The sequence below is a fragment of the Diospyros lotus genome, chromosome 3 (genome assembly GCF_014633365.1).
Source record: "Diospyros lotus cultivar Yz01 chromosome 3, ASM1463336v1, whole genome shotgun sequence".
In the NCBI taxonomy this organism is placed as follows: Eukaryota; Viridiplantae; Streptophyta; class Magnoliopsida; order Ericales; family Ebenaceae; genus Diospyros; species Diospyros lotus.
The window spans coordinates 5,101,498-5,343,884 of NC_068340.1; the positions used below are offsets into that span (position 1 = coordinate 5,101,498).

The 242,387-nt window shown below is 37.1% G+C and overlaps 6 protein-coding genes across 11 annotated transcripts; 1 reads left to right on the forward strand and 5 right to left on the reverse strand.

Annotated features, from left to right (window-relative positions):
• Nucleotides 1–8,861: 8,861 nt before the first annotated feature.
• On the forward strand, nt 8,862–11,468 carry LOC127796353 (protein RICE SALT SENSITIVE 3-like). The gene is made up of 7 exons (XM_052328443.1): nt 8,862–9,598; nt 9,782–9,838; nt 9,975–10,148; nt 10,278–10,383; nt 10,529–10,570; nt 10,649–10,705; nt 10,795–11,468. Exons 1-7 carry the CDS (start codon nt 9,462–9,464, stop codon nt 11,311–11,313), a joined length of 1,092 nt encoding a protein of 363 aa, XP_052184403.1. The 5' UTR covers nt 8,862–9,461; the 3' UTR covers nt 11,314–11,468.
• Nucleotides 11,469–66,095: 54,627 nt separating this feature from the next.
• On the reverse strand, nt 66,096–69,757 carry LOC127796380 (threonine--tRNA ligase, cytoplasmic-like; the record flags this gene model as incomplete). Its single annotated transcript, XM_052328482.1, has 5 exons — nt 66,096–66,129; nt 66,460–66,554; nt 68,994–69,052; nt 69,131–69,375; nt 69,487–69,757. Coding segments are annotated over 4 exons (621 nt in total), but the record flags the coding sequence as incomplete, so codon positions are not given.
• A 13,330-nt stretch (nt 69,758–83,087) lies between these two features.
• LOC127796631 (AP-1 complex subunit gamma-2-like) lies at nt 83,088–177,098 on the reverse strand. The gene is made up of 18 exons (XM_052328875.1): nt 176,851–177,098; nt 161,035–161,337; nt 160,744–160,885; nt 159,476–159,649; nt 141,502–141,681; nt 140,578–140,732; nt 139,750–139,840; nt 134,669–134,832; nt 134,148–134,202; nt 121,727–121,849; nt 121,543–121,638; nt 111,260–111,387; nt 101,994–102,098; nt 101,608–101,867; nt 90,698–90,940; nt 90,436–90,611; nt 89,802–89,906; nt 83,088–83,661 (listed from the first exon to the last, which is right to left on the reverse strand). Exons 1-18 carry the CDS (start codon nt 176,880–176,882, stop codon nt 83,566–83,568), a joined length of 2,628 nt encoding a protein of 875 aa, XP_052184835.1. The 5' UTR covers nt 176,883–177,098; the 3' UTR covers nt 83,088–83,565.
• Nucleotides 177,099–179,336: 2,238 nt separating this feature from the next.
• On the reverse strand, nt 179,337–197,095 carry LOC127797330 (probable alpha,alpha-trehalose-phosphate synthase [UDP-forming] 9). 4 transcript variants are annotated; one of them, XR_008022189.1, is made up of 6 exons: nt 196,916–197,095; nt 193,740–193,826; nt 190,354–192,387; nt 189,999–190,272; nt 189,137–189,894; nt 179,337–179,846 (listed from the first exon to the last, which is right to left on the reverse strand). XR_008022189.1 is itself a non-coding variant. In XM_052330144.1 (5 exons), coding segments are annotated over exons 2-5 (2,634 nt in total). In that variant the 5' UTR covers nt 193,742–193,826; nt 196,916–197,095; the 3' UTR covers nt 189,114–189,570. The 4 variants fall into 4 exon arrangements, 3 of the variants coding, with proteins under 3 accessions (XP_052186104.1, XP_052186106.1, XP_052186107.1); XM_052330144.1 differs by lacking the exon at nt 179,337–179,846 and having other exon boundaries at nt 189,114–189,894; XM_052330146.1 differs by lacking the exons at nt 179,337–179,846; nt 193,740–193,826 and having other exon boundaries at nt 189,114–189,894; nt 196,916–197,094.
• An 11,619-nt stretch (nt 197,096–208,714) lies between these two features.
• Nucleotides 208,715–230,460, reverse strand: LOC127798020 (potassium transporter 6-like). Of its 3 annotated transcripts, none has more exons than XM_052331293.1 (8): nt 229,330–230,460; nt 228,750–229,236; nt 228,583–228,636; nt 220,203–220,463; nt 220,037–220,083; nt 214,256–214,379; nt 213,905–214,159; nt 208,715–209,852 (listed from the first exon to the last, which is right to left on the reverse strand). In XM_052331293.1, exons 1-8 carry the CDS (start codon nt 229,366–229,368, stop codon nt 208,810–208,812), a joined length of 2,310 nt encoding a protein of 769 aa, XP_052187253.1. In that variant the 5' UTR covers nt 229,369–230,460; the 3' UTR covers nt 208,715–208,809. The 3 variants fall into 3 exon arrangements, with proteins under 3 accessions (XP_052187253.1, XP_052187252.1, XP_052187254.1); XM_052331292.1 differs by having other exon boundaries at nt 220,037–220,089; nt 229,330–230,459; XM_052331294.1 differs by lacking the exon at nt 220,203–220,463 and having other exon boundaries at nt 220,037–220,089; nt 229,330–230,456.
• Nucleotides 230,461–232,026: 1,566 nt separating this feature from the next.
• LOC127797639 (spermidine synthase 1-like) lies at nt 232,027–235,002 on the reverse strand. The gene is made up of 9 exons (XM_052330717.1): nt 234,839–235,002; nt 234,345–234,421; nt 234,103–234,225; nt 233,505–233,609; nt 233,224–233,296; nt 233,063–233,134; nt 232,748–232,943; nt 232,404–232,530; nt 232,027–232,286 (listed from the first exon to the last, which is right to left on the reverse strand). Exons 1-9 carry the CDS (start codon nt 234,933–234,935, stop codon nt 232,215–232,217), a joined length of 942 nt encoding a protein of 313 aa, XP_052186677.1. The 5' UTR covers nt 234,936–235,002; the 3' UTR covers nt 232,027–232,214.
• Between the last annotated feature and the right edge of the window lie 7,385 nt (nt 235,003–242,387).

Sequence of the window (242,387 nt, forward strand, 5' to 3'; positions counted from 1 at the left end):
TAAGTTACTCATCAGGAGGATATTGACACAACATTAAAAAGATCAACTAGAATGAAGAAATCAACCATTCCTAGTGATTATTGTTGTGTATTTTCAAGAATCTGACTATAGCATTAGAGTTGTAAATGATCTTGAAACATTTTCACAAGCCATGAGTTGTAAAGAATCCAAATTGCAAATATGATGCAATGAAAGATGAGATGAATTCCATGACAACTAATAAAGTTTGGGATCTTGTTGAGTTGCTTAATGGGGCTAGGGCCATAGGCTGTAGATGACTCTTTAAGACTAAGAAAGATGCATTAGACCATCTCCAACCCAAAACTTCAAAATGGTGTAATTTTTGCACTAAAATGATGCAACTTTCACGCTATCCTATCAAGTCATCTCTAACCCATTACACTAAAATTTACACCAAATAAATAGTGTTATTTCTATTTCCTTATTTCTTTAATTCATAATAATTAATTTATTTCAATTTACACCAAATAAATAGTGTTATTATTTATATTGTTCTCAACTTTTTAAGTTTTATGAAATAATTTATTTTATGTTGTTAAATAATTATAATTTTTTATTTAATTTTAATTTATTATGATGTTAAAAATAATAGTCAAATTAAAATCAAAATCAATAATTATACATATTAAAACAAAATTAATAGAGGATATAATAGGGATAATATTTTTTTACATGGAAATGAGAGGGGTAATTTGGCTATAATTTCCCACAGCATTTATGCCGTGGGTGAATAGTGGGACGCCATATAATTGGTGTGATGTTTTGTTGTCTCCATTGGAGATGGCCTTAGGTAACATTGGGAGATATAAAGTAAGACTTATTGCTAAGGAATTCACTCAAAATAAGAGAATGGATTACATAGAGATCTTTTCTCCTGTATCTAAGAAAGATTCATTTTGTGTAATAATGGCATTAGTAGCATATTTTGATTTGGAATTACATCAAATGGATGTGAAAACTGAGTTCCTCAATAGAGATCTAGAAGAAGAGGTTTATATGAAACAACCAGAAGATTCTCTTCTAGTGATGGTAAGCATTTGGTATGCAAGCCTAAGAAATCCATATATGGATTGAAACAAACCTCCTAATAATGGTACTTAAAAATTTCATGATGTGATCTCTTCCTTCGATTTTGTAGAAAATGTCATGAATCAATGTACGTATCCAAAAGGTCAGCGAGAATAAAATATGTTTCCTTGTCTTATATGTTGATGATATCCTACTTGCAACCAATGATAAGGGATTGGTACATGAGGTGAAACAATTCCTCTCTAAGCACTTTGATATGAAATATATGGGTGAGGCATCTTATGTCATTGGCATAAAGATCCACAGGGAAAGATCTCGAGGCATTTTGGGATTGTCTCAAGAGACGTATATCAACAAAGTTTTAAAGAGATTTCGGATTAAAGATTGTGCATCGAGTGTATCACCCATTGTGACCCAAAAAATGAACTTGAAAAGGAACAAATGCACAACATCCCATATGTTTCAATTGTTGGAAGCCTAATGTATGCTCAGGTTTGCACAAGACCTGACATTGCATTTGCAATGAAAATGTTGGGAAGATATCAAAGTAACCTAGTTTGGACCACTGGAGGGCTGCTAAAAAGGTTATGAGATACCTATAAGGGACTAAGGACTACATGTTCATGTATAGACAAACTGATCATTTGGAGGTGGAATATTACTAGGATTCTAACTTAATTTGTTGGTTGCGTTGATTCTCGAAAATCAACATCTGGATACATATTTATGTTAGCCGACGAAATCGTGTATTGGAGGAGTGTAACACATAATTTAATTGCTACCTCCACTATGGAAGCTAAGTTCATTGTTTATTTTGAGGCTACATCGCATGGTGTATGGTTGAAAGTTTTATTTCAGGGCTTAAAATTATTGATTCTATATCTAGGCCACTTAAGTTTTATTGTGACAATTCAACTATTGTTTTCTTGGTTAAAAAACATAGGAGTGGTAGTCGAAGAAAACACATTGACATTAAGTATTTAGCCATAAGAGAACATGTTAAGGAAAATAAAATAGTCGTAGAATACATTAGCATTGAATTAAAGATAGCTGATTTTTTAACTAAAGGCATGCAAATTAAGAGTTTTAACGATCACGTAGAGTGAATGGGAATTGGTCTCGTGATATAATTTAGTTGTATGAACAACTACTAATGTAATGAAACTCTTATTCAGTTGTTTGTTGATTTCTCATTTTGGGTGTGCACATTTATGTTTGAGAATAACGAATTGTTTTGGACCTTGAGTAAACGACGGGTTTATTCATGAAGTTGTGTTATCACATTGGGACTAGTGGAAAATGAATTAAATGCATTGTGATATATGAAAGATAATACTCAATTGTAGAGGACCTATCGCCATGATTCATGTATTTAATTTCTTTCTTAAGTGTAAGAAGCTATGGATATAATTAAGGTGTTTCTTTGATGAGATGAAATGTACGGACCAAGTGGGAGATTGTAATTATCTATTAGTATAATTATCTATTAGGTAATCTTATTTATTTGAAACATCATTTTAACCATTAAAAATTTATCTCTTGATATTTATCCACTAGCTAATTAGGAATGATAATTCATTTTCAAATTGAATTCAAATTAATTTGATGAGATTAGTTTTGAAAGAAGATAGACATTGTTTAGTCAATAAATAGAAGGGTTCCTCTATTGAAAAATATACAAAAAAACACAAAAAGCAATTTGGATCCCATCAAGAGCAGATCTGAGGGCATACACAATCAGTGCGCAATTGCCTCATTGATCGAAAGCATCCAAATCAATTGTAGCGGTTCTTTTGCATACGAATAATGGCCGGAGGTTAATGTGTATATTTTTGTAAATTTTTTACAGGAAGATCATGAAACAGGTGTTTTTAGTGACTTTTTTTGGAAGAAGATAAGAGGGTGGGTGTTGTCGGTGGCTTAGGAAGGAGGCTGAAGGTCTCAATGGTCAACGACAAAAGACAAAAAATGATGGTGGAAGAAAAACAAAGAAAGAATACATACCTCACAAACGACAACAGCTAACGGTGGCAAGTGGTAGAGAAAAACTTTTCCACGAGGATGGGTTGATAAAATATTGAAAAATGATATGTGAGGTTTATTTATGTGTTATTTTGTAATTGGGTCATCAATTTTATCATGATGAGATAATCCACCATCTTTTATCACACATTCTCTTCCATCGTCTGTACTTATTGCTAACTACCACTCCTACTTTGTGGTTGGTTGTTTTTTGTTCTGTCGCATCGTCCACCTAATTTCATTGCTAGCCACCATCTCCGCCAATTCCTCACACCTTGCAATATATGAAAACTAAACTAGCAAAAAGGAGTTGTCTTACAAAACATTGCATATAATAATGTGATTATTTCATAACTATTTATTAAAACCTAAAGACTCCATCTGAATATTTGGTGTTCCCATCAACCTACTCACACGTTATATTAGTTGCATTTTGTACAAAATTTTCAGAGAGCAAGGCGGCCCACCGGCCCAGTATAACAGCAAGAAAGCCCAAATATTAGATAACGAAGAAGGCCCATTAGGGAGCCCATTAAACACGTGGGCCAGGACTTAAGCTGGCTTGCAGTTTATAGGCATCTCACCCATAGTGTCTCGTACCAAGCAAAAAGGCTGGATGGTAATCGTGTAACAATGTTTATGTTTAGATATTCACGATAAAGGCCTAGTCGCCTGCCACACGTTCCATTGCAGCCTTATTAAGGTACCAGTGGTAGGCCCAAATCATTGGGCCTGGTCTCTTTTCATTGCTGATACAGAATCCACCAGCCGCCACCATGAATGCGTAGCATCAATCAACCCATCAACTTGACTCACTCGACGTACCCATCTCTTTAAAAGTTACCAAATTCTCTTTTCTTTTATTAACTTTTATGAGATTTTTTTTTTCCTTTTCTTTATATCTTTTAAGTATGTATTAAATAATTCACAAGAAATCGTCCTAATTCTGTCTTATGATTGGACAATACTACTATTTTTTATCTATATATGTATATCATTATATATTTTTACGATCACAAGTAATTATGATAGTTTTGGTTCTTTTTGCTTGATGTTATATATGATGGATTTTTTAGTTTATAAATAGACGGATATAAAAGGATCGTTTTATGTCTAATTTGTTTTGTAATATTTTTTTTACTTGTACGATGCAATAATGCACATATGGTTTGAAATGGAGGCTGGGAGAGAGGAAGGAGGGGAAACATCTTAGTAGCTCATGAGCTTGACTGAGGCCATGCTCCCATGTGACCATCCTTTCTGTAAAGGGATAAATTAAATAAAGTACAGACTCTTGTTTGACATGAAATGACATTGTTTGGGGGACATCTTCCATTGCACATCTGCACTGCACTACTTCTGCATCTGCATGCCTGCGTGATTGAGAAAGGGGGGGGAGAGAGAGAGAGGAAGATGCCATAAGAAAAAAAGGTGCTTCTCTCTCTTTTTGCATATTCCCCAAACTACCAACCCTGGGAAATGTCTAGAAATTTGACAATGAGAGAGAGAGAGAGAGAGAGAGAGAGAAAGAGTGAGTGAGTGAGTGTGTGTGTGTGTGTGTTGTGAGAGTGATTGTATTGATGATATGATGAAGTCGCAACAATCCCAATCCTAAAACCCCACTCCACACATCTCAGTCTAAGTTGTCATCAATCACTGAGGCTTCAGGTACCTATTCCATCTTTCTATGATTGTAAGTCCCTTTCAATGCCCCTGTTCGCCTAAAGAAACCACATTCATCAGCTCATACCCCACCAATTGTGCAATCATAGCCCTCTCTCTCTCTCTCTCTCTCTCTCTCGTTCAGACCCATCGCTCTCTTCTCTCTCTGCTTCACACAGACACACACAGATGGGTTTAAACCCGGCCTTACATCTTAAGCAGCTCATTTGCATTTCAGTTAATCAGTTATTTTTTTTTTATTTTCATATATAACAAGTCATTTTGTGAGATACACACATATATATATGCTTCTGATCAAGTAACTAATTAAAAAAGCATATCGAACAAATCCGTAATGATCCATGTGGGCATATAAAGTGATGACACAAACATGCTTAGGGAATGTGTTACATCGATGACTCAATTTATACACAATATATCTAGTCATGCACTAATCATCATCCCTTCATTGTCTCACATGCTAATTAATATTTCACATAATTAGTGATATATATATTATATGAATGATAATATTTTTCATATAAGTGGTGTGAAATAATAAAGCCAGCTAGCTGTGTCCAAGTCGGTGAAGTAATGTTCAATTATAGGGTTTGAAGAAGCATGTATAATTTGATTGCACAATGAATTGAGTGAGAGTAGGTGGACCCTCATCTAGATCCTCCAATACATCAGTGAACTCTCTCCTTTATATATATATATATATATATCCTAGCTAGTGGGTGATCATGAGACTTCACTCGATCAATCGCTTTCTGTTTGACCATTGCAACCCATAAAAAGAAGAAAGAGTATTTCTTATGACCCATCTGTACATGTATGAATTAATATGAATATATACACTCAATAATTGGACGTCCCTGATGATCTGATGCACAGCTTAATTAATTAGTCCACTTGATGATGATGGATCCTTGCCAGAGAAGTTGTTGAAAAGGTTGAATCAGAAAGGCCACTGATTATATATCTTTCTTTATTTGCTTTTGCTCTGCTAGGCCAAAGATTATATAACCCGCAATGCCTTCGCGTGAAAGTCAGTCTTGAACTTGGTCTCATTTAGTGGAGATTTATACATACATTGTCATGGCGTTATGCTTTTACAATTTTTATTAGGTTCTGAAGTAATGGAAACCAAATATGTCACATCCTTCCTGATGCCAAGGATTCTGGATAGTTATCATTACCATTACCCATTCTATACAAAAATTCTTAATAATGTGTGTGTTTTGTTTAGTACCCAAAACTCCTCCCCAATGTTTCTGGACAACTTTTGCTCAGTTGTTGAGATCTCTATGATCTCTTCCTAAAGATTTGCTCACTTTGTTGTTTAGCATTTGGAGTTGAAATCCCTAGCAGTAGTCCCCTACATCTACATGTTTGTCCTCTCTTCATTTACACACACACGCACTACACTACATACACGTTCATATTGACTAAATATTATTAATTCACGATGTGAAATGGTATCCAGCTCCGCCAAAACTGGCAATGGGATAAGCTATTCCTAGTGGAACTGCATGCCCTTTATTCCACTATCTCAAAGCAATTGGTCCTCTCCCGGCCCCCTTACAAGTGTTTTTCTTCTTTTTTCCATTCATGTATCACATATCATATATATGTTCCCACACACTTGAAACGCACTTTTCACTGAAACCCTAGCTGGCACTAATTGTTCAATTTTTTTGATTGGCAGTTGAGGGTATATGATGCTTTTTCAGAATTTTATTGAAAACAAGTTAAAATTGAGGCAAATAGTCAGCCTAGAATGTACAAGAAAAATGAATTTGACTGCAAATTACTGGAATAATATCTGATTCCAATTTTTTCCCCATGAAATACTGGTATTTAGAGAATCTACCAACTTTCCAACCAAAGAGAGTCGAGAAGAGTTGCTGCTTGTGCTTCTTTAACTAGTTCATGAAGGCAATGCAATAGAAATATAAACCAGGCATTCCATATCGTTAGTTAGCATATGAGAAGAAACAATACACTAGAAGAATTGATTATGCATCTTCCTCAGGAACAAATTATCCTGGTATTCAAGATCTGCCTTCCTCATAGGATGCATTATTGAATGTTATGTTTCATGATACAACATGTTGCATAAAAAAAACAGAGAGAGAGAGAATAAGTACTGTACTAGTACTGTTGTATAGAGCGAGAGAATAAGTACAGTACTAGCACTGTTGTCTAATTAAGTATTTGGATATTGTGAGATGGAAGAATGTTAAAATATGACGAGACAACGGAACACTAGAAAGGATGGGAAGAGCAGTGATCCCACTTCTTCAATGGAGGAAAGGGATGGGGCAGGCATTCCACACATTGTTATCTTGACCAAAGACTACATCTTGATCTGCCATACTCATCTCCACACACACACACACACACACACACACACAAATGTATGTATAATTATAAAATACCAACCTCTCTTCAAACTCCTTCAAATAAAATGGTAAAAACTTTCTCATCAACACATTGTCCCTAATAACCACAAGGAAACAAAAATCCAATTTAATAAGCATCTACTGTGGCCATCACTGTCCATGAATAAATCCAAGCCTCATTCAATTGGATACCCAAAAAACTTCCTTTCACTTGCATCATTGAATCAGAGTTTGTCCCTAGCCTCTACCATTTTACCATTCCATCGGGGGTTGTACCTTCATGCAGAGCACATTTAACCTCTTCTCTTCTCTGGAATGGAGTTTGTTTACTCATGATCTGGAGAAGCCTAAGAGAAAAATGGTGAAATTTTCAATATCTCTGTCACTGTCTAGCAGTGAAGATCCCATTGCTGCCAGGGCTATGGTAAACCTATATATTCATTTTTTTTATTTTTTTTACTTTGACAGTAAGGTTTCAGTTTTAGTTGATGAATAGTCAAAGAGAGACTGCAATGGCCTGTCAGGATCCTCAGGATATGATAGAAATGAAAGCACTTCCTTAGGCCATCATGAATCATATTCCCACCTCATGTACTCAACTCCAGTATACATGAGATAGGGGCATTGTATAAGGACAATTGGCCAAAGGAATGGGCCAATTTTCCTTCCTACACAAGGGCGTTTCTGGAGCTAATGATACCATGACACAACCTCATCGAATGTTCATTCCAAAATGAAACCAAAATTTCAAGAAATTTAAATTTAAATAAATGATAATAAGCAAGCATGTGGAAGGTAGTGCACAATTACATGGCCAACCAAGCCAAGCCTATATATGCAATTGCATGTTATGTCATTTCCACACCACACTAACATGTTAAATAGTTCAGATCGTGCAACTGTACGTAAATACACAGGTACAGGTACGTACCTATATCATGCAATGTGGAAATTCCAAACAAAAGTTTCATCTTCCCATCTTAATCTCGCTAACAATTTCTATCTGCATATTAATTAGCATCGACTTGTAACAATAATTGGTGATATATGTATGTATGTGCGATGGGATGGGATTCAAGATAGTGAAGCAGCATGATGTGCCTACTCATATAGGCAATTCAATAATTTTATAGTTGAAAAAACGTTATGGTTGCCTCTTTAATGGAGCACAGGTCCACTGAGCAAAAACTTGCACCTGAACAGACTAAGCACCAAAGTCCTATCTCGGATTTGTACATGGCATAAATGTGGCTATAATTGTCTCACGCACTGGCCGTTGAAATAGACTAAGAACCAACAATTTTGTTGGCAAGGCAAACCAAACCCATTGATGATGATCACATCTAGACAAGGTTAACTAATTAATGTCTCTGCTAGCTAGCTATCTAGTTTAATTAATTTGTTGCCTTTGAACCCTTCAACTAACTGCTGGACATGATCAGTATTTCCACCCGTATTTTCCCTTTCAGCACCAACACTGCAATGGGACACATTTGACCATTAGGCCATGCGTAGCAGTATTGTGATTAGCGACAAAACTAGAAAGAAAGCAACTCTTCGACGGAACCATGATGCACATGGTACATATCTTGAAGAAGACAAATAAAAAATGTTGTTTTCTTGTTCATCAGCAATTTTCGATCAAAGATTTTCCCGTTCTTTTCTTTTAGACATAATGTGTCACATTCTATTAGTGCCATTTTTAAAAAATCTTGAGAGAAGAATATATAATATGTATGTGGCCCTACGAAGGGTATGGGGTTTGAAACTGGAAAGAATAAAACAATGGTCTGCTAGAAAATCATGGATCAGGTGCAGTTTGTCTCTCTTTACATATTGAAATGAGTGGTGTGTGTCAGAATGGCGAGAAAATAAGGGGTTTGTAGGTCTTCAAAGAAATGGAGGGTTCTGAGACTATCAGAGCATCTACTCATGTGTGTGTAGATTTCTAAGATTTGGTCCCTATTAGCTAGCTAGCTATATACGATGGTGATGATGAGCATTGGGTTGGGCAAGACTTGAAAATAGCTTAGAATGGTGGTCTCAGATTCCTTGTTAAAAAGAGACTGCTGAAGGATCAATTGTGGGGAGGCTCAGCAAGAAGCAATCATCCTCCTCTTAAAATTTCAAACAAATGTTATATATAGCAGCAATTAAGACAGGGATATAGAGAGAGGGGGGGGGGGGGGGGGGTATAAAAGGTGAGATTTCCAAGTTGAGGGGCATTATATATGGAAAGGGGGTGATAGATAGGCTTTTGTTGTAAAGACAGAAAGAAGGGGTAGTGAGTCATATTGCAAATTAATTAAGGATAGAGTAATGGAAGAACAACTCACCCCATTGGCTGTGACTCATCTGCTTCAGCACACCTTGAGAAGCTTGTGCATTCATGAAAACTCTCAGTGGGTTTATGCAGTCTTTTGGAGGATCTTGCCTAGAAATTATCCACCACCCAAGTAAGCTGCAGCATCTATATACACAAATTTTTGTTTTACTCTATTTTTTTGTCAAATTCAAAGGTATATAGGAAAAGCCATCAATCAATATCCATTTCTTTTTTTTTGGCTAGATCAATACATATATTTTGAGCTTATCTCTCTCTCCCCCCCCCCCCCCCCCTCTCTCTCTCTCTCTAACAGATGGGAAAGTCAAGGAGGAGGAGCCTATGACAGGTCAAGAGGAAACAGGAGGAACTGGTATTTTGCTCTAAACTTTTTGAATAATTTACATGCTAATTGCATTTTTTTGATACTCTCTCTCTCTCTCTCTCTCTCTCTCTCTCTCTATATATATATATATATATACATGTGTGAGTGTACACCTCCATGACAGGATATTGGTTTGGGAAGATGGGTTTTGCAATTTTGCTGCATCAACATCAGAAGTCACTGTTGGGGATTGCCCTAGCTCCTCGGTTTACGGGAACTGTGAATATCAACATTTCCAAGGACTCCAGCCAGAGCTCTTCTTCAAGATGTCTCATGAAATCTATAACTATGGAGAAGGGTAAGTCTGGCATAGTTTCTTCAAACCCATAACTTTAATGAGTTTTTAAAAATCCATAAAGATAAAAGATACATGCAAATAGGCTTGCAATATCAAGAGCCAACAAGTTGGATTTGGCTTTTGTGGCAGTTTGATCGGGAAAGTAGCTGCAGATCATAATCATAAGTGGATATACAAGGAACCAAATGATGAAGAGATCAACTTCTTATCTTCTTGGCAGAACTCAGTTGACTCGGTAATCAACTCATTGATCCATTCTTACAAGATTGTGCTTTTCTTGTTCATCTTCCATTTGCTTTCATATATAGATCTCCAGAACTCTCTCTCTCTCTCTCTATATATATAATCTGCTTCTCACCAATAATTATATTCTTTGGCAGCATCCTAGAACTTGGGAAGCCCAGTTCCAGTCTGGTATTAAGGTAAAAGAAAAGGAAAAACAAACCTCACCCTCTCCAAACTAACGTAGTTAAATCTGTTAATCATCACCTGTCTTGCAGACTATAGCCTTAATTGCAGTAAGGGAAGGTGTTGTTCAGTTGGGAGCTTTTCACAAGGTCTCTCTCTCTCTCTCTCGCTCGCTAGCTCTCTCGGTTTAACACTTATCATCAAGTTTTTTTTTTTTTTGGTTGGCTTTGAACTGAAGGTGATTGAGGACCTGAGCTATGTGTTGTTACTAAGGAAGAAGTTCGGCTACATTGAGAGTATCCCTGGTGTGCTATTGCCACACCCATCATCATCAGCATACCCCGGCGGCTACAGCGGCGGGACGGCGGAAGCATGGCCATTTCAAGCCAATCTTGCACCTCCTCCCACAGAATTCTACGACCACTTCAACCAGCAGCACCAAACCATGGGAATAGCCCCTTCCATGAGCAGCCTTGAAGCCCTCCTCTCAAAGCTCCCATCGGTAGGGCCGCCGTCAGCACCAGCGGCGGCGTACTTGGAAGGTCAGCCTCAGTATGTGTTGGCAAACGGGAGGCCCATGGAGCTGCTGATGGGGATGGAAAAGGTGGCCAAGGAAGAAGTTGATCATGAGGAGGAGTATAGCCATGAGAAGGATGTGGGTGAGAGTAGCAGTTCAATGTCATCTAGGCACCTAAATTTTGATTATCCACATGATATGAATGTGACTAGAAGCAGAGCAGACAATAATGGATTTTAAAAGGGTTTTTGTTACTACTAGCTAGGTCACATATAAAGGAATCATGGATATTGATTTCTAACATTGTGTAGCTTAATTTGAGCAAAGTCTTGAGTGGTTGCTGGTGACCTATATATCTGAATCCTGGCTTACTAATCCAGCCTCCTTCCTTCCTACATATTATTTTGTGATGTCCTTTCAACTTGTCTCACGGTGGTTTCTGCTCAAACTCTATCGAATGCACGTTAATTATATATCTACGTGCACATCTAGAGAGACAGAGAGAGAGAGAGGGGCCAATATATCATCACCTCTAGCACAGGGGCAGAAGCTGCTGCTTATGAACAACTATGAGACACAGGATCTCCCATCAATAACGAAGCTTACATATATTTTTGGGCCCACACACTACTCTACGCACATGAGAAATGTTAATCACTGTACACAATACATAATGCCCACAAGAAATCACCCCTGAGGAAGGTAAAATTCTTATACTATGACTGTCATGACTCAACCTGCATCCTTGAATGTAATCTGTTACTTGAGAACCAATCATGCTATCCTTGTTAGAGCGAAGCTTACATATATTTTTGTTATAGTTAAAGGTGCGGTGGAGACATTACAACAAGCCCAATTCAAGAAGGTGAGTTAATTGCAGTAACCCATATTTGTTTGCCTTGCAGCCTATTAAGCTCTCTCTCTCTCTCTCTCTCTCTCTCTCACCCCACACACACACACCAGGGACCAATTATTTACCATATTCCTAAAATTTAGGTTTGTACAATGTAATCAAATATTGAAGGGCAAGGGGCAGTAATTATGATGGAATAATTACACATCATCTTTAAATAAGATATATTTATTACATTTATTTTTTTATTTTTTAACAATTCTATTATTGATTAAATATATTAAAATACAATACGTTTATTTTTAATTAAAAATTATTTAAAAATAAAAATAATTTATTATAAATACTCATTATTTAAAAATAAAATACAATTCTCGCAACCATTTGCACGCGTTACCCAATGTTAGTTCACGATTGATAAAGAAGCTAGTAATGGTTATTCATATACAGAAGAAAAATAAATAGTAATTTTATACAAAATAAGGTATAGATTGACTGCAATTGCAATTGCAAATCCTCACTTGATATTTCAGATTAACATGAAGGGACAGCACTTCAATAGGCTCGAAACATAGCCTGAATCGAGGAGGGAGGGGGGGACAAACCTATCTGTTACGCAGCAGACATTATTCATGTCACTCGGAAAGCTCCCACACTGATGTAGAACAAAAAACCTATCAGCTACCAAAATTAAGCTGCGAAATGACAATTTCATAAGAAGAAAACAAACAATTGTGGCATGCTTCTCAACACTCATGCCTTGACTATTGGCTTCATCCCTCTCACTCGCATGCTTAGGCACCTGCAAACATTTTGAGGGGGTTAGTTATACTAGATGCATAAATCTCCAAAGGTGAGACCAATCAGGATTGCAAAATCCCAAACAAGTTCTTGTTGGAGGCAACATCATTGAGTATGAACATTTGAACCATGTTTTTGCTGCTAGAATCAATTAATTTTCCATTTTTCACAATAACTTGGATCAATAATATCCCCCATATTTCATAACCACAATTTGACAATTGGATATGATTTGCTCTGTATTCAAGGTCATGATATTGGTATTACCTCTCCAGATTTGGTTTCCTCCTCTCCAACAACCAAGATAAAGTTGTATAGAGCCAACTGGGCTTCTCACCTGGAAGCAAAATTGTCAGTGTATAAGTAAGAGCATCTCGTGATACTAAGCTATCTTCAACATAAAAGAGCTAAATGTGAGAATATTAAATAACCAAATTATACAATTTGGTGCACCAAGAAAATTCCTTCAAACCATTTATTATAAGTGTCATATTTTTAACATATAAAGTTATACTAGCTAGGAAGAAGAAATAATAGAGATTTAAACTTTGAGTTGCTAAAGAATTTAGAAAGGAAGTATAAGCAAAGTTGTTTTTCAAGCTGCTAGTATGAAAGCAAATGCCACCCAAGAGGAGAAACTCACAAAGAAATTGAACTGAAATAATAAAGTGAAACATAGCACATGTATCACAAAAATAAAAAGAAATAAAAACCATTACAAGATAGAGATCTTCCATCTATTTGTCATTTCTTTTAACACTAGTATAAAAAATAAATAAATATATATATATATTTGTCTTCTGGCTCAAGTCCTTCAAGGAGGGCTAGGTTGCAATGAAGCACGGATATGAACACGGGGACATGGTATTTTTCAAAAAAGCTAGGACACCACATGGTTAGGATACGTTAATAAATAAATTAAATTTTTATATTTCTAATGATATAATAAAATATTAAAACTATATTCTAAATTCGTAAATATGCATTTATAAAAAAACTCATAAATAAGTTTTTAAAAAATTCATAATACAAAATTCTAAATAAATAACAATATAACTAGAATATCAAAATATCATATTCTGCAAAAGAAAACTCAACTACAACAATCCAACATGATTAAATAAAGTATATAATATATATCAAGTTCCAAGAAGAAACACTCCAGCTTCCAACGTAATAAAATACAACTATACAAAATATTATAATATAAATATCTAGATTCAAGAAGAGTCATAGACTCATCACAACTCACAAGGATTCAAAAGGTCAAGACTTGAGTTGTCCCTACGAAGTCCAACGATCTTGTTGTTTAGTTTGCATTGAGTAAGTTTTTAAGGAAATCAGTGAAGGCAAGTCATCATTTCAAGTGACAAGTCAGTGTTAGGGTTTTTTCTAATGGTAACTAATTAGTTGGGGGTATAAGCGGCAATGTCATACCCAATTATTTTCATTGTATTGTTCACCCCATTGTTGGAGAGTCCTAGGCTACTAAGGAGTCTTACCGAGAGGAAAAAAAGTAATTGCTAAGGTCTACACAAGGAATGAAGACATGGCCCCGATCATGTGCTGATAAGTAGTGATAAGGAGGGATTGAAGACCCAAAGAGATAATCTAGATAAGTTTCTAAAATTTAGGAGAAATAATAAGTGTAGGATGTGCTAGTTATCTTATCTTGTGTATCTTAAATTTCTATTGTATATTATCTCCTAAATAATAGCATAGAATCATGTATAAAGTTAGTACCTCTCCATTGCCGTAGGTTCCAGTTTATGATGATTAGGGCTGGTTTGATAGACATACACCACACACCCGAACACTTTGGGAGAGAGAGTGTTGAGATTATCATTACAAATGGAAGAAAATCATTGGGATCCTACCATGCCAATGCCTATTACATTACCAATTTCTTCTTCTCCTCCTCCCAATGATAATCCTATTCAAACAGCTAAAGGTGATCATTCACAGCCAGCACCATTTGAACCTAACAACCTTAATTCATCATTTCCTCAAGATCCTTAATCCTCAACAGAACCAGGGATAACTGATTCAGGTGAAGATCAATGACTAGAAAAGCCAATAAAGGTTTACTCAAGATGAGCTAAACATCCAGCTCCTCAACTCAACCAATCATTAGAACCAACGGGAGGTCCAACAAATGAGGATGAAAACACTACAACCAACAGTGATTTGAACATCCCTATTGCTCTTAGAAAAGGGGTAAAATCATGTGTTAAGCATCCAATATCAAACTTCTTGACATATTCCTGGTTATCTCCTCAATTCAAGGCATTCACTACCACTATGGATGAAGTCACTATACCCCAAAATATGTAGGAAGCATTAAAAAACCCTAACTGGAAGGAGACAGTGACGGAAGAAATGCAGGCACTGAACAGTAATATGTTAGGGCTCCCATTAAACAAACGTATCAAAGGAGAAAGAAGGAAAGGGGTGGGGGACCACAAGGGGCAACCAAGTAAAATGATCCAAGGCTAAAAAAGTCACAAGTTAGTTAAAAGAGAATAATCTAGCATGTGGCTGGAACAAGTGAGGGGGAGTAGGTATATAAGGGAAGAGAGAAAGAGAGAGAGGTGTGGAGAATTCTGTTGGAGAAGTCGTGGGAGAGAGAGGCCCTCTCGAATAGGCCTATTTTGTTTCTTTCATTGTTTTTTTGCTACTTCCATTGTTGAAGCTACTGTAATTGAAGAATTCTCTATTGTTTTTGAGTAAAAGTTCAATCAATTGAGAAGAGTTCTACCATTTGATATCAGAGCGCTGATTCATGGGGATATCCGTTTCTGAGAGAGTGGGCGAGTTAGAGGGGAGGTTGGAGACTTATCAACAACAGATAGAAGGACGAATGGAGGGATTGCAAGTCGGGTTGGATTCTATGAGGAACGAATTTCAGAAGGTGCATAACATAGAGAAGAACATGACGATGATGCTGGACCAATTCAACTTATTGATAGAGAAGTGGGAGTCGTAAGAGAAGGATAGGAAGGGGAAACGAGGAGAGGACAATGTACCCATGGGTTCTTCCTTTACCATGGACGAGACGCCGGGGGTGAGAGAACGGGCAAGGGACGAAGGCGATGTGACCGAAGGCTTCGGAAGGCTAGAGACTAGGGGTCGACGCTTGGAGATGCCCCCATTTGAGGGAGACGACCCTGATGGGTGGGTCTTTAGGGCGGAGCAATACTTCGTTGTGAACCGATTGGCCGACGCAGAGAAACTGGACTCGGCTGCGCTCTGCTTTGAAGGGGCCGCTCTCGCCTGGTTTCAATGGGAGCAAAGGCGACGGCGAGTGAGGAGTTGGGATGAGCTCAAGGCGCTGCTAGTAAGTTGATTTCGATCGACTCAAGAAGGCACAACGGAGGAGAGGTTCCTTGCGCTTAGGTAGACCGGTTCCGTCAAGGACTACCATCTCTGTTTTGAAACGTGGGCTTCTTCCATTGAAGAGCTGCCAGACGCATTCCTTGAGGGTCATTTTATAAATGGCCTGAGGTCGGATATCCCGACGGAGATGAGGGTATTGCGGCCAAAAGGACTGGAGTAGATGATGGAGCTAGCCCAACGGATCGAGGAGAGGAATCAGGTGGTCCGTGGGGGTTATTCGGGATCAAACCCAACTCGGGTATCAGCCCCTTCCACTTCGACAACAAACCTTCAGTCGAAATGGGCGACAACCAGCGCTGCCATCTCACATCGACCATCAGCCGTAGGTAAGTGGAGCACTCCCCCTTTCAAGAAGTTGAGTGAGTGTGAGTTGCAAGCCAAACGAGCAAAGGAGTTATGTTTCCGTTGCGACGAGAAGTATTCGGTGGGTCATAAATGCAAGAATAGGGAGCTGCAAGTAATGGTGATTTATGAGGAGGAAAGGGATGAAGAAGAGGATGTACAGGAGGCTAAAACAAGGAATGAATTAGGGGAAGGGGAAGACTAGGTCAAATTAAGGGAGGTGGTAGAGCTATCCCTTAACTCGGTAGTGGGATTAACCCCTCCACAAACCATGAAAGTAAAAGGGGAAGTGGGGGGACAAGAGGTGGTGGTCTTAATTGATAGTAGGGCTTCCCATAATTTATAGCAGCTGAATTAGTGCAGAATTTGGGACTGACCAGGACACAGACAAGAGGTTATGGGGTGATTATGGGGTCAGGTATGGCTGTTCAAGGGGCGGGGGTGTGTAAGGGGGTGGTCTTAAGGCTGCAGAATATGGAAATAATGGAGGATTTTCTACCATTGGAGCTAGGGAGTTCAAATGTGATCCTCGGAATGAAGTGGTTGGCTTCCCTAGGGGAGACACAAGTTGATTGGGGCTCATTGGTGATGAGATTTAAGGCGGGGGGGGTATGACATTGCATGGGGATCCCAGCCTTAGTAAGACCTTGGTAACATTGAAATCAATGATGAGGGAATTCAGGGAAAATGGGGAAGGGGTGCTACTTGAATTGGGCAGCTTGATTGCTGCTGAAAGCAAGACTGGAGGGGCAATTCCAGACAGCTTGCAGAAGCTGCTCATGGAGTTCAAGCTTGTGTTTGGGGAGCCGGGGGGTCTACCCTCGCATCGGAAGTGAGATCATGTGATTACACTACAATCGGGCGTACCACCAGTAAATGTTCGGCCTTATCGGTATCCCCACTTTCAAAAAAATGAGATCGAGAGGCTAGTTAAGGAGATGTTGGCAGCAGGGCTGATCAAACCGAGTGTAAGCCCATTTTCCAGCCCGGTGTTGTTGGTTAAGAAGAAGGATGGTGGCTGGAGATTTTGTGTTGACTATAGAGCCTTAAACAAGGTAACCATTCCTGATAGATTTCCCATTCCAATTATTGAATGAATTGAATGGGGCTGCTATTTTTTCCAAGTTGGACTTAAAATCGGGGTATCATCAAATACGAATCAGTCCTAAGGACATTCCTAAGACCGCTTTTCGCACACATGAAGGACATTATGAATTTTTGGTTATGCCATTTGGGTTAACCAATGCCCCCGCCACATTTCAATCCTTGATGAATGAGATCTTTAAGGAGCAGCTGAGGCAATTTGTTTTGGTATTTTTTGATGACATTTTGGTTTATAACAAGGATATGCCTGAGCACAAGGAACATTTGAAGTGCATTTTGGGGCTGTTAACAATGCACCAGCTATATGCTAATGCGAAGAAGTGTTAGTTTGGGTAGCGGAAGATTGAGTACTTGGGACACGTCATTTCTCACGAAGGGATGGCTGCGGATGATTCAAAAATTAAGGCAGTCGTGGACTGGCCTAGTCCTAAGTCCTTACGGGAGCTTCGAGGATTCTTGGGCCTTACGGGGTATTATAGGAGGTTTGTGAAGAATTATGGGAAGCTAGTGTGGCCATTGACAAACCGCCTTCGGAAGGGGAATTTTTTTGGGGACGAATTAGCAGAACAGGTCTTTCAATCTCTTAAAAGAGTGATGACCGAATTGCTGGTGTTGGCCTTACCAGATTTTTCCAAGGAGTTTGTGGTAGAGACTGATGCATCCGGGCATGGGTTGGGGGCTCTTTTAAAGCAGGGGCAGCGACCTATAGCTTTTTTCAGCCATTCCCTAAATCCCAAAGGTCAACAAAGGTCCGTGTATGAGAGAGAGCTGATGGCTATGGTATTTGCGGTAAGGAAGTGGAGACACTACTTGATTGGGAGGAAATTTGTTATTCGGACAGACCAACGAAGCCTAAAGTTTTTAATGGAACAAAGGGAGATCAGTCTGGAGTGCCAAAAATGGGTCATGAAGTTGATGGGATATGATTGTGAGATTCAATATCGACCCGGGTTGGAGAACCGGGCAGCGGATGCCCTTTCACGTCTCCAATCTTCTGTTTCATTATTGATTCTTACCGTTCCTCAAGTGGTGCAACTTGACCAGCTTAAGAAGGAGGTGGAGGAGGATGTGACACTCCAACTAATAGTTAAGGAGATGAAGGCTGATCCCACGCGAAAGCCTGGTTTTACTTTGGTGGATGGGCATTTGTTGTTCAAAGGGAAGCTGTATCTACCTAGAGGCTCCACCTTGATTCCGTTAATACTAAAGGAGGGGCATAATGGTCGGATTGGAGGACATTCCAGGGTCCTCAAGACCTATAAAAAGATCTCTTCGAACGTGTTTTGGGTGGGGATGAAGAGGGATATTCAACAGTATGTGCGTGATTGCCCCGTGTGCTAACAAAATAAATATGAAGCATTATCACCGGGTGGGTTGCAACAGCCGCTTCCAATTCCAAGCCAAATCTAGGAGGATGTGTCTATGGATTTATTGAAGGGCTGCCAAGGTCAGGGGGGAAAGATACAATATTGGTGGTGGTTGACTGGCTAAGCAAATATGGACATTTCCTTGCTATAAAACATCCCTTCACAGCAGCAAGCATAGCAGGAATTTTTGTGAAGGAGGTTGTTCGGTTACATGGGGTTCCAAACTCTATTGTCTCCGATAGGGATAAAATTTTTGTTAGTCATTTTTGGGAAGAGTTGTTTCGATTGCAGGGCACTAAATTGAACAGGAGCAGCTTCTACCACCCACAGTCCGATGGTCAAACGGAGATCCTAAACCGCACCTTGGAGACCTATCTTCGTTGTTTCTGCTTGTCCAAACCTAAGGCGTGGTGCAGCTGGTTGTCGTGGGCTGAATATTGGTACAATACTTCCATTCATACATCCTCAAAATTAACTCCGTTCCAAATTGTCTATGGGCATGAACCGCCCCCATTATTGAGATTTGAGAGGGGTACGATAGTAGTTTCAGCAATCGAACAACAGCTGTTGGAGTGGGACTCCATTCTTGATGAATTAAAGTCCCAACTGTTGAAGGCTCAAATTCGGATGAAAGAGTTAGCAGATAGGAAGCGGCGAGAGGTGCAGTTTGATGTGGGAGATATGGTTTATGTAAAAATTCGGCCCTATCGACAAAAGAGATTGAATGAGAAGTTATCACCAAGGTTCTATGGGCCTTTTCCGATGGAGAAGAGGATCGGGAATGTGGCCTACAAGCTGTCCTTACCCCTTTCTAGTGCTATCCATCCCGTGTTCCACGTGTCACAGCTGCGCAAGGCGGAAGGAGCAATTAGGGAAACCCTCGAAATCCCTAATCAGCTTTCAGCTGAGCTGGAGATAACAGTGTCTCCAGAATTTTTGTTGGGAATAAGGCCAGGCACATGGAACAATCTAAGGAACCTTGACGTCCTTATTCAATGGAAGGGGCTGCCCCTATTGGAAGCAACCTGGGAGCCATACCATCAGATTCTTCTTCAATTTCCAGAATTTCACCTTGAGGACAAGGTGCGACTTATGGGCGGGAGTGTTGTTAGGGCTCCCATTAAACAAACGTATCAAAGGAGAAAGAAGGAAAGGGGTGGGGGACCACAGGGGGCAACCAAGTAAAATGATCCAAGGCTAAAAAAGTCACAAGTTAGTTAGAAGAGAATAATCTAGCATGTGGCTAGAACAAGTAGGGGGGAGTAGGTATACAAGGGAGGAGAGAAAGAGAGAGAGATGTGGAGAATTCTGTTGGAGAAGTCGTGGGAGAGAGAGGCCCTCTCAAATAGGCCTATTTTGTTTCTTTCATTGTTTTTTTGCTACTTCCATTGTTGAAGTTACTGTAATTGAGGAATTCCTACTGTTTTTGAGTAAAAGTTCAATCAATTGAGAAGAGTTCTACCATAATCACACTTGGGATATTGTAGATTTCCCAAAGAACAAGAAGATTATAGGGTGCAAATAGGTGTTTACCGTCAAATACAAATCAAATGGAGGTATAGATCGATATAAAGTCAGGTTAGTTGCCCAAGGATTCTCTCAAACCTATGTGATAGACTATGAGGAGACTTTTGCTCCAGTAGCAAAGTTAAATTCTATAATAATATTGTTATCCATTGCTATAAATCTAGATTGGGAATTGTTTAAATTCGATATAAAAAAATGCATTCCTAAATGGAGAGTTAGAAGAAGAGGTATACATGAGGATTACACTCGGATTTGAGAAAGAAGAAAGAAGTGGCAAGGTATGCAAATTACATAGGTCTCTCTATGAGTTAAAACAATCTCTAAGGGCATGGTCAAAGAAATTCAATTCTACCCTTACTAAATTTGGTTACAAACAATGTGAGGTTGATCATACTCTCTTTACTGAACATGTTGCTAACAGAAAAAGATGCATCTTAATTGCGTATGTAGATGATATAATTGTTACAAGAGATGACACTTATGAAATTGCAGCTTTAAAACAGAAGTTAAAAGAGGAGTTTGAAGTCTAGGAATTGGGCATAATGAAGTATTTCCTTGGAATGAAAGTAGCTAGAAGCAAACAAAGTATAGTAATCTCTCAATGAAAATATACTCTTGATCTCCTAAAAGAAACTAGAATGTTGGGATGTAAACCAAGATATAATCCTCTAGAAAGAAATTGGAAATATGTGAAAAATGATGGTGACCCACTAGTTGATAAAGGGAGGTATCAACAGCTAGTTGGGAAGCTAATTTATCTCTCTCTAACTCGCCCAGACATAGCCTATGCAACGAGCATCGTGAGCCAATTTATGCATACTCCCACTCAACAACATTTGGAAGCGATATGCCATATTTTGAGATACTTGAAAGGAACACCAGGTAAGAGACTCTTGTTTCAAAAGAGTAGTGAAAGAAGGGCGGGCTGAAGGTTTTTTCGATACAGATTGGGTAGGATCGCTTATGGATAGTCGGTCAACATCTGATTTTTGTACAAAATTGTGGGGCAACCTAGTTACATGGAGAAGTAAAAAACAATCGATGCTAGCAAGAAGCAGCGCAGAAGCAGAATTCAGGACAATTGCCCAAGGTATTTGTGAGCTAATTTGGCTGATAAGACTAATGGAGGACCTATAAATGTCTCTAACCCAACCGACAAGCCTAAATAGTGATAGTAAATCAGCTATAAACAATGTTAACAATATGGTGCAGCATGATAGAATGAAACATGTCAAGATTGATAAGAGTTTCATCCAAAAGAAAATTGAAGAAGGAGGTATAAAATTGATCTATGTTCCTATAGCAGAGCAAGTGACAGATGTGTTTACCAAAGCAAGGTCAAGACCAGGGGCTGAGACTCTCATTAATAAGCTAGGAATGAGAGATATCTATTCCTTAGCTTGAGGAAGGGTGTTGGAGAGTCCTGGGCTACTAAGGAGTCTTACTGAGAGGAAAAAAAGTAACTACTAAGGAGTCTACACAAAGAACGAAGACATAGGCCCCGATCATGTGCTAATAAGTAGTGATAAGGAGGGATTGAAATTAGGCTCCTTTTCAATTTTGGAACATATCTTACAGAATTCAATGTTCTTATGGTTCCATCATTGCATCTCAATTTTTAATATCTCCAATCCTAAATTCCCTAATAAGGCCCTCATCTTCATCTATCAGAGGCCAAAATCATTCTACCCATCGAACTTTTTGATGTCATTGTTGGGTTTCATAGATCCAAAAGCAGCAGAAATTTTAAAAATACTTTTTGAATCAACTAGACTCTTTGACCGATCTAAAAACCATAAAACTGGATCTAGTAATTTTCCGATCAACCAACCTCTTTGACCAATCTTGAAACCCGAAAAGATCAGATCTAGTTTGCAAATATATAATCTCTTCAAGAACAAAGAACATATAACGAAAAACCAAACCTTTTGGTTATCTGACGTAAGAAATGATGAATGTTTGTGCCACGAGGTGTTACCTACCCTCTATAACGGATCCACACCAAAGAGAAGCTTCAATCAATGTCCATGAACATGCCCATTCGATCTCCTTGCATCAACCATACAAGATCTTATCCAACTCTTGGAATTATTTTTGGTTTTTCTCAAAAACCACTTTCTCTCTCTAGAAACAAAGGGGATGAGGCAAAAACGGAGAATCTTCTCAAACCCTAGTCAAACTAGGGATTTAAGAAGCCCCAGCATGTTTTGGACGTGCTGGGCCGAGGCCCAGTCCATGGGTGGGTTGGCCTTCTCATGCTTGGTGCGCAGGCCGGGCCTGGAGCGCGTTGGCTAGGTCGCACGGGCCACGGGCGCGCCTGGCCTGGCTAAGTGTTAGTCTGCACACGCGCAGGCCTAGGCATAACCCCTTGCCATTTTTTGCCTCATTTTCCTTTTTGCTCATTTTGTTGACATCTCGTGAACTTTTCCGTGAGTGCTGACTTGCCCCAAAACCCCACAAATTCATCTAGGCCAAAAACATTTTTTGGTCCCATTGAATTTGTCATGAAACTTCTCTTTGTTTGCATGTGACCTTATAAGTTTACTATGAAGATAGCATAGGGCAATTTATAGAATCCTACTCTTATTCAAACTCTTTGATTATTATTCGTAATTTATGTCATCTCATGACAAAAATTATCATCTTGCCCTTAGACCAAGATTGACGTCTAGTAACGTATCATGGCGCCCATATCATAATGAAATGCAAACGACACTTCAGATGAACCTTTTCGCAACAAGTTCCAATGCTATTTGATCCATCTATCATAGTGCCCCAATATGGTTTAGAAGTATGGTGAAATGTCAAACCTTCAATAACCAATATTATGTGTACGAATGCTAAGTCCATAACTCCTAGAGTTGAATTAATAACTCTTATTAATTTTCAACTATCTACATTAGCCAACGACTTCCCGAGTTGTGACTTCATCATTCACATAGGGCATACACCTTTTAAGATTCTTAATAAGGTCGATAGATTCCATCTTGCATACTTACTTACCTTCGTATGATTCGGATCATATTCAATAACCACAATTTCAAGAACCCATCTTACTAAACCTTGTACAATGGCATCAAAGCATGGCACTCCTCATACAAGATAACTATGGTACCTTAGGACAAGAGATTACTAGCACCCGTCGCCACATAAAACTCCCAATTAACATTTAGTAAGAATTACCATTTGGGTGTTCTCAAGTTATGTCATTTAGTAAACTCATTCACCAATGAGCACCTGCACATTTGCATTAATATCACCACACAAATAGTCAATGAGATCAACTACCTTCCTCACGAGCATGCATAGTGTGTACCAGTTTTGACGGTACTATAGAGGCCCCACTCTATAGTCCTATGACTAGGAGTAGTTTAAAAACGAAGCATTAGTCATTCGATTTCATTAGTATGATCTCATCATAACTCAATTGACATTGTTACTCTCTTTGGGTTTCATCTAAATAGGAATCAATTATATTGTTAACTAAGGATCTTGGCTTTTCTTAATCAAAATATGTCCGAGATTAATAAGAGATGTAGCCAACTCACAACTCTTATGATTGGCTCCTAGGTTACAACTCTATCAATCATATCTAGTGGTAGAAGCGATGGAAGCCATTATCGCAAATCAATTATATTGCTAACCAAGGATCTTGGCTTTTCTTAATGAATCACCCGTGCTCTGATACCAATTTGTTGAATTGGGAGCACTGGAATGCACTAAATCTTGGTTGAATTCAATCACACACATGGAATTGAACCAAAACAAAAATAGAATAAGAACAGAATTAAATGATAGAAAAAAGACATGCAAACCACAAGAAGACACAACGATATATCTCGATTCAGATCATCTAACGATGATCCTACATCCAGCCTCTTGATCCTAAGAGCAATCCACTATGAATATTGAAATCAATCAGTACAAGAATCCATCACAAGTACAAATGAAAAATCGAGATTACAAAGGCTATCTCTCTCTAGACTTTTCCCTCATTCACAAACACTCGTACACTATCAGAATGATGCCTCAAGCGACTACCCCCTGCCTTATATTTATAAACATTTCGACATGCGAAGCTGAGTATATCGCAACGGCATCATGTGCTTGTTATGTAGTATGGTTACAAGGATTGTTGAAGGAGATGAAATTGGAGCAGACTAATCCAAACTTGGAGTGACTGATCAAAGCAAGCCTCAAGATTTTGAAGATAGCAAGTTTAAGGGGGGAGAATGTGAAAACAATGGAATAAAAATTCAATTTCTATTAATCTCATCAATCTAATTACATGGGCTCTTCTTTTATAGAAGAGGTTTTACATAAAAAGGAAAGCAATCAATCTAAGAGATATTTACATAAAAGGAAAGCAATCAATCTATGCAATAGAAAACTATAGATCTATACACAATAGGAAACTATACAATAGGAAAGGATAACAGCTGTATATTTAGGAGAGTTTCCTAAGATTGGTTTAAGCAAGATTCCCTAAACCAATTTTAGGAAAGTCATATCACATTGAATTCTCTGAATGCCAACACTCCCCCTCAAGTTGGAGAATGTATATCCCACATTCCCAACTTACTTACCAAGTCTTCAAACCTCTTCGTTGGTAGCCCTTTGGTTAGGATATCCGCAACTTGTTCTTTGGATGACACATAGGGTAAATGAATTAGGCCGGCTTCCAATTTTTCCTTGATGAAATGTCAGTCTATCTCAACATGTTTAGTCCTGTCATGTTGGACAGGATTATGGGTTATGCTAATTGCTGATTGATTATCACACCAAAGGCTAATTGGTCATTGGGCTTGAATCTTCAGGTCTTCAAGGATAATTCTTAGCCACAAAACTTCACATAGGCAAAGGGCCATAGCCCTAAATTTCGCTTCTGCACTTGATCTTGCTACAACACTTTGCTTCTTACTCCTCCATGACACCAAGTTCTTGCCTAGATAAACACAGTAACCACTTGTTTACTGCCTACCTGTGATAGACCCAGCATAGTGAGCATCTAAGAAACCCTTGATGTCCAGCTCATTCCCTGCTTTAAATAGAATTCCCTTGCCTGGAGTGGACTTGAGGTAACTTAGAATTTTTCTTATAGCAAGCATATGATCCTCAGTTGGGCTGTGCATGAACTGGCTCACAAGGCTAACTGCAAAAGCGATGTCAGGCCTTGTGTGGGAGAGATAAATTAGCCTTCCAACAAGTCTTTGATACCTTCCTTTGTCCACTGGTTGGCTGCTAGGGTTGTTCCACAACCTATTCAATAGGGATTTTAGACCCTTTTCCACCTGTTAACCCTGTTTCTGCCAACAAGTCCAGCATATACTTCCTTTGAGAAAGGAAGATCCTAGCTTTAGAATAGGCAACTTCAATTCCCAAAGAATACTTGAGAACCCCCAAATCTTTGATCTCGAATTCCCTGGACAGCCTTTCCTTGAGTTTTTCTTGCTCCTCCTTATCATTGCCTGTGACAATCATATCATCTACATATACTAATAGAACTGTCACTTTACCTTCTTTAGAGTGTTTTATGAAGAGAGAGTGGTCTCACCTACTTTGGTCATACTCGAAAACTTTCATAGCTTTGGAAAACTGTCCAAACCAAGCCCTAGGAGACTGCTTAAGCCCATATAGAGCTTTCTTGAGCTGACATACCTTCTCTTCATGCCCTTCTTGGAACCCTGGTGGCAATTCCATATATACGTCCTCCTCCAAATCCCCATGGAGGAATGCATTTTTTACATCTAACTGTTGTAGGTTCCATCCAAAATAGGCTGCCAATGAGAGGAGAATACGTACCGTGGTCATTTTAGCGACTAGAGCAAATGTCTCAAGATAATCAACTCCTTAAGATTGTGTGTATCCCTTAGCTACCAGCTTAGCCTTATATCTCTCTAGGGTGCCATTAGCCTTGTATTTTACATTAAAAATCCATTTACACCCCACCGGATTGATCCCCTTAGGTCTGGACACAAGATCCCATGTATGGTTCTTTTTTAGGACACTCATTTCCTCCAACATAGCTTGTTTCCAGTTCTGATCCTGTAATGCCTCATTTACTGACTTAGGAATGATAATTGAATCCAAGGAAACTAGGAAACTTTTATGCCTTTGGGAGAGATGATGCTAGGAGAGAAAATTGGTTAAGGGATGTTGTGTACAACTCCTAACCCCTTTTCTAACTGCAATCAGTAGGTCTAAATCATCAAAGATAGGGCCATCAGAAGAAAAAGTATCTTGCGTGAGATTCATACCTAGACCAAAATTCGAGGGTGGTGTATGTTGTGTGTCTTGGATAGGCTGCCTTCGCTTGTAGATGTAAGGAGACCCCTTGTACCGAATTGGAGAAGGCATCCGTTTGATGGCCGCCTATTCACCCAACTCAACCTGATCATGCATTTCTTTGTGATTGCCAGGGGATAGACTAATGAGAGGATGAGAAGGTCAGGTTGGTGATGGCTGAGTTGTTTGAGCGATGGTAGGGCTGGTGTGGTCAAGAGAATTAGAACTGGAGTGAGGTGTATGCTGAGAGGCAGACAAGAGAGTATCATCAAAGCTTTCATCGAAGCTGTAGTCTCCATAGGAAAGTCTCTCCCCCTGGGGACCAGCTGGAGAGGTACCAAAAAAAAGAAAGGGACTCAAGAAAGGTAACATCTTTGGAAAACACACTTAAGTGCCCTTGGATCCAACTTATCTCGATGTTGTTTGGATATGTGAACAAAGGATACACACCCAAAAACTCTAAGAGGAAGAGGATTATGCACATTAAAATCTAGAAAATGAGTAGTTAGACAAGCAAGAGGGCTTTGTTGGTGAAGGAGCTTTGTGGGTACTCAATTAATAAGAAAGGCAACAGTGAGGACAGCCTCTCCCCAAAAACTTTTAGGAACTCTATGATGGTGAAGAAGAGTACAGGCCACATTAAGGAGATGTCTCATCTTACTCTCGACTACTCCATTTTGTTGTGGAGTATCTATACAGAAAGATTCATGGATAATTCCTTCTTGTTGGAAAAACTGATGCATAGGGTGATTAAAATACTCCTGGGCATTATTAGTTCTAAGTTTCTATATAGGTGTTCCAAATTGAGTAGTAATTATCTTACAAAAATTTGGTAACACTATTCCTATGCCAACCTTATCTTTTAGCAAAAACACCCATGTTATTCGAGTACAATCATCAATGAAGGAGATAAACCACCGAGCCCCAGAGTAATTAGGAATTTTACAAAGCCCCCATACATCAAAATGAATTAGAGCAAAGGGTTTAGAACTGATTTTATTACTCATGGGATAAGGAACACGATGCTGTTTGGAAAGAATGCATACATCACAATGAAAGATATTGGGATCAATAGAATGAAATAAAGTAGGAAACATAACTTTTAATAGAGTAAATGGAGGGTGACCAAGGCGATAATGATGCTGCCATATATTATGATGATCTGCTGTAGTTTGAGAGGAACAAGCAACCGGTGGCTGGTTTCTAGATGGATAAGAAGCCTTCCCTACAAAGTAGTACAACCCACATTTTTCTTTAGCAACACTAATCCTTGTCCCTGTCTTTAGTGCCTGAAACTCACACATATTAGGTGAAAAAACAGTTTGGCAATTTAAGGTTTTAGTGAGTTGATGAATGGACAGCAGATTAGCTGATAAGTGTGGGACATGAAGGACTAGTTTGATGGAGAGATTAGGGCCAAGATCCACACTGCCATGGCCAGCAATAGGAACTGTTGTGCCATTAGCAATTGTGATCATTTTGGTGGTCCTGAGAGGTTGATAGGTGGAAAATACATAGGGGTTAGGTGTCATATGGTCTGTTGCTCCCGAATCCAAGATCCAAACATCATTCCGATCAGTTTTTAAGGTAGAACAGAATGCAGAATGAGTGCATTTACCTGGGATTTCCAATTGTGCTAGAGAGCAGGATCCATCTTGCATTGATTTGAGGAAGGACTTCAGCTTGTTGATCTCTTCAGCATTAAATGGAGTGAGATTTGAGCTGCTGTCAGCCTCAGCTTTCTCTCCCGGCTGGTCCTCCTCTTGCTCATTGTGTGATAGATAAACTTGATTTCTTGCAGCTAGATTCTTGAATCCTCCTCCACTCCTATTTAGGACAGCCTCTTTGCCATGAAGCTTGAAACATGTGTCACAGGTATGCTTGGGTTTCTTACAATAAGTGCACCATAGTCCCTCTCTTCCATTGGCTCGAGTTTGAGCCTCTATTCGCCCAAAACTAGGCCATGTCCCCTCTCCTTTGTTCACTGCCATTGCTGATCCGTCAGTGGCAGATTCTCTTAGCATCATCAGCCTCATATTTTCTTCACTTCTTACCACAGCAAATACCTCATTAAGAGAGGGAAGTTTTTCCCGACCAAGTAGCTGCACCCTTACTTGATCAAATTCGAGGTTAAGGCCAGCCAAAAACTCAAAAATCTTGTCCCGTTCGACTATTTGGTTAAGGGTTGCAACATCCATGCTGCAAATCATCTTTATATTCTGGTAGTTGTCTAACTCAAGCCAAAGACCATTCATATGATTATAATACTCGGTGACAGACAGCCCCCCTTGTTTAGAACCATTAATTTTAGTTTTCACTTCATAGATGACTGATGCATCCTGAATTTTGGAGTAAGTGTAATACCCAGTATTACATGGTATTGGAAAATAAATAAATTTTGTATAAGCCCGAGTGGGTGCCAATACCGAATAGTCGGAGGGGACCTCCTGGAAGCTGAGGGGACCCTAGGGATGGTCCGGTTTTGCGAATAAGGCAACCTTAAGGCGTTTTTAGGTGGAATAGAAGTCCCGTGCAGGCGCAGGGACGAAATTGGCCTTATCGAATAAAAGTCGAATATTAATTCTTGAAAAATCAAAATTTTGTGTGATTTTGTGATAATTAATTAAGACTTGAAGGGTCAAGTGCAATTAATAAATCCCTTAAGTGGGATTAAGGATATTGGGAAGTGAAATTATTGAGAAAATAGGGGGATTAAGTGTGTGATTAATTTATATATGGATATATATATATAAGCGTGAATATATATATAGGAGAATCGTGAGCCCGCTGCCATCAAAATTCAAATTTAAAATGCAATGAAGCAGAGAGGGAGAAGAGAGATTGTGAGGGAGCCAAGACCCGAAGCTTGAGAGATCGCGAGAGTGTGAGAGAGCTCGCAGGAGAGAGAAGGAGAGAGAGAGCGAGAGAGAGCTTGATGACAAGAAGGCTGCCATGGCCGTCGAGCAGAGGCAGGACCGAGCCGAGCAGCCAGCAAGCGGCAAAGGCACGGGGATGCATTGAGGCGGCTGGCGTGGTTGCGGTGTGCTGCAGCTGATGGAGAGAGGACAATCGAGAGCTTTGATGTCCGGCCATGGCGGTTGCAGCACTACTGTGCATGCTGGCGCGGGAGGCTCGCGACGTGGGGTGACCGGTGGTAGCGGTGTGCGGCGGTGCTGGAGGCGACTGGTGGTGGTGAGGCTGCCCTTAGTAGCGGCTGGCAAAGGCTTGCAGACCGGACTGCGGGCGCGGCTAGTGGCCGTGCGCAGTGAAGAACAGAGGAAGAAGAAGCGCTGGAGAAGAAGAATGTGAAGAGAAAAGAAAAAAAAATATAAAAGAAAAAGAAATAAAGGAAAAAGAAAATAAAGAAAATTCGGGAAAAATCTGAAAAAATAGGAGAAAATTCCAGAAAATTCTAGAAAAAATCTAGAAATTATTTCGGGACACGAGGAGCGTGTTAGAGGCTTGAGATCGAGATTTTAGGGTCAAGTGGCAGCTCGAGAGCCAACACCGGTGTGAGCGTCTGATCGGTTTTCTTCTCCAAATTAATCAAGGTAATTAATTTAATTCTTTTCAAAATATTTTCATTATGTGAGATAATGAAATGTGATCAGTTGATTGGTTTATGCCTTGGTTGGGGTTGTTTTTGTTGAAGTTGTTATCGGGGGTTTTGCGGTATGCAGCGTAGTTGAGGGCATCGGTTGAATGCCGGATGTTAATGGAGTTGGGGTTTGTGTGTTGCCTCTAGGTTCGACCGAGAAGGCAGTGATCCTAGAAGAGCTCGGAGTTCGGGCTGACGTTCTCGCCGAGACAAGGATGAGGCTTCGAGCCAAGTAAGAGATGGCCCCATGTGGAGGTGGCCTTGCAAGTTGGTAAATGTGTTTGATAATGTTTTTATGTTGCATTGGCATGTAGTGGTTATATCTTGTGTGATGCAAGCTCTAGTGGACCTGTGGCCATAAGGAGGACTAGTGGTGGGGGCTGATAGGTTGATGCCTCAAACCTTGGAGGGTTGTGAGGATGTGTGAGCCTAGCCTCATTTGCATGCATTTGGCATACATAAACATGATTATACTCATATTTACATGCATTGTACCTTTACTGAGTCTTTATGACTCATGAGGTTTTACCTCATGTGTAGATATTGCAAGTCCAGAAGCAAGCAGGGATGGCGCTGGGAGGCTGTTGTGGCAATTAAATTTGTTGCCCGAGATGTGTTGTTGTGTATTCCCTTGTAAACTTTTATACGTATTCATGTAATTGAGTGTAAGCGATATTGAGCATTAGATGTATTTAATTGTTATAATCATCATAGTGTGATAAATGATTGTGAGATGGTTCTTTGGATATGGCTTAGTTGGCCAAGATGAGTTTCGGATCAAGTAAAGATCAGCAAGGTACGTTCTCATAAATCTCCAATACTCAGCGAAGTGTTTGTATGCTAGCTTGTGCCTGGGTCACCTCTGGCTTGCTATGGGGCGAGCTGAAGAGAGGTGAAGCTCACTCGGGTTTCGGGTCTCAGTCCGCTGTGTCTTCTTGATTGAGTTAGGACCGATTCCTGAGTGGAGCGAAGGGAAGGACGAAGCCTAGTTCCCACCTAGGGCGTTTCTCTTGAAACATAGTCCAACCCTTCAGTTGTGGTTTGATAGGTGAGTAATCTGGTCGATTATTTACCAGTGGCACCCGTAAGTAGGAGCGGGTCGTTACAGTAAGTTCGCTTCACAACTTCCCAAATCTCCCTAACAGTACCCAAAAACATGTAATTCTTACTTACCTCTGGAAGCATAGCATTCCACAACCAAGACATTATTTGGGAATCCTCAATATCCCATTTTGGGTACATAGGATCAGTTGCCCTTGGAGGAGAGGCAGTGAGATGACCGATCTTACCCCTCCTTTAAGAAATGTCCTTATTAATTGAGCCCACTCCAAGTAGTTTCTCCCATCTAGTCGATAGGATAGGTGAAAATTGGGCAACTCCCCTGCTGCTGGAACTTGATCTACTGCTGGTGAGGTTTCTCTGGTTATCAATGCTTCAGATAGTTCAAACATGCTGCAGAGAGCTTAAATAAAAAGCGAGAAGGCTGGCAGCAAGACAAGAAGAATGCGTGTGATGCAGGAAGGGTTTCGAAAGGTATTGCAGTGCTGAAAGGTGCAATGAAGGCACTAGGGTTTGTAGGGCTGTGATGGCTCTGATACCATGAAAACAATGGAATAAAAATTCAGTTTCTATTAATCTCATCAATCTAATTATATGGGCTCTTCTTTTATAGAAGAGGTTTTAGATAAAAAGGAAAGCAATCAATCTAAGAGATATTTACATAAAAGGAAAGCAATCAATCTATGCAATAGAAAACTATAGATCTATACACATTAGGAAACTATACAATAGGAAATGATAGCAGCTATATATTTAGAAGAGTTTCCTAAGATTGGTTTAGGCAAGATTCCCTAAACTAATTTTAGGAAACTCATATCACATTGAATTCTTTGAATGATAACAGAATGTTGAGTTTAAGCTTGCATATGGAAGAAGAAGCTGAAAGAAGCCCACGAACATAGCATGAAAACTAGGACATTTTTGGAATTTTGATAAAAATATGTAATGCTTGTACTTATTTCTACCTATAAACAGGCATTATATCCAAACATTTCAATGACTTTTCCAGCAACAAAGAAAAGGCTCTTCTCATTTATTTTGATCTCACACAATTCTCATTTTGTTCCATCCTTGATACCAAACATTAGCCATATCATTGAGATAGGCTGCTACTAGATTTACTTTCTCTCACTCAGCTACACTTTAAATATTGAAAAAATTGTTCACATCTCCTAATCAACCACCTCAATTTAACTCCTTTAAAATCGGTATTTCTAGCCTTGGTATTGGAGTATGATGAGGAGTTTGAGAAGGACCTCTAACCTGAATTGTCTGATCTAATACAGGTTCCTCAGCTGCCTGCAAACCAGAGCTATGAGAGAGGATTCCAGCACCTGCTAGAATCGGATCCGTAGTGGATCTCAATGGAAAATCCACTAGTAAACTGGCCTCAGGCATCTTCGAGAACATATTCAAGAATCCGTCCAGCCTTTGGCCAAAACTAGCTAAATCATCCTTGACTCCTTTCTCTAATGTCTGTACAGTCTTCCTGGTTGCAATGTTTTTTTGCCACGACTCACCTCATCTTGAGTCTGGCATAAACCGAACTCCATGGTATCCAACCTCGCCTCCAATTGCTTCATCCAAGTTCCTTAGGCCATCTCTACTGATCACACCTAGAATTTCATCTCTAAAGTTAGCAATCGAAAATCAGTGACTGTGTCAAGTTCCTGAACCTGACCTAGGGTTTCTTTAGGTATTTAGGAAGAAATCGAGAAAGAAAGGAAGAAAAAGAGAGAGCATAGAAAGAACATAAAGAAAGAGAAAGAAGAGGGAAAGAATTTTGTTATTTCACAATAGATTCCCATCCTCCAACAAGTAGCCTATTTATAGGCCTTCTAGCTTACAGTTGTAATTGTAACTGAAAGATACAAGTTGTAACAACAGCAAAAACATTTCAACAAGGTTTAATGCAGTAATTGCAATAAGGTGTAATTACTGTTATAACCCTAGGGTCGTGACAACCAGACACTTCATGCTTCTATTCCTTTGATTGTTGACTAGATTATGACGGACATGGGTTGAAGACTAGACTTTGTGAGTGATTGGTGATTGGTTGAATAAACTGTCTTTCAATTCAACTAACTTGTGAATTGAATTGTGGGCAACGTGAGAATTAAAGACATCTTTGGTGAGTGGCAACTACAATTAGGTCTTGTGAGCAATGTTAAGACTAAGTAGCTGGAGACTGGATGAGATGTGTGCGGTTGTTGGGTTTTCCTAGCAATGTCGACGTTGCGATGTAGCAACGAGTTTTCTTGTCTTGGGATCACTGAAATGCACTCAAATCACCATAGGATACACACACAGAGATAACAATATATATAAAATGGAACAAAGAATCACATAATTGAAATAAATAAGAAATACAATGTAAACCACACAAGAACACCAAATTTATCCTAGTTTAGATCATCTACTAAGATGATCCTACATCCAGCCTTCAATCCCTCGAGAGCAATCTTTATATCAATCTTGAATAATTAGTACAATCGCAGTCTTCTCACGAGTACACAAAATTACTGAGATTACAAAGAACTACCACACTAGTCTTTCCTCTCATCACATGCACTCTTTCATATCTGTGAAGATTTTGAGAGGAAAGAATGTTGTTCCCCCTCAAGCAAGCGCATATATATCATATGTGTCTAACTTGGTACAAATGTAGCAAAGCCGCAGGTACTATAATGCCTTGGTAAGAAGATCAGCTAACTGGTCATTAGAGCCAACAAATGAGGTACTAATCTCTTCAAAAATTAATTTCTGTCTTACAAAGTGATAGTATATCTCTATGTGTTTGGTCCGCTCATAAAAAACTGGATTAGAGACGATGTGAAGAACTGCTTGATTATCACAAATAAGCTGCATAGGTCCTGAATCTCCAAAATTCAACTCCATAAGAAGTTGCTTGAGCCAAATTAACTTAGGTGTGGCTAAAGTCATGGCTCGATATTCCGCTTCAACACTAGATCTAGCCACAACATTTTGCTTCTTACTCATTCAGGATACCAAATTTCCTCTAACCAGGATACAATAACCTAAGGTAGAGTGTTTAACTGTAGGACAACCAGCCCAATCTACATCAGTATATACAACAACCTGCTTGTGTCCTTTGTTCTCAAACAACAAGCCTATACCACGAGCACTTATTATATAAATCAAGATACGCACTAAAGCGTGTCAGTGACTTTCACACGGGGAGTCCAAGAATTGGTTGACCACACTAACAGCAAAAGAGATGTTTGGCCGTGTAATAGTGAGATAAATAAGCTTCCCAACCAGTGTTCTAAAAAGCGCTAGACGCTAGTCGGGCACCAGCCCGAGGCCTAGCGCCTAGGCGAGGCCTAGGTAGAGCCCAAAAAATATGCTTGGGGTAATTGTAGAGAATAACTTAAAACACATAATAACATATTACTCGTAGAAATTAGCTTAGAGAAGGGTTTATCAAAAATTTTATTTATTTTTTATTTTTTTCATTCTTTTCTAAATGCCTTCCCCCCTGATGTTCTACCCTTGTACTTAGTTTTGATGATGAAAAACATATGTTATTAAATCCCTAAGTCATGAATCAAGGTGGTGGTTTTCAACAAAATCAATTTCAAGTGCATTGTTAAAATGAAAACCAAAAAGATTTATGATTTTCTATTTTAGTTAGAGATTTGCAAAGTCAAGTTTTTAGTCTTAAAAGAATCTCCTAAAATGATTTTCAAATTAGCTTTGAAGTCGTTGCTCAACATAGAGCTAAAATTGTTCTAAGGCAAAAGACCAACTAGAACATGTTTTTGAAAGTGTGTTCATTTTAGAAAGTGTTCATTTTAGAAAACTATCTCCTAGTATTTTGATATCTAATATCTCTTAGTAATGAAATGGTTTTGATGAATGTCTATATAAAAATCAATTTCTATCATGTGGATTATATGAATGAGAAAATGAATTTTTAGTATATAAGCTTTGAAGCAAGATATGAAAACTTATAGAAGAAATATTGAGTATGGTTGAGAGTGATTTGAAAAACTTGCTTGTTGAGAGTGATTTAATTCAAAATATACTTTTGATAATCTCAACTTGCTTTCAAGATAATCAAAATGAGGTTTTAAAAGAATCGAATAAGGATGTATTGAAAATTCAAGTTTTTCTAAAGAATAGTCGACTATCAGGTTCTTTCTGTTGACTATGCTTCAAAATAGTCGACTATTTTTGATGTTCTGTCGACTATTTAAGCATCTGTCGACTATTTTAGCATCTGTCGACTATCGAGTAAAAATAGTCGACTATGCCTTTTGATCTGTCGACTATTTTTGTTCATAAGTTTCAAAAATTTCTTCATATCTCAGCATCTGTCGACTATTGGAATGTGTCTGTCGACTATTGAAATTTTGTGTTATAAAATAGTCGACTATTCGTTTTGTCTGTCGACTATTTCTTGCTTTAGTTGTAAAAATAGTCAACTATATATTTCTTCTGTCGACTATTTCTTTTTGCAGAAAGTTCCAACGGCTATTTTTTCAAATCCCAACGGCTCCAAACGGCTATATTTCTCTTCAACTTCGTGGGACACTTATATATACATGTCATAGATGATCAAGAGGAGGCTAATGGACGGAAACGAGATGATCTAGAATTTGGAAATCATTTTATTTGAGCTTACAGTGTTCTCTGTGCTTTCAATTTTATATTTTTCTATGCAAGGCTTCGTTCTATCATTGTAAATCTATTCTTAAGCCTAGTTTTCATTGTGAGAGAACTTGTGACTAAGAGTGTTAACTCTTAGCTTCTCTCTTTCATTTGTATCGTTGTTATTTTCCTAGCTTGTGTAGCTAGAGGGCCCATTTGAGTGGGAGGTTGTAATTCCTAGTCTCGGAATAGAGGACCTACTTGGTTTAAGTAGGGGGTTTTAGTGGATGGTTTGAAAAATCCTTAGTGAGGAGCTAAGGTAGTGGATTAGGCTTGGGTTAAGCCGAACCACTATAAATCATTTGTGTTCTTCTCTTGTGCTTGTGGTTTTATTTCATTTATTATTTCAAGCAATTCAATAATCCCCACTTGCATCGAATTTTCCATCAAAAGGATTTCAAAGTTTTAAATCAAGTTTTTAAAATTACCAATTCACCCCCCCTCTTGGTGTGTGCCATAGAACCTACCTGTTCTAACACCCCCCCCCCCCCCCCCGCGTACTCGGATGCCCCCATTTTCAACCTTCTTACTCTCTCTCTATCTCAAACCTGCATCCGCAGACCACCGTCGCCCACCTCACCAACGCCGCTCAAACCACCGTCGCCCCCACCCGACCGGCTACAGAAACTCGCCGCCACAAGAGAGAAATCGAAGAGACGATTGGCGGCGGCGGCGACGGTGATGAGAGTGAGAAATCGGGGCCAAGGGAAAATACCGAACACAAATCCAAACACTCAAATCGGAGCCAAGAGAAAAATCAAAGCCAAGGTAAGTTTGTAAGTCTTCAAAAATCAGGAGACCCATGCTGCTAGGCGTCGATTGGGCCCGATTGATCGCGCCCGGTGCCTAGGGTGCAGATTTGCCTGTATTCGCAGCGGCCAGGGGCCGCCTTTTAGAACACTGTTCCCAACCAATCTCATATATCTCCAAGGATCCTCCAATGGCTTCCCTTGTCTTGGTACAAGCTTAACATTAGGATCCATAAGAGTATCTATAGCCTGGGAATCAAACATTCTAGTCTCTTCCAAAATATCTAAAGCATATTTCCTTTGAAAGATACACACACCATGTGCAGATTGAGCAACCTCAATGCCAAGAAAATACTTTAACCTATTCAAATTCTTAGTCTGAAAATAAGAAAGCAAATGAGTTTTAAACTGCCCAATACCAACATCATCATCTCCTGTAATAAGCATGTCATCTACATACACCATCAATAATATGACTCCACCAGGAGAATGGCGATAGAAAATAGAATGATCAGCTTTACTTCTACTCTAGTTACTGTTGGGCCAAGCTTAACAAGCCCAATCCAACTAGTGCTATTAGGCAAGGCTTAATATGCCAGCAAAAAGCCCAACGTTAGGATGAAGCTCTTACTCTTAAATGTTAAGAATATGTGACAAGAACCCTTGGATTAAGGATCTCTTAAGGTTATTCCCAGTCCCTAGACTTCTTAGAAGGGGATTATGATTAGTCAATTACGAATTGGCACATAAGTTACTACATTTGATTAGTATGAGATAATAATGATAAAAGATGGTGAGTCGTATACCACAATCGATGAGATGGAAATAGTAGACATGTAGGTAGGTGTTAGTTTAACATCTATTGAATGTGATGCAAGTGATAGATCACATGGTTGTGAGTAGAGATGGAAAACGGGCCGGGCCGGGCCAGCCCGCCACCAAGTGGCCCGCGGGCCAAGCGGGTAGGGCCAAATCGGCCCGCTTAAAAACAGGCTAGCAGATTGCTGGCCCTAGCCTGGCCCTACACAGGCTCGCGGGCCAAACGGGCTCGTCCAATTTTTTTTTTTTTTTTTTTTTTTTGTTTGATACCATTTTTGGCCATTTAGCCCACTTTGACTACGTGGCCCACTTCCGTTTACCTACTTCCTTCTTTAGTTGCAGGCCAATTCCCATACACCTGCCATTCTCAAAGTTGTAATATATTATATTAGAAGTTACAAAATAGACAAATAATTTTACAGATATTTAAAACAATTAAAATTAAATGAAATAAAAAAATGGCAGCCATCGCAACTAAAATGCTGCAAGGTTACACATTGTATCAAAGAAAGTGGTATGTGGCAGTAAACTGGTAAAGCAATCCAATCACAAAACATTCAACTATCTAACCAGAAAAGCAATTAAAATTACTACTACACGAGCATACAAATTCCAGATGAAGAAAAACAACCTGCTCAAAGAGTCATTTCTGGAGGCCAAATTACAAATAAAAAGAAAAAAAACAATTAAAAATTATGCCTCTAATCTTCATCCTCTTCATCAACAACAACATTTGAGTCTTGTTTAGAAAGTCTTATATCATCAATGCTTGACTCCTCCTCCTCATCATCATCTATAATAAAAAATTACATATGTTAATTATTTATCATATAAGAGAAATGTTTAATGTTATGTTAAATCCTAGATATTAGAAAGTTTAAAAAAAATTACCTCCAAAACCATGCAACCAACTCCGTGTGCACAAGAGAGCTTGAACTGTTTCATCATGCAAACGACTTCTATACTTGTTCAAAATACGAGATCCAATGCTAAAAGTGGACTCCGATGCTACGGTTGTTATCGGAATACTCAATATATCACAAGCCATCTTTGCAATAATTTTCCCTCTATTAGCTCGCTCTCTCCAATATGCCAAGACATCAAATGCTCTTGATATTGGAATCCTTGGCTCTTCCAAATAAAGATCAAGTTGGGATTTTCCGGCATCGTTAGAAACTTGGCAATCAAATGCTTCAAAATCCTATCAAATAATCAAAAAAATAGTCAACCAAATATTTATATCAATTATATATGAACAAGTTTTTTAAAAAAAATATAGACTTACATCATATATATTTTTTGACTTCTTTGTTTGTTCACCTCCAATGGAAATTTGTGATCCACTAACATTTGAGCAAGGCATTGAACTTGAACTTGATAAACCATTGTTAACATATTCACCATAAAGCCTATACAAAGCCGTCTTCACCCTTTCCAACTTCTCTTCATAGTTATAAGGATTGAGCTTTGAATAAGTGTACCTCAAAAAGTTAACTTCTTGGTTGGATCAAGAATCACCCCAAATGCAAGAACCACTCTATAATCACTCCAATACTTATCAAATTTTTCTTTGATCCTTGCACTCATACTTGCAATCAACTCAACATCATTTTCCAAGTTGGATGTCAAGAGACACTCTATCCTCCAAATTTCCCCAAAATACAAATTAGATGTAGGGTAAGAGGATTCAGAAATCAAATTAGTGATAGTATAAAATGGCTTCAAGAATTCACAAATTATCTCCCCTCTTGTCCACTCATCACTTGATGGGCACCACCTATAATTTTTATCACATAAGCTTAAACTATGAAATGCACGACAATACTTGAGTGCACTCTCAAGCATTATGTAGGTGGAGTTCCATCTAGTGACAACATCCGGTCTCAACCCAATTCCTGTATCAATTCCACCAACTTGCTCAATACATTGATAAAATTGTCTCATCCTAGCTTTTGAACCACTCACATAATGAACACTTTGTCTTATTTTATGCAATGCCTCACTAGCTACCTTCAAACCATCTTGAACAATAAGGTTCAGTATATGAGCACAACATCTAATGTGAAAGAACTCTCCATTAAGCAACAAAGCATTCGACAAATTTAAATCTTTCAATATATTTTGCATGTTGTCATTTGAAGTGGCATTGTCCAAAGTGAGGGAAAAAAAAATTTTCTCCAATCCCCAATCCTTTAAAAATTCCAACACCTTCAATGATAATTCATGTCCACTATGTGGTGGCTTCATATGAGCAAATGACAATATCTTACTATTCAACTTCCAATTGCCATCAACATGATGAACAGTAAGAGAAATAAATCCATGATTAGTGCATGCAGTCCAAACATCAGAAGTCAAACAAACTCTACCAGGAATTTGGACCAATTGTTGTTTTAACTTCCCTTTCTCTATTTCATATGTTCTCAAGACATCCGCTTTAGCAGTATTTCTACAAATGAACTTACAATGTTCATTCAGAAATTTTTGATAATTTCTAAACCCCTTCCACTCAACCATATTAAAGGGAGCACCATGTGAAATAATCATCTGAGCAATAAGTTCACGATTTATTTTAGGGTCAAATTTTTTTCTCTTCAACTTCCCTTCGTAATCAATAAGCATATCTCCCGCATCATTATACTTAGAAATCATCATACATTTAGGAATATGACGACTTAAATGAGAGGTTCCTGATTTAGATGGACATGAATATTCTTTACCACACCCCTTGCATTTACACCTTGGTTTGCCATCACTACCAACACCAATTTTCACAAAATGGTTCCACACATCAGAGGTTAAAATCTTAGGCTTTTTTTATTGTGATTGTGATATGGATTCCTCATTAACATTACTAGGGATTCCTCTCGAAATTTGATCATCACCATCCATTCTAAGTTTCTAACAGAAGAATCCACACTGTAAATAATTAAAACAATTCATTTTAAATAATTAACACAAAACTTTAGGCTTTAGCTAGGCAAATAATTAACACAAAACTTAACTTACCTTTAGGCTTTAGCTAGGCAACAAAGGCAGGCGGCGTGAGCGAGAGAGGGCGAGGGGCGAGACTGAAAGCGAGGGGCGTGGCCGCGCGGACGACAAAAGGCAAGCGAGGGCGGCGAGTGAGGGCGAGGGCGAGACAGAGGGAGGGCGAGGGCGAGGGCGAGCGAGGGAGAGAGCGAGGGCCGCGGGCGAGGGCGAGGGCGAGGGTGAGAGCGAGACAGAGGGCGAGGGCGAGGGCGAGGGCGAGGGCGAGACAGAGAGCGAGCGAGGGCAAGAGCGAGGGGCGCGGACGAGGGCGAGGGCGAGGGTGAGGGCGAGAGCGAGGGGCGCGGGCGAGGGCGAGGGCAAGACAGAGGGCGAGCGAGGGGCGTGGGCGAGGGCGAGATGAGGGCGACGGCGACGGCGAGCCAGGGCGAGAGCGAGGGGCGCGGGCGAGGGCGAGATGAGGGCGACGACGGCGAGAGCAGAGGGTGAGGGCGAGGGCGAGAGGCGAGGCTGAGGGGGGGTTTGTGGCCAATTAGCGGGCCAAGCGGGTAGGGCCAAATCGGCCCGGCCTTAAATGGGCTAGCAAAATGCTGGCCCTAGCCCGGTCCCGGGCCGGGCCCCAACGGGCCAGCCCATCGGCCCGGGCCCATTTTGCCATCTCTAGTTGTGAGGATCTATGATCTATCACTAAGTTCGATTGTGTTACTGGTCCTTAGATCGGAAGCAACACAATTATCTTGTATGTCGGTGCTAGGAATTTGCCAATGCTAAAAACCATCTGATTACCAGGTAAGAGATGCACTGTGTGGTTTATTTGCAGTGGCGTATGGAGGTAGATGATTGCTAATGAAATCAGTCGACCTCTGGCGTGATGTGAACATCCTATGCGATCAATGGTGGTTGAACTCCTAGCTAGGGTACACATGATTGGAAAAGTGTTTCTAATGTCAAAAGGTGTTTTGATGTGTCATCTCGATCACACCACACTAGATCTTGGCATAGCTACCGAATTAGTGAGTTTGATCAGTCTATGACTCTCACTCGATCAAGATGTTAATCTATGAAAGAATTATAATACACAGTAATCAGAAGCCTAAATAGGTTCTCAAAAAAGTATGGCTTCATTACTGATAAAATCACCATAACATAATGCTAGTTGTCACTCAGAGTCTTTCGGGATACATCGGGGAAATGGAGAGATCTTTATTGTAGAACAAAGTGTTTGGTTAGCATCAAAGAGTTTGACGTGTCTCGATTGCTATTTAGTGATGAACCTATAAAGTCACACGCATATCTAAGTATAGTGGTTGATTAAACGATGAAAGTTGTAATTCTCATTAAGAGTTAATAATTTTTACTAAGATACTAATAATGAGAATGGTTGAGTAATTAATTCTTGTATAATATTTTGTGTACAATAATTGTACATGTATTATATTATATTGAGAGAATTAATTTAAATGCAAGATATGGAAAAGAAAAGAGCAGTTCCAATAATACATATGATATATTATATTGAAAATAAAATGGTCATTTCCTCTTAAATAAATAAGTGATCATGGAGAGAATTAGGAGTGTGAGAAACATTTAGCCATTTGCAAGTTGTTGCTACATTTTTTCCTCCTCATTCTAGTTGGAATTCTCCTAGCCAGTACTCCCATTTTGCTCTTGATTCCATTGTTGCTCGATACAGTTCGGTCTAATTGGTTATCTGTTCAGGAGCTATTGGTGTGCGATCATTGTTGCCTCGAAAGAGATTCCAGCCTCTACACCAGACTTCAAACCACCATGAGGTACATATGTTAAATTGCCTATGGTATGATTTGATTTTGTATTGCATATGGTCATGGAAAATCGAGTCTTGCAAGGTGGTCTTGAACTTATTTCCACTGCGTTCTTATTTATGCTTTCTAAAAGTTTTGAAAATAGTAAAACCCATGTACTAATACACCAAGAGTTGGCATTCCCTTTTCAACGGCATCCCAAAAGACAACAGTAACATGCATGTAAAGGAGAAGCGTCTGAGTAGTCTCAATGAGATTACGGTTTTTACGTCCACCCACCCCATTTTGATGCAAAGTATAAGGACAAGAGAACTGATGAACAATATCTCGAGATGAAAGAAAAGCTTGAAATGAATGAGAACAATATTCCTTGGCATTATCACTGCGAAGGATATGAATCATACGATCAAATTGAGTAGAAATTTCATTACAAAAGGAAGCGAATATAGATTGCAATTCAATACGATCTTTCATTAAATAAAGCCAAATATAATGAGAATGATCATTAATCAATGTAACGAAATAGGAAAAACCCTGTTTAGACTTGACTCTATTAGAACCCCAAATGTCTTAATATATTAGCTCGTCTATTAAGACGACTAGGATAAAAAGAACGAACATGTTTTCCTAGTTGACAAGACTCGCATTCTAGAACAGTCAATGAAGATAATGAAGGAATCGTTTGTCGAAGAGTAGATAAGTGAGGATAATCAAGTCGAGAATGAATTTAAAGAGAAGATGCTATTATAGTAGCACAAGCAAACGTCATAGATGATGTTAGGGCAAGATGGTAAAGTCCCTCAAACTCACGTTTGGTGCCAATCATTCGTCCCGTATCTTGATCATGCACAAGAACAGAATCAGAATCAAAGATAGCATGACAATTCAAAGAAAGAGTGAGATGACGAATAGAAATGAAACTATATGTGCAACTAGGGATATATAAAACAGAATTAAGAGAAATAGAAGGAAGTGGATCAACCCTACCGATACTAATGGGAAGGGTTTTCGACTCATCAGCCATAGTGATAAGAGGAAGGGATGTAGGGAAATCAAAATGAGAGAATAAGGACTTATTACCAGAAATATGCTTTGAAGCAGTAGAATCAAGAATCCAAGGACTAAGCTGAGAATGAGTAAGACAGATATGAGGAGTACCATTGGGTGACTGTACAAAAGAAGAAGATTCCTGGGCGGTAGAAGGAGATTCCTCATTAATTGAGTTGTAAATATAGTTCCTTGATTCATTATGGCCCAAACATTTCCAACAATGTTTCCTTATTGATTGAACTGCAAATGTGGTAACAGATGAACGTTCTTGATGGAAGGACGCTACATAAATCTCAGGTTTGGTCCCTAAGCTCAAACATCCATTTTCTCTTCATAGTATACCATCATTCGGGGTGTTCTGAGAGATTGGAAGTACCAAAACTAATAGAAACGAACCAGAATGTGAAAGGACGACAATGGCGGGAGGTAATCTATTATCCATTTTTCCTCATTGATCTAAATGTTGTTTAGATATTTTGTAACATGTTAGATCGTTTATATCTCTAACATTTGGTATCAGAGCAAGAGTTTTGCCTCTGCCTTGACGTTTACAACATTCTGGAAAAAATATTCAATAAGAATACCCGATGAAGTTTTGATTTGAGAAATCTTTAGGAAATTGTTTTCTGAGCATTCTACAATTTAAACCATTCAATTTAGTGGCCGGAATCGTGAGATATAACCGGATTTTCTTAACGGGTTGAACTGAGTCAAAACAACCCGACTAGAGGTTGAAGGTGACCAACAAATTAAATTAAAACAAAAAAAATAATGTTTTTCATCATGGCTCATTCAAAGTTTTAGCCCATTATTGGACTTGCCCATGTTTTAGTCCATTACTGGATCTGCCCATGTTTTAACCCATTATTGGGCGTGCTTTTGAGATTATTTGCTCCAACTTATTTGTATTCTGTCCATATTAATTTGTGCAATATGTTAGATTAGTTTATTTGCATAAAATTAAATAATATGTGCATAATATTATGATTTAATTATGCAATATTGTGTTTATGTTTAATGCTTGATATACGAGAATATTTTAGTGCATAAGATATCATATTGTGCATAGTTAAATTATACAATATAGATTAGTTGCATAAAACTTAATTTTATGCATAATATATTTAAATATCTAGTGATCCATATAATTTTAATTAATTAAAAATTAGCCACAACATCCTTAATTAAATAAAATTATGTATTACATTTGTTTCCAATCACATAAAGAAACATAGACATTAATTGTAATTAATTATAATTCATATAATAAATTTTATCCTAGAGGAATTTTTATTATATTTACATAATTAATTAGGATAAAATATCAAATTATTTTTCACAATTGTCCAAAAAAAATTATGAATTAGTACATAATTTGATAGTTTTATCATAAAGTTTATTTTGATAGAATTATTCTCATAAATCATGAATTGAGTACATAATTTGATAAATCTATTATAAGTAACACATAAATCTACTTGAATTAAAAAATGACAATTTTTAGGTCATTAGATTCATTGATGTATGATTTAAATTAGTAAAACATGCAATTTATTCAAATTAGACCTCAAATTTTAACATACACATTTATAATATTTATGCAATTTCGTAACCTGCTAATTTCTCTGATATTTGTTGCGAGATTCCTAAACTAAAGGGTGATAACTTTAAGATATGGAATGAGAGAATTATTCTCCATTTAGGGTGGATGGACATTGACTATACTTTTAGAAAAGACGAGCCATCAGCAATCACTAATATCAACATAATAGCGGACATCGCACTTTATGAACAATGGAGCTATCTAATCACCTCAACGTGATGTTCATTAAGACTAAAATTTATGCTGGTATATACGGTTCCATCGATCGACATGAAAAGATTCGAGACTTGCTGAAAGTAATTGATGATCAGTTCATTAGTTCAAGTAAGGCACTAGCAAGTACCCTAATCATGAAGTTCTCATGCTTGAGGCTCATCAGTGTGAAAGGTGTGTGTGAGCATATCATGTAGATGAGGGACATTGCGGCACAACATAAGAAACTCGAGGTTTCAATGTCCGATTCATTTCTGGTGCATTGTATCCCGAACACTCTCGCACCACAGTACGAGTCATTCAAAATCTCGTACAACACATATAAGGATAAATGGTTAATCAATGAATTAATGACCATGTGTGTTCAAGAGAAAGGGAGGCTTGTGATGGAACATGGTGAAAGTGTAAAGCTGACTACAAGATGGGGGAAAGACAAACCTTAGGGCAATCAAAAGGGAAAGGGTAAAATATCACCCCAAGCTGATATCAATGAGGAGTCCAAAAAAATACACACATAAAAAATGACTGCGTTAAATTCAAGAAATAGCTTGAGGATAAAAGTAATCTAACCTCGTTTGTTTGTTATGAATCTAATATGGTTAATGTTAATATTAACACTTAGTGGATTGACTCTAATTCAACAATTCATATTGCAAACTCCTTGCAGGGTATGCAAAAAATAAGGAAGCCAATAGGAAATAAGCAAAGCATCATATCAAAAAATAAGATGGGCTCACATGTGGAGGCTATATGGATGTGTATTTTGACTTTAAATAGTGGTTTTGTTTTAAAATTGGATAGGATTTTCTATGTTCTAAGTTTTTCACGAAACTTGATTTCAATGTCTAGGTTTGTACCTTTTAGATATTCCTTAAAATTTTCAAACATATCATTCAATTTGTTTTATAACTCTAATTGTGTTGGGAATGATATTTTGTCTTGTTGAATCAGAGAAAATGGTCAAGGTTAGAGTCAGAATTTTGATTCAGTGGGAGCGAACTTAAATACAAAAAAGACAGCTTATAAAAAGTTATTTGAGTGCTTGGTTTATTAATATAAAATATTATTTTCTTAAATACTTAAAAACGAAATAAAAATTCTGACCCATTGAGGGCAACTGGGCCTCATGTGGCTCTGCCCTTGAAATACTATTAATATTTATAGTAAGTTTGTACAATAATTAAAACTAAAATTATTAGATTACATAGATCTCATCATGCACAGTAGAATAAAATTAAATTTTACAGGTATCACGTTTTTCAAAACATATGGCTTACATAATTTGAAGGCAAAAATAAAAAAAAATACCTCTTCATGAAATCTAATTTCACCATTAGGTTCCCCGTCATATAATTCTCCAAGTGTAGGATGTTGAATCGGTCCACCCAAAACCACTTAAATCTAATGTAATGACCCGTTAGTGGGTCTAGGAGTTATTGGTATTTTATTTTGGGCATTAGAAATTTTTGCCTTTATTAATTATTTGTTCGAAATAATTTATGTGTTGTTAAGAGGGGCGAATTAAGAGAAAATATTTTTATGAGAAATAAATGTAAGGAAAATGAAATTTGATGAGCAAACATAAATGAGTATAATATATATATATGCATATATGGGTGCATAATGCTTGATTAATTAAATGGTTAATTGGATTATATATATATATATATGTATGTATCCTGGGGGTTGATTAAGGTAAAGGAAAAAGAAAAGAAAATGAGAAAAGTCCAAAGAGAGCTTACCTTGTATATATGATGTAGGAAAAAGGTAAGGATAAAAATGGGAATTCCCTAAATAAGGAGAATAAAGAAAATGGAAAAGAATAAGAGAAATGAAAAATGACCAAACGGGGCTTGGATATTTGTGTGGTGTGTGCAGTTGAAGAGCAAATGTGGAGAGGAGGAAAAAAAAATTAATGGGCGCAAGTGGGCAAGACATGCATGCCATGCTCTTCTTCCTCCTCCCTTGCTTGCCTACATCTTCTTCTTCTCTTTTCATTTTGGCTCCCGATTCTTTTTCTCTTCTATCTTCTTTCTCTTTTTTCTTCTCTTCTTAGGGGTCTAGAAGTTCAAAGGAGTGGGGCTTTTGCAGTTGGTTCCTTCTTCTCCTCTTTCTTCTCATTGGCAAGCAACTCCAAGGCAAGTTCTTTCTTGCACTTTTATTTGCATTGTGCAAGTTTCTTCTACTCTTCTTCTTTTAAGCAAGTCGAGATTATCTATCTATCCCAAATGTGGTTTGAAGCCTCTTTTGTTGCATCAATGATCATAGGTTGTTTTTTTGTGTTCTTAAAAAGCATTTTTTCTAGCTAATGGGTTTTTCTTTCAACCTCTTGAATTTTTATGGATTTTTCTTAAAATGTTATGGAGTCTCGATAAAAGTCTCCATGGGGTTTATTTCATCCCATTTTCATTCAAGGAATGGCATTTTGTTGGATTGATGCAAATATTGTTGATTTGCATTGCATTCTTTCGTCCGTTTTCGTTTCTGGGTCTTAGGAGTCGACTTTCATGAGTGGGAGTTGACTCTATATGTCAAGCTCTCGGCCGGGTCGACTGAGTTGATGTAGAAGTCGAATTTTCTTTCCAAAAGTCGACTTTTCAATTTCAAAAGTCGACTTTCCATTTTCAGCTTGCGCACCTTGTACTCTTTAAACCATAACTTTTTGTCCCAATATCGAAATTAAGATTCGTATTTTTTGTTGCAACCCTAACTCAATAGGCTTCGATTTGGTGTAGGCTTTGAACCATTTGGGCAACTATTGAGCCTGTGGGCTTCCTTTGAAATGTATGCTTGATTCAGAATTGTTCGCTTCACTAAATTTCGTTCATGCTTAAATTCTGAAAACGAATACTTCCACCTTAATCCGATTATCAATATTATCATATAGTTGCACTTAATTGATGTGACAAAACCTATTTAAATATTGAATTGTGTAAAATAACCAAGAATCTTAATGGGGCACGGACCTAGTAGATTAGCCGGTGAGTGCAAGGTTATGATATGAGTGGGTTGTGGGGCACGGACCCGATAGGTTAGCCAGTGAGTGCGAATCCCAAACCCAAGGTTGAAAGGTCTCAAGTTATATACATTGTTATGTACTGTGTGTAGTCTGATACAAGCTATGTACGGCGAAGGCCTTGTGTGACATTATATTATGTGAATGTCACCTTATGGAGTTAAAAATGTGTTTTGATGTTATGAAGGAAATCATAATCCAAGGAAGTGTTGTTAATAAGAAAGACATGATCATGACCCCATCTATGTCTATATGCCGGGTAACAATTTTCCTTGGCTCTACGTTATGCATGCCTTCATATATCGATTTCATTGTGCTTCCATTTGCTATACGTATGCGTACTGAGTCTCGTGACTCACCTTGTTTTTCTTATCATTCTAGGTAAGGGAAAGTCTATTGAAGGGGGCAAGTCCAGTAGAGCTAGAGCTTCTGTTTAGTTGTGTACAAAGACGTCCCAACTATAAGGTCTTGGGGGCATTTTAGTGAAGTCTTAAGGAAAAATATTTATATTTTGTGAATTCCAATAGTAACCTTGTAATTATATTTTGTATGGCATGTAAGTCAAATTGTAATGTGAATGTCATATTTTGACTCATGTCATTCAAGCATCAATTAAAAGAAGTAATTGTTTTATATCCATTCTTGTGACAATCTCTTTTCGAATGTCTTATGCTAGCGGGATTATTTGGGAGAGGGCCACTACACACTTTTAATTGGGATTATTCTCTTGTAAGAATCTCAAGAGAAAAGCAAGTAGAAATTTTCTCAAAATTTCTAACTCACTTTGGATTCACACACACTTCTCCAAGAGTTCTCTCAACTTTCAAGTGTTTTAACAAGGTGAGAAATGATGTTTCATGAGTGTATGGAGTTATTTATATGGCACTATCAAAACCCTAGTGTTCTATTAAGCCTAGCTTAACAAACCCAAGCCAACTAGTGATCTATTGGGTTAACCTCAATTGAAATAGTGTCATTTGCTGAATATGGAAAGTCAAAAAGAAAAAATTAAGAAAGTCACAACTTTTGACAATGGAAAATTAGGCAAGCCACAGTTTTTTATAGTAAATATTTTTAAAAAAAATATGAGAAAATGAGAGTAAGCTTCAAGTATAAATATCCCCATCTCCATAAATTTAAGCATCCCATTCTCATAGATTAAAATTATAAAAAGTGTCTTTTCTTATTTTTAAGAGAGATTGTTGTTGTTATCTCCTTGTGATTTAGAGAGAAAGTTGTGACTTCTATTATTGTTCATGGTGAATTTTTCTATCATTACCCGTAGTTTTTACCATGATTTGTTTGGAAGATTTCCACGTAAAATCTGTGTCCAACTATTTTTCTCAAATTATTAGCTGTGAATCTGCTCTAATCCGATATTATTTCTCAACACTTATAGGTCAATCTTAATGTGCTGGCAAAAACTCAACCCAATTAATAATTAAATAATTATATTCACAATATAATCATTTAATTATTTTTATTTATTTAATAAATAAATACACTATTATTAGTAATTCTAAAATTACTAATTTATCTTTTTTCTTTTTGAAAGTGATTTCTTTTGGGTGGGAGTTTCTGCAAGAGCGGAGCCTAGAAAAATTTCAAGTGAGAGCGAAACATATTAAAGGAAAAAATAAGAAACAATATAGTAATATAAATATACTTGTTGTATGAATGATCGAACACTAAGCACACAATAACTCACACTCTCATGCGATAATAGAAAGAAACAAGAGGCAAAATAGTTTATCATGATTCAGACTTTAAAATAAATCAAAGTCCTACATCCAGATTGGGACCGATACCATAGAATCCACTATCGAACAGAATAGTACAAGCACACAAAGTCTACTCACACATGCTTTTCTCATAAAGATTACAAAGTAATATTCTAGGCATTTCTCTCTATCAGTGTACATGAAAACTCAAAGAAAAGACAAAACATAAACATAGTCGGCTCCTCTATTTATAAAAAGTAAAAATTACAAGACATAAAAGAAAGTAAAAATTCGGTCTAACCGTTACATGATTAGTTACTGTTACAACTGCTTTTAAAACATAAAAAAACATCCGATTCCTTTAATGCCTTTATTTTGATTTTAAGACAGACTTAGGGCAAACTTCAACAATACTGAAAGTTAACATAATTTATTCAATACCTTAAAGTTCTTTGTGAAGATTTGAAATTGGATTATCAGAATTTAAAATTTTAATTTACCAATTAATTTTTTTATAACTAAAGTAGTTGGACTTAGATAAAAAACCCAACCCAACGAGTGAGGACCTATTAAAAATTTTAGACCAATGTAAGTCTCAATGAATGGCAGGCCAGAGGCTTTGCCCCTGACTTTCTAGATTTACAATTAAATTGGCAACGAGAATAATTAACTATTAATTCCCGTAAATCATGAGTGATATCTAGTAATATGCTATGATTACCTACTTTATTGTGAAATGGGTATTATGAAACTCCTACTACGATACCAAGCAATACGATTCTTCTATCATCTTATATCCTGACAAGATATGAGATCATGATCAGTAGGTCAAATTTTTAATTTTGTCATATGACCAAATCCAAAATCAATCTTGAGTAATGTGACATAACTTTATGAAACACATTCCGTCGTCAAATTACCTTGGCCAATCATTTATCATCAAGTGATTATTGGATCGCACAGGATATCCTCACATAAATTTCGAGGTGATAAATACAATGTCTGATGCACACATATCTCATGTATTATTGAAATAGGCACATAGATACGCATGATCGTTCCTTTTTAGAACAACCATATAATATCGTTGATATCCTAATCCATCATTACATAGATATCCATGTCATCTCAAGTCTAAGAACTAGTTGCACATTCGTAGCTAACATTGAATTACTGACCGTGAAATATAACCCATATGATTCATTATTAACAGTCTCGTTCAGTGAACTCATTCTTGTAACGAGCACCAACTCATCTTCTTTCTATATCTTATACAAAATGACTGTTTTAATCTCATATCTTGTCGGGATATAAGATGGTAGAAGAACCATATTGCATGGTATCGTAGTAAGAGGTTCATAATACCCATTTCACAATAAATCGGGTAATCATGACATATTGCTAAATATCACTCATAATTTACGAGAATTAATAGTTGATTATTCTTGTTGCCAATTTAATTGTGAACTCAAAAAGTCAGGAGCAAAAGCCTTGGCCCGCCACTCATTTAGGCCTACACTGGCCTAAAATTTTAACTGGCCCTCACTTATATTGGGCTAGGTTTTTTACTTAAGCCCAACTACTTTAGTTATAAAAAAAAAATTAATTGATAAATTAAAATTGCAGATTCTGATAATTCAATTTCAAATCCTCGTAAAGAACTATGGTAAGGTATTGAATAAATTATGTTAACTTTCAGTATATTTATATTACTAAATTGTTTCTTGTTTTTTCCTTTAATAAGTTTCGCCTTCATTGAAAATTTTTCTAGCTCCGCCCCTACAGAAAGTCTCACCCAAAAGAAATCACTTTCAAAAAGAAAGATAAATTAGTAATTTTGAAATTATTAATAATAGTGCATTTATTTATTGGATAAATAAGAATAATTAAATGATTATATTGTGAATATAATTATTTAATTATTAATTTGTTTGAATTTTTGCTAGCACATTAAGATTGAACTAATGGTGAGAAATAACACTAGATCAGAGCAAGATCGCAACTAATAATTTGAGAAAAATAGCTGGACAAACAGATTTTAAGTGGAAAACTCCTAAACAAATCATGGTAAAAACCACAGGCAAAATAGAAGAATTCACTATGAACAATAATAAGAGTTACAACTTTCTCTACAAATCACAAGGAGATAACAACAATCTCTCTTGAAAATAGGAAAAAACACTCATAATAATTTTAACTCTATTTTTTCTCTCTATGAGAATGGGATCCTTGGGATGCTTAAACCTTATAGAGAGGGAGGTATTTATACATGAAGTTTACCCTCATTTTCTCATATTTTTCCTTAAAATATTTACTAGCAAAAGTTGTGGCTTGCCTAATTTTTCCTTTTTGACTTTTCACATTCAGGAAATGACACTATTTGAATTGGGGTTAACCCAATTGGATTGGTCTTAACCCAATAAATCACTAGTTAGGTTGGGTTTTGTTAAGCTAGACCCAATAGAATACTAGGGTTTTGATGGTTCCATATAAATAGCTCCATACACTCATGAAACATCACTTCTCACCCTCGTGGAATACTTGAGAGTTGAGAGAACTCTTGAAGAAGTGTGTGTGTGAATCCAAAGTGAGTGAGAATTTTTTTTTTTTTTTTTTTTTTTTTTAACATAGGAATCAAAGGAAGCCCTGATACATAACCCTTTGGTAGAGACCGTCACCTTCTCCCTTATAACCTATGAGACCGGCCCAAACTGGGCAATCGAGTCAGTCCAAGGTAAGTCCGAGTCGAGACCCGTACCCGTGGCCCCCCATGTAGATAGGCGATACCTACCGCATTGCCTAGGATTCGAACACACAAGGGTATACCCAGCACCCGAAACCCATGCGGTCGACCACTTGAGCTACCCCGGGGGATTAAACAGGAAAGTTATTATAAAGGACAATAGAACGTACACACACTCACACGGGTGCACGTCCGGTGGACTGACTTAGCATCCTACACTTGGAAGATTATACGACGAGGAACCAAATGGTGATTTCATCAACAGGTATTCTTTCGTTTTTGCCTTCAAATTATGTAAATCATATTTTTTCCAAATGGTGATACCCATAAAATTTGATTTTATTCCACTGCGCATGATGAGATCTATGTAATCCAATAATTTTAGTCTTAACTATTGTACAATCCTACTATAAATCTCAATAGAAGGAGGCTAGACCTCACCATGTTCAAGGGCGGAGCCACATGAGGCCAATCTGCCCCCACTGGGTCAGAATTTTTGTTTTGTTTTTAAGTATTTAAAAAAATAATATTTTATATTAATAAACCAAGCACTCAAATAACTTTTCATAAGCTACCTTTTGTGTATTTAAGTTCTCTCCCACTGAATCAAAATTCTAACTCCGCCCTTAACCATGTTCTCTAATTCAAAAAGACAAAATATCATTCCCAACACAATCAAATTTATAAAAATAACTAAATGATGTGTCTAAAAATTTTAAGGAATATCTGAAAGGCACAAACCTAGAAACTGAAATCAATTTTCATGAAAAACTTGGAACATAGAAAGTCATAACAAACAAACGATGTTAGATTACCTTTATCCTCAAGCCATTTCTTGAATTTAGCGCAGTCCTTCTTTATGTGTCTCTTCTTTTTACAGAAGAAACACTTGGACTCCTTGATATCAGCCTGGGGTGATATTTTACCTTTCCCCTTCTGATTGGCCTAAGGTTTGCCTTTCCCCCGTCTTGTAGTCAGCTTTACACTTTCACCATGCTCCATCACAAGCCTCCATTTCTCTTGAACACACATGCTCATTAATTTATTGATTAACCATTTATCCTTATATGTGTTGTGTAAGATTTTGAATGACTCGTACTGTGATGGGAGAGTGTTCGGGATACAGTGCACCAGAAAGAATCGGACATCAAAACCTCGAGTTTCTTATGTTGTGCCGTAATGTCGCTCGTCTGCATGATGTGCTCACACACACCTTCACACTGGTGAGCCTCAAGGATGAGAACTTCATGATTAGGGTGCTTGCTAGTGCCTTATCTAAACTAATGAATTGATTATCAATCGCTTTCAACAAGTCTCTAACATTTTCATACCGATCGACAAAACCACATATACTAGCAAAAATTTTAGTCTTAATGAATATCACGCTAAGGCGATTAGATCGCTCCTATCGTTCATAAAGTATGATGTTCGCCGTAGTGTTAGTATCAGTAATTGCTGGTGGCTCGTCTTTCCCAAGAGCATAGTCAATGTCCATTCACCCTAGATGGAGAATAATTGTCTCTTTCTATATCTTAAAGTTATCACCCTTTAGTTTAGAAATATCGCAACGAATATAAGAGAAATTAGCAGGTTGCAAAGTTGCATAAATATTATCAATGCATATGTCAAAATTTGAGGTCTAATTTGAATAAATTGCATATTTTACCAATGTAAAACATACATCAATGAATCTAGTGACCTAAAAATTGTTATTTTTTTAATTCAAGTAGATTCACATGTTCCTTATAATAGATCTATCAAATTATGTACTCAATTTCTGATTTATGAGTACATTATGAGAATAATTCTATCAAAATAAAGTTTATGATAAAATTATCAAATTATGTATTAATTCATAATTTTTGTTGGACAATTGTGAAAATAATATAATATTTTATCCTAATTAATTATTAATTATATAAATGTAATAAAAATTACTGCGAGATAAAATTTATTATATTAAGTATAATTAATTACAATTAATGTATATATTTCCTTATGTGATCGCAAACAAACGTAATATATAATTTTATTTAATTAAGGATGTTGTGGCTAATCCTTAATTAATTAAAATTATACGAATCACTAGATATTTAAATATTATGCATAAAATTAAGTTTTATGCAACTAATCTATACTGCATAATTTAACTATGCACAATATGATATCTTATGCACCAAAATATTTTCATATATCAAGTATTAAACATAAACACAATATTGCATAATTAAATCATAATATTATGCACATATTATTTTATTTTATAACTCCGCCTAGGGATGTTATCCACTGCCAGTCTCAAGCCCAAATAAAGAAGGAGAGTTGTGCTAGGTAGCCGACAGTTAATGTAAAACCTAGTTGGATCCAAAACATGAACTCTAGACAAACTATGAAAAACTGTTGGAGCATAGCCCTTGTTGTATGGCTCAGACAACTATAAGATCAGTCTTGCTGTATGGCTCAGAATGTTAGGTAGTTAAATACCAGCATGAGCAAAAAATGAGCATAGCGAAGATGAGGATGCTGAGATAGATGTACGACCATACAAGAAAAGATAAAATTAAAAATGAGATTATTCGTAATAAGGTAGGAGTAGTGCCAACGAGGAGAAGATGAAACGGACTAAACAAGATGGTTTGGCCATGTGAAAAAGAGACTAAAAGATGCTCATGTGAGAAGAGTTGATGAAATGAAACAATTAGTCAAAAAAAGAGGTAGAGGCAAACCCAAAAAGATTTTGACAGGGACATTAAAGTTTGATATGAAGTGTATGGGTCTAAATAAAGATATGACAAAAGAAAAAAATATATGTAAATCTAGAATTCATGTAGCCGACCCCACATAGTGAGATAAAGGCTAGATATGTTGTTATATTATTTTATTTTATGCAAATAAACTAATCCAACATATTACATAAATTAATATGGACAGAATAAATTTAACTCATGCAAATAAGTTTGAACAAATAATCTCAAAAGTAAGCCCAATAATAATGGGTTAAAACATGGACAAGTCCAATAACGGGCCAAAACTCTAAATGGCACATGATGAAAAACATCATTTTTTTTTTGTTTTAATTTAATTTTTGGGTTATCTTCAACCTCCAGTGAATTATCTTTAACCTCTAGTTGGGTTGTTTGGACCCAATTAAACTCGTTAAGAAAACCCCATTATATCTCACGATTCTGGCCACTAAATTGAATGGCTTAAATTACAAAATACTCAGAAAACAATTTTCTAAAGATTTCTAAACTCAAATCATCAAAATAATCCAAAAACGCGTAGATCAAATCAAAACTTCATCGGGTATTCTTGTTGAATTTTTTTCCATAATGTTGTAAGCGTTAAGGTAGAGGCAAAACTCTTGCTCTGGTACCAAAAGTTAGAGATATAAATGATCTAACATGCTACAACATATCTAAATAGCACTTGGATCAATGCGGAAAAATGGATCGTATATTACCTCCCGCCATTGCCGTCTTTCACGTTCTGGTTTGGTTCTATTAGTTTTGGTACTTCCAAGCTCTCAAAACACCCCGAATGATGGTGTATGATGAATAAAAAATAGATGTTTGAGCTTAGGAACCAAACCTTTGATTTATACAGCGTCCTTCCATCAAGAACGTCCATCCGTTACAACATTTAAAGCTCAATCAATGAGGATGTTTGGGCCGTAATCAATCAAGAAACTTTACATTAAAACTAGTGTTGTATATATATATAATATATATATGTTAAGAGATAAGAGTTGTACTTTGTGCTTACCATAATTGTACCTTATTGGTATATATATATACACCACATTGTGAATAATAGACAACATTCTTTCCTCTCAAAATCTTCACATGGTATCAGAGCCACAAATCCTAACCCAACCTTATAGACCAAACCACTGACCGACACCACCACCACCGTTCTCTTTACTTAACGTCGGTTTCTTAGATCTGGGTCCATCTACCGTCCCTGCCTCCTTCCATCACGATCTCAAATCTCGTTGCCCTACATTTGATTCGCTGTCATAACCCACTGTTGTCGGCTAGTCTCCCGCTACTGTTGATCTTCCACGATTTAGATCTCACCATCGATCTACCATAACTATCAAATTAAACGTTGGTCGCCGACTTCCCAAACCGATTGTTGTCGTGCAAATCTATGAACCTCCGCTGCCGTAGACGCTCAGATCCAGCTATCAAACCTCAAGTTCGACCATTATTTCTCAAATCCGATCATCTTATTCCTAGTCGGCCTAGATCTACTTCCTCTTACAACAGCTACCCCAGATCATGTTCTGGCTATAATACCCAAGAGCCCAGAGAAAGATAGTATATATCAAGGATAAGTAAGGAAATAAACAACACCAGCTGGATACCTTTTAGGCTGAATGTAGGCAAAGAACTCCCGACTTAAACGTGCTTGAATTAGGGAAACTCAAGGATGGGTGACCCTTGGGAAGTTTGCATAAGTCCATCAGGGTAAGTTGTTCTGGTCCTTCCTATTGCTCAATGTGAGATGTTACAAGTGGTCTCAAAGCCATAATTATTCCTGTCCTCGTTGCCTCCTTGGTCTAGTTATTGTGTGCCTTCATCGCCATAGTATTGTCTTCTTTGTCGGCCTTTATTGTCATATATCATGTCAGAAATTTCCCAAACCACACCTTCTATGGCTACGGGAGATGCTATTCCATTTGAACAACCAATCGGTAACGCTCCTACTAGTGAGCTACCAAGGATGCATCAGTGATATCATCTAGATGGCAGAAATTATCTCCAATGGCCCCAACTCTAAAGGGCCAACGGAAGATAGCCAATTTGATTGGACCAACACCCAAGGCCTCTGATCCAACATTCACTGCATGGGATTGAGGACTCAATGTTAATGTCTTGGCTCTAGAGTTCTATGCTACCGATCACATGACCTATGACCCAAATGTGTTTGAAAACTATAAACTAATGGCAAGTCCCAAAAGAATAACTATAGCCAATGGTCATATAGTTCCTATAACAGGCCAGGGAAGTGTTATTTTTAATTCATCACTTCTTGTTCAACATGTTCTTCATGTCCCTAATCTCTCTACCAACCTAATTTCTATCATCAACTCACCAAAGACCTTAACTGTCATGTTGTTTTCTCTCCTCATGCTTGTGTGTTTCAAGAACTGGACTCGAGGAAGAAGATTGGTGTTGTTGAGGAATGGAATGGGCCACATAATATTTGAAGAGGGACTGTGAGATTACTAAAGGGGATTAGCCTATCCTTGCCTGCTCATAACAACCTACTTCCACTATGACTGAAATTTGGCTCCAATGTTTTCATTTAGGCAATCCTCCTTGAACACAATTGATTCCTAAACAAGGAGCCTAGGATTTGAATCGAGCATTGAGATGAAAAATCTCGATACTTTCATTCAAATGTAGGAATTCTACTTGTACAAGTTTCTATGCTATCTAGTCCTACTATTTAGGAGATAATATACAACAGATTTTAGAGTACAAATAAATCAAGATAATTGTTATTTTTTATTCCTATCTACTCCTATTATTTATCCTGATTTTGAGTTTATCTTCATTGCACTTGATCCCCCTATAATATCCCACATTGAGCAATAGGAAGGATTGGAACAACTTATCCTGATAGGCTTACGTAAACTTCCCAGGGGTCACCCATCCTTGAACTTCCTCAGCTCAAGCAAGTTTAACCCGGGAGTTCTTTGCCTACATTTAGCCCAAAAAGTATTCAGCTGGTATTGTTTCATTCCCTACTTATCCTCAATATATACTACTCTTCTCTGGACTCTTGAGGTATTACATTCTTCTCTCCTTGAGCACATGATGTCCTCGTCATGCGACCTTACAACTGGTCTCAGACCTTCTCCCCTTTGGAGGTTGTCATCCTAGAAGCCTGTTAGGAATCGCTCCTTATTCAAGTCCTCGCGCCCCAGCGCCACTCCCCGCCCTCATTGACCACCTTCTCCAAGGGTCAACTCTGATACCACCTATAACATCCCACATCGAGCGATAAGAAGGACTGGAACAACTTACCCTGATGGGTCCACGCGAACTTCCCAAGAGTCACTCATCCTTGAGCTTCCCCAGCTCAAGCACGCTTAACCCAGGAGTTCTTTGCCTACATTCAGCCCAAAAAGTATCTAGCTGGTATTGTTTCCTTCCTTACTTATAATCAATATATTCTACCATTCTCTAGGCTCTTGGGGTATTACATGGCCGATTTTCTTCTTCACTTTTGTGGTTATCTATTAGAACGTCGGCCTCAGATTTGGGTTTCATAATTTCAGATCTGGTTTGCAGTCTCAAATCTAGTTGGGCTTGAGTTTTCCACTATGGCCTCTTCAAATCCTGAAGTGATGAGTTCCTCTTCACCTATGTCTGTTCCTGTCCATGTATCGTCTTTATCCAATATTACAACCATTACTATTGACAAATTGAATGGTAAGAACTATGTGTCTTGGTCAGCGTTTGTTCAAATGTGGTTTTGTGGGCATGGTGTTAGTCACCATTTGACTAAGAGGCTTTCTGACATTACTGAAGCAGATAGGACTATATGGAATCGCATAGATACACGGTTGGTTACGTTGTTATGGCAGTCCATAAATGTTGATTTAATCCCCTTATTTCGTGTCTACAAGAACTGTTTCGATATTTGGTCTCATGCTCAGCAGCTATATACTAATGATATTGTGTGTGTATACACTATAATTAGTAATTTTTCAGTATTTAGAAGGGTAGTCTGTTATGATAGATTTTAACGTTATGCTCCCGATAACGGCTGATCTCAATGAGCAGACGAAGCAGAAGGACAAGTTGTTCATGGTGCTCACACTTATAGGCCTTGGGCTCGATATGAAGGGTGTTCGCACTCAGATCCTGAGTAGTCCCACTATTCCTACCATGAAAGAGGTGTTTGCCCAGATTCTTCATAATACACAAGCATTGTTTAAGGTTTAGTTGGAGAGCGATTATACTTGCCTCTTAGACTCCTAGATCTTCCTCTGAGATTGGACCTAGAGATGGTCGTGGTAGAGGTGTTAGGCGTGGTCGCAGTGGTAAACGCCCTTATTATAATTACTGTCATCGCCCTGGTCATTATAAGGATACATGTCATGCACTCCATGGTCACCCTCCCAAGGCCAATGTTGCAATTCTGAAGGGTGCAGACACAAAGTCCGTGGTACTTGATATCTCTTACACTGAGCGACCAACTTCTACATATACTATCTCCACTAAGAAGTTTGTTGAGTATCACCAGCTTCAGGCAACTCGGCAGGCCTCATCTCCTATAGCTTTTATCGCCCAGGAATCTCCTTCTGTACAGTCACCCAATGGTACTCCTCATATCTGTCTTACTCATTCTCAGCTTAGTCCTTGGATTCTTGATTCTGCTGATTCAGAGCATATTTCTGGTAATAAATCCTTATTCTCTCATTTTGATTTATCTACGTCCCTTCCTCCTATCACTGTGGCTAATGGGTCTAAAACCCTTCCCACTAGTATCGGTAGGGCAGATCCACTTTCATCTATTTCTCTTAATTCTACTTTGCATGTCCCTAGTTGCCCATATAGTCTCATTTCTATTCGTCATCTCACTCGTTCTTTGAATTGTCATGCTATCTTTGATTCTGATTCTATTCTTGTGTAGGATCGGGGTATGGGACGAATGATTGACACATGCATGTTACAAAATGGGGTGGGTGAACGTAAAAACCATCATCTCATTAAGATTACTCGAACGCTTATTCTTCACATGCATGTTACCATTGTCTTTTGGGATGCCACTGAAAAGGGAACGTCAACTCTTAGTGTATCAATGCAAGGGTTTTATTGTTTTTAAAACTTTTAGAAAACATAAATAAGAATGCAGCGGAAAAAAGTTCAAGACCACCTTGTAAGACTCAATTTTCCATGATCATATGCAATACAAAATCAAACCATGCCTATGAGGTTTAGCATATATACCTTAGGGTGGTTTGAAGTCCGGTGTAGAGGCTGAAATCTCCTTTGAGGCAGTAACGGTTGCACACCAATAGCTCCTGAACAGATAACTAGTTAGACCAAACCATGCCCAACAACAATGGAATCTAGAGCAAAATAGGAGTAATGGCTAAGAGAATTCCAACTAGAATGAGAATGAGGAGAAAATGTAGCAACAACTTGCAAATGGTCAAATGTTTCTCACACTTCCAATTCTCTCCATGATCACCTATTTATATAGGAGGAGATAGCCATTTTATTTTCAATATAATATATCACAAATTTTATATAATGAAAGTGCATTTTTATTTTCAATATAATGTATCATATATATTATTTGAAGTGCTCTTTCCTCTTAAATTATATATATTATTATATATAATGGAAGTGCATTTTTCTTTTCAATAATATATCATATATATTATTTGAAGTGTTCTTTTCTTTTCAATAATACATCATATATATTATTTGAAGTGTTCTTTCTTTTCCATATAATATATTATATATATTATATAGATAATGGAACCTCTTTTTCTTTTCCATACATTGCATTTAAATTAATTCTCTCAATATAATATAATACATATATAACTATTATACACAAGATATTATACAAGAATTAATTACTCAATGAGAACCATTCTCATTATTAATATCCCAATAAAACTCATTCTCTCTTGACGAAGATTACAGCTTTTATCTCTTAGTTAACCACTATACTCGATATGCGTGTGATCTTCTAGGTTCACCACTAAATAGCAATCGAGACACGTCAAACTCTTTGACACCAACCAAATACTTTGTTCTATAATGAGGATCTCTCCATCTCCCAAATATACCCCAAAAGACCTTGAGTGACAACTAGCATTATGTTAGGGTGATCCTATCAATAATAGAGTCATACTTTTTTGAGAACCTATTTAAGCTTTTGATTACCGTATTTTGTAATCCTTCCATCGATTAACATCCCGATTGAGTGAGAGCCATGGATTGATTAATCTCACTAACTCGATAGCTATGCCAAGATTTAGTGTGATGTGATCGAGATGAAACATCAAAACACCTTCCAACATTAGAAACACATTTCCAATCATGTGTACCCTAGCCAGAGATTCATACAACCACAACCACCACTGATCGCATAGGATGTTCACCTCACGTCGGAGGGCGACGGATCCCATTAGCACTCACCTGTCTTCATACGCCATTGCACAGGAACCTATCTAAATATACCTTTGCTAAGGGGAAGTAGAATACTTGGGCCATATAATTTCAGGTGAGTGTGTGAACAGTGATCCTAAGAAAGTAGCTGCTATGGTTTAATGGCCAAGACCAATAACAGTTAAAGAATTGAGAGGCTTCTTGAGGCTAACAGGGTACTATAGGTGGTTCGTACAAAATTATGGGGTGATAAGTAAGCATTTGACTAAATTGCTCAAGAAAGCCAATTTAATTGGAATCCTAGGGCAAAGGCTACTTTCCTATCATTGAAAAGAGCTATAACTTAGGCCCCCATCTTGGCTTTACTTGATTTTGCTAAGCCATTTATATTGGAGACTGATGCTTGTGATCCGGGAGTGGGAGCCATGTTGTTGCAAGAGGGGAGACCATTGGCCTATATCAGTCAAGCTTTAGCCCCAAAGCACTGGGGACTCGGTGTTTATGACAAGGAGTTAATTGTCATGTTGGTAACTATGGATAAATGGAGGCATGACCTAGAGGCAAATCAATTTATCATCAAAACTAATCATGAAAGCCTCAAGTTCTTGTTGCAGCAAAGGCTACACACTCAATTGTCAAGTCGTTATTACAGTCGTTCCAATCTAGGCAAAAGATATATTTGAGTTATGAAATGACTAGTTGGGCGAAGGACCCCTTGGCTCAACTAGCAATTCAACCGACCAGTAAACTTGCTTGTACACTATCTACTAGCTTAATCAGGTTTAAGGGTAAACTAGTGGTTGGGGAAGATGAGCAAATAAAGGATCGGATCTTACAGTCTTTACACAACTATGCTTTAGGGGGACATTTAGGCTAAGAGCTACCTACCACAAGGTGAGGCAGCTGTTCTTTTGGCCAAGCCTTAAGAAGGATGTGATCGCTTTTGTGTTGTCATGTGCAGTCTGTTAACACTGCAAACATGAGCAAGTTGACTATGCCGGCTTGTTGCAGCCATTAGATATATTTGGGCAGGCTTGGGTATGAATCTCTATTAGAGATGTTATTCTGGTGGTGGTCGACAAGCTCACAAAGTTTGCTTATTTTTTGAGCTTAAATCAACACCCCCCCCCCCCCCCCACAAAATTGCCCAAGAGGTTGCTCCAATATTTTGAACTTTGTTGTTAAATTACATGGGCTTCCTCAATCTATAGTATTTGACAGAGATAAGATCCTTACCAGTGTTTTTTGACAAGAACTGTTCAAAAGTTTGGGGGTTGGATTACACATGTCTACAACCTACCATCCAGAGACTGATGGACAAACGGAGAGGGTAAATTAGTGCTTGGAAGCCTATTTACAATGCATATGTTTTTCGAAACCAAAAGGATGGTAGGTTGTGTTATCCTAGGGTTACTTAAATATGAATCTTTAGTCGAAAACACACCTCTCACATACACAATCATTCATAGTTTGAATGATATCAATTAGAACAGAAAACACAAACAGAATTAAAAGCCAACAGTAAATACAAAATGAACAGAAACAAAAACATAATTGAAAAATAAGAACACACAAACCAAACATCCACAAGAACACCGAGATTATCCTAGTTCAGACTACCCTTTAGGACAACCCTACATCCAACCTAAGAACCTTCCAAGAGCAGTCTTATTTGATTCAAAAAACAATGACCAGTACAGCTGGTTGCACCCCACAATTACAAGCTTTCTCTCAAGATTACAAAAGTTATTCTAAAATCACAATTTTTCCTCTCTCAAAGCTTTCTCATGAAACAATAATATCATGCGTTAATGATGCCTAGCCCCCCTTGCCCTATTATAGAATATTAGGGTGATAACTCCTAGGCTATTACAAAATCGAGTATTGATATTACCAGATTACCCCCAACTTAACAGCTAATTACAAGTGAGGCCACCACCTATCTCTATCCTCTAAAACCGCATAATAACTCGTGCAAAGACATTGCTATCACTGCCATCAATACTCTAGACAAACGCTAACATGTGGTTACCTTAGCTCAATGGTGGTACAATTTCATCTATTATAATTCCTTGAAGATGACCATTTTTGAGGCTCTATTTGGGTGTAAACCCCATTTTTTACTATTGTGATGAATTACCCTAATTCAATGGCTATGGTTGATCAATACCTACAACAACGACAGAATATGCTCACTAATTAAGGAGGAGTTAGCCACAACCCAAAACCATATGAAGCAGTATGCTAATAGAAAGAGAAGTGAAAAGAGTATTTGATGTGGGTGATATGGTTTATCTGAGGGTGAAACGTTTTCAGCAACATTTATTTTCTAATTCCCTTGCCTCTAAATTGAGTCCTAAATACTATGGGCTTTTTCTAGTTGTGGCCAATGTTGGGAAGGTGGCCTATCATTTATATTTGCTAGCTGATGTGAATACAAATCCTATGTTATGATTAAGAGCTCTTAGAAACTGATTCAAGACTTAGATTTGTCAATCTCTCTTCACTCCTCACCCAGAAATCAAGATAACAACTGAATATATATAACAGGAATTGAAAACAGTAAGGAAATGAAAGATAAGAACAATCAAACCATCCAAGAAGCACAGAATTATCCTAGTTCGGACTGCTTTAAAGCAATCCTACATCCAGCCTTCTCTTTGAGAATAAATCCACTAAAAACCAGTTGAAACAAGATACAAGAACCTCATTTCTCTCCCTCACACATGTTCACTGCACTCTCAAGAGAATACAAGGACTAACTTTATCTCTAAGCCTTTCTCTCTCTCTCTCTTGCTCTCTCGTCAGCATCACTTACATATGGGGAACAATCAGAATGATTTGTGTGTTATGACCAACTGCAAGCTCTCGCATCCTATTTATAAACTATAGGGAGGCGGCAATTACGAGGGTTTAGAACTTAGCCTATACAAAAGACTAACATACCCCTCATAATAAAATAACTAAGTTAACTAATCTAACTTAGAATAAAAATACAGTCAGAAAAATATCTTCATTCTAACAAGTTCTTCTCTTCAACTTCTAGAGCTAATCTTCCATGCAAAAAACCCAACATCCTATTTTCACGAATCCTTGCTAAAAAAATCAGGGGGACCTAGTAAAGCCACCAATATTAATCTCCTTCCAACAAATGAAGATCTCATAGTGGAAATTGAGCCCTTGGTCGTCCTAGCGAAATAGGTGATTTATCATAATATGTTTCCCATTACCCAAGTTTTGGTATGGTGGTCTCATTTGCATCTAGACCACACCACTTGGGAATACTTGCCGAACTTACTTAAGCAATTTCAAGGGTGGCCCAGCTATTGTGATTTCTTGGGGGACAAGAAATATTTTGAGGGGGGGAATATCGTGGCCCTAGGGTTATAACATTAATTACAACTTATTGCAATTACTGCATTGTATCTTGCTGTAATATTTTTGCTATTGTTACAACTTGTACCTTCTAGTTACAATTATAACTGTAAGCTAGAAGGCCTATAAATAGGCTACTACTTGGAGGATGGGAATTCATTGTGAAATAACAGAATTCTTTTCCTCTAAAAACTTCTCTATCTCTCTCTGTTCTTTCTACTCTATCTCTTTTTCTCTCTCTCTTTCTCAATTTCTTCCTAAATACCTAAAGAAACCCTAGGAGAAAATCACTAGGTTATAAAATAATTTCATCATACACAGCATACAACTACAGATTCTAAGTATCACCAAACCCTTGGGATAAAGCAACTTCCTTTATCAGATCTTCTATATGCAATTATACCAAGCCTCAATAGTTCTTAACAACGGAGCAAAGTTTGTATTCTAAACAATGTAGGACAGAAACAGCGCACTAACTTTTGTTCATAGTCATTAAATATATGTAAAACACCACAGTAGCCAATGACATATTGGATATCATCATCAGTAGATTTGTTGCACGCAAGACAATTACGATAGTAAGCTATTCTATAATGCATAAATGAGTACCATTTGCCTTACCATAGACAATTTCAGGTCAAAAGTGAACCCAAATATCTCATAGGTGCAACTGATAAACTCTAATGCACACTCCTGACTTCATCTTTTATCTGAAGAAAAAGGAAGTCACCGCAGGCATTCAGAACATAGATTGTTAAAATAGATTGTTATGTTAGTAGGTGACTTTACATATCAACTAAACTAACCTGGGACTCCCTATAAAAGATAATGAGCATCATCCTGAAAAAAAGAGTTGCAGTGTCACAAAAAAAAAGGCTTAAATCAATAATGCACTACTATTGAAGATATAAAACACATTTTCTTCTTTCCTTTATCCTGCTCAACTGTCAGGAGTAGAGGGGAAAGGAAACCAAACATGTTCAAGCACTAATGCCAGCACAATGGGTGATATTAAAACACGTATTAATAGCTACAGTTTCGCATGGACAATAGTTCATAAAAGCCATCAAGATCCTGAAGGATCAGAGAAAGCCCACTCCAAATGAAATAAAAGTTCAAAATTATATTTTTTCCCTCCATGAATAGCAATAACATCAACAACAAAGCTACCTACTGAAATCTCCTGAAAAGAGTTAATCCGCTAAGTGCACCACTGGCCTCATTCCGATGCAGGACACCAAAATAGGCTAGGCAAAGAGGAAGTTCTGCAGAATCATATGAGAAAATAAAGGATGAAGATGACACAAATAAGAAAAGCAAACACTAGGATAATAATGTAAAGCCAAAGTTAGTGCCAAGGAGAGTATGATTTTCAGTGCATAAAGCTAATAAACAAAGAAAAAATCACACTATCACTGTTATGTGACAGGGTGTTCTCTGAGTAATACCATGAAAATCCTCAAATCCGGACCATACAAAACAAATTCATTCAGATGTAAGAAGAAAGAAAAAAGGTATTCCTAGTGCACGAAGCTCCCTGTTTCGTGAGTGTCAAAAGAGAATCGTTTTGTTGGGCAGCTTTACCCTTATTTTGCAACAAGGTGGTTGTTATTACTCAAACCCGTGATCTTCCAATTACAAAGGAGCAACCATACGGTTGCTACCAGGGCTCATCCTTGTGTATGAAGAAAGGAACGGGAAAATAAAAGAATGACCACTCAACTGTTGCTGCAAAATAAACTAGGCAAACCATCATGATTGGAGTATTCCTTCATGATTGGCTCCTTTTATTGGATTTGCCAATGCCACTATTCACCATTAACAAGACCAGCAGCATTTTCTAATTCACGAGCGCCATGATTCAATCATATAAATGGGCCATGCACAACAACACAATCATTGGGTGCAAGTCATCACTATGATTTCACCCTAATTAAATAGAATTAATGGGCATCCAATTCAGTATGGCTCAGTTTAGGTGTATATCTCAAGCAACTAGCAGTAAAAAATGAACCTTTTATTTATAAGTAAAAGTATAAAGCAAATAAGGCCACCCCAAGGGCTGCAAGCCCTTTATAAAGAGGCATCAGATACTAGAAAACTTGTTTAAATACAAAAAATTCCCAGATGGAAAATGGAGATTTGGAAGACGCAGTTTTCCAAAATTGAACTAAACTTGAAAAACTCCTAAAATGATTTTTCTAAGTTTTCATTATTAATTTGGAGATTTGGAAAAGTTTCTCCAAAAATTTTCCACAAATCATCTTCATCTCCTTCTCTAACACAATTCACATAAAAGAAATTAAAACATCTTTCACTTTTTTGAGCATATGTTCTAATTTTCTAGATTGGAAATTAGTTTCTGTACTTCTAACATTTGAATATATTTTCCAAATTTTCTGTGGAAAATTGAAAACAATAAATTCTCTAGAAAATTGAAGATAGAAAACTGGAAATCATTTTCCACAAATAAATAGCCTGTGTCCTTAAGGTCCAAACACCTCCCCTCCAAGAATGAGTTCCTTAAGAGAACATTAAGTACCCTTGAGAGCTAGTGAAAGAGCAAAAAGTACCTCTGACATTTGGAAAATTGCAATGAATATGCTTACTTTGTAAATTCTCTTACATTTTACCCTTACAATTTATTTATCAGTGATCAAGTTTCAAAATGCCATATGTACTCTTAAAATATCTCTCATCTCCCTCATTCTCTCCCCAACCTCACTTTCTCTCTCTACCAACCTCAAACCTCGTGATCTCATCTCCCTACTTTGCCCGCTTCAGCATGCTACTCAAACATTTGATCACAATAATAACAAGAAATTGAGACAATGATCCCCTTCTCTTGAACTTTCCCAAAGGTTAACTTTCACCAAGACTGAGAAGGCCAAAGATGAATGCACCAACTGATCCACATCCTTCATCGATGAACATTTGATTGTAATAATATAACATTGTTTGATACATTGACATAGAAATCATATCAAAATCTTTCTTAATATAAATAGAAAAACCAATAAAACCATGACCAGACATAGCTAGAAGCACAATTACTGCTGAAAGTACAAATTATGTAAAAATTAAACTGAATGGGGCAACAACAGTAACATGTGGCTCAAGCTTCACAATTCCTAGTACTGATTTCTACTCAGGGTTCTCAAAGATGGTGGATAAATTGATAATTTGATAGCAATGAAAATTTTACCAGTTCCCCGTTTATCTTATCTTATAAGCTTTAGGTGAACAATAATACCATCTACAAAGACCTAACAATAACACAACATGCAGCAATTATCTGATTGTCAATAACAGCTCAAGATACACCCGCTCTTAGAAATTGACATGTCATAAGCTCCACATAGAATATCTCATTGATGTAGTTGCATGTCACTCCAGATGTTCACACCCATACATAATCTAATTATTCAGGTTACTTGGACCCGTAATTTCGTGGTTTGGATTTGCCAATAAAATCATTCCTAATGCCTAAAAATCTTCTGTTAGGGAGAGAAAATAGGAGAGTTAATTCACTTGAGTCATGACTGTTCAATGCAGTACATAATTGAAAACTTTGCTAACACAAATGTCAATCAACTTGAAAAAAGGCACCATTGAAATTCCCATATAAATACAAATTGTAATTATACTGCAATACAAATTAACTAACAGATATAGAAGTCAGGAAATCATCAAATTGAATGTACCTCCCTCTTGTAGTACATGGCCCATTGCATAACGTGCACCCGTATTCCATCTCAAGGGACTGCAAAATTCAAAAAAAGAGCCAGACCAACTCACAATCCACATTACACACTGTCTAAAATTCATTAAAGCTTATTACCCGCCCGAGAATGTGAGCACTAGAATGCCAGAAGGTGTCGCGACCTTCATCGCTGTCAAATGTGAACAATTTGAGGTCACAGTCACCTTCAAGCGGCCTCGCCATGTCCCACATCACTCCATTAACCTTCGAAATCAGTGCGTTCGCTGCCAAACTATTCAAACTCCCCTTCACAATGTCGAGTGGAGTCGACATCCATTTCTTGCCTTCCTTCACGCTCCCATTCCCATCCGGCAAAGACACCCCTAAAACAACACCAATAAAACAAAAAACACGAAACCAATATCCAATATCATATACGCATTTACATGTAACATAAATTTACATTTTATGAGATGAAGAAGACGAGAAAGAACTTGATCGGATCGCCGGAGATAGATTGGCGGTAGGCGAGTAGTTCGGATTTGACGGACTCGAAGAGGGCGATGCGCTTGGGAATGACAGCCTGAAGATAGGCTTCGTCCCTGGAGTGGGACGAGGCGGAGTCCGGCTGAGAGTTGGCTTTTTTGCCCATTGGCGGCGGCGGCGGCGGCGGCGGCGATAGGGAGGGGAACAGGAGGAGAAAAGCGCTGCAAGGCGGAGCACGGCAGCGAAAGACGGATAATCGCCAGCACACTGGCGCAGATTGCATGAGTCAGTGAGTCCAAGGCGGGGCGAGGTTTAGGGTTTTATGCATTGAAGTAAACGGCGTCGTGCTGCTCAATGCGTTTGGACTTGGCAGGGGAAACAATTGATGGGCCTGAGAAATTCTGATCCCGTGGGCCCGTTTGAAGGGGCATTCACTCTTTCGGTCTTGGGCCACGTACTAATCGGCCCATAAATTCGTTACATCTAACAGTGTTTTGAGAGAGTAGATAAAATATAAATGAAATGAAAAATAAAATATAAAATATAATTTCTATAAAAAAAAAATTATTTGATTGCTACGAAAGAGTGAAATTACACTCATGTTTTTTTTTATTAAAATGGTACTAATAGTTAGGTTAAATTACACGGCTAAATTCAAAAAATCTCCTTTTTGTTTTAAAAAATTACAAAATCTCCCGATCCATTAAAAAAATCCCCTTTCTTTATCTTATCTCTCTATTTATAGAAAAATTTATAAAAATAATAATATTAATGATAATGATAATGATAATCAATTGTCATTGTCGACTATTATTTCTAAACTATAAACCCTAAACTACCAATATTTTTCAGTTAAGTTAACATTATTGATAAACAAAAAAATTATAGAGCCTATGAAACTAATTCTTCCCACATTGCAATATTTTAAATCTCAAGTTGATTTATATTATAATATTTTAAGAATTATATTTTAATATGTTATTATTAAATTTAATTATATTATTAAAATGTAGAGTACTCTCATAATAAAATAAATTAATTTGGTCGTGTACATGGAAATAGTTATCACTAAATAGATACAGTCGTTGGTTAGTAATAATGATAATAACTAATCAACAAAATTAAGTTGTAATGAGTAGAAATCAATGCAAATTATCCTTTAATTCAAGAGGGTTACGAAGGAGATCACTTTTAAATTAATTTTATAAATAAAAAAAATGTTATTGATGAAAAACAAGTGGTCGAAATTTGAACTATTATTTTGAAAATTAAGTTGGGAGTATCGAATCGAAAAGAGAGAAGTTTATGGTTTAATTATTAAACCAAAGTTTAATAAGAATTTATTAAACAATTGACCATAGATTAAATATTAGTTCTTATACCTGCATGTAAAATAACTATTTCAGCTGCCAAGCAACTAAAAAATCACTATTTCATTGGAAAAAAATAATAGACATATATAATAATAAATATATATATATATACATATAGGTCTAATTCTGGTACATAATTCTCTAAATTGTTACCACCTATTTGGCTACGAGATGGACATGCTATGGTAATGCTAAGATTGGGTGGTTCGGTAGTGTTGAAAGATAAATATAAGTTGACACGAATCACGATGGGCGTAAAATAGTGAGGAAATAATTAAGGATTGATTAGTAAAATTCTACCTCTAACTGATTACTTATGGGAAAGGGCGAGATTAGTTATCTCGTTATAAATTCCAACGCTCAAGTCAGTATATATAGTAAATGAGTAATAAAAAGTATTAAAAATTTAGAGATTATTAGGTGATCTATGGGAATTCATGACTTTATATAGGTGAAAAACTAAAATACTTGAAGTTATGATATCCACGGGGGGCAGATCTAAGAACAAATCTGTGAGAAGGCTGTTCCCCAGATTCATAAATCATTTCAACCCTCCTCTCTCCAAATGGGCCAAAAATAAATCTAAGGAGAGCTGAATCAGGAGGGGGGGTTGCAGCCGGTGCCTACCCCCTAAATTTGCCCCTGAATATCCAAGATCTTCAAACTTGATGACTTAATTTGAGCTATGAGAAAATTCTTTGTATCATAAAGATGAGATGGCTATTCCACATTTTTCAAGCATGAGATAAGCCAAATAGAAATGTTGTTAATCCTTAATTATCAAGAGAAAATATCCTTAATTATCAAGAGAAAATATAAACTAGATAGAGATATGACATTGGAATTGCATGGGGATGCGGTAAACCAACACTTATTTGTGGGTAGTTGTCCTTCAAATTAAGCTAGAAGGAATTGTGACATCTTCTTATTACTTAGTACTGACATGGGCATGTGGGTAGCGGCAGTAGTAGCAGCAGCAGTAGTAGTATCAGTATCAGTATGGTAGATGGTGAAATAGACAAGGATGAGGAGGAGCAATTAACATGGAGGGCCTGGGTGGGCAGCTGGGTAAGTACGTACGTAAAGCCATGGCGGCATGTGCGGCCATGTGCATTCATTGAGTTTGTCATCTTTAATTTAATTTTAATTAGGTCCACAGCTTGCTAGATTGCTTCTGATCTCATCATCATCACAAGAAGCTAATTAGAAGGCCCCTGATCATGATCGATGCCCCTAGCAGCTAGCTATATATAGCTACAAATATGTTGCACCGCTCCACACCACTTTCTCTCATTCATCTAGCTAGTGAGAGGCCACCCACTACCACCACCACCACCACCACCGCACCATGATGATCTCCCCTTGCACAAACCGCCTCTATGATTATATGGGTAGTAATTCTTGTTTATGAATGGCAAATCATCCTTAATTAACACCTATATATATATATAAATGAAGCATATATACTGTGCATATGGTTTGACTTAACTGCGAGGGACCATGCAAAATTGAAAACGCAGTGCAAGTTGAAGAAATGGATGAAGCTAATAAATGAAAGAGTCCTACTCACTGCTACTAGGTGGTTCCACAGTGTCCTGAGAATATAAGCAATTAGTTGCGCTCTCAATGATCAATCAGTATACGAGCATGAAAGGTCAAGGTCAATAGCGTTGGCAATCCACATGCACAGTATGGGCAATAGGGTGCACTCCCCACTCCATTCCCATTGGAATTTTGGGCCCCTTTCATCATTGCCAACAGCAACAACATCATAATTTTATATAAAATAATTTCCATCAAAATGATTTGCCATTGCAAATTAAACGTCACTGTCACATCATAATCTGGTATATACAAAATTGCAAATTAATGTATATATCATCCTGTTATGGGATTTCTTAATTATGTAAGAAAATGTCACATTTGGAAGAATATATAAGAGTTAATCGGCTGATCAAACAAAGTGATGTTTCTCTTTTCTTTCCTGGCAGTTAAGATTTAAGAACTTTGGGTTCACATACAACAAACTAAATGGGACAATCTTCCTGACAGTGGACACATTATAACTTAATTAAACTGACCCACATACAAAACCTCACCTTCTGCTATCTATCTATCTATCTATCTATCTATGTATATATTATATATATGTGTGTATTAATGAAGCATGTTAGTAGGCCAGCTTTCCGGCCGGCATCCATGGCCGGAAATCCTTTCGGCGGCCCACAAACAACGTTCCCATATCCCATATTTGGTCAATTTCAAGCTCTATGGTCAACCCCAATTCAATAATTTAAGTTTTTTTCTATGTTCGTTCGTCACTACAAGATGGATGTCGTGTCGTCGCAAAAGATCCCTTTTTTCCCTTTCTGTGAGTGCTGTCTGCTTGGGTATATATATATGCACTGTCACAGGAAAACCTAATTAATTAATCTTTGGCATGAACTGCTGTAGAAGAAGTTAATGCTTTGTGTTGGGTCTGCCTATAACTGATGATATCTCCCAAAGTTGACCGCAAAAAGTCAACATTCTTTTATTTTGACTCCGCTTAATTTGTTTTTAATATTTAAATATTTTAATTAGCAATGTCATCACCATCTCCTATCATTATCATCTTCTTCCCAGTTCCCAGCCGTGTGCTTGGTTTTGTATTGTGCATCGCCAGCCAATATCGGCCTTGCACTTGATGATAGATGTATTCTATATGTACATAAGGAATAAATATGCTATCAAACTCTTCCGTCATAGTCATTTAACTCTCCCAATTTGAAAGTGGATGTCTCTTAACTTTTAATTTTACTACAATAACACACTTGATCTTTTAAATGAGCACATATGAGATACATGAACACTATTAGTGGGTCATTGACAAGGGAGAAAATAGGAAATAGTGGCCTTGAAAGCTGGGAATGGAATTCTGAGGATGTTTGTGGTGAGGAAAAGCAAATTGACGAAGACCAATTGGAGCTTAGAATTTTTCTCGCTAGCAACTCATTGACAATGTGGGTGCATTTCACACACACTTATTTGAGAAATGTGTGTGATTTAGAGCAAAATTGAAAGTTGATGGGAACATGATAGGTCCACTTTTAAGTTTTTTTTTTATTATTATTTAGAGGTGGGAAAGGGGGAAATAGCTATAAGGGAAGAGTTAGATGCATAAATATGCTCTCCAAATTTACTTTTGGAACCATTTGGCCTCCCAACTTTAGAATGAATCAATCATGCCCTTTAACTCTTAATTTTGAAACAATCACATACTTCACTTGACAATTGGGAACGTGTGAGTTACATGCGCTTTACAAATCCTTCTCATCCACAACACCATTTGCAAATTTGTTGGTGAGGTTGCCATCTACAATGTCAGTGAGGTTAGAGAGAGAGGCCAAAGGTGGGTTGCCGACGAGAGATGTGAAAGGTGGGTTGGTAGCGATGGAGACCAGTGGTGAGAGAGAATCATGGTTGGTATGGCGATACAAATCTTGACGTAGCATAATTGCAATAGAGGTCGATCAGGATGAGGAAGGCCAAATCGACGTCTCGGGTCTCCTGATCATCTTCCTTAAGCTTCTTCGCTCGATGGAGGTCGGTGGTCGATCTAGTGGGTCTCCTGATCGTTTTTCTCGTAGTTTTTTCCCACTAAGAAGATGAGTTGATTGGCGGGATGAGTCTCTTGGTCATCTTCCTTGTGCTTCTTCGCGAAACGGATGTCGATTGATTGGCACGATTGAGGTCGATGGTTGATTTGTCATCTTCTTCATTCTCTTGGTTGGTAGGTCATCGGTGACAATGCAGTTGACCCATCATGCTTCTTTATCACGTGTAACTTCACGCGCAATGCTAATAGAAAAAAAAAAAAGGTGCATGATTAGCCTAAATTTACAAAATAAAATGTGTGATTATTACAAAATTAAGAATTAATAACATGATAAGTCCACTCTCAAATTGAAGAGGTCAAATGGCCTCGAACAATATTGGAGGGGCATATTTATGCCTTTTTTTTTTAACTATATATGTATGTATGTCCGACAATTGGATGTATGTGATCCATCATTATCATCCCGATCATCATCCTTCACGTGGATGGGTTTTAAGAGCTCTCTCGTGAAACCTGGAAGTTTCAGAGCGGCATGGTTATAGCAGGGACCTCTCATTCTGCATGCTACCGACCTTTTGCATGACCATACACGCAAACATAAATGATCCTTTATCTGTTTGCTGCTGTACACAAAATGCCATTAAATATTGAATTATTTTTAGGATATTAACATTTTATTATTATTGTAATAATAATAAAAGGTATCGATTTGACCGACTTCACACTAAATAAATAAATAATATTATTCTAGTCGGCTGCGCTTCATCAATTCCGGGTTCAGCGGCGGCCAATCAACTGTATTTGCACAGTCGTTTCGGGGACCGTCCGATGAGGTCCGGAAGCAATCCGACGGGCAGTAAGTTTCCAGAATTTAATTGGGTGGGGGCGTGAACAATGAAAAATGAAAGGTGGAGATGGGGATGGGAGCATGTGTGAGGAGGCAAGTGTCGAGATTCGGGGATTACGAGGACAAATTCACTGTCAAACGTAGTTAATGTCAGGCTACAGACAAGCGTGAAGTCAGTGGGTCGGCGCGAGCGTGCGAGCGGAGGAGGAGGAGGCCGAGCAGCGGCAGCTGATGTCAGACACGTGCGAGGGTGATGCAGAATCATCTATTGGGCCCGGGCCACTGGATCGAGTTCGGCCCAACTCGGAGCCCAGTCTCGGGCTCGGCTCCCATGTGCCATCCTTGACCTTGCGATCGTCCCAGTCCCCACGTTGCTTGAAGATTTAACACTAAAATACGGGAAATTGTCTTCTTATTATAAGTCAAGATATATGATAGACGGAAGGGATGATAATATTTATATATATCACCCTCCTCGCTCCACCATCTCCTTCATCATTCACCGCCATAGCCATCTCTCTCTCTCTCTCTCTCTCTCTATCTGTGTGGTTATTGATGGGTGTAGTGTTAGAGGAGAAGATCAGGAGAAGAGAGAAAATGGGGGGAACAATATTTAGAAGCAGCTGGAGAAGGAGAGTAAAGAAGAAGAAGGTGGGATTATTGATGAGGAAGAAGGTGAAGAAGCTGCAGAGGCTGATACCGGGAGGGAGAGGGCTGCAGGCCGACCGCCTTCTGCTCAAGACTGCAGATTACATACTGCATTTGAGGCTCCAACTTCATGCCTTGCACTCTCTTTCCCACTTTTACAGTACCCCATATTTCTAAATCTCTCTCTCTCTCTCTCTCTCTCTCTCTATATATATATATATATTGTTTTTCTACATAGTCTTTGATTTAGGAACCAATTAAAGGCTACTGTATTGATTGAAGTCAATTACATTGTACGCTCCTTTCTTCTTTCCCCTTTTTTTGGCCCTCTCTGTGAGGTCTGCAAGAGCCCCATATATATATATATAGTTCATGATGATGGCTTTATGTACGTTAGTTCATTGGTTTACAATGGCTTCAAATATATATGTTTTCTTCTTTCTTCTTCTTCTTCTTCTTCTTCATTCTTGGATCAGATAAAGGCACAACGATATCCTGAAACGAGTCTCATTGTAGGCAATGTGGTAGTTTTGTAATAATTAAAGAGGCGTTCCTTTTGTTGGAAAGGTGATGTTTTTATGGAACTTTTATTCACAAATCTCATCAAATTAATAAATGACGTACATATATCATTATTATGGTTCAACTTTCACTATTAATTAATTAATTAATCAATTTTAATTATTGTAACCAAGGATTAATGATGAGGCTTTGTAGTTTATTTATAACTTTATATATTCACTTTATTATTAACCCACAATCTATCATAATAGTTTCGAATTAACAAAGACAGCAAATACATTAGTAATTAATTTGGTCACTCACTCAATCTAACACCTCTTGCCTCTTGTTTAATTCCTAAACACATTTGTTTCGTAAAATTAAACATCTAATTTAATATAAAATTGAATTTAGTTAGATCAATCTCATAAGCTATAAGGTTATTAAATTTTTTGCCTTCAAAATATAAATTAAATGACGAACAAGTGATATATGAGATTAGTATTAGTGGATTACGAGTTCCATACTTAAACTAGGTAAAGGCTAAAGTCCTGTTTGTGATTTATTTTCTCTATCGAAATTAAAGACATTAGCGATGAAAACTGCACAAGAACGATAATCTTAGAGTCTATGAATTTTTCAAATCCAATAGAGGATTTCGTGAGGCATTATGATTCATCTAATTTCCAACTCTTTGTTGAATAATTTATATGCATGATTATATTTATATTTTAATATAATTTAAATATATTAATATTCATAAAATAAGTTTTATAGTTATATCCAAATTTCAATTTACTATTATGGTTTAAAATTGCTTATATCTTCTATTATTAATTCGTAATATAGAATGCACCTACTATTTTTTGATTTAGAAAATAACTTTTTTAAAAATACAAAACTTTTGGTTAAAAGATAAAATATTGGTACCTTAAAAATTAATAAAATTTTAAAATATATAGAATTTGAGAGACTACCGACTTTTGAAATTTCTCATATTATCAAAATTTAATAAAAATAAAAAATAATTTACAAATTAAAAAAATAACATCGAGATACAAATAATAATGCTTGCAATTATTTTGACGATCGTAAAAGCTGAATTGATGCAATTGTATTTAATAACTTGGGGAGATAGAGAGAGGGGGAAAAAAATTTTTGAGAGCCAGACATGATAACAGACAAGCTTATAAAATAAGAGCTAAAGGACTAAAATGCTCTCGCCCATATTGCATTACACTTTTTCTAATGTAATGTGGGTGAAGATATTTTAGTCTTTTATCTTCTATTCTGTAAGTCTGTCTATCAACATGTCTGATCTTATAGAAGAACTTGAGAGAGATTGACACGTGTGGACAATTTAGATAAATAAATTATAATTATTATATTGTGTCAATTAATTAAGTTGTTAAGCCATAACTTTTAAGATATTATTATATACATACATATAGATTTGCTTAATATTCAACTCCGCTTGCTGCCAAATTAGGTCTCTCTCAATGGTATCTAATTAATTGGGATTTATTATATTTATAATTAAATTTAAAATTAAGTTCAAATTCGATTTAAATCCAGACTAAATTAATTTGTTGATGAGAAAGGCCAATTACATTGTAAAAACATTAAATTGTAGAGAGATGGGTACCGAAAAAATGAAAATAATGTTGACATAAGAGAGACATAACAATCTATTTCTCCTAATGGATTGAGTCTTTAAAATGGATTGGATTGGTTACAATCATATCTTTTAATTATTCATATGTATTGATATATATATTTTTATTATTTTTTAGACATAATATATGTTTACACAATATATTACATATTTAATTTTAATGAGTTGATTCTTAATTGGATCAAAATTAATAAATTCACATTTATAATCAAATCCAAAGCAAGATAATACTTAGCCCAAAATAATTAAAAAAAGGATCAAAATGAAAAAAACTAACAAGATAGGGATTTTGAACCATCGAGTTAGTTCAGTTTACAACATTATTTGAGATGATTGATGGGATTGTTAGCAAGAATTTTCTCAAATAACCTAAATTGCTAAGAGTAGTGACCATTGACCATTGCTGAGCTAAAAATACAGTACGGTAGGAGGTGTTAATTTAAATCCCAATTCATTTGGATTTGAACCCACCCAAGACGTAAAAAGATTTCAAGAGACAAAATCTAAAATCAACCTGAGAAATTCTATTTGCATCCATCCATTTTGCCATTGGTGGTCATATTTTTATAAGATGCCTAAAATACTTTTATTTAAAAATTTATTTTTGCCCTCCTCACTTTCTCTCTTAATAAACTGGCCGTCACCCGAAGATAATGCAGCCTAGAATGCCAGTTACGATGGGACGAAGAGCAAAAAAAAAAAACCCGATTGAAAATACAAACATGGAATAAAAGGCAAAGCATTCAAACACATACACAGATACACATATATATACACACACACACAGACACTCATATGTATATGTATATATACACACACAGACATACGCACAAGCAGCCATACTTGCCTGCGACGACCGCCTCCATGCCCCTTCTCCCAAAAATGCGCCTTGAATCCTAGGGTTCAAGGACCTTTAAGGCGCTGCGAACCCTAGGGTTTAGAGGCGTGTATATATGTATCTGTATATGTCCGTGTATATGTATGTGCGCGCGTATATATATTTACAGTGGCGGAGGCAAGGGAGGCTGAAGCCCTCCCAAATTTTTTTTAAAAGTAGATTTTGAACACTAAAAAATAATATATTTTTATTACAAGCCCCCCCCCCCTCCTCCTCATTTTCTTTCCCAAATTCTGTTAAAATTTTAGTTTCACCCTTGACTTTTGTGGTTGGAAAAAAAAAGAATTTATTGATGAAGTTGACAATTGAAATTTTCTTTTTGAAGCCCCTCAATTAAAAAATCTTAGCTCCGCCCCTATATATGTATGTGTGTGTTTGTGTATATTATATATGTGTGTGTCTGCATGTGTGTATATATATGTGTGTGTGTCTGTATATACGTGTGTATATATAGTATATCTGAGTATGTGTTTGGATGTCTCGTCTTTTACTTCATGACTATATTTTTATCTTTCTTTTTTTTTTTTTTATCTTCACCCCATCGTAATTGGCATTCTTGGCTGTAATTTTATCATTTTTTTTTTTATCTTCATCCTATCATAACTGATGTTCTTAACTACATCATTTCCGGCATGAATGGACAGTCGCGTATGGTGGATGGTGGCCAGTTTATTGAGAGAGAGTGGAGAGGGCAAAAATAAATTTTTAAATAAAAGATATTTCAGATATATTAAAAAAAATATGAGTGCAAATAGCAAAATGAGTAACCGGAAATAAAATTTCCCAATCATTTAATATCCTTTCGTTCTCCATCACATGCACGCATGCATGAATGTTTTCTTATTGAAAATTTAAGAGAGAACAATTAGTGGCTGAATCAAAATTATAATAAGCGTTTTCTTATGGATAGATAGGGTTGTGGCCCTCCGTCCAAAGATTCTGCAGATTTTATCTAAAAGCAGCTTAATTTTGGGCAGCCAACCAAGCCAATCATCCCTGTAATACTCGAGAAATACTCGAGATTATAAATGATATTTTATTAAGGGTATAAATAAAATTATCGAAAGAATAAGACTATAAGGTACACTATCGCAGTTTTAAGAAACCGAATCGATTGAAAGGAGTACCTCGGACACTAGATAGTCAAAGGAAAATGAAATAGTATTGACGAGTGTCTTGAGATATGATTTATGACACTTAAAGCAATCAAACCAGAAATAATTTCTCGGTACGACTAATTTTAGCTTGGAACATTGAATGATTGTACAGGAAATAATACTCAAGATTTTTAGATTTAAATACTTGAGGAAATAGGATATTTTAAGGGATTGTGGATATTTGACAAAAGTTCAATTTCTGAGCTAGGGACAAAATCGTAATTTTTGAGGTTCAGGTAAAAGTATAATTTACCTAAAAACAAGGGTATTAGCATAATTAATACATTCTCCAGGGACTAAAATACAATTAAAAATTAGCACTGGACTATGTTGAAAATGGTCTAAGTGCAATTACCCAAAAGTTTGGGTCAAAGTGTAATTTTTGAAACCTTTTTATTAGGGGCATTTGGGAGATTTATAAAAAATCTCATAATAACTTTAGAGATAAAGATGAAATCTCATGATGACTTTAGAGATAAAATGAAGGCTCATGATGACTTTAAGTATAAGATTTGAATAGATAAGATAAGATTTGGATAAAATTTGATTAGATAAGATTTTGTTGGATATGATTTGATTTGGATAAAAATTTGATTTGAATAAGATTTGATTTGGATAACAATGATTGCATAAAATCTTAGAAGATTTGGAATGATTACAAAAAATCTTAGAAGATTTAAAATGATTACAAAAAATCTTAAAAGATTTGGGAATGATTATAGAAAATCTTAGAAGATTTAGAATGATTGCAGAGAATCTTAAAAAATTTGAAAATAATTATATAAAATCTTAGAAGATTTAGAATAATTACAGAATATCTTAAAAGATTTGAAATGATTGCAGAATATGTAATTTTTGGTGACTAAGTTTCCAAACCCTATAAATAAGGGGTTCATGGCTAAGGGTTTCTCATTCAAAATTATGATAAACTCGTGCTAGACAAGAGTGCTTCAGGTTTAGTGGGAAGAGGGCTTTTAAAGAATACGCGAGGCATCACACGCGTAGAGCACTTGGGCAGCGCGTAAGAAAGTGGTTTGGTTAAAAGATTTGAGGAGTTGCATGAAAATCGAGATTGGACACAAGATTCAAGGTGTTCTAAGTTTCGTTCCAGGTAATGTTCTATCGAAAAACTTGATTTTGACTTGTGAGTGGTTCTCCCCCAAACTTATTTGCTGTGGGTGTTTCTTCTCTAAAACTTGGTATTTGTATTACCTAAATGTGTGGTGATTTTATGCAAAACGATTTTATTGCATGCAAACGGTAACCGGTGACGGTTGATTTTATGAGAGAGGTTCGTCCCTAAATATTTCAAACTTGTACATTACATTTTATAAAGCTGTTGTTTATATGATGTATTGAATTGTGAAATGTGGCATTGTCTTAAGTTTTGTGTGTTCGTATGAAATGTCAACCTAAGATGTTGTCTGGATAGTGTAGCCATAATTCTCCAAGAGCGTGACGAAAAAATAGGGTTATCTTGTGTTGGTGTACATGTTGGGATAGCCGTTTTGATTTTCGTATTGGGCCGTTTGGTCAGGGAAGTTCCACTAGGATGACTAGGTGGTCCATATTGTGTTGTTCATGTGGGATGTCAGCCTAGAATGTTGTCTGGATAATGTAGCCATAATTCTCCAAGAGCGTGACGGAATAATAATGGTATCTTATGCTGGTGAGTATGCCGGGATAGCCGCTTTGGTTTTCGTGCCAGGTCGTTTGGTTAGAAAAATTGCACTAAGATGACTAGGTGGTCAATGTGAAATTTTGGGATTGAGATTGTGTTGTGGTTCCTAAATGCTTAGAGTGTGAACGTAATTCCCCACGTAAATGTGGTGAGTCGAGTTCCTACGTTGATGTGACCCTCCTAGGCCAAGAGTTGGTAACAATTGTTCTCGAGATGTTGGAGAGATGCGTTGACTTGCCCCTCTTAAGTTAGAATCGCATCGTGTCGATGTGTCAGTATGATGGCATAATTTTTAGAAAGATTGCTCTTTTCTCGTGACATGAATAAGCACTATGGGATTCTTTTGAGTTAGGACTTACCGAGTTGTGTTGGTTTATTTCATGTCTTGCATTCATTCATAAAAAATGTGTTTTTGAATTCTCACTTAGATGATTCATCATGTAATATGAACTTTGTCCCTAAAATATTCAAACATTTCAAGTGAAAGCAATAATGTAAAAAGAAAGGAAATTGCTGAGAAGTGACGACAATTAGTGGATGCTTTATATTACGTCGTTTCAATTATGTTGTTTATTTTGAGCACGCCATGTAAAATATTAGTTTGACTTTATGTTATAAATAAAGTTGGTTCGATTATGATTTATTGAAGTTTCAATCTAGTTTCCGCATTTAAGATGATATACCTGTCTTAGCTTATTGATGGTTCATAATTGATATACTGAGAAAGTGTAACGGGATCTTCAGAGATCAATTTTGTATTGAGTTTTCATTGATTAGAAAAAAAAAATATCTCCAAAATCTTACGTTACCTAACATACTGGAGAAATGAGGCGTTACGATCCCCATTTCGTAGTAACTACATGAGTCCATGGCGTCTAAAACTTACATAAATTCACCAACTAATAGCAACAAAAAACATAGAAAGCAAATGTATGATAAGGTGAACAGAAGAGAGGTATACGCACACGCATGAAGCATATGAAAACTCAGGTACCCTATAATTTACACATGTCCATGGAAATTGAGATCATAGCCACCAAAACCCACAAGGCAAAAAAGCTGAAACGAAGTCAGAGAGATAGAGAGAGAGAGATGGTTAATGGGGCATTCGAGAGAGAAAGAGATGGTTAATGAGGCATTCGATGGGAGAAACACTCCAGAAGGATTTTGCCCATGGCATTTTCTACATATACACATTGATTTATGGGGCAACAAAATGAAAAGGCATATGTAGAGTAAAAAATATGATTCAAATTCAATACATATATATTACATTTTCAGACTAGCAAAATCTTTGAAATAAAGCCGGTGGGTTCAAAAATCTTGGCTTTTTTAACACTGAAGTGCTCTTCAAGTTCCCAATACAACACGCGGCTCCTATCAGCATCTCAAAGGAAGATTTTAACTTTCATTTCACATATAAGAGACTCTTACCCTAATGTACAAAAAAAACAACTTCAAACAGTAGAAAAAGAGTCGCAAAATGGAGAATCCGAGCTACCCCATACCCTTGGATCACTTAAAAAGTCCCCTATGAAACAACCTCCCCTAAAATAATAGAATTAGAGAGAGAGAGAGAGAGAGAGAGAGAGAGAGAGAGGATTGCACCGACACTATAGGCAGGGAGAAGATGCTTCCCCTGACTCCTGAGAAAAGAATAGAGCAGTTCACGCCCTGTCATCTTTTGCAACACTCAGGAACATTCAGCCCTACAAATCTCGCGGGAAATTGTTGATTTGCCCTTCCTCCAAAATATCTCTGTCATTCATCTTGTAACCTATCCTTGTGCGCATGACAAGGGATTTCTGCAAATAGAAGAAATGTAATATAGGTATCTGAAAAAGAAAATTTAATAGCATAACATCTTATAATTTAATATATGTACTAAATGAGATAATACCGAACAGCTCTCCAGATGACTAGGTTCTTCTATTTTCTTTCTTTAAGGGACTTAGTATATGGGTAAGGTAAGTAAAAGAGGTCTGATGAGAAGGAGAAGCTGGGCTCGAGAGTTTTCAGGCGAGCAGATGAGCCAAATTCAGAGCTTGTGGAGGGTCTGTGATTTCTCTAGAGGACATGAGCAGCTGAGAAGGTGGTTTTGGGTAGTTGATTGACAACCTAAAGTACCAACAGTCAACAGATTTGAATGACAATAATCGGATCTGGGATATTTTCAATACTGTTTTTGTTGATTTTCTTCATTCCATGGCCAGTCACTCGGTCTTGCACAGCACTTTTGCTAAGTATGGAGAAATAGAGGGCATTGATATATTGAGATGATCCAAAGGACGGAATAAGTTCAATTGCGCTTTTATTCGGTATAGTTCAACAGGTGGGGCTCCAGCAGCAGTTAACAGGTCAACGGAAGCATATTGTACAGAAGGATAATTGTTGTTAAGTGGGCAACAAAGAGGTCAGTACGAAGGAGTTCTCAGGATTTCAATCAAAGTAGAATTTCAACTATCAACTGGAATCAGGTTAGCAAACCTCCAGTGTGGCAAAGTACAAGGGGAAAGAATGGAAGAACTAGAGGCCCTTCTCAAAAGGCTTGGGTTCAGTTTGATGGATTACCTGGGGAACAGAAGTCCTTTGTGGAGGTTGTTAAGTCTCAGGATGTAGATTTAATTTATCAATCGATGGAGGAAGATCGGGCTTGGCTTTATTGTTATGCAGTCAGGTATGTGAAAGGATTATTCCTAGATTACAAGAGATCATTGCTTTAGAAAGTGTTTACTCTAGTCAAGTGAAGCCCATGGGGCAAGATGATGCTCTTGCTTTTTGAAGATGAAAATATCAGAAGTAATATAATGGAGGGGGGTGCTCATTGGTTATCACAGTGGTTTGATTCTGTGAGGGATTGGATCCCTAGGGATGTCAGCTTTGAAAAAAATGTATGGTTAAGGTGTGAGGGAATTTCTTTATCAGCTTGGAACTCTAATTTCTTCAGTCTAATTGCTGTGCAGTGGGAAGTTTCATATTCAGATCCTGATACCCAGGGAAGGAGGCAGCTTGATGAGGCAAGACTCCTGGAGTCTACAAATCATCATAAGCCTATCACTAAGATTGTACACTGGAAGATTGATGGTTGTGTTTTTGATATTATAATCTTGGAAGAACAATTCTTCCCTCTGCCAGTTTCCATCCTTTCAATCTTCTGGTTTCAGTTCAATTCCAGCCCACCAGGTTTCAGTTTCGGCCGGTCAGGTTTCCAATGACCTTTGTCAAGTTCTGATCATTCAAATTCAAATTCAAATTTGAATTCTATGCAGGAGGTTTGGTCATCTAAGGTGCTTCGTCTAAAGGGACCTGACTTTTCCTTGATGGAGCAAGATGAGGATGTGTCTATTACTTCCATTTCTTGTGGGGGAGGCTGCTCTTGGAAAATATAAGAGGGTTGTATGAGAATTTGCCAAATTTTTATGTTTCTTTGGGAGTGGGTATTTTTCAGGCTTTGGTACTTCCAAGAGTGCTTCAGTCTAGTTTTTTGGTTTCTGATAATCAAGGAGAGAGAAACGAGGGGGCTTTGACTCATTCAGGTTTTGTTGCTACACAAACTGATCTTCAATTTTCACTTCTTGTTTTTGGAAACCCTACTTCTAGCTTTTTGAAGCTAGAAGGTGGCCTGATTTTTGAGAATTTCGTTGAAACCTGAGGTGGAAAGGAATGATCTTTCTCTGGCAGAAAGGAATGCTGATAATCAGGGACTGATTCTGGAAAGACCTGGTCTGGTTGGGGCTTCTGCCCTAAAACCCAAGGGGAGAAAAAGGACCTTTCGATTAACTTACAAGCATTTCAGAAGGCGTAGAGGGAAAGCTATGTTAATTCTCATTCGATCAGGCTGCTTCAGAGGTTAGCCATCTGATCCGGAACAAAGTTGATTATGGAAAACCAATCATTAACAGTGTGTGGTCCTCATTACAACATTAGCAGTCCTGATGTGAATGTTGAAGGTGATTTAGATATTGTGGCTGAGGCCGAGGCTACTTGGTACATCTGGAAGGCCTTAAGGCTGGTGACTAGGGGTGAGGAAAACAGTGTTCTCAATGTTATTATTGCTTGGAGTTGGGCAACACAAGCAGAGTGGGTTGCAAAGCAAAAGGCACTTTTAGTGGAATATTAGTGGTTTGGGTTCCCGGATAAAAAGAAAGGCGGTTTTAAGGCTGGTCCAGAAGAAACATGTAAGCTTTATTGCACTTCTAGAAACAAAATTGGAGTCCGTCTCTTTGGATCTTGTCAAACAGATTTCTGGATATGACTTCTTTTATTGGAGCTATGTGGTGGCTTTGGGTAGAGCGGGATACCTCCCTTATAGTTTGGGATAGTGAATCTTTCAGCTCATCATCTGTGTCTAAGTTCAATTCCTAGGTGGCTGTAGAGGGTTGCTGGTTGCAAGGAAATTTTAACTGTATCTTTATTGCAGTTTACGGGCCTACAGATGTTGAATCAAGAAATCAGGTGTCGCAGGAAATTCAACAATTCATGTCCTATTTGTCTCTACCTTGCCTTGCTGTGTTTTTGGTGACTTTTATGAAGTTCTGAGGTGTAAGGATAGGATTGGTTTGGGTTCGGCCAGATGCAGATTCACATTCAACATATTTGTTAATTCCTGTGCTTCGTTCAACATACCATTGTTGGGACATAAATACACTTGGACAAATGTTGCTGGGGTAAGTAAGCTAGATAGATTTTTCTAGTCTCTTCTGAATGGCTCTATGCTTTTCCGGGGTTAAAGTTGTGGACTCTCCTACGGGGTTTTCAGATCACACACCTCTATTTCTTGACTCTGCCAGTTAATTGGAGTCCTCAGCCTTCTCAGTTTTTAGATTTCTGGTTCCAGTTATCAAACTTCAAGAATATGATTACAGCCTGGTGGGAAAAAAAATCTAGGGAGGAATAAGTCCAGCCCCTTTCATGTGGCAACCAAGTTAAGACATCTCAAAATTCTTCTTAAGGAATGGCACAAATGGCATGAGTGTGATCTGGAGGCAGCAACAGATAGATTGGAAGCTGAATTGGACACCTTAGAGAAATTGAATTGGGTTGCACATCTTTTTCTGTTCCTAGGAGGAGCTTTCTTTGGGAGAGCTAGTAGGGTTGTCAAAGTTCAAGGAATCTTATTTGAGGCAGCATTCTAGGATTAAATGGAATAAAGAAGGGGGCCATAATATGAGTTTTTTCATCTCTTTGCTTCAACTAGGAGCAAGAGGACCTATGTTGGTGCTTTTCATGACGGGCACTCTTTGTTGCCTGATCCGGAATTAATAAAGCAAAGTATTGGGGCTGCACCTCCAGAATCATTGTCACATGCGGATAGGCCTTCAGCTGCAGGCCTGAGTCTTAAGTGCTTACTTTCCTCTTCTTCACAATCTCTTGAAGCTCCATTTACTCTTGATGAAGTTAGAAGGGCTGTTTGGGAGTGTGATGGCAGTAACGCTTCAGGCAATTTCAACTTAAAAGATTTTGGCCTCAGATCTCTTCTGATGCTATGGAGTTTATTGTTCATTTTTATGCTCATGGCAGCCTGCCAAAAAGTACCAAGTTGGCATTCTTGACTCTTATTCCCAAAAAAGAAACCCCTACTAAACTAAATGACTTTCAGCCTATTTCCTTGATTGGGGGGCTTCAAAAGATTATCTCTACGGACTTGGTGACCAGGCTGCAAAGAGTTATTCACAAAGTTATCGGAGAACCCAAAGTGCTTTAATAAAGGTCATCAGATCTTAGATGGGGTTTTGGTAGCAAACAAATAGATTGATTCAGCCAAAAAGGAGGGGAAAAAGGTGTGGTACTATTTAAATTGGACTTCGTAAAGGCTGTAGACAGTGCAGACTGGGGCTATTTGGAGGAAATAATGAATCTTATGGGCTTTGGACAGAAGTGGAATTCTTGGGTGTTTCAATGTGTTAAAACATCAAAATATCACAGTACTTGTAAATGGAGCAATTGCAAGTTCCTTTAATATGGAGAGGGGTTTAAAGCAAGATGACCCCTTATATCCTTTTCTTTCTATTCTAGTTGCTGAAGGGCTGAATAGTTTAATTAGCCAAGCCCAATGTTGTGGCTTATTTAAAGGGGTGGAGGTAGACTCCTGGGTTTGATAATTTCTCATCTTCAATTTGCTGATGACAGTTTGATTTTTTGCCGGGCAGTAATGGAGTATCTTAGGAATCTGAAAAGAAAATTGATCTGGTTTGAAGGTAAATTTTGTAAAAGTTCTATCTATGGGCTTACTATGGATGAGTTGTGACTAATGGAGGTGGCTTAACTGTTAAACTGCAAGATAGGGTGTTTCCCTTTTAAGTATCTTGGTCTTCCACCTGGGGCGAGTCCTAGGCATATTTCCACGTCACCCTCTATCATTCAGAAGGTGGAAAAGAAGTTGGCGTTTTGAAAGACTAAGGTTCTTTCTATTGCTGGGAGATTGACCCTAATTAAGGTGGTTCTCAGCAATCTCCTTATCTATTACCTATCAATCTTTAAAATACCCAGAGGGGTGGCTACAAAGCTGGTTAAGCTGCAAAGGAATTTTTTTGGGGGAGTTTCCAGTGATAGGAAGAAGATGGCTCTAGTTTCTTGGGATTCAGTGGATTAAATTTGGTGGCCTTGGGGTGGACTCTATTCTTATCAAGAACAATGATCTGTTGTTTAAATGGTGGTGGCAGTTTTTTGATGATGAGGGTTTCCTATGGCACTGAGTAATTATGGACAAGTATGCCCTTCTTGGCCACCAACTACAACTTCTGTCTCTTCTCGTCATATTAGTACAGCCTGGAAAGACATTTCATCAACCTGTCTTCGTTCTCCAGAGGTTAGAGCTGTGGCTGATAGCTGCTTGAATTTCCGTGTTGGGAAAGGGGATCGTGTCCATTTTTGGGAAGATAACTAGTTGGGTCTGCCTGTCTTAAAGGAGAGGTTTCCAAGGCTTTTCCATATCTATGAAAATAAAAATTGTTGTATTTCCTCTCTTGGTTCTTGGTCAGGTTTAGTATTGGTTTGGAACTTGTGTTGGAAGAGGCCCTTATTCCTTGTAAATCTGTGCATTTGGAGGATCTTATGCCATTAATTTCAGCGCAAAATTTCAGGATTGACTCAGAAGATAGAACTTGTTGGTCCTTGGCTAAGAGTGGTGATTTTTTTTTTCAGTGGTGGGTTTATGTTGGATGGCTGCCAGGAATACCTTGGAAATGTTTGATCAAGGGGGAAAGAAAGGTTGTTTGGGGGGGGGTCTCTATCTTCTTCAGCAGACTCTGGATTTTATGGCTTGAGAGAAATAGAGTGGTGTTTGACAATGTTTTGGTTCGTTCAGCTGATCGGTTTAGACTGACTTTTACATGTCTATTTAACTGGATTCAGGCTTGGCCTCTTTCCCATACTCCTATTCACAACTTCTATTGAGTGCGGACCATTGCATTTTTGGCAGTAGAGGAGGTGGTTGGACTCAGCTTCAGCTTCGGTTTGGGGGTGGTTCTGCTTTCCTTGAGTATGATTGTCTTTTGGCTACTGACAGCAGCTTAGGGTGATTTCAGTTTCTTGCACTCTATTCCCTTCAGGATTGGGTGGCTGTTGACCTCTGTTTTGTCCTGAAGTCTCATTTGGTGGTGCGAGGGTTTTGATCTGTTTGGGTTGTTTTCGTTGTTCATGTTCCCTCCTAAATTAATTAATAAATTCATATCCTCTTTCCCAAAAAAAACTTTAGAAGTATGATGAATCGCTATCCTCGTCAATGTATCAAGTGAGCACTCTATGAATGCTTAAAATTCACTACGAAGCTTTTAAAATCGTTTGGAGAAGGAAATCAAGAACGACAATAACATGCGGCATCACATTCCAAAGAAGAAACCAGTTCTAAAAAGGAGAAATGAAGTATTGTATGATACAATTTCTTCCCATGAACAAAATTGGTTAAGACAATTGCACTAGGATGAGGAAGAACAAGCAAATATACCTTGCCATGTTGGCTGTTTGTAACTCGCAATTCTTGTGTGATTGATCCATTACCATTTGCAGGCAGGATATTACCGCTAGCTGGATCTAGGTGCAGTTGAAGAAACTGTGGATTGGAAACACCAAACAATATCATGCCAACCAAGCTCAAGAAAATAAAGAGAAGCAGCTTCAAGTAATTTGGTGGTCCAACTTAGCAATTGAGCAAAATTGAAGTACTGAATAATGAGCTTCAGAATTGTGATAATTGACTTTATGAGACCAATCATGTTATGCACGAGAATCCCAGGCCCTAAACTACAACTTAACAGACAGGAAAACTTTCTCCAATGCTAATTGAAAGATAAGAGCCATAGGACCTTCAAAGGCCATGAAGAATTAAGTTGTAAAATTCAGGGATTTCTACACATTTAGACAAAGGTGCATGTGAAGACAAAGCAGAAGAATATAACTTAGGTCAAAATTGTATATTCTTTTAATTTCCTTTTCCTATAGAACATAGAGGTTCTTAAAACATAAATCAAATAATAAAATCAGACACATTACAGCAAAAGGCGTGAAATTTTGCTAATGAATTAAAAGTCCAGAAGAAAGAAAAGTACAGAAAATCAAAGATGGCTGTTGTCAGGGCTTACCTTTGGAACTGCTGCCTGGAAAATAAAATCTGTGTAGATATTCAGTGATTTATTTGTGAAAGTAGCCTTAATAATTGTAGTTTGTGGGTTTCCAGGTGGCTTGGAGAACTCAAACATCATCTTCAAGGAGCTGCTCTCAAATGCAACAATCGATGGATAAGCAGGACCATTGTTTTCTGTTTATTGAGAAATAAGGTTACTGAAATTTCCTGAGGAGAAGTATCATCCAATTAACATTTGGAAGTATCAATGAAGGATATACCTCTTGTTGCCGGACTGGGAGAAAAGTCATCCAGCAAATCCAACATAGCAGAACCACCAGCAGGAGAAGAGGCTTGCACAGAAGGTGCAGAATGGGAAGACAAACCCTGTAATGTATCAATTGAAGGTTTATCCAAACTGGAAGATAAAATATCAGTAGATGAGCTGCTTTGAGTAGGAGGTGTCCCAATTGACAAAAGATCCAATAAGACATCAGTGCCACTTTTCTGAGTCTGGCTTGCACCTGGAACAAAAGATAGAGTAGAGTTAATTAGCATGGTTCAAATGAAATAATACAAAGAAAGAAGTTCAAAACAAGAAAGGAACATCCAACCACAAAAGCTTGCAAGGGAATTTATACTGAACAAACAGTAGGTGAAAGCACTGACAAAATAGTCCTTCATTTTTATATTTACATAAAATGTGACTATAATAAGTTGCCAAATGGTCTCAGAGTTGGACAAAAACTCACATATCTGGTAACATAATGACCAATAGAATTGGTGGTCAATTGCTTCAAACATTAGTTACTCAGATGCTCATCATCACAAAAAGTTCAGAGGGGAACAAACAAAAACAAACATTAGAACTGTGAATAGTATGCCTTTATCTCAAACCACTAAACTGCTTACTCTAAATGGGTCATAGTTAAGGGCCAGGACCCAATCAAGCTGCATCACAAAAAACATAGTTTAATAGTATACAAGTATACAGACGAGTTATAATCAATATTTACGAAAGCTAAAAGTTAAGTCCAGTACCATCAGCTCAGTTTGGGCTTTAACTTTGAGCTCATGAAGATGTCAAACACCTCAGTGCCCAATGTCTGGTTTGCCAAAATAAAATGCATCTAATATGGAACAAATCTCAGCTCCTAAATCCTTTACAAATAGTTAAAATAGTTGCTCATTGCTATATTATTTTTTCTTTTTGAAGTAGACTATTTGGATTTTAAATGGGTAAATTGGTATTTCATGATGCTGGGTGATGGCAAAGCTTGAAAAGGCTATCCCTCAAAATGGGCCTACTCTGCTACTACTGAATACCAATGGGAAAAAGAAGCTTCAAGATGTGAGCCTTTTGCTTTAGTACTTTTTATGGTTAAAAAGATACCCAGCCAAAAAAAAAAAGAAAAGAAAAAGAACTAGCAAGAGAAAAAAAAAAAACTCTTTTAACTCCCAAACTCCGTGCTATAAAAGGAAAAACCTAAAACAACTCAATAAAAAATCTTTTCTCAAACAACCTCTCTGGCTTTCATAATGTAGTTGCAATACAAAACACATGTTTACAAAAACAATCACAAGCCGTAATCCAACTACATGGTATTGGCTACATGAATTTTGGACGTCCAGTCACCTGTGCAGCCATGATATAGTTGTCAATATCGTGCCAAAGAAAGTACAATATTTTCTATTGTTATGGTACTATAGGGTATTGGCTACCATTTCAAATGGAGTAAATTATACTGTGCACCCCTGAGGTTTTACAAAAACACAAGGAACACCTCTCACATAAATTACACTGACCACCACTGCATCTGATGGCTGTTAATGATTATGTATAATTACTATTTTTTGCTTTAAATAACAAATTTATATTTAATAAAAAACAGTAGATATTTGTACTTAGGTTAAAAGACCAAATAGCTAGTAATTGGGTTAATCACCAAAAAATGACCCACCTTCTACCATGTTTTCAACTATATACCAAACTTTTAAGTTTTTCAATACTAGGACCAGACTTTTAATTTCCGCTGTTTGTCTTTTCTTAAGATAGTTCATTAAAAAAGGAACAATATTGAATGCTATGCATGTTCACTTTACATAAGATATCAAATTTTTGGTTGGCATCACCCAAATGTCTAGTTTAGTTCATCGCGTTTGGCAGGTAGGAGATTTAGAAGGAAGTGATATGGCATTTCAAGCCACTTTATTCAGCTAATTCATCTTTTTGAAAACCATGCCATTTAATTGAAAATCACATGTCAGCAATTAACAATCTCTTCTAACGACAGACTGATAACATTACAGATTTGATACAAAGTGAAAGTCTAGACCTGATACATATTTGAAAATACAGTAAAAGGTGAGTCTTTTTTGGTAATTAATCCTTAAGGGCACTAATCAACCCTAACACCCCTACAGGGCGTTGGGTACATGGATTAGGGGTAGGCAATACCTCTTGTCATGGTAATCCTCCAAACAAGGGATTATCGAAGTGGGATTGAAATATTGGCATATTGAACCATTTTACCCCTCATATACAAGCCCAAACCCTTAATCTACTAGTCAACATTGGCCATGGGAGATTTGACTAAAGCTCCCAAGATTTGAGAGCTTCCATTCATACCTCAACCAAATCTATGAGCTTCTTCTTTGGTTCCCCCCTCCCTCGGTCCCTCCCTCCCTCAATTTGCTGAAACCCAGCAATGGGTTCCGACAACTCTGACCATAGTGGTCAAAGCTGGTTTCTTTTTTTAAAATATAATTAAATAGATAATTATATGAACATATACTTGTATGTAATTATAGGGGAAATGGGTAGTTTGGCCATTCACATTTTTACACACCAAACATAGCATACTTATAACCTTAGGAAATACCTCTTTTACCAAATGTGGAATAGTATCATTCAATCTCATCACTATCTTAGATATGGCTTAGCTAAGCTGGATACTAAACACCCACTAAGGTTTTATAACAAGAAGTATCTCTCGCCTTTAAAAAATTTACAAAAAAGGACATATTACAAAAAGCAAAAAAATGGTTTTTAATTTTACAGACTTTTTTTTTAATACTAGAAACGCCCTTCTTTTCAATTTGCTTTTTCTTCTTTATCCCCCCCCACCCCCAAAGAAAAAAAAAAAAAAACTCAAAAGAAATATATCAACCTCCATTGATGTAGAGAAAAGGGTTAGTTTCTCATTCTGAGCTTTTTTTCAAGTATTTGATTGTTGGTGGCCAACACGTTGCTGAATTTATTTGCTAAGAAACAAAAATACTTCAGTGTTGTGGGATTGAATCAAAGATTGATAAAGATTCAAGTGTAGAATGGGAAAGGTTTGAGAAGGATCAAGAAAGAGGCCTCAGTTTTCACTTTTCATAGTTTTCATTGGCTGGCTTAAGAAGGTTAGGAAGTAGAGAGAAACTTGAATATAATATAAGTCATTCATTACAGAAACACATCTTCATTGGAATCGTTGTAACCTGTCATTCCAGTGGTTCAGTTACAATTTACAAAGGTAAAAAGGATTGTTCATACAACCTCCTGGGTATAACCCCTCTGTAAACAATGGCACATATAATAAATAGATATATATACAAATATATACTGAACCATAGATGGTTTGCAGTAAATATGTACAAAGAGAGGAAGTGGGTAAATATATAGAGAGAAGGCTAGAGAGAGGGCCATTTGAAGCTTATTACATACCCTTAATAACTTGTATATAAGCAATCTAAAGATTTTGAACTCCTTTATTCTCTAACACCTTCCTATGATTTCCCTAGGAACTTTACCATAGGCTTCTTCCAAGAATATATATATAAAAAAATCTTTTGCTTATTTCAACACTTTCTCATTAGCTGTCTTACTAAGTAGACAGCTTCTGTTGCTGACTTACTAGACATAAAACCAAATTAGTTTTTAAAGACTTCAGTTTCTCTCAACCTTTGCTCAATTAACCTCTTCCAAAATTTTATAGTGTGGCCAATTAGCTTGATCCCTCTAAAATTTTCGCAACTCTAAACATCTCATTTATTCTTATAAATGCTTTATCTCCATTAGTCTAACTTCATTTTCCATTTTAGAATCGCATTAAATAATTTCATTAATAAAAAAAGCCCCTTTCTCTCATAAATTTCCATGCTTCTATCAAGATATTATACGATCTAACTACTTTAATATTCTTCATCATTTTCACAGCGTACTTTATTTCGTTTGATCAAATGCGTTTATAGAATATAATTCCTATCTTCTTTGAAGTTAGTAGGATGCCCCAACTTAACACTTGTTTCTCCAACTTCATAGCATAACTTTGATTAATACTCCCTCCTATCACTCTGGTTGCCCCCTCATTTACCAGCACATTTTGATTTTTGTCTTTTATGCATTTCAGTTGGCTCAAATCTAGTTTTTTTTTTCTCTTGCATTATCTAACTATTATATATCCATTTACCCCATCTTTTTGTGTCATGTTCACAAATTTCATTAACTTTTGAACATGCTTCACCAATTACCTTCTTTGCTTCATTTTTTTATCGAAGTACACCTCTTCAAGTTTTCTTCATTACAACATGCATGTAATGTTTTGTAGCAAGGTCTCTTGGTTTTGAGGTGGATTTTTTTTTTTTTTTTGGTGTACCATTTCATTCCACCATCAAACTGCTTTTTGGTTTGGAGATTTTCCCTTCAACTCTCCTAGAATCGTTTTTACCATATTTCGAATAGTAGTAGCCATCTCAAATCCACATTTGGTTAACCTCTCCTACATTCAAATCTCCATTGCCACATTCTTCCCCCCTTGAATATAGCTTGTTCTCACCTTTCAAGTCCCACTATTTGATTCTTACATTTCATGTTGAATTATTCTTCCTCTTCCACTATTTAATATGAATATCAATGACCATAAGCCTATGTTGAGTGGCTAAGCATTCTCTTGTTATAACTTTATATTCGTAACATAAGTGATCATTTTGGCTGATTAAGAAAGTGTAAGGACCCTATGATAGATCATGGGTAAATTGGTCTTTCGATGTGTAGAGCTGATAGCAGTTAGTGGTTAGAGGCTGTTAGTAGGTGGTTAAAAAAGCTGTTAGCGGTAGCTATAGTTGTTAGCTTCTGTTAGAGTTGTAAGAGTTGTAACAGCTAGATTGGCAATAAGGAGGAACTATAAAAGCCTCCCGATTGAATGAGAAGGTATCAACGAATTTCCATAACAGAATCTGACTCACTTTCTCTCTCTTCAACTTCTCCCCCTCCGAATCCTTTGTTCTCCCTTCCTTCTCCTCCTCCCTACCTTTCTCCAACCCTAATTCATCTCTTGTAAGGAGAGATTCCACCATCAGGACATGAGGTCCTGACAGAAAGTATCCTACTTGGGAAGTTGATGAGACATTTTGATATATGAGCAAATTTTTGTCCCACTTCTTGAACATGCCACCAGCCATGTTAAGCTCATATGTGTAAATTCCAGAAATGCCTTACCCTCATTATTTTGTTCTTCAAATACATAACCTCCATACATATCTCTACATCTATTCACTTTTCTACCCACATGATCATTTGCATCACCTCCTAAATTGATCTTTCTCCTTTAGGTATTCTTTGCAATACTCTTCTAAATCCTCCCAAAATTGCCATTTATCTTTATCCTAACCCCACTTTTGGTGCATATATGTTAACGATATTCATAATCTCTTTTACTAGAACAACATTAACTACAATAATGTTGTCTCCTACTCTATTCACACTCACTATCCATCCTATATAGTTTTATGCTTAATAATTCTGCAAGAATGGAATTCTTTTCATTATCCTTTACACGATGATACATTGCTAGATATAGGGTTTGAAGAATTACAACGTAGGAAAGATTACAACAAAGGAAATAAGGAAAGATTATCTATACACAATTCTAGGAAAGTTTCCTAAACTGAAATTAAGTATCCTAATCTTGTTTTAGAAATTTCTAAAACACAAGATTAGTACAGCATCTAATCTCCTATTGGATGATGTGTCAAACCTTCCTTTTTCTTTTCTTTTGTAAATCTCATAGAAATCAACACTCCCCCTCAAACTGGTGAATGAATATCTATCATTTTCAGCTTGCATATCAAGTCTTTAAACCTTCTAGCAGCCAGCCCCTTTGTTAGAAGATCAGCCACTTGCTCTTCATAGGGAATATTGATCAGACCTGCTTCCAATTTTTCCTTTATAAAATATTGGTCTATTTCTATATGCTTTGTCTTATTATGTTGAATAGGATTATGAGCAATATTAATGGTTGATTGATTATCACAAAATAACTTGATTACACCATTAGTGGTGATTTTCAAATCCTCTAGAATAATCCTTAGCCATAACAACTCACATAAACCAAGGCCATTGCCCTAAATTTCGCTTTAGCACTTGACCAGGCTATAATGCTTTGCTTCTTACTCCTTCAGGATACAAGATTCCTACTTAGGAATACACAATACTCGGTTGTGGACCTTCTTTCAGTTAGGGACCTTACATAATCTGCATCCGTTTAGCCCTTAATATTTAACTCAATACCTATCCTGAACAAAATGCCCTTGCCCGGTGTTGTTTTTAGATAGCATAGTACTCTTCTCATTGCATGCATATGCTCCTTAGTTGGGTTGTGCATGAATTGACTTTACTAGACAACAAATGCAATGTCAGGTCTAGTATGCGAGAGATAAATCAAGCGACCCATCAATCTCTAATATCTTCCTTTGTCCACTGGTTGGCTGCTAGTGTTTTCTTCCAGTTTAATATTAGGTTCCATAGGAGTGCTAACTCCTTTTCCTTCCCAACAAACCTGTTTCTGTCAATAAATCCAAAATATACTTGCGTTGAGACAGAAAAATACCTGCTTTAGAATAGGTCACTTCTATTCCCAGAAAATACTTTAAGTGCACTAAGATCTTTAATTTCAAATATCCGGGCGAGGTTGTCCTAAAGGACTTTCTGTTCTTCAGCATCATTGCATGTAACCATTATATCATTTACATAAACTAGCAAGGCTGTCACCTTCTCTTTTATTAAGTGTTTAATGAATAAGGTACACTCTCCTCTGCTCTAGTGGTATCCCATGGATTTCATTGCCATAGAAAATCAATCAAACCAAGCTCGTGGCGAGTGCTTGAAGCCATAGAGTGCCTTTTTAAGCTTGAATCTTCTTTATGGAATCCTGGTGGTGGTTCCATGAACACTTCCTCCTCTAAATTCCCATGTAGAAAAGCATTCTTCACATCAAGTTGCTATAACTGCCACCCATAGCGTGCTACTAGAGATAAAAGTATTCTAACTGTTGTCATCTTTGCCACCGGAGCAAAGGTCTCAAGGTAATCTATCCCATAAGATTGAGTATAGCCTTCAGCCACTAGCCCAACCTTATATCTCTTTAATGTACCATCTGCATTGTATTTTAGGTTAAAAATTCACCTGCAATCCACTGGTTTGGGCACCCTTTGGTTTAGGCCCCAGCTCCCAAGTTTGATTTTTCTCCAATGTTCTCATCTCCTCCAGCAAAGTTTGCTTCCAATTCTGATCTTTTAAGGCCTCATCAACTGTCTTAGGAATGACAATGGTATCTAAGGAAGTCAGGAAGCTTTTGTGATTTTGGGAAAGACGGTGATAGAAAATATAGTTAGCTAATGGATATTGAATACAACTTCTAACCCCTTTTCTGAAAACAATAGGGAGATCCAAATCATTAGGGCTTGGGTTAGAAGAAACCAAAGGATGAATGATTTTAGTACCTAGGCTAGGAGCTAATGTTGATTCTGGCTGAGGCTGCAGAATAGGCTGAGATCTTCTCTTAAACACATAGGGAGAGCCTTTAAACTTGACCGGGGATGATGGTAGCTGATTTGCTTGATTAGGTATGACTTGCTCACTAGAGCGCTTGGTGAATGAGTAGGTGAGATGGGAGATGAGATAGGTTGAGCATTTTCTTCTAACCCATTAGAGCTTGATGGAACTAAATCCAAGTTAGGAAGAAAAACACCTTGGTCACCATACGACAGATTCTCCCCCTAGGGACCAAGACTAGAGGAGCCAAAAAAGGGTTGAGATTCAACAAAAGTAACACCTTTGAACACATAGAACTTTCTAGTGGAAGGATGATAATATTTGTATCCTTTCTGAGTAGGGAAATAGCCAAGAAAGACACACCTAAGAGCCCTAGGATCAAGTTTATCTTAGAAATGCTTGGGAATATGAACAAATGACACACAACTAAACACTTTAAGAGGAAGAGGGGCATGCAGACTAATGTCAGGAAAGTAGGAGGATAGACATTGAAAAGGGCTTTGATGGTTTAGAAGTTTACATGGAACTTTGTTGATTAGGTAGGCTGCTATTAAGACTGTCTCTCCCCAAAAATGTTTAGGAACATGACGGTGGTGGAGAAGGGCTCGAGCAACATCTAAGAGATGCCTCATTTTTCTTTTGGTTACTCCATTTTGTTGAAGAGTATCAATGTAGGAAGACTCATGGATAATGCTTGCTCGTTGGAAAAACAGATGCAAGTAGTGATTAAAATAATCTCTTGCATTATTAGTACAAAATTTCCAGATAGAGAAGGCAAATTGAATGAAAATCATTTTATGAAAGTTTGGTAGAATAGTACTAATAGCAACCTTGTCTTTTAAAAGAAATATCCAAATCATTCGAGTACAATCATCTATGAAAAAGATTAACCATCTAGCCCCAAAACAATTAGGTATCCTAGATGGTCCCCAAACATTAGAAGGAATCAACGAAAAAGGACTAGAAGATAACTTATTATTAAAAGGATAGGACACTCTATGATGCTTTGAGATTTCACACACATCACAATGAAGTGTACTCGGATCTAAATTTTTGAACACAATAGGGAACATAGTTTTTAGTAAGGAAAAATGTGGATGTCTAAGGCAATAGTGATGAAGCTAGATGTTGGTGAGATCAGAAGTTGACTAAGACGAACAAGCAAGATTAGGCTGAGTCCCCTTAGGAAAAACACTCTCCTTCTTCAAGTAATCAGCCCATTCTGCTCCTCAGCAACACCAATCATCTTTCTTGTGTCCAGTGCATGAAATTCACACATGAGAAGAAAAAATAACACGAGAATTTAGTTCTTTAGTGAGCTGATGAACTGAAATCAGGTTGGTAGATAAATTAGATACATGCAGAACCTGTTTAACAGGAAGAATGGGACTAAGAGTGACCCTACCCTAATCAGTTATAGGGAATGAAGTTCCATTGGCTATGGTTATTTGTTTGGAGGTTCCCAGAGGCTTATAGGTTTCAAAAACACTTAGATCATGAGACATATGGTCAGTGGGCCCTGAGTCTAGAATCCATAAGTCATTCCTATCAATTTTTGAGGTAGTAAAAGAAGAGTGGAAACAAGTACCTTGTGTGAGAGAGCAAGTTCCATCTTGAATTGTCCTCAGAAAATTTTTTAGTTTACTGATATCATTTGCATTCAACTGATTGAGATTAGTAGCTTATTATGCCTTATATGTGGATCCTTCCTCTTGCTCCTTATTTGAGAGATACGCTTGATTCTTTGAGGCTAAACTTCTAAAACCTCCTGTTTTATTTAGAGCTACCTCCTTCCCATGCAGTTTGAAGCATGTTTCCAAAATGTGCCTTGGCTTCTTACAGTAGGTGCACCACAAGCCTTCTCAATTTTGAGTTTTTTAATGCACATTAGGCTTCCCTGGATGAGATTTAAATCTAGTTCCCTCTCCTTTATTGGACATCATGGTTGATCCCTCTGAACTAGGTTCATTGAGCATAGTTATCCTCCGACACTCCTCACTTCGAACTATGGAAAACACCTTATTAAGAAATGGAAGCTTTTCTCTTCCAAGAATTTGGCTCCTAACTTGATCATACTTAGTATTAAAACCTGCCAAAAATTCCACTATTCTGTCTCGTTTAAGAATATTATTAAGGGTGGCTGCATCCTCACTACACACCACCTTAATATCTTGGTAATGATCAAGTTCAAGACAAAAACCATTCATCTTGCTGTAGTAATCGGTTATGTCAATGACCCTTGTTTAGTGCTACTTATCTTGGTTTTAATTTCAAAAATCACTGAGGCATCCTAAACTTTTGAATAGGTATGCTTAACCGTATCCCAAATATCTTTTGCAGAAGACGAGAACATATAATTTCTGCTTATCTCGAGTTGCATGAAACTCAACAACCATGACATGATCATGGAATCCTCAATATCCCACGTGAATGTGGGATTAGAGGTCTTAGGGCCCAGTGCAGTTAAGTGAGCAATCTTCCCTTGGCCTTTGAGAAAGGTCCTCATTAGTTGTGCCCATTATAGGTAGTTCCTGCCGTCTAAACGATAGGAATGATGCATTCTTGACAGTTCTCCGATGAGGGAGTTTCTGGTTGGCAGATCAAATGGAGTTTTCTTTCCTGTTGTCATGGATGGAGCAGCCTCAGAAATTTTTGACATATTCAGCGGAACAATGTGCTGAATAGGTAGAACAATGATAACCAAGAAGGTGCAATGAAGGCAGAACAGATAGGATGAAAGAGGGAAAGAAGGTGCAATGAAGGTACACCAGGGTTTAGAAGGAATAGGAAGGTACTATAGACTCTAATACCATGTAAGAATGGAATTCTTTTCATTATCCTTTACACGATGATACATCCCTAGATATAGGGTTTGAAGAATTACAACACAGGAAAGATTACAGCAAATGAAATAAGGAAAGATTATCTATACACAATTCTAGGAAAGTTTCCTAAACTGAAATTAAGTAAGTATCCTAATCTTGTTTTAGACATTTCTAAAACACAAGATTAGAACAACATCTAACCTCCTATCGGATGATGTGCCAAACCTTCCTTTTTCTTCTCTTTTGTAAATCTCATGGGAATCAACATTCCCCATTATTTTCTTTTACTTTCTCTGCTTAAGTACCAAAATTTATATCCAAAGTCAAAATTTTGGCCTTCTTGCCAACCCATCTCATCTCTTAAAAGGCAAATAAAATTAATTCTTCTTCTGATCTTCACTTCCATAGATTTTCCTAACAAGGATAACGCTCCATGATCGCAAAGCAAATTGTTAATGCTAACAAAAATTTGGAAAGTGTGATAATAGAGAAAACAATTGTCACAAGTACCATAAAATAGCAATGCCTTAATGAATCCAAAATTAACCTGGTTGTGATGGTGCTGGCAACAAATCAACACCAAGAAGATCTTGAAGAAAATCACCACCAGAAGAGCTAGTTGGTGGGGCATCATCTGAACTTAGATCTAGTAAATCAACAAGGGGAGCAGCAGTGGGTTTTGCAACTCCATTTGGAAGATTGATTGCAACTCCATTTGAAGTTAAAACAGTCGCCATCGCAGAACCAGCCTTCCTTCCGCTATAAGTTGCCTCATCCAGAACTGGCATCTTCTCAACCAAGGAAGACCTGCACACACTCATTCAAGCTACTCAGTGAGAGACAGACAGACAACATTAAATTTCAAAGAAGGGGGCAGGAAGGGAGAAATAAAGCATAAAAAGCAGAGTGTTTGTAATGTAAAACAATACATACCTGATATTCTGGTGCTTTTCAATGATGGAGTTAAATTCAAGAGCTCTCTGCTGCAGTTCAAGCATGAGATCTCCCTTATATTGAATGATGATATCCTTAATCCTCCTGCAGAAGATATACAACGTACAATCATGCTTTACTCAGAAGAATTGATCTCAATTTTTTTCTTTATTTTCCCCCTTGTTAGACAGGTAATGAAAGACTATAAGGTCCACAATATAGATGCGCTATAAGATTACAAACACAATATACTCTAACTGGCTTTTTCACAGATCATATGATATATAAGAGGTCTAATATAATGATACAAATAAAGAGAGTGGTAAATCCAAAAGTTCTCATAGATGCTGAATTCACAGACGAAAAAGAACAGCAGTAGTAGGGGGATGAATGCATACATAATAAGCCTACATATCATCAAGTGCGTAAAAATAATCCAAAACCTATGCAATAGCAAGCAGTAATTCCCCTTTCAGCCACAAAGATAGGCAACAAGAATGGTTCTATTTACATTATTAATCCATAAATCTACTCCTTATGAAGTCCAATAAGTCCTCTCCCTCCTAATAGATCACATCAAACAAAAATGAGATATCTTGCATGCAGTCCTTGCCCTAAGGCTCAGACTGCTCCGGCCCCAACCAGACAGTGAAGCTAAGGAACACAATTTCATTTTAATTCGATTGAAATGTCAAAATTGGTTCTGTTTCCTAAAAAACAGTATGAACCTTATTCCTAGTGTCGTTATAGTCATCATCATCGACTACACCTTATCCTAACCAAGTTAGAGTCGGTGGCACAACATTCAAGATGTTAATTGACTTGCGAAAGTCACATTGACAATACAAATCCAGCAAAGGAACAATGTGAAAAATTTCACACCCAATGCCCTTCTTGATGCAACCCTTTAGCAACAAAATGATGAAAGAAAACTCCAACACCATCTTCATATGGAAAAGTTTCATGAGATGGTAATGAATGAAGATAATTGATAAGGTCAAGTTCCGTCAATAGTTGATATTATGAAACCAACTTGTACCACATGGGAACACGACTATTAATGTTATATGAAAAGAAAAAAAAAAAAAAACAAACAAACCATGCTTTCACAAAGGACCTTTCACAAATTGGGAATGTTACAGCATTTATTAACAATTTATATTGCAATTATTTTATTTTCAATAATTTTATTTGATTGGAACCTTGTGCAAAATTAGAAATGTATATATTGTGCAGTGGCGGAGCCATGCGTTGGCCAGCTGGGGCCTTGGCCCCAGCTGACTTTTTGATTTTTTATATATATTATTATAGATAATTATAATTTTTACAATTTGGCCAAGGCTAAAATTATAATTTGGCCCGGGGTAAAATTCTTTCTTGGCTCCGCCACTGATATTGTGGTTCATATAATTAATTATTTGGCCTTAATTTTGTTGAGTATAGTTAGCCAGTTTTTGGACTCACCTTGTGAGAGTCATTGGCATGCTTTGGTTTGCACCTTGCAGTATATGAAGAGCTCACCTGGTAGAGGCTTGTCATTTCAGGATAACGACCATACGCAAGTTACAAGTTATGCGGATTCTAATTGGGTTGGTTGTCCTTTTGACAGACACTCTACTTTAGTTTATTGTGTTATGATTGGAGGCAATTTTGATTTTTTGGAAGAGTAAGAAACAACATGCTGTGACTAGGTCTAATGTAGAGGCAAAATATCGGGCCATGGCAGTAGCCACATGTGAGCTAGTTTGGCTTAAACAACTTCTTAAGGAGTTGCAGTTGGGAGATTCAGGGTCCATGCAACTTATGTGTGAAAATCAAGCTGCTCCTCATATTTCCTCTAATCTAGTTTTTCATTAGAGGACCAAACATATTGAAATAGACTATCATTTTGTGAATGTAAGACTGGTTTCTGGTGAGATTATCACTGGTTTTGTGGGTACAAATGACCAGCTGTCTGACCTGTTCACTAAAGTGCTTTGAGGTCTGAGGATTAACTACATTTGTACCAAACGAGGAACAAATGACATGTATGCACCCACTTGAGAGGGAGTGTTGAGAATATAGTTAGTGTTGTGGTAGTGTTGTACATAAGTAGTTAGTTTATGTGTTGTACATAATAGAGCTTGTACCTAGCAGGCACATAAATACCTGAAACCTAACTAAATAGAAGTTAGATCTATGTTTTTCCCTCCATTATTTCTCTCTCTTTCTCTATATGTTGATTAACAAATTAATAGCAGCCAATTTTACTTCTAAAATCCTTGTAACTTTTATCTTACAAGACCTATAGACTGTAGAGAAGTAGTTTGGTTTGTCCTGTACAACAGAATTAAGTTGTTGTTACAGTTGAGTTCAGTTTGTTAGTTAGGACTTGTCCACCTGTTTTTTTTTGTACAGCTGTACAAAGTTAGTTGTATTTCTAACAGAATCAGTAGAGTATTTAAGTCTATAAATACTCATCTGATTCTGGGTTTTCCTGTAATCAAGGATCATTCTTCAGCAAATCTTTCTGTTTCTTTTCAGTCTCTTTCCTTTTCTTTCTAGAAGCTCTCGCTTCATAGACCTCCACAACCATTCAATTCTTTATTCAGTCAGCTTGTATAAGCATTTATATAAACTTTAGTTTCTCATTCAACTTTATCACAGTTTCCATTTTTTCTCTGGAAAAATATTGTTTCCAGAACATTCTATTGCCAAGCTAACTAAAACAGCAGAAGAGAACAAAATTTTGATCCATGCATGAAGCCCATGGTTATCCAAGTTAACCAAAGCAGCACAAATGTAATTTTGATCCTTGCATGAAGCCCATGATTACTGAAGGCCTCACACACTAAGCCATAGAGACAGTGAACAGAATGTTTCACACATTTTCTGTCAATATCAAATTTGTCCACAATGCAAAATAACTGAGAACTGAGAATGCTAGTCTACATGTAAAACACCATCCTATTGGGAACCTTTGTCATCCAAATTGCCTCAAGGATAGTGCACCAACAAGTTATAACTTCAGTCAGCAGAGCAGAAAGTGACCAATTGAAGAAGGATCCCCTCCCAACGGGCACCAAACCAATTTATCATCTCTCTAACCAGTCGGACACGATTCTCATTAAGAATTTCCAATAAAGTTACCAAATAGTGAATCTCCTATTCATGCAAATTCCACCTAACCTAAGAAGACCGTGCAAATCCCATCTTGGAAAGAAGAGGACTCCACCAGCGTCACTCCCTTGCTAAATGGAAACTAATTGAAGTGTGGATGAAAATGTCAAACAATGGCCTATGATAACACCAACCATCCAGCCTAGAACTGATATCTAAAAGAAACAAATTTCTGAAAAAACCTCCTTCATAATACCCCCTCTACAACCCTAAACCATTCCAAACCAAATTCTATCTCTAGGTTATCCATGCTATGCCCCCCGCCCCGGGGAGAGAGAGAGAGAGAGAGAGAGAGTGGTCTCATTGCAGACCTTATTAAAGAGCCCAATCTTGCTGACCCATCAAAGCCTAAGTGTGTGAGACTTTATTCCAACCGACCATATGCTTAAATTCATCCCTAAGCCACCCCAAAAGGAAAGCCTTTGGCAACTTATCAAGCTTTTTAGTGATAGCAAAAGGAATTGTAAATAAGGAATAAAGCATAAACAACTAGAATATGTAGGTTAAGACAGCCACCTCTTGGAAAGATAATGTCATTTCCAAGGCAACCTTTTTTCTCAAACTTGTTCTATCAGTCCATCCCAATCCGCCATGGATTAAGGGAGTTGAGTTTCAAACCCAAAAAAAAGAGCAGGTACAGAACCTAACCTACAGGAATAAAATCACTGTAGCCTAGTTAATTTGTGAACAAGACATAATCATACAACACAAAAGGACATCCACAAATGTCTCAACTCTCTCAGACAGTACCACATCTGACTCTCTTAACAGTCCTACATTGAATTCAAAAAAAGGGGCACCCCAATGCACATGGCTCCCTGCTTTGCGAGGGTAGGGAAGGGTCATTTTTGTATGCAACCTTACTCTTGCTCTACAAAGAGAGAATTTTCACAACTTGAACACATGACCTTCCAGTCTTGAAGAGCAACCTTATGTCATGAACCTAGGGTTCATAACAAGGTTGGAATTGGCAATCGGAAGGATCCGATTGAATAGGACTGAAACAGAATGATTTAAGAGGGAAATGGGGTAGAAATGGAGGAGAAATTAGAAAGAATTGAGGGAGAGCAGTAGAGAGGAATGAGGGAGATTTGAAAGAATTCTTAGAGAGAGAATGAGAGTTTCATTAATCAATTCATGCCTATCCCTTTCCTACAGCTGAAGCAATATATATATCTAGCCTCACTTAGCTACCAAACAAAACTCTCTAACCAACTAAGCTACAAGACAAAAATGGAAAATAACAGAATAACAACACTCCTGTGTTGTAATCGAATTACAAAAATAACCCCTAACTGTAATTGTAACTCAATTATAGTTTTGCCCTTATAATACCCAAGGTCGTGACAATTCCCCCCCCTTGAAATGTTTCTTGTCACCAAGAAACTTATTACCACCTAGCCGTTGCTTCTTTATCCAATGTCCATCTTCACCTAGTGGTTTCTTCTTCGCTTTTCCTTCTTCTTATCTTGTTTTTCCCTTTTCTTTTCTTTCTCCTTAGCAACAACAACATTATGTCTTGCTGCCACACCAATTTCAGCCATCCGTCTCTTCCTTAGTGCCGTTAAAAATGGTTCCAAATGTGCCATCAGCCTTACAACCCCATCCTCCAACTCTTATTGCTGCAATGTTACCTTTGCTTTGTCTTGTGTGCTCATGCCAATGACATACATGTGAGATGTTCCAAGCAAGGTGTCCGGTGTAATCATTTGTTCCTTCTCTTTAGGCTCCTTATTTTGCTGTTTCAAGAGATCAATGGCATCAGGAGTCTCAGCTCTAGTGGCAGTGCTTGAGAAGTTGCCAATTGATTGAGTGCCATCCTCCACTTCCTCCTCCCCAATCTCTTCTTCCATGTACTCCTCAACCCTCTTCACAGCCAAGGCCAAGGGAGCAATATGTTTAGGACTCTTCCATATCTTCAGTAGGGGCCTTCTCAAGTGGAAATACTTTTACTTGCTGGTAGTTGGAGTATACCAAGGATTTACTTTCAGCAAAGCTGTCTAACTTCGGCTGCTCCACTTTAAGGAATTCTTCCTTGTTAAAACTCCCGTGATAATCATCGAAGTATTCGGCGGGAAAACTATAATGATACTCTTTAGATAGTATCATTGCAAACTCTTGCAACTTCTCGCGAAACATTTGACCGAATTCCTTGCACTCTTCATGTATTACACTTCTCGTTTCCTTGTCAACTTGGCTGATCCCTTTCTTTTGTTCACTGTTGCTGCTAACTGAAAATGCAGCTTTCTTTGGCTGCCATTGAAGCTCCCTTTCAGCTGAAAATGAAGCATTCATTTGCTGCAATTGAGGCTCCAATGGCCTCCTGTGCACTCTGCCTGCCTTGGCAAAACTTTCACTAGCAGAACGAGACACAAGCCAAGAATTCATAGCACTGTCCATCCTGGATCCTCAGCACTTCTCTTCTGTAACTGCCTTACCCAGTCACCTCTAAAATTGATCCAAGAAGTGGCAAATTTCAGGCGTTGCTTCGCTGCAAATTCCAACCTATTTTGGGAACAAAAGAAGTTGCCAGTTACAACGACTTTATAGCCTCCTAGAGTCTCCTAAAGCATCCAACTCCCAGCCAAAAATCACAATTGGAATCTAACCACGAGAATCAATGGCCGTCTTCCTCTTAGTAGTCGCCTCCAAATCACCAACGAAAATCACTGCTCGCTGTTCGCCGTGACTAAGGAATTCCACCAAGGATCAGTTAGAACAACCTACCTTGCTCATTGCTTCAGTCGCTAGTTATGGGCTCGGTTCTCTCTGGGTTGATTCTTCTATAATGGTCGGAATCCCCTTCCGATCAGGGTGGGCAGCTCGCTTCACCCGAACGGTTAGAATTGCTTCTCGACCCAAAAAATGCAACATCACCATGCCTTTTGATCCAGCGGCCACACCCACAGAATTCCAAACGGAATTCCTGATCAAAACTGCCACAACCACACCTATAGGAAGCTTACCGGTCTGGGTCGTAATGGTCTGGGTCGTCCGCTTCACCTCCGATGGGCTTACGCTCGCCTTGGACGGTCGCAACACTCCCAAGTCCAAATCGCGACCTCCTGGCCGTTCGCGTCACCCTCTGGTCACCCACTCCAGTCGTTCGACCAACCTGTGTCACTGCTGTCGCTCCCTAAGCTTGCTTGGATGGCCGAGGTCGGTTCCGTTACCGTCCTTCAAGGTCGCCTCTGAAGTGAGTCTCGTCCTCGTCTTAAGCAACTTGACTCGCCTCTGACACTGCTACTTGACTTTGCCAAACGATGCGCAAATGGCAGGCCACGAGCTTCCGAGAACGCATTTGACGGACTCCCTCACCAATAACGAGCGTTGTTTGTTCGCAAGGCTTCGCCTCACCCAGAATCGCTTCTCACCGTTTGGGTTGGGCTTGCTTCCTCATCTAAAAGTTCCAATCAACTGGAATCAAATCCACACGCCGCCAAAATCTGCCTTACCTCAATCGCCAACGAAAACCACTCATCACAGTAGTCGCCTTCAACTGGAATCAAATCCACAGCCAAGAATTAACTGCTCTGATACCATTTGTCATGAACCTAGGCACTGTTATTAAAATCTTACGATTCACGATTCGAATTGTACGATTCGACTCGATTCATATAGAAATCGAGTCGAATCAATATGGTGAATCTAAAATCCTTTAGAATCGTACGATTCACGATTCGAATTGTACGATTTGACTCGATTCATATAGAAATCGAGTCGAATTTATAAGGTGAATCGAAAATCCCTTAGAATCAACTATGAACCAGACGAATCGATCGTGAATCGCATGAATAGCACGATTCATCCGATTCGTGCGACTTCGTCTGCATGTGCGCTTTAATCAAATATTCGTTCGATTTGGCTATCTTTGAAAACAAAGAAGATGATGAAGATGATTGATAATTAGTGAAGATTATGGACAGTGGAGTTTATTAGTAACCTTACAGTTGTAGGTTTTTTTTTTTTTTTTCTGGCTTGTTATTTTGAAAGTGGTTTGGTTTGGTACAATTTGAATTTAAAGGCAACATGAATATACTTTTGCCTTTTGGTATAATTTTAAACTTAGCAAATATATTTAGAAGTTTATTTATCTATTTATATTTAAAATAATTGATCATGGTGGGCACATTATTTATTTTTTATGGATATATATTATTTATAGTTAAAATTGAGAATGCGTATCGAATCTTAAGATTCGATTTGATTCTCGATTCACGATTCTTAAAATAAGGATTTCGATTCTCGATTCGAATCTCAATTTAATAACTATGAGCCTAGAGTTCATAATAAGATTGAAATTGGCAATCGAAAGGATCTGATTGAATATAACTGAAACATGATTATTTAAGAGGGAAATGGGGCAGAAATTAGAAAGAATTGAGGGAGAGTAGTAGAGATAAATGAGGGAGATTTGAGAGAATTCTTAGAGAGAGAATGAGAGTTTCATTAATCAATTCACGCCTATCCCCTTCCTACAGCTGAGGCAATATATATATAGCCTCACTTAGCTACTAAACAAAACTCTCTAACCAACTAAGCTATAAGACAAAAAAGAAAAATAACATAATAACAACACCCATGTGTTGTAACCGAATTACAAAAATACCCTCTAACAGTAATTGTAACTCAATTACAGCTTTGTCCCTATAATACCCAAGGTCGTGACACCTTACTATTGTTATCAACACTCACCCTCTGATGGATGGAATCAATTGACAACACAAATACTGGATAAATTGAAGTAAAAAAATATAAGGTTTCCAGTATCAAATCCAAAGAAACTAAAAGAGGGGGAAAAAAAAAGGTGACAAAAATAGAGAACAACACTATTCCTGTTCACCAAGTGAAATTATGAAAAAGATCTGAGAGTCAAGTGACAATTCAAAAAGTATCTTCCTGCAAAACCAATCTTGCCAAAAAGAAAAAAATTCTTTACCGAACAAATAGTCAAAACTTCCTAAAACAAATAGAACTGTTTTCCCTAAGAGAATAATGATTACCTTTTTTTTTTTTTTGAAATAAGTGAGCACAAATAATGATTACCTTCTACTACAGAATAGTGAGTGTTGGATGATGATTAGGCCTTAGCAGGTAGTGTTTCCAATTATATTCATTAAAATAAAACAACAGCATCAGCATATCAAGCCTTAATACAACTATGTAGAGTTGACTACATAAATTCTAATTTGCCAATCATTTCTATCTATGGCCTTATCTTCTATAAGGCCCTTATAACATATATCATACCAAAGAGTCTCCCAACAAGTTTTTCTTAATCCTTCTCTATCTCATCTGCTAAGTACTTGTTCTATTCTACCCACTCTCTTCACATGAGTCTCTATTAGTCTTCTAATCATATGATCAAACCATCTTAATCGTGTATCTTATCTTTAATAGGAGCCATTCTGACCTTATTTTGAATAACCTTATTTCTAATTTTATCTTTCTTATATGACACATCAATCTTAATATCCCCATCTCCATTAACTCATATTTTACACGAGCTGGTCTTATATATGTTTTATAAAATTTTCTTTTCAACTTTAACAGAATCTTAATTATAATCATTAAAATGTTCAAACAATACTTCAATCTTTATAATCAGCCAAAGTTGTGCAATATTTATGATGAATTCAAATGTACTATGTAAATGTAGCAATCAAGATATGGAGACATATACAAAAAATGGCAGAATGGGTTCGCTGTAGTCAGCAAGATATTACAAGATTGTCAATGCTTTTTCCAAGAGATACAACAGTACGGAAACTCTATGAAAACTTCAGTTTTGGCAGCTGAAATTTATTGGAGAACAGTGACAGTTAAAGGAGATTGTGAAAATGACAACAGCATAGGAATTAGAACTCCAAGTGAAATTAGATGACCATCTGAAACCAACAATGTATTTATCAAGTAAAATCAAGATCTTGAGATTTTTTAGCATTAAATCAGGCATATTCATCTAGAAATCCATCTTATTTAATAAGACTTCACAAAATCTGCAGAAATGAAAAAGCCACAGGAAATTTATAACTCCCAAAAATTGCTATAGAGAAGACTGGACCAACATTTATTTGATGAATAAATGAGAAGGTCATGAATCATACCGTGAACAAGCAGGAAAACGACTAGACAGCTTTAAGAGAGCAATCAAACCCATTGCTCGAGTGGTGAGATCTGAGGTATGGCGCTTTATAGCAATCTCTATGACATCCACTGCATCAGACTCTGTTACCTGCATAGAATAACCAAGTTTGGATGCTTTCAGATGAAAGAAAAAAATTGATGCTAAAACTAACTAACTGGTCCTAGCACCCAACTTCAGCTAGTAGATGCCATTGCAGGTTATTTAGTTAATTTGACATTTGGAATGGCGTGCCAACCACAAGAGTCTTCAGAACATCGAGGTTAAGGAGGAAAGTTCTCAGTAACAACACACATAATTCCTTAAAAGCAAATTCCAGAGGAATTCCCAAAGTCACAGGAACTACTCTTCATCTCTTAATACAAATTGCCTACTAGAGATATAATTGGAAAATATAGAATTATTCTTTTTACATTATCATATTTAAACATAGATTGTCTCTTCAGGTCAGGTCACAAACCTTGCCAACTGATAACAAAAGAGTAGCAATAGAATATTAAATGTAATTATAAGCTAGCATAAATGAAAAAACAGCAGCAAGAACAAGGAAAATAAAAATGACATGACATAGACAATAATCAGTAGGAAAGATAATACTCAAGATGCCAGAGGGAAGATAATGTTGAAGATGTTAGGTCTCAACTTGTTTGAGTTCATGGTTATCAAGGAGCCAAAAGGAAAGAGGTAAGCATATTTGTCAAAGGCACGGTTAGGCTCAAGGCTCAGCTGAGGGTGCCTCGCTTTATGAGGCGCGCGCCTAGGTGCTAAGGGTGCGCCTCACCTTCAGGCACAAGGCGCACACCTTTTGCTCCTGTGTAATATATATATATATATATATATTTTTTATGGACTTGTTAAAATCTAACCAATAATAACCAGAAAAAACTAAAAAATATTTGATAAAACAATAAAACACCCCATTATTTAGTTATATAGTGTTGGTTATTTGTTAATTATGAGTTTATAAGTTTACATTTACCTCTTTGTAGGCATATATTTGAAAATAATGATGTACAACTATTTTAATACAAAATTTTCAATGTGCGCCTCACATTCAAAAGACTCACACCTAGGCTCCAAGCACTCTCGGCACCTCAATGGGCCAAGTGCCATTAGAATTGTACTTGTTTGTAAAAACCCATTTGCTACCAACAACTTTCTTTTCATTTGGTAGATTGACAATATTCCAAGTGCCATTAGCTTCTAGGACTTGCATCTCATTCATTACTGCTTCCATCCACTTTTCATCTTGCAATGCATGATGTATATATATCCTTAAGAATCACTACGTCATCAATGCTAGATGTGAAGGCTTTGACCTGTAGAGATAGCTTTGAATATCCCACATAGTTTGAAATAGAATGTTTTGTACACGATCTCACCCCTTTCCTTAGAGCTATTGGGATATCAAGATCATCAAACTTGTTGGAAGTAGCCTTTTCCATGCTATCACTACCCTCAGTTTCTAGACCCATCTCTAGATTAGACATCGGATTTGGCGGAGGGTCATGAAGCCTTCTAAAATATACCAAAAATGGTTTATCCAATGCTGGATTTTCTTGAATCCGGTCTTCATGATCTCCCCCTGAATTAGACATTGAATTTTGAGTAGGAATAGGAGGTTCAAGGACTGATTCAGTGGCAGTAGGGGTTTCAAGATCTTGGATCATGGGTAGAGGCAAAATAGAATCCCACTGTTCCTCTGCACTGGACCTTTGTTCCTGTAGAGAAGTGGTATGAAAAAATGGTGGTTGTTCAAGGAATGACACATCACATGACACAATGAAACGTCTTGTAGAAGGGTGGTAGCACTTGTAACCTTGCTGAGTGGGAGAATAACCAATAAATATGCATTTAAGGGCTTAGGTTCAAGTTTAGATTGAGAGGGTTGATTTTATGAACAATCACAGTGCACCCAAAGACTTTTGGTGATAAGGAATTTAGAACCCGATTGCAATGAGGATAGGAATCAAGTTGGACACTCAAAGGGGTTCTAAATGAAAGAACATTGGAGGGAAGCCAGATAATAAGGTAAGAGGAGGTAAGAACAACTTCTCCCCAGTAGGCATTAGGGACTAAGGTAGTGAACAAAATTGCCATTGCAGTCTCAAGAAGGTGGCGGTTTTTCCTTTCTTCCACCCCATTTTATTAGGAATTATAAGGGCATGAACTTTGATGAATGATTCCATGTTTAGTTAGATAATAATTGAATTTATTTGAGAAATATTCCCTACCATTATCTGAATGTAAAACATGGATTGAAAATTGAAAGACATTGTTGACCATTTGATGAAACCTTTTAAATACAACTAGGCTTCAGATTTGTCTTTCATTAGGAACACTCAACTAACCCTTATGTGGTCATCTATAAATATGATAAACCACCGAGTGTTAGTCAAATTAGAAGTCCTTGCTGGCTCCCAGATATCACTATGAATCAAATAGAATGGCTTTGTAGGTTTATATGTATGAGATGGATGAGAAATTCTGGTTTGTTTAGCAAGGATGCATTGCTCACAATGAAAGGAATGACTTCTTTTATTAATAAAATGATAGGGATACAAGACTTTGAGATAATTGAAGCTAGGGTGTCCTAAACGCTGATCCCATAGCATAAATTCAGAATCTGAAATAGTAGACAAGGAAGATTGGATTTGAGACCTAGATCCAAGGGACTGACCATTCTTTGAAATATAGTAGAGGCCTCTTTTCTCCTCAGCATTTCCAATCATTTTCCCTGAAGATAGGTCCTAAAATTCACAATAGGAAGGAAAAATTGTCACTAGACACTTCTCTTCTTGAGTTAACTTACTGACAACAGATTGCAATTTAAATTAGACACAAACAACACTGATTTCAATTTTAGGCCTGCCACATTAGTTGTACCTTTCTCATTGAGATTGGTAGACCTTGATCACAAGGTCCATAGGTTGATAGCACTCTCAAAGATCCAATCATGTGATCCGACTCACCTATGTCGATTATCCAACAATCTATAGGGAATTTGAAAGAGATTAGAGTGTGTATAGGTATACCTTGCTTAGCAAGTGACACTACCAAGTTAGGAGCTTCACTTGTCTTAGATTTGGCCATCTTGGTTTGGCTCAATAGTTGCTGTAAATCCTCCAACTGATCTGCAGACAAAATTAGGTTGGTTGATTTTCCGATTTCCACTTCTCCTCCATAGCCTGCTTGATTTCCCTTCCTATGATTTCTAGGCTTCCAATTTGCTAGTTTTCCATGAATTTTTCAGCAAGTTTCCTTTGTGTGATATGGTTTATTATAGTGATCACACCAAGGTTTTTCCTTTTGAAGCTCTCCTTTGGATGGATTTGATATTTTTATCCTTGAGGAGACTAATGTTGATGTCTATAAGTTTACATCAGAATTGATCACTCCTGAAGGATTTAGCATCACTTTTTTTTTTTGGTTTTCTTCTCTTCTTACTTCTGCAAAAACTTCCCTTATTAATGGAAAGGGCTTGGTTTCAAGCAACCTCCCTCATACTTCATCAAGATCAGAATTTAGACCATGCAAAAAATCGAACACTCTCTTTTTCTATCATCTTTTCATACTTAAAGCCATCTTCAGCACATTGCCACTTAATCTCATGGAATAGATCCATCTCTTGCCACAACTCAGTTAAGCAATTATAGTATTCAGTAACTGAACTATTACCTTGCCTTCTTGTCTGAATAGTAGAGCAAATCTGGAAGCTTTGGGCAGTGTTCTCCATGTCCAAGTAAATTTCTTACATAACTTCCCAAATCTCTTGAGTTGTCTTGTAGAACAAATAGGTCCTCCCAATCTTTGGCTCCATAGAATTAACTAACCATGCCATTACTATAGAGTTTTAATCCTCCCAAACACCATAATTTGTTGAATCAATGCTTGGCTTAGAAGCTGTCCCATTTAGATATCCAACATTGCCCTTTCCTCGGATCACCAGTAAAACTGACTAGAACCATTCTTTGAAGTTGGTTCCATTCAGTTTATGCTGAGCGATCTGGAGAGAGTGATTATCGAGAATGATTGGGGGTTGTGGGACTTGAGTATTCCTTGTTGTAGATGGTAGATTGGTAGAAATTTCACCTGCTGCAAGAGTCTCAGCCATATCGTGAACTTACAGAGATCTACCAGCTGTAGAACAGGAAAAACAAGTGGGAAAAACTGCCACGGAACCATGGTTCTGATACCATGAAAAATAAACTTTCTGGAAGTTTCATGAATGAAACAACTTCCATGAATTTCATTGATCTGCGGTATGTAAATATATACACAAAGTTTCCTAAGAAATCTCCTAGAATTTAGGACTAGATTACCTCCTAGAATGTAGGACTAGATTACACTCCTAATATTTAGGAATAGATTACAACAACATACTTTAGATTAAGATTAATATAAACCAGAATTTCCTTATCTGATTTTAAGGAATATCCTTATCCTTCCAGCTGGTTATCTCCTTTATCTTTATCTTTAGTATTTTCTCTTCTCATCTTCTCAATTATAGCTTAAATTTTCTCCTTTATCTTCTCCAACAGTTTATCTAAATAATAAAGCTCTAGGGATGGCTTAGAGTTGAAATCCAATGAGTCAGTCACCATACCACAAGAACAAACATGTAGAAAGAAGGGAGAACAGCAGTCAAAAGAAGACTATTCTCTCCAAGAAAAATCAGTGGAAGGAAAAAATGAGTCCGGATATTGGGATTTATGGGGAGTAAAAGTGTACTTTTTGAAGTTACCCATAGATCATCACAGTTGTTCAATCATCTGAATGTTTAAAGAATGGATTAGTGTTGATAGCTAAAAATTGGGATGATTGATAACTACAATCTTTGATTGATTGATTGCTATAATTGTGTGATGTAATTGATCCTGTTGTAATCTTTCCCAATCCAAATAATTGTGAGAGTATGATAGGTTTCTTATTGTATCGTTATGTTGCTGTTTATGTTGTTGCTTCTGTTTTGTTTATTGTTGTTAGGTGGTTTATAAGATGTCTCGGTGTAGAGGCTTGTTGTCAAGGCAGCTACTATAAATAGCAGTGTCTTCTCTTTGTTAAGATTGTATTCATTTTTAATTTCACTGGTGAATATTGAGAGTTTCATTTCCTCTCTTGGTTTTCGATTCTAAATTCTTTTCAAGCTCTTTCATACTGTTTCATGGTATCAGAGCAACTGACATGAATTTGTCACCTGTTCAAGGTGCTTCCTCCTCTTCACCACCTCACTTGTCATCTACCTTTTCTCTTTCTTCGCAATCTGATTTTGGTGCAATTGCAAAGGCCTTCCAATTTATTCCTATCAAATTGGATTATTTTTTGGAAGGCGCAAGTTCTAACTACAATACGCGCCTTCGATCTGTTTCCATTCTTGAATAAGGTTTCACCACTACCTAAGTATGTTGCTGAGCCTGGTGATAAGGAAGTTGTAGGATCGATGCTGAATCCAGAGTATATGGCATGGTTGCGATCGGATTAGCTCCTTCTTGGCTGGTTGTTCTCCACAATTGATAAGGATGTACTGGCGCAGGTAATACATTGCGAGTCGTCTTCTGAAGTATGGTCTACACTTGAGAATTTGTATTCGAGGCAAACAATCGCTAGGTCGTTTCAACTTAAGCAGCAACTACGACTAGTTAAGAAAGATGATATGTCGATTAACGACTATATTCTCAAGATTAAGACAATTGGACATTCACTGGCTACTATAGGTGAACCTTTGGATGGAAAAGAATTGTTGCTTGTAATTCTTAATGGTTTAGATCATAACTATGAAACTGTAGTTAGCCTAATGACGTACCAGATGAATGATGCAGATCTGGACAAGGTCTAGTATCTGCTATTAATGCATGAACATAGATTAATCTCTAAGAATGTACCACAGTCGATGGTCAATGTTGATTCGGTCACACCTTCAATGCAAGTCAATTTGACTGATTATAATCAGAGAGGAGGAGCTAATAATTTTCAGAGTATGAGAGGAGGTCAAAATCAAAGAGGAGGTGGTTTTGGTACATGAGGAGGACGTGGTCGAGGTCGTCAGTCTGGTAGACGTTTTTACTGCCAATTATGTGGCAAACCAGGACATTTGGTTGATCGATGCTATCATCGCTTTGATAAAAAATTTCAAAGATCCTTTGGTTTTGTTCCAAACCAGAATAGGTTTGGTAATTCACCAGTGAATTCACAGTCAGATTCTAGAGCTTATATAGCCTCCCTAAGTGACTCTAATGAGGTCTACATGAGTGATGTTAGTTCGGTTCAAAGTGCTCACTATAATCAATTTTCTCAACAGCCTTTAGATCGTCAGTCTTATGACCGACAACCATCTTTTTCTGATCAGCCATGGTTTGTTGATTCTGGAGCAACAAATCACATCACCAGCAATCTTCAAAATCTCTAATTGCATACTCCTTATAATGGTGGAGATAAAGTATCTATTGGTAATGGTAAGAAACTCTCAATCTCAAATGTTGGCCTTAGACAATTGTATTCTCATTCTCAACCTATGTCTTGTATTACCTTACCTAATGTTTTACATGTTCCTAACATGCGAAAAAATTTAATCAGTGTCTCTCAGTTAATTAAGGATCATGATCTTATTGTTGAATTTGATTCTCATACTTGTGTGATTAAGGACAAGAATACCGGACAAGTGCTACTCAGAGGGCAGCTTAAGGATGGGCTATATCAATTGAATTCAGCTATTGCTTCTGCTGATTTTAGGCTTCTAGCTCATTCATTTAGTCCAAAGTCTCTTGTACGCAGTACATCTCCTTCTACATGTACTCAATTTTCTTTTCCAAACTGTAAACAATCCACTTCTTCTAATTCAGGATTGTCTTCTACTGTAAATGTAAATGTTGCCCAAACTAATCATGCTTGCAAGCAATGGCATGCAAAACTAGGGCATCCTTCACTCAATGTACTGCGATTGGTGTTGAATAAAATTCAAGTTCCATTTTCTTTGTCATCTCTATCTTTTTGTGATTCTTGCAAAATTGGTAAACTTCATCAACTTCCTTTTTCTGATTATGAAATCACAGCAGTTAGACCACTTGAACGAGTCTATTCTAACCTATGGGGGCCTTCCCCCACTTTATCAACCAAAGGCTATCGTTACTATATTGTTTTTGTTGATGCCTACACCCGCTATACCTGGCTATACCCTCTAAAGTTAAAATCTGATGCTTTGTCAGTTTTCATTACCTTTCACAAACTAGCTGAACTTCAATATAATGCCAAGATTAAATCTCTACACACAAACAATGGGGGAGAGTTTAGAGCTTTTCTACCTTATTTACATTCACATGGCATTCAACCACGTTTCACTTGTCCTCATACTTTTCAGCAGAACGGTGTTGCTGAAAGAAAACATCGTCACATAGCTGAAATGAGACTCACTTTATTAAGCCATGCTGCCATGCCTCTTAAGTTTTGGGTAGAAGCTTTCCAAACTGCAGTTTGTCTTATAAATCTGCTTCCTTCAGCTCCTCTCAAGTTTCGAACACCTTTTGAGATGTTATTTCTTAAATCACTTGATTATCTTTTTCTTCAGCCTTTTGGCTGTGCATGTTTTTCCTATCTTCGTCCCTATTCCAAACATAAGTTCACCTTTCATTCCACAAAATGTGTCTTTATTGGGTATAGTCATGGTCATGCAAACTATAAATGTTTGCATCCTTCTGGTCGTGTCTATGTTTCTAGACATGTTCTCTTTAATCTAGATGATTTTCCTTACCCTAGTTTGTTCCAGTCTGTTTCTTCTTCATCTAGTGTTCTTTCTACTATTTCGGGTCGTCCATCTACTTCGGTATTTCAGTCATTCCCTTCTTTTTCTCATTTGTCATCTCCTTCCTCTGTAGTAGCATAACCTTCGGGTTCTTTCTCCTTACCATCTTCTCCACCTTCTGCAGCTTCATCTCCTGCTGCTTCTACTTCTCAGTCTTTACTTGTTGTTCCTCAACCCCATTCTCCTGTGTCTTCTTCATCCTTGTCCTCTCCATTGTTGGAGCCTTCTTTGTTGTTGCCAGCAGCCTCTCGTGTTCCTAAACCTTCTGTTCATCCTATGGTCACTCGATCCAAGGCTAAACTTCTTACTACTACATCTCCTCATGCCTTAGTGAGCTCTTTGGAACCTACTACTGTTAGTGAGGCCTTCTTAGATTCAAAATGGGTCAAGACTATGGAAGAAGAGTATACTGCCTTACAACATAATCACACTTGGGATTTAGTTCCTTTCTCTAAAAACATGAATGTTATTGGTTGCAAGTGGGTTTTTCGAATTAAATATAAGGTAGATGGTACAATGCTTCGTTACAAAGCACGTTTGGTGGCCAAGGGATTTCATCAAAATCCCGACATTGACTATGTCGAGACTTTCAGTCCTGTTATTAAAGCCCCAACAATTCGAGTGTTGTTTTCTTTGGCTGTTACTTTTGGCTGGGACATCCAACAAGTGGATGTTAATAATGCATTTTTGAATGGTGATTTGAGTGAGGATGTTTTTATATCTCAACTAGAAGGGTTTGTTCATTCTCAGTTCCCTACTCATGTTTGCAAGCTGAAAAAATCTCTTTATGGATTAAAACAGTGCACCACGAGCCTGGTATACCAAGTTGAGAGTTGCTCTGCAGTCTTGGGGTTTTGTTAGAGCAGTTTCAAATGCTTCCTTGTTTGTTAAGAGAACTGCTCAATTTGTTCTATATGTCTTAGTCTATGTTGATGACATACTGATTACAGGTTCCGATTCTTCAGCCCTTAGAGCTTGTATTCAAGATTTGAATACACATTTTGCTCTCAAAACGCTGGGTTCTGATAGCTATTTTCTTGGTTTTGAGGCTCATCGTAATACTGATGGCCTTTACCTCACTCAAACTAAGTATACAATTGATCTGTTAAAGAAAACCGCTATGTTGGATTGTAAGCCTTGTGAGAATCCAGTTAACACAGCAAATGAGGTGAGTCTTTCTCGGATCCTTCTCTCTATCGCACTGTGATTGGCTCCTTGCAATATCTCACTTATACTAGACCGGATATTGCTTTCATTGTTAATCGGCTCAGTCAGTTTCTTTCAACTCCTAAGCAGCAACATTGGGTTGCTTGCAAGCGTCTGTTTCGGTATCTTAAAGGTTTTCTTGGTTTGGGGTTGTTCTTTTCTCCCTTCTCAGCTGATCTTTCTCTTACAGTGTATACGGATGCTAATCACGCGGGTTGTCGAGTACTCGTCGATCTACCAGTGGGCTGTGTGTGTTTCTTGGAAGTAATTTGATTATATGGAGTTCTCGTAAGCAGTCAGTTGTAGCTAGGTCTGTAGGAGAAGCTGAATACTGAGCAATTGCTCAAGGTGTGACTGAAATTATGTGGTTAAAATCCTTGTTTTCAGAGCTTGGCTATCCGTGTACTCATATTCCTATTCTCTGGAGTGATAACCTAGCTGCTAAAAGCATTGCTGAAAATCCGATTTTTCATGCTCGTACTAAGCATTTGGAGATTGATATTCACTTTGTGTGGGAGAAAGTTGAGAATGGGGAGGTTGAAATTCGCTATGTTCCTACTGACTATCAAGTTGCTGATGTTTTTACTAAAGACTTAGCTAGAAGTCATTTTCAGTTTCTCTGTGATAAGCTTCATCTAAGGATATCTCCTATTCAGAAGCCTGATCTTCCAAGAATCCCTCTCATGTCAACAGTCAAAGAGTAGCTTCTTGTTGTTGCTTATTATCAGTTGATTCTCCATGGGGTCTAATTTGAGGGGGAATGTGAGAGTATGATAGGCTTCTTATTGTATCGTTATGTTGCTGTTTATGTTGTTGCTTCTGTTTTGTTTATTGTTGTTAGGCGGTTATAAGATGTCTCGGTGTAGAGGCTTGTTGTCAAGACAGTTTCTATAAATAGCAGTGTCTTCTCTTTGTTAGGATTGTATTCATTTTTAATTTCACTGGTGAATATTGAGAGTTTCCTTTCCTCTCTTGGTTTTCGGTTCTAAATTCTTTTCAAGCTCTTTCATATTGTTTCAATAATAGTATGAATATGGGGTGTAGAGTTGGAGAAAAATAACAACCTATGACCTTTTCTTCATCATGCTCTCTTCTATACTCTCCCTACCTATTTTTCAAGCATTAGCATAAGTTGCTAGAGACTGATTTAAATTATTTAATTCACAAGCATATGTAACTAGCAGATAATGAAAATCAACCACAATGAAACTGAAATTCAGGAAATGTTCTAAAAGTAAACTCACTGTTATTGGTTCTTCTGCTTCAAGCATTCCAGTATTATTGACCAACATTTCACCATATTCTCCAATACACCAAACTGTCACTCGAACAAGACTTTCCTGATGAAAATATCAAAAAAGTTCTCCACTTAAAAATTCTAGATTATAGAACTTCCACATTAAACTCTTCCCTTATAAAATGAAGTACCTGTTCACCTGATGTTTGGACTGCTCTGAACAGGGACCGTATAGCATATCCATGGAGGTTAGAAGCATTTGTTATGACAACAATTAGGGAATGCCACACTTCATCGGTCACAAAATTTCCTGCCTACTAAGCATAGCACAAGGATTAGTGCCTTTTATGACATGCACTTGATTCACAATAAGTAAAATGGAAACTTAAAAAGACACCAAAAAAGACACAAGGAATACATCCAAGACATTGGACGTGAATGAGAGAATTTAAGATTAGAAATAAAATTATTCAGCAATAGCAGCACCAACCAGAAATTAATACCATAAGTAAGCAACATAATAGCATCTGCAGGTCCAATTTGGAGGAAATAAAAAAAGAAAAAGCAGAAATAAAAAAATCAACAAAACTGGGATCAGAAGATATACAAAATAAAATCAGTAAACATGATCATTGACACAGTTTATTCTCTACTCTACAGGCAGATCCTCATCACAGTAACCAAACATTCCAAAAGTAAACCAGATGCAATCTAGGGCTAGAATAACAGCCAGATTTCCACCACATTGTATTAAGAATTTGTAAAACTAGACCATGAAAAAATATTTGAAAATATCCTATGTCATTGCAGAGGAATTAGCTATCCCACTACTATGATGTGTCACAACTTTTTTCCCAAAATTGTGGGCTGCTTGTCTCAGATGCTCAAAATCTGTATAATATTTAAGAACTTGGATTTTGCATGAGAATATAGAACTCTGGATGACAAAATATGCTTTATACATACATACGTACAAGCTATGGATGATAAAACTTGGCATTGCATATATATACGAGCTACTACCTATCAATCTTTAAAATACGAAAAGGGGTGGCTACAAAGTGGTTAAGCTGCAAAGGAATGTTTTTTTGGGGAGTTCCCAGTAATGGGAAGAAGATGGCTCTAGTTTCCTGGGGTTGCATGGAGAAAATAAGAAATTTGGAGGCCTTGGGGTGGGCTCTCTTCTTATTAAGAACAATGTTCTGCTGTTTAAATGGTGGAGGTGGTTCCTCAATGATGATGGTTTCCTATGGTGCAAAGTCACTATGGGCAAGTATAACTTAAGCCCTTCTTGACTGCAAACTATAACTTCAGTCTCTTCTCATCATATTAGTACGGTCTGAAAGAAATCTCAGCAACCTGTTTACATTCTACAGAGCTTAGAGCTGTGGCTCATAGCTGCTTGATGTTTTGTTGGGAAAGGGGATCATGCCCGTTTTTGGGAAGATAACTGGTTGGGTCTGCCAGTCCTAAATGAGAGGTTTCCAAGGCTTTTCCAGATCTCTGAAAATAAGAATTGTTGCATTTCCTTTATTGGTTCTTGGTCAGGTTCGGTATGGGTTCGGAACTTGTGTTGGAGGAGGCCCTTATTCCAGTGGGAGTCTGTGCATTTGGAGGATCTTATGCAGTTAATTTCAGCACAAAATTTCAGTATTGATTCAGAAGATAGAATTTGTTGGCCCTTGGCTCAAAGTGGTGATTTTTCGGTCCGTTCATTGTGCCTCCAATAGAAGAGAATGTGGTTTTCAATGGGGGTCTACAAGCTTTGGGGTGGTCGTTAGGAATATATGGTTTACTATCGATCCGTCTAAAGTGGAAGTTTTTATATGGTTGGCTCTCCTTAACAAAATTAGCACCAAAGAGAATTGGGTGAAGAAAGGGATTCCAGATATTGATAATATTGGTTATCCTTTCTGCTGCCACTTTGATGAATCTGGGGATCACCTTTCCTCCATTGTGAGGTAAGTTGGAGTTTCTGTTGTGAGGTTTTCAATGGTGGGGTTTACATTGGATAGCTCTACCTTGGAAATGTCTGATCGGTGGGAAGCAGGGGTTATGTCTGTGGGAAGACTATCAAAAGATTTTGGTCTCTGTCTTCTTCAGCGGAATGTGGACTTTACAGCTTGAGTTCTATAGAGTGGTGTTCGACAATGTTTCAGTTCCTTCAGCTGATCTGTTCAGACTGACTATTGCACATCTATTTTACTAGATTCAGGTTTGGGACCCCTCTTTCCCATACTCCTGTTCACAACTTATATTGAGTGCAGACCTGTAGTGTTTTTGGCAGTAGAGGAGGTAATTGGTCTCAGCTTCAGCTTCGGATTTCACTTCAGCTTCAGCTTGTGGGTGGTTCTGCCTCCTTGAGTATGATTGTCCTTTGGCTACTGACAGCAGCTGAGGTTGGTTTCAGTTTCTTTCCCTATTCCCTTCAGGATTGGGTGGATGTTGACCTCTGTTTTTTCCTCAAGTCTCATTTGGTGGAGTGAGGATTTTGATCTATTTGAGTTGTTTTTGTTGTTCATGTTCTCACCTAAATTAATTAATGAATTCATACATTCTTTTAAAAGAATACTTGACATTGCGTTATATGATAACTCTTGTCATCCATAGTAGTTTGTCAAGTTCTGAATGCCATTAGAGTGTTACAGCTTGCACACCATGGTTGCTCTAAAAACACAATTCATCCCTGTAGTAGAAGCTCAGAAATTGAATTCCCAATTGTTACCATACTATATTAATACTGTTAGGTACCAGAAAAAGTATAAAGAATATATGTTTCAGACCGGCCAGTTCATTGGCTTGTGCTAATCTATGCCAGTCTCTTTCTTGATTTTTTGGATTGTACAGGTACATACTGGTTTTTGTGGGTTTTTTTCTAGTTTTCTTTCTACTCATTTTAATTTAGAATAACATTTATACCGTATCAATAAAAAAAATTGGATTTAAAGCCCACAATGTGATTACTTTTATACCCCCCCTCTAAATCTATGTATGTATATTTTAATTTTTGGATCTTGACATGCAATTACCCTTTAATTCTAGTACTATATTTCCAAAAATTTCATTGTGATAAACATGAAAAAGTCTCCACCGCATTTAAAAGAGGACCAACACTTTCGAAAGAGAAACTTATAAACTGTGTCTTTAAATTGAAATGATAAAGTAAAACTATTAAAAAAAATCATAATCATATTTAAACATGTACCAATAATCAATATGCAGTTTAATACATTTTAAGCCAAATGATTTTTTTTTTTTTAAAAAAAAGGGGTAAGAAACAAGATGGCTTTGAGAGAGGGATAAAATGTTGACAGTTGGATTACATCAAGGATCTCCAATTAAACCCTTATCTCTTTGCCATACTAATTAATAGATAAACTCACTAAACATATCCAAGCAAAGGTGCCATACTATATGGTATTTGCAAATGACATTGTCTTGGTAAATGAGACTAGAAAAGGGCATGAATAGTAAGGTCGAGATATAGAGGAAGAGGACCAGCTTTACAAAATAGAGGTTTTAAGTTGAGTGGATTGAAAACCGAATATATGGTATGCAAGCTTAGTAAAATATAAGTGTGGATAATTGTCAGATCCTTGGATCTGACGAGGGTTATTCTAGTGAATTGAAAGTAAAGAGGGAGAATTGAGAAGAAAGTTGAGAGAGGAATGAGAGAATCAGAAAGAACAAGAGAATGAATCTTCAATTGCATGCCTTCCTTTCTCCTACAACCATTCTTTTATCGGAACCATAAGCAGCTACCTTCAGTTACCGTAACTGGAAACCCAACAGCCTTATAACAACCCTAGCTTCTAACTGTTTTACAACCAATGATGCAACCCTAACCGTTTCTAACCAACCTACAACAATCAGAACCCCCATTTACACAATTACCCCCTCCCATAGTCTAGAGTTGTGACAAATCCCCCCTTCTTGAACCACTTCTTGTCCCCAAGAAGTATTAAAGCTGACTACGGATCAGTGGATCAACCGATACCAGCCTTGAGTGCCATATTTATCTTCCTTTCTCCTCTATGCTTGTTCATGGGCCGGTCAGAGAGTAGCAGTGTCCGCAGCTGTTGAATGTTCTTCCTCCATCTCAATTCCGTCTTTTAACTCAACAGCCGCCTAAATTGAGTGTAGCTGGACCGCTGATATCTCTGTTTCTTCTGGGAGAACAACCTTTCTTTCACCTTCTTCCCTTCCTTTTTCTAATCCTTCCATGTCCAGTAGTAGCCTCCAACATTGGTGGCCATGACTGAATTTGTCTCCACATTTAAAGCATAACCCTAACTTCCTTCGCTGTTCCATAGTAGAAAATTAGGCTCTATTAGAGTTAGGATAATCTTGAGAATTCCCTCAATTTCCTTCCACTTGTTGACTAAACGAGGGCTGGACTTCCATGGAGAACATGTACTTCTTTACGATTGTTCTCAATGCAAGTTCCCAGAGCATGGCTTTCTCTACAGCATGCTTGATGGTAGCTGGCTGCATCATCTTCACCATTGGTCTTAGCTCATCTTTTAAGCTGCTAATAAAACTTGGCACAAAGTAGGGTTCATCTAGGGTCGGGTAGGAAAGAGTTAACAATGATTTCAGTTCTTCAAACCTGATTAGGTAATCCTCCACTGCACCTTCCTGTTTCAATTTGTTGGAACTCTTCTACCACATCTGTCGTTCTTTCACCGAAGCGAGCACAAAGTTCTTATGCAATTTCCTGCCAAGTCAATTCAGATTTCCCACCGCTCCACCCCTAGAACCATGCATCCGCGACATCATTAAGATATGCCGCAGCCAAATTGACCTTTTGACTCTCAACCACACGAAAATAGTGAAAGAACCTTTCACATCGTCATATCCACTAATGCGGCTTGCCCCTATCAAATGCCAGCATTTCCAGCCTCGGCATGGATATATTAACCTGGCAGGTATATCCCCCTCGATTGGAAGCCCCTGCCATGAATTCGGATCGATCCTATGCCTCCACAGGATCGCAATATTGGCCACGATTCCCTGCTCGTGTCAAGATCAGATCAGTGGCTGTTCTTGGAGGGAAATCAGTGGGCAAACTTGCATTCGGCAGCCTCGAGAACAAACATAAAACAATACTCAACTGCTGCCCGAATCCTGCAAACTCCTCCTTGAGGCTGGAAATGTGCCCCTTGATGCCAGTGAATTCAGCCTTCACGCTCTTCTCCACCGACATTATCATATTCTTCATCGCTGCATTCTCAACTCTACCCTTACTCACCTCCTCCTATGTCTGGAGAAGGCCAAGCTACACCAACTCGAATTGCCCCTCCAATTGTTCTTGAGTGTGGCAAAGGCTCGTCTCCATCACATCCAAGCGGGCCTCCAATTGTTTCATTCTTGTTCCTTTGGCCATGCATTCCCCTGTTGCTACTTCCAATTGGCCACGGACTTGGAAGGAACCACCTTTTTCAGCCTAATCAACTCTCTTGATGGACCCAACTGCCACCTTTTCAGCATCGTGAATCCCGCTCTAGTTACAACTGCCCTAAGTCTGCCTACACTGCCTCGATTTGAGTTCACTTTACACCCATCTCTTCTGACCTGCTTCACCTTCAATTCCGACTTAAGATCGTCAGAATTTTCTTGGGTGTTAAACACAATTGACACCCCGATGTGCTGGAAGTCAATCATATGCCTTAATCGCAATTCATCACTTCGGTCACTGCTTCCGCTCTGCAACCCTATTCTGCCTCTGAAACAGCAGTCACCCAAAATTCACAATCGCCTAACTTTCCTTCTGAGTTCGCCTCTTGAATCGCGCACTGTAGCAACTGAGAGTCAACTGTCGGCTTCGCCTTCAAGACTTGAAGATCGCTGTTGGTCCTCAACTTCGCCTTCAAGACTTGAAGATCGTTGCTGGTCCTCGCTCACCTCCTAGTGCCGAACCCAATCAAGAACGTCCGATTCTTGGATCAATGAAAGTTGGCCGTCAAAGTTGCTGGGTCTGCCTTGCTCCCACGCCCGGTCTTGCTCGCCTCACAGTGCCCAACCCAATTGAACTGGCAGATTATTGAATCAGCGAAATTGTCAGCCGAAAATTCCTGGACTGCTTCTTCTTTGCATTTTGGATAGAGTTGCCACCACTCCAACCTTGAATCGATCAGAATTTTATCCACAGATTAATCGCTCTGATATCACTTTGTCAGATCCTTGGATCTGACGAGGGTTATTCTAGTGAATTGAAAGTAAAGAGGGAGAATTGAGAAGAAAGTTGAGAGAGGAATGAGAGGATTAGAAAGAACAAGACAATGAATCTTCAATTGCATGCCTTCCTTTCTACTACAACCATCCTTTTATAGGAATCAGCAGCAGCTACCTTCAGTTACCGTAACTGGAAACCCAACAACCCAGTAACAACCCAACAGCCATATAATAACCCTAGCTTCTAACTGTTTTACAACCAACGATGCAACCCTATCCATTTCTAACCAACCTATAACAACCGCAACCCCCAATTTACACAATTACCCCCTCCCATAGTGTAGGGTCGTGACAATAATGTTATGGTGAGACTTGAAAATCAAGTCATCCCACAAAAGGACCAGTGCAGCTATTTTGGATTTGCAACAATAAAAAAAATGATATAATTAGAAATAAGATTATTTGCAAAAGGTCATAGTAGTTTCTATTGAAGATAAGATGCATGAAACACAATTAAGATAATTTGATTATAGGAAAAAAAGAATAATAGAGACACCTACGAGAAGAGAAGATGAAACGTGACAAATCTTTAGCGAAAGAGGTAGAGAAAGACCGAGAAAAACTTGAAAGGAAACTCTTAGGTATGAGTTACAAGAGCTTTATAAAAGATATAGCCATGAATAAAATAATAGGCAACCTAGAATTCATGTCTAACCCCACCTACTGAGATTAAAGAATGATATGTTGTTATTTCTTAATAACATATGACATTGATCAAACATGCAAATGAATATGTATCCTTTTGTATAAATATAACAATTACAGCAACAAGTCTGAAATGATACATTGGCATGTCCCATATTGGTGCGTATCATACCATGACAAGAATGGTATTGTCAAGTCCCTAGAGTTGGGCTTGGAAAATTATGGAATTCTGGACATAGAATAGAATAGAAAGCGAGACAAAGAATAAGAGAGAGAGAGAGAGAGGCAAAAGATTATTTCTGTTATTCCCCCCCCTTCTCCCATCACCTTAGGTTACATATATAGCCTCTCCTTAACTATCTAACTGTTACAATAACTAACTATTACAACAACATTTAACTGACTATTACAACAACTACCATCTAACTAATTGTTACAAATATAACTGACTAATAAATATAATTATTACAATTGTAATTTATTAATATTCCCTTCCTACCCCTAAGATCGTGACAATTCCTCCCTCCTCAAGAGAGTTCTTGTCACCAAGAACGTGCAACTGTTGACCTTGTTCTTCATCCAACTCCAGCCAGTTCTTATTTATTTTCTTCCTCTATACCTTCCATGTTGAGTAGTAATTGTTTTTGACATCGATGGTCGGGGCAGAATTTGGCGCCACACCTATAACATAATCCTAACTTCTGTCGCTGCACCATAGTACTTGATTCAGTTGCAATAGGGTTAGGGAAATCTTTAGAATGCACGTTCACTTGATCCCCTTCCAAAGGTTGATAGAACGAAGGCTGAATTTATGTTGCCATTGTGTATTTATTGTAGATCGCTTCTAATGTGAGCTCTTGCAATCTTGGTCTCTCAGCCACTTGCCTCACAGATGTCGGCATCATCATCTTCACCATTAATCTCAGTTCCTCCCTCAGCCCACTAATGAAACTGGACACCAAATATTGTTCTGTCAATCCTGGTTGCACAATATACACAATAGATCTCAATTTTTCAAAATTTGCTTGGTACTCCACCACTGACCCTTCTTGTTTCAATTTACTAAATTCTAGAGGTGTCAAAAGGGCCGGCCCGGTCCGGCCCACGGGCTTTTTAAAAGGGCCGGGCCGGCCCTTTTACTAAAAGGGTCGGGCCGAGCCCGGGCCCTTTTGCCATGGATAGGGCTCGGCCCGGCCCACGGCCCCCCTACAAGGGGGCCGGGCCGGACCAGCCCATGGGCTAGAGGGCCAGGCCGGGCCCTTAGCCCACAGGGCCTAGCGGGCCGGGCCCGACCCTTTTTTTCTTTTTTTTAAATAAGTTTTTTAAAAATAATGCATATAATATATACATATATAAATATCAAAATAATACATATATAAAAATCAATTTTTTTCTTTTTAAAATATTTCTATCTTAATTCTTAAGTTTTAAATATTATTTCATCATTTTATATTTCAAAATTCTATATGCCTTATAAATTTTCTTGTGACTTGATATGAAAAATAATGTACATATAAAAAGGAGAATGTTTATTTATAATTTAAATATATAAAAAATTTAACTTAAAAATTTTAAATAAATTGATGGTTATTATTTATATATATTGTGAAATTAAATTTTTTAGTATCCAATATCAATAATTATTAAAGAATAACAAAATTAAAAAAAAAAAAATGAGTAAGGGCCTAACTGATTGGCCCATAAGGGCCTCATGGGCCCGGCCCAAAAGGGCCCAACGAGCCATGGGCCGAGCCGTGGGCTGAATTTCTTTGGCCCAGCCCGGCCCTTTTGAACAGTAATGGGCCGGGCGTCTCGTGCTGGGCCGGGCAGCCCGCGGGCCAAAGCCCGGCCCTTTTGACACCTCTACTAAATTCTACGATCACATCAGCCATGCTTCTTGGTGGCCGCCCGACCCTTTTAACACCTCTAGTAAATTCTACGATCACATCAGCCACGCTTCTTTCACCAAATCGCTTACATAACCCTTCTGTGAATTCTGTCCAACTTCCCTGATTTCCTTCATCTTGGATCCAACCTTGATACCAAGAATCGGCTGCATCGTTCAAGTAAGCCGCAACCACATTGATTTTGTGCTCTTCTGGGATCCTATAAAACTGGAAAAATCTTTCACATCTCCTTGTCCACCACCTTAGTTTCATCCCCCTCAAACATTGAGATCTCCAATCTTGGCATCAGAGGATGAGTATGAGTCTAAGGCTAGATATTCCTCACATGTCTCTCTTGATTCGTAGGCTGGTCCTCTACTTCAAGAACCCCCTACATTCTTAGACAATTGCCCTGGTGTGGCAGGATTGGATCAGAGGTTTGCATGGGCAAAAATTTTGATGATAACCGAAATTGGGGCAGGGAGGACAGCATGCTGAACATGCTATTAATCCTCTGCCCTTACTACTCCATTGTTTTTTAACACCTCTCAATTGCTTCTTGGTGTTTCTCTGACACCCTTCACATGACTTCCCTTAATTCTGCCATGTCCACCCTACTTTGGGCCATCGCTTCCTGGGCTTGTGACAACCCATGCTCCAAAGTCTCCATCTGCCCCTCCAATTGTTTCAATCTGGTACCTTTTGCCATTGCAATTCACCACTGTTGTCACTGTACTTCTCCAATCACCAGCACAACCTTCGCCAATCACTTCAAAGCCTACCATTCACTGAGAGACTATCTACTGATCACCCCCACAACCACTTAAACTGGCTCTAATACCACAATGTCAAGTCCCTAGAGTTGGGCTTAGACAATTATGGAATTCTGGACATAGAATAGAATAGGAAGAGAGCGAGGGGGGCAAAAGATTATTTATGTTATTCTCCCCCTTCTCCTATCACCTTAGGTTATATATATAGCCTCTTCTTAATTGTCTAACTGTTGCAGTAATTAACTATTACAACAACATACAACTGACTATTACAACAATTACCATCTAACTAATTGTTACAAATATAACTGACTAATAAACATAATTATTACAACTATAATTTATTAATATTCCCTTACTACCCCTATGATCGTGACAGGTACACTATCTAGTACAAGATTAAAAATTATGGTGGTTATGAATATAATGTAATGGTGAATATTTCAATTCAAATTTAGCAAATCAAACACTGCAATTGAATTTAAGTAAATAGGAATTTATCCATTAGAAAATAGTTAGACCTATAAAACCTTCTCCCATTTTCTCTTTCTCTCATCTTTGTTCCTTAACCCTCCACTAACACCCCTAGAATCATTTTTCACATACTTTTGACACTACATTGCACAACCCCTCTTGTCCCCCAAATCATACCACGTCCCTCACTTCCTCTCAAACTATTTCCAAAACCACCTTTTATCCAACACCAACCACCAATGTTATTATGTTACATACAAAACCAGCTAGCTCTTTTCACTTTCACAACAAACCAAACAGGGGAACACCCTCCTCAAATATAGGATTGTCACATCATAACTTGATCAATAGCTATGGGCCCTCTAAACAAGCACAAGATACTCAATATAGTATGATTTCCTCTAAAATATGGTGGCAAGGCTGATTTATTATTCAATTTCCAAGAGAGTTATTGAAGACAATAGATAGTGGTTGATGATGACTGCAAAAATGAAACAAGCACAGGATGCTAAATTTATTTACAATAGGAAAAACTAAGTCATGTATCCATGTTGTAAAGGTTAGTTTCACAAAATCAACTACTTGATGGAACACAAACACATCAATTATCTTCATTCATCACCATCTCATGAACCTTTTCCATGTGAAGATGCTGTTGGAACTTTATTTTACCATTCCCCTCGCTAGAGAGTTACGTTAGGAAGGGCATCCTGCATAAAAATTTGCTACATTGTTCTTTTAAATGGATTTGTATTCTCAACGTGACTTTGAGAAGTCAATTGACATTATGAATGCCTCACCACCAACCATAACTTGGTTAGGATGAGGTGCAGTTTTTAATGATGATAAGTAATAAACCTTTCAAGTGCATTACATGAGAGTAGAACAAATCTCCATTCCCCACACAAAACAGAGTTAGGGAATCCATCAGGTTAGAACACATATTTTACAACACACAAGTCAACCTATTTCATAAAAAAATTCAAGATCTTATTCCAGAATAGTACAATTTTAGAAACACAAGACTGGGATTTCCACTACCTGAGAAAACAGGCTTCATAATGAGGCACTTTGCTTAAGATTGCTCAGAGATTCTGAATGTGACAGATTGGGTCTCTTCATCTGTGCTAGAGGCAGTGCCCACAAGGTTCATGGAGTGTAATGAAATTGACTAGATCATACCAGAACAGTGTGGTTGCCACCCCTCACCAGGCACTGTCACTGTGACCCTGCCATAAAGGTCACAAGTGACCTCCATCACTCTGTTTGGGATCCCTATGACTTGGATCCTGCAAAACCGTTCACAGGTGAACTCATCCCTCCTTGTCCTTGGATGATAACACAGCAGGAGAGATAAAGTGAGACCCACATTCCAAGCCAACTGGCTGTGGGCATGAGAACCTAGAGTTGAACCAGACATCGGGTTACTAGAATACCTCAATTGGTGTGCACTTATTCTTAAACTTACATTGTAATACTCAGAATACCCAAAATGCCTCCAGGGATCAAATTTACAAAAATGCCACCACGGTCAGCTTAACCAGCTAGCAGCAGTCTGTACATGTGCCATGACTTAAAACAAAAGTCCAAAACTGGATGCAGACTAGTGGATAGTGGGTTGCTTTCTCTTTGCACCAACATGCAGTACTATCATTTCCCAAAATGGGCACGTCCCCCCCCCCCCCTCTCTCTCTCTCTCTCTCTCTCTCTCTCTCTCTCTCCTGTCATGGAAATTCATAAAGCCACCAAAACCATTTGATATTGCTCTTGGCAGTCCAAAAAAAAAGTAGCAACCTTACAATTACTGATAAAAAGTGATAACACTACAAATGTACGCGGAAAAAAGAGAAAGGAAAAAACAGGATGCATGTTTAACTCACAAGAAGTAAACTCCTTTTGTAGCTCCCTAGAGGCTTGGAAACAAAGAGAAGATATGCATTAACAAGATAACCAGCAACAAGAAGGAAAAGTTCATTCTTCAATAGTTATGCTACTTCAAAGACTAAAGAAGAGGCCAAATTTTGTGCTGGGTTTGCGCTACATGTGTAGTAGCCAGCAGATAGTGTTGGTCAGCTCCTGCACTACCTTTATGTAGAGAAATTTGGGTGTGCCCATTCTTTGTTTGTTAGATGTGGAGCTGGTGATGCCTTGCAAAGCAAAAGGACACTTTGCCTTCCTCGTATAGGGGATGCACAAGGGACCCTCCAGAAGGTTGTGGAGGGTGCAATCAGAAAGATCCTCAACACCAGGAATAGTCAAACTTCAGGGCTTCAGCTTGTGATGTTCTTTATCTGCTTGTTTTTTTGGTGAAGGGAGCCATCATATTATTACGTATTCTATTTGAGATTTCTTGTGAAAATTGACACCTCCAGATATCAGATATACACGCAATTAAGATAGTTTCTGCATAATCCATGTTCATTACCCCCCCCCCCCCCAGTGGTGCCATCATTTTTTCCTTCTTTTCTTGACAAGTGCATATAAATAAATAAATCCCAAAATATAAGACTGCGGGAAAAAAAAAACGAGAACAAAAACAGTGCTCAAGCATATACAGTCAAAAATCCATGAAATAGGGCGGCTAGCACTTCAATATATACCTCAGAGAGAACCTTAAGCATCTGGTCAATGTACCAAATCTTTTCTGAGGAAAACCTACATCAGAAAATAAAAAGTAACCAGGCTAGACTTCAGAAAATAGGTTAGAAGAGAAAATAATTTTAATATATTCTAATGATATTATGGTTCTTAAGCATTGCTATATCTTAGTGGCAATTATTGATAATGAAATGAAATAGAAAGTAATAGCTGGATCTACAAAAATAATATATACAAGAAATATCATCCACAATACAAAAAGGGCATCCACAGTGCATGAGGCTCCAAGTTTTCCAAGGAATATCATCCACAGCGTACGCACTAAAGAGCAATATATTAAAAATATAAGAGGCTTAAATCCCTAGAGCAACAGATCTAATTCCTAGAGAATACAAACTTGTATAGCTTGTGCAGGCCTAACTTATATAAAAAGAGAATCATAAACATAAGTTTATCACCACTGGTAAAAGTTATAAACCACAGGAAGATATTGATTTTAAAAAAAATTAATTATACTACTTACCTCTCAACAATGGAGCAAATTTTGGCAGTAAGATCTCCTTTGAACTCTTGGTCACTTACTTCCAAGTATTCAATAAGCTCTTTTGTCAAAGGCTTTACATTTGTTTCATTTACTAGCAGGTACACAAGTTCAAGGGCCCTTTTACGAATAGAAGCATCAGAATCCTGAAAAATCATAAAAAGCAAAGTTATCAGCTTCTTAATTTATCCAACACAAGGTGCATTTCCAGTTAACTGTAATATTCAGGAAAAAGAAGGCATATGCATGAAATTAAAGTCATAAGTTCATACTGAATATAGTTGGAAGCTCAATAACTTGAATAGTTATAGTGAAATAGCATATTAACCAAAACCCGGGGGGGTTGAAGAAGAAGAAGAAAAGTAGAGTTAAACAAATGTTATTTCAAGAATATCACCCAAAAAAATCAAAACATGAAGACATCTCTGGAAAAGGCTGCATTGAGTAGTATGTTATATTCTGCTCGAGCAAGTGCACAGGACAAGTCAGTGCCTGAACCATCCAATCCAGTGCAGGAGTGACAACAATTATTTGTCAAGGCGATGAGATAAAGAGCACAAGGAAAATGCACAGAAAACATTTAACCAAGTCATGGCTAATGTTCATCATAGACCAGAGCAACACTAGCAATTAGTTCTTGGGAGCCAGGCAAACATGTATAGAAAGGTATATGATCCAGCAAGGATATATCCAGCTGTTTGTCACTAACAACCAAGTCACTCCTGATTGCAAGCCTCATTCAGTGAGGGACAAATGACAAAGAAACAGTCAATAACAGACTGTCCAGTTCCTCGGAAAACTATGAGACACTTTTATTACAAGAAAGTATTGAATTTTTATCATAAATAGAAAAGTGATTTGAAAAAGAAAAAAAAAAAAAAAGAATAAATAGGACAAAAAAGTATATGAACTATGGCAATCCAAGTACATATAAAGTATATAAGAATACAGGCCCCAAAGGAAAAGAGAACAAAAACAAAAACACAAGACCAGCACATGCCTAAAATAAAAAGACCTTAAAATCCCTTTCCACACACCAAAATAAACTTATGGGCCCATAAAATGAATGAGACAAACCTACTCAAGAAGCACTTCCTCCCAATAATCAAGAAATTCTAATATAATTCAACCCATCAAACTCCAAGAAACGAGATGATTGCACTACATAAACCAACTGTGACAAGCCAATAGAAAATAATATGGCTGAAAGTATCCTCCTAACTATGATCCTTGCTAAGTTATAATATAATGGCCTAGGACTGCTCAATGAGTACCCCTGTTCACCATTGTGGAGTATAATATGAGATCCTGGAGGTGAGTGGGCTGATGACCTGAAATAGTGGTGCAAGATGCATATCTTGAAGATTTAGTTTCAATTTTAATATTTAAAATAAAATTAATTTATCTAGCAAAAATAAAATAAAATAAAGCCTATAAAAATAATTGTACCAATTTGACTATCTCACTAGATATAGCCTATAAAAAAGATAAGTGTAATTATTTTACTAGATAACTTCTATAAAGTTAATCTCTTAGAGCCTTAGATAGAGGCAAATTAAGTTTCTTTCCCTATAAGTATCCTGTGTATAAAAAGAAAAAAATTATTTATCAAATACAATTCAATTCCTTGAGACTCTTTCTCATCTCTGGTATTACCAGAATCCTTCTCTCTTTTTATTTCCAAGGTTGGGAATTTAGTTGTATATTTCACCCTTTTCATGCTTCCTGCTGCATTAAGTGGTATCAAAGCAAGGAATCGCCTAAAATCTGATGGTGTTGAGGCAATGCAGGTAGCACCCATCCCACTACTGATGATCTAGGGATACAGGCTTTCCAGAATGCTTGTTCAAGCATAGTAAGCACAACAGGAAGCAGGTAACAAGAGGTTTGATGGCATTAAGCAAACAATTGACAATTAACAACCAAATGGATGACTTCAGGATAAGCGCCAACCCTCAAAGAAGATATGGAAACAGGACAGAGGTAGATGCGGAAGTCACCAGCAATCAGCCTGTCAGAACCCGAGCCTGACTTGTGATTATCTTGAAGATAGAATCGGGAGAATAGGATAAATAGAGAGAAATGGGAAGGATCAGACATAATAAGAAAGAATAACAGAGAGAAAGATGGAGGATTAGACGGGAAAATAGACAGAGAGATAGGGAAATAGACGGGAGATAGGGAGAATTAGAGAGAAACCGAGAGAGAAAGGGAAGATTTCAGAGAAAGGGGAATAACTTTTAATTAATCGAAAGCATAAGATCAGCCAAGAGGTTGCAGCTTTATATACGAGGCTAACCAACAGTTTATTTGTGGCAGTTTCCACTCCTCTACTAGAGGTAACTGCTCCTAAACACTACACAACTATCTCTAATCTGTAAATAACTAACTAATACAATTTTGCAGAAATAAAAATAAAATAAAACTAGCCTAAATCATGACACAGCCTAATGTCGGACTTGCCTTAACAGATCTGAGACATGTTATTGTCAGCCCAAGAACACATCAAGCCTACATTCAGGATTCCAAGGAAGAGAACAAATTGGACTTTGTCAAGCCAATCAGATATGAAGGAAATAGAAGGGCTTGGCAAAATAGAGATTCAGACAGCTTTCATTTGAAGATAGATGTTCCCACTTTTAATATACTCTCAACATTGAAGATTTTTATGGATTGGGTGGCAGGACTAAATAGATTCTTCAATAATATGGAGGTACCAGAAGAAATAAGGGATAAACCTGTAGCCTACAAAATAAAAAAAAGGTGTTTCAGCTTCAGGGGAGAGATGTCATTGATTTGGTTAGATTTGAACCTCCCTAATTAGCCTTTAACCAGGTAGTGTATTGGACATTATTCATGCACTGTTTAAATAGTAAATTTTTAATAACTCTGTCTAACTTAAGCTCCCATTTAGCCCATGTAATTGACACCCTTCTAAGGCTGGTTATCTCCTTAATATTTTCCTAGCCCATGCCTTAAGCACAGCCAAAATTGAAAAGGATTTCATGCCCCTAAAGTAAACACACTTGTAGCCAGCTAACTGTAAGCATGCAGTGATTTTGAAACTTCTCCTAATATTTAGATCTTTAAGTCAGCTAAATGCCAATCATATTTGGTGTAAAAATTTTATCATTTCATAGGACTATGGCTGCTAAAAGTGAGCTACTCACAACTACCACCCAGCAGAATGGTTGACAATCTGCAAGCATAGTGTCACCCTTCCCGATATCCAAATAACTTCAAACCAAAGCCAATTTTTTTCTTGATCAGTCTCTACTTGTTACACGAAATTCAATGTCAAAATTCTATTATTTGATGGGTCGATTGCCCAAAGCCTGAAAGGATCTCTTCCATGAAAACAGGTTACATCAGTTTCCACTATAGTGTGACTCATAGCCCATGTTGGCCTTGAAAAAAAATCCCTAATTGTAGCCCTCTAAATTAAGCACAAGCCCATGGAATTGCATTTCAAATTTCTGGCCAAAGTAGATTACAGTTGTCCTGTATAGCCCATATACTCACCTACGGTCCACTCTTCATTTTTCTGAGGCCCATATATCTACCCAAACACAAATTTCTTAACCCTCTAGACCAATGCATGGCTCATATGCACCCCATAAAATTTTATGCCCACATCCATACCTAGCATACCTAGATCTAGCATACCTAGATTAGATCCAAACAAACTTCAAAACGAATAATGTCATTTGCTTCTTATTTTAAGCTTCCATGTCTTGGCATTTAATGTATGATTTAGCAATGCCTTTTTCTCTCTTTTTCTGCTTATTTTAGGGATGTTTGTCTCATTGCTTTTTCATAACACTTCACAAGATTTTTGGTCCTTTATTTCATGGCCAAAAGTAAATTGTTTGAATTTTAACTCATTTTTGTTTGCTATGTAACCAGCTTCACTGAGGTACTATTCCTGCACTACTTATTTATTTTTTTGACTAGTAGTCTTCACCTGCCAGACTAACCATTTGTCACCTAGTTTGGTTCATGTAATCAATGCTTTCAATGGGTGGTGGTTACTTTCCTAATGACATGTCATAGTATACTTCAAATGGTCTTCTAAGTAGCTAGGGCATCGGTGCAGATAGCAACCCTTTGTTTCAATTTTCTCCATTATGAGACTAGGCCTAGCCTTACCCCAACCCAGACATAACATTACCTTTGAAGGTGGCTTCCCTAATAAACTCATCTAGTCATACCAACTTAGGGTATTGCATTGTTCAACTAGTTGAAAGATTCTCTCACTTTTGATCAGGTAAAAGCTCAATGGAAGGATGACAAGAGACTTCAACAAAAACCTAAACTATAGACTCAAATTCACAGGCATTAAAAGTTCACGTGAAAGGAGAAATCTAGACATCACCACACCTAAGTTATTGCCCTGCAAATTGAAGGTTGACAAGTAGATTGTGCTTTCAAAACCCCTGTACATGCACAAATCCAAACGGCAATGCCAAAGTGGACAAAGGACTTGTGCAAAGGGTTCATGGGCCAAGTTAAGGGGTGCCATACACTTCCTTGAAGGCAACAAAAACATTCAAGAAAAAACAGTTCTACTTGGCAGAGCCAGGGCGCTGCACAAGTCTCCTTGTGGTAGCAGCCATTGGTACAGCAACTGTGCAACTGTGCTGAATTCAAGCTTGGTTCCAAAGCAACGATCACAGAGATGCATTCATGCCACCTCATGACACCGGCACATAAAATCACATGCAAAACTAATCACTAACATAGAGAACATATTAGCTCGCACAGTGGCGCATGTACCAACCAAATTTTAGTTAAATCAACAAGACCTAAACTTTCCATGTAACAATATAATAAAAGCTTCCTCATCCTTTAATGCATTGACAAACATTTTGGTCATTGACTTTAACAAACATTTCTTCAACCGTAAGTTCAACGACTCAATAAACCTTATAAAACCCTACCTGTATGCTATTCCTTAGGCCCTAGTGTTTCCACCTGATTTCATAACAATGACAACTACAACAATAAAACACCAGAAATCTTTGAAATGTAATTGACAAGAAAGGAGCCGTGCCATACAATACCTTCACACATTCCAAGATTGTTGCACGATGCCTCTGCACCGCTTGTGCATCTACCGTGATAGCTCTCATCAGCATGTTTAAAGCAACATATCTGGAAAATGTAATGTCCGTCAGACTGAATATCAACTGGATCTTATGTAACAGTGGAAAATAACCTTAAAGGCATCTCTACATTGTGTCAGAAGAAAAAAATATGGAACACAAATACTGAAACCAAGACAGGGGTCGTAACTAACATTGAATTTTTATCAACCATGGAGACATTTAGCCAATATCCCATTATGTTCCCACTGACACATAGTAGTGATGGATAGGTAGACTGCAAACATAACCTCCAGATGGTTTTACACAAATTGTAGTTAAGCATTTTTTCCCATTACAGGGTTGGACCAAGAAGGACATCCATTGCAAAATTTTGATACATTGTTCTTTTGCATAGATTTGTATTGTCAATGTGACTTTTAGAAGTCAATTGACATTACGAACATAGTTCCATTGACCCTAACTTGGTTAGGGTAAGGTATAGGTGACAATGATGATGATAATCACAAATTGTATTTAAACTGGAATCGATATTTTAATGTCCTTAAGTAAATATGATGGCATTATAAAATTATACTTACCAATCTTCAACAAGGTCCATTTTGAAAAAGGTAAACAGTATCTACATATTGGGTAGATTTTGGTTTCTTATCAAATAATATCAAGAATAATAGCTATGCCCAAGTTTTATGACCTCTCCATAAATAATCTTCAGGTTCTTTCGTACAGGATTCATATTCATATATACTCTTGTTTATTTAAAAAAAAAAATGGATAAAGAAAGACCTGATATTGTTGTCACGGTTTGAGAGGAACCTTCCCAAGATATTAATAGCAAGCACCCGCAAACCGCCATTATCTTCAATGCCCATAATAGTTTCAACACATTCATAGAGAATAGCATTTCCAGCATTTTTGTTTGACTCAGTTTTTGTAGCAACCTGGAGAAGGAATACAGCATATCACACATATTATTAGATTTTGCCCTATAAATAGAATGCTCTCTCTCTCTCTCTCTCTCTAAGCATTCATTTGCAAGAACTTTTGATTACTGACAATTCCAACATTAAAGAGTAACAAAGGTTGATTGCAGTTAATATGTCCATGCACTTCAACATAGATAAAAGGAACAGTTGTAAAAACGAAACTGCAAATAATTTATGAGATAATCTGTCATGAAATAAAAAGAGAGTATTTATTTAATCACATGGAGCAGAAGAAACATGCGCATGCAAGCCACAAGCATTTTAGGAGGCTGTGAAGGCAGTTTACTTTTTCTACCATGCAAGCACCAAAGATTCATTATTGTATCAAAGGAAAGAATAGTTGTGAATCACCTGCAGCATAAAGATTATACCAAGCAAGCTCAGCAAAAAGAATATTGAATTAAGGTAACTGATCCAATCAAGTATATCTAACTGCAGCCACAGTACTAGGCAGTTAGAAAACAAGGCCAGAAAGCAAGCAAGCATTTGGATAGCTTAAAAAAGAGATAAGCATGGTATAACAGCAACTTAGATTTCATTTATCAAATATTACATTGTAACTAATTATCATTCATTCAGAAACAACTGCTGGTCTTAAAACATTAAAACAGTTATAATAAATGGTAGATAATAATATCTAAAGACAGATAGCCAGTATCCAATCTTTCAATATAATTATTCCAACTAACATAGCATGAACAGTAGGGAGGATATAGCAGCTGACCTGAGCCAGGATATCATTCATACAATCACTAGCATCTGCATCTCCATGGCCCAATATGCGCAAAAACCTTACTAATCTGATATGAAGAAAAGGATCTGTAATCCCAGAGATGTCATATTCAGGTGCATATGGGCTATTTGCAACATCCTTTAGAGCTTTGACCACACCCTCTGTGCATTTCTGCAATTACCCAGTAGAACAAATCTAGTCAATTTTGAAAACCTGACCAAACAAATTTCTCACGATCCTTTTTTTTTTTTTTTTTGCTAGTATAAATTTCTCTTTCTCAAAATAAATTAAAAAAGCATGTTCGAATTATTTCTAGAAGCAAACATTGCCTTGAAATCATTAAGTTTTCCACTATCAAAGTTAAATTCATAATTGCACTGACTCATATAATGTGACTTCCCCAGGTAGGGAAATTAGAGAATTAATTATGACAATGTCACGGTAGCTAGCTAAGAGTCTTTGTAATTAGGCTGCTATTGCTTGTAATAATAAGATCGTGTTTGGCATAATTGGAGGAATGTTCTAGCATGCCGTTAAGAGTGGTTGTAAGCGCATGTGGGCAAGTTGAGGCTGTTTTGGCACCTAAACTCAGCCCAGATCAATATAAATAATGTTGATCCGCGCCTAAGTAGAAAATGTTGAATGAATTTGGAAATTAGTTTCCCATCCAATTCTCTCTCAATTCTCTTCCCCCTCAATTCTCGTTCTCTCTCTCCCTATTTCTCAATTCTCCCCCTTGCATTCCCCATTTCCCTCGCAACAACCATTCTAAAGTAATTGAAAATTCTCTGGTCAGATCAAGAATCTGACAAATTGGTATCAAAGTTAAGTTCTGGCCGTGAATTAGAAGGGAGATCGAACATGGCTGACGGTACTTGAATGAAGCACATGGAGACGCAGCTGCAACAAATGTCCATTTCCATGTCGGAGATGCAGGGTCCAATGGAGTCAATGGAAGGAAGGATGGAGACAGTGGTAGACTAGAAGTAGGAGACGATGGCGGGAAGGTTGCGCGCAGATGTACGCGCAGACATGCACGAGCAGATAAGGGAAGAAATGCAGGAGCAAGGGAACCTGTTGCAGGATCAATTGCAGCAGTTCATGTGCATGTTTTCGAGCCAAACTCAGGTAAGGATATCCCCTGATTTCCCTCCTAGAGATAGGATGGACCCTGTATTACCTGGGAATGGAAATAACAACTGCAATGCGGGATCATCGAAGTTAGAAGGAGATCCTACCATGGTGGGAGAAAATCAAGTAGAAAGGAGATGAGAGACTCAAAACTCTCCACATCAAGCTGGTCTCCAATACCAAAATTGGAATTACCAGTGTTTAAAGGGCAGAAACCTCACTGGTGGATCAAGAGGTGTGAAAAGTTGTCTAGCATCCACCAAATAGGAGACGACCAGAAGATGTCCTTAGCATCAGCCTACCTTAATGACATGGGAGATGTCTGGTTCCAGGGATGGTCTAGAGTAAGAGATCATTACACATGGGATGACTTTACCGAAGGGTTATGTGGAAGATTTGGCGAGAGGGGACTGATGGACATTGTAGAGGAATTTAATAGGCTGAAGCAGGATAGTACAGTGCAGCAGTTCCAATTGAAATTTGAGGAACTAAAATCTCTGATGTTGAGTAGGAACCCCTATATGACTGAGGAATATTTTGTTTCCAGTTTTGTTGGAGGATTGAATGATGAGATTAGATCAGCGGTTAAGATGCTGAAACCACAAACCATGCAAGAGGCAATGGAGGGGGCCTTGCTGCAAGAGTTGACAGTGGAGGCTCTAATGAGAAAACAAAGGAGTTAGAACAGAGGGATCAATCAAGGGCTGGTACCATCAGGAGGAAGGATGCTAGTAAAAGATATTACAAAAGGGGGTACAGGGGTGAAGTACCTTACAGCTGCACCCCCAAGCACGAACCTACAGCAAAGGGAGAAGATGATTGAACAAAGGAGAGCCGTAGGATTATGTTTTAGGTGCAGGGACAAATACACCCCAGGACACCTCTATAAGAAACAGTTACTTCTATTGAAAAGGGAGAAAGATGAAGTGGAGGAAGAAATGGTCGTGATAGGAGATGAGGAGGAGGAAGGCAGTGGGGCTATTTCCTTGCATGCAATCAAGGGAGTAGCCAATAGCAAGATCATTAAAGTTGAAGGGAAGGTGCAAGACAGTACTCTCATGGTTTTGATAGACAGTGGGAGTACCCATAGTTTTATTGATGAGGTGACAGCCAAGAAAATGAGATGCCCAATGGCTAGTACTCAACCCTTGTCTGTAATAGTAGCCAACGGGGATAAAGTAATCAGCAAATCCACATGCCTAGGATTCTGTTGGGAGATGCAAGGGGAGGAATTCCAGGCTGACCTTAGGCTACTCAGATTGGGGGGATGTCATATTGTACTTGGGGTAGATTGGATATGAGAGGTGAGCCCAATCAGCTTTGATTTCAACAATATGGAGGTGACACTCGAGAAGGAGGGAAGAAGGGTGGTGTGCAGGGAAACATGGAGGTGGGAACATGAAAAATGATGAAGGGAAAGAGGTTGTAGCAACTATTCAAGAAGAAAATGACACAAGTGGCCCAATTGTTCTCAATTGAAGCCACTGAGCAACAAGAGAAAGACATGGGAGGAGGCTCTAAACACACCTGGCAAGTTCATGAATTAACCCTCCTTGATTCATTACTGGTTGAATATCAAGATCTTTTTGTAGAACCTAAGACACTACCACCCAAACGATCATTAGACCACACTATACCCCTCTTACTGAATGTGGAACCAGTAAACATTCAGTCATACCCGATACCCACCCAAACTCAAATCTGAAATTGAAAAAAAGGTCAAAGAAATGCTGAACCAATTTGTTATACGCCCTAGCCACAACCATTTTGCTTCTCCTGTCCTACAGGTTAAAAAGAAAGATGGCACTCAGTGCTTCTGTGTTGACTACAAACAGCTCAATGCTATCACCATTAAGGACAAATTTCCTACTCTAATCATTGAAGACCTACTAGATGAGGTTAAGCATGCCTTAATATTCTCCAAGTTGGACCTACGTTTAGGGTACCATCAGATTAGGATGGACCCCAATGACATCCCAAAGACAGCATTCAAAACACACCATGGACATTTTGAATTCACAATGATGTCGTTTGGCCTCACAAATGCCCCTACCACATTCCAACCCCTTATGAACCAAATCTTCGAGCCTTACCTCATAAAATTTGTATTGGTTTTCTTTGACGACATTCCAATCTATAGCCTCTCCTTTGATCAACACCTAACCCACCTTAGGGCTACATTTGAGATCTTGCGATTTAATCAGTTGTGCATCAAGCAGTCAAAGTGTGTTTTTGCACAAACACAGGTGGAATATCTTGGGCACATTATTTGAGAGGCCGGAGTGGGGACAAATCCCAAGAAGATAGAGGCTATTGTGACATGGCCTAAGCCCCTCAACATCAAGGCCTTAAGGGGATTCCTAGGGCTTACCAGTTACTACAAGAGATTTGTGAGAAATTATGGAACAATCAGCAAACCCTTAACTGAGCTACTGAAAAAAGAGCGATTTAAATGGAACAAGGTGAAAGAAGCTTTTAAGTAGTTGAAAAAGGCCCTAAGTAGGTCCCCATACTAGGTTTGCCCGACTTTAGCAAGCCATTCACACTAGAAATGGATGCTAGCAATTCTGGAATAGGTGTAGTACTATCTCAAGAGGGCAGGCCCCTGGCATTCCTCAGTCAAGCCCTAGAACCTAGGCATTAAGGTCTCAGCATTTATCAAAAGGAGCTAATGGCTATGCTAATGGCAGTAGAAAAGTGGCACCACTATTTGGATGGGGGAAGGTTCGTGATCAAAACAGATCACGAAAGCTTGAAATTCCTGTTGCAGCAAAGGCTGCATACTCAGTTGCAAAAGGAGGGTACGGAAAAACTCATGGGGTTAGATTATGTGATTCACTTCAAGAAGGGGAAGGAAAACGTGGCAGCAGACACCTTGTCTCATTGCCATGAGGAGGGGATGACTACAGTTATCACCACCGTGGTGCCAGATTGGCTCCAAGAGGTCACTAATAGCTACTAGAAAGGGGAATGGACCAAGGAACTACTAGAGCAACTAAGCATTAATGCAAACAGCAGGCCAGATGGTCATTAGGGACTATAAGGAGCTGAAGGACAAAATAGTGCATGCACTGCATGGATCACCAGTTGAGGGGCACTTAGGCATACAAAATACCTATCGCAAAGTTAAACAGGTATTCTTTTGGCCCCAATTAAGGAAATATGTGTGGGATTATATTTTGAGATGTGATGTTTGTAGACGGTGCAAACATGAGACCATGGCCCATCCCGTGCTCTTACAGCCCCTGGACATCCCAAACCATGCATGGACCAACATGACAATGGACTTCATAGAGGGCCTTCCAAAATCTAAGGGAAAAGATTGTATTTTGGTTGTGGTAGACAAGTTTACTAAGTTTAGCCACTTCATAAGGTTATCCCACCTATTTACAGCACAAGAAGTGGTTAGGCCCTACATGGAGAATGTGAAGTTGCATGGGATTCCTCAATCTATTGTATCAGACCAGGACAAAGTATTTACTAGCCTCTTTTGGAAGGAACTCATGAGAAAGTTAGGCACCAAGCTCCTGATGTCTACTGCATACCATATGGAAACGAAGGGAGTTAATCAATGCTTGGAAGCATACTTGAGGTGCTTGAGTTTCTTACAGCCTAGGGGATGGCACAAGTGACTAACTATAGCTCAATGGTGGTACAACTCGAACTACCATTGCCCTATCAAGATAACCCCCTTCGAGGCTCTCTATGGCTACAAACCAAATTTACTTCAAGGTATAGGAGGGCACACTACAGTAGCAACAGTGGAGGCTTACTTGTAGCAAAGGTAAGACATGAAGAGGGTAGTAAAAGTAGAATTGGCTAAGGCCAAGAACAGAATGAAGCAATTGCCAGATAGAAAGAGGAGTGAGGGGGAATTCCTGGTGGGAGAAAAAATCTATTTGAAGCCCAGCTAGCAGCATCTCCAAGCTAAGTGTCAGATTCTTGATATAACAAGTGAATTCTCAATCGCTTGAGATGGTGGTCACAAGAGAATTGAGAGAATGTCGGGGAGAATTGAGAGATCAGAGAGAAAGAGAGAACAAGAATTGAGAGAGAAGAGAGTTTGAAAGGAAAACTAATTTCCAAAATTCATTCAACATGTGGGGTAGGCATAGATCAGTTGCTTTTATACTGATCTATGGCCTAAATGGGCGCCAAAAACGATTATCCCACCCACTTGCTTTACAACTTGCCTAGTAGCATGCTAGAACATTCCTCCAACTATGCTTATCTGTGGGCCTTTATTTACACACAGCCTAAAGCCTATTACATCGGCCCAATATTCAACTAACATAACAATCCCCTCCCCTTAAAGCATTTCTTGCCCTCAAGAAATGTGTAATAAGCTGGCAGAGTTGGGAAACTGTCAGAGAATGTCTGGTAGATACTCCTAAGCGTTGGTGTCCTCATGGAGAGATGACCATTTGGGGGCTCCATTTCTACGAACCACTCTACTGTCTAGGATGGTTGTGGGCACAGCTTCCTCCTCTTCTCCTGCCATGGGAGGCAGCGAGGTACTAGATCTCTATGCACCTATGGCTTTCTTAAGGAGGGAGACGTGGAACACCGGGTGCATCTGCGTCTCCTTAGATAGTTGCAACTTGTAGGCCACTGTCCCTATCTTCTCTACTATGGGAAATGGCCTGTAGTACTTAGGGCTTAGCTAGGAGATGGGCTGATGGGACAAGGCCTTCAGATACTGCTAGCCAAGCTTTAGGTAGACCTCTTCCCCCACCGAGAATAGTTGTTCACTCTTTTTCTTGTCGGCCATTTGCTTCATTTTGTTTTGTGCCATGGCCAATTCCGCTTTCATCAATCTCATAGCCTCCTGTCTCTGTTGCAAGTAAGTCCCCACAGCCACCACCGTAGAGTGTCCCCCAAGAGCTAGTAAGAGCCTTGGTTTGTAGCCATAGAGGGCCTCAAATGGTGTTATTCGAATTGAGCTGTGGAAACTTGAGTTGTACCACCATTGGGCAACTGCCAGCCATTTGTGCCATCCCCTGGGTAATAGGAAACTGAAACACCTTAAGTACAACTCAAAGGATTGATCACCCTTTCTGATTGGCCATCAATTTTAGGGTGATAGGCACTAGACATCGACAGCCTAGTGTCGAGCAGCCTCATCAGCTCCTTCCAAAATAAGTTGGTAAATATTCGATCCCTATTTGGAATGTGGTATGCCATGCAACTTCACCACACTATCCATGAAAATCCTAGCTACTTCTTATGTTGTGTACGGGTGGGATAAGCCAATGAAGTGGCTAAATTTAGAGAACCTTTGCACTACCACCATAATACAGTCCTTCCCTTCTGATCTCGGAAGCCCTTCTATAAAATCCATAGTGATGTTAGTCCACACTTGGTCTACCAATGGTAGGGGTTGGCAGAAGGCCCAGAGGAGCCATTGTCTCATGCTTACACCTTCTGCACACATCACACCTCATCACATAATCCCAAACATACTTTTTTAACTGAGGCCAAAAGAATACCTATTGCACCCGTCAATAGGTATTCTGAATGCCTGAATGCCCTCCAATGGGGGACTCATGGAGTGCATGTAAGATTTTGCCCCTTAACTCCTCACTATCCCCAATTACCATTCTTCCTTTATACTAGATCACTCCATTGTTCAATGAGTAATCTGGTCTGCTATTAGTATCCACACTCAGCTGCTCCAATAACCCCTTAGCCCATTCTCCTTGTTGATAATTGTCGATCTCCTCTTGTAGCCAATCTGGGACTACTACTGAAATGGCCCCACATACTCCCTCTTCTTGCCAACGAGACAAGACATCTACTACAACATTTTCCTTTCCCTTCCTAAATTGGATTACATAATCCAATCCCATAAGCTTGGCCATGTCCTTCTGCAATTAGGTATGCAACCTCTGTTGCAATAAGAATTTGAGGCTCTCATGGTCCGTTTTTATAACAAATTTTTCCCCTTCCAAATAGTGTCGCCACTTTTCCACTGCCATCAATTCCTTCTCATAAATGCTGAGGCCTTGGTGTCTAGGGGCCAGGGATTGGCTCAGGAAGACCGGGGGTCTGCCATCCTGGGAAAGAACTGCCCCTATTCCACGGTTGCTAGCATCAATCTCTAGCACAAATGGCTTATTGAAATCGGGTAGGCCTAGCACTAGGACTTCACTTAGGGCTCTCTTCATCTTCTCAAAAGCTTCCTCCGCTTGAGGGTTCCATTTAAAAATGTCCTCCTTCAACATCTCAATTAGTGATTTGCTTATTGTCCCATAATTCCTTACAAACCTCCGATAGCACCCCGTACGCCCTAGGAACCCTCTCAATGCCCTAGTGTTTGTAGGTTTTCGCCATGCCACCACTATCTCAATCTTCTTGGGATTTGTCCCTACTCGAGCCCCTGAGATGATATGCCCCAAGTATTCCACTTGTTTTTGTGCGAAAGCACACTTTGACCTCTTGATGTACAATTTATTGAACCTCAAGATCTCGAATTAGCCTTAAGGTGGCCTAGATGTTGGTCAAAAGAGGGGCTGTAAACCAAGATGTCATCAAAGAAAACCAGCACAAACTTTCTGAGGTAAAGCTCAAAGATTTGGTTCATGAGGGCTTGGAATGTGGCTAGTGTGTTGGTTAGGCCAAAGGGCATGATAGTGAATTCAAAGTGACAACGATGCATTTTGAATGTTGTCTTGGAAATGTCGTTAGGATCCATCCTAATTTGATGGTATCCCGACCTTAGGTCCAACATAGAGAAAACAGAGGCGTGTTTAAGTTCATCTAAGAGGTCCTCAATGATAGGAATGGGAAATTTATCTTTAATGGTAATGGCATTGAGCTATCTGTAATCAATGCAAAACTGTCATGTACCATCTTTTTTCTTAACCAATAAGACAGGGGAAGCAAATGGGTTGTGGCTGGGCCGGATCACAGATTGGGTTAGCATTTCCTTAACAAATTTCTCGATCTCAAATTTGAATTTTGAGGGGTATCGATAGGACCTAATGTTCACTGGTTTAACATTAGGTAAAAGGGGTATGGTGTGGTCCAAGGATCTTTGAGGGGGAAGGGCTTTAGGCTCTACAAAAAGATCTTGGTATTCAATTAAAAGTACATCAATGAGAGTCAATTCGTGTACCTACCAAGTGGTTGTGAGTAATGAGTCCCCCTGTTAAGAGATTCCTTCAGCTTTTAATTCCAACTGTTTAGTAGCCTCAATTGAGAATAGTTGAGCTACTTGGGACATCTTCTTCTTGAACAGCCTTTGCAACTTCTTTCCCTTGATCATCTTGCATGCCCCCACTTCCATATTTCCTTGCAATACTACCCTCCTACCATCCATCTCTAGGGTAACGTCCATTTTGTTAAAATCAAAGCTGATTGGACTTACTCCCCTCATCCAATCAACCACAAGAACAATGTGGCATCCCCTTAACTTCAGCAACCTTAGGTCAGCCTGGTAGTCCTCCCCTTGCATTTCCCAGCAAAATCCCAAGCATGAGGATTTGTTGATGACCCTACTTCCATTGGCCACAGTTACAGACAGTGGTTGGGTGCTGGCTAACAACCACTTCATTTTTTTAATCGTGCTCTCATCTATGAAACTGTGGGTACTTCCACTGTCAATTAAGACCATGAGGATGCTATCTTGGACCTTAACCTCCACTTTTATAATCTTGCTACTGGCCATTCCTTTTATTGCATGTAAGGAAATGGCCCGTCCTCCCTCTTCTTCTTCCACAGTGATCTCTTCCTCTTCTTCCCCTTCTACTCCTTCCAATAGGAGCAGTTGTTTCTTGCATTGGTGCCCAGGGGTATATCTGTCCCCGCACCTAAAGCACAAACCTGCAATCCTCCTTTGCTCAATGATCTTGTCTCTCGGGGGTAAGCTTGAGTCATGGGGTGCATTGGTCAGATACTTTACCCCCGTTCCACCTCTAAAATTTTCCTTGTTCTACACCCTCCCTCCAGACAGTATCATCCTTAGATTCATTCCCCTACTCTGCCCCCTCTGCTTCTTCATTAAAGCCTCAATGGTCAGTTCTTGTAATAATGCATCTTCTGTTGCCTCTTGCACCGATCTTGGTCTCATCATCTTCACTATGGATCTAAGATCATCACTCAATCCACTGATGAAACTCGACACAAAATACTCCTCTGTCAAGTAGGGATTTCAGTGAAGCATGAGTGATTTTAGCTCTTCAAATTTGAGCTGACACTCATGAACCGTTCCCATTTGCTTAAATTTGTTAAACTCTTCTACAATATCAACCGTCCTCCGTTCACCAAACCTTTCACAAAGTCCCCTGGCGAATTCATCCCAACTGTAGCCTTCTCACCCTGGACCAGCCTTGAAACCATATATCTCCTACATCATTTTGGTATGTTAGGACCAGATTAACTTTCTGATCCGCAGCCCCTTGGTGGATATTGAATAACTCCTCGCATCTCCAGATCCACCATCTTGGTTTAGTCTCATAAAACATCGGCAACTCTAATTTGGGCACTGAAAAATTAGAGTGACCTAAATTCACCACAATTCTCGGCCTCCTCTCCACTACTCCTTCACCCATTCCCATTAGTTCACCCCCCAATTCAAACGATCCTATCATCCTATGACTTGTGCCAATACCTGGAAGTATTGGATCCAACTACTCACGAGGGGGAAAGTCCGGGGATATTCTTACTAGCGCCCGGTTCGAGAACATCAGCATGAATTGCTGCATCTAATCTCGAACCATGTTGCTATGCTCCCACATCTCCTCTCGAATCTAGTTGCGCATATCTCCCTACAACCGATCTGCCACGTCTTCCAACTTCTTGTCCACCGCTCCGATCGCATTCTCCATATTTCCTACTCGTTGTTGCACCTCTATCACCGTAGCAGTTACCTGTTGTAGCTACATCTCCATCTGTTTCATGCGGGTACCATCAACCATTGTATCTCAACCTCCAGGAAACATCAGCCAGGAAAATGCTCTGATATCAATTTGTCATATTCCTGATTTGAAAAATGAATTCTCAATCGCTTGAGATGGCAGTCGCAAGAGAATTGAGAGAATATGGGGGAGAATTGAGAGATTGGAGACAAAGAGAGAATGAGAATTTAAAGAGAAGAGAGTTTGGGAGGGAAACTAATTTCCAAAATTAATTCAACATATGGGGTAGGCGTAAATCAGTTGCTTTTATACTGATTTATGGCCTAAATGGGCGCCAAAAACAGTTATCCCACCCACTTGCTTTACAACTTGCCCGGTAACATGCTAGAACATTCCTCTAGCTATTCTTATTCATGGGCCTTTATTTACACAAGGCCTACAGCCTACTAACACGGCCTACAACCTATTACATTGGCCCAATATTCGACTAACATAACACTGAGCCCCAAGTATTATGGGCCATTTGTTATCCTAGAGAAGATAGGTGTAGTGGCCTACCAGCTACAACTACCAGAAGATGCAAAGATACATCCCGTCTTCCACGTCTCTCTTCTCAAGAGAGCTATTGGAACACAGAGATCCACCCCCACATTGCCTCCTATGATGGGAGAAAACCCAACAGATGCAGTACCCACAGCCATTTTAGACAAAAGGGTGATCCACCGAAATGGGGCTCCTCTTATTCAGGTGCTAGTCCAGTGGTCTTCTCTCCACTCGAACAACAATACATGAGAGTATTTGCTAGAACTTCTCCAGCAATTCCCTAATGAAGCAAGCTTCCTACACATTTCTTGCAGACAAGAAATGCTTTAAGGGGCGAGGATTGTCACGATAGCTAGCTAAGAGTCTCTATAATTAGGTTGCTATTGCTTGTAATAATAAAACCATATTTGGCATAACTAGAGGAATGTTCCAGCAAGCCGTTAGAGTGGTTGTAAGCGCATGTGGTTGTAAGAGCATGTTTGCAGATTGAGGAAGTCACTTTATGGCCTTATGCAAGCTCCTCGAGCTTGGTATACAAAGTTGAGGGCTGCATTACAGAGTTGGGGTTTTTCCAAGGCTACTTCTAATGCATCTTTTTTCATTAAACGAGCTTCTGGTTATGCATTTTTTATTTTGGTCTATGTTGATGATATCCTCATTACGAGTTTAGGTCCTATAGTACTTAAGTCCTATATTCGTGACTTGGATACTTACTTTGCCCTTAAGACTATAGGATCAGTCAATTACTTCCTAGGATTTGAGGCATAAAGAGATGATAGTGGTATATACTTGACCCAATCTAAGTACACTTTGGATTTGTTAAGGAAGGCTACAATGCAGGACTATAAACCCTAGACACACCTATGACCTCAGGTGTTTCTTTGACTGATGAGGGTGATTCATTCTCTAATCCATCGTTGTATAGGACTATTATTGGCTCTCTACAATATTTGACATATGCACACCTAGACATTGCCTTTATGGTTAACAAGTTAAGCCAATTTTTGTCTGCACCCAAGTTACAACATTGATCAGCCTACAAACTATTGCTTAGATATCTTAAAGGGACTATTGGCTTTGGTCTATTGTTCTCTCAATCACCTAATGATATGTCCCTAACTGTTTATACAGATGCTAACCATACTGGCTGCAAAGTTACAAAAAGGTCCACTAGTGGGTTTTGTGTGTTTCTTGGCAAAAATCTGATTGTGTGGGGGTCCAAGAAACAGTCTTGGTAGCTAGGTTAGTTGGAGAAGCTAAGTATCGGGCAATTGCATTGGGTGTTACAAAACTTTTGTGGCTGAGGTCTCTGTTTTCAGAATTGGGTTATCCATGTACTGCTGCATCTATTGTGTGGAGTGATAATTTGGTTGCAAAGAGTATGGCTAAGAATCCTGTCTTTCATTCTCAAACTAAGCACATTGAGGTTGATGTACATTTTGTTCGAGAAAAGGTGGAAAGTGGTGAAATAGAGATTAGACATGTTCCTACTGCTCATCAAATGGCTGATATTCTTACCAAAGGATTGTCAAGGGATCGGTTTATGTTTCTATGTGGAAAGCTTGGTATTAAATTGTCTCCGGTGCATGTCAGCTCTAATGATTCCACAAGCATTCTAAAGATCAAAATCTGTTCTTCTGTGGAGTCTGGTTTGAGGGAGAATGTGGAAGCATGTAGTGTTTGAGTAGTAGCATTTTACTTATGTTGCTGATTTGTTAGTTGTAATGTTATTTTGTATTGTTGTTGTATTGTTCTGTTGTTTAGGCTGTTATAAGACGGTTCTTGTTGTATGAGGTTGCATTAGCAATCTGTTGAAGTAGCGTGTTGTATATAAACACAGCCACGCCTCTTCCCTTTGTATCTTTGGATTCATTCTTATTTGTTCAATGAAAGTTCTTGCGAGTTTTTCTCTCTCACATTCTTTCTTTTCTTGTGCCCTAGGGTTTCATTACAGATAAATGCCCTCTCAACCTAGAGATTAGCAGCCTAACCACTAGTTGCTAGCATCAGCCATCCAAAAAGAAAAAGAAAGGAAGGACAAAAAATTTACATTCAAGAATAATTCTGAGTTTACACATCCAAAACCTTTATAGGCATCCCAAGTATAGTATTTCCAAGGGAATGGGAAGGTTGCCAATTCCTCTTATGGTTTCCACAACTGTATTTGCAATGTCATTCAAAAATCTAGAGGTGTGAAAAAAACTGAATTGACTAATGAAAGAAAACTAGAAAAAGTAAAAACAATATGAGACAGTTGCCGAAACCAACATGCACCTACCTAACAATACCAATGAACACCAAGTCCGCTAAGGCACCAAAAATAGTTTCAACACGAGATGTTTGGGTATCTAAGCTAAAGTGAGCAGGCATTTCCCTTGGATATCTGATGCATGTGAATGACACAGCCACTGCAGTAACTAAGTATAGACTTGAGTGTTATGCATGATCCAAATCATAAAACTCAATTCGTGAGACTAAGGTAACTAGTCTAGCAAGAAGTCATTAAGTGAGAAGCATAGAATAGGAGTCCCCTATGTAGTCAAACATTAGGAATTGCCACCATACTGGTAAATTTGTAACACAGACATGTTCGATTTTATCATGTTCCATAGATGGGAAATGGTCTTATTGGCATAAATTAGGCAAGGATCTGAGCATGCCATCTCCTAATCATCTGTATTTGTAATACCAATGAAAGGTATCAATTATAATAAAGGCCAAAATACTAATTTGCCTCCAGTACTGTGCACTAATGTCCAATTTAGTACCTATACTTTTTTTTGGGTCAGTTGAGTACTTGAACTTTCAAAATTGTCCCAACTTAGTGCCTACCATTAGTCAACTGGTACTCATTAGTTAATTAAACCAACAGTCGAAACAATGACTATGAAATTGGCACAAGGATTAAATTGACTCAATTTTTAACTTAAATGAAAATTTGGATGATTTAGGGCTAAATTTTTACTAGATTATTTCATTTTGCTTCTTTTTTCATAGCTTAGTAATGGGAGCATACCAAATTTAAATTACCATGAAATAAAACTAACCCATCATTAGTTTTTGGAGAGAAATTTTTTGAAGATTACGGAAATAACAAATCATTAGTGAAATTATTTAAAGAGAGAGTAATATGAAAATTGGCATTGAAGCAGAAATAGTTGCCAGAATCTGTTGATGAGGATTTGTTTCTATTGTCGAGGTTTGTTCCAAATTAGAGAGAGAGAGAGAAAAAGAGAGGTGTCAAAAATAGTTCCAAAATTTGTTGAGGAGGATTTGTTTGAGAGAGAGAGAAAAAGAGAGGTGTCAAAAATAGTTCCAAAATTTGTTGAGGAGGATTTGTTTGAGAGCGAGAGAAAAGAGAGGGAGAGATGGGAGCAAAGAATATCCCCAACAGGAGGCAGTAGGGGTTTTTTAAATATTCTAGAGATAACCTTGAAGTATGTAATATCATTTTTAAATTTCCTTATATTTTCATTTTTACTTATACATTTGTGTTATAATTTTGTACATCTTTATTTCAATTATTATATATTTATTTAATAAAAAATAAAACCAGTCCAAACACTGAATCATGAAGCTCTCTCCTCTCTAGTTTAGTGTTTGTCTGGTTCTAAAACATCATTATATTTACATATATTATAATATATAAAATAATTTATATTATTAAAATATTATAAGAATACTATATAACATTTAATCTAAAATATATAATATCTATTTTATATATTATAATGTATAATATATAATATACATAATAATAATACCATACCATTATCCATATTCAAATCATTTATGATATATGTAGTCAGATCCGAATCCAAGTTTGGATAATTTGATCCATGCATAATACCATATAATAGGGTAATTTTCACACACCATCCTTTTAAGGCTTTTTAAAATTGCACCGACCACCCCTGTGTTTTTAAAAATAACACTAACCACCCTTTCCCTTGACAAAACACAAAAATTGGCCATTTTGCCCTTATACTTAAATTCTCTTCTTTCTCCTCTCCCCTTCCCTCCTCTCTTTTTCTCTATCTTTCTCCTCCTTAGCAAGCACCAACATTGGTAAGTCTTTTGTTATTTCTCTCATCCACCCTCCCTCTGTTTTCTCTCTCATCTCCATCTCTCTTTCTAGTCCAACAATAATCATCATTAAACCGATTGTTGAAACCCCATCACAATTTTGCGATAAGAGTCTCAACAAATCTAATTCAGAACCCCATCATGAAATCACAATGGGATCTAGAAATCCTATTGTGATTTTGTCATAGGGTTTCAACAAACCTTTGAATCTAGGTTCAAGGACTACATGGTGGCTACGGCACAGCTGGCAACAATACGTCTCCATCTTCGGATTAGGATTCCAATCAAAACAACAATGTTGGTGGTTTTGATTGAAACCCAACCCACGATACAACAAAATTGTTGTTTCTCTTTTAGGTTTTTTTTTTTTTTTTTTATAATTTTAGAAGAGAGTGGAGAGGAGATTGTAGGAATTCTAACAAAATTAATTGTTGTTAGTTAACGACAAGAAGGTATGTGTCGCATGAGAGTTAACCTCAAGAAAGGTCTGTAACATTTTTGAAAACACAGGGGTAATCAGTGCAAGTTAAACAAACCTCAAATGTGGTGTGTGTAATTTAACCTATATAACATATATAATATAATATCATACCATTATCCATATATGAATCATTTATGATATACGTAATCAAATCTAAATTTGGGTCTAGATAATTGAATCCTTGTTTAATACTAGACTTGGTTAAATGGATTGGATCCCAATTCATTGACAAGCCTAAGGAGGGCAAATCACCTTTATAATTGCACACCCCTAGATCTTGGTTTAGTTTTATACCTCAATAATTAAACTTGGCATGTTCTTGTTATTTAGCTGAAAAGGAACTTAAAAATAAGAATCTAGTAAAAATTTAACACTAAACAATCTAAATCTTCATAAGTAAAAATGGGATCAATTTTAATACTTGAACTTTTAAAAAATGGGTCAATTTTTTACTTGCAATTAGTCAACCGCTAATTTGACTAATGAGAGATAACGATTGATTGACAACAGGTACTAAGAAGGGACAATTTTAAAGTTCAAATACCTAATTGACCCAAAAAAATATAGCTTAAACTAGACATTGGCATATAGTACGGGGGCCAAATTGGCCTATAATAAATATTAAAACTACTAATTTATGCATAACGTGAATCTAGAACTTTCAGCAATCAAATTGATTGTTACACTTGGTCCTGTAAGTAGCAGCTATCCTGGTCATGACATTCCCTCCCCCTTAAAAGAAAGATTTTTCCCAAGAAATCTCAGTAACTGTACCAATATTTCTTCATCCAACCCCTACTTTCACTATCTGATTCATCCTTCTTAGATTGTAGGGTGCAAAACCCTTGACCTTCATGTAGTAACCACGCCAATTAGTTTTAGCAATAAGTATTCCGACAACCTCATGATCTTCCATCATCTTCTAAAACACATTAAGGTTCTCTTGTTCAATCTGTTTCAATTGTTCCTTCTGCATCCTCCTCGGCCTCCAAGTCCAGTTGGATTCAACATTTACAGACTCCAACTGTGCCTTAAAAGTATCTTTTGCCTCCCGTTTGTTGGCGCACACCCAAGGTTCATCTTCCATAGATTTCTCCTCCAATGGTGTCCCATTGACTTGTCCAGCAACCTCTATTCCTTTCCTGGCATCTTAAATTGTTTGATCTATTACCAGTAATTCATCCACTCCTTACAAATCAGAGGTCTTAGGTAGGATTCCAACTTCTACTGGAATCAATTCTACAATGGATCTTGAATAAAGATCAACTAGTATACTGACTTGAAACTTAATTGAAATCAAATCAAGTAAGTCATCCAACTTTTGGTTGATGTTAGCGAAACTTTTCTCGAATGTTTTCTCCAATGACTGCACAGCATATCTGGTGATCGTATTCTCTTCCCAACAACGATCCATTTCCTCTTGAATCTGCCGCAAATCCAACTCCATGGCACCCAACCTCACCTCCATGTGCTTTGTGCGGGTCTCTTCTGCCATTTCCTTAGTCGAATCCTTTTAACTTCACTCTAAACAACAACTGTAATTGTTTCCAATCATCGATAATTGTCACTAAAACTGCTTCCAAAAACAGCCTTGTTCTGCTCTCCTTCAAAGTCTTGATTGAAAACACCTAAATCCAGCCAAGAATCAAACCGCTTTGATACCAATTGTCAGGACCCTAGTCCAAGCTAATGTCTTCTTCAAAGATTGAATTAAAATTGAGGGAGAAATAAGAAGAAATGGGAGAGAAACAGACAGAATAATAGGGAGAACAGACAAAAGTGAGGAAGAAAAAAGACAGAAATAAGGGAGAAATAATGAAAACTTGAGAGAAAGTAAGAACTTTAATTTTGATCATTCATATTCCCGTAATAAGGGCTATAGCTTAATATATAAAGCTATTACAAAGCAATTACCACTCCCCCACTACCAATAATTGCTCCTAAAACATTTCATAACTATAATAACCTGAAAATACAATTAATAACTAACTCCTTCTGCAAAACAAAATAATGGCGCAACGTGTAGCTCGTGTGTAAAGAAAACACACAAAGAAACCCTTGAAACAATAAGTTTCAAATACCCTTGAGGAAACAAACTTCAACGACCAAAGCTGGACTTTCAACTAGGCGCAAGAACCGAAACTGCTTGCTGGAAAAAACTGAACTAGTTTGCTGGAATTTATTGAATAATAAAACTTATTACAACCCTTAGCTTCTAGGTGTACTTATAGAGTTTGGATAATCCATCTAACACTTGTAAATAAAATCCAACTAGAATCCTAATAGAAATAAAACCCTAATCAAACATGAAGTAGAATCCTAAAACTTATGAAGTTTCGCTACTATTCGGGCGTTACTGTTTGGGCCAGTTTTGGGTTGCCTGGTTTGGGTCGGGTCGGCCTTGGGCTTGGTCTTGATCAGTGACCGCATCAAATAATCTGCTGCAAAAATAAACTACCCAACTTATCCTGGTCGTGACACAAACATGCAAGTATTAATTGTAGTTATAGCAAGGTGGGTGGCAGTCTAGCCTATGGCATTGCTCAGGATTAGCTGAGACCTGCACCATTACCTCAAAAGATAAAGAAGATGGTAAGCTGTAGCCTACATTAACCACAGCAGTTGTGCAAGCAATCTATGATGTAGAAAAGCAAATTTTAATCCATATTGCTTGTGGTTAACCAATCACTGAAGTAGAGAAGTGAATCTGTAGACTAGCTCATACAATAAACTTAAAACTAAATCACAGTTCCAAGACAGTAAAATTGAATATTGACTTGTTTCCAGCATGAGCCATCCAATTGTTTTAATAATCTCATTACTACTTATGAAAGTTCAATTTCCCATCTGGCCATTGTCAAGTTACCTTTCTGAAATATTCAAGAGCCTCTGAACTGACTTTACACAGATCTGTACAGAGCTGGATTCCAGTTATTAGGACTCCATGGTGTTTCTCTTTAAGCAAGGAAGCAGCAGTGTTTATAAAATTCTCTGCCAGGTCCGGGACTTTCTTTATAATCCTTATGGAGCACAAGGCTGCCTGCATTATAGACAATGAGTAAACAAGACATTTATACAAATTATAGAAGAAAGCCCAGGCAAAAAAATGAAAGATAAAGGGAAAAAAATCACCAAATCATGGAGCAGCAAAAATTTTCATATTGCTTTACTGTAAAAGAAATTCAAACACTAACTGCATTTTAACTCCACTGTCAGCAATGGAAAAGGCCAAAGCTGAATAGAATCAAGGGTCTGCTTTGAAAATACAGTATCATTATTAGCACCAATCCTATCCAGATTATACCCCAAGGATGAGACTCTCCATTGTAAAAGAAATTAGGACTAAAGCAAACTGAGAAGAAGGTAAATTGCACCAGTGCCTAAGTTCGATTTTCTGGCATGCAAAGTCATTTCAACATGATAATTGGCATGGGAGGAATAACTCAAATATGTAGCTGATCACCAATGGACCATATATACGAGAAGAACATGTCAAACCTTAACTCCACTATGTGGGGTCCGCGAACCAGGCAATGTGATAAGAATTAAAATGTATAACAAAAAAATAGTGTTATGTGGTTAATTATAGGGACAAAATCTCATGCACAAGTTCTTTAATCAGGAAAAATTAATAAGAAAATAAAAAGTCTGCAGTAGCATTGACCCCATGAAATAGACAACCTCGTCCAAAAGCACAAAAATATTTGATGCTGAAGTTAAGTCTTCACAGATCATTTTCTAGTCTGCTATATGTAGTACATAAATCAGAAAAGGAAAGGGTGATAAGCATTTAGGTTCCAAAAGTAAGGGCAAGTACAATGAAGGGCAACTCTTTCACCACAAAGCAATCTAAAGGGGCTTACAAACTTTATGATCATTCCAACAACACAATCCACTCAATATCATTTAATTTGCCACTTGGAAAGCCACTTTGTGTACCCAAAAAAAAATAAAAAGAACGAAGAAAAATGATCTCACTCCAGGGCTCAGGTCTAAGAAGACAGCAGTATAACTATAAATCATCAGAAACTTTTAGGCACTCCAGTCCCAACAACTCCACAAGATAGTCCAAAAATATCATATTCATGCATTTTTATGAGAAATTATGGATGTAAAAGGACCCTAAAGACTTACTTTCTTCCGAATATTTGGATCACGAAATTGCAGTAACCTTTCAACTTCTGGTGCAAGATCACGAGCCATTTCTGCAGAACATATATTTCCCAGAGCACAAAGAGCTAGTCCCACAATGTACTGATTAGAGTGATTCAGATCTCTGTGCATAAGTTAAGATGTTTGAGTAACGTAGTTAGGAAGCAGAATGTGCTAAAGCAATACAAAACTAAATTCATCTTGGAAAGACATTGACAAGAGAACCAATAATTAAATGCAAATAGAAATTAGAAATCCTTATAGGTTGGATACTGCTTTAGCGAGTTTGTGACCAACATCAGAACTTCCTGTCTTTCATCAAGAAGCAGCATAAGGCCAAGATATCCTATTCTCTTCTCTGGAAATCCAGCTGATGCAATTAACTTCAAGCATTCCATTTGACCAAAATGTGTAGGGTAACCAAGCATGTGAATGAACATAAGCTTTGCCACATTACGATGCCTATAATCTTGATCATTTTCACTAATTGCTGCACGAATTGCAGCACTCTCTTTTCTTACAACAGCCCGCTCCTCTGCTGCAGTTTTGCTAGCACGTATAGCCCGAATCATGTCCCTGCATTGGAAAAACAAACATATAGCCAGTTATCACTATTGAAACAAAATAAACATAATTCAATGCCATGAGAATTTGATTGCACTCTAGCAATAGGTTTGGGAGGGAAAGGAAGAACCAAATTCGGATGCATGAAGTTAAACACCTACAGTTGTTAGTATGGGAGGAACAACCAGACCAGAAAGGATATAGCATTCTTCAAATGTATATTCTGTGTGACATTAACACTTTGTTTAAAGCTCCCTGGATTCGCCTAAGCAGCCTATGATTCACTGAGGCAGTTGAGCTGGACAAGTATTCAGTTCTAAGGCATTTCAGACTTAAGAAGATGTGCCTAAGTTTTCCAAAACTAAACAATAAATGGGAGTGCTGGGCATGCTTCCTATCTGTCTCAGAGACAACTATAAAGTTTCCAATTTATATTCTCTAGGCCATTGCTTTTCGTAACTCAATTGATTTGATGGTTTTGGTGGATAAGACAACAAAAACTTACGGATTCTAGACATTCTTAAGGCCACCATGGTTTTCTCACTGTTCAAGCATGTTTAGAGGTAAGATATGTGTCCATTCTCTACCATTTTAATTACTTTTGTGTGACTCTGGTTCTTTTTATTCTTAATTGGTTAAACAAAAAACCTGCAAATACACATTCCTAAAAAATTTCAACACTTCACAGTGGGAATAAAAATGAAAGCAAGGTCATAGCATGGTCTAGTGGCGCTATCAGTCTTTCCAAATTGAAGAATTAAAGAGAGTCAAAAATTTTAGGTCAAAGGCGAAGCCCAACTAAAGGAGGTGAAACCTCAGTCTTTTCAACATCAAATGCCAAAAGCATAAAGGAAGAAAAGGCAGAAGCTACAAATCATAGAGTTGCACATAATTTGAGACCACACTCAGGTGAAATCAACTTCATATCATTCACAAGACAATGTTAGAAATTCCATGAAGAATAAGAATAAAAAACCATTGCAAACAAAAAGAGTTATAGATCTCCAAGCATGAGGTTATGCTTTTCGAATCCACCACATTTGCATATGATATCACCAGGAATCATGCTATGATAGTTTGTGAGGGAGTTAGTGACACAATGCCCCCAAGCCTAGGTGTTTTCAACATCTAAGACCATAGTCCTCATAAGCAAGATAGAAGTAAATACAAGATATTGCCTCAGACCATGGTGGTCTCAAACAATAGAATGGCATTAAAAACAATTAGACAGTGTGCACACGGAAAGCATATATTCATCTATCTAGACCTTACCGTCCTAGATTTAAGTTCAACAAAGGATAGATTTTAAACACCAAGCAGACCAGAGTTATGAGAAATCAGTATTTTTTCTCTTTTAAATTTGTAAATGTAGAACCCTTCATTCCAACACATTAAATTATTGTTTTCTCCTTCAAAAATGCATTACATCTTCATTACAAAATGCTAGATTATTTGATTCAAAAGAATTCCCTAATTTCTTCCCTCAACATTCCCCAAAAGAAGACTTAATAAAGGATCATCTCATGCCTAAACGAGTAACATATGGTTGCTGGAATGTATGGTTATCTCAGGGTGCTTGATTGTCTTGAGAATCTGATTTTGGCGCACGGGACCAGATCCTGGAAAGGTATTATGTTAGTCTGAAGGATTTTAGAGTACCCTTATCTCCTCAGTTAAGGATGGATACTCTTATGTACTTCCTAAGCGACTGGTTCAGATTCTCTTCTCAACTCTATGCGTTCCCATGTGCACCCCTATGCACCACCTTACCCAGCAGGCATATTCTTAATATTTCCGAGCTCCAATAAAAAGTGCTACACTCCAAGCCTACTAACCCCAATCCTCCAAACCTCTACTTGTGACATTTCTCCAATAAGGACCATCAATGACACATGACCCTAGCCCAAGCCTGTAGTAGCCACTTATGAATTGCAAGCTATGGTCCAGTTCATAAAGACACATGGAGACTGATAAAATTAGGTAGATTGAATCAATTCTACCTCGTCGATTTCAGATTATTCCTTGAGAATAAATACACAAGTCTCCTAGCTCATTACTAATTCAACTTCAACTCTAACTCCTAAAATATCTCCTAATTTACAGCTCTTAGATAACTCCTAATTTATAGCTCTAGATTACAACATAAGCAAATTAAATAATCAAACTTAAACAGATAACTAACTAAAAATTGAAACAAATTATTATCAATAAGAGATAAGAGGATATGGATGAGATTATCTGGTATCTCTTGATTTTATTCCTTAGCTCTTTTACTTCAAATGTCCGTTTGAGCTGCTGTTTCAGTTGCTGAATTTCTTGATGATTGTCTCCGGTGATGATGATATCATCTACATAGACAATTAGAATTGTTCTCTTCCCATCTCTCCCATTCTTAGTAAATAAAGTGTGATCTGCTTGTCCTTGAGTATATCCCGGCTTGTATAATGTGTTGCTAAATCTCTTGAATCAAGCTCGAGGTGATTGCTTTAGCTCATATAAAGATTTCTCTAACTTACATACTTTACTTCTTGTGTGATCATCAATGAAGGTTATGAACCACAGAGTATTGGTTAGGTTAGGAATTCTAGTTGGATCCCAAATATCACTATGCACCAAGTGAAATGGTTGTAAAGGTTTATAAGTATGTTTGGAGTGAGTACTTCTAGTTTGTTTTGCAAGAATGCAATGTTCACAAGAGAAGCCTTGAATTTTATTGATAGAAACCGAAGGGTACAAGACTCGAAGATAATCTAAACTAGGGTGTCCTAATCTTTGATGCCATAGCATCAAGTTATTTCCAGAAACAGTAATCAAAGAGGAGTGAACTAGGGACCTAAATTCTTCTTAGTGATCAAGCCTTGATATTCGATACAGACCACCCTTTTCTTCAGCTTTGCCAATCCTCCTCCCAAAAGATATGTCCTGAAAAACACAATGAGAGGAAGAAAATATTACTGAATAGTTTTTTTCTTCTGTAATCCTACTTACTGACAGAAGATTACATCTTAAATTAGGTACATAAAAAACTGATTTTAAGCTTAATCCTGCAACATGTGCTGTCCCTGTTCCTTGAACAAAAGTCCTAGTACCATCAGCCATAAAAACTGTAATATTCTGATTACATGGCTTATAATCTGATAATGTATCAATATCACCTGTCATATGGTCTGAAGCTCCAGTATCTATGATCCAAACACCAGTTGACAATCTTTTTGATGATAGAGAATGACTAATTTTACCTTGCTTGGCCAAAGATACCACAGAATTGTTATTGTCGTTTGAACTTTTGACCGGCTTTTATATCTTGGTTTGAGTCAACAACTGGTGAAGGACTTCCAGTTGTTCTTGAGTTAAAGAAACTGGTGCTGGAGTTCCCTTGTCAAATTCCATCATGTAAGCAATTGATTGTCCACTTTTCCTTTGATTCTTAGGTTTCCAATTAGGAGGTTTTCCATGCAGCTTCCAGGGAGTCTCTTTTGTATGGTATAGCTTGTTACAATAGTCACACCATTGTTTTTCTCGCTGGTTGTCGCCTTTAGTTGGAGTAGACATCCTTCCTTGAGTTGTATTCAAGGCAGAATTCTGTAATAATCCTTCACAGGTTGAATGATTGGACAGCATTATTTTCTTTCTACTCTCCTCCCTTCTAACCTCAGCAAATACCTCTCTCATAGAGGGAAAAGGCTTAGTTCCAAGCAATCTTCCTCTTACCTCGTCTAAATCCGGATTTAGACCATGTAGTAAGTCAAATATTCGTTCTTTCTCCACCATTTTATCATATTTCCTCCCATCAACTGAGCATTCCCATGTGATCTCATGGAAGAGATCCATCTCTTGCCATAACTTAAGTCAAGATATTGTAATACTCAATTACAGAATTGTTACCTTGCTTGGTGGATCGAATAGTGGATCTAACTTGGAAACACTGAGCAGTATTTGCAAGATCTGAATAGATCTCTTGGACAGCACTCCAAATTTCACTAGCAGTCTTATAAAAGAGATAAGTCCGTCCAACCTTTGGTTCCATAGAATTCACAAGCCATGCCATGACAATGGCATTCTCGGCTTCCCATAATCCATATTCTGCAGATTTTGTACTGGGCCGCATTGTTTAACCAGTCAAATATCCAACCTTGCCTTTGCCTTTTATCACAAGCATACCCGATTGGAACCACTCGCGAAAGTTGGTTCCATTCAACCTATGAAGAGTGATTTGTAGGGAGGATCCATCAAAGCCTATCGCTACCACTGGAGCTTGAATATTCCTTGCTGCTGGAACTCGGCTACTGGGTGCCGAAGGAGGACTTGATGCGGAGACCTCACTGGTTTGAGGTTTTTCCACCATTGTATAAGAGTTCTCTTACAAGAACTCTTTGTTAATCAGATATCTCACGAGCAAGGCTCTGATACCATGATAAAATTAGGTAAATTGAATCAATTCTACCTCATCGATTTTAGATTATTCCTTGAGAATAAATACACAAGTCTCCTAGCTCATTATTAATTCAACTTCAACTCTAACTCCTAAAATATCTCCTAATTTACAGCTCTTAGATAACTCCTAATTTATAGCTCTAGATTACAACATAAGCAAATTAAATAATCAAACTTAAACAGATAACTAACTACAAATTGAAACAAATTATTATCAATAAGAGATAAGAGGATATGGATGAAATTATCTGGTATCTCTTGATTTTATTCCTTAGCACGAGCCAACCAGCCAACCCTAGCTTTATCTTCTTCCACCAACAGAGACATATTCAAGTTCATAAAGATGGTTCCTCCACCCCAAAGGAACTTCATATTGACCGATTTTAAAAAGAGAGAACATGTGAACAAAAATAAAAAATAGTTACAGACTACCACCTTTGCAGCACTCACAACTGTTATGTAGCTAGGGTTTAACCTAGGGTTTGGATTGAAATCGGAAGGATCCAAGTGAATTAAGACCAATAACAAGACTGGATTGAGCGAGAATTGGACAGAAGGAGGGAGATTATAGATGGGAATGAGGGAGAGTTGCAGAAGAATAGAGCGGGGGAGAGAAATTAGCAGAAAGGGAGAGAGAAATTAGAGAGCATTTGAGAGAGAATTCATGAGAAAGAAATTGAGAGAATTCAATATCATTTCACCTACATTCTCTAACTACCTTAGCCTATTTATAGGTTGTTCCAACCTATCTAATTGACAAGTACAGCTATTCTTAGCAACCTAGAGTACAATATAATAATGCATGTAACTAACTACTATTATAATGGAAATTATAGCCTAGGGGATCCTTAGGGTTGTGACAATTCCCCCCTCCTTGAAAGAGTTCTTGTCCCTAAGAACATACAGCAAGTAGCCATTGCTCTTCATCCAATCTCAGCTTCCTCTATATGGTTTATTCTTCTTTCTTCCTCCTTCTAGGTCACTTCCTTTCCACTTTTATGTTCTTTCTATTTTGCTTTTCCTACAAATGTAAAATGTATTCTTTGAGAGTCTTTATACAGAGATTATGCCAGTGAGTTGTAATAATAAGCAGTCTAGCAGCAACCTCGTCTTCCATCTGTTAGGATACCAGATAAAAATCCAACAGCAATCAAATATCAATAGCTTCTAGTAATTTTCAGCAGAAAACAAGAACAATCCAGGGCATTCGAGAGGCCCTTACTCTCCCAAATCTTCTATCAAAAAAACAACTACCCTCTCCCTCTTCTTCTCAGCTATTTATACCTCTCCTTTGCCACTCTCTAACCGAATTCCCTTGCACATGCAGATCATTCCCTCATGTGGATTACAAAAGTACCCCCCCCCCCCCATGCGCACATGCAGGTTGTTACAACCAGCATGTGCCAATTCCCTATTCTAACCTTCATGCTGTTGTCCGTGGCGTCTTTGGTAGGTCCAGTACACCGGTGGCCTATCATTACTCCCCTCCCGCACTTTCACCTTGTCCTCAAGGCGAAAAGTAGGAAATTGTTGCTGAATCATATTGTAGGGCTCCCAGGTTGCCTCTAATGGGGGTAAACCCTTCCATTGGACCAAGACATCCAGCCCACGCAAATTAGTACCTCTTCCAGGCCGAACTCCCAGCACCGCTTCAAGTTCAACCCTCATCTCCAGATCTGCATTCAGCTGGTGTGGAATATCCACTCTTGCTCCCCCTTCTCCCCTTGCCTCCCTTAGTTGTGATACATGAAAAACAGGGTGAATATGGCAGTGTGCTGGTAGCGCCAACTTGTAAGCTACTGGCCCAACCCTCTGCACAATTTCGAATGGCCCATAGAACCTAGGAGCCAGCTTCTCATTAGGATGGACAGCCAGGGTCTTCCTTCGGTAAGGCCTTAGCTTCAAATAAACGAGGTCTCCCACAGCAAACTGAATATCCCTCCTTTTCCAGTCAGCTCCCCTCTTCATGATAGCTTGAGCTCTTGACAATTGGTTCTTGAGTTCTTCCGGGGCTTGATCTCACTCAAGTAGTAGCTGTTCCACTACAGACACGGTCGTAGTTCCCTTGTCAAATCTGATCAAAGCTGGCGGTTCCCTTCTATACACTGCTTGAAAAGGAGTTACCTTTGAAGCAGTGTGGTATGAGGTGTTATACCACAATTCAGCCCATGGCAACCACATATACCAGCCCTTAGGCCTCAATGATGCAAAACAGCGTAGGTACGTCTCTAGGGTCCTATTGAGGACCTCCGTTTGCCCATACGTTTGCGGGTGGCAGGCCGTACTACAACGTAGTTTAGTACCTTAAAACCGAAACAACTCCTCCCAAAAATAGCTCATGAATACCTTGTCTCTATCCGAAACAATAGACCGGGGCATGCCGTGAAGCCTCACTATCTCTTTGACAAAAATCCCAGCCACCACTCTTGCTGTGAATAGATGTTTGAGACCAATGAAATGCCCATATTTGCTGAGTCTGTCCACCACCACAAGTATAGAATTCATATGGCCCAACCTCGATAATCCCTCAATAAAATCCATGACTATATCATCCCAAATCTAACCAGGAATAGGAAGAGGTTGTAGAAGACCCCCTGGTGTTAACGATTCATACTTATTGTGCTGGCAAACGTCACAATTTCTTCCATATTGGCGTATGTCACGCGTCATACCAGCCCAATACACACTTGCTACAATCCGTTTATATGTTTTCAAGAACCCTGAATGACCTCCTACACTTCCGTCATGACCCTCATGGAGCAATAATGGAATTAGGGAAGAACCCTTAGGCACAGTCGCCCTTTGTAGAGGAGTTGGTCACCCACCAGCTGAAAATCTGACCGGGAAGTCAGATCCTGCTGCAACTCCCATATAATCCCTTGTAAGTAAGTCTCTTTCTCCACCTCTCGGGCCAGCTAGTCTAATTGAACCACCTTTGGAACCGTTAGAGCTAATAGGGCTGCCGGGTGACTGATTCTTGAAAGGCTATCCACTGCCTTATTTTCTAACCCAGGGTGGTAGTGTATCTCAAAGTGAAACCCCATCAACTTCAATATCCATCTTTGATATTCCGGGCTCACCATTCGCTGCTCCAATAAAAACTTCAAGCTTTTCTGATCTGTCCTTACAATGAACTTTCTTCCCAAGAGGTAATGCCTCCATTTTTGGACTGCAAACACCATGGCCATCAGCTCCCTTTCGTAAACCGATTTTTTTCTCTCCGATGGCTTAAGAGCATGGCTGAAGTATGCAACTGGCCTAAGATTCTGCATCAATACCACCCCTAACCCTTGCCCTAAAGCATCAAACTCAATTATAAATGGCTGATCGAAATCTGATAGTGCTAGAAACGACAATGACACCATTGTTGTTTTGAGCTGCTAGAAGGCTCGCTCAGCTTCCCCATCCCAGAAAAAATTATTCTTCTTTAGTCTTTCCGTGAGGGGCCACTCCATCTTGCCATAATCCTTTACAAACCTCCTATAGTACCCCATGAGACTGAGGAATCCCCTCAATTCCTTCAAAGAAGTGGGCGCGGGCCAGTCCAACATGGCTTGCACCTTGCAGCAATCAGCCGACACGCCTTGCTGGGAGATGACATGGCCAAGATACTCAACTTCCAACTGCCCGAAGGAACATTTTTTCTTGTTTGCAAACAACTGATTTTCAGCCAGCACCTTCAGAACACAACGCAAGTGCTGCACATGCTATTCAAAATTTTGGCTGTAAATTAATATGTCATCAAAAAACACTAACACAAATCGTCTCAAATACTCCCTGAATACATCATTCATTAAAGATTGGAAGGTGGCCGGTGCATTCGTCAATCCGAAAGGCATGACAAGGAATTCATAGTGGCCCTCGTGTGTTCGAAATGCAGTTTTTGGCTCGTCTCCAACCTTGACTCGAATCTGATGATAACCAGCTTTGAGATTCAATTTCGAAAACACCTTAGCCCCATGTAATTCATCCAGCAGCTCATCAATGATTGGGATTGGAAACTTGTCGGGGACTGTTACTTTGTTTAGAGCCCGATAATCTACACAAAACCTCCATCCCCCGTCTTTCTTTTTAACGAGCAGCACCGGCTGGAATAGGGGCTGACACTTGGCTCTATAATTCTAGCTACCAACATCTCACGTACCATCTTCTCGATCTCGTTTTTTTGAAGATAAGGATAGCGGTAAGGCCGAACACTAACCGGAGGAGTGTCGGGTAGAAGGTTGATGGCATGGTCCTTATTTCTGGTGCGTGGCAGTCCCTTCGGGTCGACAAAAACCCCTGCAAACTCAGCCAATAATTCCTCTAAACTCCGAGGCAATCCCACTTGCAATTTGTGGAACTCAGCAGCCACCTCCTTTCCTATTTCCAACAGTACTCCCTCCCCATTTTCTTTAAACGCCTTCATCATAGCTTTTAGGGAGACTAATGTCTTACTTAAGCTAAGGTCCCCCTGCAAAGACACAGCCATTCCCCCCACCTGGAACTTCTTGGTCAGATTCCTCCAATCCACACTCATTTTCCCCATCGATGCCAGCCACTTCATGCCAAGAATGACATCGGAACTCCCTAACTCAAGTGGAAGAAAATCTTCCACTATTTGCAGATTATCAAGGATCAGTTTCACCCCCTTGCAAATTCCCGCTCCTTGTATAGCCATCCCGGTTCCCATTATCACCCCATATCTCGCCGTTTCTGTCCTAGGCAAACTCAAACACTGCACCAACTCAGACACTATGAAGTTGTGAGTAGCTCCTCCATCCACAAGAACCACTACCGGATGCCCTTCTATGTGTCCCCTTAGCTTCATTGTTTGTGGTGTAGTCAATCCCACAACCGAATTCATGGACAACTCGATCACTTCCCCTCCATGCCCCAGCTCCTCATCGCCCACCTGCACTGTTTCGTCCTCTCCTACCGCCTTGTCCATTTCTTCGTCATAGATCATCAAGACTTGGAGCTCCTTGTTTTTGCACCTATGACCTATCGAATATTTTTCATCACAACGAAAGCAAAGGCCCTTCTCATGCTTGGCCTTCCATTCAGCCTCGCTAAAGGTGTTTAAAAGGGAAGCTCCCCACATTTCCAGAGGCGTGATACCTGGGTCCCGCTTGGGTCACTGGCTTCTGGAAGGAACCCGAACTCTTCCCAGGTACCGGGGACAATCAGGTGGTGACCAATGGTGCCAAAGGGTGGCTACTCTTTGGTGGGTTTTCCGCCTTACAACAATTCCAAAGAGTTGCATTCTTATCCTCAATATTTTGTGCCACCACCATGATCCAATCAAGCCCCCGAGGTTACAGTACTTTGATCTCCGCTCTTATCTCTGGGTTGAGACCGTTTAGGAATTGGCCTTCCAAAAACGCCTCTGGAACATCTGGCACGGATGCAGCCAACATCTCAATCTGCAACCTATACTCCTTAACAGTTCCCTCTTGCCGAAGAGCCAAGAAACGCTCCTCCAACGACCCTTCTTGAGTGGAGCGAAACCAGCCTAGAATTCCCTGCTTCAAGCCTTCCCAACTTTGAATTCCTCTTCGCCTAGCCTCCCATTGAAACCAAGCTAGAGCCGCAACTTCAAAGCACAGTGCGGCAGATTCGATCTTCTCCTCCTCGGTTAATTGATTTACCGCAAAGTACCTCTCAGCTTTGAAAATCCACTCGTCGGGATTCTCCCCATCGAATATGGGCATCTCCAGCCTCTTTCCTCGTAATTCCGACCGATACCCACCTCCGATTCCCCCTTCCAAGCAACGGCCTCCCAAAATCCCAGGGGTTACTTCAGAATCCATGGTGAATTCCGAGGGTCCCTTTCGCTCCTTGGTCTTGCTCTTCCTCTCTCGCTCCTGCTCGTCCCACTTCATTCGCATGAAAGCAAACTGCTCTACCATCGCCACATTTTGTTCCATCGCCTGGATGTCGCCTCTCATGGCTTCGACTCCACCTTGCATGCCCTCCATCTTCGACTCTAATTCACCCACTCTCTCCGTTAAGTTCACCATGAAGATCGGTCAGCGCTTTGATACCAAATTGTTAGGATACCAGATAGAAATCCAACAACAATCAAATATCAATAGCTTCCAGTAATTTTCAGCATAAAACAAGAACAATCCAGGGCATTCAAGAGGCCCTTACTCTCCCAAATCTTCTATCAAAAAAACAGCTACCCTCTCCCTCTTCTTCTCAGCTATTTATACCTCTCATCTGCCACTCTCTAACCGAATTCCCTTGCACATGCAAATTATTCCCTCATGTGGATTACAAAACTACCCCCCCCCCCCCAATGCGCATATGCAGGTTGTTACAACCAGCATGTGCTAATTCCCTATTCTAACCTTCATGCATGCTGTTGTCCGTGGCGTCTTTGATAGGTCCAGTACACCGGTGGCCTATCACCATCCTCTCCCAAACCTTGTGGCAATCCTCCTGTTCCATCCGCTTAAGTTGTTCCTTCCCTAACAAAACCAGCACTGGGGACTGTTTGATACCTACTTTAACCCAAGTCACGGACGACTCAGCCTGCTTCGGAACCAAAGGTAAAGGAACAATATCCTTAGGACCTTCTTTCCCAAAACCATTCTCCCCAACAGAAGTCCCAGCGAAAGAATGTCTTTTCTCAACCTCCAGCTTCTTCTTTTGGCCCAAGTCCTTGATCAATGCCTATCCAAGTTCATTAGCCTTAGGATCAGTTTCCATAAAGCCAATATAAGATTGTCCAGGTCCTAATTGTTCAATCAGACCTTCTTCAAATGCATGTGGACCATCACAATCTTAACCCCGCCTAGGATAGATGCTAGCTTATCTAATGGATCCATGTCGTCACGCGATGAACTTGACCCTAGGGAGAATTTTCAATTTCTTTGTTTCTTTTACTACTATAATTTCTTTACTGTAATTTTTTACTTACTGCTGCAATTTCAAATCTGTTTAGAGTTTGTTAGCCTAGGGAATCCACATGCATGTGGATATCGCTGGCAGCAGACGGTTACAACCACCACGCTATAAGAATCTACCTTGGCAGATTGTATAAATCGTTTCCTAAACGATTCCTAGAGGATCAATGAAGAATATTCGAAGATTTCAACCTCTCTATTGTTCTCACTTTTCTCTCTCAACTCTCTCTTTCTCTCCTTGTTTCTCTCTCACTCTCTGATCCTTTGGGAACGCCTTCCCATTCACATTGAATAGGAAGGGAGACAATTGCCAGGCTTAGGTTGTGACACGTGTTTCGTTCCAATTCCGATTGTTCCTTAAGTCCAAAATTTGAGGAAAGACTTCAACACCAATATCCACACAGATGGATGGTCCTTCAATCGGATTTGTCTAATCCAATGTTGTTCCATCAACATCTCTATCTCTCTATTTCTTCATCAGTGCTTCCACCGTTAATTCATGGAACCTAACACTATCAACAGCATGCTTAAGAGTCCTAGGCTAGAGCACCTTCGCCATTGGCCTCAACCCTTCATTCAAGCCACTTATGAAGCTTGAAATGAAATAGGCCTCTGTCAAATAGGAGGTTATGATTGAACATTAGGGCCTTCGGCTCTTTAAACCTCAATTGGTACTCCATCACTGACCCTGCTTGCCTGATTTTGTTTAACTCTTCCACCACATCAGACAAGTCCCGATCTCCAAACCTCTCCCTAGGCTACCCCATTTTAAGGAACTCTTGAGGCTGTAATGCTTCCTTAACCACGTCCTTCTTCCAGAACTCGCTGTTATGGTTGTTCAATCCTAATGATTGATTGTCTGAATCAATCTCTTTTGATTAGAACTTCCGAGATGGTCATCTGAAACATCTCTTCTTGGTTTATCGAAGAATTCAACAAGAAAGCTAACCCGATACCTCTTAGACAGCATCTTTGCAAACTCCTACAGCTGCTCTTGTAGCACACAGCCTATTTCCACGCACGTTTCGTGTATCACTCTTCTTGTTTCCTTTACCATTTGGCTGAACTCATTATCAAACTTCTTTCCCCATGTCTCCTGATTATGGCCAAACTCCTCACGGTTTTTGTTGTATCCCACTAAAAATGCAGCATTCTTCTGCTACAATTGAGACTCTGATTGTCTCATGCGTGCATTGCTCCCCATGGTCGACTACTCATTAATCGGACACTTCAAAGACCAAGGAGTAGGAGTTCTGTACATTTTGAATCCAACCCTTCCGTGAGCTAATCAGCTCTGAATTAGAATAGCCTCAGATGCAATTCAATAGCCAAGGAGGAATTTCACTAGATCTGTTGGATCTGTTGTTGTCTAAAATTTCCATAAAAACCAACTACAACTTCTGAGCCAAGAGTTACTTCTCCCTTTCGATTATGAGCGATCTCAATTTCAACAGCCGAGACCAATTGAACTCGTTAGGATGCTTTGCTTCACCTTCCTAAACACACACAGAATTACTATCGGACAACACTTCTAAATTTCACAATCAAGATTCAAGACCCGGACTCGGATTTGCCAAAATTATCGAAATTTGTTGGGATCTGCTTCACAACTCACTGCTAAAGTTTGTTGAAATTAGCTGGCTCGTTGTTATCACATGCAACGACTTAGATCCAACCGCTAGAGAACAATAGCCAAGATTCGCCTGGATTTGCTTTATGACTCTGTCCAGTAGGAATTGATAGAATCGCCTCTAAACAAATGGTTCCAAATCCGCCAAATCTACTCTGTCCTCCCACTTCGAGCAAAAATTACCACAATTCATGGCCGAGCGTCAATCTCCTGCTCGCCTCCAAGAAAATCAAACAACTCTTCCAAATCACAAGCTGAGAGTCGCATGTAGCTCAACTTACCCAATCGCTTCCTGCAACTCAACCAGCTCCAAGAACCACTCACTCTGTGTCGCCCACAAGTTGAAACGAGATGTGATCGTCAGGCCCTGCGCCTTCTTCGATTGGCTCTGTTGCCGTCCTTCAAGTCGCCTCAATCAATTCCGAGGAACACCTTGTTTGGTGATGATCTATGCTTGGTTCCTTAGGAATCGGATCGAAAATGTTGGCCGATCGATTCTGTTGAAGCTCCTTGAAAATTCGCATGGATCGCCGAAATTTCACAACTGAGGACTGATCGGCTTTGTTTGCCGAATCGTTGTATCTACCTCAATTCACATCTAAAATCGATTGAAATCACAACCAATTATCAATGCTCTGATACTAATTTGTCGTGTACCTAGGGTTTGAATTGAAACCAGAAGGATCTGAGTGAATTAAGACCAATAACAGAATTGGAATGAGGGAGAATTGGACAAAAGGAAGAAGATTATAGACAGGAATGAGGGAGAGTTGCAGAAGAACAGAGAGGGGGAGAGTAATTAACAAAAAGGGAAGGAGAAATCAGAGAGCATTTGAGAGAGAATTCATGAGAGAGAAATTGAGAGAATTCAATATCATTTCACCTATATTCTCTAACTACCTTAGCCCATTTATAGGTTGTTCCAACCTATCTAATTGACAAGTACAACTATTCTCAGTAACCTAGAGTACAATATAGTAATGCATGTAACTAACTACTATTATAATGACAATTATAGCCTTGGAGATCCTTGGGGTTGTGACAACAACCAGATGCTCAACAACATCTGCAAGAGTTGGACCTATAGGTATTGGAGATCAACCATGCATATTTTGGAGTCAAGGAGGCAGCCACATGTTCTATAGTCTACGAATGCGATGTCGATCATGATCAAGCTCTTCCTCAATGGACACAATCAACTAAAGAGATCCACTTCTATAGAAGATCATCTCACTCTTCCGACAAGTCCAGAAGCTTTCCAAATCCACCATCTCTCTCTCACATGTGATGCCACCTTACTCTATAAGTACCCACTTTAGAACGAGCCCCAACAGACCACTCTTCATGCAAGTTGTCCACAATATCAACATTCAAATTCAGAAAGTTTGGACCCACAGAACTCTAGAAATGTCTGCCTGACCTAAAATCATCACCTCCAAACAACATGAAAATGAATGGCATCAAAATCAATAAGGTAATGGCTACTGAGAACAACAAACAACCTTTCACTTTATCACACAAAATGAACTTCCAGGTCACAGCTATGTAGTTAGAGATCAAAGAAATGACATCAGAAAGATCTGGAACTTTCCTGAGGGAAATAAGATAATAGCTTCAGACTAATGGATTTGAAAGAGCAAGTTTATAACTTCCCCAAGGATGGCCATCGAAGAAGTTAATCAGAATTAATTCTTTTACATTGCCTTTGTGGTGGGGAAGAATACAAAAACCTTAAATTTTTAGGAGTACATATATTGGTAACCAATTCCCTTCCCAAAGAGACTTCCATTAAATATGAATTCTTAGGCAGTAAAAAACTAAGCATACAAATATGATATCATCCTCTAACCAATATGGATTGTTTAGTTGCATTCCCCAAAAACTGATAGCTCAATATCTTTGCTTCTTAAGTCAGGTAGTTGTATGGCCTCATGTAGAACAAAGGTCTTCATAATTGAGATGATGAGTACTCTAAACAGGGAAATATTTGGCTTGGTTTTTCAGTAACCGAAAGGAAAAAACAACAAATTTTACAGGTGAAAACATTCAGGACTCGTAACAACGAAATTAGGGCATATGAACTGGAAAAGTAGCTTTCCCCATGCATTGCACAGCGTCGGACATAATGACAGCATATAACGAGCACACCGGTAGCAACCAAGTATTCCTCCGCTGTTAATCTACAAATAATGCCATTGTTCGAGCTGTTCTATTTTTCTGAATTATACACTTTTCCCTGAATCATTGGATAACACTTCAGCAAGGAAGACAAAACACGCCCTCAATTACGAAACCGAACAGCACCCTGAACCCCATGCTTTTCCCAGTGGTCGAGTGTTGCCAGCCAAATCCCACCCCAGTCCAGTTCGTCAATTCCCGTCAAGAGAACACATCTCACACATTACATTGATCAAAGTAATCAGAAAACAATTTAAGACCACCATCCGTCAATCCAATCTACACAGTAGAATTCAACCTAATCGAGTACCGGAGAGCGGAACAATTCCCTAACCAATCCGAGATGCAAGAAATAAATGGGAAATGAGATTGGAAAGTTTGAGCGCTCACCTCAGGCGTGAGCCCGACGAGAAAGGGTTCATGATTGGGTCCGCGGTGATGGTGCGGGAAAGCTCGATCAGATCCAGTTGCGAAGACGGGGGTGAACTCGATCAAACCAAGAGTTGGCTCCAATCCTGAAGCTGAGATTCGAGATCTAAAGAATTGAATTGAAGGATCGGATCGTCGCGGAGAGATTTGGATCTGAGAAAGGAAGGAGAGACACCGATGAATGGGTACATATATATATATGTAATATGTGTATGTGAGTATTATTCTGTTCGAGAGCGTGTATAAATATATTTCGAGAATTTTAATTCCTCTTTGGACCCTCGGTGGAATGCGCTGCAGCGTTCATATGTGCCTGTGTAAAATATAAGATTAGGTAAATTACATACCCCCCCCCCAACTTTTGTTTTCTTCGTTTTCACTTCATTCAGATGTTTAATTTAAATATGAAATAATTCCTTTAAGCCCGTTTTTGGAAAGAATTATCTTTTTCTCATCCATCACAATTTTACTATTATAAAAGATATTTATAGTGTATTTGATTGCACACATTTATCGTAAAAAATATATAATTATTACACATTTTTTATGAAAACAATCAAACACTCTTAATTTTTCTATGAAAAATGTGTGTATAGTACAAGCATTTAAAGATTCTTTCTATATAAGTCATTTTTCAAGGGAGTTAGGTGATTTTTGTTTTGTAGACAATCATTACTTATAATTAAATTCTAGGTAATGCAATCAAACATACTCTTAGATCTTAGAATTAGATGCCTTTCAAAAAATAAAGAGAAAAAAATACTCAAAATGTTTGATAACATTAAAAGCAATATGGCGAAAATATACAATCTAATTGAATCGTTATTAATAAACATTAAAGCTGCATTCTTTTTATTTTTTAATTTTTAATTTTAAATTTTAAATTTATTTTTAGTTTTTTATTTTTGTAGTTTATTTTTAGAAAATTGAAAACACATTCTCTTTGTCATTTTAAAAAATTATTTTTCAAAACAGAAAATTAAAAAACACGTTCTCTTTGAAATTTTAAAAATAATTTTTAATAATATTTTATTCAATAAATTTGATTATTTAGTAAATTAAAAATATTTAATGTTAATATATTATTAAATATATATATACATTAATGAATTTTGTAATATTTTTTCTCATTACAATAATAAAATATGAATAAATAAATAAATATGTTTTGAGTTTAGAATTTGTTTTGAATGAAAACACTTAAAACAACTTTTTGTTGTTTTCAGTTTTCTTTACAAATTTTTTTTTTTGTTTTCAAAAATGCATTTTTAAAAATAACAAAGAGAACGAGTTTTCATTATTTCAGAAAATTAAAAACTAAAAATGACTTGAAAAGAACAAAAAGAACGCAGATGTGCAGTTTGGGTATATTAGTACATAAGCACTATCAAGAGTGCTCATAGCATTGATCAATTCAAGAATCTATGTTGGGGGAGATTAAAATTTTAAAAAATTAATATAATAAAATTCTTATATAACTAAAAATTCAGTACAATAAATTTTTACTAAACTTATGCTCGATGAGATTTTGAAACAAAAAATTAATTTACAACAGATCTGCATATATTGTGAGAGCAAGTTCTCTTTCGATGTAGAGTGTCATACAATCAGCAAATAAGTTGTCCTCTATTTTATTACGAAATAATTGAATTCAATTCACTTCATTGATGTTGAGTTTCTTTTCTAGTGCTGAATTGAATGTGGAAGCTATTATTTAGGTTTGTTAAAAATTAATGATATGATTTGGATGAGTTTGGTCTTGAACTTATAATTGTTTACTTATAAATAGGTTATGACCATGAATAGAGAGTTACACATCATAGATTTTAAAGTAGACTATAATTTTTTATTGGGTTGGATTGTTTTTTAAAAAAAATTACACTGACAAATTGAATTTGATAATGGGTTGCCCTAGGCTTCAACAAGGTAGCTCGCTAGTGGTTCCGTCAACGATTTATAGAGAGAATTTTTTTTTGAAATACTATAAATTTTAAAACAAATTAGCAAACTATTATATGTTTGAAATATATATTAACATTCTACTACAAATTTGCTACCTTAGTAACTCCAACCTAGTTTGTACTAGAAGTAGTGTCAACACAACAATTTTTGATGAGCAAATCTCACATTAGTATTAGAGAAATTCATTATTGTCAATAGCAAGATCTGATCACCCAAAATGTCTGTATACTTTTTTTTTTTTTTCTTTTTCTTTTCAAAAACCTATAACTCGAACTAGTTAGATTTTTAAAATCTTGCTACTAATAGCAGCAAGATACACTTAAGTAGTTCTAGCATACATAACATAACTCTATATAAAAACTAATATTCACAATCAACAATAAGGAAAAGAAAAGATAACCGTAATCCAACATCCAACATGTCACTAGAATAAATTCATGTCAATATCACATCACAAACATCCATTGAATTCAAAATATCAAATCTACAAAACAATTCATGTGTAATACATATCCATCATGTTATATATATACCTAACTAAAAACATCTAAGTTTTCCACATAAAACTAAAAAATACAAGCATTCAACATCCAAACAGATGTGCAATTTTTGTCTTCTACTCAATCAATTAGGAGCAACGAGAGGATATTGGGATAAAATTAAAATCTCTCGTTACACACCCTGTGATTGTCACTGATGCATATTTAGTAGTGCCTATGGTAGTGATTGTGACTCTGCTGCAATGCATCCCCATGAGGTGAGGCCTCAACCTCGTCGACATCGACATCTCTGTACTTTAAGCCCTTAGCCTTGTTGACCTTAACATGCTTGTGAGATAGGTCATCAACCCTAACATCCTTGTGATACAAGCCATAGGGCCATCAACCCTAACATCCATATGGTGTAAGTCACGACCTCATTAGCCCTAACATCCTTATGGTGCGAGCCTTTAGCCTTGTCAACTCCATCTTTGTTTAGTCAACCTTCGTATCAATCTTTTGGGATGAAAAATCAAGTCAAACCAATATTCAATATCTTACAATATCTATAAATCTATATCTAGATTTTCAAATTCTAACCAAATACCTCTAACGACCAAACAAATAATGGACAAACAAATGAATGGTACTCTTTAACTAATAGTCACATGTAAGGCATAAAGCTTGGTTTTTTAGAACTCTTTTGTAAAGTTCTTTTGTGATGGAATATTATTTTATGATCTATGTAACACTTCAAAATTTCATAGAGTTTTAGAGTACTAATTTATGAGCAAAATCTTTGAAATAAGCATGATAGATGAATAAATTGAAAAATATTGACACCAGTGGATTGCCAGTGACTTTTTGTGACTCTGGAATATCAATTTTAAGAAATTTAAGATGTTAGTGTAATTATCAAAATTCTACAGTAAAATTAGTTTTCAAAGGAAAATTGTAAAAAATATGAGATTAATGGACGATTTTCAAATTTTCAATGTATCGTTATGATTATTCAAAATTTTGATATTTTAGTGGTTTGGGAAAATAATTATTAGAATTACTTTTTAAGTAAGGTCATAAAAATTGGGTTGGAGACAAATTTGAATAGAAATAGAATAGTCGCATGCATTATGAAATAGTGAAACTTTAAGATATATTTGATTTAGTAACTAAATGTGTAATTAAATTGATATTGGGTTGTTGAAATATTAGCCCAAATGAAAGTTTAAAAGGGGGTGAATTAAGTTGTACAGATTTTTATACGTCCACTATTTTGACTCATCTTCAAAGATTTTCTAAATCCACTAATTGGGGTGTTATTTGAAAAAAGCAAACACTATCATTTATACACTTTGTGTTTTTACGAGCTCAATACAAACCTTACACTACTACTTTTTAAGATTAAGCAACAACCTCAAAGCTCACTTAACCTATTGATCTTTTTAGCTCATAGTGTAAATGATAAAGGAGAATGAGAATAAAATTACAAAAGAAGCCTACTTAAAATAACACTCAAGGTGCTTTAGAGCAAACTTTCAATAAGACTCTCAAATCTATAACTTAAGAATGAAAACTAAACAAAATAGTTGCATATAGGATTTTTAGAAGAATGATGAACTTGAAAATTGTGAGTAATTGAAGTTTTTGGCTTGTTCTCTATCTTTTTCTTCATTTTTCTTGTCCTTATATAGACAAAAAATTAGGTCAAATGGTCTTATACTGGACCTATCTGAAACATGTGACATCAATATGTCTGGTATGCTTTAAAAGTGACTCAACTCGTCATTTAATCAAATAAAGCCTTTTGCAATTTAAAATTATCAACTTGTAACGTTAGATGAAGATTTGAAAAGATTTATAATTCAAATGGTAGTTTTTCAACAATCTGATTCTTGGATTTTTCTAATCGAGGGTTTTTTTATACTCGAGCATCGTGGATTTGGTTATCAAGTTTCGTGTAGTGTATTTTTTCTTATCAACCGGTCATACCCAAGGCAAATGGACAACTCTTAAGTTGCCCATTCGTTGGTGGCCATGCATTGGGCACACGTAAGAATGGCTTGGTGCACGACCAAGTAGCATTGGTAAGCCCTTACTTGTTCCAAGCAATGGTTAGCCTCTAAGACATAGAAGGGTGCTCTCTTTTGAAATTGTAAAAGGAAGAAAAGGCTTATAGTTAAATCTTTTGTGGCGAGTTTTTGTGTCTTTAATTTTAATTTAAGGTCTTAAATAAATTCTTAATTTTTCAATTTGATTGATTTATCCCAATATAAAAAATTAGGGCAACATTAGGGTTTATATGTAAGGAACAAACAAATGGTTGGTCTTCCACCCTTAAAAGAAAGAATGAAGTTGGAGGGAGATTGAGGAGAAAAGAGGGTGATGAAGAAAGAGCTAGGAGAATTAAGCATTGTTAATCTCAAAACTTTATTTGGCATAATAAATTTATTATTAATTATATTGTGTATCAAGGCATGAAATGCAAGAATCTATGATTCTTGAATCTTACATAAGAAATATATATATATATATATTTTTGAATACTTGTTACTATAGCTATAGCAATGACATAGTGTTATAGGAAGTGGTACATTCTTTGTCATGACTTAATTATTGGGTTGCACATAGTACCAATCTTGCAAGTTGGTCGTATTGGTAAAGGTTTGAAATATACTCTCCATAGATCACTAAAATATCAATGAAAATGTTTATGCATATAACATAAATCATGCACAAAAATTATTTTTATCCTTCACTAATTAGTTCATCACTTACCTTCGCACATTCAAACCTACAACATAAAGCAAGTTAGACTAAAATCAAAGAGAATATTGTTAAACAGAAAAACGAAATGATTTTTGAATCATGAAGGATACGTAGGTAGACATTTTTGTTTAGCTTTGCTTTTATATTACGAGTTTCCTTGTAAATTTCAAATTACGTAGGTTTCATTTTTTAATTATTTATATGAGAATAGATTCCAATCTAGTGATAAATAGACAATCATGATATTGGATTATAAGATAATTTCGTATAAATGTTTGGAAATGAAAAAATTAATACAAAATTATATTGTAATGCCATTGTTTTGGCTTAAACAAGATTCCTAGTTTGTAGTTATGTCTTAAACTATGTTTTTCCCATAAACAACCATTTGTTCTTGAACTTTTGGTTTAAAAATCAATAAAAAAAAGGATAGTTATGATTTTTCTCATCAAATTGAATACTATTATAACCAATATGTTTTTGATGGTTATGTAGTAGTAGAAAATATTTAAGATTATAAGAATTCTTTTGGATAAGAGAGAAAGTCTAATTTCTATCAAATTTAGTTCTATGTCTGTTCAGTTTTTGTGGAAAAAGGCATACCTTGATTTGGTAAAGATTACTTAGTGCAGTCACTCAATTAGATTAAGTGACTTTGAGTTAAATTCAAGAAAATCAAATCTTAATAAGATCGAATGAATAGAAATTAAGTAAGATTTCCAATGGTGTATGACTCACATAAAAAATGGAAAATAAAGCAAAATGTAGAAGACAAGGACTAGTGTGACGCTGCAGTCCCATATTCAGGGTGCCACCGTAATACATGATTACAATCATGATTACTAACCAAATTTGAAGGTTGGTTATGTCCCAATAAGTTAAGATGTCTTAGGTGGGAATTAGGTTTCGCCGCTTTCACCCACCGAGAACTCAAGTTCAAAAAAAAAAAAAAAAGGCAACGAAGGACTCTCAATTCTTGGCCAAGCTACACATTTTACAAGGACTTGGGGATGAAAGTTTAATAAAAATTAATTTTCATAAAATTACTTTAAGTCTCATTTCTAACCTTAAAATCTCGTTTGTCACATACATATTTAATACAAAACTAAGAAAATAAAATACTCGTAAACTCATACAATAAAAGTCTTTTTATGGTTGATCAACCATTTCCATTGGAGAACTATCTACTACCATCGTTTTTCCTTTACCATGCCTTAAGCTACCTATGTGGTTAATGATAAGGAGTAAGTCCTAAGATTCAGTAAAAGCAATATGTAAAAATAGCAAATTGTAACTCATGACAAACATAGGAAAATATGTAGTGAAACATGCATGCAGACCCATCCACTTCATCCATCCAAAACTCTTTGTGGCCCCATATGAATTTCTATGGACCCCAACATGAGCTCTGTTCCGTCCAAAAAATTCATAACCTTATGCTTAGGCACTATTTTGTCATTATATGCAAGTCATAACAATGCAATTGGCACAAATAACATATTAAACATTACCGAACTTGCTTTTGGCTTATTATGATCTCCTTTGATGATCCTTAATTTCTCTAGATTAGGGGTGTGCATTTGGTTATAACCGAACCGAACCGGGCCAAAATACCTAACTGAACCGAACCGACCGAACCTATTCACTAACCGAAATAATCGAAACCGAACTAACCGAATTTAAATTTTTGATAACCAAACCGATATAATTGCCCAAAAAATCGAATCAATTAGCATAATAACTGACCATAACCGATATACTGAACCGAAATAAGCTACCTATCCAAATTCAAATACAATAAACTGAACGCACAACATCCAAACACACAACATCAATCAATCTAAACACAGATATATGAATATAAACACACAGCATCCATCCACAACATCAATCTAAACATCAACGCCTTTGCATCCAAATCTAAAATTGAAGGAAAATTGGATAAATTTCATTCATGATTAATAAAATGGCATCAGTTGATTTCTACGATCATTCATTCAAAAAGTTACACAAAACCTGCCTTGCAATACATATCATTCACCTGTATATGCACTGTACAACTATATATATACACACATACATGTACATGTTAACCTTCAACTCTGAATCGATCAAGGAATTGAAGCGGACGGAAGCTTGGATACTGTCTCTCTTCTCTCCCTCTGTGCTCTGAATATGATTGCTCCAGAGAAAGGGATGAAGGGGCGACGGCGACGATTTCAGGTCTATGGATCTCAGCTGTTGGTGTCGATGGGGTGGGGTGGGGTGGGATGGGTAACTATTTAGAAGTCGACGACGACAGTGATTAGTTTCGAGAGCGAGGGTAAGGGACTTAGGGTTTCGATTCGAGGGTAAGGGACTTAGGGTTTCGATTTGGGTGCAAGGGGGCTGGGCTGGGTGGTGGGGGGCAACATGACAGCCATTGGTTTCAGTCTTCAATCAGTGGGGACGGCGAGGATTAGGGTTATTTGCTCACGGAGTGGGATTGGGGATTCGGGTTTAGGGGGTCGAGGGGCTGAGTTGGGAGTTAGGTTGGGGGGTCGAGCATCTATTCGGTCTTTGTTTTTTTTTTTTTTGGGGGGGGGGGAGGGGGAGGGGGGGGAGGGAGGGCGGGGAACCGAATAGCTCAGTTCGATTTTTGTGGTTATTTATACCGCAATAACCGAATCAAACCAATTACCCAATTTTTTTAGAAAATTTGTAACCAAACTGAACCGACCAGTTCAGTTTGGTTAATTCAGGTTACTCGAATTTTTGCACACCCCTACTTTAGACGTAACAGGATTGAAATCACACCTCAAAGTCCCCTTAGCAAAATTAAGCATAATAAGTAAAAAATAAATATTATCTCACTCAAACTTAGGTTTTTCTCACTTTCCCTAAGCTCTTAAGCATGCCACAAGAACGCTAGTAAGAAGTTGCTTCAATTTGTTCAATTTCTTCTGCATTTCCATTTACCCCATGATATATATATATATATATATATATACTACATTTCAATTTGAATTCAAGGGGTTATGTTGGCTTACCCAATTCAAAGGGTTGTGTTGGTTCTTGAATATCTGCTACTTTTATTGAAAAAAGAATAAAAAATTATAATAATTAATTTTATACTAAAGAAACTCTCAAATTCCAACCTTATACTTAGATCCTAAAAATATTAAAAACTTTCAATCACTTCCCTATTCAAAATTTAATCTTATCCATTAAATTTCACAATACCACAAATTTTTAATAAATTATCTTAAAGACAAAAATTAATTTATTATTCGTTCTCAAAATACAAGGGTGTTACAACTAGGGGTATGCAAACATTCCGACTGAACCAAAATCCACTAACTGATTAAATCAAATCGAGGAGCAAAATCGAACTGAATCGACCGATTAATCCAAAAATTAAACTAACTGATAATCGAAAAAACTAAACATAAATTGTATAAACTGAACCGACCTGATTAAATCAAAGAAACGTAAAAATATGAAGAAAAACGAAGTAACTAATAGAAAACTCACAAAACCAACGAAAACAACATTATTTTATAAATATCAAAACAACATTGTTTTAAAATTCAAACGGTTCGGTTAGTTTGGTTATTTCAACCAAAAAATCAAATTGAAAACTGAACTCTTGAAAAAAAATAACTAAATTGAACCGATATAAGAAAAAAAAAAAAAAACAAATCAACACGTTTGAATAGTGATCTAGGCCATTTTGGAAATTAACACAACTCCAGCGAGCATTAGGCCAGTTGGGTCATCAAGCTTGTTGATTCAACGCCTATGAGTGATATGAGAAAGCCCATGCTTGAAGATGTGATGCATGCTCAAGGAATGAGACCCAATGAGTCTGGTAAAAAATTTTGGGCTAGTTTGGTCAGATTTAATGGGCAACGGATGCCAAGGAAATTACTGTATTATTCGTTTATTAATTCTTCTGCTAATGGGCCTATGGTGTGATTTTTAGATGAGGTTATTAATGAAAGTGTGAAGTATTGGCAAAATACTATAATTGGATATTTTGTTGAAAAATGCCTCCCATTCCAAGTAGTGCACGCAATCGTGCAAAAGATGTGGCATTGTTTTGGGCTTTTTAAGGTGTTGTCTAATAACTTTGTGTGTTTTTTTATTTTGGTTTGATAGTGAGATAAATATGTTGAAAGTCTTTGATGGTGGGCCCTAGCATTTTGCGAGGCGTCCGTTGATTTTAAAAATATGAGAGGTTGGTATGGATTTGTATAGGGAAGCCTATCCATGACTACCTATTTGGGTTAAAATATTCATTATTCCTCTTGAGGGGTGGAATAAAGAGGGTATTGCTTTTGTTGTGAATGCTCTTGGGCATCCCATACATGTGAATTTTATGACTGAGAACCACTCTATAATTGGATTTGCTAGGGTGTGTATTGAGATGGATGTTTCTTCAGCTTTTCTCAAATTTGTTACTTTTGATCAGGGCCTTGACGAAGGTTTGAGAGAGCTTAAATTATTGAGAATGCCGATGGAGTATCAGTAGGTTCCCCCGAGATGTAGTCACTGTGGGGATTTTGGTCATTCCTTTGATTGATGCTCAAGGAATCCCAATAAGGCAGGTCAGGGTCCAACTAAGGGTTAGGCGATGAATGTAGGGAATGATAGTGAGAAGATAAGAGGGAGGGCTAAGTCCAGTGAGTCTTTAATCAAGATTGTTGTGAGTCTTTAATCAAGATTGTTGAACAGGTGAATGTAGCTTGCCTGAGTACTCCAAGAGGTGTTAATGATCCGATGGCAATATGTTTTTGTCATATTCCAAAGAAAGATATAGATATCTCATCTCCTAGGGAATTGTATTGTTTGATAGATATGGCATTTGTGGCTGAGACATATATGGTCGGTGATGAGTCATCTATGCGGGTCTATAATGAAAAATGAGATATTTAATCTTCTCGATCAAAGGACTTGGATTCTGACTATGTTCCTATCATGTCCAAATCTCAAAAGAAATGAGAGAAAAAGAAAAAGAATGCACATGCTAAGACAAATCAGATTATTAATGTTAGTCGGCTTGTGATTACAGATCCAACATAAGTTTATTTTTAGTTCTTTGTGCGTTTAAATCCTTTGTCCTTGTTGACTTTAGTTTCCCTCATTTTTCAAGGATGTGTTTTTTCCTTTAGTTGTTTGACGTAGGGTATGTCTTACTTTAGGTCGTAAGATTTTTGTTTTACTATTTATATAATTTTACTTGTAGAAAAAAGAAAAGTTTGGTTCGATTAGTTTAGATAAACAAAACTTTTGCTCTCTGCTTACTATAATTAGTTGCAAAAGATTACACACTAACCAATGATTCACTAATCTATGTTTATGTATAAATTTTTAATTAAATTTTAATTTGATGGCTGTTATTGGATTTTTAAAATTCCAAAAATTAATAGAGTTTGACAAATTAATTTTTAGCATATTTAATGGACTTTTAGAATTTCAGTTTTATTTCTTGATGAATAATAAGATAAAAATGCTCAATTATGTGTGTGCATGTGTGTATATATATATATATATATATTTAATAATATTAGTTTAATAGACTTCCTTTTGATAACTATTAAATGAATTTTTATTTTTTGATTAATTTCACTAATTAATGAAATTTAGTATTTTTTTCAACAGTAAAGATAAACAACTAAAACTATTTCTAATTTAAAAATTATAAAATAGAACCCCTAAAACTTGGCTGAATTACATTCAATATCTTGAGATTTGGAAAAAAAAGACAAATACGTCATTAACATTTGAGAAATAATAGTGACTTTTTTAATATTATAATTCTATTTATTTATATTTTTATCGTATCATTATTAAAATTAAATTTATAATACGACGAAAATACATTTACATTTTTTCTCCCTTTCCTTTTTATTTTATCTTCTTTCTCTGTCTTACAAACTAACTAGCCTATATTAAATGGTTTGTAATCTCTTTCTTTAGTTTGGTGATAACTAAACTATTATTAAAGTTAAAAAAGAAACTAATAGCTAGCCGACTAATTCACTATAAGCGGAGAAGAGAGAGATGAGACGAAAAAATAAAAGAATATTTTTGTTATGTTAAAATTTTTAATATTTATAAAATAATTATTAAAAAATTATAAATAGTCGTGTCATTTTTCAAATGTTAATAATATCTCTACTATTTTCGTTTATCAAACTTCAGTCACAGGTATTGAGTACAATTTATCCTAAAACATTTGACCTACATGTTGGTAGATTTTCAGACCCAATAGCAGCCACATCTAGGCCCAACAGTGTTGGGTTTTAAAAATACAACTCTTTTCCCTAATCCAATGCCCATTCCTTTTTGAAAACTTGGGCCAACCTTGACTTGGCCCACTTTTGAACATACTATCGGCTACATTTCTAAGATATTTTCGATTTGTTTATGAAATTTCTTTAGGAAAAAATTAGAGGGCGACAGACATGTCTACCACGTATAAAATACTTTAAAATGATTTTTTGTAATTGTGTAATTTATTTCATATTTAAAGGATAAAATGGACAAATTGGTTAAATAATCTAAATTGTTTGATTGCTTTAGTATTGTTACGAGGCCAACAGATATCCTATGTTGTGCTCCAGCTCTCGAGAGGACAAGGGGTGAAGCCAATCTTAGCCCTCAAGAAAATGAGCAGTAGTAATAAGCTAATAAGGGCGGGTTGGCAGGTAGATATTGCTTAAAATGGGATTTGGGTTTCCGTTTGGGTTCGGGTGGCATCCCCAGCCAGCCAGTCATAGCCCTACCCATTGCTAAGGGCACATAATCCACCGGGAAAAAAAGACCAAGGCAATCGTAAGCTTTAACAGGATATATAACATACTACCAAGTTACCAAAATAAAACCAAGAACAAAAACAAAGACTACACAAGGAAGAGGCAGAAATAGAGACCATGCATGCCAATTGATTGCAACTGGTAAAAGCTTGTAACTACTGGCACAGGGGGGCAAAGAAGCTTGTAAAGGAACATCAATCTGGCATGTTGAAGCATATATACGAAAGGATTAAGATTTACCATTTACAAGGAGAGACTGGGGGTGGGGGGATTTTCCAGACACTTTTGATCTGTCTTGAAGAATTCAGTCACCACATATTGACATTTTGACGTGATTTGCAGTTCAAATGGACCAATAGAATTCTCGAATCAAACTGACATTGATGTATGGGGGAGAGAAAAATTTGTCATTGTCCCTATACAAATGAGCACTGCCCTCTAGTAAGGGCAGCAGCCGCTATAAGCATCAGCATCCGCAAAACTGTACCTAGAATAAAAAAAAAAGAACTTGCCCAAAGAAGCTTCCTGGCATGGGAAATTCTGGTGTCCCCTGTTGATCCCAAAATCCACCATCATAACCTTCCTCCGGCAGTGTGAGCCAGCCAGCAGTGAAGCCCAAGACAGACTAAAACAACCGGACCTTTTCATAATCCAGAAAAGAGAATCTCATCATCTCAAAACGCACTGTCAAATGAAACCTGGAACTGAGCAATATGCGGAGGTTTAGGACATGAAGCATTAGCAAGGCCTCGGAGCAGTCGCACCACGTCTGCAGTATCATCAAGATAATACTTGGCCTTGCTTGGCTTTTGCCCAACAGTACAAGCAAATATCTCAGGAGCTGCTGGCAATGATGGGCAAGAAACTGTGCTTAATATGCTTTCAAACATGTCCTCGTCTGATCTGTCATCCCCAATGCACATTACAAAATCTGGTGCTCCCTCTCTGCCGACCATCGTTGATAGAACCTTCTGCGCCACCAACCCTTTGCTCACTCCCTGGGCAATGTAAGAAATCAATTGAGAAATTTTGCTCAAAGATGCAAATGTTTAATTGAACGCATGTGTTTGGTGGAAAGAGGGGGGGGTGGAGAGATTCTTACTTGTGGCTTGACTTCAACAATATATTGGCCCCTATTAACAACTGCCGGCTCATTTGCAAGTACATTTTCCAAATGATCCAACAATTCCTTTGCTTGACAGGATCCAAAATCAGGATCTGCATCTTGATGGTGCCACACCAAAGCACTCTCTTTAGTTTCTATATAAGATCCATCTGTTGCCTCCATATATAGATTCATCACCGGTTCAACAATTTCCTTCCATTCAAGGTCTGAAGTTGGGGGACCGGATTCCCAGTCAGTGTTTTTGTTCCACCTGCAACAAGGGAAAACAGACGTCACAACAAAGAAGACTCGAACTTTTTTTAACTTTAAGAACAAGGCTTCTGAAAAATACCTTATGAAGTATCCATGTTCCGCAGCTATTCCCAACCTATCACAAGGGGCAAGCCACTCACTCAGTGAGCTTCTTCCCCTCCCACTAACAATAAAGACAGTGTTCTTAGGATCATTGCACAGAATATTCAGAGTCGTCACAACTTCAGTGCTCAGCGTTTTAACAATAGAGCTTTGGGGAACAACAGTACCATCATAGTCCAGAAATATTGCCCTTCTACTTGTCCTCTTATATGCTGAGACAATGTGGTCAATAGACAACTTCCTAAAATTTGGAGAAAGCGAAACTACTCGAAATCCCAGGCCTAAACCAATTCCCCAGTAGCGCTTGCTGTAATGATCTTTGCATGCTCTCTCCAAATCCTGAGCAAAGCTGCGAGCCCAATAAGCCACATCATGAGAACTAACATATCGGTAATGCTTTTCATGCCGCAAGTGTTTCTCAGAATCAGGTATGGTGATTGCCAAATGCATGGCATCAGTGACAGAATCAATGTCCCATGGATTAATTCTAATTGCCCCACTTAAAGAAGGAGAGCACCCTACAAACTCTGACACAACAAGCATGCTTGTGCGAGGAGAATCTGTCTCAATCTGCATGGCTTTATTCATAGCCATGGAGCCTTGTCGGCAAACTATATACTTGTAAGGAACCAAATTCATACCATCCCTCACAGCATTAACAATACAACATTCTGCCACAGCATAGTAGGCAGTTTTTTCATATCGAGCAACAGGGCGATCAATCAGAACTACTGGCTCATAATCTGGAGATCCATAAGCTTCATTGATCCTTCTTGCAGTCAAATAAGTCTCTCTCTTAGCTTCTTGCACATCCTTCCCAGAGCTTCTTGCAGGATTCACTATTTGAACCAAGACCAGTTGGCCCTGCAACTCCTGATGCTGCTGCAAAAGCTGTTCAAATGCTAGGAGTTTCAGACTGATACCTTTGAATATGTCCATGTCATCAACACCAATGAACACCTTTTTCCCCCTGAACTGTTCCTGGATCTCTTTAACTCTGATAGATGTAGATGAAAGATTCAATACAGATTCAAGTCGACCCATATGAATACCTACAGGGAGAATTTTAATGTACACTGTCCGTCCAAAGTAATCGAGCCCAATATGTCCTCGCTTAGATTCATAGTACAGACCTAGCATTCTGCTGCAGCATGACAGGAAGTGACGGGCATAATCAAATGTATGGAAACCAATTAGATCAGAATTCAGCAATCCTTTCAAAATATAATCTCTTACTGGCAGAGTTCGATATATTTCAGATGAAGGGAATGGACTGTGCAGAAAGAATCCTAGCTTGACTCGGTTGTAGTGCTTTCTCAAGAAAGTAGGGAGAATCATGAGGTGATAATCATGAACCCAAATATAATCCTCCTCAGGGTTAATTACTTCCATAACTTTATCTGCAAATATTTTATTTGCAGACACATAGGCCTGCCAAAGCGAGCGATCAAAGCGGTCACCATGGTCAGGGCACATGGGTAGCATGTAATGAAAAAGAGGCCATAGTTGCTGTTTGCAGAAACCATAATAGAATTTCTTTAGAAGGTCCTGTGGTAAGAAGGTCGGCACACAATTAAATTTGTCGAGAAGATTCTGGGCAACTTCTTCTTGCTCACTGACATCTATTTCAACCTTGAGAGAACCCACATAAATAACATCAGTCTCAGCTGAAAAGCCATCCTTCAATTGTAATAGAAGTGCATCCTCATCCCAGCTGAAGCACCATTTCCCACTTCCTGCATCCCTTTGAGCATGCAAAGGTAACATGTTTGCTACTACAATTTTCCTTTCGTGATAAACTGATGAAGTCCCCTCTGAATCGCCATCTAAGTCAGAGATAATTCCAGGAACTGTCATCACTCTTGGAAGAGATCTAGGAGTTTGAGGGATGTCCAGTAGATCACCAGAAACCAAATCCAGAAGGTTGGCACATGATCTTGAAGCCATTACTGGTAGAAAATGTTTCCCCAAAGCATCTGGTTCTGCTATTCCAGTACATAGATTAACCAGCCTACGAAACAAAAACCACCTTCAGAATTTGAATGAGACTGCAAAATCCTGCCTTAGCACATAATCTACCATATGATCATCACCACATGTCATATAAAGCATTTAAAAGAAAAAAAATGAAAAACAAAATAGATTAGTAACACATTTCAATTGCTGTATCAATTACTGGACAATTAATACAGGAATGCATTAACAACATTGAATAACCCTATTGATAGAAAATGTTTCCCCAAATCATCTGGTTCTGCTATTCCAGTACATAGATTAACCAGCCTACGAAACAAAAACCACCTTCAGCATTTGAATGAGACTGCAAAATCCTGCCTTAGCACATAATCTGCCATATGATCATCACCACATGTCATACAAAGCATTTAAAAGGAAAAAAAAATGAAAAAAAGAAAGATTAATAACACATTTCAATTGCAGTATCAATTACTGGACAATTAATACAGGAATGCATTAACAACATTGAATAACCCCATTGATAGAAAATGTTTCGCCAAATCATCTGGTTCTGCTATTCCAGTACATAGATTAACCAGCCTACGAAACGAAAACCACCTTCAGCATTTGAATGAGACTGCAAAATCCTGACTTAGCATATAATCTACCATATGATCATCACCACATGTCATATAAAGCATTTAAAAGGAAAAAAATGAAAAAAAAAAAAAAAGAAGATTAATAACACATTTCAATTGCAGTATCAATTACTGGACAATTAATACAGGAATGCATTAACAACATTGAATAACCCTATTGATAGGAAATGTTTCCCGAAATCATCTGGTTCTGCTATTCCAGTACATAGATTAACCAGCCTACGAAACAAAAACCACATTCAGCATTTGAATGAGACTGCAAAATCCTGCCTTAGCACATAATCTACCATATGATCATCACCACATGTCATATAAACATTTAAAAGGAAAAAAATGAAAAAAAAAAAAGATTAATAACACATTTCAATTGCAGTATCAATTACTGGACAATTAATACAGGAATGCATTAACAACATTGAATAACCCTATTGACAGGTTTCTATTCCACTTAAGAAAAGAAGAATCTGCAGGAAACAGTTTCTTCCCCGTATTTTGATACATTTAACCCCAATTTCTGGTGATTACCATTTTGAAAGCCCTATTAAACACTATTCATAACTCTTCTATTCCAGTTAAATAAGAAAATCAAGAATCCATGAGAAACAATTCATTTCCGGTATTTTAGTACATTTAAACCCTAATTCTCAGTCCAGTTTGAAGGGCTCTCCAAAGGAATTATCTACTAATGTGCTCTTTTAAGAGCATCACAGAAGGCAATGACAGGCAAGCAGTTTAATATTTTCCTTACATTTTAATGTATTGCAGCAGGTCTAGCCAAATCCATTGTTTCAACCAAGTGAAGGTGGGGGGGGGGGAAGAATGCAGCTGTTAACACCTGCTATGCAATTTCAGTAAAGGCGCAGACAAATGAAAAGAGGAAATGACTGATTTCAATGGCACAAGCAATCAAAAAAGAAAAATGCAGTTATAGCCAAGTTCTACCATATTCACAATGGAAATGAAGTGCAATGGTCCAACTCTGGTGATAGTAGTGGTACCAGTTCTGGCAAATAAAGCAATCACAACGGTTGGACAGTAATTCTAATTTAATATTGCAGCAAACTGGCAATGGGATTACTGTTGGTGTTGCTATTGAAGAGAGCAAGGAAAAGATGCATTTAGCGCTGCAGTATTGATACTACATTACTGACAAGGTAGCAATATGCAACGAAAATATCTAAGTTCTTCCAGATGTAACTTCCTGCAATGTGCGTAGACCAATAAACAAAGATGAACTTCCACACTCAACTTCTTGTTTTTTTCCTTCTCTGGCTGTTTCCTTTTCTTCCCATTAGTGGCCTGCTCAGTGAAACATGCAATACTTTGTCCAGCAATCAAGCATGCAAGCCCAACAAAAAAAATGAGAAACTAGTGCAAAGAATCTAGCTCAGCTGAGCAGTGCCCCTATTTCACTTTTGTCTATCTTCCCCACAGGCAAGGCTCCCCCATTACTATTATATAAAGACACCTAACTGAAGGTTAGGGGTGTTTCCACTGATTTTTTATTGGACTATCAACTTTTATGCATTACCACGAGCAGCAGAAACAATGAGAAAGCATAACCATCCCTCTGATGAGGACACAAGTTCATTCAACTAGTTTCTTATTCCTCATTAGCTTCCACGAATTTCATATTCACATCAAACATATGCAATGAAAGGGGTAGAATGACTGCTTCTATGACCAATTATCTCAGTTATAACTCAAACCATGTGGCAAAAGTAAATAATTGACACACAAAAGAATGGCAGATCTTCTTAGCCTTCATTAGCAACCATACAAAAGAATTCTACAGCTTATATCATTATATGGAAAGTAATTCCACATTTTATTATACTGACTTGAGAGCAATAACTAAGATTTTATAAGATATTGCTCCACCCTCTTTGGCCCATATGTGCAAGTATTTTAGTATTATTTTGAAAGAGATGTAGACTAGCAATTTGACAACCAGACAGAATACAATGACCGGTAATCACATTCACTAAATCGTTAAGGATGCACAAACAATAACCATTTCTCTGCTGGCACTGTCAAACCACACAGCCAGATTCCAAGGAAAACATATGTGGTATTTCTCAATACAAACAAAATGGAGGAAGAGTAAGACCATGATCATCAGCAGAAATGACCAAAATTTCTATTCTCTTACAATCTGGTGCAGATTAAACACTCAGAAAGACCAACCGCCTCCGGGGAGGGGAAAGTAAGTATGCCATCAGGGACATGAAATTTATTAAGCTAACATGCATATATCAACTTTCTATTTTCGGACAAGTATTAGTCAAGCAATCTGCATAAGCCATTTCTCTGCATGTTATTGTTGGGTGCATTAAAGCATCAAGGTCTCTTTAAAATCAGACTGCAAAGTACATCAAGCATGACTAAAGGCTCTTTAGGGGCCTAACTGAAAGAAGCTTGCTCAGCAAAAAATAAGGCACTTACCAATTCCCTCTCTACATCCAGGTAAAATGATAGGTATTTTTAGGCCTAGCCAACCTTTAACAGCTATGATTTTATCAAAACAATCCATTTTCACTTCAGTAGTCCCCAAAATGAGTACCCGCCAAAACAGCTAAAGGCAGGCAAGTAAGTGCACATGGAGCATAAAGGAAATTATAGAGTAATTTGCCCCATGAATTCCGATTGCCGAGCATCAGAGACCAGAAAAGAACCTAACATGACATACTCAGAGAAACTGTAGGGTTTGAAATAGATTATATGAAGGCAGAAAATGTGTGGACCGCCTTTGTTATTGATTAGCAAACAGGAACGAATAAAGATAAGAACTGTTTTGGTGGGGGGGGGGGGGGGGGGGAAGTGGGCCAAGTAACGCCAAAAGAACCAGGGACCAACATCCAAAACAAGGCAAAGATACAAACAAAACCACAATAGAAGGAAAACTGAAACTCGAGCTAGATGTTCGAGTGCCGGACTGAGTGGGTATCTTAAGGCTAGATAGAGAATCATCTTCAAAATTCCAACCTGGTCAGCTGAACCACATGTTTGTACATCTACGAGAATGATTGATACTGAAAATTCATGACAAGAACAAAAACGGTTGGAGATGGAAGAAAAAGACAAAATAAACATGGTACAGACGGCACAGTACGACAGATATCGCGATGCCTAAGCAGATAAGGATAAGGCAACACACCAATACATTACTTCAGACTTCCGTGGTAATTCAGTGAAAATTTGTTTAACCATGGAGATCAGTGTTGAACAAAGCTGTCCGATCCCATTAACCACTTTCTAATACGGATTCATACTTATCATTCAACATATCCGGGAAGAAAACATCATAAAAGGTTTTTTAAAAGAAGATTTTTGAGACCCAAAAACTTTTACCAAAAGCAACATTTTTAATTTTCTTTCACGGACCAACCAAAAATTTTAATTTGCTTTTGTGGTATAACCAATTGTTTCTGAATTTTTAAGAAGAACGCTACTGAAAGATCAAGAAACAGAATTTGCAGAGAACGAGTCAAGATATATGAACCAAGCTTTGATGAGTTCAAAAAAAGAAAAAGAATACATACACGATCTCCTTTGTAGGCAATAATCAATTCCAAAAGGTCAAGGCTTCTAAATCTAAGGAGTTCAAAAAGCTAAAGCAAAAATGAATAAATGCTTCTCAAGAGGGAAAGCAAACTTGGATCAACAGAAAACATACTCAGCAAACGTCTAGATTTTTACTTCATATATATCCATAAATACGGGCCCAAAAAAGCTCAACGAAACCATCAATTTCACCTCCCTTACAACAGATACAACTAGTATTGTGTTTTAGGTCGTTGGGGAATCTCTTAAGATTATAACAGAAGAGAAAACGTTTCAGATTTCCTCTTCCTTTCCGACCTTCGAAACAGACGACGACAGAACAAGACTAACTCAAAGGGACGACTTCGCTTGTGGACTTACCGGCCAGAGGTCCGGAAGTACGGAAGATATCGACTTGATCTGAAAACAAGGGGGTTGCGGCGGCGACCGGCGGTGAAGGTAGAAGGGCTTTTGCTTCGACGTTTCAACGGAAGCGAAGAATGAAATGAGAGAGAGATCAGAAGAGAGAGAGAGAGATATGTAGAGAGAGAGAGAGAGAGTCCTTGTGCGTGTTTGGGATTTGGACTCTTATGCCCCTGACGATGTGTGTTAATTACTGAATCTCAATTCCTTCAAGATCAGAAAGAGCGTGAACGAAATTTACCGTAGTTAAATTCTAACCCACCACTTTGATTACTTTTAGAGCTGTCCGATAATAAATACCCCTTCATTTCGACTATTTTACGCTACTGCCCTTACCTACTTTCTCTACATGAACCAACTTTTAGCCATTTTCGGATTTTCCTTCTTATTAGAAAATAAGAAGGGCAACTGGTAAATTCGCCATTCAAATTTGATTAGGCGTTGAAATTTAAAATAAATTAAATAATTTATTCAACTTTTATAAAAATTTTATTTTAATGTCATTGATATAATTGATAATGGATTAATGTGATTTTATTTATAAAAATTTTAATTATTTATTTGATCTATTTTAAACTGTCTATAAATCAAAGTAATAATATAAATATTTTGGCACTTCAACATTTTTTCTCAAAAAAAATTATTTTTAAAATTTCAAATCGCTATTTTGTTTCCACGCAATTTTGAATAAGGATATTAACGATAAAAAGTGTGTAAAAATAAATTTAAATAAAGATTTTTGCAACATATGAAAAGATTAATTTTTATCCTATGATGTACATAAATGTTTTGGGAGAGTCATTTTGACATTTTTAAAATATTTTTATTTATAAAATACTAAAAAGTATTAAAAAAACTTGTATAGTCCGTTTCTATAATTTCAATAACATTTTCAAACAGTTCATAATATTGAAAAAAAAAATAAAAACGTATTTTTATTCATCGACACCATGACCTAATTAAAACTTAGCTACAGACCCTTTTATTATTATAAGCATCAGTATATCTTCTAAATATTCAAAATTTAACATGTATTTGGACCAAAAGTTTAAAATTCAAGAAGTGTATGATCAATTTCTTAATGCTCTTGGTAACTATAAGATATTGTGACTAATTTTAAAAAAATTAAGAACTAATTAAACTAATTTTAAAATTAAAAAATTATCATAATTAAATAAGTAAAACACAAGAGATATACAATCAATTAGCCTTTCTTTTTAATCATTTTCATTTCGTGAAAAAAAATATTAAGGTAGTATTTATTAACTAAATTATAAATAAAAAAAAGTTACCATATGAAAAGTGTTATAAATTTGTATAATTTATAATGTATTTGTTAAATTTATTTGATAACTATTAAAAAAAATCACGTAATTTTTTATCTGATATTTTTTATATATATTTATTTTTCTTCTTTAATATAAGAAAAAATGAAATATATGTTTTTAGTATATTTTAAAAAATTTAATAAATAATTTAATAAAAATATTAAAATATTTTATAAATTTATATTAATCGTTCTATATATTTTAGTTTAAAAAATATTTTTATTTTATTTTAAGAAATGATGCTCGAAAATAAAATGTTGTTACGTTATTAGTCAATTAAAAGTGTAAATAAAAATGACAGCTGGAGGAGAGGAGAGAGAGAGAGAGAGGGGTACTTTTGACCAATAAAAAGAGGGGGCGCCGCTCACCCCCAGGCCGCCACTTTATGACCTCGTGCTTGGTTGGCTCATGGCTGGCATCCGGATAAGATGGCTCCACGTTCGCCTTTTCCAATTCATAATCTCTGTCCTCTCCGCGTACCCTTTCTGTCCCCCACTCCCCTCTCTTATTACCATTTACCCAACCCAACCCTCCTGAACGCGCGATGGCAGGCCCGTAATTCCGCCCCAGAACGGGTGGCCAAACGGAAGGCAGCCGGGCTTCGATGTGGATAATTATGGTTGGGCGACAGGGATATGACCTTTCTCTCGCCTACCATTTTCCTCGTCCACCCACTCACGCAGTACGGACACGTCCACGTGTACCCCACTCCTCTCCTGCGACTGGACCTAATGGAAAAGCCGCGGGCCCTGGCCAACCGCGGGCCTCCACGTCACGGTGGAGGTCTCGATCCCACATGCGCTGCACGTGACGGGAGCCAGCCCGAATAATATTAATTAATTAATAATGAATATAATCCGGGTCAGAGAGGAGGTGGGCCCGACTTTATCCGTTCACCGCGTTTCGCGACAGCTTCTCAATTGGGTTGGCGATGCGTGTGGAGTCATGAAGGCGGTTACCAAATATAAAAACCAAAAAAAAAAAAAATAATAAATAATAAATAAACGAACCAAGAAAACAGAGGGGCTGTTTGGGGATTTGGGGAGCTCCGTCCCCATCCAAACCCGGAGTTGGGCCCCACTTGTGGAATGTTCCAAACGTATCTCTCAAGTAGTGTGTCTTTCTCCTTTTTTTCTCTTTTCTTTTAAAAAAATATATATATATATATATATCCAAAATTGTCTGTTACTCAAAATTTGCCTCATAGAGGTGGGACCCACGTATTCTCGTTTTTCGTAATCTCCGTATCGAATAACATAAAATTTGACTTACGTAAATAACATAATAATCTCAATATATATATATATGTATATCTCATTTCAATATCCTGAATTAATTTTAAGAAAATACTGATTTGGGATTTGGGGGGGGCTGTTTGGACGTTTTGCCGTGGCATGCGGGTGGCAACGTGAACTCCATCGCTTCAAATTCCGCTTTAAATTAAATATCCAAACACGGGATAAGAGGGGGACTTTGAATAGATGGAGTGATGTACATGTTAGATTGCATATTTAATTGTGTGTAACCATCCATATCCATGACTAGATTTTGCTTGGGATCTTGTCGTTGGATCCTTATCAGCTATGACAAATCAAGATTATCATTGGCAAATAAAATTGATTTCTCCTCTAAATTATCACCCAAATGTCTTATTTCAACTCTTTAATCAATTCGTATTTGATAATAAGAACGATTTCACACCGTTACTGATTGACTAATATTCTGATTAATAGAGATAAGATACGCAAATGAATATAAAGATCAGAATAAAATCTTGATTTAGTCAAAAGTAAATCTTACTTTATCTCAACAGGTGTGTAAACGAGTTAACGACAAATTTAATCAAATCAATAATTTGATAAGGATAATACTATAGAATTTAATATAGAAATAATCAAATAGCTCGATCCAAACTGTGACGAATTTCTAATTTATTTAGACACAAAATACCAATCCATATAATCGATTCCACCACTCTCTAGTATTAATTCATTCTTTTATTTATCTAATTTAATTATCAAATGTCTTTTTCTTTCTTGTGGTATAGTTAAGAGAAAAAGGTGGGTGGGGAGGTGGGCATGTCATTGAGCTAATTGATGCCTAATTCGTTATCTTATCCTTTGCACAATAATTTATTTTCTTTGTGAATTGAAATGCTATCATTATGAAAGCAACTTTTTCCTTCCAATTGGAGGAAGGAATACGGGAGGCAGCCAAGTTTTCCCATGTTGGGCTAGTACTATATTTTATTAAGTGATGTTTATTGATTAAGATATATATATATATATAATAAGATATAAAAAATATTATAAATTTTTATTTTTTATAATATATTTATTTAATAATATTTAAAAAAAGTTACGTGATTGTATTTTTAAAATATGCTTATCTTTTCTCTTATCGAGATAAATATATCTTGAACCTTATAAATAAATAAAAAATAATACATATATCTTTTAGTATATTCTAAAAAATTTAACAAATAGTTTAATAAAAATAATGAAATGCTTCTCGATTTTATTTTAATAATTTTGTATCTTGGCCCGAAAAACATTCAAACCTTATTTTGATACAACTTTATCTTACTCATTTTAACAAACACCATCTTAAAAAATAAAAAATAAAAAAATTCATCATCATATATTTTATAGGGTTTATATATTCGGGGCTTCTCGAACAATATTTACGAGATATTGTTTCGACTAATATTTTAGGTTATTTTTAATCTAAAAGTTAACCGAGAGTGAGAGTTAAGGGCATGTTCTCTTTATTATTTTTTGTTTTTAATTTTTTAAAACAGTGAAAACATATTTACTTTTATATTTTAAAAATATATTTTCAAAATAAGAAAAAAATTGTGAAAAAAAACTAAAAACAACAAAAAGTGTTTTTGGCTGTTTTTATCACAAATAGACTCAAAATTTTCAAAATACAAAAAAAAACTACAGATAAAAAGAACATATTTTCAATAATATCAAAATAGACAGTCAAAACACAAAATTGAAAATGAATTCAAAATTTAAAATTAAAAATTAAAACACGAAGAGAACAATTTCTAAATTTTTTATTTACTCTCGATTAACTTTTGGATTAAAAATGACCTAAAATATTAATTTAATAATAAATAGTAATCATGAATTAAATAAGAGACTAGACATTATATTGATTATGGATATATAAAACTTTTGAAAATATTAAACATTAATTTTTCTATTTTGTTAGGCTTATGTTGTGCTTAAATGGACTTTGCTTTTAGACTTAAAAACATCATTTATCATTATCAATATTTTGTTGAGTTTAGGTCATGTAGATATATTCAAAATAATTCAACGAGTCTCATTTTGCTATGCCATGAACACATTAATTGTAGTATGCAGCTAAATTTGACTTTTCAAAATTTCATATGTGCAAATTGATCAATACAAATAGTACTCTCAATATACTTTAAAGAGTTGAACATAATTTTTATTTATTAAAAAATTTCAGACTTACATTATAAATTTAGTCATAAAAATTCGGCCAAACTTGATTTCATAGTCACATTTTTTAACGTGTCATTTAAATGTTGGCATGTCATTTAAATTACTAAAGATATTTAAATTACTAATATCATTTAAATTTTAAAATTTATCTTTTTTTGGGGGGGGATTAACGCACCATCACCAGCGTTACATAATTTTTATTTATTAAAAAATATCATACTTACATTATAAATTTATAGTCATAAAGATTCGGCCAAACTTGATTTCGTAGTCGCATTTTTTTACGTGCCATTTAAATGTTGGCATGTCATTTAAATTACTAAAGACATGTCATTTAAATTACTAATATCATTTAAATTTTAAAATTTATCTTTTTTTGGAGGATTAACGCACCATCACAAGCGCTACATAATTTTTATTTATTAAAAAACATCAGACTTATATTATAAATTTATAGTCATAAAGATTCGGCCAAACTTGATTTCGTAGTCGCATTTTTTTACGTGTCATTTAAATGTTGGCATGTCATTTAAATTATTAAAGACATGTCATTTAAATTACTAATATCATTTAAATTTTAAAATTTATCTTCTTTTTTTTTGAGATTAACGCACCATCACGAGCGCTACATAATTTTTATTTATTAAAAAATATTATACTTACATTATAAATTTATAGTCATAAAGATTCGGCCAAACTTGATTTCGTAGTCGCATTTTTTTATGTGTCATTTAAATGTTGGCATGTCATTTAAATTACTAATATCATTTAAAATTTATCTTATTTTTTGGAGATTAATGCACTATCACGAGCGCTACATAATTTTTATTTATTAAAAAATATCATACTTACATTATAAATTTATAGTCATAAAGATTCGATCAAACTTGATTTCGTCGTCGCATTTTTTTACGTGTCATTTAAATGTTGGCATGTCATTTAAATCACTAATATCATTTAAAATTTAAAATTTATCTTATTTTTTGGAGATTAACGCACCATCACGAGCGCTACATATTTTTTATTTATTAAAAAATATCATACTTACATTATAAATTTATAGTCATAAAGATTCGGCCAAACTTGATTTCGTAGTCGCATTTTTTTACGTGTCATTTAAATGTTGGCATGTCATTTAAATTACTAAAGACATGTCATTTAAATTACTAATATCATTTAAATTTTAAAATTTATCTTTTTTTTTTTTAGATTAACACACCATCACGAGCCCTACATAATTTTTATTTATTAAAAAATATCATACTTACATTATAAATTTATAGTCATAAAGATTCGACCAAACTTGATTTCGTAGTGGTATTTTTTTACGTGTCATTTAAATGTTGGCATGTCATTTAAATTACTAAAGACATGTCATTTAAATTACTAATATCATTTAAAATTTAAAATTTATCTTATTTTTTGGAGATTAACGCACCATCACAAGCGCTACATAATTTTTATTTATTAAAAAATATCATACTTACATTATAAATTTATAGTCATAAAGATTCGGCCAAACTTGATTTCGTAGTCGCATTTTTTTACGTGTCATTTAAATGTTGGCATGTCATTTAAATTACTAAAAACATGTTATTTAAATTACTAATATCATTTAAAATTTAAAATTTATCTTATTTTTTGGAGATTAATGCACCATCACGAGCGCTACATAATTTTTATTTATTAAAAAATATCATACTTACATTATAAATTTATAGTCATAAAGATTCGACCAAACTTAATTTCGTAATCGCATTTTTTTACGTGTCATTTAAATGTTGGCATGTCATTTAAATTACTAAAGACATGTCATTTAAATTATTAATATCATTTAAAATTTAAAATTTATCTTATTTTTTGGAGATTAATGCACCATCACGAGCGCTACATAATTTTTATTTATTCAAAAATATCATACTTACATTATAAATTTATAGTCATAAAGATTCGATCAAACTTGATTTCGTAGTCGCATTTTTTTACGTGTCATTTAAATGTTGGCATGTCATTTAAATCACTAATATCATTTAAAATTTAAAATTTATCTTATTTTTTGGAGATTAACGCACCATCACGAGCGCTACATAATTTTTATTTATTCAAAAATATCATACTTACATTATAAATTTATAGTCATAAAGATTCGGCCAAACTTGATTTCGTAGTCGCATTTTTTTACGTGTCATTTAAATTACTAAAGACATGTCATTTAAATTACTAATATCATTTAAATTTTAAAATTTATCTTTTTTTTTGGAGATTAATGCACCATCACGAGTGCTACATAATTTTTATTTATTAAAAAATATCATACTTACATTATAAATTTATAGTCATAAAGATTCGGCCAAACTTGATTTCGTAGTCGCATTTTTTTACGTGTCATTTAAATGTTGGCATGTCATTTAAATTACTAAAGACATGTCATTTAAATTACTAATATCATTTAAAATTTATCTTATTTTTTGGAGATTAATGCACCATCACGAGCGCTACATATTTTTTATTTATTAAAAATTATCATACTTACATTATAATTTTATAGTCATAAAGATTCGGCCAAACTTGATTTCGTAGTCACATTTTTTTACGTGTCATTTAAATGTTGGTATTTCATTTAAATTACTAAAGACATGTTATTTAAATTACTAATATCATTTAAAATTTAAAATTTATCTTATTTTTTACAGATTAACGCACCATCACGTGCGCTACATAATTTTTATTTATTAAAAAATATCATACATTATAAATTTATAGTCATAAAGATTCGGCCAAACTTGATTTCGTAGTCGCATTTTTTTACGTGTCATTTAAATGTTGGCATATCATTTAAATTACTAAAGACATGTCATTTAAATTACTAATATCATTTAAAATTTAAAATTTATCTTATTTTTTGGAGATTAACGCACCATCACGAGCGCTACATAATTTTTATTTATTAAAAAATATCATACTTACATTATAAATTTATAGTCATAAAGATTCGACCAAACTTGATTTCGTAGTCAGATTTTTTTACGTGTCATTTAAATGTTGGCATGTCATTTAAATTACTAAAGACATGTCATTTAAATTACTAATATCATTTAAATTTTAAAATTTATCTTTTTTTTTTAGAGATTAACGTACCATCACGAGCACTACATAATTTTTATTTATTAAAAAATATCATACTTACATTATAAATTTATAGTCATAAAGATTCGGCCAAACTTGATTTCGTAGTCGCATTTTTTTAAGTGTCATTTAAATGTTGGCGTGTCATTTAAATGTTGGCATGTCATTTAAATTACTAATATCATTTAAAATTTAAAATTTATCTTATTTTTTGGAGATTAACGCACTATCACGAGCGCTGCATAATTTTTATTTATTAAAAAATATCATATTTACATTATAAATTTATAGTCATAAAGATTCGGTCAAACTTGATTTCGTAGTCGCATTTTTTTACGTGTCATTTAAATGTTGGCATGTCATTTAAATTACTAATATCATTTAAATTTTAAAATTTATCTTATTTTTTGGAGATTAACGCACTATCACGAGTGCTACATAATTTTTATTTATTAAAAATTATCATACTTACATTATAAATTTATAGTCATAAAGATTCGGCCAAACTTGATTTAGTAATCGCATTTTTTTACGTGTCATTTAAATGTTGGCATGTCATTTAAATTACTAATATCATTTAAATTTTAAAATTTATCTTTTTTTGGGGGGAGTTAACGCACCATCACGAGCACCCCTTGCTGCTCGGCTCCACAATACTAGCAGGAGATGTAAATCAGGAAACCAAGCAGCCAGTTCGATCTCTAGTCTTTCTCCACAAACGCGAGAGTGGTGTGACAGTCTTTCAACATTCAAGGTCGCACAAGTTGCTGGGCATTTTTCCCTCCTCTAGCCAGGGCTCGAACACAAAATCTAAGAGCCCAAAATATAACACTCCAGCACATTGTTCTTTTACAAATTGATCTAGGTCTTGGGGACTTAAAACTTATCTTTATCCATATAAGGAGGACAACAAAAGTTGTAGTTACCAATAACATGTCATTTAAATGCTGACATATAAATATTTTTATGATGTGTGCAAATTTTTTTAAATATGTATATGTATCTTTCCTATTCGGGTTATTAGGAGTCAATGTTAATTTTTTTATTAAAATTTATTCGATGTAGATAAAATCAAAGAGGGCATGAACCCCACTTTCTTTCTTTCAAGTCTGCGTCGGGTAATAAAAAAAAAAAAAAAAAGAAGAAGTGATGAATAGTAGACATGCGAGTATAATAAGAGCACATTGAATAATTTAATGAGCTTGAAATTGGGAACATGTAGATGGATGGATGGATAGAGGTACGGCTCCCAATTTGGATAATGAGATTAAACCAAACTTGTACCCATCAGTCCATCACTATATATATCACATGTATTTGCAAAACAGAGAAAAATAAAATTGTGTGCACCCAATGAGACCAAGTCGCTGTCAAGGGAACAGTGTGTGTGTGGGACTTGAAGATGGATAGAATCAACCACACAACAACCAAGAGGAAACAGATGGGAGACATGCCCAAAATGCACATGACTAAGACCCACAGAGAGAGAGAGAGAGAGAGAGAGAGATTCATTCAACTGACTTGAGATTTGATTTTGGCCTTCAACTTCAACCCCACCTCTCTACCTCTTCCCTTCCATCACTATTGACTTTCTGTCCTTTTCCCTCAAAAATTTAGATTCAGTCATATCTATATTTATATTTATATTTATATTGAATAATTTTTTTTATCTTTAACACACGTATTAAGTGATTAAATTATAATAAGTTAAGATTTGTATTAATAGATCACGAGTTTAATTTTTTACCCTGTGTAATAAGATAAAGTTTTCATTTATGATTTATTTTTTCAATCGAAATCGAGAATACGAGCGATAAAGAGATTGCGTAAAGATAATAATCTTCAAATTTTAGAAAAAATAAATTTTAATATAGAAACAACACGATGATAAGTTGAATTTAAGTTAAGTCACATCTTATTTAGATACCCATTACTCGATTAATTTATATAAAGATTTTAAATTTGTGACCAAATCTATCTCTTTTAAAAGAGTTTAAACAGCACATAATACAAGATTAATGGATTACTATACCTTGGTACAACCTCTCATTCATTTCAAGGCTCTGATGGGAGTTTGGTTATCTAACCCATAATGAATAATGGATTGGGTGTTTGAATTGAATGGGAAAATAAGGCAACTTGTGGATAAATTTTGCTCAAATTATTGGTACATAATCATTGTTCAATGGGGGGGAAGAAATGAAATATAGTTGTTGGTGGGGGAGATCTACTTTTTGCTAACTCTCATGGGCCACCTAAATTGTCAACCAACCAATGCCTTTGCCAGGGAATGGCCGACAATTCGCTAATTCTTATTCAGTTTATTGTTTTTTTCCTTAAAATAAAAATATCTCTTAAAAGTAATATGACAATGACATATGCTCTAAGAAGTATTTTTAAAATAAAACCCTACCAAACCAGTCCTAAATTATATATATATATATAGAGAGAGAGAGAGAGAGAGAGGGAGAGAACTCGCTGTTGCCACACTGATTAAAATAAAATTTACTAATTAATCAAAGGAAAACCTTACCAGTATGAATCCCCAACTAATCATTCTTAAAGTTTTTTGAATGAAAACCCTTTCCATGATTAAAGAAGTGCTTTCATAAGTTCAATTTGCTTTGCCCCTTCCTCATTTACTATTGCCAGTGAAGAATGTTTGACCTTATCTCTTTCAATTTTTTTCTTGGCACTTTCCACAAGGAGGCTGGGTATCTGTGTGGATCCATTTTTAAGATAAATAATAATAATAATAATAAACTAATAAATTAGCAGACTTTGTTGACTTCTAATATGTTAACGAAAAAGTCTGGAGAGAAAGAAAGACTTAACGATCAGATTACCAATGATGATAAATAGATAAAATTGTTGTTATTTATTTTACAAATTTATAAAGTGAGCCACTACTCTATTTTTTTCTCTCTCTTTTTATGGTTGTCGTCTTATCTCTATCTTCGTCTCTCCGCCATGCCATCGTTGCCTCGTCTTCGTTACCTTACTGCCATTGTCGACTGTTGTTGCATCTTGAAAATGCAGTGACAGTCAGTGAAAGGGTGATGACAATGAGGTAAGGTGATGGTGGCATGACAGCGATGCACAATGGTAAGGTGAGGATAGCGGTAGTCATAGGAAGGGAGAGAAGAGAGCAGAACAGTGACCTACTTTACAAGTGGACGGGACAATTTTATCTTTTTGTCCTCATTCTATAAGTCTCTCTATCACCCTCTCTGACTCTATAGAAGAACCCTCTCTTCATTTGGGTGCATGTGCCCCTCTTCCCAGTTCACATTAGAACCCAGATTTTGGGGTGTTGATTAAAGAATTTAATTTAATTAACGTGGTTGGATTAATTTTTTTGGGTATTTGAATTCAGTTTGACCCGATTAGTTGTTTATTGTAGGGTTTTAAAGTGCTAAAACTCATTTTTTTTTTAAATGTCAACTGTTAAAATAAATTTTAATTAGTACAAATTGTCATAAGTTTTAGATTGTAAGAACTTAATCGAATTTTATAGACTTTAAAATCAAGATCTAACCCGATATTAATTGGGTCTAATTAGTTTAATTGTATTTTATTTTGTGATTAGATCAATTATAGATCCAAAGTTTCAGAATTAATCATAATGTAGTATTAATTTAGGCCTATAAATTTATATAGAACCTAAATAAAATAGACCAAAACAGCCACTGTGATCATAATTAGCAAAAGAAGGATTATATATTTATCACTCTTTTGCTGAGAGAAGGTAGGGATTTGTTGTTTCTTTCCCCTGCTCTCTCCAATAACCAAATGGATCCAAGTAACAGCAGTTAGCAGCATGCATCAAACTAAGTTCATTAACTTTCGAACTACTGAGAGAGAGTTAATTAGATAGAGATGACATTATTAGCTGTACTGTTGTATGTGATCAAAATCACACATGGTAGACCATTCCAACTTCCAGAGTAGATGCATTTGGCAAACTTAGAGCATAAGTTGGTGTTCTACAGTTCCTCCTTAAGACTTCATACCCATAGTCGATGACAAGCTTCTTCAGCAGGCTGGACCGTTTCTTGCTTCTCACGTATGAGTGCCCCAGAATGTGAGCCACCCCGGCTTCCCTAGCTTCCATCAGTTCTCTCAACTCCTCGCAAGCTCTCAAGTCCATCTGTTGGCTCTCTGGTATGGCAAATCGGACCCTTTTCCTCGCTTGTCTTACCGGAGGCTTCAGCTCCGGTGCATCATCATCATCCCCTATCTCTCCCCTGCGCATTTGGATTTTTCCTGCACGGGTTGAGGGTGTTCCAACAACTGCCATGTTCTCATCTTCCCTTAGCCAATTTCCATCACTGTCATTGAGCGCTGCTTTTCCTGTCTGAATAAATTCTGCTATGGTGAGTACGAGGTCATCCTCAAACTCCAGATCGTCCTTCTGAACATCACGGTAGCCATAGCGGGCAATGCACCTATACAGCCTGTACTGTCTGGGCCCAATATGCCCCACAAGGAATCGCTCTTCCTTTTTAACATGAGGAACTGGGAGAGATTTAACGCAGACAAAGACCAGGACCTGGTGGAATGCTGGGAGGTTGGTGACAAAGTGGGAGAAAATTACTGGGATTCCAGAGGTGAGTTCGGTGTGTATCAGGCCAATGCCTCGAACCCGTACAATGCCAAGGCTGGGACCCAAGCTAAGCAGCCAGTTGACCGGGATCTTGTTTGCAACATCAAACTCGTACTTCTTCAACGTGCCATAGTGCCAGGAATACATGAGTGTCATGAGTATGAATGCCAGCACAATGGGGACCCATGCTCCTTCAAGAAACTTGATTAGGGAAGCAGAGAAGAAGATAGCTTCAATTGTTCCGAATAAGAGGAGAAAGCAAATTGCAAGGAAGATGCTTTGATGCCAGCATAATACAATAACTAGGCACATTAGGCAGGTGGTGACCAGCATGACAGTTATAACTGCTAAACCTGATCCAAAAGGAAGAACAAATATTGGGTTAAATACACTCACAAACATGACATTGCTTGAACAAGTTTCAAGAGAAACAAGAGCCAAACACATCAAAATTGATCAACTTCCAGAAAGCTAAGGGTACAACACACCATCACATGCCCTTCGCCTAATAGCTTTTTCTAAGGTAATGATGCTACTGCCCACCAAGTAATGTTTTCTCATATTGCCAAGCGACAATTTCAGAACTTTGACTGGAACTGTTCCTTGACAGTCTTGCAATGCATTTGTGGTTTTATACAACAGAATAACAAGAAGATCTATGATCGAAATTATGTTATGTGCAGGGCAAAACATAGAACGCACTTGGTAAGAGAGGAGGGAATGCTTTTTGCAGTTTTCAGCAGCTTCTTAAATCTTAATGGAAAAGAGTGAAGTTCACTCTTATGGGTGAAGGGAGGGCAAATACACTCCAATTCAATTCCAAACTCAACAATGGAGAAGAAGCAGGGATTTACAAAACAATTATCCTTTCCTTTTCTCTCCCCCAATATAATGGTGCCTTAACGGAATTCTGCTCCAAGTGTTGGGAAACCTTGTAGGAGAAGGATCACCCACAGTTCAATATCCAATATATTTGGGTAAATTTCAACACACTACGAGCCTTGGAAGCCCCTTGTGCTTTAAGTTCTTTGCAAACACAGATCTTTTATCAGTTTTAACAACTAACACTCAATTTTAAATCGAAACAACATAGTTTTGATTTTAATATTTTTAATTAAATTATATAAAATTAACGTTAACAAAAAAAATCAAAAAAAAAATCAAAAGAAGAAGAAGAAGAGTCGCCGGCTGGAAATCATTTTTGGCTGGCAACTCTCCTCCTCCTCTTGGCTGGCTGGAACTCATTGCTGATCAGCTACCCTTCTTCTTCTTCACTAGAATAGAACCCATCATTGGTGGGTTCAATCTCATATGCGTTCTTTTTCAACTCATCATTGGTTGACGACCCTTTTTCTTCTTCACTAGAATAGATCCCACCACAGGTGGGTTCAGGGGGTGTTTGGCGCTCAGATTTGACCACTTATAAGCTGTCACTTGAGCTTGAACATTGTATAGCTTATCTTGTTACACGATTGTTAAAAATTAAAGAGCTTAAGCGCTGCTGAGCTTAAATGCTGGTTCAACAGTGTTTTAGAAAAGCTCCCCCCTCCCTCCCAAGCTTTTCCAAAAACGTTGTTGGGAACTTATTTCGTTGACCAAGTAATTTACAATTTTGCCCCCCTAAAACTCTAATATTTCCTTCTTTGTCCTTAAACATTATTGCCTCCACAGTCAATTCCTTCCATCTCCTTCTCGTCGCCGCCTCCATCAGCCCCATCTTGGCCGCCACCTCCAGCCCCATCGCTTTCATTGCCTCCTTCATCGCCATTGCCTCCATCGTTGCCATTGCTCGTGGCTGCTGCCTCCATCGTCACCCTACCTTTCTCACTATATAACATATATATATATTTAACATATATATATATATTTAACATTTTTATGAATTAAACCTAAATTTAAACATAAAACATTATATTAATATATTTTTTAATAATTATATATAATTTATCAACATCTAATGGTAAAAATTTTATCAGTTGGACATCAATTTATAATTTATTTTTATTAAAAATTAGTATTTTTATGAATTTTATTTATATTATTCAGTAACATGTCCATTTTTGTCTTTTTGTAAGTTTTTATACCTTATTAGATTTTTCAAACCAAACACATTACGATATAAATGACAGCTTAAAACACATTTCCAAATGCATTATCAACTTGAATGCTAGCCAACTTTTAAGCTTTACACAACTTCTAAGTAGAAAGGCTAATAAGTTGAATTAAAACATGGTAAGCCAAACAACCTCTCAATCTCATCTGGGTTCGATCTTTGAACCTTTGGAACGAACGGAAAGAGAGAGAGATGCCATTACTGTTCATGTGAAGAAGAAGAAGAGACAATTTCACAGTCAAATTTCACCTTGAAGACAATTTTGCAATTTCACAATAATTTGAAGACGATTTGAACCCATTTGGGCTTGTTTAGAAGAACGAACGAACCCAGTGGGTTCTTCTTCAATCTTCACTCTTCTTCAATTTCCCATTCGGCTGGTAGGTTCGCTAATTGCTGGTGGTCCAGGGATGAGCATTAAACCCGAATAAACCAAAATTGTGAAAAAAATCAAACCGAATCGATTGAACAAATATGAAAACCAAAAAAATTGAAAATAAAAAAAACCAAACAAATATGAAAAACCGAACTGGCCTAAAAAAATAAAAAAAAACTAAAAAAATAGAAAAACCAACAAAACCAAAAAGTTACGCGAGTAAGTTTTCTAATTACTTGAGTAAGGTTTCCCAATTACTCGAGTAAATAGTAAAGTTACGCAAGTAATCCTAAATATTACTTGACTAACAAAAAGGATTAGTCGATTATTTTTCTAAATAGAGAAGGGCTGAAAAACTCTCCATTTATTACTCAACTATCCTTGAGATTGTACGCGAGTAATTCAATTATTACTCTACTAATGAGTAATATTAGTTGATTAATCTTCAGAATAGAGAGTGAGCTGATTTTTGGACTATTATTATTTGAGTAAGAAGCAAATATTAGTCAATTAATCTATGAAACTACAAGTGTAATTACTATATCATACTTGATTAACATGTAACATTAATAGAGTAATCTTTTGATTACTCGAGTAATTGGTAGGTTCGGTTATTTCAATTTTTTTCAATACGAAAATGGAACCGAATTGAAATAACAGAAATTATCAAACTTGAAAACTGAACCGAACCGAACCGACCCTTAGCTTGAACTGAATCGAACCGACAATTTTGGTCGGTTCAATTTGGTTATTTTAGTTAAATCGAAATTTTGCTCACCTCTACTGGTGGAAGCGAAGCCATTGGCGGCTAGCTGGGATCCATTGCCAACGATGGGTTTCTAACCAGCCAAAAGTTTCTTTTCCTTTTATATATAATTGTGATTAAATTTAAATCTAATTAAACTTAATTAGGCTAACTTAATTTAGTTTAATTATGGTTTTGGGTAACGCTGTTATAACAGAATGCGCATGAAAAAAATCAAAACTACAAGAACTTCCAGAATTTATTTTGAAGTGCGGGAGGTGTCCTTAAAACGGGTCAAACCACATAGATGGTATATGTAATTTACCCAATATCTTATAAGAACTCTTGGAGCAGCTCAGATGTAATAAGAGATGCTACGCCAGGAAAGGATTACCTGCATACAGGATCACTAACTATTTCTAGGAAATAATCACGGCCTTCTTGCCATTCAACTTAATATGGATTATCTCACTTCTATCCTTCACAAAATTTTATCCATGTTTCAACCAAAAGATGCACATGCAGATTGCAGATACAATAATACACGACTTGTCATTGGCTGCAATATGGGCATGTATGATGTCATGTACCCCATAAGTTGAACACAATCAACATATACATAGATAGCCTCATACAGAACCTAGATAGCATATTCTCAAGTCAAAAATGCCAACCCCAAATATAGGTCATGTTCCTCCATTCAGTTTTCTTAACTATTTTCAGTCATGTGAGATCAGTTTAATGAATCATATAATACTCCAAAGGATGAGAAAAATAGGATATATGATTAGGGTACTAGTGTGGAACATCTGGCCTCATTTATTGTCTAGTGCAGTTAATGCTGTAAAAATTCAGATAGACCAAAAGCATCAGGGAACAGAAAGTGATTAGCATAGTAATAACCTGTAAAGGCCCATTAATTAGTGCTCCTTATCAGAATCCAAATTAGTTGCACCACACATCTATCTACGGTTCTTAAAGTATACACTTCAGGCCGGTGGCATAGATGATTCATATGCATGTGTTTTAGTGTAGGCTATTGCACCCCAAGAAATAAAGACGAAACAAGAAAACAGGGAAAAGATTTATTGATGCTTAATTTTTTAGAAATTAAAACGCAAATTGCAGTAGGACTATGTCAACTGTTCATTTAATTCAATTATTGGTTTACCTGAAGCATTACCCAAGCGTTTTGTGTCTCTGAAACCAATAGTAACAGCCAAGCACAGTAGCATCAAGATCCAGTTAATCTCGGGGATGTAAATCTGGCCGTGTATTTTGGATGATGTGTGAACTATTTTGATTCTTGGGAAGCAACCCAGGGCAGAGCATTGCTTGATGATTGAGAAAGTCCCAGTGATGATGGCTTGGCTTCCCACAACTGCAGCAAGTACTGCAACTGCCAGAATTGGCCATCTTAATTTCTCTGAGACACAAACAAGTAAGAGATATCATTGTTAATCCAAATCACAAAGAAATAACATGATTATCTTCATATAGGGGAGCAACTAAAGATACATACCAGGTACAGAAACATAAAATCCCACTTGATAGTCATGTCTAATATCATGGTGCTGAGATAAATAAGCAGCTTGTCCCATATATGCCAGTACTAAGGATGGGTAAACCAGGGATGTGAATGCAATCTGCAGAAAAATGGCTTACATTATAGAAAGCTGCACACTTCATGTGATTATGAAATTGAAGGTAATTTGCAAAACTTGACACTTTTGAGAACTATAAACAATATAGTGGTTTTGTTCAAATGAACACAGAAAGATATAATCTGAATAATTCATTGCCAGAGGAGTAGGGCAGTCTAGCAGCTATCATCGTCTAGCCTCAAAACCACCAATCCCAAAGTCACCACCTTTTGGCCATGGTTGTCAGTTTCGTATTGGGTAAAGTATTGGAATTGACATTGAAAAGGTATAATACTGGAATCAGACAATATTGGGCATCATTTTGGATATATTACTACAATAAATTAATAATATATAGTATAGCAAATATGTACAATTTTAATAGAAAACTTTGTATACAAACTGACATTATAAAAGTATGTAAAACTGATGCAGCGTGTAGCGCGAGTGTGAAGAAAACACACCAAAATAAACTCTTGAAAGAGCAAACTTCAATGGCCGAAGCTTGGCTTTCAAGAAGACGCAAAAACAAGACTGTTTTGCTAAGAAAACCCAAATAGGTTGCTGAAATTTGATTAAGAAAAACTTGATTACAAACTCTAGATCCTAGGCATATTTATAGTATTTGGTTAATCCAAATCCATCTAATATTTGGAAAACAAAATCCAACTAGAATGCTAATAGAAATAAATCCTAATCCAACATGAAGTAGAATCCTAAATCAAGTAGAAACATGAAATTGAATCCTAAATCAAGTAGAATTCTAAAAACTTAAGAAGTATTAAAATAACATAAAGTAGAATCCTAAACCAAGTAGAATTCTAAAACTTAAGAAGTATTAAAATATTGTTTCGGCATGGTCGGGTCGGCTTTGGGCCGAGTCTTGATTGGTGACCGCATCAAAAACCATAACTATTCTCTTAATATTATACAACTATTTGATATTGGAAAATGCACTCAATTTGAAAATAACAACAATTATGATTTAAGTAGACAGGGCCCAGGTTCTCCTCCCCAGGCCATAGAACCTGAGAAGTGGGAACCCCATAGAGCTTGGTGGTTCCCAAGCCCTTTCTAGAGCTAGGTTATGTGCTGAGGCTTCCCCTTGCACAAAGCTTGGGAATCAAGCCCTGTGGTTTCCTTCTTTTCTGGGTATCCACATTACATTTTCATTGACAGTGGTTATTGGTGACTACTGGCCAATACCTTTCATTTGGAACAAAAGAACGAAACATAGAAAAAGGATTTGTGTACCTAAAACTTTTTAACCTTTTGAAACAAGATGTACCCACAGATGGAACTCAATCAATAACATTGCTTTCAGCAGCCACATCATCAGTATTAGGACGAGTCAATGATGCTGCAGCCCACTCACCAATGTCATCTCAGCTCCACCTCTTAGATTTATTGTCTAGCTCATAGCTGCCAATATCATACAAGACAAGGTATCGGATTTGTCATTGGTATGGTATGATACTGGTACCAGATGATACGTGTATCACTTAAGATATATTATTATAATAAATTAATAATATTTATTTATAAAATATAGGTACAACTATAATAAAATTTTCATACAGAAGTAAATTATAGAAGCATATAAAATCATTACCATTGTTAAAAACATTGCCTAAATAAAAGATTTAGCATGACAATATAAAAATACCTCAAAATCAACATATAAAGAAATAAAATAAATGGCACAATTAATGATATAACATTTAAGAATATAAATAGTTTAAAAATGTACAGATTTATAAGCAATAATATTTTTATTTTCAATTTATATACTTAATTAAATAAATTAACATATAATTAATAATTTTTTAACTTTTTTGTTTGTTTACTATTATTTTTATATTTTTAATTTATTTGTGTTGACGCTGTCCAGTATTAGTTGGCATTGCTCAATTTCAGTAGGTACTAGCTAGTACGGCTGGTAACTTCTAGTATTCTAATCAAGATGGAACTTATGTTGTACAGTACTATTTTTTGGGTGAAATGGTACATATTGGCTAATATGGAATGGGATTGGCAATTATGGTCCATCTTCCATAAAGAGATTGAAAGAAAGGAAAACAAGGGTTTTGGGTGTCAACTATGGACAACGACTTTGAGAAAACAGGAATTACATCATCTATATTAGAAGCGAGGACATGATTGTTAGTATGGTAGATATGAGATTGTAAAGAAGGAAAGAAGATGGCATTATTAAGGCTTTACTGACTTTACCCATTGGTTTTTATCTTACTTGTTGCCTCTCGAGCATAACTGTTTCACTAGCTAAACCTAATCTTACTTTGTATTGTCATTTAATTTAAATTTCATAGCTCAACTGGTGTACTTCAATTTTGCCAATAGATTTAAGTCACCTGCTCAACACTTGTAATGTTTTTTTTTTTTTTTTGTGTGTGTAAATACAACACTTCTAATGTTGAAGACATTCCTCCTATTCATAGTCGGTCCAAAGCTCAAATAAAGGAGCATTGTGATGGGTAGCTAACAACTAGTATAAAAACATCAAATCTTTTATAAAAATACAAGTTTTGTTAGCATCTTCTATTTTGCATTTAGCATGGCTTGAAATATTTGTCTAGTAAAAAAGGAAAATTCTTAAGTACACCTGGTGTATAGGTGGGTCCATACACTCGAAGACCAAGATTTGGCAATTTTTTTTATTAAATTAGCATTACTTTTTTTTTTTTTTTTGCAACTAGCATCAATTTTATGTTTTTTTCACTAAAGCAATGTTATTAAAGGTGTGACTAGGTGTGGCGCACCTTTGGCGCCTGGAATGCTCCTAGGTAGGTGAAGACCAATCAAGTGTGCCTAGGCCCACCATGCCCTCAGGTGCAACCTTAGGCTTAGGCATGCCTAGCTTTTTTTAGCTGTTTTTTATGGTTTATATTTACTGTTTATTACTTTATTTAATTTTTTACTATTTATGATTTATATTTATTGTTGTAACTTTTTTAAAAATTAACTATATCTAATAGAATCCTAATGGGAAAAGAAAACTTTTGAGATTTCAATTCCAAGTATTACTAAATACTAAATAAACAAAAAATCAAAAGAAAAAAGAAACAACATAAGAGCCAACAAGTGTAAAAATAAAAAAGAAAGAAAACTGAAGAGACTTTCAAACCAAGCAACGCAAGAACTAATTAAAGAGACTCTCCCTTCTTCAAACAACACGATCTCCTTCTTCAAACTTACATCAATTACGTAAATCAATTGATCCCATTTCCTTAGATGAAATTGATGAAAGTAATGAGTGGTTGCTTGGGGCAATTTACAAACTTGGTGACTTAGATGATGAACTAGTACATGAGGATGGTGATTTGACATGAGCTAATGTTTCCAAAGCGTTTGGCGTTGAAGAACCTTACCATGCAACTAGATCAAAAACAACAATTGCTTCAACTCCAAATTTGACAATGAGTACAAGGGCTACTACTTCAAATGCTCCAATTAAACTTGATGAAGATGGAGAGGGAGATGATGTGGAAGAAGAGGATATGGGAGATAATGCTTCTAATGATGAAAATATGGAAATGTTTGATCTTGATGATGAGGATGATTTTTAAATTATTTAAAATGCATAATTAGTTAATCTTACTTAGGATTTAAGACCTATAAATTGTTTAAGATTTAATTTAAGTTGACTTAAAGACTTTTAAATTGCATTTTTTGGCATTTTTTATTGTTCTTTTCATTATATATATATATATGCCAACAATAGATTTTAAACTTTCTTACAAAGTTTTTAACTTTTGTGATGCTTATATGCAGGTTGTTGAAATATGATGGGAAGTGTTTTGCTGAAATTTACAGGTATGTAACTTGTTTTAATATATTTTTTTAGTTATATGTTGAATTTTTTAATTTTCTTGATAATATGCTTGTGAATATGTTACTAGGAGTTATGACCTATATTACTCTTTATTCTTCAATTAGGACATATATTTTTCTTTTTTTAGTTAGCATGCACCTAGCATCCACCAAATGCCCAACTTGTCTTGCACCTCAGGCTCCAACACTCTTTGCTTCTTAGTGCGCTATGGGCCTTTAATAACACTTATGGGCCTTTAATAACACTGCATTAAAGTAACCTTGGATGGCTTCCAAGCTTGGATTGAAAGAAACCCGCTAACCTAACTAGCGAGTCTAAAACACATCAAGGCTTGCAAGGCAAAGCAAGATTGCCAGTGTAATTGGCAGGTTTACCTCTTTTTATGCCAAACACTTAGCATATTTTGCTAATTGTTGGCAAAGAGAAGCTAGAGGGACCCACCAATTAGATTGGTGGGTCTCTATTAGACTAGGGTAAGGTAAAAATCGATACTAGTTGCGTAAAAAACAAAAAGAAAAAATTATTAATTTAATAAGAATTCAGATTTGGCCATGTCACCCACTAACTCAAATCCACCCACCAACAACTTGCTAAATAAAATAGAAATTGGCAAGTTGGTGGATTTGAGTTGTGAGTAACATGGCTAATCTTGGCCTTTGGGTGTATGGGCTAACCCATACACCGGGTGTACCTAAGTATTTTCCAGTAAAAAAAAGTGTCCACAATGCAAGAGGCCCCCTGCTTTGCAAGAGTTGAGAGATGGGGGAGGGGAGGCTCACTTTTGTAGGCAACTTTACCCTTGTTTTGCAAAGAGTCTGTTTCTGCTACTATTTTTCTGTTAATGGCGGAAAATACTAAATAGTAGTCAACAGCAGTCTTTGATGATAAGGCCTTCTAACGAACTGTAAGGGAAGCCTTTCCCTCCCCCAGTTGTGGATGGCACGTCTTAGCATGGAAGAACTGCAATCACTTATGCACGGTGCTAAATTACTTAAGGTTGTATTTGGATAGAGGGATTCCAAATGATGTCATTTGAAATGCCTGCATTTTGCATTTTGTCATTTGCAATGACACATTTATTTTTTTCTGTAAATGCAATGACACATATTTAGGAGTTATTTAAAATAAGTCTGTTTATTTGGGCCCAAATTAAGAGTAAATTTGACCCAAATCCAAATGCTTTCAACAAAAATGTATCCAAACGATGAACTTGGAATTTCAAATTCCAAATGATAAGGTCAAATGAGCCTATCCAAGCATTCGTAAAGAAATTGGATAATGTACAATATATCAGGATTTTTTTTAGAAGATGGAAGATGAACAGGATTTTGGTTAAATTTCCAAATAATCTGGTTGCCTTCTTTTTAAACCTGTTCAGCAGGAATGCAAGGAAGCAAGCCCAGTACTTCACAACGTGAGTGTGGTTTAAGTCTTCTAGAATCAAGTCCTGAAGTATTGATCTTCTTTCTTAGCATTCTTGTGGAGCGTGGGAAGCAATAATTTTATGAACATTAAGTTCACAAAGCTATCTTATGACAATTAGCTGCCATCACATCAGTCAGCATAAAATTTTCCATAGTTTACTAATCATCAATCTGAAGAGCACAAAAAAGACCTTAGTTTGTAACACACTAAGAGGTTGGTCAATGAAAACAATTTAAAGATAGTACTACCATAAAGATGGAAGTAAAAGTGAAAAGGTCAAATCACAGAGGAGAAAATGTTTTCTTGAGCAACAAATAACTACTCATGCCAAGTAAATAATCTAAAATATACAAAATAACGATTTAGATACTGAAGACAATACCTTGATTGACAACTGTGAGAAGTGTCCTAGATCTGCAAACATAGCTTCTGAACCTGGAGAAATACAATATGCATTGGATATCCACAAAAGAAAAAAAAAAAGGTAAAGACTTCTTACATGTAAATGCTTTGTTTGTCAGAGTTAAGTGCCATAAGTATAGAATTACCAGTTATGCATAACAGGACGCCACCCAAGGACATCCAGCCATCTCTTCGGGTTTTCTTAAAAAACTTGTACATGTAATACGGGCATAGTGCTTTGTAGACATTACGGTTCCAATGAAAGATGTTATATAGACCAAGAGCACTGATGCACAACAGCCACATCATGATAATAGGTGCAAACAAGAACCCAACCTTGTGGGTACCATAATGTTGAAGGGCAAACAAACTGATCAGGATGATACATACAAGTGGAACTTCTATATCTGCAGAACAATCGAACTTATCAGGAGGCAACACCAAAACTAACGAGATTTAGAATTTTAAAACACAGGAAACAGGAATCTGAATGGAGTTACAAATGAAACTGTGGCCAAGGTCTTAAAGAATGGATGATCATGATAGCATTGAATGATCAAGCAAGAGGACAAAACATCAATTTTGCAAGAATCTGCATGCAGAATTGATTTGTGTTGACAATCTAATAAAATTGATAAGTGTTAACTCTTTAGATTTCGTGAAGCTAATACTAGATATTATATGAATGGCCATGTTGTGTACCTAAGGGGAGTAATCCTGATAAGGGCATAGGGTTGTAATAATCTACATGGTAGTTGAGTTTTAAATTTGAATTTGGGAGCGGCAACTGTTATTGGTGCTAGCTTCCCATGAGGGACGAGTATAATAACTTGGTCCTAGCTTAGTTGTAAGGCATCCAACAGAATTGAATTGCCTCTTTCTCAAATTTCCCCCTAAATTTCTCTCTCTTTCTTTCTTCACGATCCTTCTCCCTCAAATTCTCAAATTTCCCTTCCCTCTCCTATTCTTCCCGCCAAGTTCTCCTCTAAATATAGGAGAATTCCCCTTGTAGGATCAAGATCCGACAAATTGGTATTAGAGTAGCGTTCCTGGCTCAAGAATTTTGACAAATTCCAAGCAATGGTGGACGACACTCGCACGAAGCAAATGGAAATGCAACTCTAGCAGGTGACAACCATAGTGATGGATATGCAGGCACGAGTGGGAACCATGGAGGATGCGATCGGAATAGTGGTTGATAAGAAGTTGGAGGAGGCCTCGGATTGGTTGTGCGGGGATATGCGCAATCAGATCAGAGAGGAGATAAGGGAATAGAGCAATATGTTGTGTGATCAGATGCAACAATTTATGCTCATATTTTCAAGCCAGGCTCAGGTGAGGATGTCCCCAGATTTTCCCCCATGAGAGAGGATGGACTTGATTATGCTAAGAGTTGGCACTAGCCATAGGGTGGTTAGGTCATTGAAGGTGGAGATCAATTTGACAGCGGTTGGGGAAAATGGGGTGGAGAGGAGGCCGAAAGTTCAAGTAAATTCCACTAACTCCAATTTTTCAATTCCAAAGTTGGAGTTGCCGGTGTTCGATGAATTGAAGCCACGCGGGTGGATTCGAAGGTGTGAGAAGCTATTTAGCATTCATCAGGTGATGGATGAACAAAGAGTGAATTTGGCAGTGGCCTACCTAAACGATGCAAGAGACGTATGGTTCCAAGGGTAGTCAAGGGTGAGGAGTGCGTACAATTGGGATGATTTCATTAATGGTCTATGTGAAAGGTTTGGCGAGAAGAGAACTATGGACATAGTGGAGGAATTTAACAAGATGAAACATAATGGATTGGTACAAGAGTACCAACTCAAGTTCGAAGAATTGAAGTCCCTTATGATTGCTAGAAACCCTTATAGGATCGAAGAATACTTCATGTCAAGTTTTGTCAGTGGCCTAAGTGAGGAACTTAGACCTGCGGTGAAAATGACAAGGCCAAAGACAGTGCAAGAAGCGGTGGAGAGTGCACTTCTTCAGGAGTTCAATGTAGAAGCCTTGATGAGGAAGCAGAGGAACCAAGGTAAAGTAGGAAGTTATGGCTTATAGCCCTCTTAGGGAAGAGTACAGGGGAAGGAGACATACAGACCAGGAGCAGGGCCCAGATTCCATGCCCTGCCACCTCCTGCTCATGTAGGGTAGCAAGGGGGAAGAATGATGGATCAACAGAGACCACCAGGGCTCTGCTATAGGTGCGGTGACAAGTACTTCCCGAGACACTAATGCAAGATGTAGTAACTTCTATTGGAAAGAGGTGAGATAGAAGAAGGGGCAGATGAGGAAGTTGTGGCTGGGGTGAATGAATGGGAAGAAGAGGATAATCGAGCCATTTCACTGCATGCTATTAAGGGAGTTGCTAGCAGTAAGATCATTAAGGTGGAGGGACAAGTTTTGGAAGGTACTCTCATGGTTTTGATTGACAATGAGAGTATCCACAATTTCATTGACGAGGGTACAACTAAGAAGATGACCTGTGAACTCTCTAGTACACAACCCCTATTGGTGACAGTAGCTAATGCAAGTAAGGCGATGAGTAGGTCAGCATGCTTGGGGTTTTGCTGGACCATGTAAGGGGAAACTTTTTAGGCTGATCTAAGGCTACTTAAACTTGGGAGATGTCAAATCGTTTTGGGGGTTGACTCGATGAAAGGGGTAAGCCCCATCAGTTTCGACTTCAACAAGATGGAAGTCACCCTGGCAAAGGAGGGGAAGAGAGTAACCCTACAAGGGAATGTTGAACCCGGGGCTTGCAAGATGATCAAGGGGAAACGGCTAAAGAAGCTACTCATATACAAACTCTCCCAAGTGGCTCAATTATTTTCTATTGAGGTGAGGGAGGAGTTGGAGGAACAAGGGGATCAGCAGGGGCAATGTATGATGGTAACCAACAATCAGACCGCACCTCTGTGAAAGGTACATGAACTAACCTCCTTAGATACACTATTGATTGAATTCCAGGACCTGTTTGCAGAACCTAAGGACCTACCCCCTAAAAGACCCTTTGATCACTCTATCCCCTTACAACCAAATACAGAACCCGTGAATATTTGATCCTATAGATATTCTCCCAAACTCAAAACTGAAATTGAAAAATTAGTCAAGGAAATGTTGGACCACTCTATCATTCATCCTAGCAGAAGCCCCTTTGCCTCACCTGTCCTTCTAGTTAAAAAAAGGATGGGACCTGACAGTTTTGCATTGATTATCGTCAATTGAACTCTATCACTGTTAAGGACAAATTTCCAATCACAATTATTGAGGACCTTTTAGACGAACTAAGCCATGCCTTGGTGTTCTCCAAGCTAGACCTAAGGTCCAGATATCACCAAATCCGGATGAACCCAACTGACATTTCCAAGACAGTTTTAAAACCCATCATGGGCATTACAAGTTCACTGTAATGCCATTTGGATTAACTAATGCACCAACTATGTTTTAAGTCCTAATGAACCATATCTTTGAACATTATCTCAAAAAATTCGTACTGGTGTTCTTTGATGACATTTTGATTTACAACCCTACCTTTTCTCAACACCTAGAACACCTTAGGACTGCATTCCAAGTCCTACGATTCAATCAGTTGTGTATCAAGAGGTCCAAATGTGCCTTTGCCCATAAATAGGTGCAGTACCTCGGGTATGTGATTTCTAGTGCTAGAGTTAGCATGGACCCTAAAAAGATAGAGGCTATGCTTACTTGGCTCAAACCAGCTAATGTCAGGGCCCTGAGAGGGTTTTTGGGGCTAACCGGCTATTATAGGCGCATTGTGAGGAATTATGGGATGATTAGCAAGCCCCTGACCAAATTGTTAAAGAAGGATGGGTTTAGGCGGGATGATAAGGATGAAGCTACATTTGTTCAATTAAAACAAGCCATGGGTGAGGTACTAGTTCTGGGGCTACCTGGCTTTAACAAGCTGTTTATATTGGAGATGGATGCTAGTGGAACAAGAGTGGGAGTTGTATTAACACAAGAAGGCAGGCCCTTAGCCTTCCTTAGTCAGGCATTGGCCCCAAGACACCAAGGCCTTAGTACATATGACAAGGAGTTGCTAGTTGTGCTTATGGCAGTGGACAAATGGAGGCACTATTTGAAAAATGGACAATTCATTATCAAAATCGACCATGAGAGCCTTAATTCCTTCTGCAATAGAGGTTGCACACCAATTTACAAAAGAAGGGTATGGCCAAGTTAATGGGGTTGAATTACGTGATTCAATTCAAGAGGGGGAAAGAAAACATGGCAGCCACAGATGCCTCGTCCAATGTGTCATGAGGAAGGGTCCAATGCAGCCATCACTGCCTTGGTCCCAGATTGGTTCCAGGAAGTGGTAGCAAGCTATGACAAAGGGTCGTGGACGAGGGAACTAATTGAGCAATTGAGCATTGACATCAATAGTAGGCAGGGATACACTTACCACAATGGGCTGATTAGATATTGAGGAAGACTGGTGATTGGGGATTGTGAGTCCTTAAAGGGAAAAATATTATAGACCATGCATGATTCACCCCTTGGGGGACACTCTGGGATTCAGAACACCTACCAGAAGGTGAAATAGGTGTTCTACTGGCCTAGCCTAAAGAAATCGGTGATGTAGTTTGTTTTGAGGTGTGACACATGCAAGAAGTGTAAGCATGAGTCAGTGGCACAAACTGGACTTCTCTAGCCCCTTGGTGTCCCCAACCAAGCATGGGCTAATATTACTATAGATTTTATAGAGGGCATGCCTAGGTCTGAAGGAAAGAATTGTGTTCTGGTGGTGGTAGATAGGTTGACCAAATTTAGCCATTTTCTCGGCTTCTCTTACCCCTTTACTGCATAAGAAGTGGCCAAACTCTTCCTGGACAGTGTGGTAAAATTGCATGGAGTACCCCAAACAATTGTATCTGACAGGGATAAGGTGTTTACTAGTTTGTTTTGGCAAGAGCTCTTGAGGTCCCTAGGCTCTAAACTCCATGTCCATTGCCTATTGCCCAGAAACTGATGAGCAATCTGAGAGGGTCAACCAGTGGCTTGAAATGTATTTGAGATGTTTTTGCTTTATGCAACCTAGAGGATGGCACAAATGGTTATCCTTGGACCAATGGTGGTACAACTCGAACCACCACCGATCCATCAACATGACCCCCTTTGAAGCGTTGTATGGTTACAAGCCTAAGATTTTGCCAACCATTAGGGAACTGACATTAGTGGTAGCCGTGGATGCCTATTTACAGTGTAGGTAACACACCTTACAAATTCTAAAGATAGAGTTGGCTAAGGCCCAAAATCGGATGAAGTAGTTGGCAAATAAGAAAAGGAGTGAAAGGGAGTTTGAGGAAGGGGAGTAAGTGTATCTCAAGCTCAGCCTACCTCACTTGAAGTCCTTCTCTAAGCAACCATTTACCAAACTTAGCTCCAAATTCTATGGCCCCTACCCAATCATTGCAAGAGTGGGACATGTAGCTTACAGGCTCTAACGACCGGAGGGAACACAAATCCATCTTGTGTTCCATATGTCCCTCTTGCAGAAGTCAGCAGGAACCCAGACGATCAGTCAAGCCCTCCCACCTTTCTCAGTGAAGAAGAACCCTCAGCCATGTTGTCAGCCCTCGGATTATGGGCTGGACAATTGAGGGAATTTCGATTGAATTCCGAGAAAGAAATAAATGTAGGAAGAAAAATAGAATGAGGGAGGGAAAAAAAGAGAATGAAAGGGAATGAAAGAGAGAACAAGAGAGAGAGAGAGAGAGAAAAATGAGAGAAAGACTTTTGTATTATTCTCCAATGATACTTCCTCATACTGCTGTAGGTCTCATATAGAGCCTCCAGCAACCATAACAACATTCTAACAATATAAAAGCTAACTAACATAACAACCAAAACAGTAAGCTGATTCTCTAACCACTTAACCCCCATTTAGTTAGCAACTAACGGCACCTACAAGTAGTTATTAACGACCATTTACTGATTCACCCCTAGGGTCGTGACACACGTCAATAGCCATTCTTGACCTATCAGCAAAGGGCTCCTCTAACCCAAGTACTAGTGCAGTGGTTAACTCTAAACGTTGACAATAACACTTGGGAGTATCTGCCAGATCTCCTCTAGCAGTTTCCTAGTGCAGCCAGTTTGCTCTATATTCTTGGGGACAATAATTAGCTTAAGGAGGGGGGAATTGTCATGTACCTAAGGGAAGTAACTGTAATAAGGGCATAGGGCTATAATAATCTGCAAGGTAGTTAAGTTTTAAATTTGAATTCGGGAGTGACAACCGTTATTGGCGCCAACTTACCGCGAGGGACAAGTATAAAAACTCAGTCCCAGCTCATTTGTAAGGCATCCAATAGAATTGAATTGCCTATTTCTCAAATTTCCCTCTAAATTTCTCTCTCTCCCTCTCTTTCTTTGCGATCCTTCTCCCTCAAATTCTCAAATTCCCCTTCCCTCTCCTATTCTTCCCACCACGCTCTCCTCTAAATATAGGAGAATTTCCCTTGCCGGATCAAGGATCCGACAGGCCACAATATCAAAATCTGCTTGAAAATGCAGGCAAGTCAACAAATGATTCTGTGACATTTGAAGCAAAGGTGAAGAGAGAGAGAGAGAGAGAGAGAGACGCATTGAAGGTCACTCATGATTCTATACTTTACACTATTACTTGCACCCACTGCAATCCTTTGGATGATAATAACTATTGTATGACAGTTTGTCAAGTTTTCCAAATTTGGTGACAAAATTGACCTCATAATTGTTGTACTACAGGCCACAGAGCCCCAATCCAATAAAGTTACCAGAATGGAGGAGAAATTGATTGCTGTGTATTGGCTTCTAAGACATTTGCATAAGCTGCATTTTCTTAAAATGAAAATTTAAATTTATCTTTTCACATTTTACTACAAATCTTATTTACTTTTAAAAATATAAAAAGCACAGAAAAGAAAAAAATATCCTTACCATCTAATTGTCTGGAAATTTAAATTAACTATGAATAAAAGACTCATAACCAAACTGATTTGTCTTTCAAGATAAACAACTTATGTTTGAATTTTCTGCACCATCAACAGAACCTCACTGAATTAGGATTAGCAACAAGTAAATTTAGAATGACAGAGCTGACTTCTATCAGCTTTAAAATGTAACATCTCGCATCGAGTGATAGAAAGGACCGAAACAACTTACCCTAATGGGTCTACACGAACTTCCCAGGGGGGTCACCCATCCTTGGATTTCCCTAGGTCAAGCACGCTTAATCCTGTAGTTTTTTGCCTGTATTCAGCCCAAAAGGTATCCAGTTGGTGTTGTTTTATTCCTTACTTATCCTCGATATATACTATTCTCCTCTGGGCTCGGGATATTACATTCTCCCCTCTTGAGCACATGACGTTCTCGTCATGCGACCTTACAACTGGTCCCAGACCTTCTCCCCTTTGGAAGCTACCATCTTAGAAGCCTGTCAGGAGCTGCTCCTTGATTAGGCCTTGCGTCCCGGCGCCACTCCCCGCCTTCATTGGACCGCCTTCTCCAAGGGTCGGCTTTGATATCACCTGTAACATCCCGCATCGAGCGATAGGAAGGATCGGAACAACTTATCCTAATGAGCTCACGCGAACTTTCCAGGGGGGTTACCCATCCTTGGATTTTCCCAGGTCAAGCACGCTTAACCCTGGAGTTCTTTGCCTACATTCAACCCAAAAGGTATCCAGCTGGTATTGTTTCCTTCTTTACTTATCCTCGATATATACTATTCTCCTCTGGGTTCTTGGGGTATTACATAAAATATCAAAATCAGTTTACACCACATATGGATGAAAAACTAGAAGTTTTGAAAAGACATGATAATTAGTCAAGGAAGGTTTCTCACATCACTTATTTTCAAACAACTCACATTTCATGTACTTCTTTCATTAGGTCAGGTATACCAACCTTGGAAAACAATTAATTGATACAACAATAACAACATACCTTGCTCCTTATGTTAAATCTTGAGCAAAACAAAGACAATGGTAGTTTAGGAATATAATTGGAAAGTTGGACAACTTGAAATTGGCCACAAGCTGGAAATAACAATTAAGGCCATAATGAATCTGGTTCAAAGAAGTTTGCAGGTTTGTAACCAATGATACAGGGTAGCAAAAACCTTAAACTAAAAAACAAAGACAACGGATGTTTAGAAATGTTGCCGGAGATTTGGATAACAAGTTGTATAACTTGAAACTGGATGCAAGTTGGGAACAACAATTAAGGCCACAAAGGACTCTGGTCCCAAGAAGTTGGAAATTTGGTATCCAATGGCCTAGACACTTAGTTGTAAGAGTTGAAACCAATGGTATCCGTGTAGTTTAGGCACATATGTCTGGCATTTTTAGCACATTGATTGCTAAGGTTTTGAGTGAAACTTCTTCCAGACGTGAGTACATTGCTGCACTTTCTTGGAGAGGTCAAGGTACAGACAACATATTTCTCATGATCTTGCAGTATATGTTAATAACTTCAATATGATTTATTTTCTTCTATATACAGAAGACAAGAAGGTTGGGATCTTACATTGGTGATGCTCGTTTGACATTGCAAGCTCCACTCCAGACACTGCGGAGAAAACTGCAGAAGCATTGAGCAAAAACAAATAATCAGTCAATGGAGACCATCAACTAACAAATATGTACAACCTCAAATTGAAACAAAATGAACAAGAAGAAGATTAATAACAGTACCAGATAGTGCTGGCGTCAGTATACCATCGCCAATCACCATAGAAGCCCCGATCAAAGCCAACACAAGCAGACATTTCTGCAACCCTATATGCCTCTCCAATGCAGCCTTCAGCCTCGACCCACAAGTGATTGGAGCAGGATCAGAGGAATGCTTCTCATAAGATGACAATTCTTCATCTGTTAAGTGGCTATTAGGCAGTGGGCTGACTCTGACATGTCTGCAAAGGAGAGAATACAAAGCAAATGTTCCCCCTTCCCTATTATCATCAGCTTTGAGCACAAGGAAGACATATTTGAGAAGAGGAACTAAGGTGAGTGTCCAGAAAACAACGGATAAAACCCCATAAATCTCTTCGTTGGTGTCTGAGTGTTCAATGTCTTCAGCGAAGGTGCTCTTGTATACATACAGTGGGGAGATGCTTAAATCACCATAGACAACTCCCAGGCTCTGAAAAGCCAAGATCAACACCGTCTTCCATGATTCTTTCTGTAACAAAAACAACACCAATCTGATCAGAAAACTGGAACGAGATTGCCCCCAAACACGCAGTAACACCAAATTAGCACAAGCCCATCTCACCTGAACCGGAATCTGAAGACCTGTAGTTTCGACATCCATGAGAGAACCCCCCAAATTCTACAAGAAATAATCTCTGAAGAAGAGTTTCAGCAAATGTAAGCACTTTAAGTGGAAAAGAATTCTAAAAAGACCACTGGTTCCTTAAATTGAAGAGTCTCAACGACAATCCATCACCGAATACCAACTTCAGTGAAATTACGCAGTAGCCCCGTGTAGGTGGCATTCGCAAAATTGAACTAGCTAAGAGATAAAGCTAGTATACTTGTAAACCGTGCAAGCGGCAATTCATCAAACAACGACGGGCACAAAGTAACAAGCCGTCAATGCGTAAAATTTGGATATTTTCGGGGAGAAAGAGAGAGAGAGAGACTGAGATTTTCTCCTAGCATGCGGCTTTTATCTTTTGCCCGAAACGATTTCCTTCTTGTCCTCCTGCTGTGATCATCGAATCCACCTGGCTCCCAGAAAGAGCAGAGTAGTGGCATCGCTCTCCGCATGAAGCTCTGAAATTTTCCAGCTTTGCCGTGATGAAAAAGTATCTGACGACTCATATTCCCTGTTGGCCTCGGACGGAAAAGTACGGTTGTCCCTTACCTTCGATCTTTCTCCTCTTAGTTTGACTCTAAATCAATCGTAGATTTTCGTCTTTTCCAGGGCAGCAACTCAGGACTCCTCGCCACCCACAATTGTCCATCTGCCCAACCTCATGGATGACCTCACACTCACAGCCGCCATGTTTCGTCCAAATCGACGTCAAATGGGGAATATAATTCGATACAAATACGATAATTTATTGCTTTGGGTTCTCCAAAACAGATTTTGGAAGCTAGGGTTTAGGAGTAAGGTTTGAATTCGACTAGTTCACGGCTCAGATTTCTAAGTTTAAAAGTTCGAAGTTGACTTCCATAAGAAAAACGGCACTGAAAGGGGTAAAGTTGGCTTTATTGCCCCCATTATTCCGACAAACAACACTTCTTCCTTGGGGGATTGGAAACATCTGTTGCCTCGCATTAACTCTCATTAAATATGGTCATTTAAAGATTATTTAATTAAGATATTAAACACCCAAAATAAGATTACTTGGCCATCACGTAGATAACTATGACATTTTATCATTAAAAATATTATGATAAAAAAGATGTTAATTAAAATAATACCAAAATAAAGAATTTTATCACAGCTTAAAATTAATCGTCAATAAAATCCACCAACTTATATAATCTAAATTTACTACTTTTATTATTTGAGTTCGGGGATTCCAATTTAAAGGGTGTTTGGCTTAGCATTTTTAAAAGGAGTTTTTAAGCTATTTAATTTTTAAGTTGTGTAAAATTTAAAAATCGAGTAACGGGTAACGTTTAAATTGATAATATATTTAGATAAATGTGCTTTTTAAATTATCAGTTATATAATTATATATTTAGTTTAAAAGAATTAATAAGTTATTAGAACTTAATAAAAAAACAAAAATAGACATCTTGTTAAATAATGTAAATAAAATTTATAAAAATATTAAATTTTAATAAAAATATTAAGTATATTAATTTAATATATATTAAAATATATATGTTATTTATATATATAGTGAACAGAAGAGACGGCGAGAGGAAGCAATAATGGAGGCAACAGAGGAAAAGAACAGAAGAAAAGATAGAGGTGCCGAAGAAAGGCTAGAGGTGACGGATGGACGAAGATGGGTCTAACAGACGAAGATGGAGGCTAACAGGCGACATAAATAAGTCTGGTTGAAGGCGTCAACTGGAGATAGGTCTGGCAGGGGCAATAATAGAGAAGGCAGAGGGAAAAAGAAGAGTAGAGGTTGAAATATGTGTTTTGTTTGAGGATAATCAATCATTTACTTGGTCAACACAAAAAGTTCCTAAGAGCTTATTTGGAAAAGCGCGGGGGGGGGGGGTAGATTTTTGAAAACTCTGTTAAAATAATTTATAAGTTTGACAACGTTTAAGTTCTTAGATTTTAACAAACGAGTAATAAAAAAGTTAATTAGCTTATAAGTTAAATGAGTAGCTTATAAGTGTCCAAGCCAAACACCCACTTATTTGTGTGACTGGAATGTCACGAGAGTTCAAGCACAGATATCACATGAATAATCTAGCAAAATACATACATGAAATATCACACTACTACTGAGTTATACACTAGATTAGATGGATATAAAATAAATTACAAATGAAGAAGCTAGTTCATGCATACCTTAGTCTCTTGGTTGTCTTACAGTGAATAAATTGGCCTCCCAAATCTGGAGCAGGGAAGGTAAGGGAAGGAGAAGGAGAAGGAGAAGGAGAAGACAAGAGAGAGGAAGATAGAGAAGGGTAGAAGCTATAGAATTGGGGAATTAGAACTGGAATTCCAATTCCAAACAAAAGAATTCTAACTTTAGTTTCATTTATTAGTTTTATTAAGTTGTTGGGGGTTAATATGATCAAATTCCTCATTTATTTTCATTTCCGTTTCAAACAAAAGAATTGGAATTCATACAGATTGTAGGGTTTCTAAACGATGCTGTGAACAAGACTTTTATTAATTCTATTGGAATCAATAAAAGATGAACAAGACTTGTCCAACAGATGCTTGACACCTATCTAGAGGTTGGCTTTGTTTGTTTCCCCTGTTAATTTCAAGTACTTGTGTGCTTTATTGTCTTTGGAGAGTGCTAACTGTTGCAGTTAAGGTTAATTTCCCTCACAGCTAAAAGAATTCGTGCATTCCAAACATAAACAAAGCATTTCAAATCTGCTTTTTGTCATTATTCAGCTGTGAAATGTATGCTCATCTAACTGCTGATCAATAGTGATACATATCTCTCAAACTCAAGCCAGAAATACTCTTTTAGCAAGGACCAAAACCAGCAACTTTAGGACGAGTTATACTTGTTTAGCTTTGGGATCAATCACCTTCTTGGCGAAAGATGGCAAACAGAAAGCTGCTGAGTGCATCTGGGAAGAGAAGAAGGAATAGATCCAGAAAGGGGAGAGCACATTAATTAGTAGAGTGAAGTGTGTGTTTGCAAGTAAGAAGAGAAATTCAGTCTGGGGAGGACAGAAAAACCGCACCTCTGAGCTGTAGAATTTCAAGGGCCTGCTCGATTTACAATGGCAACGGGCATCTATAGGGTTCACTGGATGCTTGAAATCAACTGGGGGTCCCTCGGTAGAGCAGAGCATGAAACCGATCACCCCACTGAGATGAAATCAACAGATAACATTCACAAATCACATGCACTTATCCATTAATAGGAACCAAGCATCAATTGGATGAATTATATAAATGGCAAGAGTCTTAACCACCAGGCAAAACTGGTATAAAATATCAACATATCAAATGATGGAAACAATCACTTAATATCAAAAAGTTTATGGTAGATTAGCAAAAAGAAAAAGATTTTTAAGGTAAATACCTTGGATATGTAGGAACTGTTGTCCACGCATAGTTGACAGAGCCTTTGAATATCTGGCTGCAGTTTGCAACAATATCTTCAATTATGTGCATGTGAAGCCATATGCTTTCAGCTTGAGTACACACAACCCCACCAGGTCGAAGAGCCTTTGCTACCGATTCAAAGAAGGGCTTCTCAAAAAGTCCCTGTGCAGGACCTGATTAACATAGAACACGGCTTTAGGATTTTCAAACAGCTTGGATTTCTGATAAACATAAAAGTACAGCTTCTTATGAATGTAAGATAAACAGAAATTGATTGAAAAAATATTATTACCGATTGGGTCAGAAGAATCCACTATAATTGCATCGTAAGTTCCCTCAGGAACAGCCTTCAGAAAGGCAACTCCTGCAGAGGAGGCAAGCCCACTAAGGCATGGATTCAAGAAGAAACGGACAGTCTAATGAGAGGAAAAGATTAAAGAGTGTCAACCATACCATCACCAATATGGAGTTTTACGCGGGGATCCTCAAACCCAACAGCAACTTGATGAAAAAATTGTTTTGACACCTAGAAGGGAAAGAAAATGTTGTTATCATGTTGCAATCACTTCAAAACTTGACGAACTCTTTTAACTCAAAATCATGGAAGCCTTCAAAGCTACCTATCCTCAAATTTTGAACCCCTATTTTCCTATTTGAGTCCAAACAGGACATATCACAAACAGAAATTTGTTGAAGCCAAAAGGTAACATCAAGCCAAACAATTAGTTACTCACATCAACAACCATTTTATCAATTTCACAAATATCTATCTGATCAATGGAAGAATAGCGAGAGACTTCACGTGAGACACCTCCATCTCCTCCTCCAATAACCAAAACCTGCATGTGAAACAAAGTTAAGTATCAAAAAGTAGAAGGTGCTGCAAAAATGAGTTGTAATTAAATCCATAGTAAATTACACAGTTTAACTAGTCTTGGAATTTAAAAATACCAAATGAATCCCAGCAATCATGTATAGTTAACCTTCGTGTGTGTGTGTGATATACTAAATGAATCACTAATCTCACGGGACCTAATTATTTTAGTGTTAATTAATACCAAACCTTGCATCAATATTTCATAATACATACACCCCTTGCCAACATTACTCTGGTTTACACTTCCTCTTCCCTACATGCATATAACTATTGAACTTTCTGATCAACTTAAGGCTTACCCCCATATAATTAAAACCCGAATTGAATAAGTATAGCATGAATATATGGACCATATAAATCCACAAATTCAATAAGACAGGTCAGCGAACACCAACATTTTCTTCATATGCTTTCATCATAAAGTTTGTTAATTAAGTCTTAAATGATGGAAACACCTTCTTCGGGTTGGGAATTGAACCAAGTGGGAGATGAGTGATCATTTCCTGATATGCACATTCATCCCTCTCGGTGAGTTGAATCACACCATCCAAAACAAGAACCTTCCCATATGTCAAAGACTGCAACCAGAGCAATAGGAAGGAATTATTCAATACACATTCCGTATCAGATAGTATACCAGTCAATAGTTAGTGCAATATATAAGGCAAATAAAGTACAGTTTCAGAGCATGAAATACCTGAAAAACCATAACATTCTGGTGTTCAGATTTTTCTTGAAATAAGATCTTTTCCACCTTCAAAGAATGCGCTTCTCCTGAAATCATTGAAGAATTAAACTTCATACATGAATGTTAAATAAGCAGCCATGGTACAAAATCACTATTTCCTCTTCCACATCTCCTTAGCTACTAAGGTAGAGAATTGGGAGAAAACAAAACGAAACAGCAGCAAATGCTAGAACAATTTAGAGAACGGTAATAGAAAATAGAAAGGATTCGTAACAAATGGTTGTAAAAGTAAACAAAATTCAGAAGAACGAAAAAACAGAAAGATTGAAATAGCAAATTCTACCATACCAACACGAACCCATATCAACCAAATACGAAAATGCCCGGAAAATCAGTTCGAATTAACACCAATCCACGATTTGAAAACTGAAATCAATCTCCGAAATCAGAGAGCCTCAAAATCCAAGAAGAATCTCAATCCCCAGAGAATACGACGTACTCACCAGGCCACATTGGGCTGATCTCCGAGAACCACCCGGGAATTACCGATGGCATATACTCCGGCTCTCCTTTCTTGCTCTCGCTGTTGATTTCTTCCATTTCCACGGGAACAGAGAGATAGAGATCCGAAGACAGAAAGATAGACGCATTCCATTCATATATATAGATAAAGGCCCAAGTGTTCGTTATTCTTCCCAGATGCCACGCTCGCTTGTGAAAGAAGTGCTCTCTCTGTCTTTGCTTTATTATCCCCACGGAAACACTGCAAGCTTTTCCATCTTTGGATCCTTTTTGTAATTTTATAAACGTTTTGACATTATTTTATAATATTTCAAAATATTAAAAATATATTTTTAATTAAAAAAATTAAAAATACATTTTTATCTTGCATCATATTAGAGATGAAAACAATTATTTCTCTATTGTCTTGATAATCACATTAGAGATAAAGAAAAAAAATTTGTTACTCATATCAGACAACATAAAATTTGTCCGACATAAACAAATTTTAAAGAGAAAGACGTGAGACCCATGAGAGTGGGACCCACACACATCTCTTGCAAGTTCGTGTTGAACAATATACTGTTGTTTGGAACGGCAAATATAACAACTTCTCAGAGACAAAAATAATTTATGTTTATATTTATTTGAATGGGTGATGAAATTTATGATTATATTTGATTGAATATTTTTTTAAAATTTTTTTATATTAAAATTTATATTTATAAAAAAATTTATATCCATTTTTTATTTATGCATTTCTCACACATTTTTATTTTTTATTTTTTTTAATTTTAAAAAATATCATTTTCTTATTTTCGTTTTATATAATATCTGTTTTTTATTTTTTTGAATGTTATAATTTGGTGTAATTTATTAAATTGAATATTCTAAATTTATGATTAATTTAAAGTTATTTATGAAATTAGCAATAAAATAAATATAAGTTAATGTGGAAGGTAATAATTACACGTATTCTCAATTATTTTAATTTTACCAAATTTAGTGAAATTTGTAAATGAATTTTATCACTTAAAACACAATTTATTGAGAGACTAAAATACCCTTATTTTTTGCTCGTATTTTCAATTACGTCATACCATCTTAGAACAGTTGCCAATAACAATAATGGTTAAGGATATATCTTAATATACGGCGCAATAGTTTGGGTTTAATTAATTAATTTTTTTTATTAAAATGGAGTCAAATAATATTACCAGTTGAATTGATGCATTTTAAAATAAAATAAATTATGTTAAAAAGAGATTCCAATTCATGATTGGAATTGGACTCTGGTGAGCGAAGACTGTGTTTGAGGTACGAAGATTCTGCTTAGGAAAGACGCGTCGTTGTCTGGGTGAGAACATATGCCCCCAAACAGGGAATAATTATATTCGGGACCTCAAAATCAGATTCGCATTCGCAATTGATAGCGACGCCCGCCCGCCCCCGCGCCCCCCCCCCCCCCTCTCTCTCTGTATATATATTGGGTAAAGCCCTTTTTATAAAACCTTTCCACTTTTAATTTGGACAAATAATAAAAAAAACCCTAAACCTTTACATTTTAATTGAGTGTAATTTTAGTTAATATTTAAAATTAATTTAAGAGACGTGTGTTATTATTAATGTGATACATCATCTAAAGTTACATGTATATATATAAAAAAATAAAACTATATATATAAACTTCACTCATATGTATATATGTGAATCCTATTCATTCGTGTATACGTAAATCTCACTCTCATATATATATATTATGATAAGTAGGATTTCATATCAACAATAACACATATTTCTTTAATTGATTTTAAGTGTTGGATAAAAATTACACTCAATTGAACGAATTAAGGTATAATTGTCAAAATTAAAATATTTAGATAAATTTATGTACTCACGAAAAAAGTTTAGATTTTTTTTATTATTTACTTAATTTTTATTATTTTTAAAATAAAAATTTCAATTTGAAAACTTATTTTTGTTTACAAATTTTTACAATATTTCAAAATGGTGAAAGCAATGAAATGACGTTTATAATTTTTAATAAAACATGATCGAGAAAGTTGTGAGGGATTATCTAATAATCACTTATAATTAGGGTGAATTGTTCAAATCGAATAAAATAATTTTTTTTCAAATATTAAATCAAATAGATTGAATAGATGTTCAAATCGAATAAATTAAAAAAATAAAAAAAATTAAAAAACCTAATCGACCAAAAAAATTCAAAATTTTGGTAAAAAATAATAGTATTTTTAGCATTTCGATCGATTCAATTATTTCAGTTTTTTCAATACGGAGATCGAATTAATTCAAAATAATTGAAACACTCAAATTTGAAAATCGAACTAAATCAAAATACAAATTGAACTGAATCAAATAACATAATATATATTTTTATTAACTAAAAGATAGAAAAATAAATATATAATAAAAAAATATTAAAAAATGTAAAACATTTTTATTTTAAGTAATTAAAATAAATATATAAATAAAATAAAAATATATTTAATGAACTATCTTAGAAAATCGAATTCTAAACTAAAAACATGTTATCATTATAGGATTTTCTTTGAAAATATTATATATAAATATTTATCTTGTACATATATATTATTTGTATATCAAAATTAACAAATAAAAAAGAGCCCCATAATTGAAAGTGAGTGAACTTTTGCTATAGGATTCTTGCACAATATCTCTATTGTTGGGTTCTTATAATAGAAGGACCACGTGAGAAACTCAATAGATATGGTTCTCTTTGGAACCCTAAATCAAATTTAACACCCTCAAGAGGAGAGCGTCCTTACGTGTCTCAGCTTGCGTCCTATGTGTTTTATATGCTAATCCTTTACTTTTGTTTTTCATTCGTCATTGGGTTGTCAAACAAATTTAGGCCTTCTTGTTTTAGGTCTTTTTTTTTTTATTTTATTTTCGTTTTCTCTCATTTTTTTATCTTTCTTTATCTTCAAGACAATCAAAACTATATAAATGTGGCTAGAATTCCCTTAACTCTAAGGGTGCGTTTGATTGCAAGGGTAGAATTTAGGTGGAAAGAAAATGAATTCTAAAAAATTAAATTAACTAGAATTAAATTTTAGAGAAAATATCAATTGAATGTGTTTGATTAGTTTAATTTTCTACCTAGAAATTACTTAAAAATAAATCAAATATATTATACAAAATATTCAAAAAACCAAATATATATACACAAATATACATACACATACCCAGCAAGTCAGTTGCAAATCCCATCATTGCCATACATACACACACCCAGCAAGTTACAGCACTCATCGTCGGTTGCAGCTCCCATCACCACCGCCATCGTTGATTGCAGCACCTATCAGGTATCTTTCTCTCTTTCTCTTCCCTTTCCCTCCCAAACCCACTCCATCTCTCTCTTTGGATCTCCCAAAATGGTTTTCTGGGCCTGATTCTTGCTTCTCCTCCCTCTCCTCGTCTGCTTTGGAACAGTGACCGTGTCCTGCGTCGATGATTTCGATCACAACGTTACAGCCTTCGCTACCGTGGCGCACTTCGACATGGACTCCTTGCGTGCTCGCGACGTCTCAGTGTGCAACAGATAGATCGACGACTACATCGACTACGGAGAAGAGTTGATGCTGGACTCGGTGGCGGCGCTGCAACCAGAGGAGGAGGATGAACCCTGACAATTGTCGTCACAGATCAATGGTTCCTAGCCTGGAAAACAATTTCTCTTCTCCCCCTAAGAATTTATTTTCTAGCAAAAGTGAGAATAGAGGGTGACCGTGACCCTCAAGTGAAAATTAAATTTACCTGAAAAATTAGGCAATCAAACACCACAAAAGCTAGAATTTAAGTAAAAAATAACTATTTTTTATGAAAAATGTAGTCAATCAAACATGTCCTAATAAGATGTAATTTCTAGCGATCCTTGTTTGCTCTCTTAAATCTTACTTAAATATTTTTCTTTTAATGTCGATCGATCATCCATGATCCTTAACAATAAAGTCTTATTCTGGATCTAACCAAAACACCTTTAAAATAACTTGATTTCTAGTAAAAATCTTTAATCGTTAGTCGACGAGGATGACATTGAATGACACTATTTATAATAAGAGTTCTTTGATCGCTTAACCTCCCAAATTAATCAATAAAAGGTGAATAAGCCATGATCAACAAAAGGTCAACTCATAAAAAATAGTACCATACTTGAGTACCTTGCCATAACCGACCATGGAAGGTAACGTTATCGGTGGTGGGTGTGCAAAGAATTTACTGTTTGAGATATTTTAAAATGTTAATCAAAACAAAAGCAGGGGGAATCTGCAAATTTAGAGGGCTCCAGAAGAACCAAAACTACAACAAGGGCCAACGTGCAATTTTAAAGGGATATTACGTGAATAACTAGAAAAGACAAAAAAAAAAAAAAAAAAAAGTCTAACCATAATCTGGAAAAGATTCCCACTATGCATGAAGATTTTAAAAAATTTAGTATTATTTGATAAGAGAGAAATTTTAAGATTCATAGAAATGTTAGATTAGAAATTTATATTCTCATGTTTAATACAATTTTTTTATAAAAAAAATTTTAAAAAATAGAATTTTCGAGAATGATTTTTAAGCAACTTTTACATAAAAAGATTTTTATAAGAGGTTAGGAATCTAAATTTCTCATGGGCTTAAGAATGTTTTAAAAAAAATAGAGATTAAAACACCCCTTACCCTTTTATAATCCCATACAAACATATTATATATGTAATATATTTATATTAAATATATTATTTATTATAAAATATTATATTATATATATATTAAAGTATATATTCATAAAAATATATTATGTATATATATATACATAATGTGTAAAAAAATGACATTTTTTTGACTTCTTAAAGATATAGGTCCCAATATTTTATATAATAGAAGAAATTTATTATTTTTAAATAAAAGAACAAATAAGGGTAATTTTGAAAAAAAAAAAAACATAAATTCTCAAGAATGTTGTATTTAAACCAAACATAGAAATGTAAAATTCTTATAAAAGAATACTCAGCATTCCTGTTAATGTTTAAATTTAACCAAACATATAATTGCATAAATTCTGGAAATCAAAGATTTCCAAGAGCATTCTCAAGAATTATGAATTCTAGGAATTTAAAAGTCTAGAAAGCCTGACGGGCTCACGGACCGCCCTACCGAAAAAGGGCAAAATGACGATTTTGCCCCGCCCACTATGCAAATTTGCAAAGTGGGCTGCTGCTACTCTCTCCCTGCTCGCTCGTCTCCTTTCCATGGCCGCCATCCTCGCCTCGCTCCCGTCGCCTCGCTACCCTTGCGTCGCCTCCACTGCCATCGCCTCATTGAAGATGCAGTGACGGTCGGCGATGCGAAGACAGCGAGGCGATGGGCGCTAGGCAGCGAGGCGCGACGGCGTGGCGAGGTAGCGGCCATGGAAAGGAGACGAGTGAGTAGGGAGAGAGCAATAGTGGGCGGGGACAAAATTATCTTTTTGCCCTCTTTCTGTAAACGGCTCAGTAAGTCCGTCGAGCTATGTAGAACGACCCCATGAGTAATTAGGTTGTACGAAAATAAAAATAATAAATATTTTTATATGAAATAGAAACGTGAAAACAAACACTTTTTTTAAAAAATAAGTGTAAACACTTTCGAAATGAGAAATCTTTTCTGTTTCAAAAATGGTTTAGAAATGTTAAAACGAGTCATTATAGTACTTCACTGCCAACAACGTGATCTTCCATGGCCGGTTAAAGCTATATATATATATATATATATATATAACTCAACCTAGAGCATTTATATGACATTATATCTATTAAATTACATGAAAATAATTAAATAAGTGTTATTTTATTTTTTATTTTTATTATTCAAAGAAAAAATTTAAAAGAATTTGCAAAGTTTTATTTGATCAATTAAAAATTATTTAAAGAGCTTTAGATAAATAAATAAAAATATAAATTGATATTGTAAAGTAATAAAACTATAATAAATAAATATATATTAATATTCATCTCAGCTTTATCATTTAGTTGCATCAAAATTATTTACGGCAGCGCTATTTTATTTTTATTTTCCATTATTAAAAAAATCATTTTATGACATTAAAAGTACTAAATCACCCTAAAATAACTTAAATAAATGTTCATTCTTTTCCCTATTTCGTTATTGAAAGGAAAGTTATAAGGAGGGAACAAATTTAAAGGAATTTGTATATTTTAAAAAATTAAAAAATAAATTATATATAATTATTAAAAGACACTTAGGGTCTGTTTGGCTAGGCTTTTTTTTTTTTTTTATAACTGTTAAGATGAGTAGTGTTTAAGTTGTTTAAAACGTTTGAATTGGATAACGTTTAAACTGATAACATGTTTTTTTAAATGTATTTTTAAACTATTAGTTAATAGTTATGTGTTTAGTTTGAAATAACTGATAATCTATTAGAATGTGATAAAAAGATGAAAATAGACATATTATTGAATAATATAAAAAAATACATCAAATATTTATTTTTAATAAATTAATTATAAATTACTATTATATATATTAAAATTAATGTTATATATATATAGAAAGAGAGAGACAGTGATGAGGGAGATGGATGAACGGACAGACGGTGGGGGCGACGGAGAAGACGGGGCGATGGCGAATGATGGAGGAGACGGGAGTGATGAAGGACGATAGGAGCGACGGGCAATGGCTGAAAAAGCTAGTGGTGACAAGAGTGGGTGAGAGGTAGAGGGTTGAAAAAGAAGGACAATAGCTAAAAATTGCTCAAAATATTGAGCGTAAAATGATTATTTACTCGACTAACACAACTTATTTGGTAGTAACGTTTTACAAAAGTTGGGGAGGAAAATTTTTGCAAAACGCTCATGTAAATGTTCTTTGTTTGCACCAAACACTTCCAATAAATAAGTTGGGTAGCTTAAAGCTATTACATTAACTTATAGGCGGTCAAGCCACCTAGCAAAAGAAGCCTCACTAAATTTTTATTAATTTGGCAATATAACTGTTAGCCCATTTCATTGATCCTATCCTTTTATCAATCCCAGCTCAAATTTCAAATTAATCGCATGGATTAGCGACTAACTGAACCATGATTTAATGGTCTTGATATATATAAAAAGTTGCTAATTATGTTAATTAGTTCAAACTTATATCCTTATCATTAACGTAAATTATATTTTTAACCGTCCAATTCACATTAATAATCCTGAACTAGTCAAACCATCTAATTGTTATTATTATTATTTATTACATTTAATTAGTCAAATGTAAACAATATATACAATCGCAACAAATCTTAGAATAATTCGTTTTTTGCTTTTTGTTTTGTTTTGTTTTCTCTATGCTCTCCAAACAACTGTTTCGAAATGATCAATAAACTAATATAATTTTTATAGTTTTCATGTATCATAATCTATCATTACCTCTATAAAATCACTAAATTTATGAATAATGTTATAGGGTATGACTGACGATCAATGGTGGATCCAGGGATAGATGTGGAGAAGGGTTGACTGCTAGATTTATAAATCATTT

Coding starts and splice junctions, on each gene's coding strand:
- LOC127796631 (XM_052328875.1), bottom strand. CDS start 176,882: ATGAACCCTTTCTCGTCGGGCTCACGCCTGAG. Junction 160,886..161,034: donor GTCACAAACTCGCTAAAGCA/GTATCCAACCTA, acceptor ACTTATGCACAG/AGATCTGAATCACTCTAATC. Junction 111,388..121,542: donor AAGCAGAAGAACCAATAACA/GTGAGTTTACTT, acceptor TATTCTATGCAG/GTAACAGAGTCTGATGCAGT.
- LOC127797330 (XM_052330144.1), bottom strand. Junction 190,273..190,353: donor GAACATGGATACTTCATAAG/GTATTTTTCAGA, acceptor CCCTTGTTGCAG/GTGGAACAAAAACACTGACT. Junction 189,895..189,998: donor TTGTTGAAGTCAAGCCACAA/GTAAGAATCTCT, acceptor TACATTGCCCAG/GGAGTGAGCAAAGGGTTGGT.
- LOC127796353 (XM_052328443.1), top strand. CDS start 9,462: ATGGAAGAACAACTCACCCCATTGGCTGTGACTCATCTGCTTCAGCAC. Junction 9,839..9,974: donor AGAGGAAACAGGAGGAACTG/GTATTTTGCTCT, acceptor CCTCCATGACAG/GATATTGGTTTGGGAAGATG. Junction 10,706..10,794: donor AGTTGGGAGCTTTTCACAAG/GTCTCTCTCTCT, acceptor TTTGAACTGAAG/GTGATTGAGGACCTGAGCTA.
- LOC127798020 (XM_052331292.1), bottom strand. CDS start 229,368: ATGGATGTCGAAACTACAGGTCTTCAGATTCCGGTTCAG. Junction 229,237..229,329: donor GTCTTCAGATTCCGGTTCAG/GTGAGATGGGCT, acceptor TTTTTGTTACAG/AAAGAATCATGGAAGACGGT. Junction 220,464..228,582: donor GTCAAACGAGCATCACCAAT/GTAAGATCCCAA, acceptor ATTGTTCTGCAG/ATATAGAAGTTCCACTTGTA.
- LOC127797639 (XM_052330717.1), bottom strand. CDS start 234,935: ATGGAAGAAATCAACAGCGAGAGCAAGAAAGGAGAGCCGGAGTATATG. Junction 234,422..234,838: donor GATCAGCCCAATGTGGCCTG/GTGAGTACGTCG, acceptor CAATGATTTCAG/GAGAAGCGCATTCTTTGAAG. Junction 234,226..234,344: donor AGAATGTTATGGTTTTTCAG/GTATTTCATGCT, acceptor CTCTGGTTGCAG/TCTTTGACATATGGGAAGGT.